Genomic DNA, 263111 nt, shown 5'->3' with positions numbered 1-263111 from the left:
ATATAGGACACCTGGAGGGGTGGGGGTTGTCTGGTATGGCTGGGGGATAAGGGTCCAGAGAGAACCCAGCCGGAGACCCAGGGAGGAGCCAGCTGGACGGTGTCCTAAGTGCCAAGCTGACGCATTAACATCAAACCTAATAGTGATTCAGGAATGAGATCTGTTTTAAAATAAACAGCAGTGTGGAGTGATCACTTTGGTGTGTTTGTTGGGGGAGGGGCTGTTTAGAGGTAGCAAAACTCAAGAGATACACTCTAGTAACCCACAGTACATCTAAGGAGCAGTGCAGAGGCAGAACACTGGAAACAGGCAAGAGACCATGCTGGACCCTCGTCCGTCCACCGAGGATCATCACCAGATGCTCAGCTCAAGAATCCCTTTCAGTCTAGAACGTCTGTGATCCTTCTCATGCTTAAATTGTTCATTATATGATGAAAATTGTGTAAATAAGCTTTATTAGGATTTTGAGAAGAGCACTTTGAAAAAAATTGCAGATAAACTTTCTCGCAACCTACTCTGACTAGGAATTTCACTGCCTACTTGAGTTTTTGGGAATGCATGGCCCTCCTTTTACTGGCCAGTGGCAGTGTGACCAAGGAAGGCAGACTTCTTTGTTTCCTTATCTATAAAATAAGGTTAATTCTGAGCCCATTCCTCAAAGGGGTGTTATGAGAATTAAATAGGGGTGTTATAAGGCAAAAATCAAATTCATTCCCCTTGCAATAAGATAAAAACCAGTGGTTATGAGGAATTGGATGGATGTGCTTTCTGTCCAATGAGTTATTAATCAGGTATTCTTTTAAAAGACTGAACTCCTTTTGCAATATGTAGTTTCATGGTCACATGTGTGCTCATGACACTTGTGATGGGAGAGGGGAGGACAAGGACTTGAGGGAAGTTAGTCATTAGGGACTAAATGGTTGTATCTTCCCCAAAAATTCATAGGGTGAGACCCTAACCCCCAGTGGTATTTGGAGATAGGGCCTCAGGGAGGTAATTAGTGTTAGATGAGGTCATGAAGGTGGTGCCCTCATAATGGGGATATATACCTTCGACACCAGAGAGCCCACTTGTACCCCCAAATTCCCCCACCACCACCTCTCCCAACACCTGACATTCTGCACCAAGAGGTCACGTGAGCACACTGGGCGCCCCGTACAAGCCAAGAGAAGAGGCTTCAGAATGAAACCTAACTTGCTGGCACATTGATCTTAAACTTCCCAGCCTCCAGAACTGTGAGAAATAAATTTGTTGTTTAAGCCACCAGTCTATGGTATTTTGTTATGACAGTCCAAGCAGACTAATACATAGTGTTCGCTGGAGCACCAGTAACAAGTAAGAAGAGAATTTGCTCATAGATTGGTAGGACAAAGGGCTGGTTGGAGCCAGAGCCACCCGAGCCTTGATGGGACTTGGTATAAATTCAGCTCAAGCACCTTCAGAAACAACTGACAACCTGTCCTGAAGCTGGGCAGGCAGACCCCCAAGGCTGGCCCACAGCACACACCAAAACTTGGAATGGGCACTAAGTCAGAACTAGGTGACTGCCTGGCTCCTGGGAGTGTTTCCAGTTTTTTGTTTGTTTGTTTTTGAGTACATGTTAAGTTTTGAGTATCCAGGTTGTATCAGAATCACTCCTGGATGCCCAAGGTGTTGATTCTAAATCAGAATCACTGCTGGATGCCCAAGATATTGATTCCATCCTCATATTAACCCCAAATGTTTGTGTGGATTTTGGTTGAATTCAGTGTTTAACTCATTATCTCGTGTCATCCAGTCTGTTTAAATTAGGGCAGGAGAATGGAAGTAAGGTATCCTGGAGCTGGTATGGACCGAGTTGGGGCCACCTGGGCTGTGGTTCTGGCCTTCACCAAGTGACCTTGGAGCTGTCACCAATAAGTGGGGGTCATTAATGTCTCCCTTGTGGGGATGTCCGGGAGATCAGGAATAATAGATGTAAACACCTAATAGGGTGTCAACCTTGTAGACAGGAGTGTCTAGGAATGAGGAGCTGGGCTTGGTGATGTTGTGTCAAGGAAGAATACTGGCTTGTCAGGCAGATTCTGCCCTGCTTAGGTTTCTGACATTGCGCATTAATTTCGTCTATAAAATGCCTGATCTGGTCAGGAAATCTTACTTTGGTGTTAAGAATCTGTTGAAATACGTATAAACCCTTTATGCAAAAATGCCCAAAAGCGCATATTTTAAAAATATCTGAAAACTCAGTCCCATTGTCACCCCAGTTAAAAACCTCAGAACTAGATCACTTCTCAGAATTATTGCTTCCCATAGATGATTTTCTGTGAAATAAATTACTTAACTCCTCTATTGTAGTGGAAACTTCAGGCATCTCTCCTGGTCATCAATGCTTTCCCATTGCTAGTTGTTACTACATGTGTTGTTTAATATGTTATTTAGCATTTAAAGCAAAGAACTTCACATCTGGATTATTGACCACTAATTTCCAAACTTAGGGAGTAAAAGGTGGGCGAGGCTACTGTGGGTTCCAGGGCTCCATGAATACAGGAAATAGAGTGGCCAGTTTAAAACATTTGTTTTGCCATCAAGCTTATGAAAGAAGATCTGTACATTTCCATCATTTTTACAAATCCCCAATTTAGGGAAGTAACTTTGTAAGAGAAGAGAAAGGCCCAGAGCTGTTCATGAAAACTCTGTTACTTACACAAATAAGAATGTTCACGCTTAAATTTTTTTAACATTGAAAAGGAATATGGCTTATAAGTTATGCAGTTATGTATGAAGAGTTTTTAGCTATTGTCCGATGGCAGTAGATAAAAAAAACCTGAGGTCTACAAAGAACATTGGCCTCATTGCCTGGTCCCTAACCAATGTCTGTGAGCAGGAAAAGAGGAACCTCATGCCCTCAGTCTCTTTATTTCAGGGAAAAGTTTACGAAGATGTGGCTTGAGTCAATGAAAGGATGAGTCATTTGTCTTCAAAAGGAAAGGTCATATGGAAGTAATTCTACAAATATTTAGCTATGTGTAAGTTCAGGAAAGTCACTTCAGTTACTTAAGCTCAAACCCCAGTTTCATATTTTAGTATTTTACACAACTCAAAATAGCCTTTTGTATGTATGTATCAGGTTTCCCAGCATTCCAAGGCAGGAAGTGGAACATTTTTCCCAGCTTTGAATGTAAGAGCTGACCTGAGGACAATCCTGTCAGCCCTAAAATGATCAAGGTGAGTTCAGAGTAAGCAAATCTAGAGTTTGGAGCAGAAAACTTTATCAACCGATACAACAGCTGGATGATACCACACCCTTCCTGTGGCAGAGACTTGCCTAAAGCAACTCAGCATTGTGGAGAGCCTTTGAAAGCAGCCCTTAGTGTGAATGCTGACAGGTGTATGCCTCCAGCTATGACAGTAGAAGCACAAAAGAGGCTAAAACAGGAAGAAAAAAAGGAAATTTTGGAGGACACTAGGAAGAAGAAAGCATTGGAAAAGAAAGCTGTATAACCATACCCTCAGAGATAAGCATCGCATCTACAAAACAGGATGCCACTTTGAAAAACAATTTTTTTCCACAGAAAATCAGGTCTTAAAAACTTTTTAATAAAAATAGAAGAAAAACAATAGAAGACATTGACAGAGAAAGTTGAGGAAATCTTGTTAAGAAGCAGAGTAAGATGGAAAAATAGACAAAAGAGACCCAGTTCAGGGAGCCCATTATCCAAAAAATTTAGATCCCAAAAGAAATACTAGTTCTGAAAAGGGGCTGAGAACAAAATAAAAAATTCAGGCACTTTCCCAGTAAGGAAGGCTATGCCACTGAAGAGGCCAAGGGACCTTCTCCTTCACCCTCTGAAAGGTTCGCTGAAAAATCAACTTGCAAAATGCAGATTAATTGGAGAAAAGGCATACAAATGTATTTAATGAGTATACACAGGAGCCTTCAGAATGAAAGCCCAAAGATCCTGGGGAAATTGTTCACTTTGATGCTTAGGTTCAACAAAATATTGACAGCCATACTTTGATTGGCTGTGTTTATGGTTGGACAAAAGGGTAAGATCAAATGCTAAGGGACTGCATGGGGAAACCCAGCAAGGTCTGTTTAGACTCTTCTTGGCCTATCCGAGCATGCAGTCCTTCCTTCTGGGTATGGGGCGGGTCTTTCTCTGGAATAGGGGTCCTCTGAGCTATAGTCCAACAAGGTAAGTCAGATCATTTCTTTGTGGCCAGTTTTTACATAGAAAGGTGGAGGGCAAGGGTAATAACTTTAGGTTTTATGGCTGGCTTTGGGGAAAAGAGGTTCTGGTGTCTGACCCACCTTGGGGAAGAGAGATTCTAGTTTCTGTGGCTAGCCTTGGGAGAGAATGGAACTGAGCAACAGGAGGGTAGGAGAAGGTCAGAAAAACTTCTGGTTCTGAGGCTGCTTCTGAGGCCTTCATCTTGGGGTTTGTTTTATGAGTCCCAGTGTCAGAGGTGTTTGAACCAGAGTGACTCCACCTTGAATAGGGGCTGGGTAATATAAGGCTGAGACCTGCTGGGCTGCATCCCCGGGAGGTTAGGCATTCTCAGGCACAGGATAAGACAGGAGGAGGACAGGACTGGTATCACAGATACAGGTCATAAAGACCCTGCTAATAAACAGGATGTGGTAAAGAAGCCGCCGAAACCCACCAAAACCAAGATGGCAATGAAAGTGACCTCTAGTGGTCCTCACTACTCATTATACACTAATTATAATATATTAGCATGGCAAATCATTCCCACCAGCACCAAGACAGTTTACAAATACCATGGCAACATCCAGAAGTTACCCTATATTGTCTAAAAAGGGAATTTTCTGGAAAACTCATGAATAATCCACCCCTTGTTTAGCATATGATCAAGAAATAACCATAAAAATAGCTGGCCAGGCACGGTGGCTCATTCCTGCAATCCCAGTGCTTTGGGAGGCTGAGATGGGTGGATCACTCGGTCAGGAGTTCAAGACCAGCCTGGCCAAGATGGCAAAACCCCGTCTCTACTAAAAATACAAACAAAAATTAGCTGGGCGTGGTGGTGTGCACCTGTAATCCCAGCTACTCAGGAGGCTAAGACAGGAGCATCACTTGAAGCCAGGCGGTAGAGGTTGCAGTGAGCCAAGATCACGCCACTGCACTCCAGCCTGGGCCACAGAGCAAGACTATGTCTCAAAAAAAAAAAAAAAAATAGCCAACCAGCAGCCCTCAGGGCTACTCTGTCTATGGAGTAGCCATTCTTTTGTTTCTTCTCTAATAAACTAGCTTTCACTTTATGAACTTATCCTAAATTATTTCTTGTGTGAGATCTAAGAACCGTCTCTTGGGGTCTGGATCAGGACCTCTTTCCAGTAACACCAACACCACCGAGTGCCAGCCCAGTAGATGAAAATCAACCCTTACAAATGCACATAATTGTGAAATTTTACCATATGAAAACAAAAAGATCCTATAACCTTCCAGGGTGTGGCAGGAGAAGAGGGAACTGTTCCTTAGAAAGGAACAAGAATAAGAATAGCACTGGATTGCTCAATAACACTGAAAGAAAACAAGGGAGTGATGCCTTCAAAAATCTCAACCCAGGATTCTATATCCAGTGAAAGGGATTGAGGGGACAGAATTAAGAAAACAAGGTCTCAAATTTACCTCCCATTAGTTCTTTTGTAAGAAGCTCCAGAAAGATGTTCTGTACTAAAGCAGGGGATACCCAAAAAAGTGTGGGGACCGAGATGTAAACTTGCCTGTCACCCTCTGAAGGTTCACTGAAAATCAGCTGACATAAGGCAGATGAATAGGAGAAAAAGCATACAAATTTATTAACGTGTACCTGTGGTCCCAGCTACTCAGGAAGCTGAGGTGGGGGATCACTTGAGCCTGCAGTTTGAGGCTGCAGTTTGAGCTATGAGCATGCCACTCTACTCCAGTCTGGGCAACAGGCAAGACTTGGTCTTAAAAAAAAAAAAAAAAATCTTTACAGGGTATGTCAAAGAAGTACATTTGGGGGTGAAATATTTTGGTTTTCTTCAAAAGAATGGTGGAATTCTTCAAATGATATTGAAAAGACATTTCGAATTAAGACAACAGCTTGCAGCTAACTTAGACAACTACCCATCCAGACTTGAACAGGTTAGAGGCTCTGGGAACAAATTCTTCAAGAAGATGAAATTGATAGGCAATATATGTATTTGAACATATTGAGAGAAAAGAGATTGACGTATCTGGGAGAGGAGTTTAGAATAGCTGGGCAGCAAAATAATCATAGCACATATGTAACTGTGATAGGTTTGTTGCTCTATGTGTACAGCAAGTCAATATGCTGAGACAGTGGGTTGCAGCAGAGAAAGAGGTTTAATCACAGGGCCACCGAATGAGGAGATGGGAGGATGCCTCAAATCCATTTTCCAAAGGAGTTGGGGCTGAGGGTTTTGGAGTGGGCCAAAGTGTGCAAATTGTTGATTGGTAAAAGGGTGCAGGGTGAAGTCATGAGACAGTGGGATGAAGAAACTATATAATGCTGATTCTGTTCCTCTGTGGGGGTCTTATGAACTATGAAAGCAAAGTAAATCTTGGGACCCCCAAAATTACTAAGCCAAAGGGAAAAGTCAAGCTGGGAACTGTGTAGGCAAACCTGCCTCCCGTTCTATTTCTAACGAAGATAGCTACAAAAAAAAGATAAAAAGCAACATACTTCCCTCACAATTTGCCCACAAGTGGACAAAGGACTGACAGATCTCAAAGTCATCCCTCTGCTCATATGGGAAAAATGCATATCTGATTTCTTCCTTTGTCCTATTGTTTTACTAAGCCAGACTAAGGTATAAGTGACTATTCCTGTAAATTGTGTACTCAGCCCGCCCTTCCTTCCCTCCCTTCCTTCCCTTCCTCCCTTTCTTCCTTTCTGTTCTTCCCTCTGTTGCCCATGCCAGAGTATAGTCGGCTCGCTGCAGACTCCCTGCCTCCAGCTCACGGGATTCTCCTGCCTCGGCCTGCAGGCTGCCTGGGATTGCGGGTGCGCGCCACCACCCCTCCCTGGTTTTTGTCCTTTCGCTGGAGGTGCGGTTTCGCCATGTTGGCCAGGCTGGTTTCCAGCTCCTGACCTCGAGTGGTCTGCCCGCCTCGGCCTCCCGAGGTGGTGGGACTGCAGACGGAGTCTCGCTCACTCGGTGCTCAGTGTTGCCCGGGCTGGAGTGCAGTGGCGTGGTCTTGGCTCGCTGCAGCCTCCGCCTCCCAGCTGCCTGCCTTGGCCTCCCAGGGTGCTGGGATTGCAGCCTCTGCCCGGCCACCGCCCGGTCAGGGAGATGGGGAGCGTCTCTGCCCGGCCGCCCCGTCTGGGAAGTGAGGAGGGCCTCTGCCTGGCCGCCCCATCTGGGAAGGGAGGAGCGCCTCTGCCCGGCCGCCCATCATCTGGGATGTGAGGAGCGCCTCTGCCCGGCCGCCCATCAACTGGGATGTGAGGAGCGCCTCTGCCCAGCCGCCCCCTCTGGGAAGCGAGGAGTGCCTCTGCCTGGCCGCCACCCCGTCTAGGAAGTGAGGAGCACCTCTGCCTGGCCGCCCATTGTCTGGGATGTGAGGAGCGCCTCTGCCCGGCCTCCCCATCTGGGAAGTGAGGAGCACCTCTGCCCAGCTGCCCCGTCTGGGATGTGGGGAGTGCCTCTGCCCGGCCTCTCCGTCTGGGAGGTCTACCACGGAGGCCAGACGCAATGTGGGGGCTGGACGTGGTGGCTCACACCTGTAGTCCCAGCACTCTGGGAGGCCGAGGCGGGTTGATCACTTGAGGCTAGGAGTTCGAGACCAGCCTGGCCAACATGGCAAAACATATGAAAAATACAACAGACAAACCAACCCACCAACCCAGCGACAACAAAACAGGTCTACCCTGGAGTCATACTCTAATTTTTTCTATTTTCCTCCCTTTCTGATCCTTTATCCCACTTTCTTTTTCTTCCTCTTCCTTCTGCTTCTTCTTTGTCAAATAGAGGATTGAGTTATCATTGATCCATACAAAGTCCCTCTCTCATTTATTTTCTTTAATTCCCACCCCCCATTTCTATTCCCCGTCTTCCCATGTGCAACCTTCCTAATATGTTTGATACGCATCTTTTTGTTTGTATGTATTTTTAGAAAATGTTTATTGTTTTGTGTGCAAAAAATAAAAATAAAAAAATAAAAAAAATCACGGGAAAAAAAAATTGTGTACTCAATGAAAGGCTAATCAGAAACTGAAAACAATGCAAGCATTTGTCCTTTACCTATGACCTGAATCCCTTTCCCTCCCCACTTCGAGTTGTCCCGCCTTTCTGGACTGAACCAGTGTACATCTTACATATATTGATTGATGTCTCATGTCTCCCTAAAATGTATAAAACCAAGCTGCGCCCCAACTGCCTTGGGCACATGGCATCATGACCTCCTGAGGCTGTGTCACAGGGGTGTTCTTAGCCTTGAAAAAATAAGCTTCCTAAATTGATTGAGACTTGTCCCAGATACTCTTTGGTTTACACTGCTATGATTATTTTGCTTCCCAACTCTTCTAAACTCTTCTCTCCGTTACATCAGTCACCTTTCTCTCAATGTGTTCAAATACATATGTTGCCTATCAATTTCACCTTCTTAAGAATTTGTTCCCAGAGCCTCTGACCTGCTCTAGTCTGAATGGGTAGCTCTCTAAGTGAGCTGCAAACTGTTGGCTGTTTCACTGGAATTCAAAACCTTAAAAATATCTTAAGCAATTCTTAAAAGCTTTATGATTCTAATGTGAGATCTTATCTATAGGAACAATATGCATGCAAATGGATCTAGTGCTAGGAGACTTTCAGCAACAAGGAAGTAGGCAAAAGTGCAGCCTAATTAATGCTTAATTATATTTCTGTCCAGAACCCAGCATGCAATTCTTGTCAACCTTGTAGGGACAGCTTCACATATGATATGGTAAGGTAAGGTTCTAACTGGTACTTACATAACTATAGTATCAATGTGATTATATTAGGAGGATGAAAAAAGAGGGAGTGTATGTGAGAAAATAAATACTTTTAGTGGGGAGAGAAGATAAATAGTTGAATTCTCATCTTCTAAACTGAGAAATCAATAGATGACTAGACTACATATGACAGTAATGTTTCATCAAGGTCAAATTCTCATGTCATTATTGTTAGGTGACATACTATCTGCAGCTAACTCTCACTTCAGAAACAGAGAGAGAAAGCAAGTGTGAATCTAGATAAGGATATACAGGCATTCACTATATTCTTCCTCTAACTGAAGGTTTAAGTAAAATAAACCATTGAGAGGTGAGAGTATTATAATTGTAATATTTCAAGACATGGAAGTAGATCTCCATGCTTATCAGTTAGCTTAAATTGTTTTGTTTATTTATTTAATTTTGAGGTGGGATCTTATGCAGACTGGGCTCAAGCAATTCTTCCACCTCAGCCTCCTGAGTAGCTGGGACTGTTACCAGAAACCGGGTTTTGTTCCAGGGCCCAAGAGTGGGTTCTTAGATCTTGCATGGGAAAGAATTCAGGGCCAGTCACATAGTAAAGTTAAAATAGTTTATTAGAAACTACTCTATTACAGAGTAGGGTATCCTCAGAAAGCAAGAGGAAGAATGCCCCTACCTTAACCCATTTATGCCTCAGGTTGCAATTTTTTGAATTTTTGCAATCAGACCTTGGCGATGACCTTGAGCAGTAGGATATAAATAACTCTCGCATGCTTAGCGTTCCAATAATGGAACACTAGATATAAATGGATTTAAACAAGAATGCTTGCTTATATAGGATATTAGGCCTATAGTGCAGTTTATTATAAAGGCTTGTGACAGGCTGTTAGTGTGGTTATTCTCTTGTGTAACTTCTGATCTGGCAAGAATTTATGAGTGTACTATTATCTTTAGAGGAAAACCTATTTTTTAAACTAAGAATGCCTTTTTCCACTAACTTGTTTCCTCAACCATAAACATCTTGTGATCAAGAGTGCATAACTTCCTGGGAATGTAATGCATCAGGTCTTGCTTTATCCAGCCTTTATTCAAGATGGAGTCACTCTGGTTGGAATGCCTCTGATAGGACTATAGGCGCCCAGCTATACTAAATGTTTTTAAGTAGTTGCTTATGGGAATGAGAAATTAGCATGTTGGGATGGTGAGAGGAAGAACCACTGATGATTTTCATAACTAGCTTTGGACAGTAATTTGATGGTTGAACTCTGAAATGTATACCTTTGATTAAAAATAAAAACTAAAACTATAAAAAATATATTAAGGAGAAACTAAAAATTAGTAAAACCGAAACAAATATTAGCAGCTTCTGTACATGCAATGCAAACAATGTGTGGTAAATGTCAGGCCTCTGAGCCCAAGCCAAGCCATCACATCCCCTGTGACTTGCACGTATACATCCAGATGGCCTGAAGTAACTGAAGATCCACAAAAGAAGTAAAAATATCCTTAACTGATGACATTCTACCATTGTGATTTGTTTTTGCCCCACCCTAACTGATCAATGTACTTTGTAATCTCCCCCACCCTTAAGAAGTTACTTTGTAATCTCCCCCACCCTTAAGAAGGTTCTTTGTAATTCTCCCTACCCCTGAGAATGTACTTTGCAAGATCTACCCCATTCCCAAAATATTGCTCCTAACTCCACCGCCTATCCCAAAACCTATAAGAACTAATGATAATCCACCACCCTTTGCTGACTCTCTTTTTGAACTCAGCCTGCCTGCACCCAGGTGAAATAAACAGCCATGTTGCTCACACAAAGCCTGTTTGGTGGTCTCTTTACATGGATGCGCATGAAATTTCATGCCGTGACTCAGATTGGGGGACCTCCCTTGGGAGATCAATCCCCCATCCTCCTGCTCTTTGCTTGTGAGAAAGATCCACCTATGAACTCAGGTCCTCAGACCGACCAGGCCAAGAAACAACTCACCAATTTCAAATCTGGCAAGCAGCCTCTTTTTACTTTCTTCTCCAACTTCCCTCACTATCCCTCAACCTCTTTCTCCTTTCAATCTTGGTGCCACACTTCAATCTTTCCCTTCTCTTAATTTCAGTTCCTTTCATTTTCTGGTAGAGACAAAGGAGACATGTTTTATCCATGGACCCAAAACTCTGGTGCCAGTCACAGACTGGGAAGGCAGCCTTCCCTTGGTGTTTAATCATTGCAGGGATGCCTCTCTGATTATTTGCCCATGTTTCAAAGGTGTCAGACCACGCAGGGACGCCTGCCTTGGTCCTTCACCCTTAGCGGCAAGTCCCGCTTTTCTGGGGGAGGGGCAAGTACTCCAACCCCTTCTCTCCATGTCTCTACCCCTTCTCTGCTTTTCTGGGGGAAGGGCAAGTACCCCTCAATCCCTTCTCCTTCACCCTTAGTGGCAAGTCCCACTTTCCTGGGGCAGGGGCAAGTACCCCTCAACCCCTTCTCCTTCACCCTTAGCAGCAAGTCCCGCTTTCCTGGGGCACGGGCAAGTACCCCTCAACCCCTTCTCCTTCACCCTTAGCGGCAAGTCCCGCTTTTCTAGGGGGCAAGAACACCCAATTGCTTATTTTCGCACCCCGACCTCTTATCTCTGCGCCCCAATCCCTTATTTCCGCACCCTGACCTCTTATCTCTGTGCCCCAATCCCTTATTTCAGTGCCCCAACCCCTTCTCTGCTTTTCTTGAGGGCAAGAACCCCCCACCCCTTCTCTGTGTCTCTACTCTTTTCTCTGGGCTTGCCTCCTTCACTATGGGCAAGCTTCCACCTTCCATTCCTCCTTCTTCTCCCTTAGCCTGTGTTCTTAAGAACTTAAAACCTCTTCAACTCTCACCTAACCTAAAATCTAAGCATCTTATTTTCTTCCAAATAGCCGGAAAATGGCACTTTCAATTTTTCCGCCCTACAAGATCTAAATAAATCTTGTCGTAAAATGGGCAAATGGTCTGAGGTGCCTGACGTCCAGGCATTCTTTTACACATCAGTCCCTTCCTAGTCTCTGTGCCCAATGCAACTCATCCCAAATCTTCCTTCTTTCCCTCCCGCCTGTCCCCTCAGTCCCAACCCCAAGTGTCGCTGAGTCTTTCTAATCTTCCTTTTCTACAGACCCATCTGACCGCTCCCCTCCTCACCAGGCTGAGCTAGGTCCCAATTCTTCCTCAGCCTCTGCTCCTCCACCCTATAATCCTTTTATCACCTCCCCTCCTCACACCTGGTCCAGCTTACAGTTTCCTTCCGTGACTAGCCCTCCCCCACCTGCCCAGCAATTTATTCTTAAAAAAGTGGCTGGAGCTAAAGGCATAGTCAAGGTTAATGCTCCTTTTTCTTTATCCCAAGTCAGATAGCATTTAGGCTTTTCCATCAAATGTAAAAATCCAGCCCAGTTCATGGCTTGTTTGGCAGCAACCCTGAGACACTTTACAGCCTTAGACCCTAAAAGGTCAAAAGGCCATCTTATTCTCTGTATACATTTTATTACCCAGTCTGCTCCTGACATTAAATAAAACTCCAAAAATTAGAATCTGGCCCTCAAACACCACAACAGGACTTAATTAACCTCGCCTTCAAGGTGTACAATAATAGAAAAAAGTTGCAATTCCTTGCCTCCACTGTGAGACAAACCCCAGCCACATCTCCAGCACACAAGAACTTCCAAACGCCTGAACCTCAGCAGCCAGGCGTTCCTCCAGAACCTCCTCCCCCAGGAGCTTGCTACACATGCCGGAAATCTGGCCACTGGGCCAAGGAATGCCCGCAGCCCGGGATTCCTCCTAAGCTGCGTCCCATCTGTGTGGGACCCCACTGAAAATCGGACTGTTCAACTCACCTGGCAGCCACTCCCAGAGCCCCTGGAACTCTGGCCCAAGGCTCTCTGACTGACTCCTTCCCAGATCTTCTTGGCTTAGCGGCTGAAGACTGACACTGCCTGATCACCTCAGAAGCCTCCTAAACCATCACGGACGCCCAGCTTCGGGTAACTCTCACAGTGGAAGGTAAGCCTGTCCCCTTCTTAATCAATATGGAGGCTACCCACTCCACATTACCTTCTTTTCAAGGGCCTGTTTCCCTTGCCTCTGTAACTGTTGTATTGACAGCCAGGCTTCTAAACTTTTTAAAACTCCCCAACTCTGGTGCCAACTTAGACAATACTTTTAAGCACTCCATTTTAGTTAACCCCACCTGCCCAGTTCCCTTATTAGGCCGAGACACTTTAACTAAATTATCTGCTTCCCTGACTATTCCTGGACAACAGCCACATCTCATTGCCGCCCTTCTCCCCAACCCAAAGCCTCCTTCGCGTCTTCCTCTCATATCCCCCCACCTTAACCCACAAGTATGGGACATCTCTACTCCTTCCCTGGCAACCGATCATGCATCCCTTACCATCTCATTAAAACCTAATCACCCTTATCCCGCTCAATGCCAATATCCCATCCCACAGCATCCTTTGAAAGGATTAAAGCCTGTTATCACTCGCCTGCTACAGCATGGGCTTCTAAAACCTATAAACTCCCCTTATAATTTCCCCATTTCACCTGTCCTAAAACCAGACAAGGCTTACAGGTTAGTTCAAGATCTGTGCCTTATCAACCAAATTGTTTTGCCTATCCACCCCGTGGTGCCAAACCCATATACTCTCCTATCCTCAATACCTCCTTCTACTACCCATTATTCTGTTCTGGATCTCAAACATGCTTTCTTTACTATTCCTTTGCACCCTTCATCTCAGCCTCTCTTCGCTTTCACTTAGATTGACCCTGACACTCATTAGGCTCAGCAAACTACCTGGGCTGTACTGCTGCAAGGCTTCACAGACAGCCCCCATTACTTCAGTCAAGCCCAAATTTCTTCCTCATCTGTTACCTATCTCGGCATAATTCCCATAAAAACACATGTGCTCTCCCTGCTGATGGTGTCCGATTAATCTCCCAAACCTCAATCCCTTACAAAACAACAATTTTCCTTCCTAGGCATGGTTAGTGCGGTCAGAATTCTTACACAAGAGCCAGGACTACACCCTGTAGCCTTTCTGTCCAAACAATTTGACCTTACTGTTTTAGCCTAGCCCTCATGTCTCTGTGTAGCAGCTCCTGCCGCCCTAATACTTTTAGAGGCCCTCAAAATCACAAACTATGCTCAACTCACTCTCTACATTTCTCATAACTTCCAAAATCTATTTTCTTCCTCATACCTGACACATATACTTTCTGCTCCCCGGCTCCGTCAGCTGTACTCACTCTTTGTTAAGTCCCACAATTACCATTCTTCCTGGCCTGGACTTCAATCCGGCCTCCCACATTATTCCTGATACCACGCCTGACCCCCATGACTGTATCTCTCTGATCCACCTGACATTCACCCCATTTCCCCATATTTCCTTCTTTCCTGTTCGTCACCCTGATCACGCTTGATTTGTTGATGGCAGTTCCACCAGGCCTAATCGCCACACACCAGCAAAGGCAGGCTATGCTATAGTACAAGCCACTAGCCCACCTCTTAGAACCTCCCATTTCCTTTCCATCATGGAAATCTATCCTCAAGGAAATAACTTCCCAGTGTTCCATCTGCTATTCTACTACTCCTCAGGGATTATTCAGGCCCCCTCCCTTCCCTACACATCAAGCTCGAGGATTTGCCCCCACCCAGGACTGGCAAATTAGCTTTACTCAACATGCCCCAAGTCAGATAACTAAAATACCTCTTAGTCTAGGCAGACACTTTCACTGGATAGGTACAGGCCTTTCCTACAGGGTCTGAGAAGGCCACCGCAGTCATTTCTTCCCTTCTGTCAGACATAATTCCTCAGTTTAGCCTTCCCACCTCTATACAGTCTGATAACAGACCAGCCTTTATTAGTCAAATCAGCCAAGCAGTTTCTCAGGCTCTTAGTATTCAGTGAAACGTTTATATCCCTTATAGTCCTCCGTCTTCAGGAAAAGTAGAATGGACTACAGGTCTTTTAAAAACACACCTCACCAAGCTCAGCCACCAACTTAAAAAGGACTGGACAATACTTTTACCACTTTTGCTTCTCAGAATTCAGGCCTGTCCTCGGAATGCTACAAGGTACAGCCTATTTGAGCTCCTTTTTATTAGGCCCCAGTCTCATTCCAGACACCGGCACAACTTAGAATGTGCCCCCAAAAAACTTGTTATCCCTACTATTTTCTGTCTAGTCATACTCCTATTCTCCGTTCTCAACTACTCATACATGCCCTGCTCTTGTTTACACTGCCGGTTTACACTGTTTCTCCAAGCCATCACAGCTGATATCTCTTGGTGCTATCCCCAAACTGCCCCTCTTAGCTCTCGAAGTAAATAAATAATCTTTGCTGGCACGACTATGCTGAATCTCCTTAGGCACTCTCTAATCAGATGTCCTAGGTCCTCCCAATTCTTAGACCTTTTATACCTGTTTTTCTCCTTCTGTTATTCCATTTAGTTTTTCAATTCATACAAAACCGTATCCAGCCCATCACCAATAATTCTACACAACAAATGTTTCTTCTAATAACCCCACAATATCACCCCTTACCACAAAATCTTCCTTCAGCTTAATCTCTCCCACTGTAGGTTCCCACGCCTCCCCTAATCCCGCTTGAAGCAGCCCTGAGAAACATCGCCCATTCTCTGTCCATACCATCCCCCCAAAATTTTTGATGCCGCAACACTTCAACACTATTTTGTTTTATTTTTCTTATTAATATAAGAAGGCAGGAATGTCAGGCCTCTGAGCCCAAGCCAAGCCATCGCATCCCCTGTGACTTGCAGGTATACGCCCAGATGGCCTGAAGTAACTGAAGATCCAAAAAAGAAGTAAAAATAGCCCTTAACTGATGACATTCCACCATTGTGATTTGTTTCTGCCCCACCCTAACTGATCAATGTACTTTGTAATCTCCCCCACCCTTAAGAAGGTTCTTTGTAATTCTCCCTACCCCTGAGAATGTACTTTGCGAGATCCACCCCCTGCCCCCAAAACATTGCTCCTAACTCCACCGCCTATCCCAAAACCTATAAGAACTAATGATAATCCACCACCCTTTGCTGACTCTCTTTTCAGACTCTGCCCGCCTGCACCTAGGTGAAATAAACAGCCATGTTGCCCACACAAAGCCTGTTCGGTGGTCTCTTTACACAGACACACATGAAAGTAAATATAATAGAAAAAAAGGCAACATTCAATTGGTTAAAAAAAAAAATTCAGAAACAATTTTTTTTTAACCAATTGAATGTTGCCTTTTCCAGAACTACCTGTGGCCTGCCTCACCTCCATCCTGTGCCTATAAAGACCCCAGACTCAGTTGGTAGAGGAGAGAGAAGTGGCTTGATTTTAGTGAGGTGGCTTCACTTCAGTGAGGCAGCTTGACATCAGAGAGACAGCCTGACTGACTTCAGGGAAGAGCTGGCCAGACTTTGGGGAAGAGATGCTGGATTTCAGGGGAAGACTACTTGCCCATCCCATCCCCTCTTCACCTCCCCATCTCTGCTGAGAGCCATTTCCATCTCTCTTAATAAAATTGTCTGCCTTCACCATCCTTCAAGTATTCATGTAACTTCGTTCTTCTTGGACACTGGACAAGAGCTTGGGACCCACCAAACTGCAGGGACCCACAAAAAGGCTGTCACACCAGTGGAGGAAGTAGACTGCCAAGGTCAACAGGTTTATATTGATCAGCCTGAGAACCAGCAGCCATGACCACACTCGTAAGCAGGCTGTGAAAGGAGCTTATTTGCTCCTCTGGAGAAGGGGCGCTTACTTTTCTACACAGAGACCATCCACTTCTGATGAGCAGGCCATCCCTCCAGCCTTACATTATGGCTGAGTTCCTTAACAGTAGAAAGTTCGTTTGGCCTTTTTGCAGACAGAGATGGGAGTTACAATGGTCTAAACTGAATGAAATGCAGCAAGTAAGCCCTTCCGGGACCATTTCCCCTGAAGCCAAAAACCTTATTATGAACAATTTTCCAGAGGGTAGCTTGGGAAAGAATAATGATTACCAGTTTGAATTTTTTTTTTTTTTTTTGAGACAGGAATCTCACTCCTGTCACCTAGGCTGGAGTGCAGTGACGTGATCACAGCTCACTGCAGCCTTGACTTCCGAGGCTCAGGTGATCCTCCCACTGAAGCCTCCTGAGTAGCTGGGACTACAGGCATGTGCCACCACAACTGGCTAATTTTTTATATTTTTAGTAGTTACAGGGTTTCACCATGTTGCCCAGGCTGGTCTTGAACTCCTGGGCTCAAGCGATCTGCCTGCCTCAGCCTCCTAAAGTGCTGGGATTACAGGTGTGAGCCACTGCACTCAGCCCAGTTTTGAATTTTATAAAAAATGTTTTCTCCATTTCGCATGACAAGTTCATTCTGAATCCCACTGAATTGGGAAGAGTCTTTGGCTCATAAATCAACTATGTAATCTTAAGAGATTTGAATTCACACATACTTCAATTCCTATATATTGCTATGCATTGGAGACAACCTTTTTTGGCAGTCAGAAAACCTAAACACCTTGCACAAATACCAATTTTCCTTCAAATGATCTTTAGTAATATCTATATTACAGGATCTTTGGTAAACTAGAAGCTCTTAGCAATTCCTTTTCATGCTAGGTTTAAATTTTATTTTTTTTTCTTTAATACAGGAGATGGACTAGAGTCAACTTTGCCCTTGCCGGTGGAGGGCAGCCACCCCATGCAAGGAGGCAAGGGGCCAACTGAGCTGTTAATACACGGCTGTCCATGGACAGCAGAACTAGAGCATTGTAACACCCACTCTGGGGCCTCGAGGTCGCAGGCAGCCCCCCACAACCTGGGCACTGCTGCACGGAGCTTTCTCCCACTGGTGTCTGGAGTGGTCAGCTGGGTCCTGCACTCACTCACTTGCACCTGGTCTGGCTGTGGGCCCCACCCAGAGCTTGTTCCTGGGTCAGCGCCCAAAGTGGCTGGTCAGGTCCTGCCCTTGCTCACTCACATGCTCCCTCCTGCAAGGGGTTGAGCGTGGTGGGCGGAGTAAATGTTCACTCTTGTCACAAGTTCAATGAAGGGGCCGAGAAAAATTCTGCACTATTGCCATGCCAGTGCTATGAGCATTGTACTTGACTCTCACATCTCTCTTACCACACTACTTCTAATTTATTGAATTCTGTTACTTCTACATCTTCAATATCTCTAACAATCTATGTCCGGTACACCTACTGTCATGTGGGCCTCTAACGTGTCTTCCATGGGTCAATGCAACAGGATCCTGACTGGTCTTCCTGCTTCTGATATAGGCTGAATGTAACCCCTTCTTCATGGAGTAGTATTTCTACTGCCCCTCAGTGATTCCACTGCTCTTAGGACCATGTCCAATGTCTCATCTTGGATTGTGAGGCCCTTTGTGATCTGGCCCCTTCTTTGTCTGGCATCATCTCTCTGTAACAGGAAACAGTAACCTTTACCAATTGACATTAAGAAAGCCACAGGTTGTGTCTGAGTCTGTGCTGTGTGGGCTAGTTTCCAAAATTACAATGAGTAATTTCAGTTTCAGGCCAGTCTTCCCTGACCTCAAAATATTTCCAGAAGGCCAGCTTCTCAGCCATTTGGGGCTGTAGGACTGGAGTTCCCAAATAAAGAGAAACGCCACCTATTGTATTTTCCTACTTCTTGCTTCTGGGCTCTTTTGTTGAAGTTGCTTCAGACTCATCTTGCACACTGTCCTCAGTGGCAGTGGCTCTTAAATAAAACAGAATTTGCCAATGTTTCTGTTTTGTTTTCTATGTAAAAACCAGCTTATTTTCTCAAGGTTTTGTGGTTGACAAAAATCCTGCCCTATCTAGTAGGAAAGGGTGGGATTATCACATTAAGTAAGTTGTCAGTTGAATGAACTATCTACCTCCTTAGGACAAGGACACTAGGGGCCTTGTCACATGTGCATCCTCCACAGGCATCCGTAAGGACTCCTTGAATTGTTCAGAATTGCATGTGTCCTCTGTCTCCTCTAAAATTAATCTGGTGTTCTTTCAAGTCAAATTGATCTAGTGTTGTGTTGCTTCAACTAGATATAAATAAGAAATCTTTTTGATTTGATACACTCTGAAGTGTTTGGAGAGAAAAGACACCACTGAACAGGAAGGAAGTATTTTAAGTTCCTCAGCCTACGTGCTCCACATCTGGGATAATATTATGCTGTGAGTGGCTGTTTCTTCCTCATTTCTTATCTTCTAGATGTTTTTTTGTTTGTCTCAAACTTTGTCAGCAAAAGAAAGATTAAAAATAGAATAAAGAAAATTCCCTTAGCATGCGAAGATCACAACATATTATGGATTTGCCTGTTAAATTATTTATTCCTTTAAGATTAAAGTAGTCCAGCTGTCTTAGAGGGCTGGAAGAAGACCTCTTGCGGAAAGGTTTCAAATGGATTTAGAATTTAGAATCTGATCTCAGCCAGTGGAGGAGGTAAACTGCCAAGGTCAACAGATCTGCGTTGATCAGCCTGAGAACCAGCAGCCATGGCCACATGTGAGAGCGGGCTGTGAAAGGAGCTCATTTGCTTCTCTGGAGAAGGGAAGGTTGTTCTTCCACACAGGGGCCATCCACATCTGATGAGCGGGCTATCCCTCCAGCCTTACATCATGGCTGAGTTCCTTAATAATAGAAAGTTTGTTTGGCATTTTGTGGACAGAGATGGGAATTATGATGGTCTAAACTGAATGAAATGCAGCAAGTAAGCCCTTTCGGGACCATTTCCCCCAAAGCCAAAAACCATATTCTGAACAATTTTCCAGAGGGTAGCTTGGGAAAGAATAATGATTACCATTTTGAATTTTTTTTTTTTTTGGAGACAGGATCTCACTCTTTTTGCCCAGGCTGGAGTACAGTGATGTGATCACATGTGGCTCACTGCAGCCTCAACTTCCAAGGCTCAGGTGATCCTCCTACCACAGCCTCCTGAGTAGGCATGTGTCACCACAACTGGCTAATTTTTTGTGTTTTTAGCAGCTACGGGGTTTCACCATGTTGCACAGGCTAGTCTTGAACTCTTGGGCTCAAGCGATCTGCCTGTGTCAGCCTCCTGAAGTGCTGGGATTATAGCTGTAAGCCATTGTGCCCAGCCCAGTTTTGAATTTTATAAAAAATGTTTTCTCTATTTCTCACAACAAGATCATTCTGAATCCCACTGAGCTGGGAAGAGTCTTTGGCTCATAAATCAACTGTGTAATCTTAAGAGATTTGAGTTCACATACACTTCAATTCCTATGTATTGCTATATATTGGAGCCAACCTTTTTTGGCAGTCAGAAAACCAAACCACCTTGCACAAATAACAGTTTTCCCTCAGATGATCTATTTATTTTATTTATTTATTTATTTATTTATTTATTTATTTATTTATTTTTAGTTGGAGTCTCACTCTGTTGCCAGGCTGGAGTGCAGTGGCACAATCTTGGCTCACTGCAACATCCGCCTCCTGTGTTCAAACGATTCTCCTGCCTCAGCCTCCCGAGTAGCTGGGATTACAATATCACAGGATTGTTGGTAAACTAGAAACACTTAGCAATTCCTTTTCCTGCTAGGTTTTTTCTTTCCTTAAATACAGGAGATGGACTAGAGTCAACTTTTTCCTTCACCAAACACGATATATAAAATCACTATTGTGAATGGAAAATAAATTTTGGGACCCCCAAATCACTAAGCCAAATGGGAAAGTCAAGCTGAGACTTTTGCTTAGTGCAAACCTGCTTCCCATTCTATTCCTTAAAAAGATAGCTACTAAGACAAAAAAGCTATGTACCTCCCTCACAATTTGTCTACAAGAAAATTCCTTGTGGACAAAGGACAGACAGAATTCAAAGTCATCCCTCTGCTCATTGAGATAAGTGCATATCTGATTGCTTACTTTCGAAAGGCTAACCAGAAACTCAAAAGAATGCAACCGTTTGTTTCTTATCTATTTATAACCTGGAAGCCCCCTCCCCGCTTCAAGTTGTCCCACCTTTCTGGACTGAACCAATGTACATCTTACATATATTGATTGATATCTCATGTCCCCCTAAAATGTATAAAACCAAACTGTGCCCCAACCACCTTGGGCACATGTCGTCAGGACCTCCCGAGGCTGTGTCACAGGCATGTCCTTAACCTTGGCAAAAAAAAAAAAAGACTTTCTAAATTGACTGAGACTTGTCTCAGGTATTTGGGGTTCACACTATGCTCCCTTAATTATCATAGTGGACAATCGTTTGGGGCTGCTCAGTATCCATCTCTATTTCTAATAATGTCCCAAGTCTTTTTCTCCCCACTGAGTGTGAGTTTGGTGAGAGGGTGACCTCTGAAACTGTGAGGGCCAAGGGGCTAGAGCTCAGTGGCCCAATACAGTAGCCACTAGCCACACATGACTACTGAGCACTGAAATCGGGCTAATGTGATTGAATTTATTTTTAAAAATTATTTATTTTGAGAAAAGGTCTGGCTCTGTCACCCAGGCTAGAGTGCAGGGGCACTATCTCGGCTCACTGCAACCTCCGCTGCCTGGGCTCAGGCGATGCTCCCACTGCAGCCTCCTGAGTACCTGGGACTATAGGCTTGCACAACCACGCCCAGCTAATTTTTGTATTTTTTGTAGAGATGGGGCTTGGCCATGTTGCCCAGGCTGGTCTCAAATTCCTAGGCTCAGGTGATCCACCCACCTCGGCCTACCAAAGTGCTGGGATTATAGGCGTAAGCCACTGCACCTGGCCCTGAATTTTTTGTTTAACTTTAAATGAATTATTTACATTTAAAAACTGAGTTTAGTTTTTTCAAAACTGTGAAGTATGTTTAGAACAAGTTGGGCATGTGAACCTACTTTTTTAACTATACATTTTATGAAGCTTACTTATATACAGTTAACTTTTTGCAGATCAAGTATTTCCACTGAAAATTTATCTTCCAAGTTGAAATGTGCTATAAATATAAAATATATTGGGATTTTGGGGCAAAAGTGTAAAATAGCTTACTGATAATTTTTCCTATATTGATTACATGTTGAAATGATAATATTTGGATATATTAGGTTAAATAAAATTAATTTCATGGTTTTTTAATGTGGCACTGTAAAATTTTAAGTTACATACATACCTTATATTTCTATTGGTAGCACTGGAAGAGCTCTCCTCCTCCTGGACAGCACAGACGGCAGGCCTGCAGCCTGAGCTTTGTCAACCATTTGCACCTCAGAGCTAAAGCAAGGCAAGGGCAGAGAGATCTGGTGGACAAGGTCAGATGGAGGTCACCAATGCAGGGGTGTCTCTCCCATTGGCCAGGTCAGGCTGCTCTGGTCCCAGCTGCAAAAACCTGCTTCCTTCTCTGCCTGTGTCTTGGCGAGATATTCCAGACTTCCTTAGTATTCCCTTCCCACACTCATGCAACAGATTTCTTTTTGCTCACATTAGCCAGTCTTCTCCTAGTGTTTGCAGCCAAGAACGCTGACATAATCAAGATTTGTCAGGAAGCGAGGCTCTCTCCTATCAATTCACTAGAATCCCAGGTGAACCTTGTTATTACTAAATAATCACCAGGGCTGGGGCTGAGGCAGCTGTAGCTATAGTAAGCTGCTCAGGTGATTCTGATGCTCAGCCAGGGTAAGAACCACTGCTTTAAGTTTTTTTGTTTGTTTGTTTGTTTGTTTGTTTTTGAGACAGAGTCTCACGCTGTCACCCAGGCTAGAGTGCAGTGGCACAATCTCGGCTCACTGCAATCTCCGCCTCCCAGGCTCAAGTGATTCTCCTGCCTCAGTCTCCCGAGTAGCTGGAACTACAGGCGCCTGCCACTACACCAGCTAATTTTTGTATTTTTAGTAGAGATGGGGGTTTCGCCATGTTGGCCAGGCTGGTCTCAAACTCCTGACCTCAGGTGATCCACCTGCTTCGGCCTCGCATAGTGCTGGGATTACAGGCGTGAGCCACTGCGCCCAGCCCTTAGTTTTCTTTTTAAGTGTTTTCATGGCAAGTGAGGGAACATGAGCCTATGCTACTACACTTCTCACATGGAGGTTAATCAAACATCCAGCGTTCCCTGCCCTTCTGCAGCTGGCATGCATTCATGCATCCAACAAATATTTATTGAGGACCTATTGTGCATGCTCCAGGCATTGCTCCAGCTTCTAGGGATGCAGCAGTGAGCAAAACAGACAAGAATCCTTCTCTGCTAAAACATACTTTCTAGCAGGGGGAGAGGAAGAGATAATATGCAAAAGAAAAGAGAAAAATACATAGTATGTCACACGATGAAAAGTTCTAAGAAGAAAACCAAAGCAGAGGAAAAGGAGTGTGTGTGTGTGTGTGTGTGTGTGTGTGTGTGTGTGTGTGTTGGGAGGGGATAGAAATTTAGATGGGGTAGTTACCGAAGGAATCCCTGGGAGGTTACATTTGCAGGAAAGGAGCAAGCCTTGAGGACATGCAGTGGGGGGAGAGTTTTCTAGGAAAACAGAAAGGCACGTGCAAAGACCCTGAAGTAGGAATATATCTGGGATGTTGGAGGAACAGCAGAAGGCCAATGTGTTGCGTGGAGACAGTAAGGAAACAGAGCAGTAAAAACTGAAGTCAGAGAGGTAAGGGTGGTGGAGGGAGGGGGTATCTGCACGCACTTGAAAAAATGAAACAAAAGGCTCCTCATCAAGGTGATTAGCCATCAGATGAAGGAAGACTGGGGAAAATACCTTCTGGAGATCCTCTCCATGCAACTGCTCTCCATTTGACCTGTACTTATTTAGGGTGTCCTAAGAGTGACGCGCCTCTCCAGGATAAATTGTTATGCTTTACTTGGTCACATAAATTGTGGGTGAAGGTAAGGCAGAGAGAAGCGCGTGTTTCACAGAGCTTATGGTAACCACACTCACACTGGAATGGGTGTGGGTTTTCTTCACAATAAATTCATAATCACCACAATGAGAAAGAGGTGCTGAAAAGAAAAAGAAAAATATTATGGCAGGATCATAAATCCTAAATGCTCTTTGTCTGTCTTGAATTAAGGGAGGACACTTCCCAGAATCCTGCTTCTTTGGAAAACTGGAAAATTCCAACAATCACCAGAAGTGGTTTTGTTTCTTTTAGGCATCCTGACTTCCCTCTGTACCTAGAGCTGATCACAGCTCTCCAGCTGATTAGACTAGATTAAACATCAGGAGAAAAAAACGAAATGCATATTTCCCTGGATTGTTAAATACTCATTAAACACCTAGTCCATCAACTGACTTGCCCAAACTGCTGTGCGCCCCCACTGCCAGGACACTGATGTCCTTTCTCAGGCTTAGGTTTTCTCTAGCCTCTGTGTTGACTGGCTGGGGCTCAGGCTTTGGCTCTGTTCTGTTGGCAGACCTATATGTGAATGCTTTGCTCACTCACCACTTGCTGTGCTGCAAACCAGGGATCAGGAGAGCATCCACGCACACTCATTCATTCATTCATTCATACTCTTTGTGGGTGGCTACTGGGTGTAAGGTATGGTTCTAGGGGCCAAGGAGACACCAGTACACACACACAAAAGTGAGAGAAGTGAACAGAGGAGGGGAAAAATGGGCCTTGCACTTGAGAAGACAGACCACAAATAAACATGAAATATGTCAGGTGGTAAATGCTGTGGGAAAGCAAAGGCAGATAAGCAGGTGGAGGATAACAACGCATGTGGTGCTAATTTCTTATTTATTTATTTTTGAGATGGAGTCTCGCTCTGTCACTCATGCTGAAGTGCAGTAGGGCAATCTTGGCTCACTGCCACCTCCGCCTCCCGGGTTCAAGTGGTTCTCCTGTCTCAGCCTCCTGACAGTGTAGATCCTTTCGGGCAGAGAAAACAGTCCAAACCACGGCCCAGAGGCCTGGCTGTGCTCGCATGTTGGAACAGCAGCCAGAAGGCTGTGCTGGAGCGAGTGAGCCAGGGGGATGAGATCAGAGAGGTGTCAGAGGACAAGATCAGATGGAACCTCGTCAGCCAAAGCAAGGACTCTGAATTTATTCTAGGTGAGATGGAAGCCACCACAGCATTTGAGAAGGTCATCCTGGCTGCTGTGAGAATAGATTAGAACTCCAGTTAAGAGACTACTGGAGTAATCCAGGCAAAAGAAATGGTGGAGAAAGACATGTGACAGACAAGCAGCAGCCTGTCAACAGGAGGCCTTCCCCCCTCCCCTTTGCTCTGCTTCTTGGGGAGGGATCATCTCGTGTCAGAGAAAGGCAGGAGCCAAGCGGGGTTGCCTGGCTTGACTGAAATAAGACATTTTTCATAGCAGACATTTTCATAAATACATTGCACTTTATATCCTTTATTTAAGAATTTTACGAATTTAAAGCCCTTAGAAAGCCGAAGTAAAAAATGCCTGCCTTCTGAACTTCCCCGACACTGTATTGTAGCTTCACTCAAGATTAAGGAGAAAAGCAGTTTTGGGCAAGCCCTGCCCAACGTATCCATTAAAGTATCTAAACTGCTTTTCACCTACTTTATTTCTCTTGGATAAAATGTGTGCATGCCCATGACACCTAAGTGAACCACAGTTGTATGGAAACAGCTGGGTGCTGAGGACCCACCCTGAAGAAGCTTTTATCAGTAACCACAGGTTGATGAGGAAATTAGTCCTCCATAATCTGCTGAACTTTCTGTTGTGTGTTCTTATAGTTAAAAAGGTCAATTACCAGAGACCCTTAACTAGCTCCTCCCCTGGACAATCATAGCTACCCCCTGTGTATCCTAAATGTTTTGCTGAAGAAAGACCATGACCTTTCTGTGTGGAGCCTCATGGTGTCTTCCCTATCCGGCAGTCTCAAGGCCCCTCCTCGAGGCTCTGTCGCTGACCACTTGGCAATCTTGGAGGGGTCTTCACGGGTAGAGCCCTGCCTGGTGAGCTCTCTCCTCCCGGCTCCCTCCCTGCCATCTGATTATTAGAAAGGGCAGTTTCTCGCTTTAAAACCATGTGGTTTCAAGCACATGGCAAACCTGGCAGACTGTCCCAGATGAACGGCTGCCTACTGACTCCCAGTGACAGCCTAAGGAGACAGAACCCTAGAAATGGCCACAATGCTGAGGAGTTGACCGTTGGTCCATTCTCTCACCAGGACTGGGGCCCTGATCCTGAAACTGATCTTCTCACTTTATCCTTTGGAGACTTTTTTCCTTTTCAAAACAATCCTTGGTGTTCTTTTTAACTTAATTTTATCTGACTAAATTCAGAGAAAGGAGAGAGGTAAGTATAGATCATATGGAGTGACTTGCCTTAGGGATGGCCAGATACATGACAATAGATTAACTAAAACAAATCAGCAACCAATCCAGCCAGCTTTCCTCAGACAGAGAAACAAATCACAAAATTGTAAGGACCAGATATAGCCTTTAATTCCTAATGTTCAAAAACAATCCTGTATTCTAAATCACAACTTTTAAAATTAATCATAAGGTTAAATAGTTCGAGTTATAAGATTTATCCACTTCAAATAAGGATACCTTTTATAAAGCACTTTATTGTGGTTTTACAGATTTCAAGGTGCTTCTACATGGCTTCAGTGATTCTCACAACAAACCCTCAGTGGATCAGGGTCTTCTAAGATTAAAATATTAACACCAATGCGTGTAAAGTAAAGTGAGGTACAGTGAGGTTAAGGCTCAGTGGCAAATGTTAAAGAGGCCCACACAACACATCAGGGATCAGAGCCAGGTCAAATTCTTGCTCCCTGCCTTCACCCTACCCCAAGAAGAAATTTATTTTTTATTTGTTTTTATTTTTAGAAACAGAGTCTCACTTGGTCACCCAGGCTGGAGGCCGTGTCACGATCACAGCTCACTGTAACCTCAAACTCCTAGACTCAAGCAATCCTCCTGCCTCAGCCTCCCAAGTAGCTAGGACTACAAGCATGTGCCATCACACTTGGCTCATTTTTAAATCTTTTGTAGCAATGGGGGTCTCGCTATGTTGCCCAGGCTGGTCCTGAACTCCTGGCCTCGAGGAGGCACTAGATTGACAACAGCTACAGCATTTCTTATTGAACTTAACCCTGTATGACCCTTGAAATAATAAAACCCACTGATCAAAATAGATGCTATAATCTTTACCACAAATGAATAATTAACCCTGTGCTCAAACTGCTACAAAAATATGAGATTCAAATGTTGGATCCAATGAAGTTTATATAAAGGAGAGTTTCTGCCCGTGGGATGTGGCAGTGTCACTCTCCTTATATCTTGGCTGTCAGCCTTTTGGCTTGGTCCTGCACCTCCATTGTTGCAATTGCTGAAAGATGAACTTCGTCAGGTCCATCCGCTAAACGCAAAACTCGGGTTACAGCATACCTGAAAAAGCAAAAGATTCAGGGATCACAGGGAGTTATGGAAGAGGAACATGGTACTTTGACGTCAGTCACTCTGATTGTAAACCAAGACTATATTAATTCTTAAATTCCACCAAGGTCAGTGTAAGAAAAAGAGTACCGGGAAAATAAGCTAAAGGGCTTCTGCTATGCCATCTTAAAGTTTCCAACTTGGGAAAGTTAAATGGCAAAGTACAGTAGAGTTAATCTCATTCTTGGTTTGCTACAGTTTACTACATGTTGCTAGAACTTAGAACAGGCAGTGACTGGTATGATACTATATATTTAGTTCTTTCTTAAGGTTAAAAATTGATGAAGGATGGGACTCTATCTCCAGTGTGATAGAGAAGGTGACACTGTAATTATGTGTGGAGATGGACAGATGGGGAATGGAGAATGTTCCTTTCTGCCTCCCAGTAATCAGGATCTAGATATTAGATAGTCACTAACATGTCCTGCTACAAATTCAGCGAAATCCCATGCTGTATCTACAGCCCAGGAATCCTCAGTGGGTCCCCTCAGTGTAAAAATTAACATAAAGGAATGAAATGATTACTGTAATAATAAGAGCAACTATTTCTTGATGTTGAGCTCTATATTAATGTATATCACTTCATTTAGCCTTCAATTATGCTGAAAATAAACATAAGCAATTAATGTCAAGGCATCTATAGATTTTTTACCTCCATGCCTATCAAACGTAGATGATTCTTAAATGACATCTACTCACATGTTAGCCAGAGGGTAATCCTGGGAAACACCAGCACCTCCGCACACCTGGATGGCCCAGTCAACGATTTTGCTGACAGCCCGTGGGGCAGCCACTTTGATCATTGCAATCTGTATAAGCAAAATATGAAAAGAATGCTTCTTTCTTAGACTATACACAATGTGGCAAAACTGGGAAATGAAACAAGGGAACTTTCCCACATCCAAGTCACCACTAAAACAGGATCTTTAACAAAAGCCAACAAAGAGATCCTGCTGCAATGCCATATTTCAGTCAATACAGACCCTCTGGAAAGAGACACTTCTTCCAAATCACATTTTATCCATTTATTTCTAACTTGCCTTGTTTCCAAAAGGATTTCAGGCAGCTGATAAATCACACTCATCACCTTAGGGATCATAAAAATAGTCCAAGGGTCTTTGCGTCGTTAATCAGTTTTCTTTTAGCAGTTTTATGGGCTTTTAGAATTAAATGATTATGTCTTTATTTCATATAAGCCAGAAACATAAGAAAGCAGAGGATGAGAGGTCTCTTTCCTGAAACATGTACTGTGTAGCAGTATCATGCTTGCATTTTTTGTTTTGTTATTTGAGACAGGCTCTCACTCTGTCACCCAGAATAGAGTGGAGTGGCTATTCCCACGCATGATCATAGCTCACTATGCTGCCTCAGAATCCTGGGCTCAAGCAATCCTCCTGCCTCAGCCTCCCTGGGACTACAGGCACAAGTTACCATGTCAGCTAATTTTTTTTTTGTAAGAGACAGGGTCTCACTATGTTGCCCAGGCTGGTCTCGAATCCCTGGCCTCAAACAATTTTCCCACCTCCACCTCCCAAGTAGCTGGGATTATAGGTGAGAGCCACTGTGCGTCGCTGCTGCACATTCTATGTACATCATCTTGGTTACTCTTCACAAGAACCCTAGGCCTTAGGCAGAAAGGTTAAGTACTTTGCCCGTGATCACAAGGCTAGAAGAAAGTGGCAGAGCGGGTGCAGTTCCAGGGCTGTGTAAAGCCTATGATTTCCCCCATTCCTTGTTGCTGTATCTTAAGAATGCTGAAGATATTCTCCCTCCTGAAAATCATTCCCTAAAGCACTTGCTAGGAGACTAGCAAGTGACAGGCATTTATAATTTATAACCCAAAATCACATGGGGGCTTCCAATATTCTGAGTGCCATCAAGATGCCATGAAAACTGAAATGTCCAACAGGTGGAGAGAACTGGAGAAGGCTCAGCAGTTGGTCGTCTGAGGGGAGAAGGTAGCCTCACCTCTTTCTTAGCGCCAGCACTGCCCAGAGTGTCCATGCTGTGAGCGGCTTTCAGAGTCAACAAGCGGATCTTCTCAATGGCAATGCGGCTTTCAGCAATCCAGTGAGCCACAACCTCCTATAGGGGAGCAAAAAGAAGGAGGAGCTAAGCTGGTATCTGATGTCCACGTGTAACACAGTCTTATAGTTTGGTGAAAACACTCTCTAAGCCAGAGATTGTTCACAAGCTTTACTCTATGTATTTTTAAATGGAAGAGTTAATTCATTTGATATACACCAGCCTAACCACATACTTGTGGAATGCTACAGTTAAAATTGAAATACTTTAGAAAGACATTTTATTTTCCCAGAAAAATCATTTATTTTGGATATCTTAATGTCTAAGGTAAAGATGGCTGAACTGAGAGCAACTGCTTTACTGCCAAACCACTCAAAGGCCCTCCTGAATGCTAATTGCCTGCTGTCATGGAAACTTGGCTAAATGTATGGTAGTGAAGCTGCTTATAGGTAAACTAGAAAATTCTCAGCACAATTTCAGTGTGGGGACAGTTCAGCAGCAATTTGCTGTGTTGTTATTGTTATTTATTAAAAATGACCTTTTCTTTAATAGACAGTTATACATGTATAGATTGGAATAACCACAGTCAAGAACACAGAACAGTTCCATCTCCCACAGAACTCCCTGGTGCTGCCCCTTTTTAGTCACAGCCTCCTCCCACTCCTAACCTCTGGCAACCATTGATAGGTTCTCCATCACTATAGTTTTGCCTTTTCCAGAATGTCATGTAAATAGAATCATATAGCATGTATTGTTTTGAGACTAACATTTTCATTCAGTTTAATGCCTTTGAGCTTCATCCAAATTGTTCTGTGTATTGACTGTTCATTCCTTTTTATTGCTGAGTAGTATTCCATTGTAAGTATGTATCAGTTGGTTTATCCATTTGCCTGTTGAAGGACATTTCAGTTGTTGCCAGTTTTTTAATTTTGCTTATTTATTTATTTATTTATTTTTTGAGACAGACTCTGGGTCTGTCGCCCAGGCTGGAGTACAGTGGTGTGATCTCAGATCACTGCAACCTCCACCTTCTGGGTTCAAGCCATTCTCCTGCCTCAGCCTCTGAGTAGCTGGGACTACAGGCGCCCATCACCATGCCTGGCTAATTTTTGTGTTTTTTAGTAGAAACAGGGTTTCACCATATTGGCCAGGCTGGTCTTGAACTCCTGACCTTGTGATCTGCCTGCCTCGGCCTCCCAAAGTGCTGGGATTATAGGCGTGAGCCATCGCGAGATTATTCATAGAGCTTCTGTGCATTTATATATGGGTTTTTGTGTGGATATGTTTTCATTTTTTAAAGCAGATAGCAGGAGTAGAATTGTTGCGTCAGTGGTAAATGTTTATTAAGAAGCTGACAGTTTTCTAGAGTGGTTGTACATTTTGCATTCCTACTAGCAGTGTATGAGAGTTCCAGTTGCTCCTCAAACCATCAGCACTTAGTATCATATTTTAGTCATTTTAACAGTGTGCAGAGATATCATGGTTTTCATTTGCATATCTGTAATGGCTACTGCTGTTGATCCCCTTCAATGTACTGATTTGCCATCTCTATGCCTCTTTGGTGACATGTCTGTTAAAGTCTTTTGTCCATTTTTTAATTGAGTTGTTTTCTTACTATTTGATTTAGAGAGTCCTTATATATTCAGGACACTAGTCATTTGCCATATGAGCAATTTGTCAATTCTATCTTTTATGAGTCTTGCTTTTGGTACATGTTTAGGAACATTTTACCTAATCTCAGAAAATGATTTTTCCACCATGTTTTCTTCTAAAAGTTTACAGTTTTACCTTTTACATTTAGATCTATAATCCATTTAGAGTTAAATTTTTGTGTGAGGTGTGTGGTTTAGATCAAGGGTCACTCGTTTGCCTATCTATGTCCAATTGCTGCAACACCATTTACTGTAAAGATGTAACTTTTTCCATTGAACTGCGTTTGCACCTATGTAAAAAATTAATTGGCCTATATTTCTATGAATCTATATCTGGACTCTCTCTTCTGCTCCAAAGATCTACATGCCTTTTGCTCACTGATTACTGTAGCTTAGAGTAGGTCTTAAGATTGGGTAGTGTGATTCATTGAGCTTTCTTCTTTTTCAAATTGTTTTGGCTACTTTAGTTTTTTTGTATTTGCATATAAATTTTAGGATCAGTCTGTCTTTATCTACAAAAATGTCCTTTTGGGATTGTGACTGGAACTGCCTTAAGTCTACAGATCAATTTGAGGATGGTTAACATCTTTAATCTGTTAGTCTTCTAATCTACATATTTACTTAGGTCTCCTTTGATTTATTATATCACTTTTTTCTACTTTTTAGTGCATGTGGATATTGTACGTGTTTTGGTAGAGTAGTACTTAAAAAAAAAAAAACTATTGTAAATGGTATTTTAAAACTTTCAGTTCCCTATTGTTCATTGCTTGTATATAAAAATAAAATTGTTACGTACTGACCTTGTATCCTGTGACTTTGCTAAACTCACTTATTAGTTCTGGGAGGGTTGTTTCATTTTGTTTGATATGTTCCTTAGGATTTTCAATACAATCACATTGTCATCTACAAGCAGGCCCAGTTTTACTTCTTTTTTCCCCCAACTACATGCACTTTTTTTCTCTTGTTTTACTGCACTGGCTAGGAATTCTTGTATGATCATAAATTGGAATAGTGAGGGTGAACATTCTTGCCTCATTTCCAGTTTTTGGGGAAAAGCATTTAGTCTTTCATCATTAAGTATGATGTTAGATTTTTTAAAATACTCTCTATAAAGCTGAGTAAATTCCTTTGTATTCCCAGTTTGCAGAAAGTTTCTATCATAAACAGATGCTGAATTCTGTCAAATGCCAAAGCATCAATTGATATGATCATGTGATTTTTTAATGTTCATGCAGTTTTTGCTGTTAATTTGGCAGATTATAATAATTTATTTTTAATTATCGAGTTATAGATATGAATCAGGCTTGCATTTGTGGGATAAACCCTACTTGATTATGCTGTATGATTATTTTTACATACTGCTAGATTTTATTTGGTAATACTTTGTTGGTGGTTTTTGCATCTATATTGGTCTATGGTTTGTTCTTGTCTGGTTTTGGATTAGGATAATTCTGGCCTCATAAAATGAGTTGACAAGTGTTTCCTCCTTATTTCTGGAATACATATGTAAAATTGGTGTTACTTCTTTTCTAACTGTTTAGTAGAATTTACCAGTAATACCATCTGAGCCTGAAGATTTCTTTTTTCAGGAGCTTTTTAACTTTGAATTCAACTTATAACAATAGTTGTAGAACTATTCAGGTTATCTATTTCATCTTCGGTGAGTTTTGATAGTTCGTGGGATTTGAGGAATTGGTCTACTTCATCTAAATTGTTAACTGTATGTGCTTTGTACACATACTAGAGCGTGTGGGTCCCAAGTCCTAGATTTGGAATGGAGGAGACTCTACTTCAGCCTTTGCTCCAGACCCCATTCTCCAGTCCGTGTTTTCCCGGAGAGCTGTGCATTGTGGCTTACAGACAGCCTACACAGACTAAGAAAATCAGTATGTCTGATATCCTCTGCTTCTAACAAGAAGGGAATCGATATATTTTTCTGTATTCCTTCTGTTAAGTACAACTAATAACCCTGGGCATTATCTATAAAACAAACATAAGAAGACTCTGAAAGGTACAGAAAAGGCAGACTATTTAGGGACTTCAGGTCCAAAAGAATAACCTAGTGGTGTGTTTTCTAGGTTTTCTTTTTGCCTCATATATCTCAGCTGCTGAGATTCTTCTTGGCAGCTGAAGAATCTAGGAACCTGGAAATGTCAGTGAGCACAGACCAAAACAAAACAAAAACATAAAGCACCCCAACAAAAGCATAATCTCTCTAACCAAAGGATCAAGAAAGAGGCAGCCTAACAAGCCAAAAATCTTTTAGAGAATAACCACTTTACTCCAGCCAAACACCACAGAAAAAACATTGGCCCCCACCGCTCCTCACACCAGCAAAGGCAGGATGGGGAGCGTAGGCTTCCACCCTGGCAAGCACTGTAATGAGGGGCCCCAACTCCCCTGCCAGGAAGGAAGCAGACAGTGCCAAGTAAAAACCTAAGGCTTTCCTCCCCACTGGCCAGTAATAAGTCCCCCCAACCCATCCTATGAAGTGTTAGTGCAGTCCAAATGGGATGCCTGGACTTTCATCCCACCTGGCAGTATGAGGGCATCATCCTCTTCAGGTACTGATGGAAGCTGGGAGGGGAACCTGGACTTCTCTCTCTGCCTAGCAGTAATGAGGTGATGCCACTCCTTTCTCTGACAGAATGGTGTCAAAGAAAGCCATGAAGGTTTAAAAAGGTCCAGAGTCTCACAATATAAAACTGTTCAGGTTTCAATTTTAAAAATCACCCATAATACCAAAAACCTGGAATGATTCAAAATGAATTTTTTAAAAATCAAGAGACACCGTGATATAGTTGGGATGCTTGTCTCCTCCAAATCGCATATTGAAACATGAAGGTGGAACCTAGTGGGAGGGTCATGGGGGAATATCCCTCTTAAATGGTTTGATGCCTTCTCTTCAGTCATGAGTTCACATGAGATCTGATTGTTTAAAAGAGTCTGGGATGTCCCCCCTTATCTCTCGTTCCCTCTCTTGCCACGTGATGTGCTGGCTCTCCCTTTACCTTCCACCATGATTGTAAGCTTCCTGAGGTCTCCCCAGAAATAGACATTGGCATTAGGCTTGTACAGCCTGCAGAACCATGGGCCAAACAAAACCTCTTTTCTTTATAAATTACCCAGTCTCAGGTATTCCTTTATAGCACTGTAAAATGGACTAACACACCCAGATAACAGAGATGTTAGAATTTCCAACAAAATTTTAAAGCGGCCATGATAAAAATGCTTCAGTGAGCAGTTACAAACACAACTGAAGCAATTAAAAAAATAGAAAGCCTCAGCAAAGAAATAGAAGATGTAAAGAAAAACCAAATGGGTATTTTATAAGTAAAAAATATTACAATTCAAATAAAAAGCTCAGTAAATGGGTTCCACAGCAGAATAGAGGGGACAGAAGAAAAAAATTAGTAAACTGGAAGATAGGACAATAGAAACAGCCCAACCTAAACCAAAGAGAGAAAACAAACTGAAAAAAAAAAAAAAAGAAGAACAGCATCACAGGAACATGTGGAATTATAACAAAAGATCTACCATTCACATCACCAGATTCCAGGAAGAAGAGAAAGAGTAAGGCTGAAAAAGTTTGAAAAAACAATGGTTGAAAACATCCCAAATTTGGCAAGAGACCTAAACCTGAAGATTCAAGAAGCTGGGTGAATCCCAAGAAGGATAAATCCCAGAAATCCATACCAACACACATCATAATTAACTTTCTGAAAAAATAGACACAAAAAAATCCTGAAAGCACCAGAGAAAAATGACACCTTATCTATAGCAGGGAGATATATGTCAGAAGGAAGTAGCACAGTATTTTTCTAGTGCTGAAAGAAAAGAAACTTATATCCAGTGGGGATATCTTTCAGGAATAAAGAAGAAATAAGACATTCTTAGGTGAAGCAAAACAGAATTTGTCACTTTTAGACCCTAAAGGAAATGTTAAAGGAAGTTCTCTAAATGGAAAGAAAAAGATAAAAGAAGAAACCTTGGAAAATCAGGAAAGAAGAAAGAACACAATAAGCAAAAATACGGCTAATAAAATTCATTTGCTTTCTTCTCTAAAATTTTCTAAAGTATATTTGATGGTGGAGGCAAAAATTATAACCCTGATGTTGTTCTAAATGTATTTAGAGAAAATAATTAAGACAATTATATTGTTTATTTATTTAGAGACAGAGTCTCACTCTATCTCCCAGGCTGGAGCGCAGTGGCGTGATCTCAGCTCACTGCAACCACCGCCTCCTGGGTTCAAGCAATTATTGTGCCTCAGCCTCCTGAATAGCTGGGGTTACAGGCACACGCCACCACACCCGGCTAATTTTTGTATTTTTAGTAGAGGCAGGGTTTCGCCATGTTGGCCAGGCTGGTCCCAAACTCCTGACCTCAAATGATCCACCCGCCATGGCCTCCCAAAGTGTGGGATTACAGGCGTGAACTACTGAGCCAGGCCCAAGACAATTATATTACAAATGGGAGAAGTTAAAGGAACTTAAAGGAAGGTAAAATGTCTATACTTGACTCAAACTGGTAAAATGATGACACCAATAGACTTTAATAAGATCTAGAAAGAAAGGTAACTAGATAGATAAACATGTATATATAATACCTAGAACAACCACCAAAAGAGCTATACAAAGAGATACACTCGAGAAACACTATAAATAAATCAAAATAGAGTTCTAAAAATGTTAAATTAACACACAGGAATGCAGGAAAAGGAAAACAGAAAAACAATAACCAGAGAGAACAAACAGAAAACAAAAATAAAATATCCGATTTAAGCCCTAATGTATCAGTTCTCACGCTTGTAATCCCAGCACTTTGGAAGGCTGAGGCGGGCGGATCACAAGGTCAGGAGATCGAGACCATGGTGAAACCCCATCTCTACTAAAAAATACAAAAAATTAGCCGGGCGTGGTGGCGGGCGCCTGTAGTCCCAGCTACTCGGAGAGGCTGAGGCAGGAGAATGGCGTGGGCCCGGGAAGCGGAGCTTGCAGTGAGCCGAGATTGCGCCACTGCACTCCAGCCTGGGCGAAAGAGCAAGACTTCGTCTCAAAAAAAAAAAAAGACAAAGACTGATAAAGTGGATTAAAAATATGACCCAACTATATGTTATTTAGAAGAAATGTATATCAAATATAATGATATAGGGCCAGGCGTGGTGGCATCCACAACAGGGCATCTACAAAAATGCTATAGCTAACATTATACCTAACATTCCCCTAAGACAGAGAACAAGGTAAGAATGTCAGTTCTCACCTCTCTTATTCAACATAGTATTGGAAGTTCTAGCTAGTGCAATAAGACAAAGGAAGGAGACAAAAAGCAGGTATATCAGAAAAGAATAAATAAAACTGTTCCTTATTTACAGATGACATGATTATCTATGTAAAATCCCAAGCAATCTACAAAAAACACCTAGAACTAATAAGTGAGTTCAGCGAGGCCACAGGGTATGAGATAAACATACAACATGGTGAAACCCTGTCTCTACTAAAAATACAAAAAAATTAGCCAGGTGTGGTGGCAGGCACCTGAATCCTAGGTACTTGGAAGCTGAGGCCAGAGAATCGCTTGAACCCAGGAGGCGGAGGTTGCAGTGAGCCAAGATCATGCCATTGCACTCCAGCCTGGGCAACAACAGTGAAACTTCATCTCAAAAAAACAAAACAAAAAACAAAACAAAAAAACTATACTTCTATATACTAGTAATAGACCCTGAAATTAAAAACACAATACTTATTACAATTCCTGAAAACTGAAATACTTACGTAGAGGACTTGTATGCTGAAAACTACACACAGATGAGACGATGTGTGTAGATGATGAAAGAGACCAAGGAAAGGCTAAATAAATGGAGAGATATACCAGGTTCACAGAATAGAAAACTCTACATAGTAAAGATATCAATTTTTCTCAATGTTTGCAGATATAGACAAGATTATTTTTAAATTACATGCAAAGGCAAAGGAACCAGAATAGCTGAAACACTTTTGAAAGAGAAGTCTAAACTGAGAGGAATCAGCCTAGCTTATTTGAAGACTAATTATGTAACCACAGTAATCAAGACTGTGCAGTGTTGGCAGAGAGACTGACGCACAGATAATTAAGACGGAAGAGACAACCCATATATAAACCCACACAAATAATGTCTGACTGATTTTTGAGAAAAGCACAAAAACAATTCAATGGAGGAAAGAGAGCTTTTTCAAAAAATGTTGCTGAAGCAATTGGACATCCACAGGCAAAAAAAAAAAAAAAAAAAGAAGCTTGACCTAAGTTTCATACAAAAATTAACTCAAAATGTAAGCTGTGAAACTTTTAGTGACACATTATAGGAGAAAATCTTCAGAATATAGGATTAGGCAGAGTTATTAGACTTAACACTAAAAGCACGACCCACATAAGCAAAAATTGACAAATTAGAGTTCATTAAAATTAAACACTTTTGTTCTGTGAACGACCCTGTTAAGAGGATGAAAAGACAAGATACAGAGTAGGAGAAAATATTTACAAACTACATATCTGACAGGATAGTATCTAGAATATATAAAGAACTCTCAAAATTCAAAGTAAAAAAAAGTGATCTAGGACATGGACACAGGACATGAACCAAAGAGGACATAAGATGGCAAATAAGCACATGAAAAGATGCTCAACATGATTCACCAACAGGGCAACTGAGATTAAAGCCACAATGAGATATCACTACAAACCCATCAGAATGGCTAAAATTAAAAAGTAGTGACAACACCATATGCTGGGAAGGGATGTGGAGAAACTGAATCACTCATACACAGTTAGTGAGAATCAAAAATAGAAAAGTTTAGCAGTTTCCAAAAAAAACTAAACATGCAACTACCACATGACACAGTAATTGCACTCGTGGGCATTTATCTCTGAGAAACAAAAAATTATATTTACACAAAAGCCTACACAAATGTTTACAGCAATTTTATTTGCAATAACCCAGACCTGGAAACAACCCAGATGTCCCTCAACAGGTAAAAACAGTTAAACAAACTGTAGTATATCCAGACTAAGGAATACGACTGAACAATAAAAATGAACCAACTACTGATAAACACAACCTAGATAAATCCCCAAGAAATTATGTTGAGTGAAAACAGCCAGTGTCAAATGTTTTCATACTGTATGACTCCATTCTTGGAATGACAAAATTGTAAAATGAAGAACAGATTAGTGGTTGCCAGGAGTTAATGAGAAGGTTGGGGTGGAAGCAAACTAAATGTGGCTATAAAAGGGCAACATGAAGGATCCTTGTAGTGAATGGAATGCTCTGTATTCTGACTATATTCATGACAACATCCTGGTCCTGATACTATATTCTAGTTTTGCAAGATGTTACCATTGGGGAAACTGGGCAAAGGATTCAAGAGATCTATATGTTATTTCTTATACCTGTATGTGAAATTGTAATTATCTCAAAATGAAAAGTTTAATTTAAAAATTGGTACTTGCTTCTTGTTTAGCTTAGAAAACATTCTGTGAGTTTTCCCAATTTGTCAGAACTTGTAAGAGAAGCAGGGAGGTAAGTGGAAAAATATGAAAATCAAACCTCACCATAAGTCCCATAGGCAACCAAACATTCAGAATTCCTCAATGAAACCCAGGAGGCATACAAAATGCATCCGGCGGGCTCTAACGAGTTTTTTGGTTTCCAATTCTAAACATGGAATTGAGTTGGTCCAAGTGTTGTGGGTTATTGTTAAGCTAAACACAGAATTGGTTTCCAATTCTAAACACAGAATTGGTGTTTACAGTGGAGAAAAATGTTCATTAAGATGAGTTAAACCAGCAGACAATTACGGTGCTTTGATTTGAGCCACATTAACCTTCCATACCTGTGTTTTCCAGATTATATTTACATTTTATTTTATTTTTTTTCTGATGGTAATCATATCTTTTTTATTTATTTATTTTTAACTTTTCTTTTAAATTCGGGGTACATGTGCAAGTTTGTTATATAGATAAACTCGTGTCATGGGGGTTTATTGTACAGATTATTTCGTCACTCAGGTATTAATCCTAGTACCCATTAGTTATTTTTCCCAACCCTCTCCCTCCTCCCACCTTCCACCCTGTGGTAGGCCACCATGTCTGTTATTTCCCTTTATGTGTCCATGTGTTCTCATCATTTAGCTCCCACTTATAAGTGACAAAATGTGGTATTTAGTTTTCTGTTCCTGTGTTAGTTTGCTAAGGATAATGACCTCCAGCTCTATCCATGTTTCCACAAAAGAAATCAATTATTATTTTTATGGCTGCATAATGTTCCATGGTGTTTATGTACCACATTTTCTTTATCCAGTCTATCACTGATGGGCATTTAGGTTGATTCCATGTCTTCGCTATTATGAATAGTGCTGTACTGAACATATGCACGCATGTGTCTTTAACGTAGAATGACTTATATACCTTTGAGTATATATCCAGTAATGGAATTGCTGGGTCAAATGGTATTTCTGTTTTAAGTTCTTTGAGGAATCCTCACACTGTTTTCCACAATGGCTGAACTCCCACCAACAGTGTATAAGCGTTCCTTTTTCTCCACAACCTCACTAGCATCTGTTATTTTTTAACATTTTAGTAACAGCCATTCTGACTAGTGTTAGAGAGTATCTCACTGTGGTTTTTTTTTATTTGCATTTCTTTAATGACCAGTGATTTTTGGCTTTTTTTCATATGCTTGTTGGCCACATGTCTGTCTTCTTTTGAAAAGTGTCTGTTCATGTCTTTGGCTTACTTTTTAATGGTTTTTTTTTTTTTTGTAAATTTGTTTAAGTTCCTTATAGATGTTGGATGTTAGACTTTTGTCAGATGCAAATAGTTTGCTAAATTTTCTCCAATTCTGTAGGTTGTCTATTTACTCTGTTGATAGTTTCTTTTGCTGTGCAGAAGCTTGTTAGTTTAATTAGACTGCATTTATCAATTTTTGCTTTTTTTTGTAATGGCTTTTGGCATCTTCATCATGAAATCTTTGCCCGTTCCTATGTCCAGAATGGCATTGCGTAGGTTGTCTTTCAGGGTTTTTATAGTTTTGGGTTTTACATTTAAGTCTTTGATCCTCAACAAAATACTGGAAAACAGAATCCAGCAACACATCAAAAGGCTTATCCACCATGATCCAGTAGGCTATATCCTTGGGATGCAAGGTTGGTTCAACATATGCAAATCAATAAATCTGATTCATCACATAGAACTAAAGACAAAAACCACATGATCATCTCAACAGATGCAGAAAAGGCTTTCAATAAAATTCAACACCTCTGCTAAACTTTTCTTTAAAAACTCTCAATAAACTAGGTATTCGAGGAACATACCTCAAAATAATAGGAGCCATCTATGACAAAACCACAGCAAACATCATACTGAATGGGCAAACACTGGAAGCATTCCCTTTGAAAACTGGCACAAGACAAGGATGCTCTCTCTCACCACTCCTATTCAACACAGTATTGGAAGTCCTGGGCAGACCAATCAGGCAAGAGAAATAAATAAAGTGGATCAAAATAGGAAGACAGAAAGTCAAACTATCCCTGTTTGCAGAAGACATTATTCTATACCTAGAAAACCCCAGTCTCAGCCCAAAAGCGTCTTAAGCGATAAACAACTTCGGTGAAGTCTCAGGATACAAAATCAACAAATAAAAATCACTAGCACTCCCCAAGAGCCAAATCGGGAATGCAATCCCATTCACAGTTGCCACAAAAATAATAAAATACCTAGGAATAGAGCTAACCAGGGAGGTAAAAAATCTCTACAAGGAGAACTACAAAACAGTGCTCAAAGAAATCAGAGATGACATAAACAAATGGAAAAACATTCCATGCTCATGGATACAAAGAATCAATATCATTAAAAAGACCATACTGCCTGGGGCAATTTATAGATTTAATGCTATTCCTATCAAGCTACCAATGACACTCTTCACAGAACTAGGAAAAACTATTTTAAAATTTATATGGAACCAAGAAAGAGCCCAAATAGCCAAGGCAATCCTAAACAAAAAGAACAAAGCTAGAGGCATCATGTTACTTGACTTCAAACTATACTACAAGGCTACAGTAACCAAAACAGCATGGTACTGTTACAAAAACAGGTACATAGACCAATGTAACAGAATAGAGAGCCCAGAAATGGGGCCACATACCTACAACCATCTGATCATTGACAAAGGTGACAAAAACAAGCAACGGAGAAAGGACTCCCTTATTCAATAAACGGTGCTGGGATAACTGGCTAGCCATCTGCAGGAGATTGAAACTGGGCCCTTTCCTTACACCTTAGCCACTTTTTTCACATTTAATTATCCTTTTATTGTCATTTCTTTTCTTCTTTTTTATTATTTTAAGTTCTGGGATACAAGTGCAAAATGTGTAGGTTTGTTACATAGGTATGCAGGTGCCATGGTGGTTTGCTACACTTATCAACACGTCATCTAGGTTGTAAGCCCTGCATGCATTAGCTATTTGTCCTAATGCTCTCCCTCTCCTCGCCCCCACCCTCCAACTGGCCCCGGTGTGTGTTGTTCCCCTCCCCATGTCCGTGTGTTCTTATTGTTCATCTCCCCACTTATGAGTGAGAACATGCACACCTTAGCCATTTTTATGTTTGGTCATGTTTGCCCTTCAACAGGGGATATTTGATTAGAGTTTCCCTAAAGCAGTGATGTTCAACACGATAGCTACTAACCATATGTGGCTAATGAGCATTTGAAATATACCTAGTCTGAACTGAGATGTACTATAAGTATAAAATATGCACCCCATATTGAAGAATAAATATTAAAACAAAGTATCTCATTAATAATTTTATATTGATTTCATGTTGAAATAATATTTTTGATATATTGGGTTAAATAAAATATATTACTAAAATTAATTCTATCGTTTTCTTTTTACTTTTTAAAAATGTTGCTATTAGAACATTTAAAATTACATTTAAGGTTCATAGTATATTTCTTTTGGATGGCACTGCCCTAGAGGTTGAAACATGGCTCTGAATTAATTTCAAACAAGTTGCTGGTGGTGAATAAATATTTTCTGATGGCTGTAAAACAGGGTAATTATAACTTTATAACTTCATGAACTTAAAAGACATTTACTTCTCAGCTTTAGAATAAAGGAGGTATTCTCAATTGGGTCTCTATAGACCCTAGACTTGCTGAAAAGCATTAAATGGGTATAAACTAGGTGCTCTAGGGAACTGCCAAATATATTTCCTAAGACAGAACTGGGATGGAGAATTTTTTGCGTTATAGCCTGGAGTAAATTAGAAGACAGCTGGAAGGAGCCTCCAAATTCAAATAAATGAAATGTCCCTTTCACAAATTAAATTAAAGAAGCTGGCCCAGATTTTTGCTTATGACATGCTCACACATCTTTTTGTTTCTGCCAGATCACGTTATTTGTGCCAGATGTGAAAAGTTTCCAGTGAAAACAGGCATATTTGTTAAAAAGCCAGGCTTGCTCTGCATGACACATTAACTTTAAAAGGTGGAAGGGAAATTTTTTCTAGTGCAGTATTAAAACACCACTCAGGAAAGCAGCACTTGTGCAGAGTGCTTTTGTGCATTCGAGATGCTTGTCTGTTGACTTTACTGTGTCCTCCCTTCACCCTGCTCCAGAGTTTGCATGCGAGCTTGACAAAAGAATAAGAAGTAATGGTTGGTGCCCTGAGCACCTCTTCATCCTTCTTCAACAGCATCAGGGGCTATATCCAGGGCCCGAGAGGGTCACACTTTCTCACCTCCTCCCACAGTGCCCAGCCAACAGCTGAACCCTTGCCTTTGCTGTATACTAAAAGGGCTCCTGACAAATTATTCCCAGGTGTAGTGTCATAAAACAGGCTGTAGCTTTTCAGTTAAAAAACTATACAAATAAATCGTATAATGCTGAATAATACTTTACAAAAAGCAAACATAGATTATAATAATTTAAGGTAAAAAATATACTGCAAATTTTATAGGATGGTCAAAAATGTATAAGGGGACGGACGTACTAAAATATACATGTGCAGCAAACACAAATGTAATTCCATCACCACAGATTTGACCTAACACTAACATGTTAGCAATAATAAAGAGTGAACATTTAATAATAGTTTTTCTCGCCTTCTTAAAACTTAGAAGGGAGATGATTTGGATATCCTACTTCTCTGTAGAAGACTTTTCAAAGAAGTCTGAAATAATGCCTTCTATTTCCTCTCAATACATATTTCCTAATTTTTTTTTTCTTTTTCTGGAGACAGAGTCTCGCTCTGTCACCAGGCTGGAGTGCAGTGACACAATCTTGGCTCAATGCAACCTCTGTCTCCCGGGTTCAAGCAATACTCCCGCCTCAGCCTCCCCAGTAGCTGGGACTACAGGCGCACACCGCCATGCCCGGTTAATTTTTTTTTTTTTTATTTTTTATTTTAGTAGAGACAGGGTTTCACCATGTTGCCCAGGCTGGTCTTGAACTCCTGAGCTCAGGCAATCCACCCACCTCGGTCTCCCAAAGTGCTGGGATTACAGGCATGAGCCACTGCGCCTGGCCATATTTCCTAATTTTTATTATATGGGCCACATGTAACTATGTTTACAGTGATTTGTAACAACAGACTCAGTAGGATATAATTTATAGATGAAAATTCAAAAAATCATGAATATCTCACAAAATGTCGGTCCCATTTCTACTTGTGTTTCTCCAGTGACAGAACTCAAGTCCTCCTGAAGAAGCTGATTCCACTTTTAGGTTTATTAGCACATTTCCCCTTTGCCTGAGTTCTGGGGTGTTTTCCTGTATCTTTACACTGATGTGTCCTAATTCCTTCTAGGAAACCAATGGACAAGGCAAATCCTTCTTCCTTATGACAGCTCCTTCATGTCCACAGGGAGCTCTAATGTTCCAGGTTCTCTAAAGAACAAGAATCTGAGAAAGTTGAAGGCACTGTCTATACTCTTGTGTGCAGAGGTGTTGAAGCATTTTAGGAACTACCTAATCTTTCACAAAGATAAATACCTCTCATCAGATTGTATTTAAATACAGACATAAATACGCCTTATTGAAAAGAATCACCCGGTTCATGTAGAGAAAGTCTCTCTCTCACGAGTAATGTTTTGTTCAGTGTTAGTGTAGTGCACCGGGCTACCATAAATTCAAATAAGTAATCGTCCTTACATGTGCATACAACTTCTTCTTGAAAGCTATCCTTTGTGTTGCCCGCTCACACATGATCTGCAAAGCGCGTTCCGCCAAACCTACTGTTCTCATACAGTGGTGGATTCTGCCAGGTCCAAGGCGGCCTTGGGAAATTTCAAATCCCCTACCTTCACCTGGGAAGAAAGGGGGGAAAAAGGGGGAACGTGAAAATGGCCTAGCCCATTCCTTTTTTTATTTATACAAATCCTGGGAAAGTGATGAGCTGCCCTTAATAAAAATGGCTTTCTGGTGAAAAAAAGTCAGTTCTATAATAAGGTTCACTATGAATTCATGGGAATTTTGATTTCTATGTTTTTAAAACCACCACCATTAAACATTTCAAATTTCAGAACTGTCTCTTAAGTATGTACTATGCATAAGCTATTTTATTAATGCTGCAATAGATACAAAGTTGGAATAACACATAGTCCCTATACTAGGAGTTTGGAATCCAGAAGAGCGGGCAAGGGTAAGAGATACAGAGAGAAACAAAGAAAGGCAAAGGAGGAAGAGATTTTCTGCTCATCATTATAACCTTAGGGCCTGGCAGGTATCAGGGGCTTGGTGAATGGATAGGATGAACACAAAAACATTGCTGGAAGAGGTGGTATTCTAGATGTTCTTTGAAAGGGACATAGGATTCTAATAAGCAAGAGGATGGCATACAGTGTTCAAAATTATTTATGCTTCTAACTTATATCTAAGACTTGAATTCATAAAGTACTGAGATTTTCTTAAAACAAATAGAGGCCTACAGATCATGTTCTAGGAGAAAGTGTATTGCTCTGAATTATATAATTTTCATATTATCTTTTCAATTGATGTGATATACAAAACCACATCCAACACTTAAATAAAACCTCACCATTCCATGTAAGAAAATCCACCAAATAGAAAACTTTCCCTTGACAAATGGAGTAAATAAGAAGGGAAAGTATTAGGTTGGTGCAAAAGTAATTGCGGCTTTGCCAAAAACCGCAATTACCTTGATGCAAAATTGCAGTTCAAAAACCGCAATAACTTTTGCACCAACCTAATATCTAAATCGAGGTAGACTTCAGGTCTAAATCTGGGAAGACTTATCTTTTCCAGATTTAGAGCCGAAATATTAATGTACAATACTGAAGAATCATTTCCAAATTCAACTCACCTAGTATTAGATTTGTGGCAGGAACTCGCACTTGATTAAAATGGATCTCAAAATGTCCTCCATGAAAATTATCTATAAAATAGAAAACAAAATTTAGAGCAAAAGGAGTTGACTAAAAAAGAGTCACATATTCTTAATCTGCTGAAATATAATTACTTGAAGAAAATAGGATTTCAAAGATCCATATGACATGAACATTCTGAGGTAAGCCTCAGCCCTGAACCCCAGGATCCAGCAGCCCAGAAAACTCATCAACTGTTCAAGAAGAGAAACCCTTTGATATAGATGTTTTCTAATTCATTCTCTGAAGTACAATTTCAGAGAGCTAGGAAAAAGGAAGACTAGGCTCCATAGCTCCAGCCAGAGTATTTTATTTGTTTTATTATTGCTGCTGCTTTGAAATATTTTACATATGGGGTTCCAAACAATTTGCATGGAAAAAAGTTTCAATGTTTCAAAATTTAAAAATGAGTAACGTAATCCAAGTTTCTTATTTTATCACTGTCGAAATCAACGCCTAAAGATGAGAAGGGCCTGCTTGAGGGGAAAGAGCAGGCTTGGCATTAGTGATGATACAGAAACAGGACCTTCAGGTAGGTTTACTCCCAGTCTAGACTTGTTCCACTGTGTGTTCGTCTCTTGAAAATACTGGCATTTGAACCACTGAGGCCAGGAACACGTTCACATTTTATCTTTGCATCACCCCTTCTCCCTGCCAAGTTCTAGAGATAATCTCATGCTAACTCTACACCCTTTTCCTGTCAGAGGAGACAATAATCAGCCTTCTCCACACTGTTTCTTTTGGCCTTGGACACAGGGAGTTGGAGAGGTGCTAGTAAAGTTTTCATACTGAATATTCAAATGTAGCCTCTGCAATGGAAACTATTTGCAGCTCAACTATATTATAAACGCATTTTTGGTATCTTTGAGGCCGTTTCGCTGCAACCCAACAATTTCCTACATGCAATTTTCTCCAGCAAGCTTGCTCATCCCATCTTGCCACCTATGCTTACCCTGTGGGTACACCCTACAGCTGCATCTTACTGATAAGTGATTCTATAAAACTGCAAGTCTTATATCTGCCACTTGGACATATTCATTAGTCATATTCAATGATAAAAAGAAAGCCAGGGGCCGGGTCTGGTGGCTCATGCCTATAATCCCAGTACTTTGGGAGGCCAAGGAGGGTGGATTACCTGAGGTCAGGAGTTTGAGACTAGCCTGGCCAACATGGTGAAAGCCTGTCTCTACCAAAAATACAAAAATTAGCTGGGCATGATGGCTAAGCAAATACTTGCTGAGACAGTGATCTTAGCAAATATTTATTGGACACAATGAACACGTGCCACAGTAGGTGGCAGGAAACAAATGGATCTTTGCTTCTTAGAAGTCCCACCCAAGGACAGAGGAAGGAAAAGTTTTGCACTCAAATAAGTCAAAAACTCATTGCTTTTTAACAGTTCTTGTAAGTTGATTGATTAAGAGGGCTAAAATTGGAGACAAAAATAATTTTATTGTGGATTATCTGTGCATTAATCCATTTTTATGAATGACAGAGAGAAGACTGGTAGCGTTGCTCTTCCTTAAATACAATCTGCCCTTTCCCAAAAAGGCAGAATTTATATTCTATAAATTCTATAATTTGTATTCTATAATTTATATAATTATAAATTACATAAATGCTATACTATTTCTTTTTATTGGCTCTACTCTGAACTCCATCAGCATTTATATTAAGACAGTTGTCAGAGACAAAGGAATATCTAAGAATCTATCTTATGCATTAAAATGCTATTGCCTTCAATGTTACTGCATATTCTAGCCTTCCTGCTTGCTAATGCATGGTCATATTTATTGAATACCTACCTGTGTAGCCAAAAACTGACAAAGGCCTTATTATTTCTACCCCAGGTGTGCTCATGGGAACAAGAATCATGCTGTGCTGTTTGTGTCTAGTCAAAAGAAAAATCGTGTTAGAAAAAGTTTGCTAAGAAGAAAAATAAAACAGATAACAAACAGAATCACAATTGTCTTTTTGATGTTTTCATGTAGTCATGTAAGCAGTGATGACTGGAATGGGAACTGTGTAAGAGATGTACACCAACACAGTCTGATGCAGGCTGTGATCTAGAACCGAAACAATGATTTGAAAATAAATGAGTTGTTTGATTGAGGCTTCTCACTGCTCAACAATGGTAACTGGGAACTTATATATATAATTAAACATTTCAAGACTATTGCCTTTGATCTAAACATCTAATCACTTCATTACACAGGTCAGAAAAAATTTATGTCTGATAATTTAATCCAAACAGCTTTGATAATTTAGCAACACTTTCTAATACTGAAAATTCCACAGCAAAGAATGTTCAGCAATACTCCCTACAATGTTTTCCAAATACACCTGTTAGAAAATACTTGTGAAATACAAATATATGACATTTACTCTCATATTTTACATTGTGATTTGTGAGTCCAAACAGTGAATTTTAAGTAAATTACATAGATAGGAGGAAAGATTGACTCATTCCTACACAGGTTTCTCAATCAGAATTGTTTAATTACCTGGAGAGAGAAGTATTTTGAGTTCTTCCCAAAACAATTGCAATTTTGCACTTGGGATTCCCAGCTCCTAAAACCAAGGGGAACACAAGCAGATTATAAAAGGAAATTTCTAGTTTGACATTTCACTTTGAAGGTTCTAATCCTTCCCACTTTACCTATGTCAGAAAACAAATAGAACATTCTTGATTCATTAAGATAATAATTCTTTTGTAACACTCTATATCATCCAAGAAAAATGATTAGGCAAGGCCAAGAATGGACCCCATCAATGAAAGTTGCTACACAGAAATAACCAGAAGTCAAAGCAGCATGAAAGAGCTGCCACCTCTCCCATTTACACCATTTCATACATCAGCATGCTAGAAAAGCTGAGAAATTTTATATGTCTAATATAATATTTTATATGTCAACGTATATGAGGCTGTGATCCTACTTTCAATAAGCCTGGTTCTTTTATTAATTTCTTAAGGGTCAAATTTTAAAAATATTTTTTCCTTTAAATGCAAAATTTTATTTTATTACAGTTCAGGGGTCTGTGTCAATTGCCTACAAGGGTCTTTTTGCAAAAAATACTTTTAATGTTTACTAGTAAGTCTAAGCAGCTAGCCCTTTGGGAAAACTACCATTTAGCTAGATTTTCAATTACAAGGCCGCACACAACTGGATCAGATTAAGTTAAACACATCTGTACAAAGTCTCAAACAAATGATCGGATTCTTTTTTCTCATTTATTATAAAAAGAGGTTTGAGGATATTTGAAATCATATAAAGATTTAATGAGAAATGTTAGGAATTATGTCAAATAGTTGAATATTATTATAAAATTCCAGGACCTAAAAGGATAAACTCCATGGAACATATTAAAGGACATTGCAGGAATGTAATCAGTAAAGTTCAGACTGTGGGAAATCTATAAGACAACTAATTAAGTTTCTTCAACAATTAAATTGCAATAAAAAGAAAAAAGAGAGATAGAGAAGTAGCCTGTAAGATCAAAAGAGAGACTTAAAAGGCGTATCAACCAACAGCAATTTTTAGACCTTACTTAGATCCTAATTCAATTAAACAAAATAAAAATTATTAATGGTAATTATTAAGCAATTAGAAATGTGAATAGTTATTGGATATGTCATGATATTAAGTAATTTTAGGTGTGCTAATGGTATTGTGGTTATATTTTTTACAGAGCCCTTACAGAGATACATACTAAAATATTTGGGAAGGAAATGATGTGATGTCTGAGATTTATTTCAAAATATTATGGGGAGAAGATGGGGAGAAGTTAATAACAGATAAAACCTCAACCAGCTACACTTTCTTTTAAGTGTGAATAGAAAACAAAGAATCTGTAGTATGTAAAATGAACCTTCAATATTAAAGAGAATGACTGGCCAAAAATGTAAGAGACACTTACAGCCAAAACATGAAGTCTAACATCAGAGTAAAAGGAGTCAAATAAAGAGAAAACAGAGAAAAACAGAGGGAATAATTTATTGAAGAAATGTGTAGAAGAACATTTTCTAGAACTGAAGAAAAACATCTTAAGATTGAAAAAGCCATTGACTAGCAAGAAGAATCTATTAGATAAATGCTTGTGACATTTCAAAACATCAACAAAGAAGGGGAAATCTTAAAGGGTTTCAGAGAGAATAAAACAAGCCAACTAAAAGGACTGAGGATTAGTCTGGCATCAGACTTCTCAACAGCCACCAGGGATGCTAGATGAAAATGAATAGTTCAACTTAGAATTCTATACTTGTCCAAACTATCAATTTATGTAATGGAAGAACAAATACATATTCAGATATGTAAGATCTCAGAGAATTTAACTATTATGTACTTTTTCTCAAAAAAAAAAAAATAAGAATATACTCAAGCAAAATAAGGGAGTAAATCAAGAGAAAGGAAGTCCTAGAATCCAAAAGATACTGGATCCCAGGAAAGTATTATCTGAAAATCCTAGAATAATTGCATCAAAGTATGCCTAAAGGGTAATCAGTCCAGATAGGAAAATAAATACTAAAGTCTTTAAGAGAGAGGTCTCCAGGAAAGAAAGTCAATAGAAGTAAAGGTGCAATCTAGAGATGTGTGTGTATGTAAGGGGAAGGAGATATTATAAAAACAATGCAAATAAAGAGACATGGCAATTAGAAACTCCAGGAAAATAATGTTGAAATGCACAAGTGAACTGCGGTCCAAATATAAAATAATGTGACATGAATTTAATATATAGTATATGAGAAAAGTATTCTAATTGACCTTGATTCTAGAAACAGTCCTTAGAATGGCCCAGGTGATTTTATATTGCATCAGTTACAGAAGGACACAAAATCTAACACACTACTTAGGCCAGCATCAAACAATATTTACATGGTCCTCTAAGATAAGTGCTATGTATTGGCTTTCAAAGTTTACAGTTATCCTGTAGTCAACTACAATTGTGGTTGCAAGACAGAATATAAATATTAGTAATCCTGACAATGTGAAAGTATAAGCTGTAGCTGATACAAGTTACAATAAGAAAGGGAGAGATAAAAGAGTGTAGAAAGGGTTAAGAGTATATATATTCTTATATTAAAGTAGAGCTTCAATAAAATCTGTGAAATGAGGATGCAGAGAACTTTAACAATTATTTGAGGTTTAAAAAATAAAAAAAACAACAAAAAACAACGTAATAAGATAAATACATTAAGAAAGAGCAGAGAGAGTTATGAGACAAATGAACGAAATTGTCATTCAAATTGGGGAGCCAATGGATACTGTCTAAAATGAATAAATTAAGAAAGAGAAAAAATATCTTATCTACAATTATAATGGAAACCAGAGAACTAAAAACAGAAACTGTTAAAAAAAAAAAAAAAAAAAAAAAAGAGTTTTCTATAGGGCATGATGTTGGGACGTGGAGACATGGGAAACAATGCTCTCAGATATTTTTTCCTTTGTTACTACTTCTAACTGGATAATAATGACTTTAAAAACATTAAAGAAAAAATCCATCTTGCAAACAAATCTGTGGATTCCCAAGTAGGAGTCTGAGAGGCTTGTTGAGTGAACTACAATGTTTTATTTTTCTTTCCGAATTTCCTTTTAATCTGAATATCTAATCTGAGGGCTGTGGAGGAGTCATTTCCCCACTTCTGTGTAATACATAACTCCAGAAATCCTACATGCACACTCTGTCTGATAAAATGCTAAAACTGATTAAAAAAAAAACACCTAAAATAGATATTATCTGAGAAAGGGAGGGAAGGAGAGGAAGGCAGTGTGCCTAAAATGGGTGACTCTGTTCATCTCCAGGCTGGTGGTAGAAAAAGGAGACACCTTAAACCAACTTAGAACTTGAATCATAAGCCTGCTTTCTCCATAGTCAAAGCCTCAGAGTTGTAAGAACATGCAATCATATATGCACATAAATGATGTTATCTATGACTAAAAATGAAGAGAGAGGACTCTTAACTAACCGGGACAGGAAATTTTTTAACAACATGCATTACATCGATGTTCATCAGGGATATTGGTCTGAAATTCTCTTTTTTTGTTGTGTCTCTGCCAGGCTTTGGTATCAGGATGATGCTGGCCTCATAAAATGAGTTAGGGAGGATTCCCTCTTTTTCTGTTGATTGGAATAGTTTCAGAAGGAATGGTACCAGCTCCTCCTTGTACCTCTGGTAGAATTCGGCTGTGAATCCATCTAGTCCTGGACATTTTTGGTTGGTAAGCTATTAATTATTGCCTCAATTTCAGAGCCTGTTATTGGTCTATTCAGAGATTCAACTTCTTCCTGGTTTAGTCTTGGGAGGGTGTATGTGTCGAGGAATTTATCCATTTCTTCTAGATTTTCTAGTTTATTCGCATAGAGGTGTTTATAGTACTCTCTGATGGTAGTTTGTATTTCTGTGGGATCGGTGGTGATATGCCCTTTATCATTTTTTATTGTGTCTATTTGATTCTTCTCTTTTTTCTTCTTTATTAGTCTTGCTAGCGGTCTATCAATTTTGTTGATCTTTTCAAAAAACCAGCTCCTGGATTCATTGATTTTTTGAAGAGTTTTTTGTGTCTCTATTTCCTTCAGTTCTGCTCTGATCTTAGTTATTTCTTGCCTTCTGCTAGCTTTTGAATGTGTTTGCTCTTGCTTCTCTAGTTCTTTTAATTGCGATGTTAGGGTGTCAATTTTAGGTCTTTCCTGCTTTCTCTTGTGGGCATTTAGTGCTATAAATTTCCCTTTACACACTGCTTTGAATGTGTCCCAGAGATTCTGGTATGTTGTGTCTTTGTTCTCATTGGTTTCAAACAACATCTTTATTTCTGCCTTCATTTCATTATGTACCTAGTAGTCATTCAGGAGCAGGTTGTTCAGTTTCCATGTAGTTGAGTGGTTTTGAGTGAGTTTCTTAACCCTGAGTTCTAGTTTGATTGCACTGTGGTCTGAGAGACAGTTTGTTATAATTTCTGTTCTTTTACATTTGCTGAGGAGTGCTTTACTTCCAAGTATGTGGTCAATTTTGGAATAGGTGTGGTGTGCTGCTGAAAAGAATGTATATTCTGTTGATTTGGGGTGGAGAGTTCTGTAGATGTCTATTAGGTCCGCTTGGTGCAGAACTGAGTTCAGTTCCTGGATATCCTTGTTAACTTTCAGTCTCACTGATCTGTCTAATGTTGACAGTGGGGTGTTAAAGTCTCCCATTATTATTGTGTGGGAGTCTAAGTCTCTTTGTAGGTCTCTAAGGACTTGCCTTATGAATCTGGGTGCTCCTATATCGGGTGCATATATATTTAGGATAGTTAGCTCTTCTTCTTGAATTGATCCCTTTACCATTATGTAATGGCCTTCTTTGTCTCTTTTGATCTTTGTTGGTTTAAAATCTGTTTTATCAGAGACTAGGATTGCAACCCCTGCCTTTTTTTGTTTTCCATTTGCTTGGTAGATCTTCCTCCAGCCCTTTATTTTGAGCCTATGTGTGTCTCTGCACAGAGATGGGGTTCCTGAATACAGCACACTGATGGGTCTTGACTCTTTATCCGGTTTGCCAGTCTGTGTCTTTTAATTGGAGCATTTAGTCCATTTACATTTAAGGTTAATATTGTTATGTGTGAATTTGATCCTGTCATTATGATGTTAGCTGGTTATTTTGCTCGTTGGTTGATGCAGTTTCTTCCTAGCCTCGATGGTCTTTACAATTTGGCATGCTTTTGCAGTGGCTGGTACCAGTTTTTCCTTTCAGAGCCAAATCATGAGTGAATTCCCATTCACAATTGCTTCAAAGAGAATAAAATACCTAGGAATCCAACTTACAAGGGACATGAAGGATGTGTTCAAGGAGAACTACAAACCACTGCTCAATTAAATAAAAGAGGATACAAACAAATGGAAGAACATTCCATGCTCATGGGTAGGAAGAATCAATATAGTGCAAATGGCCATACTGCCCAAGGTAATTTATAGATTCAATGCCATCCCCATCAAGCTACCAATGACTTTCTTCACAGAATTGGAAAAAACTACTTTGAAGTTCATATGGAACCAAAAAAGAGCCCACATCACCAAGTCAATCCTAAGCAAAAAGAACAAAGCTGGTGGCATCATGCTACCTGACTTCAAACTATACTACAAGGCTACAGTAACCAAAACAGCATGGTACTGGTACCAAAACAGAGATATAGACCAATGGAACAGAACAGAGCCCTCAGAAATAATGCCACATATCTACAACTATCTGATCTTTGACAAACCTGACAAAAACAATGGGGAAAGGATTCCCTATTTAATAAATGGTGCTGGGAAAACTGGCTAGCCGTATGTAGAAAGCTGAAACTGGATCCCTTCCTTACACCTTATACAAAAATTAATTCAAAATGGATTAAAGACTTAAATGTTAGACCTAAAACCATAAAAACCCTAGAAGAAAACCTAGGCAATACCATTCAGGACACAGGCATGGGCAAGGACTTCATGTCTAAAACACCAAAAGCAATGGCAACAAAAGCCAAAATTGACAAATGGGATCTAATTAAACTAAAGAGCTTCTGCACAGCAAAAGAAACTACCATCAGAGTGAACAAGCAACCTACAGAATGGGAGAAAATTTTTGCAATCTACTCTTCTGACAAAGGGCTAATATCCAGAATCTACAATGAACTCAAACAAATTTACAAGAAAAAAATGAACAACCCCATCAAAAAGTGGGCAAAGGATATGAACAGACACTTCTCAAAAGAAGACATTTATGCAGCCAAAAGACATATGAAAAAATGCTCATCATCACTGGCCATCAGAGAAATGCAAATCAAAACCACAATGAGATACCATCTCACACCAGTTAGAATGGCAATCATTGAAAAGTGAGGAAACAACAGGTGCTAGAGAGGATGTGGAGAAATAGGAACACTTTTACACTGTTGGTAGGACTGTAAACTAGTTCAACCATTGTGGAAGTCAGTGTGGCGATTCCTCAGGGATCTAGAACTAGAAATACCATTTGACCCAGCCATCCCATTACTGGGTATATACCCAAAGGATTATAAAACATGCTGCTATAAAGACACATGCACACGTATGTTTATTGCGGCACTATTCACAATAGCAAAGACTTGGAACCAACCCAAATGTTCAACAATGATAGACTGGATTAAGAAAATGTGGCACATATACACCATGGAATACTACGCAGCCATAAAAAAGGATGAGTTCATGTCCTTTGTAGGGACATAGATGAAGCTGGAAACCATCATTCTCAGCAAACTATCGCAAGGACAAAAAACCAAACACCACATGTTGTCACTCATAGGTGGGAAGCGAACAATGAGAACACATGGACACAGGAAGGGGAACATCACACACCCGGGCCTGTTGTGGGTGGGGGGAGGGGGGAGAGATAGCACTAGGAGATATACCTAATGTTAAATGACGAGTTAATGGGTGCAGCACACCAACATGGCACATGTATACATATGTAACAAACCTGTACCTTGTGCACATGTACCCTAAAACTTAAAGTATAATTAAAAAAAACAAAAAAACCCACATGCATTAAATTGACCAAGAGATGTCCCACTGCAATCAGATAACAAGTATGTTGGGCAAAATTATCTGTCCCATTTTTCCCCCAAATACATGACTTATTCTCTATATTACATCTGAGAGAGAAAAACCATTTTCTCTACCCTTCTGGGCATTTGCTCCATAATCTTATTAAATAAAATAAGAAACTATTATACTAAAAATAAATTTTCATTAAAAGACAAATACAAGCATTTTCATAAATACAAGTTAAAATGTAATGTTTTTCAAGTAGAACATTTTATCATGCATCAAAAATCTGTAACAGGCTGGGCACAGTGGCTCACGCCTGTAATCCCAACACTTTGGGAAGCTGAGGTGGGTGGATCACCTGAGGCCAGGAGTTCGAGACCAGCCTGGCCAACATGGCAAAACCCCGTCTCTACTAAAAATACAAAAAATTAGCCAGGCATGGTGGTGGGCGCCTGTAATCCCAGCTACTTGGCAGGCTGAGGCAGGAGAATTGCCTGAACCTGGGAGGCAGAGGCTGCAGTAAGTGAGCTAAGATCGCGCCACTGCACTCCAGCCTGGGCAACAAGAGCGAAACTCCGTCTCAAAAAAACAAAAAAACAAAACTCTGGTATGTGCACTGACATTAGACAACAAAGACCCTTAATTCAGCTTAAACACATTTATTTTATATCAATCAAAAATAACTAGCAGTTTTAGAATTTTTAGAGTTTATTTTTTTCAAATGCAAATCTCTCCCTCTTGCCTCTTCTGGAACTCTAATCACACATATTTTAGAACTAAATGGTCCCTAGGATTGTTCATTTCTTTACATCTTTTCTTCATATTGGGCAATTTCTATTGTCTATCTTAAAGTTCGTTAATTCTTTCCTCTGTTATCTCCATTATGTTATTAAGCCCAGTCAGTGAATTTCTTTTCAGATATTTTACCTTTAAGTTCTGATATTTCTACTTGGTTATTTTTTATGTTTTCTATTTCTCTTCTGATATTTCTTATCATTTTATTTTTCTTGACCTCAATGAGCACATTTATAATAGCTGCCTTAAGTCCTTGTCTGATGATTCCAACATTTGAATCATTTGGGTGTTGGCCTTTCCCCTTGAAAATGAGTCATGTTTTCCTTATTCTTCATTGGTTGAGCAATTTTAGATTGTATTCTGGACACTGTGATTTTTTTGTTTGTTTGTTTTGAAACTCCGGATTCTGTCGTATTCCTCCACAGGATGTTGATGGTTTTGTTTTGACAGGCAATTAACTTAGGTAGAGTAAAACTGCAGAGTCTATCACAATTCAGGTGGATGGGAAATCAAATTTCAGCGTAGTTCTTATTATTTAGCTGCAAGGTGCTTTGAGTTTGCCCTGCGCATTACTTTCATTCAGGAGTTAGCCAGAGACCCAAGCAAAGTTTCCACATGAAAGCTGGAGGTCCCCTTTTCTGGCTTTTTCCTTCCCAAGAATACCCACCTCATTTCCCAGCAGTGATGGCTGCCCTAAACACTCTCCTCTGGTTCCTCAGGACACAGAGATCTGAGTTTTCTAAAGAAGCTTTAGCTTTCCTGTTCCACACTGTTTCCTCAGGCTAAAGTCTAAAAATGAAAAACTCACCCTGTGCCCATCTCACTTTGCAAATTTTGACTCCCCTACAAAATCAGCTTGCCTTTGTTCACTTCCCTGAGAATTTCAGGCAGGGAGGTATGTATGTATGTATGTATGCATGCATGTATGTATTTTGTAGCTTTTTAGCTGTTATCTGTGGGAAGGTTAATCTTAAGCACTTACTCCACCAGACTAGCAGTAGAACTCCCCCAGAGTTCTTACCTTTAAACTTTGCCAAAAATCAGGTCTTCACTTACCCAGTGTTATAATTTCTTATAATTCATTAATATTTGAATACAAATATACATTTTTATTCATGACAAATACATGAGTTTTATTTATCAGCTGAAGTTTGAGAAATGCAATGCTCACTTCAAAATGATCACATAAGCAGAATTAGAAATCTTAGCTCTAAAATTTCAAAGCCAATAAAACCAACAGCTTAAAATTATAATCTCCTCCATTATTCCATATGATAAATAACTTAAGTAAAGTAAAATATAGTTAAGATTGAAATGCAATGGCTTTAAAACTGTTGCTTATAATTTAGATTCCTTCAAATTTAATGGAATCTATGTTTTAATCAGTTCAGAAAGGACCATCCTCATTTGTACTAATGAGAAAAGATCCCCCATTCACATATTTCAAAGTTAAGTTTTAAAAATCTTAAATGTCATATTCTTCACAGTAACTCTATTTGGCTTTCCTAATTTATCCAAATGTCTAAATTTTCAAATTGTTCATCATTGTTTATATTTACAAGAATATGTCCTTTTGATTTTATAGATGCTAACAGGTAAAGAAACTGCTATGCTCTGAATGTATGTGTCCCTCCCTAGAAGTCATGTTTTGGAATCCTAACCCCTAAGCTGATTTTATGTGGAGATGAAGCCTTTGGCAGGTGATTAGGTCCCAAAGGAGGTGATTAAGTGATTAGAATGCAATTAGTGTAATTATCAAAGAGGCCTGAGGGAGCTTGGTCATCTTTTTCACTTATGAGGACAGAACAAGAAGGTGCCATCTATGAACCAGAATGCAGGCCTTCACCAGGCACCAACTCTACTGGTGCCTTGTTCTTGGACTTTTCAGCCTCTAGAACCATGAGAAATACATTTTTGTTGTTTAGAAGTTACCTAATTAATGGTGTTGTGTAATAGTGGCCTGAATGGACTATGACAAAATTCCACTAATCTAAGGACCAACCCAAAAAACATTAGGATGATTTAATGGCAGATGACAATACTTAACCTTTCATTGTGGATCTTACCTGAATGACTTATCTGGAAATGCTCAGTTGGGGGAATCTTTTATCCCTGGCTATGCAATAATATGCAATCATGCTTTGATTCTTAGTTAGAAATTATAGAGGAAGAATCATTTACAGAGTGTTCACTTCTAATTTTTTTTTTTTGAGATGGAGTCTCGCTCTGTCACCCAGGCTGGAGTGCAGTGGCGCGATCTCGGCTCACTGCAAGCTCCGCCTCCCGGGTTCATGCCATTCTCCTGACTCAGCCTCTCCGAGTAGCTGGGACTACAGGCGCCCACCACCACGCCCGGCTAATTTTTTGTATTTTTAGTAGAGACGGGGTTTCACTGTGGTCTCGATCTCCTGACCTCAAGATCCGCCCGCCTCGGCCTCCCAAAGTGCTGGGATTACAAGCGTGAGCCACCGCAATTTTTCAACTGGATATTTTTCTACTTGGGACTATCTTTGAGGTTTTAGTTGTAGGAAGCCTTGGCCAGTGCCTCTCTAGACGCCTACAGGCTGAAGGATTGAAGCTACTTGCCCCACATAATGCATTGTGTGGGCATACTCCATGGTGGGCATACTTCTGAAAATCAGATTAGGACATAACAGCATGACTTGAGGTTCATTTTCATTAGAAATATTTTCTTAAAAAAAAAAACAAACTTTTATTTTAGGTTTGGGGGTAAATGTGAAGGTTTGTTACATAGGTGAACTTGTGTCACTAGGGTTTGTTGCACAGATTATTTCACCATCCAGGTATTAAGCCCAGTACCCAATGGTTATCTTTTGTGCTCCTTTCCCTCCTCCCACCCTCCACCCTCAAGCAGACCTCTGTGTCTGTTGTTTCCTTCTTTGTGTTCGTAAGTTCTCATCATTTAGTTACCACTTATAAGTGAGAACATGTGGTATTTGTTCTTGTGTTAGTTTGCTAAGGATAATAGCCTCCAGCTCCATCCATGTTCCTGCAAAAGACATGATCTCATTCTTTTTAATGACTGCATAGTATTCCATGGTGTATATGTACCACATATTCTTTATCCAATCTGTCACTGATGGGCATTTAGGTTGGTTCCATTGTGAATAGTGCTGCAATGAACATTCACATGCATGTGTCTTCATGGTAGAATAATTTCTGTTCCTTTGGGTATATACCCAGTAATGGGATTGCTGGGTTCAATGATAGTTCTGGGTTTTTTGTTTTTGTTTTTGGATTTTTTTGAGACAGTCTCACTCTGTTGCCAAGGCTGGAGCAGAGTGGCACGATCTCAGCTCACTGCAATCTCCCTGCTCCCAGGTTAAAGTGATTCTCGTGCCTTGGCCTCCTGAGTAGCTGGGATTATAGGCATGGCCACCATGCTTGGCTAATTTTTGTATTTTGGGGTTTTGTCATGTTGGCCAGGCTGGTCTCAAACTCCTGGCCTCAAGTGATCCTCCCGCCTCAGCCCCCCAAAGTGCTGGGATTACAGGCATGATCCACTGTGCCTGGCCAGTAGTTCTGTATTTAGCTCTCTGGGGAATCTCCATACTGCTTTCCACAATGGTTGAACTAATTCACACTCCCACCAACGGTGTATTAAGTGTTCCTTGTTTTCTACAACCTCACCAGCATCTGTTATTTTTTGACTTTTTAATAATAGCCATCCTGACTGGTGTGAGATGGTATCTCATTGTGATTTTGATTTGCATTTCTCTAATGATCAGTGATATTGAGCTTTCTTTCATATTTTGTTGGCTGCATATGTATCTTCCTTTGAAAAGTTTCTGTTCATGTCATTCACCCACTTTTTAATGAGATTGTTTTTCTCTTGTAAATTTGTTCAAGTTCCTTATAGATGCTGGATATTGGACCTTTGTCAGATACATAGTTTGAAAATATTTTCTTCCATTCTGTAGGTTGTCTGCTCACTCTACTGATAGTTTCTTTTGCTGTTCAGAAGCTCTTAAGTTTAATTAGATCTCACTTGTCAATTTTCGCTTTTGCTGTGATTGCCTTTGGTGTCTTTCTCATGTACCCTTCGCCCATCCCTATGTCTAGGACAGTATTGCCTAGGTCGTCTTCCAGGGTTTTTATAGTTTGGGGTTTTACATTTAAGTCTCTAATTCATTTTGAATTAACTTTTGTATATGGTGTAAGGTAGGGGTCCAGCTTCAATTTTCTGCATATGGCTAGCCAGTTATCCCAGCACTGCCTATAGAATAGGGAGTCTTTTCCCCACTGCTTGTTTTTGTCAGCCTTGTCAAAGATCAGATGGTCATAGGTGAGCAGCCTTATTTCTGGGCTCTCTATTCTGTTCCATTGGTCTATGTGCCCATTTTTAGAGATATTTTTCTTTCTGTACTTTCCATTCTGGCAATCAAGAACATTTGGGTAAATCTTTCAAGGTTTCACTGATGCTAGCTATCCAGCATCAGTGAGCTGAAGTAAAATCTTCTAATTCCTTTGAACCCTGGTCTAAAGCCCTCTTTTTTGAATATTCAGAATACATAATTTTTTATCTAATATTTCCCAATATTACTTCTTACCTCATTCATTCTATCATTTAAAAATGTTGGCTGGGCATGATGACTCATATCTGTAATCCCAGAATTTTGGGAGGCTGAAGTGGCACGATCGCTTGAGCCCAAGAGTTTGAAACCAGCCTGGGCAACCTAGTGATACCTTGTTTATACAAAAAAAATTTAAAAATTAGCCAAGCATGGTGCAGCACACCTGTAGTCCCAGCTACTCGGGATGTTGAGATGGGAGGACTGCTTGAGCCCCAGGAAGTCAAGGTTGCAGTGAGCCGTGATCATGCCCCTGCATTCTAGACTGGGCAATAGAGTGAGACATTGTCTCAAAACAAAGGAAACAAACAAAAATGTTGCCACAGCCTTATATAGATGACCAATAGATTTCAGATACCAGGTAAATTTTGAAGAAACTCAAGAAGCAAGGCAAATAATTCTTTGATCCTGTCTTCCTCAATCTTATATGGAGAAAAATTAATATTCTAAAAAATACAATTTTTAAGTTGGATGTCTGTTGTGATTATTAAGTAGAGGAAGTAAGGGTGAATACATAGTTTGTAGAATTTGAAATATTTGTATTTAACAATGATGTTTCAGAAAAATGAGAAAAACCCTTCCCAAAGATATCATCTCCCCTTAGCTACAAGCAGAATTTGGCAAGTGCAGCAGTTGAAACAACCTTCTTTTATAGACAGTTTTGCTTGTTTGTGTCATTTTAGTTAACAAACAGGATACCCAGTGTCATAAATAAAATATACTAGAGGAAATCTGAATAGACTAGAGAACATTTAAACATATATGCTGTGTCACAGGCCTTCATGAATGAAAACAGATGGCCTAGATAAAGTAATTTTGTTTTTAATCCAGACACTGTGGTATTTCAAGGCTGTTCAAGTGCCAGGATTAAGTCAGGCTGAAAATTACATCTCCCTGATGTTAGTTGATGATTTTTAATTTCTTAGGCTTTTACCCACAAAATCATTTTCTAACAAAAGGAGAGATGATAGGTGGATAAAAAAACATGACCTTTGCATATAGTGTGGTTTGTAACAATTAAGAAAGTGATGAAAACAATTACATATCATGAAGCACAGATAGCCATCCACAAATTCTCAAGGCCATTTCTTCTACCAACATTGAATTTCTGAGATAGAACACTTGAACTTTATTTGGTTTTAGCTTTAATACTAACAATTCAAATTAGAGTAAGTACTATTTTACAATAAAATTTCCCTTATATGTGTTAGGGAGGATTCCCTCTTTTTATATCGATTGGAATAGTTTCAGAAGGAATGGTACCAGTTCTTCCTTGTACCTCTGGTAGAATTCGTCTGTGAATCCATCAGGTCCTGGACTCTTTTTGGTTGGTAAGCTATTGATTATTGCCACAATTTCAGAGCCTGTTATTGGTCTATTCAGAGATTCAACTTCTTCCTGGTTTAGTCTTGGGAGGGTGTATTTGTCGAGGAATTTATCCATTTCTTCTAGATTTTCTAGTTTATTTGCGTATAGGTGTTTGTAGTATTCTCTGATGGTAGATTGTATTTCTGTGGGATCGGTGGTGATATCCCCTTTATCATTTTTTATTGCATCTATTTGATTCTTCTCTCTTTTCTTCTTTATTAGTCTTGCTAGCGGTCTATCAATTTTGTTGATCTTTTCAAAAAACCAGCTCCTGGATTCATTAATTTTTTGAAGGGTTTTTTGTGTCTCTATTTCCTTCAGTTCTGCCCTGATTTTAGTTATTTCTAGCCTTCTGCTAGCTTTTGAATGTGTTTGCTCTTGCTTTTCTAGTTCTTTTAATTGTGATGTTAGGGTGTCAATTTTGGATCTTTCCTGCTTTCTCTTGTGGGCATTTAGTGCTATAAGTTTCCCTCTACACACTGCTTTGAATGTGTCCCAGAGATTCTGGTATGTTGTGTCTTTGTTCTCATTGGTTTCAAACAACATCTTTATTTCTGCCTTCATTTCATTATGTACCCAGTAGTCCTTCAGGAGCAGGTTGTTCAGTTTCCATGTAGTTGAGTGGTTTTGAGTGAGTTTCTTAATCCTGAGTTCTAGTTTAATCGCACTGTGGTCTGAGAGACAGTTTGTTATAATTTCTGTTCTTTTACATTTGCTGAGGAGTGCTTTACTTCCAAGTATGTGGTCAATTTTGGAATAGGTGTGGTGTGGTGCTGAAAAAATGTATATTCTGTTGATTTGGGGTGGAGAGTTCTGTAGATGTCTATTAGGTCCACTTTGTGCAGAGCTGAGTTCAATTCCTGGATATCCTTGTTAACTTTCTGTCTCGTTGATCTGTCTAATGTTGACAGTGGGGTGTTAAAATCTCCCATTATTATTGTGTGGGAGTTTAAGTCCGTTTGTAGGTCACTCAGGACTTGCTTTATGAATCTGGGTGCTCCTGTGTTGGGTGCATATATTTAGGATAGTTAGCTCTTCTTGTTGAATTGATCCCTTTACCATTATGTAATGGCCTTCTTTGTCTCTTTTGATTTTTGTTGGTTTAAAGTCTGTTTTATCAGAGACTAGGATTGCAACCCTGCCTTTTTTTGTTTTCCATTTGCTTGGCAGACCTTCCTCCATCCCTTCATTTTGAGCCTATGTGTGTCTCTGCACGTGAGATGGGTTTCCTGAATACAGCACACTGATGGGTCTTGACTCCTTATCCAATTTGCCAGTCTGTGTCTTTTAATTGGAGCATTTAGTCCATTTACATTTAAAGTTAATATTGTTATGTGTGAATTTGATCCTGTCATTATGATGTTAGTTGGTTATTTATCTTGTTAGTTGATGCAGTTTCTTCCTAGCATCCATGGTCTTTACAATTTGGCATGTTTTTGCAGTGGCTGGTACTAGTTATTCCTTTCCATGTTTAGTGCTTCCTTCAGGAGCTCTTTTAGGGTAGGCCTGGTGGTGACAAAATCACTCAGCATTTGCTTGTCTGTAAAGTATTTTATTTCTCCTTCACTTATGAAGCTTAGTTTGGCTGGATATGAAATTCTAGGTTGAAAATTCTTTTCTTTAAGAATGTTGAATATCAGCCCCCACTCTCTTCTGTCTTGTAGAATTTCTGCCAAGAGATCAGCTGTTAGTCTGATGGGCTTCCCTTTGAGGGTAACCCGACCTTTCTCTCTGGCCGCCCTTAACATTTTTTCCTTCATTTCAACTTTGGTGAATCTGACAATTATGTGTCTTGGAGTTGCTCTTCTCGAGGAGTATCTTTGTGGCGTTCTCTGTATTTCCTGAATCTGAGTGTTGGCCTGCCTTGCTAGATTGGGGAAGTTCTCCTGGATAATATCTTGCAGAGTATTTTCCAACTTGGTTCCATTCTCCCCATCACTTTCAGGTACACCAATCAGACGTAGGTTTGGTCTTTTCATATAGTCCGATATTTCTTGGATGCTTTGTTCGTTTCTTTTTATTCTTTTTTCTCTAAACTTCCCTTCTCACTTCATTTCATTCATTTCATCTTCCATCACTGATACCCTTTCCTCCAGTTGATCGCATTGGCTACTGAGGCTTCTGCAATCTTCACGTAGTTCTTGAAACTTGGCTTTCAGCTCCATCAGCTCCTTTAAGCCCTTCTCTGCATTGGTTATCTTAGTTATACATTCATCTATTTTTTTTTCAAAGTTTTTAACTTCTTTGCTATTGGTTTGAATTTCCTCCCATAGCTCGGAGTAGTTTGATCGTCTGAAGACTTCTTCTCTCAACTCGTCAAAGTCATTCTCCATCCAGCTTTGTTCCGTTGCTGGTGAGGAACTGCGTGACTTTGGAGGAGAGGGCTCTGCTTTTTAGAGTTTCCAGTTTTTCTGCTCTGTTTTCTCCCCATCTTTGTAGGTTTTTCTACTTTTGGTCTTTGATGATGGTGATGTACAGATGGGTTTTTGGTGTGGGTGTCCTTTCTGTTTGTTAGTTTTCCTTCTGCCAGACAGGACCCTCAGCTGCAGGTCTGTTGGAGTTTGCTAGAGGTCCACTCCAGACCCTGTTTGGCTGGGTGTCAGCAGCAGTGGCTGCAGAACAGCGGATTTTCGTGAGTCCGCAAATTCAGCTGTCTGATCGTTCCTCTGGAAGTTTTGTCTCAGAGGAGTACCTGGCCGAGTGAGGTGTCAGTCTGTCCCTACTAGGGGGTGCCTCCAAGTTAGGCTGCTCGGTGGTCAGGGACCCACTTTAGGAGGCAGTCTGCCCATTCTCAGATCTCCAGCTGTGTGCTGGGAGAACCACTACTCTCTTCAAAGCTGTCACACAGGGACATTTAAGTCTGCAGAGGTTCCTGCTGTCTTTTTGTTTGTCTGTGCCCTGCCCCCAGAGGTGGAGCCTACAGAGGCAGGCAGGCCTCCTTGAGCTGTGGTGGGCTCCACCCAGTTTGAGCTTCCTGGCTGCTTTGTTTACCTAAGCAAGCCTGGGCAATGGCAGGCGCCCCTCCCCCAGCCTGGCTGCCGCCTTGCAGTTTGATTTCAGACTGCTGTGCTAGCAATCAGCAAGACTCTGTGGGTGTAGGACCCTCCGAGCCAGGTGCGGGACACAATCTCCTGGTGTGCCGTTTTCCAAGCCCGTTGGAAAAGTGCAGTATTAGGGTGGGAGCGACCCGATTTTCCAGGTGCCCTCTGTTACCCCTTTCTTTGACTAGGAAAGGGAACTCCCTGACCCCTTGCGCTTCCCGAGTGAGGCAATGCCTCGCCCTGCTTCGGCTCGCGCACGGTGCGCTGCACCGACTGTCCTGCACCCACTGTTTGGCACTCCCTAGTGAGATGAACCCGGTACCTCAGATGGAAATGCAGAAATCACCCATCTTCTGCGTTGCTCACACTGTGAGCTGTAGACCGGAGCTGTTTCTATTTGGCCCTCTTGGCTCCACCCCCTGGAAACCATCATTCTCAGTAAACTATCGCAAGGAGAAAAAACCAAACACCGCATGTTCTCACTCATAGGTGGGAATTGAACAATGAGAACACATGGACACAGGAAGGGGAACATCACACTCTGGGGACTGTTGTGGGGTGGGGGGAGGGGTGAGGGACAGCATTAGGAGATATACCTAATGCTAAATGACGAGTTAATGGGTGCAGCACACCAACATGGCACATAGATACATATGTAACAAACCTGCACATTGTGCACATGTACCCTAAAACTTAAAGTATAATAATAATAATTAAAAAAAAAGAAAATAAACTTTCATAGTCTTAAAAAAAAAATTTCCCTTATATGAAAAAAGATGTTCATTGTACAATCCCACAGTTAAAGAAAAAAAAATCCCATGTGTTCTCTTAGAGTGTGTGTTATTTTTAACAGGGAAATCTTCAAAATTCACTGAATCCATCTCTAGGTTTACATCTAAATAATAAGAATTAAGTAATAATGTTACAAGCTGCTGCTATTACTGTTGTTACTATAGAAAATGGTTAGATCAAAATAAATCCCAAATAGATCAGAGTTGAAAATTAAAAAAATCAAGACATAAAAAACTAGAAGAAAAACAATATAATATTTATCAAATCTCTGGGTGAGAAAGGATTTTAAAACTTAAAAATGATAAATGAAATCAAAATCAAATGGCAAAGATCAATTGGTTTGTCCATATAAAACTGTTGTACATTAGAAAATAAAATTAAAAAGCAAAAAAAATTGGGGGGGGAATATTTCAACATCTATGACAAAATGTATGCAATACTTAGCTCCCTAAATTATAAAGAACACCTAAAAATCAGTATACAGATGGGCAAAGAACACAATTGCAAAAAGAGGAAACAAGAATAATAAAAGAGGTTTTTAAAATTGCTTAACTTTACCACTAATCAAATAAACGTGGAGTACAGCAATAATGAAAACATTCAAAAGCAGTTTATTATCCAGTATTCCACACATGCCTGGCAAGGGTAGGTAATGGGTGCTGAATTTGTTACAAGTCATTTAGAAAGCAAAGTGGTAGTAAAACAACACATTCTATTGGCAATATTTTTGAAAAACAGACACTTCTATACATTATTGGTAGAGAACAAAGTAATACCATCCCTATGGAATACAATTTGGCAATATTCATCAAAATTACAGATTCATCCCAGCACTTTTGTTGGCCAGGATGGGCAGACTGTTTGAGTCTAGGAGTTGGAGACCAGCCTGGGCAACATAACAAAATGACGGTACAAGAGAAAGGATGAGAAGTGGGTGTGGGGAGAGAGATTCTTCAAGAACAAGAGACATTGCTATGTTAGGGTAGGGAGGTTAAGAGTAGGAGCCAATTTATGGTAAGCAGCAAAATGGAATCATAGTCAGTTCTTAGGAATATGAGAAGTAGAAGAGAGCTAAAGAAGCATCAAGTCAGTACTTTGAAAAGTTGCCTAAGGTGAGTGATGCTTCTGCCTACCCTCCAAGCTACATGATTATTTCACGTATTTTGTCAAATCTCCCTATTACCACTGTCTCTCCTAGTTCTATCAGGAGAAAAGGGAAAAAACAGGAAAAGGCCAGCCAGACAGCTAGTTTCACCATGATTCATACACTATGATTTATACACAGCATTCATACACACGCTACCAGAGGAAGCTGCTCAATCCTGAGATCTCCTATGCCTCAAGGGCTTTGTATGTGTCTGAATTAGCAAAAACAATGTGTAAATTCAAAAGATGTAAAGATTATAGCATTACAACTGATTTGCAATAAAGGAATCCCATTTACAAAAAAGCTTATGGTTGTTGGGGGTGGGGTAAATAAAGGAAAGGGATAGATACTTTTGAATCTATAAAAGAGTATCAAGATTCTACAATAGATGGCATCATAAAATAACGAAGAGATATAAGAGCTAAGATGATAAAATAGACTAAAGATCTGAATTTAGAATTCCAGCTCCATTGCTAAACTTTATGTCTGTGGAGGATAAGTTACTTAAACATCAGTTGATTGATTCATGAATTTAATTATTATTCATTAAGCTGGTACCATGAGTAAGGTACCAAGCCAAATGCTGAGGATACAGCAGGGTATAAGATAGCTATGGAAGATAGAAAATTTAAATAAGTACCAGCAATACAGTGAAAAGACTATAGAAGAGTAGGTATATCTGATCTAATCTGAAAGAGTTATGGAAGGCTTCCCGGATTAATGTTAAGGTCAGACCTAAATCTGAATTGTAAATAGGAGTTGGGGAACTAATATAGGGTGGGAAGAGTGCTCTAGACAGGAGTAGTAGTACTTGCAAATGCCTACAAGTCAGTATTGTGTATCATATAGAAAGATCAAAGAGATTATTACCTGATAATTATGGAGGCTGCAGTTGCAGACCAGTTGTTAGATAATAATCAAAGTGGACAGTAGAATTTTTTTATTAATTCAAAATATTTTTGAGTAGTCATTATGAGCCAGGCATTATTCTTGGTACTTGGGATATATCAATGAACAAAGCAAACAAAAGTCCCTGTTCTGATGAAGCTTATGTTCTAATACAGGGTGAAAGACAATTTACAGCAATCACAGCATAAATGATATGGTGCATTAGAACGTGATAAGTGCTATGGCTCTGGTGGACTGGGAGTCCAGATGGGTGAGGGTTATTTTAAGTAGAGTCATCAAGAATTGCCTCAGTGAGCTGGTGGTGATTGGGCAAAGACTTGAAAGAGAAGAGGAAGTGAGGTTTGCAATTACTAAGACAGAGCACATTCCAGGCAGACAGAAGAGCCAGCACAAAGGCCCTGATAGGATTGTGACTGGTATGCTCTCAAACAGCAAGAAGCTGGGTGTGGCAGAACAAGTAGGCAAAGGGGTAAGTAGTGTGAAATGAGGTCAGAGAGACAATGAGGGATGGAGGCAGACCTTGTGGGATCTTGTAGGCTACTATAAGAATTCATGATGAAGCAATTGCAATAGAAGCAAAAATTGACAAATGGGACCTAATTAAACTGAAGAGCTTCTGCACAGCAAAAGAAACTATCAACAGAGTAAACAGACAACCTACAGAATGGGAGAAAATCTTTGCAAACTATGCATCTGACAAAGGTCTAATATCCAGCATCTATAAGAAATTTAAATTTACAATTAAAAACAACCCTATTAAAAAGTGGGCAAAGGATGTGAACAGACACTTCTCAAAAGAAGACATACATACCACCAACAATCATATGAAAAAAAGCTAAACATCACTGATCATTAGAGAAACGCAAATCAAAATCACAGTGAGATACCATCTCACACCAGTCAAAATGGCTATTATTAAAAACTCAAAAAATTATAGATGCTGGTGAGGTTGTGAAGAAAAAGGGGCACTTACAAACTATTGGTGGGAGTGTAAATTAGTTCAATCATTGTAGAAAACAGTGTGGCAATTCCTCAAAGACCTAAAGACAGAAATATCATTCAAGCCAACAATTCCATTACTGGGTATATACCCAAAAAAATATAAATTATTCCATTATAAAGACACATGCATGCATGTGTTCATTGCAGCACTATGTACAATAGCAAAGACATGGAATCAACCTAAATGCCCATCAATGATAGACTGGACAAAGAAAATGTGGTACTTATACAGCATGGAATACTATGTAGCCATAAAAAAGAATGAGATCATGTTCTTTGCAGGCACGTGGATGGAGCTGGAGGCCATTATCCTTAGCAAACTAACACAGGGACAGAAAGCCAAATACTGCATGTTCTCACTTATAAGTGGGAGCTAAGATGAGACCACATGGACACATGGAGGGGAACACACTGGGGCCTATCAAAGGGTAGAGGGTGGTAGAGAAAGAGGATCAGGAAAAATAACTAATGGGTACTAGGCTCAATACCTGGGTGATAAAATAATCTGCACAACAAACCCCCATGATGCATGTTTACCTGTGTAACAAACCTGCATGTGTACCCCTGAACTTAAAAGTTTTTTTTTTAAAAAAAGAGAAAAAAAGAAAAAATGGCATGGGTCTGAAATAATTTTTGCAGGTGGAGACGGAGCCTGGCCTTCCATGAAAAAATAGATAACTGCCATGCAAATTTGAGGAAAGCCAAGTTCAAATAGACCATGAGGGCCAAATCAGCATAAATTTATCTTCTTTCTCTAACTTATTTGTGTGGAAATGTGGAAAAAATAAACAGCCTCCCAGACTGAAGGATTTTGAAGGTTCATATTCTAGCTTTGGGAAAAAAGGTAACAAGAAAGCAAGAGAGTTTAAAGCCATGGGAAAATACCCTGGGACAAGGATACAGAAAGTACAGTGAAGCCAGGAAGAGTCTAGTAGTTTAAATAAATATTAAATGATGTGGCATAAAAATGTTAAATTCTATTGCAAATACCTAATGATTACTTATAATTTAATCTTTGATAATTTAGTCTTCAAAAATATATTTTTCTTGGTTAAAATCATATTTGCTTTCTTCCTTAGGCAAAATAACTTTAGAGAGTGTTTCTCTAGATGCTACCTACAAGTGCTGCCTAGATGCCCTCAGGTGGATTCTCCTTCTGGTTCAGCAGTCAGTAGCTCAGCTGCAGGCATTTCTTGTCCCCTTTGACTAAGTGGAAACTTTGAAAGGTCTATAGTTTTTGAAAAAAGATGGATTTTTTTCAAATTTGTAACCTAAACCACTTAAGAAGTTGAATTTAACTTCACAGATGGTTTTACAGGAAATAAAAGATCAAGTGCTCACAAGGTTAAATTTCAGGAAAGCCTTCTTGGATACAAGATAAAGGCGGGGTGTAAAGTGAAAACAAAAGTAGCTGGAATTAGGTCATTTGATTTTATACTCTGTACTCCAGACTGCTCCTCTCTGCCGACTGCAACAGGTTGGTACTTTATTTCTTTTCTTATTCTGACTTGAATATTTTTTTTAAGCCCAAAGACCTTGTATATTTACTTATATAGAGGGAGTCTTGAGGCATAAAAGTTTAAATGCTTACTTGTAAAAAAAAAAAAAAAAAAAAGAGTTACTTGAAAATAGCTGTACACTTTAACCTTAAATGAAAATCTTAATATAGCAAGAAGAAAATATGATTTTAAATACCATTACTTGTCGGTAAAACTTTGTTAAGGACAAAATAGGTTTTATTATACCACTTTTATTAACTTTCTTTTACAAGTATTGATTTTTTTTTGTTCTCATAGTAATTATAAAGACACTTAAAAGCATGTCTATATATCTGCCAGAAGGATCATTTCTGCAAATAATTCCATTTCTACTCTTTTTTACTCACATTTTTAGTAAGATTAATTCTTACTTAAAAATTCCCTTCTTTAATATATTATAATATTTGGCCATACTATTCCTTATCATCAGGTTCAAGATTTTCTGATGCAAGAGAAAGGAAGAACAAGGTTCATATTGTGTTAATAATTAATGCATAAGAACATGAAGACCAGAGTAGTCTTCCAGATTGGAACTTTTTAAGTAACTTTAATGATAAAAAGAGTCATTTAAAAAAGTTGGCACCCGGTTTTTACATAATGAAAGCAATTCTTCTATGTGGTATCTTTCTTCAGAGCCTCCTTTTCTTTGCTATATTCATTCAAAAACAGTTAGCAAACATAAGAACATTTCTTTTGAAAATGTACTATAAGTTGGCACACTGTTTTCAAAATAATATTTTCATTATTGATTCTATAAGAATATTTGAGATACTTCAGAGGACAAAAAGAACCCAAGGAAAATAGAAAGGCTAAAGAAAAAGGAAAAAAAATTCAGCACTATAATAAAAACACTGAAAGTCATTATTTTATACATTCCAAAACTTATGAATTCTGTGCAAGCTTATCTTAATACTATGGGGTGCTAATAGCCAACATAGTGCAGTAACAATGTTGACATGGAAGATTGCTGGCATACTATCTATCCATTCTAGAGTAACAGCTTTATACCTGTTGGCAAAACCTTTAATTTGACAAATATTTACTGAGAAGCTACTTTGTGCCAGGCACATTAACAAGATTTTATTTACAAACACAAATCAAATAGGTCATGCTTTGAGGAACTTAAAACCTAGAGGAACAAGGTAGTATGGGAAACACATCCTTTCCACAGAATGGATCCGTTCTCTGAGGGGTATGTAGAGATTGCTAATACATCAGGAAAGTCTTCTGGGGAGGTGGCATCTGCGTTTATTGAGTAGGAATTGGCCCTTCCAGGAAAGGGCAGGAAATCATATGGTAGATAAAGGAACAGAATGAGCAATGATGTAGACAGATGCTGCTGCATGGTGGGTGCCAGCCCACTTCTGAGAAACTAGTCCTGTCACTGTCTCTAGTGTGGACAGAGTAGGGAGAGGTGGCAGGAGCCATGGATGGCACCGCATTATGAAGGGAGCCTTGGGTGTTATGCTAAGGAGCTTGGATTGTGGCTTTCAGCTGAAGAGATGTGTCTTCCAGATGAGGAACAAAACAGAGGAGAGGCAGATTGGCAATTTAGAGATCAAATACTCTGGTGGAAATAAGAAAAACGTTTTTGACAAGGAGGTATTGAGGAGGAGTAACAACAGGATATCAGTTAGAAAGATACTGCTTGGCTAGGTGCGGTGGCTCATGCCTGTTACCCCAACTCTTTGCAAGGCCAAGGCAGGTAGATTGCTTGAGCCCAGGAGTTTGAGACCAGCCTTGGCAACCTGGTAAAACCCCGTCTCTATCAAAAATACAAAAGTTAAACAGTCTCATAACCTGGTCAATAAATAAATAAATAAATAAATAAATAAATAAATGGATTAAAATTTAAAAATAGGCTGGGCTCGGTGGCTCACGCCTGTAATCTCAGCACTTTGGGAGGCCGAGGCAGGCGGATCACAAGGTCAGGAGTGCAAGACCAGTCTGGCCAACATAGTGAAACCCCATCTCTACTAAAAATAGAAAAAATTAGCCAGGCATGGTGTGTGTGCCTGTAATCCCAGCTACTTGGGAGGATGAGGCAGGAGAATCGCATGAACCCGGGAGGCAGAGGTTGCAGTGAGCTGAGATTGTGCCACTGCATTCCAGCCTGGTCAACAGAATGAGACTCCATCTCAAAAAAAAAATTAAATATTAAATATTAAAAAAGAAAGATATTGCAGTAGGCTAGGTGAGAAACATAATAGCTGAACTGTGCAAATGTGTGGAGGAGTGCAGATTAAGAGGAGAAGACAGATTCAAGACCTATTTGGAAGGCAGAATCAGAACTTGGGAACTGATTGGGAATCAGGGATGAAGGTAAGCGAGAAGACAAGAATGAAGCAGGCTTACAGCTTAGATGATTAGAGGATAGTGGTGCTACTAAAAAACAGTATACAATAAGCAAGTAGTGACCAGTTTTGGAGGGAAGTTGGCTAAAAGAGATCTTGTTTTATAAAAGGCAACTAGTGAAATTTAGTGCAAATGCTGAGAGAATTTATTTAACTTATTTAAATTAAATTTATAAATAACATCAAAATAAAAAATTTAAATAAACCAAGTAATTTACTATTTTCATTTTTATTAAATTTGTTATAGATTTACGATTCACAAAATTATGTATGTAAAAATTATAACACTATTCTTTTTAGTTAAAATCTAATTAAATTTTCATATTTTAAAAATCATTTTTACATAAAAGTCTTCACTTTTATTTAGGATTTAATGATTAAGAAAATTCTCCAGGGCATTATGTTTATTGTCCTGTTTGAATCCCAGCTCTTTCACACAGAACTGTACAAGCAAAGCTTGAGTAACTAATCTTGGGGTCATATTCCAATGTGGCTCCCATTAAAGCGTTTCAAAGAGTGCTAGATTCAGGCTCACATATGTTACAGCAACAGGCTATACTCTAGGGAAAGAACAAAACAGCTTGATAAAAACTGTTTCCTTTTAAGCATATTTAGACAAATATCTATCCTGTATTCTTTTTGCCATCTAGATTGGAGCCATGGCTTTGGAACAGAACCAGTCAACAGATTATTATTATGAGGAAAATGAAATGAATGGCACTTATGACTACAGTCAATATGAATTGATCTGTATCAAAGAAGATGTCAGAGAATTTGCAAAAGTTTTCCTCCCTGTATTCCTCACAATAGCTTTTGTCATTGGACTTGCAGGCAATTCCATGGTAGTGGCAATTTATGCCTATTACAAGAAACAGAGAACCAAAACAGATGTGTACATCCTGAATTTGGCTGTAGCAGATTTACTCCTTCTATTCACTCTGCCTTTTTGGGCTGTTAATGCAGTTCATGGGTGGGTTTTAGGGAAAATAATGTGCAAAATAACTTCAGCCTTGTACACACTAAACTTTGTCTCTGGAATGCAGTTTCTGGCTTGTATCAGCATAGACAGATATGTGGCAGTAACTAAAGTTCCCAGCCAATCAGGAGTGGGAAAACCATGCTGGATCATCTGTTTCTGTGTCTGGATGGTTGCCATCTTGCTGAGCATACCCCAGCTGGTTTTTTATACAGTAAATGACAATGCTAGGTGCATTCCCATTTTTCCCCGCTACCTAGGAACATCAATGAAAGCATCGATTCAAATGCTAGAGATCTGCATCGGATTTGTAGTACCCTTTCTTATTATGGGGGTGTGCTACTTTATCACGGCAAGGACACTCATGAAGATGCCAAACATTAAAATATCTCGACCCCTAAAAGTTCTGCTCACAGTCGTTATAGTCTTCATTGTCACTCAGCTGCCTTATAACATTGTCAAGTTCTGCCGAGCCATAGACATCATCTACTCCCTGATCACCAACTGCAACATGAGCAAACGCATGGACATCGCCATCCAAATCACAGAAAGCATCGCACTCTTTCACAGCTGCCTTAACCCAATCCTTTATGTTTTTATGGGAGCATCTTTCAAAAACTACGTTATGAAAGTGGCCAAGAAATATGGGTCCTGGAGAAGACAGAGACAAAGTGTGGAGGAGTTTCCTTTTGATTCTGAGGGTCCTACAGAGCCAACCAGTACTTTTAGCATTTAAAGGTAAAACTGCTCTGCCTTTTGCTTGGATACATATGAATGATGCTTTCCCCTCAAATAAAACATCTGCATTATTCTGAAACTCAAATCTCAGACGCCGTGGTCGCAACTTATAATAAAGAATGGGTTGGGGGAAGAGGGAGAAATAAAAGCCAAGAAGAGGAAACAAGATAATAAATGTACAAAACATGAAAATTAAAATGAACAATATAGGAAAATAATTGTAACAGGCATAAGTGAATAAGAATACTCTGCTATAAAGAAGAAGAGCTTTGTGGTGATAATTTTGTATCTTGGTTGCAGTGGTGGTTATACAAATCTACACAAGTGATAAAATGACACAGAACTGTATACACACATTGTACCAATTTCCTGGTTTTGACATTATAGCATAATTATGTAAGATGGAACCATTGGGGGAAACTGGGTGAATGGTACCCAGGACCACTCTGTACCATCTTTGTAACTTCCTGTGAATTTATAATAATTTCAAAATAAAAGAAGTTAAAAAAACAAACAAACCCACTATGCTATAAGTTAGGCCATCTAAAACAGATTATTAAAGAGGTTCATGTTAAAAGGCATTTATAATTATTTTTAATTACCTAAGTTTTAATACAAGAACGATTTCTCTGCATAATTTTAGTACTTGAGTAAGTATGCAGCAGAACTCCAACTATCTTTTTTTCCTGTTTTTTTAATTTGTAAGTAATTTTATAAAATCCACCTCCTCCAAAAAAGCAATAAAAAAACAAACAAACTATAATAAGCTTTTCTGATTCTTTTCAAAATATTCCTGGTAAGTTCCTAAAGACATAATTTGCTTCTATGAGACATAATTTGCTTCTATGATGTCAACTTTCTTACTAATAACTGGTTATCATGACAAATATTAGGTTTATCATATACAGTCTAGGTGTAATCCTCAGACCATCATTTTCATCTGGGTTCCAATTTCTTAACTTCCTAAAGAACTCATCCATTTATATGAGTCTACCACTGCCGATTGACTAAAAAATATATTATCCCATGCATAAAATGTCCTATTTTCATTTAAACACTTTATTTTTGAGTAATAAAAATATGTACCATAATAAATTATTGTTAATTAACATGTACAGCTTATCTTTTTAAAAAAATATTTGCTGTAAATTATTATAATCCATGTAATATGCTCCTACTAAAATTAAATTTTGCTAGCAATTACACTGGTCAAAAATAGTATGCAATAATGAATTTTATCTCTAAAACTACAAAAAATGACATGTTTTCTGCTCTTAAACATCACCTAACCAACATATGTTATTTTAAAATTACTTTTTCTTTCAACCATTATTTCTAAGTTTGAAAATGCTTTCACATGCAGAATTAATTAATTATTTTTTTCATTTTTTTGAGACAGAGTTTCGCTCTTGTTGCCCAGGGTGAAGTGCAGTGGTGCCATCTCAGCACACGTCAACTTCCGCCACCTGGGGTCAAGCAAGTCTCCTGCCTCAGCCTCCTGAGTAGCTGGGATTACAGGTGCCTGCCACCATGGTGGCTAATTTTGTATTTTTAGTAGAAACAGGGCTTCACCATGTTGGCCAGGTTGGTCTTGAACTCCTTGCCTCAGGTGATCCACCTGCCTCAGCCTCCCAAAGTGCTGGGATTACAGTTGTGAGCCACCACGCCTGGCCTACACATGCAGAATTTAAAGAATTATGATCATGAAACTGATCACTATGTATCATAGCAATATTCTAGCATAGCATCTGGCACAAAGGATCAATGTGTTAGGTGAAAAAATTAGGCTGAACACTCACCACTGCTCCACCATTTCTTGCCATTAATTACATAGCTATCTTCATCTCGTTGGATGCTGCATTCAATATTTGTGGCATCACTTGAAGCTACATCAGGTTCTATAAGTAAACAAAAGCTGAATTTGCAGGCAGGCAGATATCATCAGTAGACTTAGATAAGGATATGAAAACTTTAAAAACAAAGGCATCTTTATCTTTTCCAATGTCCTTTCACTCCCCATTCCACCCTGCTTTTCCCATAACCTACACACAGTAGGTATTCAATACATGTGCACTGAAAGAATGAGTGAATGAATGAAGTATACTGAACATTGGGGATCAGTATTTTGAATTGTATTTTTGGCTTCCTCACTGATACATGAGTTGGGATACAACCCAGTCCTTTCTCCAATCAGCAAATATAGATAAAAGTAATGTTTTCTACTTCTCACAATGGAGATATGTACTAAATATTGATTGGCAAGACAGATTCCCCCCCATATAGTTTACTGTCTTAAGCAATTTCTAATGTGCCTTGCAAATTCCATCAGGAATGCTTTCACTGATTTATATACTTTGCATTCTTTAAAGCCTGTTCAACACTTAAGGTCTTCAGAAAATTCTCCATGGGACACCCTTAGACAACTGCTTTACTGCATGACACTTCAGAACTGTCTAGCTCTCAATCATAGCCATCTGCATTTGCTAATATGACACCCCTTTAAATGAGTCCTTCAGATATCCCATGTGTTCTGTTCCTAAAACTTAAGACTTGCTTTTTTTTTTCTTTTTTAGAAAGAGGGCTGTGTATTCTACTTATTTTGTAAACCCCACCTAGTGCTTTGTAGACAACACATCCTACTGTAGGTATTCAATAAATGCCTATTACTGATTTAAACGGAGATCAGTTCTGCTATTATAGTAGTCCCCTGTTATCTGTAGTTTTGCTATCTGAGGTTTCAGTTATGAGAGGCCAACTGCATTCCAAAAATATTAAGTGAAAAATTCCAGAAGTAAACAATTCGTAATTTTTAAATAGTGTACCATTCTGAGTATTGTTATAATTGTTCTATTTTATTATTAGTTATTATTAATGTCTTACTATGCCTAATTTATAGATTAAACTGTATCATAGGTACATATGTATAAGAAAAAACATAGTCTAAATAGGGTTCAGGACTATCCCCAGTTTTCAGACACCCACTGGGGGTCTTAGAACGTATCCCCGTCAGATAAAAGAGGAGTACTATATAAATGTATACTATGTTATACAAAACAATAAAATCTGGCCATTATTGAAAGCACTTAAAAATTATGGACAAGCAAAATTTGGTTTAATTCTAAACTAAATCACAAAACAATGATTTTTTTCTATTGAAGAGTTCTTAATGCTTCCTATGTACAAATGATATTAAATCTGTTTTTATTAACATGTTCCTTTATTTTCCCACATGATTATAATTTGAGCCATATGTCCAGTACTGGTGAAATTTCTATTTTTCTGGGTTTATGGAAGAGTTGAATATTTTATAAGTATCAATATAAAATTATCACAAAGATAGATATTTCATACATAAGAGCAAAGATGATCTTAAATATTCATATATAGCAATTTTAGTAATGACATCAAAAAATTGTGAAACTAAGTTTACTCTGCTGCTAATGCTATAGCAGGCTACTAGAGAACATCATATGATATTCTAACAAAGGAGAGGATCATATTTTTCTGAACATTTGAAAATGCCAAAATTTAATAACAGGCTCAAAATAAACATACTCACATTTTTGGCCAATGGCAAATTTGACTGAAACACAGAACCACATCCTGTATTTCTTCAGCTCATCCATAATAACTCCGGGATGACTGACTACACAAGGAGAGAATGGTGACTGGCATTTACCTGTCATACAGAAGCAAGAGGTAATGTTCCCTTGAAGAAGAGGCTCAAGCCACTGTTTCTTCTGTTCCTCACTTCCATACAGGTGCAGAACCTCCATGTTCCCTGTGTCTATACATAAAGAAGGAGTATTTGTTTTGCATTTGAAAATTTATCAATATGAAATCCACAACTTTATGTAGAGAGTACAGAAATGCATCTTTTTAAAGCAAATGTTTGCTAACAAAAATATTTTGAAACATATAGTAAATATAATTTATACTGACTGCATGTCATAAATATTTACAAGCACAGGGCATTTGGTGCATATTTATTCAACTTGTTCTGAATCACAGACTCTTCTTCAGTTCATCCCAATGAAGAATGGCACTAATGATGTCTAACTCAATTAGAACTGAAGGAAACAACTTACTGGCCTAAACCTTGCCTGCTGTATTGCAAATATGCCCTGCTAGAAGTGATTGCAATGCTCCCAGAGAACAATCAACATTGCATGTCCTACTGAGACTCCAGCCCTTAATTCTATCTGCTGTTCCTCAAACACACCCTATGCTTTCTAATTTCCACATATTTGCTTGGGCCAGGCTTTTTCTCAAGTGAAATTCTCCCTGTCCTTCACAAGTAAATTCCTGCTTATGAGCCACCTCCTCTGCAAAGAATCTCTGATTACCCAGTCAGTAATACCTCCTTCCTCTGAACTCACATAACAATTATTTCTATGTACCTCTAACATTGCTCTTACTTTTATGTACCCCATACTACCTAGAAAATACTTCATAATTCTCAAGGATGCTAAAGACAGAATCCCTGCCCTGGAAAGAAAATGGCAGTAGATAACTTCAAAGACCCTCTCTGACCCTTGGAGGGTATTGTTTATAGTACATGATGCACTGTAGTATCGCCCTTGGCTAACAAAGAATTCTTCATGACTGCCATGGAGTAAAATTTTCTAGATGGCTTCCTCCGATTTTCCATTCCTGTCAAATTTCTTAAAATACTGTCTAAAACCTTTCCCTTGAGTGTTGATTATTCAGAAGATTTTGAGAAAACAATTTTCATATCAACATTTACAATGACTTTAAGGATAGTTACTGAAATGCTTATGAAAATTGAGTTGCGTAAGTTAAATCTCTCAAGATGTCTGCATTCTGTTCAGGCACTCCTAACACAGCCAACATTATATCAACATTAACAAAATTCCTTGTAGATTAACACAGCTTAACATTCTTTTTGACTGAGGGAGAAAATAAGTCCTGAGTTATAATTCATGAAGCTCATTGTTTGTTTTCTTTGCCTGTTTTAAATTCACTGTTACTTGTTATAGTAAAAATAAGGTAAGTATTGAATTCAAAATATCCAAAAATTATCAGTTTCTTCCGAAAAGCTCACAAAGTCATCATTTACAGGTTGGAAAAAAAAACTTGGATAAACTACACCAACAAGAAAAATTATTTCCCATTAAAAAATATCAGACCAGCTCTCTAGATTCCTCCTCTCTGGGCAGGGCATCTCTAAAAGAAAGGCAGTAGCCCCAGTCAGGGGCTTATAGATGAAACTCCCATCTCCCTGGGACAGAGGACCTGCGGGAAGGGGTGGCTGTGGGCACAGCTTCAGCAGACTTCAACATTCCTGCCTGCTGGCACTGAAGAGAGCAGCGGATCTCCCAGCACAGTGCTTGAGCTCTGCTAAGGGACAGACTGCCTCCTCAACTGCCTCCATGCTTCCTGATGGGGAGACACCTCCCAACAGGGGTCGACATACACCTCAAACAGGAGAGCTCTGGCTGGTGTGTCGTGGGTGACCCTCAGGGACAAAGCTTCCAGAGGAAGGAACAGGCAGCAATCTTTGCTGTTCTGCAGCCTCCACTTGTGATATCCAGGCAAACAGGGTTGGGAGTGGACCTCCAGCAAACTCCAGCAGACCTGCAGCAGAGGGGCCTGACTCAGAAGGAAAACTAACAAACAGAAAGGAATAGCATGAACAACAAAAAGGACGCCTACACAAAAACTCCATCTGAAGGTCAACAACATCAAAGACCAAAGGTAGAAAAATCCACAAAGATGAGGAAAAACCAGTGCAAAAACGCTGAAAATTCCAAAAACCAGAATGCCTCTTCTCCTCCAAAGGATCACAACCCCTCACCAGCAAGGGAACAAAACTGGATGGAGAATGAGTTTGACGAATTGACAGAAGTAGGCTTCAGAAGGTGGGTAATAACAAACTCCTCTGAGCTAAAGGAGCATGTTCTAACCCAATGCAAGGAACCTAAGAACTTTGACAAAAGGTTAGAGGAATTGCTAACTAGAATAATCAGTTTAGAGAAGACCATAAATGACCTGATAGAGCTGAAAAACACAGCATGAGAACTTCGTGAAGTATACACAAGTATCAATAGCTGAATCAATCAAGCGAAAGAAAGGATATCAGAGACTAAAGATCAACTTAATGAAATAAAGCATGAAGACAAGATTAGAGAAAAAAGAATGAAAAGGAATAAACAAAGCCTCTAAAAAATATGGGATGACGTGAAAAGACCAAACCTAGGTTTGACTGGTGTACCTGAAAGTGATGGGGAGAATGGAATCAAACTGGAAAACACTCTTCAGGATATTATCCAGGAGAACTTCCCCAACCTAGCAAGAGAGGCCAACATTCAAATTCAGGAAATACAGAGAACACCACAAAGATACTCCTCAAGAAGAGCAACCCCAAGACACATAATCATCAGATTCACCAAGTTTGAAATGAAAGAAAAAATGTGAGGGGCAGCCAGAGAGAAAGGTCAGGTTACCCACAAAAGGAAGCCCATCAGACTAACAGTAGATCTCTCTGCAGAAACCCTACAAGCCAGAAGAGAGTGGGGGCCAATATTCAACATTCTTAAAGAAAAGAAATTTTCAACCCAGAATTTCATATCCAGCCAAACTAAGCTTCATAAGCGAAAGAAAAATAAAATCCTTGACAGACAAGCAAATGCTGGGAGAGCTTTTGTCACCACCAGGCCTGTCTTACAACAGCTCCGGAAGGAAGCACTAAACATGCAAAGCAAAAACTGGTACTAGCCACTGCAAAAACATACCAAATTGTAAAGACCATCGACACTATAAAGAAACTGCATCAACTAACAGGCAAAATAACCAGCTAGCATCATAATGACAGGATCAAATTCACATATAACAATATTAACCTTAAATGTAAATGGGTTAAATGCCCCAATTAAAAGACACACACTGGCAAATTGGATAAAGAGTCAAGACCCATTGGTTTGCTGTATTCAGGAGACCCATCTCACATGCACAGACACACATAGGCTCAAAATAAAGGGACGGAGGAAGATTTACCAAGAAAATGGAAAGCAAAACAAAAACAAACAAAAAAGCAGGGGTTACAATCCTAGTTTCTAATAAAACAGACTTTAAACCAACAAAGATAAAAAAAAAAGACGAAGAAGGACATTACATAATGGTAAAGGGATCAATGCAACAAGAAGAGCTAACTATCCTAAATATATATGCACCCCAAACAGGAGCACCCAGATTCATAAAGCAAGTTCTTAGAGACTACAAAGAGACTTAGACTCCCACACAATAATAGTGGGAGACTTTAATACCCCACTGTCAATATTAGACAGGTTGACGAGACAGAAAATTAACAAGGATATTCAGGACTGGAACTCAGCTCTGGACCAAGCAGACCTAGTAGTCATCTACAGAACTCTATACCCCAAACTGACAGAATATACATCCTTCTCAGCACCACATTGCACTTATTCTAAAATTGACCACATAATTGGAAGTAAAACACTCCTCAGAAAATGCAAAAGAATTGAAATCATAACAAAAAGTCTCTCAGACCACAGTGCAATCAAATTAGAACTCAGGATTAAGAAACTCACTCAAAACCGCACATCTATATGATAACTGAACAACCTGCTCCTGAATGACTACTGGACAAATAATGAAATTACGGCAGAAATAAATAAGTTATTTGAAACCAGTAAGAACAAAGACACAATGTACCAGAATCTCTGGGACACAGCTAAAGCAGTATTTAGAGGGAAATTTTTAGCACTAAATGCCCACAGGAGAAAGCGGGAAAGATTTAAAATTGACACGCTAACATCACAATTAAAAGAACTAGAGAAGCAAGCCAAACGAATTCAAAAGCTAGCAGAAGACAAGAAATAACTAAGATCAGAGCAGAACTGAAGGAGATAGAGATAAGAAAAACCCTTCAAAAAATAAATGAATCCAGGAGCTGGTTTTTTGAAAAGATTAACTAAATACACCACTAGCCAGACTAATAAAGAAAAGAGAAGAGTCAAATAGACACAATAAAAAATGATAAAGGGGTATCAACACTGATCCCACAGAAATACAAACTACCATCAGAGAATACTACAAACACCCTATGCAAATAAACTAGAAAATCTAGAAGAAATGGATAAACTCCTGGACACATATACCCTCCCAAGATTAAACCAAAAAGAAGTCAAATCCCTGAATAGACCAATAATAAGGTCTGAAAATGAGGCAGTAATTAACAGCCCACCAACCCAAAAAAGCGCAGGACCAGATGGATTCACAGTCAAATTATACCAGAGATACAAAGAGGAGCTGGTACCATTCCTTCTGAAACTATTCCAATCAATAGAAAAAGAGGGACTCCTTCCTAACTCGTTTTATGAGGCCAACATCATCCTGATACCAAAGCCGGGCAGAGACACAACAAAAAAAGAGAATTTTAGACCAATATCCTTGATGAACATTGATGCAAAAATCCTCAGTAAAATACTGGCAAACCGAATCCAGCAGCACATCAAAAAGCTTATCCACCATGAACAAGTGGGCTTCATCCCTGGGATGCAAGGCTGGTTGAACACATGCAAATCAATAAACGTAATCCAGCACATAAACAGAACCAAAGACAAAAACCACATGATTATCTCAAGAGATGCAGAAAGGGCCTTTGACAAAATTCAACAACCCTTCATGCTAAAAACTCTCAATAAATTAGGTATTGATGGGAAGTATCTCAAAATAATAAGAGCTATCTATGACAAACCCACAGCCAATATCATACTGAATGGACAAAAAACTGGAAGCATTCCCCTTGAAAACTGGCACAAGACAGGGATGCCCTCTCTCACCACTCCTATTCAACATAGTGTTGGAAGTTCTGGCCAGGGCAATCAGGCAGGAGAAGGAAATAAAGGGCATTCAATTAGGAAACGAGGAAGTCAAATTGTCCCTGTTTGCAGATGACATGATTGTATATCTAGAAAACCCCATTGTCTCAGCCCAAAATCTCCTTAAGCTGATAAGCAACTTCAGCAAAGTCTCAGGATACAAAATCAATGTGCAAAAATCACAAGCATTCTTGTACACCAGTAACAGATAAACAGAGAGCCAAATCATGAGTGAACTCCCATTCACAATTGCTTCAAAGAGAATAAAATACCTAGGAATCCAACTTACAAGGGACATGAAGGATGTGTTCAAGGAGAACTACAAACCACTGCTCAATGAAATAAAAGAGGATACAAACAAATGGAAGAACATTCCATGCTCATGGGTAGGAAGAATCAATATAGTGAAAATGGCCATACTGCCCAAGGTAATTTATAGATTCAATGCCATCCCCATCAAGGTACCAATGACTGTCTTCACAGAATTGGAAAAAACTACTTTGAAGTTCATATGGAATCAAAAAAGAGCCCACATTGCCAAGTCAATCCTAAGCCAAAAGAACAAAACTGGAGGCATCAGACTACCTGACTTCAAACTATACTGCAAGGCTACAGTAACCAAAACAGTGTGGTACTGGTACCAAAACAGAGATATAAACCAATGGAAAAGAACAGAGCCCTCAGAAATAATGCTACATATCTACAACTATCTGATCTTTGACAAACCTGACAAAAACAAGAAATGGGGAAAGGAGTCCCTATTTAATAAATGGTGCTGGGAAAACTGGCTAGCCATATGTAGAAAGCTGAAACTGGATCCCTTCCTTACACTTTATACAAAAATTAATTCAAGATGGTTTAAAGACTTACATGTTAGACCTAAAACCATAAAAACCCTAGAAGAAAACCTAGGCAATACCATTCAGGACATAGGCATGGGCAAGGACTTCATGTCTAAAACACCAAAAGGAATGGCAACAAAAGCCAAAATTGACAAATGGGATCTAATTAAACTAAAGAGTTTCTGCACAGCAAAAGAAACTACCATCAGAGTGAACAGGCAACCTACAGAATGGGAGAAAATTTTTGCAACCTACTCTTCTGACAAAGGGCTAACATCCAGAATCTACAATGAACTCAAAAAATTTACAAGAAAAAAACAAACAACCCCATCAAAAAGTGGGCAAAGGACATGAACAGACACTTCTCAAAAGAAGATATTTATGCAGCCAAAAAACACGTGAAAAAATGCTCATCATCACTGGCCATCAGAGAAATGCAAATCAAAACCACAATGAGATACCATCTCACACCAGTTAGAATGGCCATCATTAAAAAGTCAGGAAACAACAGGTGCTGGAGAGGATGTGGAGAAATAGGAACACTTTTACACTGTTGGTGGGACTGTAAACTAGTTCAACCATTGTGGAAGTCAGTGTGGCGATTCCTCAGGGATCTAGAACTAGAAATACCATTTGACCCAGCCATCCCATTACTGGGTATATACCCAAAGGACTATAAATCATGCTGCTATAAAGACACATGCACACGTATGTTTGTTGCGGCACTATTCACAATAGCAAAGACTTGGAACCAACCCAAATGTCCAACAACGATAGACTGGATTAAGAAAATGTGGCACATATACACCATGGAATACTATGCAGCCATAAAATATGATGAGTTCGTGTCCTTTGTAGGGACATGGATGAAACTGGAAACCATCATTCTCAGTAAACTATCGCAAGGACAAAAAACCAAACACCGCATGTTCTCACTCATAGGTGGGAATTGAACAATGAGAACTCATGGACACAGGAAGGGGAACATCACACCCCGGGGACTGTTGTGGGTTGGGGGGATGGGGGAGGGACAGCATTAGGAGATATACCTAATGCTAAATGACGAGTTAATGGGTGCAGCAAACCAACACGGCATGTGGATACATATGTAACAAACCTGCACATTGTGCACATGTACCCTAAAACCTAAAGTATAATAATAAAATTAAAAAAAAAGAATTTCCTATTTAATAAATGGTGTTGGGAAAACTGGCTAGCCATATGCAGAAAGCTGAAACTGGATGCCTTCCTTACGCCTTATACAAAAATTAACTCAATATGGATTAAAGACTTAAATGTAAGACCTAAAACGACAAAAACCCTAGAAAAAAACCTAGGCAATACCATTCAGGACATAGGCATGGGCAAAGACTTCATGACTAAAACACCAAAAGCAACGGCAACAAAAGCCAAAATAGACAAACGGGATCTAATTAAACTAAAGAGCTTCTGCACAGCAAAAGAAACTATCACCAGAGTGAACAGGCCACCTACAGAATAGGAGAAAAATTTTGCACTTCATCCATCTGACAAAGGGCTAATATCCAGAATCTACAAAGAACTTAGACAAATTTACAAGAAAAAACAACAAACCCCATCAAAAAGTGGGTGAAGGATATGAACAGACACTTCTCGAAAGAAGACATTCATGAGCCCAACAAACATATGAAAAAAAGCTTATCATCACTGGTCATTATAGAAACACAAACCAAAACCACAATGAGATACCATCTCATGCCAGTTAGAATGGCGATCATCAAAAAGTCAGGAAACAACAGATGCTGGAGAGGATGTGGAGAAATAGGAAAGCTTTTACACTGTTGGTGGGAGTGTAAATTAGTTCAACCATTGTGGAAGACAGTGTGGTGATTCCTCAAGGATGTAGAACCAGAAATACCATTTGACCCACCAATCCCATTACTGGATATATACCCAAAGGATTATAAATCATTCTATTATAAAGACACATGCACATGTATGTTTATTGCAGCACTATTCACAATAGCAAAGACTTGGACCCAATCCAAATGCCCATCAATGACAGACTGGATAAAGAAAATGTGGCACATACACATCATGGAATACTATGCAGCCATAAAAAGGGATGAGTTCCTGTACTTTGCAGGGACATGGATGAAGCTGGAAACCATCATTCTCAGTAAACTAATACAGGAACAGAAAACCAAACACTGCATGTTCTCACTCGTAAGTGGGAGTTGAACAATGAAAACACATGGACACAGGGAGGGGAACATCACATATCAGTGCCTGTCGCAAGGTGAGGGGCTAGGGGAGAGACAGCATTAAGAGAAATACCTAATGTAGATGACAGCAAACCACCATGGCACGTGTATACCTACGTAACAAACCTGCATGTTCTGCACATGTATCCCAGAACTTGAAGTATATAAAACAAATACCAGCCCAAAGGCCCCCAAATTTTCCAGTAATAGCTTTAGAATTAAAGTTGCTATTTTTAACATTCCAATATACAATGTTGTACGACTTAATGAAGGGGGGAAAAGGGCAAATTGGAAGACTACATATGTTTCCCATATGTTTTATAACTATTTGGGAAATGATCTGGGTGACTTGAGTAGAAATTCATCTTTTATACTTAAGAAACCTCTCAAAGTATTTACTCAACATCAATTATACTGCCTTCTTCATCTGCTTTGGAAATGATCCAAAATGCAATGCTTGAGGCCTTCATGGTATCTCCACCACAAAGAGAAAACGCCTAGTTTTCTATTTATAGTTTTACACAACTCATTTGCTTAGGAGAGTTGCTCATCATTTCTTAGAGCAAATCTCTGTCCAATTTTAAAATTTCAGCAATTTAGTTATCTCATTTAGGCAGTACAGCTGATGGACTCATGAAATTTTAATGCTATAGTAAAATCCATGACCATCTAGTGAAAAGTGAGTTCACAGGTCAAATTATAAAATAGTGGCAGAGCTGAATCTGCAAGAGAAGTCTTTGGTAGCATTCTTTTTCATATTATGATCCATTAGTGCATCATGAAATCAACTTAATGGAACATAGCTAGCATTCTCTAAAAAATGAAATAGAACAAAATAGAATGCATTAGATTAGACTCAGTGGAAAATATCCAAATGCACTTGCATGTAGTAAGATAAACTCTTGTTTTGTGAAACTTTTGTTTCAATAATATACATCTATCCATCCATCCATCCATCCATCCATCCATTCATTCTGAACATATACATACACCTATATATTCTACAAATTGGGTCACAATATAAAATATAAAATATATTTCTTACTATGAATATCAATCAAAAATGTTTTAAACAAAAAGACTACCCACTCAGTTCCCTTTCCACAAAATCATGCTGCCTTTGTAGAATGATGTAATAGCCTTACACAGTTGAGATGAAATCTTTAGAAGCTCTGTGAATAGACTTTACTTTTACAGTAGCTTATTATTGGATTACAATGTAGTACAGCAGTAATTTGATAAATCAGTGTTTAGAAAAGAGAAAATCATTTCAGGGACAAGTTCAACCATTATCAGAAATCTACCAACTATTTTAATGATGCCAAAGCAATGAGACAAAGTCCAGTGTGGAAAATCCAGAGTGCATTTTGTCTCAGAAGTCCAGTACTGTCTTATATACCTCTCTCTGGCAGCTTGCATTAACTTATTTTTGGTAGAGCTTTAGCACCAGGGCCATGCATAAACACAGAAAGCAATACTGAGGCCTATCTTGTGCAGGGATGGGCCTGCCATTGGATATTGTCCCATAATCATCCTACTACAAATCAAGTGCTAGTCCTTGACTGGTAGCATTAGGATAATCAGAGTAATTTGAAAAAAAAAAAATTCCCAGGGTCTACCCTAGATATACTGAATCAGAATCTCTAGGGATGGAGGCTGGGAATCTAGATTTTTCAAAGGTTCTTTAGGTGGTTCTTCTGCAAATCCAGGTTTGAAGATACCTCCTATAGACTATGTTCCAGGTTTACTCCTTTCATTCTACTTTTTAAAAAATTGGCCTCCTACCTTCATGTTTTCAATTTGATTTTCACCTCAAAATCCTTGGAGGCATCCTTGACTCTTCCATTAATACCCCATATCCAATCAGGATATCCTCATGGCTCTGCCTTTAAAATATATTTAGAATCTTGCTACTTATCACCCACTACACTACTACCACCCCAGTCTAAACCACCATTATCTCTCACCGGAATTACTGCCGCAGACTCTCTGCTTCCTTCTTACCCTCCTTTGGTCAATTCTCAACATAGCAGTCAAGGTGATCCTTTCAAAACTGAAGTTACAACTTATCACTAATCTGCTCAAAATTCCCATTGGCTCATCCTTTCAATGAAGGTATAAGCCCCTCTTATTTGCCCTATAAAGCTCAAAATGTGAGGCCCTTGCCTCTCTGATCTCTTCTCCTACTATTATTTTCCTGGCCACACTAGCCTCTGGTTATTACTGGAATACATCAATCACATTCTTGCCTTTTCTGTTCCATCTACTATAAGAACTCTTTCCTTGGCCGGGTACGGTGGCTCACGCTTGTAATCCCAGCACTTTGGGAGGCCGAGGTGGGCAGATCATGAGGTCAGGAGATCGAGACCATGGTGAAACCCCGTCTCTACTAAAAATACAAAAAATTAGCCAGGCGTGGTGGCGGGCGCCTGTAGTCCCAGCTACTTGGAGAGGCTGAGGCAGGAGAATGACGTGACCCCGGGAGGCAGAGCTTGCAGTGAGCCGAGATCGCGCCACTGCATTCCAGCCTGGGCGACAGAGCGAGAATCCATCTCAAAAAAAAAAAAAAAAAAAAAAAAGAACTCTTTCCTCATATAACAGCATGGCTAACTCAAGCAATCACCTTATGTAAGTCATTACCAAATGTCATTTTCTCAATGAGGCCTATTCTATTTAAAATGACCATTCTATTTAAAAATGTAACCTATATTCCCTGTACTTCAAATTTCAGAGCTCCTCTATTCTGCTGTTTTCTTTTTTCCAAAGCACTTTTCATCTTCAAACTTATTACATAAGTTTGAAGTTTACTTATTATAATTATTATTTATTTTTGTCTCCTTGTATGTCAACTAGATCCTTGAAAGAAGTCATCTTTGTGTATTTTATTCACTGATATATCATTGCGAGAACATAGAACACTGCTTGGGACATAGTAGGTAATCAGTAAATAATTGGTAAATGAATGGTTTATTCATTTGGTGAATGAATAGTGAGGCTAACCAAAAGATTTGAAACTCTCTATCCATTCCAACTAGTAATAGAAATATCCAATTCCCATGGATCCACGATCCATGATCCTTACATGACCAATCCCTTTGGTGGCTAATTTTTTTCACCAATACTTTTAATTGTAATGATATTTAACAAAAGAATAGTCCAATGAAAATTTCAAATCCATTTTTTATATTTAAATCAAAGTAACTGAAAAGTAAAATTATAGCCAAATTCATAAGTCAATAACTTTGTATAAAAACACATTCTTATCATATATAGAAATTTTAAACACTGATCAAAATATTAGAAAAAAGTATGTTTTCAATTAATGTAGTAACCTGGTGCTTGGCAGTTAAAGACATCTGGAGCAAAAAAGCATTTTCCTGTTTCTTCGGCAATCAAGGCATAGTCCACGTGGCTGAGACCGCTGACAGCCGGCAAAAACAAGTTCCAGAGACCCTCAGCTTTGGCCATTTCCTGTTAAGGTGATGAACATGCCAGAGTGACCATAATTTACCAGGACTCACAGTAGTTTATTTCTTTTTTAAATATTGGCATTTATGATCTTTGAAATTTAAAAACACTTATGGGGTTATTTATTTTACTGTATTCTTCAGTGAGCAAAACCAAGTTCTTATTAATTCATTATAAATCAACAGTTTAACCATTAATAAAATGTCTTTTCCTCCATGCTTCCTTGGATTTGGCTGAAAAATTAAGTTTGCTACTTGAGAACTTCTTCTGTAATCAGAACTATTACAACATCTCCCACATTTGAGTATGATATGCCAAATATACTACTTTGTGCATTTTAATTTCTTACATGAATTGAAGTTAAGATTTGAAAAACATGAAATTTGGATTAATTCTATGTGGGACAAATGCCCTGCCTTGAAATCAGTCTCAATTCAATGATGGCTAATAATGAATAGTTTTAATCATATTTTTTCCTTTGAACAGTTGTAAGAGGCTGTCTTCATTACTATCATATATAGAACACTATCTAGCCTAATTTGTAGGTTATAGATTCTATTTATTAACTTTCTTTTTTTAAAGGTTATTATTGATATAATTTTCCTCTACATATATAACAATAGCAACAACAAAACTAAGGTCTAGGTTCTCAAAAAACACTTGCATATGAATTTTCTAGCGTTAAAGATTTTCTTACCTTGAGTTTATCAATCACTAAAGGTTTTCCCCACTTGTCCACTGAATTTTCATTTTGAACATAGAACTCAGTTACCTCCTTAAAGTAATAAAAGAAAAAAAATTCACTAGCTAAAGTTAATACAAAGTAAACAATGTCATAAACTGCTAATATCTAAAATAAACATTTTTAGGTGAAGATGCTTTTTCAGCTATTATTAAACCAGACACAGAAGCATAAAACATTCTAAAGGTTTGCTGATCACAAAATCATGCTGCCACAATATTAGATAGTAGGCTACTAAAATCTTATACCAAGATTTGAGTGTTTCCCGCATGTTCTCACTCATAGGTGGGAATTGAACAATGAGAACACATGGACACAGGAAGGGGAACATCACCCTCCGGGGACTGTTGTGGGGTGGGGGGAGGGGGGAGGGACAGCATTAGGAGATATACCTAATGCTAAATGACGAGTTAATGGGTGCGCAAAACAACATGGCACATGGATACATATGTAACAAACCTGCACATTGTGCACATGTACCCTAAAACCTAAAGTATAATAATAAAAAAAAAAGATTTGAGTGTTTCATTTCTAGCAATACGACAAACTAGACAGTCATAGAAACCGCTCAACTAAAAATGTTGGGTAAAATATTAAAAATAGTTTTAAAATACATTTATTACTACATAGCTGTGCTGGAAGGAAAATAAGAAAATTCCTTGGAGGCCAGAAACAAAAAAGCCTGACTCTTCTAGTGTGAGCACACATTGCAGCCAAGTTTGTCCAGGGCATATAGGCTGATCTATGTTAGCCCAGTTACGCCCTAGGTTTTAATGGGCCACACATGCAGGAGTCAGACATAGTCAAATGCCCCAAACATGGCAAGAGGGAGGATCAAAGATCAGCTCTTCCCTCTACCAAAGCTAGGCTGCTTGATGAGTAAAACCTAAGTGGAAGAAAATTTGAAAAGCAAAAACAAACAAACAGAAAACCCACCCCTCAGAGGTAGACCGTGGGAATACAGGCCTTTATATAGGTCTTAGTTCTGGTTGGAATAGACAAAATAAACATTTCTAACTGAAGCCTGTTTTCACCCAAGTTTGGGACTGAATTCACAGACTTATGGGGCACTAAAACTTTAAGCCAAAATTTAAGTTTACAGTGTTTCTGGTGACAGTGCCTGCTAACACCTGGCAGATGTGAAAACAAATCCTATCTGTATGAAAGAGCTTTAAACAAAGCCTTAAATAACTTTCACAGATAAAATTCCAGAACATGAGTTCAAAATAAAAAACTATTTATCACTCAAGGAAACAAGCCACCATTAGTAAGAGTTAGGAAAAACAATCATTCACCAAGACAGAATTGCACTTCCCAAAGACTATAAATAGAGTAATGATCAGTCACAGGACATAAACTATTTGTATTTAATAGATTTCAAGAATAAAGGAAGAAATTAAAAGTATAACAAAGGACTATCAAAAGTGACCAGGCACATTTGAAAAAGAATTGAATAAAACCCAAGGAAAGGAAAACCATAGAGATGAAACTTAAAAACTCTATGGCAGTGATTCCCAAATTTTGTTGGCTCTCAGAATCTCCTGGGGAACTTGGTAAAAATATGGGGGCCTAAGCTTTGTCCTACTTCAATGAACCTGCACTTCTGTGTCCTTTACTAGCTTAAGCAATTCTCACACACTCCAAAATTTGAAAACAGTTACTCTGTGGATGTTGAAAAATAGATTAGATAACAGCTGAAAAAACAAATCATAAACTGGAAGAAAGACCTGAAGAAATTACTCAGAATGACGCACAGAAACTCAAAAGAAGGCAAATATGAGTGGTAAAGGAATATAATGAATTCAAAGAGAAGTTCTAACATAAGTCTAATTGGAGTCCCAGACATAAAGAATGAAGAGAGCGGCAATATTTGGAAAAATTAATCTTAAAAGTTTTCGGAACTGATAAGACAGCAATCCTCAAATTTGGAAAGCCAATGAAGCCAGAGCATAGTAAAACTACAGAACATTAAAGAGAAAGAAAAGCTCTTAAAAAGAGAAAGAGGAAGTTGCCTCCTTAGCACAGTAGGGCAGTGCATCACTCTCATAATCTGAAAAAGAGAAAGAAGAGGGGAAAAAAGAAAGATTACTGATAATTAAACAACAGTTAAGATTGAGAGCTGACATCTCAAAGCAACAAATGAAGCCAGAAATCACTGGGATAATAGCTTCAATTGCTGAGAGAAAATAACTGTCATTGTAAAATTCTATATGCAATAAAACTATCTTTCACGAACTAGGGCAAAATAAAGGTATTAACAATAAGTAAAGTCATTGCCACCTCTCCCCAGCAAGAAAAAAGGAAAACAACAACAACAAAAAAAGATAAACAAAGGAAAGGGAAAGGTTTACTAGCACATTCACACTAAAGGAACTTGACCTAGAAGAAACATCAGAGTTGCAAGAAGGAATAGTAAATAAATAAAATGATAAATAGGTAGGTAAACTTAAAATTTAAAACTATAATCCCAGCATTTTGGGAGGCCAAGGTGGGCAGATTACTTGAGGTCAGAAATTTGACACTAGCCTGGCCAACATAATGAAACCCCATCTTTACCAAAATACACAAAAATTAGCTGAGTGTGGTGGCACATGGCTATAGTCCCAGCTACTCAGGAGGCTGAGGCGGGAGAATCACTTGAACCCAGGAAGCAGAGGTTGCAGTGAGCCGAGATTGCCCCACCCCACTGCAACCTGGGTGACAGAATGAGACTCTGTCTCAAAAAAAAAAAAAAAAAAAGCCAAATAAAACAATAACAATCTCTAATTTGTACAACTAAAAGAATATAGAACAAAAATATTGGAGTATAACAGCATTTTCCAAGATTTTGCTATTATAGTATCTCTGTATGTTTCTACACTTAGGCTAGTGGTATTACTTACAAACATTGTCAAAACTCTTAATCCATATTATCAAATTATTTTCCAAATCATTCTATCAGTTTACACTCAGATAACAATGTACTAAAATGTTCCTTTCATTGAAGCATGGCTAGTCTAGAGTATTGCTGTATTTAGTGAAAACCTCAAGAAGGCAAAGGTCTGCTCTTTCAAAGGCACCAGGCTGAATAGCCCTTCTCATTTCTATCAGGAAGTCTGTTAAACTGGAAGATTTCCTGTTTGGGGTTGTTTATTATTTCCATCCCTCATATTGCCTTGGAAATATTCAATGCTACTGTGTTTGATAAGAAATATATTATGCAATACATTTCTCATTTTCTAATCTCTGACCACCTTTTCTCATCTCTGACCACAGTTTGAAGAAATTAAATTATGCCAGTGTTTATATAATTATTTTAAAATTTGTATTATTTAATACTTTGAGTTCTAAATTTTATCCATTTAGATATCTGCAAAGTTTATTTGTGGCATGGTAGGACTCAAAATTCAATAAAATTCCCCACTACAAAGAACACTTCTTTAGTTCTTAAAGTAAGAAAAGTAATTTATTAGTTAATAGCCAAAAGCAGAAACTATGCTTGGTGCCTGGTCAATCTTCCCAAAATATCACCTGTAGCATACTGCGTCCTCATTCACTGACAGAGATACTAATTTTGAGTATGCTGGTTGGTTCAGCATCTTAAATCTGAGCCTACAAATAATTTTGCAAAATGTTTTTCATTTTAAACTGAAGTCTACCAGAAAAAAGCAACAGTTCATCCTTAGTATATTAGACTCAGCAGGAAAGTATGATTAATGTTACCATTATGTTAAAAGTGTGTTCTCACTGTGTTATGTTGCTAGTTCCTGTTTTACATGCTATTTTTAGGATTTCTTACCCATTTTAAATTGGCTTAAACTGGCTTTTAATATTTTCCAATTGGAAGAATTGGCTTTTAATATTTTCATAGATATGGGTTATACTCTCACTTTATAATATTCAAGGAGTTTCAAAAGGTCATTAGAATAGTTTAAATGAAGCTTATGTTTTCTCACTACAGAAAATTTGAAAATATCTAAAAATATAAAGAAAAAGTCATGAAGCGTCTCAGTAGTTAAAGACAAATGCTGTTAAAGTATTGTAGTATATGATACAACCTATTTTCTAGAAATGACTGGTTTGGTTTCTGTAAGCTTAGTTACAATAATGTTGGATAGAATCTTATATAGATTTTTCCCTCTTTCATTTTGAAAAAGCTATTTACTTTTCTCCAAATATAATCTCCAAATAACATCCTCTAATATGTTACACAGAGATTTGTATTGTTCACTATCATTCTACAGGATAAAACGTTTTTATAGATGTTGGTACAGTACAATTTTTTTAAAAGAAGAAAAAGCTCACGTTATCAGATATGGCTATGTCTCAGATTTAAAGGATCTTCAGAGACAAATGATTGTGGCTTTTCTGGTCACATAAAACATTGGCAATCTTCCCTTTAAAGCTATAGGCTGCTTTTTTATTTATCTTAAAGCACTTCTTTTTATTGCAAATTTTTTGTGCATATTTCAATAGCTGCATGATACAAAGTTCAGTAGAGTATCATAACCCAACCTGTGACACCTCTTCTGTGCTGCAGTTTCTCTTATATGCTTATTCACATTTACCAATGAAAGAACAAGCCTGCCTGGTTTCCTCTGCCAATTCTGGCCTCTCCTCTGAATGATGGGCTGATTGCAAGTACTAGCATGCTATCAGATAGGCTTCATTTTAGAGAAAGTAGGTAGGAATCAGGCAGTAATCAGGGAGGGCAGATTTCTGCCCAATCCCCACCACCCTCCCCCACCCCCCAAAAAAGAAAAGTTGGTCAGGTGCAGTGGCTCACACCTGTAATCCCAGCGCTCTGGGAGGCTGAGGCGGCAGGACTGCTTGAAGCCAGTAGTTCTGGGCAACAGAGTGAGACCAGGTCTCTATAAAAAAATGTAAAATTAGCCCAGTATGGTGGCATATTCCTGTAATCCCAGCTACTCAGGAGGCTGAGTTGGGTGGTTCGCTTGAGCCCTGGAGTCTGAGGCTGCAGTGAGCTAGGATCACATCACACACTCCAGCTTGGAGACACAGCAAGACCCTGTCTCTTGGAAAAAAAAAAAAAAAAAAAAGGCTGGGAGCGGTGGCTCAGGCCTGTAATCCCAGCACTTTGGGAGGCTGAGGTGCATGGATCACGAGGTCAGGAGTTCGAGACTAGCCTGGCCAATATGGTGAAACTCCATCCCTACTAAAAATACAAAAATTCGCCAGGCTTGGTGGCAGGCACCTGTAGTCCCAGCTACTTGGGAGGCTGAGGCAGAAGAATCGCTTGAACCCAGGAGGCGCAGGTTGCAGTGGGCCGAGATGGTGCCACTGCACTCCAGCCTGGGCAACAGAGCAAGACTCCATTAAAAAAAAAAAAAAGCCAAAACATGGAGGACCCTCCTCTAGGGCACTAAATCTCATGTTGAAGCCCTAGCTTCTTTGAAACAGATCATTTGATTTTTTTGTCATTGTTGAGACAGGGTCTCACTGTTGCCCAGGCTGGAGTGCAGTGGTGCAATCTTGGCTCCCTGCAACCTCTGCCTCCCAGGTTCAAGCAATCCTCCCACCTCAGCCTCCTGAGTAGCTGGGACTATAGGTGTGCAGCACGCCGGGCTAATTTTTGTATTTTTAGTAGAGATTGGGTTTACTCCATGTTGCCCAGGCTGGTCTCAAACTCCTGGGCTCAAGCCATCCACCAACCTCGGCCTCCCACAGTGCTGGGATTACAGGCTTGAGCCAACACATTGGCTCATTTGCATTTTTTGGAGTGCTGTTGCAGCCTTCTGTCTGGGGGCAAACACCATTCCTATAACAGGTTGTAAGAGACCAACCGAAGCAGTCGTCCATGTGCAGGTAATTCTTAAATCAAACATCTTGATTTATTTTCCTCTTCTCATTTTTGCTTTCTATATAAGCCAATCACAGGGGACTCCACTGTGGGAAAATGGTTACCACTTGTGCTACAGCCTTCTTTCAAAATTCTTTTGAGATATGGCTTCCATTGTTACATTATTCTAGGGGCTAATCCATTCTGCTTTCCAAATCTAATTTCCATTCTCTTTTCAAAATCTTAATTCCTCTGATATGTCCCTCTTCTGTTTTCAAGCTTATACCAATTTATTCCATTTTATAAAAAAACTTATTATTTATTAAATTGGATTTTATTTGAGCGAGGGGAGGACAATGTTGAATTCACACTGCTATCTTAACCTAAAAGTGTTGCATTCCCTTTTTAATACTCAAAAGTTCATAGTTTTAAAAATCAGAATTGAACAAACACTAACTAGATCAGAAAATATTCAACATACTTTAGTCACTAAACACATGTGAAAGGTGACTATCTTAGAAAGAATTTCCTCACTTTAAGTAGTATTTTTTAAAAAAATTATACCCTATTCTGTGAGCAAAGTTAATCTCAAGCCAGATATTTACTAAAAATGTAATAATTATTTATATAATTCAAGCAACAGCACAAACTGTCCTACAAACACATATCAGCTCTGAACATTTCTGTTAAAAGGATTTTGGTCTCTTTCAGTTCCCTATCTGATTTTACCAGGCTAGCTGTAGACCTCTCAGAATCACAGATGATTAAAATGAGAATGTATTATATATTTAGTCACACCTACTCACATTGTAGAGGAAAAAACTGAGGCCACGCAAGACCATCTAACACAAGGCCACCTAACTTGTGACAGGGATAGACTAGAATAAAGCCATCAGCCTTTCTACACCAGTGTTCTACCCACATACAAACACCCTGCCCCAACTCCCTTACATATTTTTGTAAAAGCTTTTATCTTTTCTTCACAACATTTATCATCTCTTATTTAGTGTCTTCCTTTCCTGCTAAAGTCTAAGCTTCACATGAGCATAAGCCCTGTATGTCTTATTATCTATTTACATTCAGTAGCTCTCAGGTGCGTAATGCATCATCAAGTACCCAATAATTATTTGGTAACTGAATGAATGAATGTTCCATATTGCCTCTCTACTCTCAGTGAACTTATTGAAACTTAATGCCTTAAAATAGTAGCTTATAGGAAGAGGGGTGGTAGTATCTGTGAACAGCTTGAAATGATACGTAAAATTCCCTAGGTGGGTCCATCTTGTATAGTCTACACTTCTCATTAAATTCTCAAAGGGGTCCATGTTTACAAAAAAAAAAAAAAATAGCTGAAACTTACTGCCTTAGGACAAGACCCCCAAAGTAGTGTTTTACTCTAATATAGTTAGGCTCCCAGTGTTAAAACTACTAATTCTCTTTGGCTTAATTTTAATGCCACAGACTTATCTGTGCATTCCCTGGGTTCTATCGTGGCTTAGTGCTAAGGTGAGAAGAAGAATCTAGGTAAGGATTGACTAAAGAAAATGACACCATGCTTCTCCTATAAGCAGAAATAACAGAAGTATTCATCGATAGTCCTTTAGCAGAAATATATTCTGCTTATATAATCCTCACCTTTTCAGCTGGAAGAATGTGTTGTTTCATGAAATGCTTCACCTTAATAAGAACTTCCTGACCTTTCCGAGTCTGTACAAACAACTGTCCAGTAGTATCAATCTGTGGTAGTACAGTACTGAAAGTTCTTCGCCAAAAGAAAAAAGGAAAAAAGGTTACAAAGATGTCCAAAGATCATTATTACATATTTCTAATATAATGTGAAGTTTCCTCAGCTACCCAAAAAATATCCCCCAGAAGGAGTAGCTATATTTTATATTTTAAAAAAGTCTTTCATATTATGGACTGAATGCAGAATCACTTCTATTTTAAACATTTAACTTTAATGCTTAAAGCACTATTTGGGGAAGACATATAGGCCTGGCATCACCTCAAGCAATGCTAGTGATAGATGCAGAAGGCACAGGGTCTTGTCTGGACGTGCCCACAATGGACTGGGGGCCTGCCTGCACACTGGGGAAATGGGGTGGAGCCACCGGGAATTCGCGCCTTATGCAAGGGGAGGAGCATGGCCTCTTTAGCTCGCGTGTGGTAGCCTGGTATTCAATCTGTGAGGTGGGAGCCTGTTGGCAGAACCCCCTCTTTCTTTGCTGAGAGCTTTCTTTTCGCTTAATAAATCGGCCCGCCTCACCCTTTAATGTGTCTGTGCGCCTAATTTTTCCTGTGAGACGAGAACCTGGATTTTAGCTGAACTAAGGAGCAAAAAATCCCGCTTCATTAGTTTTGAATCTTTATTGAAGTCACCCGTCAGAATCTCCAGAAGAAAAAGCAAAGAAGTTGAACACAAATAATCATTATTCTTAGTATTAATATATGCCTCACAAATATAGCTGCTGAATATTAGATCTGTAGAACAGAAAACCAAACACTGCATGCTCTCACTCATAAGTGGGAGTTGAACAAACCACCATGGCACATACATACCTATGTAACAAACCTGCAGGCTCTGCACATTTATCCCGGAACTTAAAATAAATTAAAATAAAATAAAGAAGACCTGTAAAGGTCATTATGAAGCACAACAGAATCAATTGTTATGGTGTAGAGAGAGCAAATACCCATCTATAAGATAAACTGGAAAAAAGCAATTGTCCTAACATTATGCCATGGGTACTTGAGGCTTAAGCAGAATTTCTGGGACAGCATCACACATGCATTTGGTAAGCAATGGGAATGTAACTGGCAAAGTGTGTTCAATGCCTGAAAAAGTGCTCTGCTGATGAAGACACGGGTTTCAAAGATGCTTATGAAATGTCTGAATATAACTTGATGAAATGTAACAGTGGAAAAGAACAATATTTCTAAATTAATAAATCATCTTATATAATGCATTTTTAAAATTAGGTATATGTAAGTGACTTAAATATTAGAAACGCTTGAGAGTTTTATCTATATCCTTAAATGTTTACACAATCAAGTGGCACAAAAATACTTTTAAACCTAAATATAGAGATTTTCTTTATATTTTAGGTCAATTTGTTTTTAGGCATAGAAGAGATTTACCAAAAATCTATTGTGATTGGCAGCAGCAATCCTGGTGTATGCAATAAAAATAATCCCTACTCCCCTAAAGTTTATAACCTTCACATACCCAATAAAGGCTCTAATTTGAGTTAGCCAAGGAATCTGTCTTCCTTACCGTTTGGAGAGTTGTAGTCCAGTTTCTGCCAGAGGTTGCACAATATTGGCAAATAAAAAGCTATCCTCAGATGAATTATTTCCCGTAAGATATCTGCTATATACTCCCTATAAATAAACATATAACAATTAAAATTCATTGAAAACCATCCTTCAACTATCCAATCAATCTTTCCAGTTTCTCAGTTATATGTGACATTATACTCACAGGGTATGAGGATGTAAAACAGACTATCAGTGATATTAATATACATGCAGGGGTAATTATACCCTTCTAAAGAGTCATATCATCCAGTTAACGCACTCTCATCCTAACATAATTCTAATTTATAATCAAATAAAACTTGCAAATGATCTCAGCAGTTACCAAAGATACCAAGTCTGCAAGTTATTTCACCTCTAAAGATCACTACCCTCCTTCATAATGGGGGAAAATCTAAAGAAACAAAAATAAGATTTAAAAAACTATAAAACCAAAGGGAAGACAATGAGATGATCTCTAAGAACATTTTATCTCATTTTTGGGCCCCTAATGTAGGTAAAACTGTCTCTTTCAAACAGTGTTAGTTGAATGCTAATCAGTGTTTCTTTGATCATTCTCCATTTCTGTACTTTCAACATAATAAACTCTTTCCTCTCCCCTAAAAACAAACATCACTGTGTCTTCCTTATATAATTCCTTATATAACAATAAAACACTGTAATAAATAAAACACTGTAATAGTGCTTCCATCATATTCAATTTTATATTTCCAATTAGATTGGAATGTTTATGATCATCTCCAAAGCTACTACATGTACAATATATATAGTTTATGTTGTACATTATTTTTTTGAGATGGAGCCTCACTCTGTCGCCCAGGCTGGAGTGCAGTGGCATGATCTCAGCTCAATGCAACCTCCACCTCCCAGGTTCAAGCAATTCTCCTGCCTCAGCCTCCCGAGTAGCTGGGACTACAGGCCCACATGCCACCACACCTGGCTAATTTTTTATTTTTAGTAGATACGGGGTTTCACCATGTTGGCCAGGCTGGTTTCGAACTCCTGACCTCAGGTGATCCACCGGCCTCGGCCTCCCAAAGTGCTGGGATTACAGGAGTGAGCCACCATGCCTGGCCTATGTTGTACATTTTAATGTCAATCATAATCCATGTCAAACTTTTATTGGAAATGAAAAGCCATTTCAAATTTAAAGCCTATTTGGTATCTTATTTGTGGAAACTGTCAAACACAGAGACATACCCATTTTGAGAAACCCATTCTCTCAACATGATTAACTCAGGGTACAAGATGAGATGTAACACAACTATTTCAGTTGTTCATGGATAGCATGAACTCTGAGGACAGAAAATAAATTATCATAATTTTCCTTAATCCTTCTTTTCCCATTCTTTTTCACTTCTAAACTTATTTACCTGTTTTTCTTCTAAACCCTAGCCCCTTGCTATTGATGAAGCACCTCAATTTCTTAAACCTCCAAGATTCAAAGTGCCTGAAAACTGGATTAGTATAAAGAAGAAGCCATTTGTTTAGATTACAATGTAATTAGGAAAAAAACCTAAATTTATGCTCTATTATCTTTCAAAATTAATCACACAAATATGATGATGAAAATAAAAAATCTTACTCATCTACTTACTCAAAAACATTTTAAGAGGTTACTATATACTAGATACTGTGCTAGCCTCTGGGAAGTACAAAGATAATTCTTCCCTCATCATCAACCCTAACTAATAAATGGTTTCATAGTCTGAGGCAGAGATCATCAAAAGATTTTAGCTTTTTCTCACACTGGACATTCAGGAAATGACTAATCCTTACTAATCCTTTTTATCATTATGTCATTCTTTCTTCCTCCCTCCATCTTGTAAGTTTATTATATAAAAAACTGATAATACATTTTGCTACTCAAATTTTTTCCTTGCCAAATTCCTATTCTGTAAATTCTGGATTTATATTTTACCCATGTCTGATACCTGTCATTATGATAAGCCAAATGATCTAAGGATAAAGAATATAAAACCTGGAAGACTGGAAAACATTGTCAACAGTACACTGGTAAATAATGGCAAAACACACGTTTAAAACAATTAATTACCTGTGCTATTCCAGCCATCTTAAAATATGAAAGGGCAAGAAAGAAATTCCAGTTAGGAAGAATAGAATTAATTCCCCTGCAGCGGCAATATATTGAAATCAGTTCTTCCATTGATGGTATCCCTATAAAAACAGCATGTAATGTAAACTTTAATTAAAATGTCATGGTGAATATTTCAAAATGTTATGAGACACATATGTAAAACAGAATGTAATAACCATTAGCCCATACAACAAAACATGTTCTAAATCTTGATTTCCAAAAGATTATTATATACAAAGGATTATATTTGGTCATAAATTACTAAAAGTGGCATGCTAAGTTCAGAAAATTTAACGAAGAAAATGAAATAGGCCAGTCACGATGGCTCATGCCTGTAATCCCAGCACTTTGTGGGGGCCGAGGATCACTTGAGAGCAGGAGCTTAAAACTAGCCTGGGTAACATAGTGAGACACCATCTCTACAAAAAATTAAAAAATTAGCTGGACATGGTAGTGTGTGCCTGTAGTCCTAGCTACTCAGAAGGCTGAAGCAGGAGAATCACTTGAGCCCAGGAGTTCAAGGTTTCAGTGAGCTATGATTGTGGCACTATACTCCAGCCCGGGTGACAGAGCAAGACCTTGCATCTAAAAAACACCAACATGGCCCATGTATACCTATGTAACAAACCTGCACGTTGTGCACATGTACCCTAAAACTTAAAGTATAATAAAAATAAATAAAAAAAGAAAGAATTATCTTCAACAAAAAAATAAAAAATAAAAATAATAAAAAAAATAATAAAATAGAAACATGTTTAAGAAACAAAAATTATCTAAAATTGCAAGATTTTATATTTTCATCATGAAAGTAATAAAGACAGTTTTATATTAATAGCAATTTAGACAACATTATGTTTTTATACCTGAGTTTTCTTGACTATAAGAACTTTGATTTATCATTGGAACTGTCCTTGGCCAAAAGTAGAACAGGGAAAAATGAGCTAAGTCTGACAAAGGATGACCAATGGTTGACAGCTCCCAATCCAGCACTGCTATAACTCGACACTGTAATTAAAAATAAAGAGGTCTGTAACACATTAAAACTTAAAACAAGTATAATAAAGAAATAAATAACATCGAACATATTCAAAATCATGTTTTTCATCAAAAGTCAATTTCAGATCTTTACTGACAGTGGCATATCTCATTTATAAAATAGCCAATTAGCCTTGATTATATAGAGCTAAGTCCTCTGGTTTCATCACTGGCCATCAGTCCTTCTCATTTTACTTTACACAGCCTTAATATCTCTGCTAATGAGCAGATGCAAAAGCAGTTAAAACTTCTCAACTGGAAGTAATTGTGATAAAAAGGAATTGTAGTGAATTACTTATATTTTAATAATCCATGTTATGCATCATTAAACATTTGCTTTAGTAATTAATCTAACTGCATAACAAATGTACTACTCCATCCATAGTACTTTTAAAAGTTATTTCATGTTGTAGATACAAAGCATAATTGTTATAAAAGATATTGTTAGTTTTATAAATATAAAATCCACCATTATAGAGCAACATAAAACAATCATGTAATGTGGAACCAATAAAACAGAAAGCTTTCCTCATTCTACTTAGTAACAGTATACATCAAGGGAATATATATATATATATATATATTTTTTGTTTTTTGTTTTTTGTTTTTTTTGAGATGGAGTCTTGCTCTGTCGCCCAGCCTGGAGTGCAGTGGTGTGATCTCCACTCACTGCAAGCTCTGCCTCCCGGGTTCACGCCATTCTCCTGCTCAGCCTCCCGAATAGCTGGGACTACAGGTGCTCGCCACCACGCCTGGCTAATTTTTTTGTATTTTTACTAGAGACAGGGTTTCACCATGTTTGCCAGGATGGTCTCGATCTCCTGACCTCATGATCCACCCGCCTTGGCCTCCCAAAGGGAATATATATCTTTATATTAAGAATACAGGACATTCTTTTGTTCATTTCTTAAGTTCATTTGGCTGTACATATGGCCAAAAAATCAATTTGCAGAATAGTATATAGTGTATGATCCAATTTTTGCTTAAAGAAAAAGATTATACTTTGAAGTCAGGTAGCGTGATGCCTCCAGCTTTGTTCTTTTGGCTTAGGATTGACTTGGCAATGTGGGCTCTTTTTTGGTTCCATATGAACTTCAAAGTAGTTTTTTCCAATTCTATGAAGAAAGTCATTGGTAGCTTGACGGGGATGGCATTGAATCTATAAATTACCTTGGGCAGTATGGCCATTTTCACTATATTGATTCTTCCTATCCATGAGCATGGAATGTTCTTCCATTTGTTTGTATGCTCTTTTATTTCATTGAGCAGTGGTTTGTAGTTCTCCTTGAACAGGTCCTTCACATCCCTGGTAAGTTGGATTCCTAGGTATTTTATTCTCTTTGAAGCAATTGTGAATGGGAGTTCACTCATGATTTGGCTCTCTGTTTGTCTGTTATTGGTGTATAAGAATGCTTGTGATTTTTGCACACTGATTTTGTATCCTGAGACTTTGCTGAAGTTGCTTATCAGCTTGAGGAGATTTTGGGCTGAGATGATGGGGTTTTCTAGATGTACAATCATGTCATCTGCAAACAGGGAGAATTTGACTTCCTCTTTTCCTAATTGAATGCCCTTTATTTCCTTCACCTGCCTGATTGCCCTGGCCAGAACTTCCAACACTATGTTGAATAGGAGTGGTGAGAGAGGGCATCCCTGTCTTGTGCCAGTTTTTGCCCATTCAGTATGATATTGGCTGTGGGTTTGTCATAGATAGCTCTTATTATTTTGAGATACATCTCATCAATACCTAATTTATTGAGAGTTTTTAGCATGAAGCGTTGTTGAATTTTGTCTAAGGACTTTTCTGCATCTCTTGAGATAATCATGTGGTTTTTGTCTTTGGTTCTGTTTATATGCTGGATTACATTTATTGATTTGCTTGTGTTGAACCAGCCTTGCATCCCAGGGACGAAGCCCACTTGTTCATGGTGGATAAACTTTTTGATGTGCTGCTGGATTTGGTTTGCAAGTATTTTACTGAGGATTTTTGCATCGATGTTCATCAGGGATATTGGTCTAAAATTCTCTTTCGTTGTTTTGTCTCTGCCAGGCTTTGGTATCAGGATGATGCTGGCCTCATAAAATGAGTTAGGGAGGATTCACTCTTTTTCTATTGATTGGAATAGTTTCAGAAGGAATGGTACCAGCTCCTACACGGCTACAGTAACCAAAACAGCATGGTACTTGTCCCAAAACAGAGATATAGACCAATGGAACAGAGCAGAGCCCTCAGAAATAATACCACACATCTATAACTATCTGATATTTGACAAACCTGACAAAAACAAGAAATGGGGAAAGGATTCCCTATTTAACAAATGGTGCTGGGAAAACTGGCTAGCCATATGTAGAAAGCTGAAACTAGATCCCTTCCTTACACCTTATACAAAAATTAATTCAAGATGGATTAAAGACTTACATCTTAGACCTAAAACCATAAAAACCCTAGAAGAAAACCTAGGCAATACCATTCAGGACATAGGTATGGGCAAAGACTTCATGTCTAAAACACCAAAAGGAATGGCAACAAAAGCCAAAATTGACAAATGGCATCTAATTAAACTAAAGAGCTTCTGCACAGCAAAAGAAACTACCATCAGAGTGAACAGGCAACCTACAAAATAGGAGAAAATTTTTGCAATCTACCCATCTGACAAAGGGCTAATATCCAGAATCTACAAAGAACTCAAACAAATTTACAAGAAAAAAACAAACAACCCCATCAAAAAGTGGGCAAAGGATATGAACAGACACTTCTCAAAAGAAGACATTTATGCAGCCAAAAGACACATGAAAAAATGCTCTTCATCACTGGCCATCAGAGAAATGCAAATCAAAACCACAATGAGATACCATCTCACACCAGTTAGAATGGCCATCATTAAAAAGTCAGGAAACAACAGGTGCTGGAGAGGATGTGCAGAAATAGGAACACTTTTACACTGTTGGTGGGACTGTAAACTAGTTCAACCATTGTGGAAGTCAGTGTGGCGATTCCTCAGGGATCTAGAACTAGAAATTCCATTTGACCCAGCCATCCCATTACTGGGTATATACCCAAAGGATTATAAATCATGCTGCTATAAAGACACATGCACACGTATGTTTATTGCGGCACTACTCACAATAGCAAAGACTTGGAACCAACCCAAATATCCAATAATGATAGAGTCGATTAAGAAAATGTGGCACATATATACCATGGAATACTATGCAGCCATAAAAAATGATGAGTTCATGTCCTTTGTAGGGACATGGATGAAGCTGGAAACCATCATTCCCAGCAACCTATCGCAAGGGCAAAAAACCAAACACTGCATATTCTCACTCATAGGTGGGAATTGAACAATGAGAACACTTGGACACAGGAAGGGGAACATCACACACAGGGGCCTGTTGTGGGGTGGGGGGGTGGGGAGGGATAGCATTAGGAGATATACCTAATGTAAATGACGAGTTAATGGGTGCAGCACACCAACATGGCACAATTTATACATATGTAACAAACCTGCATGTTGTGTACATGTACCCTAGAACTTAAAGTATAATATAAAAATATATATATAATAAAAATAATAAAAAAAATAAAAAAATAAAAAGATTATAAATGAATACTCAAAGTTGAAAAGGTATTGCACCAAACTAATAGCAATGGCTGTGGTTACTTTAAGGGATTAAGGCAGGATGGATGAGGTCCAGAGAGGGGAACCTTCACTGGAGGGTTCTATATACAGGAGTGATATGACATGATCTGTATTTTAAGAGGGTCACTCTGGCTACTATGATTTCAATATACTATGGGGGGGGCAGTGAGGCAGCTGCAGCAATACTCTAGGCAAGTTATCCAAGCTACATAAAACTGCAGACAACATTTGGGTAATATGAGTTACTGGGTTTCATGCCTCCATATAACTGTGTGTGCTTGCACTCCCTTGCTCCTCTGGCAAACTTACACACATTATTGTAGCTTTGTGTGGAAATGTGGGCTTTGGAATCAGACAGGCCTGTATTCAAACCCTAGCTCTACCATTTGCTGGCTGTATAACTCTGGACAAGTTAGTTAACCTCTCTAATCCTCAATTTTCTCAGCCATAATATACACCTCTTACACAGGGTTAGTTTGAAGATTAAATGGGCAGGTAGCACGTATAGTTCATTTACCAGTTTCTAGCAAAGAACCTGGCACACAACAGATGGCCAATCTGTATTTATTTGATGAATATGTTCAGAGCCTGGCATATATAGCCAGGCAATCAAAACTTTGCCATTGTTACTGTGGAAAAAAATTGATCACTCCCTTCTCTATGACTTTATAAGAGCTTTTATTGTGGTTATATTATACTATAAATTTATAATATTGTAAGTATTATAAATTACTATACTAGCTAGATTTGTGAAACTACTGAAGAGGATGGATGCATTTTTCTCTTACATCATTCCATTTCTTATCTATGGTTTTAACACCCAAAGTAAAGATGAGGCACTTACTTATGCTATAAATGATTACTTTTCTTTTTTAATACAATTGGGAAACTTCTCTGGAGTTACTTTTCAGAATATCTGAACCATTTTTGGGGTAAAAACACAAAGCTATAAAACAACAGCCAGTGAGAAAAGCTGATGGCTCATCAAATTGCATAAATTAGTGCAAATTAATTAGCAATATCTAATTAGAATCCTGTCGATGCCTGTTTGTGTTGAGAGTTATTAAAAGCGCAACATAACTTTTAGTGGTTGATCTGGACATTTACTAGTTCGTCTTACCGCTACTAAGGAACTTATTAGTAAAATTATTATTATTATTTTTTTATTATTATACTTTAAGTTTTAGGGTACAGGTGTACAATGTGCAGGTTTGTTACATATGTATCCATGTGCCATGTTGGTGTGCTGCACCCATTAACTCGTCATTTAGCATTAGGTGTATCTCCTAATGCTATCCCTCCCCTCTCCCCCAACCCCACAACAGGCCCCGGAGTGTGATGTTCCCCTTCCTGTGTCCATGTGTTCTCATTGTTCAATTCCCACCTATGAGTGAGAACATGCGGTGTTTGTTTTTTTGTCCTTGCAATAGTTTGCTGAGAATGATGATTTCCAGTTTCATCCATGTCCCTACAAAGGACATGAACTCATCATTTTTTATGGCTGCATAGTATTCCATGGTGTATATGTGCCACATTTTCTTAATCCAGTCTATCATTGTTGGACATTTGGGTTGGTTCCAAGTCTTTGCTGTTGTGAATAGTGCCGCAATAAACATACGTGTGCATGTGTCTTTATAGCAGCATGATTTATAGTCCTTTGGGTATATACCCAGTAATGGGATGGCTGGGTCAAATGGTATTTCTAGTTCTAGATCCCTGAGGAATCACCACACTGACTTCCACAGTGGTTGAACTAGTTCACAGTCCCACCAACAGTGTAAAAGTGTTCCTATTTCTCCACATCCTCTCCAGCACCTGTTGTTTCCTGACTTTTTAATGATTGCCATTCTAACTGGTGTGAGATGGTGTCTCATTGTGGTTTTGATTTGCATTTCTCTGATGGCCAGTGATGAAGAGCATTTTTTCATGTGTCTGTTGGCTGCATAAATGTCTTCTTTTGAGAAGTGTCTGTTCATATCCTTCACCCACTTTTTGATGGGGTTGTTTTTTTCTTGTAAATTTTTTTAGTTCACTGTAGATTCTGGATATTACCCCTTTGTCAGATGAGTAGGTTGCGAAAATTTTCTCCCATTTTGTAGGTTGCCTGTTCACCCTGATGGTAGTTTCTTTTGCTGTGCAGAAGCTCTTTAGTTTAATTAGATCCCATTCGTCAATTTTGGCTTTTGTTGCCATTGCTTTTGGTGTTTTAGACATGAAGTCCTTGCCCGTGCCTATGTCCTGAATGGTAATGCCTAGGTTTTCTTCTAGGGTTTTTATGGTTTTAGGTCTAACATGTAAATCGTTAATCCATTTTGAATTAATTTTTGTATAAGGTGTAAGGAAGGGATCCAGTTTCAGCTTTCTACATATGGCTAGCCAGTTTTCCAAGCATCATTTATTAAATAGGGAATCCTTTCCCCATTTCTTGTTTTTGTCAGGCTTGTCAAAGATCAGATAGTTGTAGATATGCGGTGTTATTTCTGAGGGCTCTGTTCTGTTCCATTGATCTATATCTCTGTTTTGGTACCAGTACCATGCTGTTTTGGTTACTGTAGCCTTGTAGTATGGTTTGAAGTCAGGTAGCGTGATGCCTCCCGCTTTGTTCTTTTGGGTTAGCATTGACTTGGCGACGTGGGCTCTTTTTTGGTTCCATATAAACTTTAGTTTTTTTTTTTTTTTGAGATGGAGTGTTGCTCTGTTGCCCAGGCTGGAGTGCAGTGGCGCAATCTCGGCTCACTGCAAGCTCCGCCTCCCGGGTTCACGCCATTCTCTTGCCTCAGCCTCTCCGAGTAGCTGGGACTACAGGCGCCCGCCACCACGCCCTAAAGTAGTTTTTTCCAATTCTGTGAAGTAAGTCATTGGTAGCTTGTAAAATTATTTTTGACAGTTTTTCTGAAACCTCAGCACAACAGAAAGCTTTTAGTTTTTTCAATTATCTTCTTTATAGAGAGATTCATTTTATGTATACTTTTTACGCCATTGAATTTTATTAATATGTATGTGTATTGGCATTCAAAACAAAAAATACATACAATCCAACAGAACAAACCATAGATGAAGAAGGCAGGGAAGAAAATAATAGAATTTGTAATGAAAAGATGAAGCTAGGAGTAAGGTTATTACACATAATTGAATGTGATAGGACATGCATAGTTGGTAGTGTGGGTAGTAAAATTTGCTTTGAATTTTATAGCAGGTAAAATAAAATGTGAAGCATGGTCAGTCACAATCTTTATAGTGTATGCAGGTCAAAAACAAACCAGCTGCTCAAGAGGGACAATTTTTCTTGGCAATGAGGCTAAAGAAAAATATCACTCATCAATCTGCATACAGGTGATATTGTGTAGTGGACGAAAATGTCTTCAACAATATAAAGAGAACTTTGAGGGGCATGGTGTAATTCCTAGAAAGCAGGCTATGCTGGAAAATGACTGAAAGGACAAAGATGAGTCAGGTACAAGACAAGACCACATGCTGAGAGTGGGAGCCGAGATGGGACAAGCAATGTGAGAGTTTGAGAAGAAGGGAAAAGATTTAGAAAAGCCATTTTTTAAATGTCACAGGTTTTACTAAGAGATGAAGTTACAGCCTAGATAAAATCATATGGCATAAAAATGTCCCAGACCCAATTAACCTTACTTCACGACTTTATTCTGCAGCAAAAATATGAGGATTCAAGTTTAGGGCTAGAAATTGGTTAAAGTCAAGGGGTGATGGACATCCCCTGTAGGGTTATTAGAAAAAATAAAAAGTAAAATAATGATAATAATGATTATATAAAGTCAGGGTGGGAAGATTCTAGAATAATAAGTAACCTAAGGTCAGGACACTTTATAATTCTTATATTATTTGCATATATCTACAGTCAAAAAATTATTAATGAAATCGATACTAAAGGTAGTTTTTGAGATGACTGATTATGACCATGTGGCTCATGTAGGATAAGAAGTCAAGTGAAGTCATGAAGGGCTTATGGATTCTAAATTAACAGCAATCAAATTTGCAGTGTCTCAGGGAAGATGCAGAGAAATAAAAGAACAGAAGATAAAGAGGGTGAGGTCAAAATAAGGGGTTTCAATTTCTAGATCACTGAAGTTGACAAGTTCCAATGGATGTTTCTAATTAAATATATTTTTCAAGTTGAAATGACAATATGCAGATTTTACATTAAACTCCAAGATCTTAAACATTTCTCTCCTGGTAAAATTTGTATTTGGAAAATCAACAGTTTCCAAGAAAACTGGATTTCTTTTCAACATTGCAGTGAGCATATTGTGCTACTGAAATACTTGCTCAAACATGCTTTAAATACTTTGTAAATAAGTAACAGAAAATAATTTCGTTTTGCCATATCCTGTAGTTTCCTTCACTGGCTTACCCCACACATTCCTGGAAGGTTTGTCATTTAAAATTGTTTTTTCTTCTTTCTTAATTGTTGTGTTTTCTGATGACAAAAATAAAACATGCTGTTGTTTTAAAAATAAAAACCAAAAAACATCAAACCCTATACATTACAGAAATGTACAATTATGTCTCCTATAATTCCATCCCCTACAACCACTGTTTAGGTTTTAGTACATATTATGAAGGATGTACTTATACCCTAATATTTTTCTGAAGAAGCTTGACAAGTAGTCTTAGAAAAGTCAGAGAGAAAAGTGAAGGGGAAAAAATGGAAAAGTGAGGGTACCTGAAATAAATTGAGCATCATTGATGTGCCAGGTACTAGCTAGTTGCTCCATATTGACTGTTTCATTTTAGCTGCCCAGAAACTCAGAAATTTTTTTTTTCAATTTTAAAAGGTACACAGTGTCAATTTCCTGGCTTTGATAATGTACCATAGTTGTATAATATCCATTTTGCAGAATTTGGATGATGGATACACAGGACTTCTCTGTACTATAATACTTTTACAACTTTTTGTGGGACTCTAATTATTTCAAAACAAAAAGTTAAAATAAAAACAGAGGCACAGAGAGAGACTGAATAACTTGCTTTAAGTTCACACTGCTAGGGAATGAAAGTTAAGCATAAATTCATGAAATAGAAATAGTTGCTTAGTGAATAATTAACTAAAATTAATCCCTTCAACATAGATTCATTCAGAATCATATAAGCACCTGCAATATAAAGATGAATAAGATATAGTCATTGTTTTAAAGGAACTCCAAGTCTAGTAGGTTCTAATTTGTTATCTACTATAGAGACTCAACATTATATAGACTCGACTAAAGTATTAATTAAATGACACAGATCAAATACAGGCCAGATCCTGCTATGTTTTAAGGCATATGCTTTTATAATTTTCTAGATTATAAATTAGCATATTTAATTTTTCTAATCTCAGGGTAGATAATTAACAAGGTTAGAATTCAGAATTCATCAGTGCCACTAGCTCTTCCTGCCCTAAAACATCTTAGCATTCGAAGAAACTAGTGAATCCAGAAAATCCTCCTCTCAGAAGCAGGATTCATTCCCACTATACTGTAAGACTAGGCCTCATTGTAGGTGCTCAGTGGAGGATTACAGCTTTCATTTGTTTATACTCTTTACAAAGAATACAGTGTGCACATTTACACAGAGCAAGGTTATATTAACCTCATGTAATTCCTTTGAAGCCTCAAGAAGCTTTTGGAATTCTCTATTCTCAGAGTTTATAATAAACAAATAATAAATTCTTCATGAGATAGGGCTAAAAACCCCAAAGAAGTATAAATGAATCAGAAAAAAAGCAAGAACATGGATAAGCTAAATATTGTAACTAGTAGATGAAAACTTATTTGAAGAAAACAGCATCATGCATGTAAAATTCCCAAATCCTTTTAAGCAGTAAACCAGATACCACTTGGGATTAGAACTAGTCTTAAAGGTAGGCAGCTAACTTATGCTGGAAAATCTGCAGGACTCCTTTCTAAAAATTTTGAGTGGTGATGACAGTCCTGAGCTGTAGGGGAACAGGGAGTGGGTTGGGCTCCCTCAGAGCTCTGGGGGCAACATTTACTTAGTACTGTGTCACAAAACAGACCTACTCAATTAATTGTAAACATAGCTAACTGTACCTCTTTAGGGTGGAAAACTACGTTATCTAGTCTGAAATCTCCATGAATCAAATTCTCTTCATTGTCATTATCGGGCAAGTTCTTCATTAGCCACTCCGATAGCTGTTGCATGGCAGGGATGTCCTGATGAGCTGCAGCTTGATATTGCTTTGTCCAGGTTGATACCTAAAGACATATAAATAAGAAAAATGGTAAAGCTGAAACTGGAATGTAGGATCTAGCAATTCTAAAATTAAAACAAAATTCAAGTGCTGTTTTACTCCTAAATACTTAAGACCCATGCTGGTGATACTCGTGTCACCCTAAAACACTCAAATCAGCCTAAACCTTAAAGTCTCTTTTCTGTATAGTTCCATTTTACTTACCTAGCTTTTTATCAGGAGAAAAATACTGGCCTAGGGATCAAGAGATATGGGTTCTAGTCTTTATTCAGCAACTACTTTGTAGAAGAAAAAAAAAAAGAATGCATACAAACACACACACACGCACACACTCTCTCACACACACAAATATATAGGCATAGATAATTTCTGGAAAGGGTCACGAGAAATAAGTAACCCCTGAAGAAGGGAATGTGGGGACTAGAAGAAAAAAGAAGACATTTACTTTTTTTTTTTTTTTTTTTTGAGACAGAGTCTCACTCTGTTGCCCAGGCCAGAGTGCAACCTCCACCTCCCAGGTTCAAGTGATTCTCCTGCCTCAGCCTCCTAAGTAGCTGGGATTACAGGTGCACACCACCACGCCCAGCTAATTTTTGTATTTTTAGTAGAGACAGAGCACCATATTGGTCAAGCTGGTCTGGAACTCCTGACTTCGTGATCCGCCTGCCTTGGCCTCCCAAAGTCCTGGGATTACAAGCTTCAGCCACCGCGCCCGGCCTACTTTTCATTTTAATACTCTTTCTTATTACCCATAGAATTTTCTAAATATATTACAGGTATGAATAGTGTAAAGATCTTCTATTGTTCTTAGAATTGAATGCAAACAAATCAACTTACTCGTAAAGTCCTCCAACAAGTGGGACCATATTGTTTATTTGCTTTTTTATCTCCAGTTCCCAAGGTATCTTTGCTTAATTTAGTGCAATAGAGCAAAGATCTTTACTTGGTCTTATCTAGTCATATCAACCTTAATTATATCTAAGTCACTTACTTGTGTATTACTTTATTGATGCAAGCCTCCCTTTATTCATCTGCAAAATGGGAGTAATAATACCTATATCTTAGAGTTGTTGTAAAGATCAAAAAAGAGAGGTCAACAACTCACTCTGCCATGTAGGACCTAGCATATAGTGAGTACTCTCTAAACTTTAGTTCCCTTTTCTCTTCCTTAACCCCCACAAAATGATATGCTTATAAAGGAAAGCAGCCCCATATATATGTAGTATTGCTTTCCTTTAATTTAAAATTATCTCCATCACCCTAAATTTTATCTTTCCTTAAATACTCATTATAAGATATCTCTCCCAGGAAGCTTTCTCTATATAAGCAAGGGCATCCCAACTTCCACCCTTTGAATCATGATGAGTATCAAACAATTTACTACTAGATTTTACACTCTTTTATACCATTTTCAGGTTTCATGTATGACATGCATGTACAGGTCTCTCAAAAATGATCACGAGTTCCTATGGGGAAGAACCTATTGTATATTTTTCTTGATATTTAACACAGTACTCAGCAGGTATTAAACACATAGTCAAAGCTTAATAAATGTCTGCTAGTCCAATTTAGAAAGAAAAAACTGTAGGCCGGGCACGGTGGCTCACGTCTGTAATCCCAGCACTTTGGGAGGCCAAGGCGGGTGGATCACGAGGTCAGGAGATCGAGACCATCCTGGCTAACACGGTGAAACCCCATGTCTACTAAAAACACAAAAAATTAGCAGGGCGTGATGGCGGGAGCCTGTAGTCCCAGCTGCTCAGGAGGCTGAGGCAGGAGAATGGCGTGAACCTGGGAGGCGGAGCTTGCAGTGAGCAGAGATTGCACCACTGCGCTCCAGCCTGGGCAATAGAGCGGGACTCCATCTCAAAATAAATAAATAAATAAAATAATAATAAGAAAAAACTATATAGTTAAAAGCATTGGAAAATTAAGAGAAGAGTCTAAAACAGAAGATTTTGCTGAATAAAACCTAATATAAAAACATAAGATAATTTTATACTAAAAACTAGTCATTCTGAAGGACAATGTTAAAAGTCATAGCCAAGCTTCAGAAAATTATACAATAATAGCTTTTTTTGTTGACTAATAAGGTATATTATTTACAAGAACTTGAAAAAAATAGCTATTAATGTGGATGCATTACCTGTCTTTTGCAGTACCCAGCACCTATACCATATCCTTCCAGCTGCAATGACTGTATATTCAAGGAATGTAAATGAGCCAATGTTTCTACCATGGCCACATATATGGCTGAACGTTCTGCTGGGCTAACTCCAGGAATTGTTAAATCACGAAAGATTCGACCCTATGGAAGTGATTACAACAGATTATTTAAATGTGTGCAATCAATACTTGTAGAATATACTAGAAAAACATTCCTTTGTGAAACATATTTAATTTTAGAGTATACATGCCAAAGGGAAAATAAAAGGATATGACAATATGAATTTAAACATCAAAACTACTGTCAACTATTTTACAGAAAAAATTTAAAACACATTTTGAATTTATTGTTCTTAATGGCTTGACCTATGTGGAGTGTGTTTTCCCTGCTACCTTACGGACAATTTGGTTATTGCCATTACAGATAACTCTTTACTGACACCTAGAGGAAAATTTAAGAACAAGTCAATACCCCTTAATTACTAAATTTGTCTCTTGTCTATTCCATCCCTCCCTTTGTAAGTGCTCAAATTTGAACAAAATTGTAAGCCTTTGCAAAGCAATCTAATTACCTAAAATGTTAAATAACAAACTATATCATTTATTAAGTACATAATAAAACATTTTAATTAACTTCATAATTAAAAGTAAAAGCAACAACAAAATAAGATTAAGTGTTAATTTACCTGCACATGTTCCATTATGTAAAATTCTGTTCCAATGACAGAAGTATCATGGCAGTACAGTATAGGCTTGGGAACGGGGAATCCAATTGAAAACAAGGCTTTCTGGACTTTAAATTCTCTATCAATCTAAATAGGATGATGAATAATTAAAGATCAGAGAAACTGATTTAATTATAATTAAATTTAATAACTACTCATGAGCTAACCTTAAGGCTAGAAAACAACTGTAAAACAGTATCAACACATACTCCAGAGGATAATAGTAATAACTTCCCTAATAGTAGTCTTGGTGTAATCATTACGATTATAAATTAGACCACTACTAAAAAATGTAATTTAATTAGGATAAAAAGATGAGCGCCTGCATGAGACTTAATCCTGGCTCTGATAATGTGAAGGCAATAGTTACTGTTCACAATATTTCACATATTTTATCATAAAACATCCCTTTTTCCACAGCAGTTCCCTGGCTGGCTGCTCGCTCTTTCATGTCTTCCAAGGAAGCTCAGGTAAGTCTCTATTCTAGCACTCTGCCACAGTCAGCTACAAAGAGCTGGGGGTGAGAGGCGAGTGGTGGTGGAAGGAAAAGTACCCGCTCCTTCTGGAGAGCAAGGGAGGCATGTGTTTCCAGGGCAGGGGCATGGGGATCTTTCCTGGCACTCAGGACTACTGTGGAGCTCAAGATAACTAGCAGGAAAGTAGGCAGCTAGAAGCAAACTGGAGCCCAAATAAGACAGTGGGGAAAAAATGGCTTCCTTAATTAGGACAGATGCACAGGCTATCACTCAGGACCCAAGGGCAGAGCTGTTGATGCAGGCCAAGTAAGGATGGCTTATCTACATGTAGTCACCTGGCCCCAGACTCAGGCAATGGTGACTGACCATTCTAAGGAGGGGAAGCTATGCAGCTCATTTTGACATCAGGAAGTAAAGCAGGGGCTGCGGCAATAACTGGAACAGGAAAACAATGAAACCCACGTTCAAGGTGAGAGCAGCCAGCAGTACCAAGGGCTGTGGAAAGAAGTGTTAACCACTCAGGTGTTGGGAAACGAAGGGGAGGGGGTAAGGGGGAGAGGGCAAAAGTGTTAGAGAAGCAAAAAGTGGATCACAGATCTGGAGCACTGCTTTTTTCAATGCAGAGTTGAGAAAACAGAAGGGAGTTGAAACAGAGTACTCCAGATCCTTGGCAGCTGTACTTGGGCTGAGAGCATTATGCCCTGTTCTGATGTGTTCAGGTGGGATGCTATCAAGAAGAGAGACAAATAAAGCTGTTTATCGGGGCATGGATGGGGATTCTTCTTCAGCCATACCATATTGATATTTAATGAAAGTTACCCAACTTTGTTTTATCTTAAGCATCCAACTTACTTCATGTTTCTGGGAATATGATATGGGACCAAGAAAGCCCCATAGAATCTACATTTTCTATTACTGTGGTATTAAGCCTACCCCACAATTGTCCTTCCCCAGTGACCTGGGCCTGGGAAGCACCTGCTGTACATGATTACGGCCATACCCTAAATATGCACAGTGCTTTTAATGTTCTCCAGTGCTTTGATTTCTGTCCCCTCCCGTTCTCTGAAAATCCATAGATAATACCTGTTTTCTGAAGACAGAAAAACCTAGTTTTTAACAAAAATCTTTTATAATTCTCACTGTCTAATATTTAGAGAGTACTATAAAATACTTATTCAAATCTTTCTTATCACCAAAAAATTAGAGGATTATCATAGCAAATATATTAAAATAATCCTGAGTAGATACTATTACATATAACAATTTAAATATATAATAAAACAAAATATCTATAGATGAGTAGCACTGAAAATATTCATTGGCTGATTTTACTTCTAGCAAACAATGTAGAGGAAAATCAAATACACAAAATAACTGGGTGTTGTTCAAGATTAATAGCCTAAAGATAGACTTACATTTCAACCTCAAATCATTTTTTAAAACAAAAAAAGATATAATTCAAGGGAAATTTTCATTAGAAATAAAATACATTTTATATTATTTGGCAATCATAAGATGCCTTTTAAAAGTAAATTGGCTTTGTGTGTATTAAAAGCATTTATTTGTCACCAAAGAATTTATCATTACATTTGTATACTATACCTGATGTGCTTTAGGAAGAAGTGAACCTGGTGGTTTTTTCCTGAGCACATATGTTTGAAAGCCCTTCTGGAGATAAAAGGTTGGATTGGACTTTCCTGCTCTAGATAAAAGTAAAAAAAAAAAGGTCAATTACAAAGATATGTTTTCCGTCATCCCCAAATCCTACTGAAATGTCAGAAGAAACAAATGAAAATAAATTCATCTCAATGCTGGAAAATCAAGAGGGGTGCTATCAGCAGCTCACAACATGAATTTCTAGATGATATTAAAGCAGATGGCAACATACTGGTACCTGGAGAATCTGTGACTCACACAGGTAGAAGAGAGGACCCCACTTCCTGACTGCAAATCCTAAGTTTTATCAGGAGTACCTGCAGAACAATGACTCATCTAAGTAAACCTGTAGAACAATGACTGATCTAAGTAAATAAACAATCTGAGAAGAGATTCTAAGTTATCAGTCAGAAAATGAATTAAAAGATGCAGGAACAGCTGGCTTAATGCCCCCTCATCTGCCTTTAGAGAGATAACCCTCATAAGTGTCAACAAGGCTAGTGCGTGAGTTGAGCTCTCTACAATGGGAGTTCTAAGTGAGGTCCCACAGTGAGCATCTGGCCCAGGGAAGTGCAATGCTGGCCCAACTAACTCACAGACACCAGGGCATTGACTTTCCCTGCCAGATGAACAGAAATTCTCACCTAAACTAAGGATAGACACTTCAGCTACCAAAACTATTCAGTCTATTCCTTCACTTATAATATGGGCATTTAAGAATCGCCCAACTTTTGAAGAATCCAACTATATAAAGGAGAGATCCTAAATTAAATAAACAGAAGAATCAATCCTTAAGGTAACAGGTAATAGGAGAAAGTAGAAAAAAAATCTTTGAAGCTTCTTCCCAGGACTCCAACCTCCATCAGGAAAAAACAAGCATGAGCCTAGATTGAGTCTGGCAGCAGCCCCAGTGTCTACGTCTTCTATAAATCAGACCCATCCTCCCTGGCAATCACATCAAGGAGCACTGGTTTTGGTACCATCTAATCCTGCGTGAGTGCCTTTTACCATAGGAAGGTGGAGATAATCACCAGTGGTCAGGAAATAGGACCACCACAGGCTATGCTGTCTTTATTGATATAGAACAATTTATTTTTGATGCTGCAAACCATCAATTGCAACGAATCTTTTTTTTTTTTTTTAGATGGAGTCTTGCTCTGTCGCCCAGGCTGGAGTGCAGTGGCGTGATCTCGGCTCACTGCAAGCTCTGCCTCCTGGGTTCACGCCATTCTCCTGCCTCAGCCTCCCCAGTAGCTGGGACTACAGGCACCCGACACCGCACCCGGCTAATTTTTTGTATTTTTAGTAGAGATGGGGTTTCACCATGGTCTTGATCTCCTGAGCTCGTGATCCGCCCACCTGGGCCTCCCAAAGTGCTGGGATTACAGGCATGAGCCACCGCGTTTGGCAACAACGAATCTTACAAACAAATTTTAAAAAAGAATGCCAAACATCTGATTGGATGCATTTTTGATGAGGCAGTTCTCTAGTCTTATATAAAGCACTGGTCTTTCATGATAGTAAATGACCCAAATGAAATACAAAGAAAAAACTAAAAGCTTTGTTGAAGGTAGAGTGACCCAGCAAGTCTGCTTCTACATATATATCCAAGAGAACTGAACACATAAAATTAACACAAAAACTTGTACATGAATGTTCACAGCAGTACAATTCACAACAGCCAAAAATTAGAAACAGCTCAAATGTCCATCTGCAGACAAAAGGATAAACAAAATGTGGTATATCTATACAATGGATTATTGTTTGGCAATACAAAGGAATAAAATGCTGATCCATACTACAATGTGGATGAATCTTGAAAATATTATGTTAAGTGAAAGAAGCTAGTCACAAAAGACTACATATAATGTGATTCCACGTCTATGAAATGTCCAGAATAGGGAAATCCATAGTGACAGAAAGTAGATTAGTAGCAGCCAGGGATAGGGGCAGGAAAAAATTGGGAAGTATGAGGTTTCTTTAGGGGTGATGGAAATGTTTTAGAACTAGATAGTGGTGATGGTTGTATAACATTCTGAATATATGGAAAACAACTGACTTGTACACTTTAAAACAGTTAAATTTTTAAATGTTATGTTATATGAATTTCTCAAAAACAAAAAGTTTCTCTTTTGAGGAAGTATCTAAAATGGTTATAACAAAGACAAAAAAAAATTGCAGAAACCAATTTGCATGGGAGGATCATTGTCAACACTGTCAATACAGTACTTGCTAAATTGAACCACTCCAACCATCAGGCCTCCAGATAGCCTGGAACCATTGATAATCTCAGTATAAGAATCATCACTGAGCCAGTAGTCAGAACTATTGGTAGTTCTTAGACAAGATATTTGGTGCTGAGAGAAATGTGTTGATCTATAACCTAACAGATGGTACTTTTGATGTGTCCAACCTCCATTAACAAATAGAAAATCTTTGCATGTAAGTGTGCAGCCACGGACACGTACTTGGTTAGAGAGGACTTTAAACAGACAATCTCACAAGACCCTACTAAGCCATTCATAGCATTGGTTCCCTTAGAAGCATAAACAGACAGGAAAAACAGGATGTTGGCATGGCAGCATCAGATGAGTTTCTTCAGCAGACTCCTTGCAGCAGTCCAGCGTTTACTCCATGCCCCCATTCCCCCTCGGTGACAGCTCAGATGAGAGGGAATGAGATCAGGAAATGGGTGAGTATGGGTACCACCTTGATTTAGAAGTCTTAGTCTATTTAGGCTGCTAGTCTATTCAGACTGCTATTATGAAATACCATAGACTGGGTAGCTTATAAACAACAGACATTTATTTCTCACATTTTTGGGGCCTGGGAAGTCAAAAATCAAGGCGCCAGCAGATTCAGTCTCTGGTGAGGACCCACTTTCTTATAGAAGGCACATTCTTGCTCTTCCTCACATGGTGGAAGGGGCAAGGCAGTTGTTTGGGGGTCTCTTTTATAACACTAATCCCATTCTTGAGGTCACTGTACTCATGATCTAATCATCTCCCAAAGACCCCCCACTTCTTAATATCATTACCTTGGGAGTAAGGATTTCAACATATGAATTTTTGAGGGACACAAACATTTAGATCATAGTAAAGCCTCATGCCCTACAGAAGCCATTATCTGTAGTAGCAGTCTTTTGGCACCAGCTTCCAGGGCCCTAGAAAAGGACATAACTAGTTGAAAGAACCCTCTACACTTAGGGAAGCCCAAAGCTATGCCTTTCCACCAGATACTTAAACAGTTTATTTACAGACCTTCCAGTTCAGATGCAGTTTACTAAATAGATGTTATTTTTACCATAAGCAATGTTTCCTGGAAACACATCTGATATGCCACCTTTACCAAGTTTTCAGAATTACAGAGCTAGAAAATTAAATAAATTTATCCATAGAGCAGGAGAAAAGATTTTTTAACCCTTTATTTATATCACGGTTAACAAGTCTCAGACTCATGGCATCATCCTAGAGGGTGCATCTACCTGCATCTCTAAGCTTTAGAAACTCAGAAATTCCTATGGGAATTTTTTAACAGAAAGGAACTGAAAAAAAAAAAAAAAAAAGCATAGGCCCTGATAAGGGAATCAGTTATGTTTGTGGATATCTAGTAAGGCACGTTATCCCTTGTGCAGAGATTTGAAAATATTCAGGATTTGCTGCTTTTTAATTTTACTCCTTTTCCTTTGGTGGAAATCATGACTAGTGGAATCATGACTATTCTGACCAAGTGCATTTAATAAAACCACTAAGCAGACTTAGACCTTCACCAACTATCTACTCTGACAACCAGTTTGGTTTGTGTAGGGAAAAGAAAGAGAAATCAGACTGTTACTGTGTCTACGTAGAAAGAGAAGACATAAGAAACTCCATTTTGACCTATACCCTGAACAATTGCTTTGCCCTGAGATGCTGTTAATCTGTAACTTTGCCCCAATCTTGAGCTCACAGAAACATGTGTTGTATGGAATCAAGGTTTAAGGGATCTAGGGCTGTGCAAGATGTGCCTTATTAACAAAATGTTTACAGGCAGAATGCTTGGTAAAAGTCATCGCCATTCTCCAGTCTTGATAAACCAGGGGCACAATGCACTGCAGAAAGCCACAGGGACCTCTGCCCTTGAAAGCCGGGTATTGTGCAAGGTTTCTCCCCATGTGATAGTCTGAAATATGGCCTTGTGGGATGGGAAAGACCTGACCGTCCCCCAGCCCGACACCTGTGAGGGGTCTGTGCTGAGGAGGATTAGTAAAAGAGGAAAGAGGCTCTTGCAGTGGAGATAGAGGACGGCCATTGTCTCCTGCCTGCCCCTGGGAACAGAATGTCTCGGTATAAAACCCGATTGTACATTTGTTCAGTTCTGGGATAGAAGAAAAGTTGCCCTGTGGCGGGAGGTGAGACATGTTGGCAGCAATGCTGCTCTGTTTCTCTTTACTCTACTGAGATGTTTGGGTGGAGAAAAGCATAAATCTGGCCTACGTGCATATCTAGGCATAGTACCTTCCCTGGAAAGCATTTGTGACACAGATGCCTTTGCTCATGTTTTCTTGCTGATCTTCTCCCCACTATCACCCTGCTCTCCTGCCGCATTCCTCTTGCTGAGATAGTGAAAACAGTAATTAATAAATACTGAGGGAACTCAGAGACCGGTGCCGGTGAAGGTCCTCCGTATGCTGAGCGCCGGTCCCCTGGGCTCACTTTTCTTTCTCTATACTTTGTCTCTGTGTCTTATTTCTTTTCTCAGTCTCTCATCCAGCCTGACTAGAAATACCCACAGGTGTGGAGGGGCTGGCCCCCTTCAGGTTTGCTCATTAAGGTTTACAAAATTGAGTGAGCAATGATGAAAGATAACAACCAGCCTGGCAAATTTGAACTCACAGGCATTCCTCCTGAACCCTTTGGATTTCCACAAATTTAAATGACTTTTACATTGATGCCAACAGCATCTCAAATTTGTTTGCTGTTGATAAGAGATCAGGAAAAAAGAAGATTAAAAGACAAGTGACTCAGTGTTTGCCCATGGAAACACTGAGTATTTGGTCCAAGAGGCATAGAAGTACAAAGCTGGAAAATGAGAAACAAAGAGACAGACTTTCTTGTAAGAAGTTGCTCAGATCCTATGTATTCAATAGGCCACAGTGAAAAATGAGAGATGGCAAAGCAGAATCAAAGATGAAGTCAAACAGAAGACTTGTTTTGCCTTTAACATTCAATTCTTTTATCTACCTGGAACTGTGTGAGATAAAGAGTCTAATTTCTATTTCTTCATACAGATAACAATTATTCCAGTATAACTTCTTGAAAAGTTCTTCTTTCCCCCCGCCCCACTGGCTCTCAGTGCCAACACTGTCACTTATCAAACTTCTATAAATATGTAGGTGTTTCTGTGAACTCTCTGTTCTATTTCATTGGTCTGTCTATCTCTGTGCTAATATCATACCATGTTAATTCAAATTTCCCACCTTGTGGTTCTTTAAAAATGTTTCTGCTATCCTTAGCCCTTCGCTCTTACACATAAAATTTAGGAGCACTTTTTCAAATTAGAGAAAAAAATTAGGATTTTGATTGTCATTGCTTTGAATCAATAGATCAACTGGAAGAAAAAAGTTTGCAATATTGAATATTCCTATTCAACAACATGGCATCTTTCAATTTTTAAAATTCTTTTTAAGGTCCTAATAAAAGTTTTATCATTTCTCTACAAAGGTATTGTACATCTTTTACTTAGGTAATTTATATTTTTTATGCTCTTGTAAGTTTTTGAAAATTACATTTTAACTGTTGCTAAAGTAGAGAAATGCAGTTGATTTCTGTACACTGAACTTTGATAGTCTTTTACTGTCTGTGTAGATTATTGGCTCTTTAATCCATGAATCAATTAATTTATAAACATGTATTTGTTAGCTATCTGCTGTTAAACTTTTGGCATTAAAAAAAAAAACATATTCCTTTTTTTTTGAGTCTCATTCTGTCACCTAGGCTGGAGTGTGGTGGCGCAATCTTGGCTCACTGCAACCTCCCTCTCCTGGTTCAAGCGATTCTCCTGCCTAAGCCTCCCAAGTAGCTGGGACTACAGGCACGTGCCACCACGCCCGGCTAATTTTTGTATCTTTAGTAGAGATGGGGGTTTCACCATGTTGGCCAGGCTGGTCTTGAACTCCTGACCTCAAGTGATACACGTGCCTCGGCCTCCCAAAGTGCTGGGATTACAGGTGTGAGCCACTGCACCTGGCCAAAACACACATTTTCAAAATATAAAGACTGATTCTTTTGAGTTTCTGAGACTTCCTTCATGGCCTATGTGTTTTCAATTTTTATAAAATTTTTCGTGTGTCCTAGAAATGAATGCGTGTTCTCTGTGGGATCCAGAGTTCCATATATATTTATTAAACCAAGCTTATACAATATTTCTGGAAGCAATTTTTATACCACAACTAATTTCATTTTTTGAACATGATTATGGTTTAACATTCAGCTTGGTTCAGAATTAAGTATCTTTCAGTTATGTACCTCTTCAACACCCCTACAATATGAACGTTACTATCTCCTTTTTGCCAAAGCAGGACTAGATGTTCAAAGGGTAACTTGTCCAAATTCCACAGCAATTGAAATAGTTGAAATTTGAACTTTTATCTGTTTTAGTTTGTTACAACACAAGGCTTCTAGCCTAGAAATCTCAGCTATTCTTTATTCCACCTTTTCCTTCATCCTCCAATATCTATTGGGACATGGGACCTTTTAATTCTACACCCTAAAATGTTCCCTGATCCATCTCATTTATTACTATTTTCAGTTTCACCAAAATCGGTAGTCAAAGAATATAAATGCCAGTGATAAAATACCACTAGCATACTATGTTATTGCAATTTTTACGCCCTTTCGCCTATATTACGGTACTTCATTTCATTAATAAGACTAATCAAAACAGGTATTACAACTTAGGAAACTAGTTCTCAGAGTGTTTATGTAACATATTTAAACTCTCAGACAGCAAGTGACAGATCCAGTTTTCTGAATGATAGGACTCTTTCTATAGCCCTGTATTAGTAACAATGTTATTTTTAAATAAAGTTTTAAGAATGTATTATCTATTGTAAAACATCAGACTAAAGCCAGATTCCCGGTGGGGAACGGTACTCTCAGGATCCTCTCACCCAGTTCCATTACCTCACTTCAAAAAACCTGAGGCCCAAAGTGGTGCTGTGACCTCCTAAGTGGAAAAGCTAGTACTCGAATTCGGATCCTCCATCTGGTGTCATTAACTCAGCCTCCCGGAATACGGCCAATCAAACTGAATTACGCCAGCTTCTCAGAAAAAGATCTAATGGTTGTATCACAAAAGAAGGCATCTTTTTCTCAGAATTTGTAGGCTTAATTGCCTTGGTGAATCCTCAAGGGACATAAATCCATCCTTTAACAAAGATTCCTTTGGATAGTAGAATGGTGAACGTTATTGCGCTTCCATTACCGCCCTCCAATTGGGAAGCCCACAGCATCGAATTCGCGGGGCCGGCAATAGCAGCTCATGCTTGTAGGGTGCGTCCACTGACTGCAGGAAAAGCAATCAGGGCGGGAGAAACTTAGGAAACCACCCAGGGCCAAAGGAAGGAAAACTCAATGCACAAATTTGTTTCCAGTGGAGGCAAAGGCTGGCGTCGATACCTGTACTGGGCAATGGTCAGCGTAGCCTCACGTTCGGCCCCAAAGCCAGACAAGTGCTGGTTTAGGTAGGCCTCCAGGGACTTGCTGTCGAACTTGTGCTGGGGCAGCACTTCGGCCAAATCGGACTCGCCAGTAGCACCTGGCTTCATGATCACCCCCGCAGGCCACAGCAACGCGGCATCCACAGGTCTCGAGTGCCGAGGTCCTTCAGGATTGGGGCAACGTCCCCTCTAGAGCGTGGGCCGAGGCCGGGGCGGGGTCTGGCTCCAGCCAACCACACACACCCTACGCGCCATTGCTGAGCAACGCCTGCCCGCTGAATCTGGAGGTTTTAGCTCTAGTCAAGTGCCAAAAGAGCCCAATGTGTGTTCGGATTTCAATTCTCCAGTCAGCGTCAGAGTTGGAGGCCTCAATTTTAAAGAAAGCAAAGCCATGGTCATCGTTGCGGGTAAGGAACGACGCAGAAGCCTCTTCTATCCCCAAATTTAATGCAACAGCAGGCGGAAGACCTGCAAGGTCCCATTCAGTAAAAGGCCCGTCAGGACCTCGAGCCCAAGAATAAAAAGACCCTGTTTCTCTTAGACACCCGGTTAGCAAGGCAACATCGCAGGCCTCCTGCCCTGGACACTTATCACCCCGGTCCTGCTGCGGCCGGGTTTAGCCGACCCAGCGAGGAAGGAAGCCGAAAGAGCCAGGTTTTTGCTGAGGGGGAGCGATGTCTGCGACGCACCGGAAGTGTCTCCGAGGAAGGCCTGTGGAAGTCTCGGAGACGTGTCTGTCTGTGAGGCTCTGAGTGCACTTTCCCAGGGTTCTGGGCTAGGAAGGCAGCGGCGAGGTGCCTCCCCACGTACCCTTCGCGGGCCCAGCCGAGCAGCGTGGGGCGAAGGCGGCGGCGAAGGCCCGGGCTGGGAGCGTTGGCGGCCGGAGTCCCAGCCATGGCCGACTCTGTGGAACGGCTGCAGCAGCGGGTCCGGGAGCTGGAGCGGGAACTTGCCCAGGAGAGGAGTCTGCAGGTCCCGAGGAGCGGCGACGGAGGGGGCGGCCGAGTCCGCATCGAGAAGATGAGCTCAGAGGTGGTGGATTCGAATCCCTACAGGTAACCTGCGTCGCCGGTCGGAGGCAGGGGCGGGGGACGAGGTCAGGCTCCGTGAGGTCAGAAGTGAGGCGCTTCCCACGTCCCGCTCATGGGGACTCCCGCCACCCTTTTCGTGGTCTGAGAATCCTGTTCCCAAATGGGCAAGGCCACATCTTAGTACTGATCGGAAGATATTCTTTCTCTTTTTAAAAAACCTCCAGTGAGTCAGCCATATGGTGCTGCTCCTGTGCCTGCTGAGGACGTGTGTCCAGTTTCCTATCTCCCTTGCCTCTTAATTAGTCCACCTCGCTGTGTATAAGACTGATAGTAAGAACTTTCAGAAGATGAGATCAAATGTAAAACCTGCTAAGGTAAACTTAAAGGCTTATCAATGCATCTTAAATGGGGTCGGGGCGGGGGAGAGCGGGGTTAGCTCTAATCTGAGATATTCGGGTTCTCCTTAACATCTCAAACCATTCGACATTTCCAAGACTGCCCAGGCCTCTCTTTTCTTCTTTTCTAACAAAGCTTGTCAATTCAGCAGATGGAATATAGTGCAATGGTTAAGGGTAAGGACTTTACCGCCAGACTGATTGCAATTCAAATCTAACTACTCTCTTCATAACTGTCTAACCTTAGGCAAGTTGTGAAACTTTCCGCTTCAGCTTCTCACCTATACAATGAAGATAATAGTAATATCTATCTCTGTCATAGTTGTGGGGATTGAAAAAACCAGTATGTATAAAGGTCTTAGAGTAGCGCTTGTACATGGCAAGCCTTATACAATATTTTATTGCTAGGTGCATTTAGTAGCAAGCAGTTATGAGCTTTCACTGTGCTAAGCACTTTACATGCATTGTCTCCTCCCACCAAAACCCTATGAGATTGCTACTATTTTACCCCCATTATATAGGTGAGAAAATTGAGGCTTAGACAGCCACCTCAGGTTCATGCCTTGGTAGTAAATAATAAGGCCTGTCTTGCATGAGATTTGTCTTAATGTAAAATTCTCATGAACCGTCTCCCCAGTAAAAACAATTAAGTCATGTAGCTAAAAATTGTATAGTGTTAAAGTAGATAATGAAGATTTTATTGTTGCTTTTTTCCTTTAAAGAGCATAAGAGTTTTGATTTTTAAAAAAGGTTTTAGTTTGTGATATATAAAGCCGCAGTAGAAGTCTCAGGGTGCACTGTTTTAACTGTGTTGCCAAATATGAAGGGTTAATGGTCCAAAATTTTTAGAGATTAAATAAGCATGAACTGACATCTCTAATCAGAATAAGTGGAAACTATTTGACATTTTTAAAACATTTTAAAAGTTTACAAATGAAGACTTTGAAATTTTCCCTCCAGAATGAAAAGCAGAGGAATATGGGTCATGAATTTAAGTTGTCTTTCAGACATTATTTAATACGAGATGATCCCTTGACATTGTAATTATAACAAACAAGACTTTCAGAACTCAAGTCTAAATATTTAGTATTTTCTATCTGATTTGCACCACTGACTTTATTAAAATTGCTATACAGGAGATGGCAGTTTGATACCCAAAGCTGTTCACCGGTATATGGAATTTTAATAAAGTTCAGCTTTAATTTTTTGAATTGTTCATACAGCAAATATTTACTGAGTACATTTTTGTCTCCAGTCCTCCTTGACAATATTATTTACTTTGTATTGAGTACTTATTATGCACAGACCCTGTGAATATAAGGTAGACGTGGTCTTTTCCCTCTGGAGCTTACCAGATGAGTGTGAGATAAATAGAAAAGTAAACATGCCATTGCAGTACAAGTGATAAGAATTATGATAAAGTACAGTGTTATTATTGATAAAGTACAGGTTATTGAATTATGATAAAGTACAAAAGGTTATAGGAAAGGGATATGTGTTCAACACCATTTTAATTGCTTCAAGAGATACAAAAGAAATATAAACCCCTGACTTTTGCTTCAGTTTGAGAGACTACATGGATGTGGGATATTAAACAACACAAGTAACCGTAAAATTATATGTTATGGAATATAGTTATAAGCATGTGGAAAAACTGGAGAGGCTTTGAGATTAGAAAACCTGGTATCAAATCTTGGCTCAGAAACCCAGCTCAGAATACCATTTGCCAGTTAGCTGATTTTGGGCAGTTGATTAACCCAAACCGTTTCCCTCATCTGTAAAAGGGGGTTGCCATCCATGCTTCTCAGATTATTTAAAGATTGAAGGGAGCATCAAGGTAAGGATAGCAAATTCCTGTGATGGATCTGCCATCACTTTCTACCCAACCTCACTAAAGTGACAGTAAAGGAATTTTTTAAAAGAAAACTCCCATTGAAAATATAAAGGGTTCGTATTAATAACTGATGGAGAGGGGTGGGTCCCTGTACTTGATTATAGTAACAATTTGGAAACTAGAGAAGGAATGGGTGAAGGTAACTGATTTAATAGATTCAGAGAAGTTTAATCTTAAGCTTGCAACCCAGTTTATTGCAAGAATCCCCCAAAAGGCTCAGGAATAGGCACAGGTACTTGCAGAACTTCAGGTAGGGCTAAAAAAAACTTTCAGTTGAAAATCTGTTGAAGAAACAAAAGCCCCAGATCCCCTTCTCCACTGTGGGTAACTGGGCAAACACTCCTTCCCTACCAGAAGAGGAGAGTAGAGGTTTCTTCATTAGAAAGAGTAAAATAGAAGATTTCCAAGAATAATTGGGGCAGGTCTTTGTACCTGAAGGAAGGGGTAAACTGATTGTTTACATGCTGAATGCTGTGACTGAATGTAAATTAAATGCTTACATACTGAATGCCGAGACTCCCAGCCTTGCTTCTTCACTTCCAACAGCTGATCGTGGGGTTGGAACTCCAACTCAGGTTGGAGTTTGAAAGATTATTCTCTAGGGAATCTGATAGAGCCAAGAGGAAAGACTGAAAGACACTGACATTGTGGGTTTCTCAACTAAATAGTCTGGCCAGATCACCCTACAGTGAAGTCCAAAGTCAAACAGTATTGCCTACATTGTTACCTTTACTAGTGTCCCACACTTAAATATGAACAGAACAAAGGATGAAAGAAACTTCTACCATGAAAGAAATAAAATAAAAATAGCAACTTGGATAGACTATGTAAGATAAACACATCCCCCTAAATTATCACTAGTATCCTTAGATGAGAGAAGATATGGTACAAATGATACAGGAACAAGGTGCAAAGTATTTAGATGATCAGGAATTCTTGCAAATGGAGATGGTAATAGAAATGAAAATCTTAATAGAAGTGTTGGAAAATAAAGTTGAAAGAAATCATCCAGAGAATAGAGCAGAAAACTAAAATAGTAGATAATTGGAGAAAGAAGATAAAGGACAAATCCAGATGGTCCAACTTCCAAATAATAAGAGTTCCAGACAGTCCAGGAAAAACAAACCAAACAAGGAAGTAACCAAATTCTTCAAGGACATTTCCCAGAACTGAAAATGTGAGTTTTCATTTTGAAAGAGTCCACTAAAAACTCAGCACAAGGGATGAGAACAGATTCACATTAAGGCACACTGAAATTTTACAAGCTAGGAGACACTGGAGCAATACCTTAAAATGTTGAAAGACAATTCTAACTTTAGACTTCTTTACTAAGTTAAACTATCAATTAAGAGTATATGTGTAGCTTCCCACAATTATATGCCGTTTGCTTTGTCATTTTTATAAAGAATATAATTTTGATAAGTAACATTTTCAGACATGAAAGTTCTCAAAATTTACCTCTGCTGTACCCTTTGCAAAACTACTGGAAGATGTTCTTCTAACCACAGCAAGAGAGTAAGTTTAAAAATAATTGATGACAGTGTTTTGAACTGTCATGTGCATCAGAATTACTGGAGGGCTTGTTAAAGCAAATTGTTAGACTCCACATTCAAAATTTCTGATTCAGTGGGTGATTATAGGGTAGGGCCTAAGAAATTGCATTTCTATTAAATTTTCAGGTGGTCCTGTTGCTGATCCATAGACACTTTAGAACTAGTGAGCTATAGCATGCAGGAAACTGGATTAATACAGAATAAAGAAATTAAGAGACTTTGTAGTATAATGATGAAGGAAGAGCCTAGGAAGGGAGCTGTATGTGCAGTAAGTCTAGAGACAATCATGGGAGATTCTAGGAGATACATCTTTAAGAAGATGAAATTGATAGAATACCTCATGAATATGAATGTATCTAGAGGAACTTTAGATAACTAGTGGAAAGTTGGGGTTGAATTTGTGAAAATACATAGGAAATCAAGCATCAGGAGAAACATACTTATTAACTTCAGGGTTGGGAGTTAGAGGAAAGGGTAAGTTTTAATATATTGCATGGCCCAGCTGTGGAGAGTTAACATCTAACCAGGATGACCATATAACAATATTGGGAGGTTGGTGGGATGGAAAATGTCTGCATGCAGTGGGGATGAATGCTAAGAGCAAAATCTGATTCAGATAATTGACTAAAACTGAAAAAAAATAACAATATTAGCATGTTGTTTAGGAATATGATGGTAATGGAGTTACAGGTGAGGGAGAGGAAAATGGGGGTGGAGGCTGAATTTCCTAACAAGCCTGGTGGAACTATTTGACACCTTAAAGTGAAGATGAATGGGAATTAATCATAGACTTAAACTGCGGATTACCAGTAACTAGTTAAAGCACCTCTTAGAGTCTTTGGCATACAGTAGGTGCCTACTAAAAGTAGACATCATCCATTGTGGGCAGAGGCAACAAGAGAATGGAATTCCAGCCATGAATTTACTCTGATGATGGAGATCTGAGTGTTAAAACATTAAATATTTACATATTCTACCAAAGCATAGAAAAATGTTGAAATTTAACTTTGACCCTTAACATTTAAGTAGTAGTCACAATCTTGGCTGCAAATCAGAATACATAGCTTTTAAAAACCAATCTTGTTTCATATGCTACACTTGGGAGAGTTTTTTTAAAGGTACCTGGGTAATTTAGTTTCATCTGGTAAAAACCAGCCTGTAAGCATCCTCCTCTTTTAAAGGATTAGTAATGATTATATTTTGTTGTTTACTTTCTGTGATGATGTATGTCTATTTGTATTACTAATACCTAAAAGACTGTAAGCTTTAAAACATATTTTTCTTTTTTTAAGCCGCTTGATGGCATTGAAACGAATGGGAATTGTAAGCGACTATGAGGTATGATAAACCCTTTCCAAGTTTTTGTAAGATTAATTCAGTAAATTAAAATAACTTCTGGTGACATACTTGATGAAGAGCTATTAACCAAAATATACTATTTTGTATTTCACAGAAAATCCGTACCTTTGCCATAGCAATAGTAGGTGTTGGTGGAGTAGGTAGTGTGACTGCTGAAATGCTGACAAGATGTGGCATTGGTAAGGTAAAAACATTTCTCTTTGCCTGTCATATAGGGAACTACTCACTCCTGGAGTAAATCAGGTACAAATTAGGATTTTTTTTCTTTACTAATGGCTTATTGACTTGCAGTGTATTAATCTAGATTATTCTTTCTACTTGGGTTGAGACATATACCCACCCAAACAAAAGGTGATATTAGACAAAGATTGTCTAATTGTGTTTAGAAACGTTTTTGTTTGAAGTAATATGTAAACAATTTGGATTTAGGCGTTTTAGATATAGAAACTTAGGAAAGAAGGCTGTTAATTTGATAAAGTGTGTGACACACTGAAACATCTAACAAATATTTTATTAAACATATACCAGACAGAATAGAAAACATGTACCTTTCCTACTCTTGATTTTGAACTAGAGAATGCTCTGGATGGATTTTTAAAAATTGGTACTCTCTTACTTTTTTCTAAAATTCATTTAGATTATGGGTTAGAAAGAAGTAACTTTCTTGTACCAGAATTCAGTCTACCAATCTTAGATTTATAAAGCCAAAGTCTATGATGTTAGATACATAATGGTTGAATAAATAAGCTTTCCACAATTACATATCCTTTAATTTATTGTTCGGGTAAAAGAAGCATTCTCCCACAGTTTACCAATGCTTTCTAATATGTTGGTCTACCCCAAATTCTTAAAAGAAGGTGATTTCAAAATTGGCACTCACTTATCAATATAGAAATAACACCAAAATACTAAAAATGTTTATTGAAATTTTGATATCTTTCAAAAGATTTACAAAACCTGGACAAAAATTGCTTATAGCTGACTTAAGCACCCTGACTGATTGACCAGGGATAATAGAGATTATTGAGATTAGTGGCTCTCAAGTTTGAGTATGTTATCACAATTAGTTGGAAGCCTTATTAAAGCACAGATTAACAGATCCTACTCTGGTGGTTTTGATTTTATAGGTGTCAGGTGGACTTAATAATTGACATTGCTAACAAGCTCCCAGGTGATCCTGATGCTGATGTTCCTAAGATTACACCAGTAAGAACCACTGGATCCTTGCTACTCCAAGTCTAGTCCCTGAAGTAGTAACATCAGTATCAGCTCTCAATACCTACCTCAGACATACTGAATCAGAATCTGTATTTTAACACAATCCCCAAATGATTCATTTGCATATTTAAGTTGGAGAAGTGCTCTTGCATCTCTAACAAGCTTCAGGTGATGCTAATGCAGCTAGACCAGGCCATTTTGAGTAGCAAAGAGGTAGAACAGTAGTTATATATTGCTGTAGTTAGAATCACCTGGGAAGTTTTAAAACATTCTGGTGTCCAGACTGCACCCCATGATAAGTATCTCTGGGGATGAGGCACAAACATCTGTATTTTTAAAAATTCTCCAAGTGATTCCAGTGTGCCCTCAAGTTTGTAAACTGAGAATCTACACAGGTAAGTTTCAGTAAGTCTTTCTTTAATTTGTAAAACAGATAAATACGAAGTGAATTCATGAGGTTAAATAGGAAAGTAGAAGATGTTAGGAAACCCAGAGTCCATTTCTTATCCCTGAAAGCCTCTGGATCTCTTTAAAGTATCTGGGGTGCCTTGGATCACCAGATCTATATTCGCTGCTTTATTTTAGAGATGAAGATACAGGCCTAAAAAGTGAAAGCCCACAATGAGCTAATTAGTGGCAGAGTTACAGCTCAGACCTTCTGTTCCCAAGTTTGTTTCCCGCAACTTATGTATAAACAAGCTATGAGGCAGAAACTCATTTAATACTTGGCCTGACCTAATAAATATTGATAAGCTTAAATAAAGTATGTTTTGGAGACTCTTAAGTAGGATTAGAAAATTTTGGAGAGTGTGAGATCTTTTGTAGTATTAAGGGCTATCTAGGTGTTATGGGTTAGGTTAATTTTTTTTCTTTTTAGTTTTTTTATTGAGAAGAAAATCCCGTTTTTGTTTTTATTGTTTAGTGTGCTGAGAATTGTATTACAGAGTCACAGAATTTCATATGAAGAAGGAACAGGAAGTCCTTGGCTCTAGCCTGTTCTTAGTGATAAGAAATGTGATCTAATGGCCATTTTAGTGCGTGTGTGTGTGAGACAAATGCTTTTTGAAACAGGCTTAAGTATATAGCAGGAAACAACAATTAACCGGTTTGTAATTCTATTTGGAATAATGTTTTAGCCATGTCACTGGTATATATTTTGTCATATACACAAAAGGAGTCAGGTTATACTATATTTTAAGTTACAGCACTTGTTTTCATCTTAGTTAAAGATTTCATTTATCCAATGGATTCCTGGCTTTTAGCAAAAAATGGAAATGAAGTAGGATTTTGCCACAGTTTTAAAAAATGGAATGAAAGGGAATTAATCTTAATTTCTGAGTGAATTATTTAGAGAGGCAGCAAAGCATTGTGGTTGAGGTGCAGATGCTGGATTGAGAATGCTTGAATTTGAATCCCATTTTCACTTCATATTAGATGAGTGGCCTTTGGACAAGTGTAGTTGCCTTATTTTTAAAATAAGGATAATAGTACCTACATGCCTCACATGAGCATTCAATGAATTAATATATGGCACCTAGTGTTGTAGAGTTAGCTAATATTCTTATCAAACTGCTAAACTAATTAAATGTAAAGCTCTCTAATTTTTTTTTGATATGTTTAGTTTTTTGGTATGTTTTTCATCAGAATACCACTATTTTCATTTTAGTTGCTACTCTTTGATTATGACAAGGTGGAACTAGCCAATATGAATAGACTTTTCTTCCAACCTCATCAAGCAGGATTAAGTAAAGTTCAAGCAGCAGAACATACTCTGAGGTAAATGGAATAGCAATCAAGTACCATATTCAGTGAAATCTTACTTTATGTATTTGATAGGAGTTAATATAAATGGATCTTAATTTTTCTCTATAAAATGGAGATTTCACTTGTATAAAGAATTCTCTTACCTGTTGGACATGGGTTGGCAAACTTTATGTATAGGGTTAGATAATATTTTAGTCTTTGAGGGCCAGATGTTCTCTGTTACAACTGTTAGTTGCAGTTTGATAGCAGCTGTAGGCAACACAAACACGAATGAGCATGTCTGTGCTCCAAGAAAATTCTATTTTTGGACTCCAAAATTTGAATTTCATACAATTTTTAATTTTTTTAATTAAAAAACAAAATTTTTTTGAGACAGTCTCACTCTATCACCCAGACTGGAGTGTAGCTACACAATCTCGGCTCACTGCACCTCCGCCTCCCGGGCTCAAGCTGTCTTCGGATCTCAGCCTCCTGAGTAGCTAGGACTACAGGCATGTGCCACCATGCCTGGCTAATGTTTTGCATTTTTAGCAGAGATGGGGTTTTGCCATATTGCCCAGGTTGGTCTCAAACTCTTGGGACTCAAGCCATCTGCCCACCTAGCCCTCCCAAAGTGCTAGCATTGCAGGCATGAGTCACTGTGCCTGGCTTATACAATTTTTATATGTCATAAAATGTTCTTTTGATTCTTTTCCCAGCCACTTAAAAATGAAAAAAAATTCTTAGCCTGAAGGCTGCACAAAAACAGGTGGTGGGCCAGATTTGGCCCATGGGCCACAGTTCACCAATCCCTGCTTTAGGAATTTTCTTTGTGGCCCCAAATTTGTTCTTAACTGAGTTAAGGAAGTGAGGCTGAGCTGCAGGTAGTTACTGGACATGGTTAAGTCTTAATTCCCAACACTTAGATTGATTGGGGTGGGAAAAGTTTTGTAATCTTTATGACAAAAATGAACCTAGTCCTTGAAGTGTGAGATAAAAGAGATAGAAAAGGACTTTGGGTTTTCTTTGAATAGCTTGAATTTGCTTCTCTAAGGTATGTTAAATGCCCTTTAGCTCTTTCTTTTCCTCACAGCTTTTTCTTACTACAGCTACTAGCAGTAGTCTTTTTAAAAACATTTTTTTAGAGACAGGGTCTCACTCTGTCCCCCAGGTTGGGGTGCAGTGGGTGCGATGATGGCTCACTGTAGCCTTGAACTCCAGGACTCAAGTAATCCTCCCACCACCACCTCTTGAAATGCTAGGATTACAGGCTTATAATCATTCCCTTTTTCCTTCTTAGGAACATTAATCCTGATGTTCTTTTTGAAGTACACAACTATAATATAACCACAGTGGAAAACTTTCAACATTTCATGGGTAGAATAAGGTAAAGTTTTAATTTATGAATATTTTGTATAATGTTCAGTTCAAGTATTAGAAAATTATTAGAAAAATCTATGGATTAATCCAATGAATGGAAGATTGATATATATTTTTCCATTTTTTTAGTATAGTAATTTTTGTGTAATTTTTATGTATTAGAATACCATTTAAAGGTATATATTGTCCAAAAACAATTAAAAATAAAAAGCAAACAAGCAAAAGACCCCTGTAAGTTACAATATAAGAAGAGAATGTCAACTTTAAGTTGTGTCCTAGATTATATTTCTGTCTGAAAATGGTTTTCTTCAGAGACTGTCAGACCACCACTGAAATAATGAATTGCATTCAGTTAGCTTTTATTACATTTGTAATGAAGCATGAATAAAAATGTGAAAGCTGGTAGTGAAAAAGTAACTGTTGTGGACATACTTTATACTTCCTTCACCCTTGTAGTTCTTGTAAAATAATACTACAGTATCATTGATGTTATATTCATGTTATTCAATACTTGATATATATGATATCTTTAAATATTACATATTTATTATGTGATAATTATAGTCAAACATTTAATGAAAGAATAAATGTTGGACTGAACAAGTAAGTATAATGTATTAGAGTGTATTTTGTGTCCTGATGTTTTTCAAACTTATTTTCTTTGACTAGTAATGGTGGGTTAGAAGAAGGAAAACCTGTTGATCTAGTTCTTAGCTGTGTGGACAATTTTGAAGCTCGAATGACAATAAATACAGTGAGTATTCCTGCTGTGCAAGATATATTCATGGATTTATCTGTTTTCCTGTATATTCTATCACTATATAATCCCCATCCTAAAAACAGTTCTGAATGTAAACCCTTTTCTGTGTTTTATTTGTAATATTCTCTTAGCCTACTCTATTCTAATAGCTGTGGGACCTAGACTGTCTAGCCTTGCTGCTGTGACATGTGTTACAGTATCCTACTCTTTTTGCTGGTAAACTATAAAACAGCAAATACCTCTGATGTGTAATTCTTAAATTAGTATCTTATAATAATTCTTGGTCAGTGTTAGTTTTAGCTTTTGTTATTTTATTAATGTATAAATATGTATAAATTGCCTAAAAACCTGGTTTTTCAAAAATAAAAATAATTATTTTCCTTTTGAATATTGTTTTTAACTTTTCAGATGATATTTTGACATTTTTTTGTTCCTGAAATTATTTTAGAAAAGTGAAATTTCACATTAATTTGATAAGAAATCCAATAAACTTTGATTCAATTTAATAATATTTACTGACTGCGTCTTGAATACTGTCACTTTACTCTTTAAAAAGAGTATGGTAATTACCAAGGAATTCCATTATCTTACAACTTGCCTCATTTGTTCTGAAAATTAATTTTAAAAGACCTTGGTAATCCATTCAGTTAAAAGAATTTTTTGTAAATTACTTCTTGCTCTTTTATTTTTTTTCCTTATGTTTTCACCCATTTCTACTAAGGCTTGTAATGAACTTGGACAAACATGGATGGAATCTGGGGTCAGTGAAAATGCAGTTTCAGGGCATATACAGCTCATAATTCCTGGAGAATCTGCGTGTTTTGCGGTATGCATTATTCTTTTTGGAATATTCTTCGCTGTTAGGTACTCGAGTTCTTAGGGGCATTGAAAATGTATTACAATTCAAAGAAAAAACAAACTTGGATGGAATACTATTTGGAACATCTCATACTTTTTCTTTTTTTTTGAAATGTGTTTTATTTTTCATGTAGTGTGCTCCACCACTAGTAGTTGCTGCAAATATTGATGAAAAGACTCTGAAACGAGAAGGTGTTTGTGCAGCCAGTCTTCCTACCACTATGGGTGTGGTTGCTGGGATCTTAGTACAAAATGTGTTAAAGTAAGTCAGGGCTAATTTTTCTGAATAGTCTTGTATGCTTTCAGTAAACATAAATATATTTCACAAAGCATTTCAGAAATTGAAATTACAAGCTAAGTATATAATTTGGTTACTTTAAACTTAAATGTAGTTTTAAATGTTTTATATATGTATATGTGCAAATTCTATTTTATATATGTATGTCTACTTTTCATATATATTGCTATATTAAATATTACATATAATACATGTGTGCATATTCATACGTGAATATATATGAATGTCAGTTACTCCCTGCATTTGGAATAGCTTTTATTAAATGATATAATGGTAGTGGCATATTTATTTATGAAACATTAACCAAATGATTTAAATCTTTGCAAGTCTGTCCAGTGGATAGAGACTTAAACACACTTGTTTCTACTATCATGATTTAAGTCTTACCAAAAATAAACCAAATGTGACTAAACAGTAATTATTGTTAATGTAATTAAACATTAGTGTTACTGTAAATTTTACATTTGCATAAAATGTTAACATTTATATTAGTGTTAATATAAAACACATTAACAATACTTAAAAAAAAAAAAGATTCTTAAAATCTGCTTTTGGATACCTCTGCTATCCAAAAACAAATATCCAGCAACTGTACTATCTAAACTATAGCTAAAAAGAAGGAAAAAGATTTCTTTGCTGCTGAAATTTATGTCACAGTCTATGAATCAACTCATACTTTATTAAAAGCAGAGCCCCTTTAGGTGTTCTCTAATTCAGGCCATTTATTTTCCCTCATTTTACAACTTTAATAAGCTTAGTTGTATTCCCTAAGTCTCCAATATAGTAAGAACAAACTGCAACAAGACACATGGAGGTTCCAATCAATAAGAAATGTCAGTTGCCAGCAAAGAAATTGAAAAAAGCATACATATAAACTCTCAAAGTAATGGTCTAGGGCTATTTCATATAAGAGCAAATAGCCTGTTTAGACAGTAGTAGGCCCTGTCTAAACAACATTTTATAGTATGATACAAAAAAGAAAATAATCATGGCTAACAAAGTATTCTCTTAAGGATGTGTCCTATTTAGCTAGCCCCTCTATTGATGGTCATTTAGGCTACTTAATTCTTTTTTTTTTTATTAACAATGCTATAGGCTACATCTTGTATATATCTTTGAATACTAGATTGATTTCTCTTCTTTTTGTTTTTTTTTGGAGACAAGGTCTCACTGTGTTGCCCAAGCTGAAGTTCAGTGGCTCAGTCATGGCTCACTGCAGCCTCAACCTCCTGAGCTCAAGTGATCCTCCCACCTCCGCCTTCCAAGCAGTTGGAAGTACAGGTATATGCCACAATGCCTGGCTAATTTTTCTATTTTTTGTAGAGACAGGGTTTCACCATGTTGCTCAGGCTGGTCTTGAACTCCTGAGCTCAAGTGATCTGCCCACCTCAGCCTCCCAAAGTGTTGGGATTACAGGCGTGAGCCACTGTGACCAGCTTAGAGTTTTCTATAGTACTTTTTTTTTTTTTTTGAAAACAGGGTTTCACTCTGTCACCCAGGCTGGAGTGCAGAGGCACAATCTCGGCTAACTGCAGTCTCCACCTTCCAGGTTCAAGTGATCCTCCTACCTCAGCCTCCCAGGTAGCTGTGACTACAAGCATCCACCACCACGCCCAGCTAATGTTTTTGTATTTTTTGTAGAAACAGAGTCTCCCTATGTTCCCCAGGCTGGTCTTGAACTTCTGGGCTCAAGCAGTCTGCCCGTATCGACCTCCCAAAGTGCTAGGAGTTACAGGCATGAGCCACTGTGCCCGGCCTATAGTACACATTTTTTAAAGTAGAATTTCTGAATTTATGAAATATTTACTAAATTTCTCCTGCAAAAGGATTATACATTTGTATCATAGTTTAGGAGTACCTGGTTCACCCATACCTTTGATAACTTTGAGTATCACCAAACTCTGTAATCTTTGTCATTCTGGTGGGTAAAAATTAGGCATTTAATTTTTGTTTTTATTTGTGAAAAAGGTTGAACACTTACATTCTTCTGTGAATTATCTGCTAATAGTTGTTGCTCTTTTTTGTCTTGTATATTAAGAATGTGTATTTGCAAATATTTTTCTTTTGTCATTTATCTTTTTTATGTGATTTTGTCTGTATAGAAGCTTTTATTATGTTAGTGCAAAGGTAATTGCGGATTTTGCCATTACTTTTAATAAAAACTGCAATTACTTTTGCGCCAACCTAATAAAAGACATCAGATTGGCCGGATGAAGTGGCTCACGCCTGTAATCCCAACAATTTGGGAGGCCAAGGCAGGCAGATTGCTTAAGCCCAGGAATTAGAGACAAGCCTGGGCAACATGGCAAAGCCCCATCTTTACAAAAAAAAATACAAAAATTAGCCAAGCGTGGTGGTGCTTGCTATTAGTCGCAGCTACTTGGGAAGCTGAGATGGGATTGCTTGAGCCTGGGAGGGCGAGGCTACAGTGAGCCATGATCACGCCACCGTACTCCAGCCTGGGCAACAGAGTAAAAAGTATCAGATTTGACTGGGAAGAGGGCAGGAGGGAGCTGGAGGCACATGGGATGCTGAAAATGTTCTGTATCTTGATCTGGTGATGGTTACATGAAAGACTCATACAAAATTTTATTGAGCTATACATTTAAGATTGTGCATTTTATAGTAAGTTACATACAAAATGTTAAAAAAAATTAAGTAGCTTTCTTAATTATCTCAGGGATTTAAAAAATACACTTCTCCCACATTTTAGCTTCTCTGAAATCAGCATGCTTCTTGAAGTTGTTGACATGTAATAGTTTAGCTGCCAGCATTTTATCTTTACTAGAGGTTCAAAAAAATTGTGTGTTCTACAGCTGATGAAATGGAGCAATCTTTTCTTTCCTTCATTCAATAAACACTGAAGCATCTACTATGAGCCAGGCACTGTAAATAAGATAAAATTTCTGTTTTCTGGATGCAGATTTCTGTTTTCTGGTTAAGAAAAATATGTCTTTACCTATTTCAAAGTTATTTTTAAAAAATTTAGCTGTTCTAGTATTTTTCATGGTTTTAATTTCTTTATTTAAGTCTATTTTGATTTTTCTAGGTTTCTGTTAAATTTTGGTACTGTTAGTTTTTACCTTGGATACAATGCAATGCAGGATTTTTTTCCTACTATGTCCATGAAGCCAAATCCTCAGTGTGATGACAGAAATTGCAGGAAGCAGCAGGAAGAATATAAGGTATATGGCAATCTGTTAGAATGCATGAGGGATCATATTGCATAGGACAATAAATAACTTAAACAGATTTAGAATACAAGATAAATGGTTAACTTATTCACCATACTTCAAAAATGAATGTTCTTTCTTGCTTTTGGTAAGATAAAAAGCCTGTCTGAATTCTTGATTAATGCTTTAGAGAACTGAGAATGAGTAAGAACACTTGGATGCTGTTTGATTTCTATAGAAAAAGGTAGCAGCACTGCCTAAACAAGAGGTTATACAAGAAGAGGAAGAGATAATCCATGAAGATAATGAATGGGGTAGGTATTCTTTTATAAATTGAAATGGTGCATAAAACAAAAACCTTTTATGGTAGCAAATCTAATAAGATTATACAAATTGAATAATTATTGCTTATTAAATTCCTTAAAAACTGACATAGGATCAAATTTACAGGTATTGAGCTGGTATCTGAGGTTTCAGAAGAGGAATTGAAAAATTCTTCAGGTCCAGTTCCAGACTTACCTGAAGGAATTACAGTGGCATACACAATTCCAAAAAAGGTACTTCAAAAATATGATTTACCCATATGTAAATATCATATAAAATATTTATCTTCTTTCATCTTCATTCTAATTTGTAATGCCAATGAAGTATTGCCTGTTTTAGATATTTTATGCTATAGGCATTAAGATGTGAGAGAGAGGTATTCAGTATTAATATGCAAATATTTATAGCTTATTTTAAACTTTTAAAACATAGAATAAAATGGTTTTGTTCACTCATTAATGAACCAAGTATAATAGATTTTGATTAAATGAAGATCTCATTTTTGTTTATTGGTAGTTTTAGCTATGATGTCGTTTAAAAAAACTAGAGCTGTCAAGAATATTGAAATTACTGCCTTGTAAATCAAAAGACTGGTGGGGAATGTAAAAGAATTTGTCTTTCTTCTAAAAAGTACAAGATATTTGTTAAAGAAAATTTACTTTATAACCTGGTTGAGCATGGTCAAAACTTACTGATTATATATTCCTAAGCATCAAGAATTCTATACGGTTCTTTTTTCACTGTATTTCCCTAATTTGTCAATAGCAAGAAGATTCTGTCACTGAGGTAACAGTGGAAGACTCTGGTGAAAGCTTGGAAGACCTCATGGCCAAGATGAAGAATATGTAGATAATGGACTGGGATATATTTTATTTCTCATGTTAAAGCCTCTTCCCTTGAAATTAAAAAAAAAATTTAACTGATAAAACTTAGGGCAACATTAATTAATGGATATTCTTACCTGAATTGTTATACTTCTTGAAAATCCTGTGATTTGCCTGTTTCTCCCCGCTCCAACGAAATCATTAACTCTCCTAAAATGCGTTTCATTCTAGTAAGAAAACCTCAAAGGATATTGTAGGATATAAATCTTACTTGAAAACATAGCTGTTGAAATGTTTTGGCCTTTTGGAGTGGGGGAAGGACAAATCTGATCCTGTAATCTTTTTCTTTCCAGTAATCCCTTGTGTCTGTTGCATGAGGACATGGACAATAAAGTAGTATATGACCCTCAGATACAGGGAGAAGGACAAGGCATACAGCTTATTGATTAGAGCTGGCAAGCATCTGCTCATTATGTTTGGAATTGCTTTCTATAAGAAAATTGCCCACTACTATTAACTTGATCAACAATGAATTCAAAATAGTTAACCTATGAAATAACATCCTCTCAAATGTTTGCTGATGAAATACAAGTTGAAATGTAGTTACTGGAAAAGTTTGTAACCTGTGGATTATGTATATTCAAAGTGAGACAAAGGCAAATAAAAAGCAGCTATCTTCATGAATAGACAAAGTTGATTTCAGGAAGTATAAATTATATTCTGCACCGACCAAGGAACAGAAATTATTGCATCTGTGGAACATATATCTGGAGTTACTATACTTACTGTAGAGCAAGGCATAAATTTAGACTAAAATCCATCCAGATTACACTCATTCTTTAGGCTACTCCTGGATACTTTATTTAAATTTGATTTTCGAGGTAGTGAGATGTGGCAAGGTTTGTCCTGTATATTAGGCCTAAAGGAAAAGTTCTATAAACTGCCTCTGCAATGACTTGTAGTCAGTGGAAGAGTATCACTTTGCCTGATCATGACCACTAAACTGTAAATTGATATAAATTAGTTTTCTCTCGAGTTACACCCAAGTTATGAAGACTTAAGAGAACCTTGGTTGAAATAAATTTCCAATAGTTTGGAGACTCGTAAATACCATGCAGGTGTAACCACTGCCAGTAGGTGTTTCTATGCTTATTTCCTATTTTGATTTTTACTTTGAAGATAAGAATATCTAAATTATATCTCTAGGGAGAAAATGTCATAAAAAATTAAAAGTACATCCCTGATTGTAAAATAAAGTTCAAAAAACTGATTTCAGAAAGTCTCAAATACCAAATGTTTTCAATATATTAGTTTTGAGATGCTAGGATTATACTGTGATTCTTATGTTTATAGTAAAGTCTGGAAAGCAGGAGGATAGTTTTTTTAGCCTGGAAACTTATTTATGTTGCCTTGGTGAGTCTTTTATCATTTTTTAAAAATTTAGCTTATTCAATTGTAAAATAGCTTTTCTAGTATGAGAGATGTTTTGAATTTAAAAAATGAAATGCAGTTTTTCAAAAATAAATTTCCTTTGGAAATTCTCACATATCAGTTCAGTAAGGTTTTATAAAATTTTACAATTTGATAAAGTATCATATCTAGAATTCACTGTCTTCTTTTATCTGCTCTCAAGTTGGCATTGCATCACTGCCTGTGTCTTACACTGCACCAAATGTTACCTAATTGACCTAACTTTTTTTGTCTAATATCTTTCATTAAAAACAATTGGATTATTTTACCAGAAAAAAAATCTGGTAATAGAGATGTTGCTATCCTAGAATACTCTCTTGACAGTCTGCATGCCATGAAAACTTGCATAAGAAGGCAGCTGATTACGAAAAATTAATCATCATTGAATTTAGTATTACTAAACTCATAGCATTTGTCCAGATTTGTAAACACTATTGATTCTAATGTGAAAGATGGAAAAGCAGTCCCAATATTGGATTAGCACAGAGACTCTAAATGATAGTAAAACAACATATTCAACTTTAATTCCTGTCTCATTGTTAATGGGAAGTTAGTTATGGTTCTACTTAAATGTTGTAGAGAAAATAAGTATTACTAGTTTCTTCTCATAAAAATACTCCCTGGATACATACACTGAACAACACAAAAAACGTAATGGCCACTTAAGAATATTTATTTATTTATTTATTTTTTTTGAGACAGAGTCTCACTCTGTTGCCCAGGCTGGAATGCAGTGGCACGATCTCAGCTCACCACAACCTCTGCCTCCCGGGTTCAAGCAATTCTCCTGCCTCAGCCTCCCAAGTAGGTGGGATTACAGGTGCCCGCCACCACGCCTGGCTAATTTTTGTATTTTTAGTAGAGGCGAGGTTTCACCATGTTGGCCAGGCTGGTCTCGAACTCCTGACCTCAGGTGATCCACCCATCTTGGCCTCCCAAAGTGCTGGGATTACAGGCGTGAGCCATCACGCCAAGAATATTTATTAAAGGAAGCTTTGACCCCTGCATCACATTTTCTTCATATTTCCCTTTCTGTAATCTCAGCACTTTGGGAGGCTGAGGCGGGTAGATCAAGAGGTCAGGAGTTCGAGACCAGCCTGACCCACATGACGAAACCCCCGTCTCTACTAAAAATACAAAAATTAGCCAGGCGTGGTGGTGTGTGACTGTAATCCCAGCTACTTAGGAGGCTGAGGCAGGAGAATCGCTTGAACCCGGGAGGCAGAGGTTGCAGTGAGCAGAGATAGCGCCACTGCACTCCAGTCTGAAAAAGAGTGAGACTCTGTCTCAAAAAAAAGGTATTGATGAATGAAAATTATAACTAGAATAAATAAGTACTCTACCAATTCAGATTTATAATTGAGTTGTCTGAAAGCTACCTTTTTCATTGTGAAGGTGCATTGTAATGTGAATAAAATATTCCTATTTGAGAACTTCAAATATGCATACACAAAGATGTTCCAGCAATTTTATCTTCTTAAGTATGTATTCTACATGAGAATGTTTGGGTTGGTAGTAAAATAGTAGTAATATCAAAATATAGTTTATTATGTTTAAATTTCATTCTTTTAGAATACATAATTTTGAGTGATCATGTCCCCAACTATAGTTATTCAGGCACAAATTTTGGAGGTACAAAGAATAAATAATATTTTTAAGGTAGTTTTTCCTTTTATCAGGGTTATTCTAGAGTACCGGTCTCAGATTATTTTCTAAAGCAGTTTTTCTAAGGTGATAAACTGAACACATTACTTGCTATGTATTAAATTACTTGTACCACTAAATAATCAAATTCTAAGCTCTAACAGCTTAATTCTAAAATCATTGTCTGTTATATTTGTGTTTTCAATTACTTTGTGTCTTTCACAGCTGCCAAGCCCAGAAAGGTATGTATGTTACGGTATAGTTTATCTTCCATTTTTCCCTCTTGAACTACTCCCAAAGGAGGAAGAAGGATGCTCATTATATACTGCCTCATTTCTTTTTAAATTACCACTACAGTGCTGTAGAGTTATACCACTGCTTCTCACACTTATGTGCACATTAGTCACCTTGGGATCTAGCTAAAATACAGATTGATTCAGTAGGTTTGGGGAGAGGCCTGAGAGTCTGAATTTTTAATAAGCTGCCAGGTGGTGGTGACAATGATTTGTGGACCACCCTGTGAGTAGTAACTTGGCCTTAAGAGAACATTAACCAAAACCTTAAGCTGAGCAAACTACTGAGAAGCAAGTATTGACAACATTTCAAGGTTTTGTTTTGTTTTGTTTTGAGATGGAGTCTCACTCTGTCGCTTGGGCTGGAGTGCAGTGGTGCGATCTCGGCTCATTGTAACCTCTGCCTCCCGGGTTCAAGTGATTCTCCTGCCTCAGCTTCCCAAGTAGCTGGGACTACAGGCGTGTGCCACCACGCCCAGCTAGTTTTTTTGTATTTTTCAATAGAGATGGGGTTTCACTGTGTTAGCCAGGATGGTCTCGATCTCCTGACCTTATGATCCGCCTGCCTTGGCCTCTCAAAGTGCTAGGATTACAGGCATGAGACACTGCACCCAGTCCATTTCAAGTTCTAAAAAAAGTTCAACATATTTCTTTAAAAATTATGCAAAACAGCTCTCTCGTATAAACTAGAGTGGGGAAAAAAGAACTTGAAATTGCACTTTTATTTTAAAACAGTGAAGTGTGGCTATTACATACTTCACTTTTACAATTCATGTTAGGATCTTACCAGTATTAAATTAATGATTTTATTATATATAAATACACAAATAGTCCAAAACAATATCCAAAATGTTGCAATATTTATAAAATCCATAAAAATATTTAATTTTCAGTATAAAAATGGCATACTAATTTGAGTTTGAGGTAAATGAAGAGACAGATTTAGGCCATCTAAGAAGGAAGATAAAGGAGAATGTCATATCTATATTTTGGGAAAAGTCAAAGAATGCTAAAGAGCTTGACCTGTTACTGCATTAATAACTTCAGACATTATGCAGATACATATACTATATAGTAATAAATAATACACAATGTAGACAGAGCAGAAAGCAGAGGGACTGGACCAATCTGCTCAAGGAAAGGGTAAAGAATTTTTTAAAGTGCAGCAATCAGGGATTCTTGTGACTAATGTGTTTCACTGAAGACAATTTGAATCTTTCATAAACACTAACCCTTTAATCCTTGAAACTTTCCTTTGAGGTAGAGAATTGGGCCAGACTACTGCTGAAAAGCAAGAGGAATGGCGAGGCTAAAGTAGCTCTTGAGCGCTCAAAAGAATCATGGAATTCTTTTTTTTTTTTTTGAGACAGTGTCTCACGCTGTTGCCCAGGATGGAATACATTGGCACAATCTTGGCTCATAGCAACCTCCACTTCTGAGTTCAAGCGATTCTCATGCCTCAGCCTCCTGAGTAGCTGGGATTACAGGCATGCGCCACCATGTCCAGCTAATTTTTTTTTGTATTTTTAGTAGAGACAGGGTTTCACCATATTGGCCAGGCTGGTCTCGAACTCCTGGCCTCAAGTGATCCTCCTGCCTCACCCTCCCAAAGTGCTGGGATTACAGGCATGAGCCACCAGGCCTGGCCAAGATTCATGGAATTTTTGAACTCCTTGTCTTAACTACTCTGCCAGCTCTTGTTGAACAAAGACCAATCTGCTCTTCATGATTTGCTCCTCATGTCATCTTATAATTCTAATGTGTCTACATCCTTGGATACCATATAATAGGAAAATTCTTTTAAACAATTAAAACAGACACAGTCACAATTCCAACTTAATGTAGTCCAATACGACTTCATACAAATAAATAGCAGTTAAATCACACATAGTAAAATTAATTGCAACATTTTTTTAAAGTTTCAAATTCAAATGTTCCAAATGTTTAATTATTTTGTCTTAAGGTACATTTGCAAAGAATTCTAACTGCTGATATTACCTTTGTCCTTGCGGAAGGAAAACATTAGGAGAATGAGCTGTTTTTAAGCTAAACGTGTCTCCACTTGATGAATGGCGTGAAGGAGCTTTTCCACCCAAGAGTGATGTTTCTGCTTCTTTTATTTCCATTGCCCTTTTGTATAATTCAGCAGCTTTTTCAAAATCTCCTCCTTCATAGCTTTGAGAGAGAGAGAGAGAGAAAAAAAAAAAACTCTTAAAATGAGAATATAACCTCTTACCAATTCAAAATGACCTTATGGGATACAGAAAAAGAAGTTGTAAATATTTGCCCATTTCCCCCCTTTTTCCAGTGTATTCACTCAAGCAGACCAGTAAAACAACACCCAAACTCTTCTCCTTTCTACCAGTATCAGTATTTTTGTGTCTCATATGGATATCATTAAAACCATGTTGTAATAGAGGCAGTGAAATTGCTGAGGAAAGTTAGGTATTCTCTGCATCCTGAGAAAAATACAAATGAGCAAGCAAAAGTCAACATATACTTAATGGCAAATTCACTCTGGGGATAGCAAATTACCCATATTACTCCCAGAGCCAGATGCAGTGTAAACCATCCTTCACTGTTTGCCATGATGCATACATACACTCCTCTGCAAAATAGATCATGCAGCCTTCATTTCATTTCTAGATACTACTTTAGTACTTCTTGAAGTCAATCAGCAAAAAACAACCCCTCCCCACTCTAAGAAAAAACATTCAGTAATACATATTTTGTGCTGTTCTAAGACAAAGCTACTTCAAATAAAAGAGGCTGTATAAGGAAAGTGAAAAAAATTCTTACCTAAGCACAGCTAAATTTTTCAGTGTTTCTCCAACTCGAGGATGCATCCGACCCAGGCTATCTTCATAAATCTTTAATGCTCTTTCATATAATGGCAAAGCTTCAACGTGTTTTTTCTTATTTAAAAAAATGATAATGCTCATGCACACTGGGTTTCTGAAATTAATATATTCTAGACTAAGCTAACCTACTTTGATTAGTACTTTAAAATGTTAATATCTTCCTAAAAGATGGGAATAAACAGATTAATTTATGAATAATCATAGGAGAAGCAGTATAATAGAAAGTCAGATACTTAAGATTTAGACCTGGCTTGGTAACCATTTGACCATAATCCAATACTGTAAGCACAAACCTGTTCCTTTATTGCCCAATGGGTCCCCCAGCTGATTCTCACCCAGCATAATCAAATGCCACAGGCTTAAATACTTAAATATTATATGGAGGGATGTAGGGTATCTCCAGAATTTTAGAAACAGCCTATGCTCTGAACTAACAGTGTTTTACACTAAGAGGAAGGGACCTTCGTACAAGTCTAACTTCAATAGTTTCTCAGGTACTAAAGGAAGTATTAGAAATATCCTTAAATAGTCTTTCATTCTATTTACTGTTCCCTATCTAATTCATGTTTACCTATATTTTATACCATAATTAACTGATACAACGTTAAAATATGGGAACTTACCATTTGGCTATAAAGAACAGCTAAGTTCACCAAGGCAGTAGCTACACTAGGGTGCTTTGGGCCAAAAGATTTCTGTCGGATTTCAACAGCCAATTCATACAAAGGTACAGCTTTGTCAAGTTTCCCCTAAAAAACAAGAGTTAAATCTAACAAAAATATAAGGCAATAAATACTATCTTATCAGAGCTTTTTCCATAAGTAAAATTTCATATTAAAGGGTAATTTTGAGGGAAAAAAATCTCAGAAGCATTTCCTATCAGCTTAATGATTAAGTTTATAGATAACTGAAAATTTAAAGCTACACTGTATACAAAAGCATTTTTGATAATTCAGAAAACCCGTTAGGATCATCCACTATTCCTGTTTCTAGTGTAGTAAAAACATATCAGCTAAAGTAGATTTACTATTGCACATAATTTGGAGACTGCATCAAAGTAAAAAGCTCATTTCTTGCCAAATCCCTTCCAGATTCTTCTAACCACTTCACCTGAAAGTTGGGCAGAAATAGCAGCAATGTACCCTTCTTACTAAAACAACTTTGGTGTCAGGATGACCAGTAATGGACCCACAAAGTCTAACGACAGTCTACAAAGCTCTGTAACTATGCTAAATGAAAGCAGGCTTCCCTGGAATTTTTTCTTTTTTGAGAACAGCTATAAAAATTCCAAATATCACTCAGTATAGAACCCTGAGTGATACTGCAAAATGTAACCATGCAAACAATGGTTACATTTAATTACAGGCAAAGCCAAGAAAGAATGAAATAAAAATGTTCATTTAATCAACTACAAAGATGTCTCCTGATTTCTTATGTTTATGTTGCTTTACACAGCAAACTCAATACTGGTGGAATTTTAGAACTTCTGAAATGTAAAATAAGTTTGAATTAGAATGCTAATAAATGCATTTGTACTTGGAATGTATTTGACAAAACAAAACCAGCGTATTAATTTACTAGTATATTATTTCAGAATCAACAATCAATGTAACCAGTTCAGTATGAAATAATTATTTTTAAATGTTCTGCTCAGTTACTTGTTAAAAGTTAAATCATGATATTTAAAGCTCATATAAACTAACCTATCCATCATAAATTATTTTGCTGATAGTCATGGCTTAACTGATGTGTTATAAAACATGTAAGAATGTCAAGGATTACTTACCATTTTCTTATACAAGATGGCAAGATGCTTCACCGTATATGCCAAAGAAGGGTGATCAGGAGCTAATGCACGTCTCCGAATATCTAAAGCTCTTTCATAAAGTTCTTCTGCTTTATCATACTGTTTCTTTTCATTGCATAGAGCTGCCAGATTATTCAAAGACTGAGCACAGTCAGGGTGATCTGGTCCTAGAACTCGCTCCCTCATTTCTAAGGAACGCTTCAGAAACTGGTCCGCTGTTCTGTGAACACAATCCCAAAATGGCTTAAACTATCTATTCTCTAGAGTTTGGAATCCTGACCCCTAAATTAAGTGGAGAACTGAATCATCTTTATTCTTAGATTCTAGTTAAAATAAGAGATTCAGCTCAAAATCTTACTTTACCCCTCTTCCCCACCCCTATCTCTTCCTGCCCTTTTCCTGATAGTTTGAGGACCTAAAATGTGTGGATGATTGCCTCAATTCTCCACTTCTGAAAGAAAAACTGATAGATATTTTCCAAAACAAACTTTTATACTTTAAAAATTATTAGACCTAGGTCAAATAAAAGATTTTTGTATTCACTCTTCCTCCCTTTGGAGTTAGTACTAATAATTTTTATTTCCTTATTTTTTTGTATGTGTGCGTGTGTGTAACCTTGAACTCCTAGGCTCAAGTGATCCTCCCACCTTAGCCTCTCACGTAGCTGCATCTACAGGTGTGTACCACCATGTCTGGCTAATTTATTAATTTTTTTTGTAGAGACAGGGTCTCACTATATTGCCCAGGCTGGTCTTGAATTCCTGGCCTCAAGTGATCCTAATGCCTCAGCCTCCTAAAGCTCTGGGAGTACTGGCATGAGCTATCCTGCCCAGCCAGTACTAAATAATTTTTAACAAAAGAATAAATCATTATTTTTTACATAAGTTTCTGTAAGTGGGCTAAAGATTTATGATACTTTTCTGACATCCAAAGTTTCAAATTTGTTGTATTTTTCTGATATCTGAAGTCCAAAAATACTTATTTTTTATAACGTATAAATATGTCATTTTGAATCCTTTTGCCCAAATGAACTGACAAAACTAGAAACCATCTACATTATTTACCATTAGTCCCAAGCTGCTGCTTCTGTGAGGTCTCATGCACAGTATCTACACAAACTCACTTTTCATAAATATATAAAATACACCAGGGAAGCTACAGAATAACTTTTCAGTTAAGAAACAATGTGGGCCAGGCGTGGTGGCTCACGCCTGTAATCCTAGCACTTTGGGAACTTACCATTTGGCTATAAAGAACAGCTAAGTTCACCAAGGCAGTAGCTACACTAGGGTGCTTTGGGCCAAAAGATTTCTGTCGGATTTCAACAGCCAATTCATACAAAGGTACAGCTTTGTCAAGTTTCCCCTAAAAAACAAGAGTTAAATCTAACAAAAATATAAGGCAATAAATACTATCTTATCAGAGCTTTTTCCATAAGTAAAATTTCATATTAAAGGGTAATTTTGAGGCCTCCTTTGGGAGGCCAAGGCGGGCAGATCATGAGGTCAGGAGATTGAGACCATCCTGGCTAATACAGTGAAACCCTGTCTCTACTAAAAATGCAAAAAATTAGCTGGGCGTGCCTGTAAAAATTAGCATGCGCCTGTAATCCCAGCTACTTGGGAGGCTGAGGCAGGAGAATAGCTTGAATGGGAGGTGGAGGTTGCAGTGAGCCGAGATCACGCTACTGCACTCCAGCTTGGGCAGCAGAGTGAGACTGTCTCAAAAAAAAAAAAAAAAAAAAAAAAAAGAAACAATGTGAAAAGAAACACAGTAGAGAAAATGCCATGGTCTTTAGGTATGTGTATGCTCATTATATAACATCATACATGAAATTTGGCATGGTTTTTATCATTTTTTTTCTAACTTTAGACTTGATAAAAATGTAAAACAGCATTGCATCAAAGAGAAAATGGTTAATTATTTTCATTATTAACCCCATGGTACTCACTCCAGGTTATTTTGAAGATAGTAGAGAACACCCAGTTCATTGAGGGTCCGAGCATTATCAGGTGTGTCCTTACCTAATGTAAGCTCTTCTAACTGTAGAGCCCGTCTACGTAAAAGGGCAAATCCATACTGCAGCAAACATGAAAAATGAAAAGCAATCACTAAGTAGGTGCAATCCTTGATTCTGAAACGATATATGAGGGTCCTAAAAAATCTTCCTTTTTTCCCATTTAATCTAGATAACGATTATTTTAAGCATCACACTAAATTAACTTGATGATTACAAATACAAATATTTCCACATGGCAACACATTCTAAAATTCATTAAAAACTATTTCATGAAAATGGTATTTTAGAAAGTAAACTATATCTCAAAGTGCTTCAAGAAATAATAGAATATAATTAATTTGCAGGTATTTATCAACCCCATAGGTAAACACATAAACATCAGGTCCATAAAAATGCACACAGCATTTTAAATTAAAGAAATATGCTACATGTAGACTCTATCAGCAACTTAAAAAAATAAAAATAACTTTAATTGTGTATTTGAGGGGAAGGCTTTCTTCACATTTGAACATAACACAAAATGTTAACTAAATTTATTTTATTCCTTTTTCCAACCCTTTAAAGAACTGAGGTAGCTTTAAATTCCGTCTTTCAAAGCCTAACCTTCAAATCAATTTAGAGTTCCACTTTTTAAAGTCTAAATTGTACTTCTCAGTAATATGATATTTTAACACATAAATAAGAAAATGTTAAGTAGTTCTTTTCTAAAAAACTAGAAGATTTTAAAATCTAAAGCTCTTAAACGTGGGGTGTATGCATTTATGATGCTCTTTTCCTCTTACGTTCAAAACACAACACAAAAGAAATCTCTCCTTACCAAGTTGCCTTTTTTCTTTATAGCTTTCTGATGAATTTTAAAGGATTTTTTCCTAAAATGTTCAGCTTGTTCATATCTTAAAAAAAAATTACAGTAAGTCAAACAAAAGAAACATATTCAAAGTATACTTCAGTGAAATGAAAGCACTCTTTTCGTAGTGTAAAGTCTTTTTGGGCTATTAAATACAGCATTTTTTCTAGAAATGATAGTCATGACATTAATCTCTAAAAACCCTTTCATAAAACAAAATATGACAAAACACTAAGATATCTTAGTCTATCATGGATGTTTTTCTAATAAAAAGTTCTGTTCAATTAAAAAAATGTTGGCAAAACAAAGTAAGTCTAGTCCTCTAAGTAGCTGACATCTGATCATCTTTAACTAATTTAACTCATCCTAAGTCTCTGAAGGGCAACCTAACTAAATGAAAATCCAAAATTTCAGTTTTCTATAGCACACTAATAATTTTTAATTAACAACTTTTTCTGCATAGGCTAATTTCTGGTCAAGTTTAAATGTGAAATTCACACAAAATTTGTACGAAACAATACTTCTATAAGTTAAAAAATTCCATTATGTATCACTTATGATAGAGCAAAAGAAATAATTTTTAATAGAGGAAGAGATGCCATTCATTGGGTTCCTGATAGATAAGAAAGACTTTTTATTATACCAGAGATTGGGTTTTTCTATAAAGGGCAAGAGAGTTAATATTTTAGGCTTTGTGGGCCATGTGCTTTCTGTTCCAAGTAAGGAACTCCGCCACTGAAGCACAGAAGCAACCATGGATAATATATACATGAAAAAAATTTGGCTGTGTTCCCTTTAAACCTTATTTACACAACTGGACTTGGCCTATGGGCAATGGTTTGCTGGTCCCATAAAGGTTGAACATCCCTAATCTGAAAACCCAAATTCTGAAATGCTCCAAAATCAGAAGCTTTTTGAGTGCTGTCATGATGCCACAAGTGGAAAATTCTACACCTGACTTCAAGTGATGGGTCAACTCAAGCCACAGTCAAAACTGTGTTTTATGCACAAATTAAAACTAGTACATAAAATTACTTTCAGGCTATGTGTATAAGGCGTATATGAAACATAAATACATTTCATATTTAGACTTGGGTCCCATCCCCAAGATATTATATATATGCGAATATTCTGAAATCTGAACAAATCCAAAATCCTGAACACTTCTGGTTCCACATTTGGATAAAGGATACTAAACCTATATTAGTAAAGCACTCAAAGTTAGTCAGTGAATGAGCCAGGATTCAAACCCAAGACTATATGACTCGAAAGTCCATGTTCTATCCTTCATGCATCTTCAAACAGAGATGAATCTTATCGTTCTAATTTTCTCTGTTTACCACATAAAGACTAGGCACAGGGTAAGGAAAAGTACACAGTGATAAAACAAAGCCTACCCTATAAGTACATTAAAACTGTAATTCCCCTTCATAAAATCAGGTATTACTAATCTAAAAAATCTTACTTATTTTGTTTCTGGTACAAAGTTGCAAGTGCCTCAAGTTCACGAGCAGTATATGGATGGTCCGCACCATAAGCATTTTCTGAGATTTCCAACGCCTGTTTATACAGTTGTTCTGCATTGCCAAACTTCTTCCACTGCACGTATACACTCGCTAGTTGGTGGAGGGACTGGGCTACTCTTGGGTGATCGGGATCTAAAGCTGTTTCTCGAATCTCTAAAGACCTCTGCAAAGGTACTACAGCCTGGGCGGAAAAGGGGTGAAAGGCCAGTTAAAGTGAGTGAAATGCTGCAAGATCTGTCATCTGATTAAATATTAAAGATTATAGCACAACAAATGAAAACCACATTAACATCTTGGAAAAAGAGGAGTGAACACAAAAATCCCACCTGTCTCTGGCTTGCCATTGATGTGCTGAGCTTACCTGACTGAGAAGGCCTAGATCCTTGAGAAATCGCCCCAAGGTTTCATAAAGATCAGCTAAGCAACTCATGTTGTCCTCGCCTTCGCAGTTTTTCTCATACTGTTTCAATGAATCAAAGTATTCTGTTGCCATTGCACTTTTGTCTTTGCCAACAAACTGCCAATAACTCAGCAACTCAGCAAAGTGTCCCCTGTTTCAACAAATAACAGTACTTTAATGAAAAACACACTTTAAAATCCATTACAGAATCAAAATTCCAGAACTGATATCAAGTTATTGACAATTTATTAGTAGGCGAGTACTGTGTAGTGAGGTAAGACTCAGACCACTCACTATCTGAATTCCACCACTATCCTAGCTATGTAATCTTGAGCAGGTTGTCTGACCTCTTAGAGCTTGTCACCTTCATCTGCAGAAATGGAGACACTACCTGCCTCGGCTGGTACTGTAGGGGGATTATGGCACACAGTAAGTACTCCACAGTGTTGGCTGTTATCCTTAACACCATCATGGCTACTTACCAATGGGAATCTATCTGAATCCTTTTTACACATTTCACAATATGGAGCCAACTGCTGAGTTCACTCCCAAAATTATTTTAAGTATGGAAATTCAAAGAGAAGAAACTAATAAAAAATAAACTGTCACGGAGTATCTACTTTGCATTTTCATCAAGAAATTGAATGACAAAGTAAACTTATTCATCTGCTGGTGATCTTAAGTAGTATGGGGCTGGTAAACTAAAAAATATCTGATTTCAAAGGAATCATGAAAAACTGGAATGGAGATCAGAAATAATTTAAGAGATGCAACAAATTTTAGAGAGTTTATATAGGAGCAAAATAAATTATGATACTTATTGTATAAGAAATGTCTAAATTTCTAAGTAAGGCAGAAAAAAACCCTCATGAAGCTTAGTAGGTTAGACAGTTGGCTCATAAAAAGGTAGTTCTGCCACTGACAAACTAGAACATATCAAAAGAGACAAACAGAATACATTTTTGAATTAGTGTAATTCTTTCTTTAAATTCAACACCAGACATAGAAAGTAAACAAACAAAAACAAATAAATTCAACACCAGACAGATTCTACTTGGACCTCAGAGTCTGGTTTGAAGGCTACGCTTTCAGATATCTGAAGGCCCAAAGAAGCAGACATCATGAACCACCTCTCTGGGTGGTTTAAATTTAGACCTGCTTAAATGTAAGCGTAACATAAAAAGTTGAACCGAAATCATTCCAGCTCTGATTTCATAAAGCAGCAGTACTCTGTTTTCCTCTTGGGAAAAGTAGATCTAATAGAGATTTGTAAATTGTCTCAAGATTTCTCCTACACTATTTGTATTTCAGATACTTAGACTAATTTTTAAATTAAAAATACCATTTTTTCTTTGTTAAACTGAACATCTTTAAATCTCTCTTTCTGGGGAAGGATGTTCTATAATGTTTCTTACCTTTTATAAAGGTTTTGAGACACAAAGAGATTAAGAAGGCAATCATGCAGCTTCTGTTTACTTCCCTGCTGCTGAAAAAGCCACGGGAGTTCATCTGCACTTCTCCAAGTCACTCTGTCCTGACTATCAAAAGAGAGGAGACAATATTCGATATCTTCCTACAATGAGACTGCTTCAAAAAGCCTTCAGGCAAATGTTAAAGGAGGATAAATATATTTAACATATATCTCTGATTCTTTAAGTATAATTTAATACTAAAAAAGTTAGGTCAAAATCAGAGACTTTACCAATCTAAGAAAATAAATTCAGTGATATGCAGAACCATCAACCAAACTCTAAAAGTATTTTCCTAAAATTGAACTATTTAAAAAAACACTCAATGGACCCGTATACACACATACAGATACATGGACACAAACTATTGGAATAAAATAAAAATAATACAATGATCCTACATTGATTTTCCTTGTTTAAACTTTTAGCATAATATTAAAAGACAAAATCATCTTTTGCTCTTTTGACATGAACAGAATAGGGAGAGGATTAAGTTTGTGTACTTTAAGTTGTAAGCTAAGAAACAGAAATAAGGACAAAGGTAGAGTGTGTTGCAGAAGTTACAGAAGAACAACAGGAACATTTACAATACCTTAGCTGCAAGGTGAAATAATTGATTAGCTTTTGCCTGTATGAAGAAGTAACGGTGGGGCCTTCCAGGTACTCCAGTCTCACTGTTTCCCAAGCCTGGGGAGAAAAAGAAGAAATACTGAGTTCTATTTTATGTAAGTCATTGTACATCTAACGAGAGATTTGCAAAAAAAGAATTTATAATTATTCCTATTTTATAGCTGTATAATAGAAACGTCACTTAAATGTTTTTAAATTTAGGACATATTTATTTGATAAACTGTTACTAGAATAAAAATTTCTGTACTAATATTTATAAGCTCAAAACACAATTTAATTCAAACTTTAGTTAATACATTAAAAATCTCAGAAGTGTGGAATGAGAAGTTACTAAAAATAAATTATATTCAAACAATACACAAGAAAGGAAAAAGGCTGTGAAATTGCAAACATTTCACATCTACAAATATGATACAGCATACTCAAATAAATGTAAGACTTCATTTGCAATTGTATATATATACACATAAATCAACCATGGCACTGCAGATGATAGGAATTATTTTAGCCAAAATTTCCTAAAGATTTACTTCTATGTGCTAAACATCTTTCTAGTACCTCACAAGGACCAAGAACTACCTCAATTAATTCGCTTCACAACCCCTTTCGTAAACTGCCAAAGTCTGCCTGGGGCTTAGATCTTGCCCAAGTTTAGACAGGCATTAATCCATGAAAAGGACGCTGACTGGCTTACAGAGTCCAAACTCTTAATACATATACAGTCATGTGCACATAACAATGTTTTGGTCAACAACAAACTGCATATATGATGATGATTCTATAAAATGATAATGAAGCTGCCCTATACAGGCATACCGTTTTAAAAGTTTCATACCACATTTTTACTGTAACTTTTCTGTATTTAGATACACAAATACTTACAGTTACACACAGTATTCAGTACAGTAATATGCTGTGCAGGTTTGTAGCCTGGGAGCAATAGGCCATACCATATTGCCTCCATGTGTGGTAGGCTGTACCATCTAGATTTGTGTAAGTACACTCTACAATGTTCACACAATGAAAAAATCACCTAATGATGTGTTTCTCAGAACATATCCCCATTGTTAAGCAATGCATGACTGTATAATACCGCAATTCAATGAAACATAATTGAAAAAAACTTTTCTCTTCAAGAAATAAACTACCTTTAAGAAACTTTTTTTGATCTTTTGTGTCTGACTTATTTTTTAATTTTAAAAATTGTACTGTGGTAAGACCACTTAACATGAGACCTACCCTCTTAATAAATTTTTAAGTGTCCTACAGTATTGTTAACTATAGGGACAATGTTGTATAGCAGATCTTTAGAATTTATTCCTTTGGCAGAAATAATCTTGCCACTGCACTCCAGCCTGGGTGACAGAGAAGACCCTGTTTCTTAAATAAATAAATAAAAAGATGCCTAAAATAACATTACCTGCAGATGTTGAAACCTAAGCAAGCCACAACCATAAGTCAACAAACACATTTTGTATAAACTGTGAATGAGGGAGGTCAAGAAAGTCCAGGACATCTCAGGATAGAGTTCCATCAGTTCTGATTCACTCACACCATTGTGACTAACATTGACAAGGCAGAGAATCTAGGTAGAAAAACAAATTAACAGTAATCATAAAGCACCTGTATAAGTAACTAACAGCCATTAAAATTTCCATAATTCTTTTAAGACTATTTCTTTTTACCAAAACTTATAATTCAAATGATTTAATAAATCAAGAGACAGATTAAAACACACTGTCCAAAAGACATTAATCAAGATTAAGATAATGTATATATAAAATCTAGCACACCAAAGACAATACTCTTATAGAAAAAAGTATAGTGAAAATTAAAACTGCAAAAAATGTATTATTATAATTAATGGCAGAATTCCAATTCCAGGAAGACAGTGGAAGAAAATAGCCCTCCTATTATAAACACATATGAATATCAGATACATTTCTAAAAGCACAGTTGATCCTGGAAAAAAGAAAGAGAAATCCTCCAACTGCCAAAAATGAATAGGAAATTGAAATCAGAGTGTTGAGGGCTGGAACTGCTGGCTATGGGGGCAGTGGAGCTAGAGGACAGGCAGCATCCCCTAGGAACTTAAGGGCTTAGGTTTTCACAGCCACAGTGGGATGGAAGGTGAGCCCTTAAGCTGTGTGAGGCAAGGAGGTAGAACTAGATTTCTTGTCAACACCAGGATCTTTGAAGGCCTTTGAAGGACCTTCACCCTCAGTGAAGGGGTGCATGAGAAAAACATTAGCCCACAGATGTGGAGAGAATACAAGGAAGCTTGTGGGCTTGGAGTGGGCTGAGAAGTCCAATCCCCGGGAACCACCAAGCTGAAAAGTTAACATAAAAATAGATCCAGGTTTGGCAGGGCGCAGTGGCTCACGCCTGTAATCCCAGCACTTTGGGAGGCCAAGGCAGGCACATCACGAGGCCAGGAGATCGAGACCATCCTGGCTATCACGGTGAAACCCCATCTCTACTAAAAATACAAAAAATTAGCTGGGCATGGTGGCGGGCACCTGTAGCCCCAGCTACTCGGGAGTCTGAGGCAGGAGAATTGCTTGAGCCCGGGAGGCTGAGCTTGCAGTGAGCCGAGATCACGCCACTGCACTCCAGCCTGGGTGACAAGGTGAGACTCTGTCTCGGGGGCAGGGGAAAAATCCAGGTTCAAACTATGAGGTTGCTAGATATACATATATTTTCAAAAACCAAAATTGAATACATCAACAAAAAACTACAATGTTATTTTAATTACATAGCACTTAATTCTAAAAATACATATATGGAAAATTAGACAAGGCAATTGTGAAGAATAATAATAAAAGAAGGTTTACCCAAGTAACTACCAAAGCTTACTTTAAAGTTCTAACAACTAAGCAGTATGGTGCTGGCAAAGAATAGGCAAAATCAGAACAGAAGAGCCTAGAAACAGACCCACATTTATTTGTGAGCTTGATATTTGTCAGTTGGCATTGCAAATGAGAAGAGATGTATTATTTAGTAAAAAGAACAATTAATTATCCATATGACAGAGGATTAAAAAGTAGATTCCTTCCTCACACAATAAACAAAAAGATACCAACAAGAGTTAAGGACTTCACACACAAAGAAAAAACTATAAAACTTTTTGAAGGAAATTATGTGTGTGTGTGTGTGTGTGTGTGTATACATATATATATGAAACAAAGCTTTTATAATGAATGAAACCATAATGAATGATACTATACAGTTAAAAGACAAGAAACAAACAGGAAAAAGACATTTATTTGCAAATTTTCTAATAAAGGATTTGTTTTCAGTATGCAGAACATTTAAGACACCTACGGATCGATAAGGAAAAGACAAACGACCCAGTTAAAAAATGGGTAAAGATTTGAACCAGCAATTCAGAAAAAAAGGATAGCCAATAACATGAAAAGATGATAAATCTCAATGATAATCAGGAAAACACAAATTTCCACAAGCACACTATGGCTATCAGCATTCCTGCATATGCCTGAAACATATTTAAGCACAAATTTTAAAAGAATTGTTATTTATTTCCATTCACACACACACAAAGCAAACTAACATTCCTTTTTATAAGTTTATTACATTTTACCTGCTTCATTAGCTCTTTATCCACATCATTTGCCATGGATTCCTGGATGGAGTGCAGAACAAGTCGATATAATGAAACAGTATCTTGACACTGGAAACACTGATGAAGGATTTTATCTAAATTGCCTGCTCTCCCAGCACTGCTGGAATTGAGAAGAGATTTAATTTCTTACAGATTGCCAACATCTGTGAAAATTTTGAGATCGATTAAAAACAATGTGAACTCTATTTTTTGTACTGCAACCAATAACAAATTCAATAAAACATGATACAGGAAAGTGGTAGTTTAATGGGGCTGCTAGAGTCATTGGGTTTATTTTACTATATATAATTTAATTCAGTGCAATAAACATGCTGAAATCTATTATTTGTCAAGCAATTACTATGCATTATGGAACACAAAAATGAGTTAGACATGGTTCTTATTATCCAGAAGCATGCCACCTACATACAGGAAGCAGGGAAACGATGAAAAGTATTGTTAGTTAGCCATGCAAATTAAATTTGTGTGGAGCCAGAATTTTGAAAACACAAGGCTAAAGAAAATCATTAAATAGGTGGGTTTGTTTTAAAAGATTACCCAATATTTACCAGTTTTTAAAAATAATATAAAGATGTACAAAGAGAAAAAACAAAGGGTTCATAGTCTCTTTAAAATAGGTACTTTCAAAAATAAAAACAGTAAAATAGATACTTTCAATGAACACTATTAAATGTATGAAAAATGACTCACACTCTTGAATCATACTCATCGTATCACTGATGTTCACAGAGGCCAGATGTGTTGCCACAACTAACAGTGGAAAAGGACGGTGGAAATATCACAGGCAGGCTGGGTACAGTGGCTCACATGCTGTAATCCCAGCACTTTGGGAGGCTAAGCAGGTAGATTGCTTGAGCCCAGGAGTTCAAGACCAGCCTGGCAATCATGGCACAACCCTGCTTCTACCAAAAATACAAAAATAAGCCAGGCATGGTGGTGTGCTCCTGTAGTCCCAGCTACTCAAGAGGCTGAGGTGGGAGGATCGCTTGAGTCTGGAAGGCAGAAGTTACAGTGAGCCGAGATCAAGCCTCTGCTCTCTAGCCTGGGCAACAGAGAGTGAGACACTGTCTCAAAAACAAAAACAAAGGTGAAATATCGTGGGCAACGTAAAGTTTCAGAAGATTTTTTTATTTCAAATTTGGTGCTCAAGATGAGAACATGGAATAAAGAGACAAGAAGTACTAGATTTGGTGTCTGGAAATATGTGTGCTAGAATTGCCATCTATTGCAATGAATAACAAAATATGTATTAATCTTTTTTTTACCTCAGATTGAGAAAAGACAAAGTAGAGTGATGCTATACTGAAGAAGAAATAAAAGTAGTAAAACATTCTAATGTTTGAGAATAGATACAATAGGGTAAAGCTATACTGAGGAAATGAAAGTAGTGATACCCTAATGCTTATCTAAAGGCAGATTACTAATGGATATCTAAAATAGAACTATTTTATAATAAAAACTTTATCAGGACTTGAGAACAGAGACAATTAAAAATTCATATCCATATATCTACCTCCTGATATTCAAAGACACCTGAAATAATATCGTAACCCTCAGTTGTTTCCTTCACTTTCCCAAAGCTAGGGGCCACAAATGAGAGTGAGGATGGCTTTCTTTTGCAACCTCCAATAGGGAACAGATTAGTGTGAAGAAAATTAGACAAATCTATCAAGTTCTGACAATCATGGGCAGTAGGTACCTGTAAGCCATGTTCTCACAAATGTTAGTATCACTATTCAAATAAAATCTGAGTGGCTCAACAGACTGGTGTAGTGATCAGTTCTCAGTTTTGCAGGGTGAGAAAGGGTCTGCAGCAAACACAAAACATGCAGAAGATCATGTAAAATAACCACCACTTACCGCGCGATCATTTTGCCGAAAAGGGTGACATAAAGGGCATTGCAGGTTGTAGCAGAACGACAGTGTCGTTCTAGCTTCTTCTCCTGCACCAGTTTACCAAGAAAAACAAAACAGAAATACAAAAACCACCCTGGAATTAAGCGGTCTCTACTACCCAGCCATCAACAAGTACCCCGACAGAAGTAACACTATTGCTGCCATCCGTGACATCACACCATGCAGTGGTGGCTCCTCAGCTGTGGGCAGCCTTCCAACTGCAGACCACAGATGTGGCCAGTATGAAAATGCTCTTTTGCTTTTAAAATACCTGCTTAATATTATATACTAAAGTCAACCTTAAGACCAAAATCTTTTTATTGCTTCTTTTCTACCTATCATTAGTTTAAGAGGCAATACATTTACAAGAGTAATTACTAAACTCCAACTTTCCTTATAACAGATCCCCTATATTGAATTTTAAGTCTCACATAAGATGTTTCATAGGAAAGATAAGAGTAGAAGATTGCATCAAAATGAAAAATACACACCTGCTCTTTACTCAATTTAATGTCTACAGAGTGGCATTCTGCAATTATAACAGATTTTGCATCTTTTGGACTTAAGGGATCAAGATGAAGTGTAGGCCACAACCTTTTATTTAAAGAAAAGAAAAATGAAATTTTAATAATACAACAAGAACTGTAATTACCCATAACATAATTTAAAATCCACCACAGGAATTAACTTTTTATGCTGCTTTTGTAAAATAAGCAAAACTAATGTCTATTAATCATATTAAGTAATTAATATATCTCACTCATTCTAATATGTGTATCATTACTTTCAGCAATGAATCACAACAAACAGTGTGATAAAATAAACAGTATATACATTAGTTACATGGTAAAACATTTCTAGTTCTATGTTCCATACTATCAGTAAAACTAAGCATAGGTATGAGTATCTATGAGGAGTGGCACCAGACACAATTATTGTCCACAAGCACTTGTAATGCAACTGAAATTTAACTATTACAATATACATTCTCGATATGGTAGTGAAAATTGCATTTGTGGGGGAGTGAAAAAACTTACTCTTTTTATGTATAAAGTACACATAGACACACATATCTATCTACACAAGCTGATATACAGTATGTGTGTGGTATTAAAATTTCTTGCGGGAGGCAATTACAAATAAAATGTCTAAAATGGCTCCTTATAGGAGCAAAAACAGGTTGAGAAACACTGCTCCATGGGATCCAATTGCTCTACTACTTTTTTTTTTTTGAGGCAGAGTCTTGTACTGTTGCCCAGGCTGGTGTGCAGTAGTGCCATCTCGGCTCACTGCAACCTCTGCCTCCCAGGTTCAAGTGATTCTCCTGTCTCAGCCTCCCAAGTAGCTAGGATTACAGGCGCCCACCACCACGTCTGGCTAATTTTTTATATTTTTAGTAGAAGCGGGGCTTCACTGTTGGCCAGGCTGGTCTCGAACTCCTGACCTCCTGATCCACCCGCCTTGGCCTCCCGAAGTGTTGGGATTACAGGCATGAGCCACTGCGCCCAACCATTTGTTTGTTTTTTGAGATGGAGTTTCACTCTTGTCGCCCAGGCTGGAGTGCAGTGGCACGATCTCGGCTCACTACAACCTCCACCTCCTGGGTTCAAGCGATTCTTCTGCCTTAGCCTCCCGAGTAGATGGGATTACAAGCACCCACCACCATGCCTGGCCAATTTTTGTATTTTTAGTAGAGATGGGTTTCACCATGTTGGCCAGGCTGGTCTCAAACTGCTGGCCTCAAGTGATCCACCCACCTCGGCATCCCAAAGTGCTGGGATTACAGGCTCACACCATCTATACAATCCTATAGATTGAATTTTTTTTCATAAATTCACCCATTTCTCCCCATCCTCACTGCAAGTTACATAAAAAACATGAAAACCATAAATGCATATTAAAAACCTTTCCTTGTTTGTACTTAAAACATTTCATGTACTCTGAAAGAACTAAAGTTGGCATCGTACCTCCATGCTGGAGGGCATGTTTCTACATTCACAGAAACAATTACTCTTACATTCACTGGCAGTGGATCTATCAGCCATTTCATGTGTTTTTCAACTTGCTTAAAAATATAAAAACAAAATTCAATCTATTAATCAAAATATTTCAAAACAATCCAATAATAGCTCCCCATATAAAATGAAATTCTCATTAAGTTTATCTTATTAAGGACAAAAATCTTATTTTGGGGTGATTTATTTTAGAATTTTAAAAGAACAAGTAGCAAAACATTATTATCACCAATTTGAACTCTGGACACGTCAGGAAATGTCAAGGCCCTAAAAATATGTCAAAATGAATAGTCTTTGTTAATTGTGTAAATTCAGTTGGTCTTTCTCAATAAGATATTAGTGTCTGTGGGCATATGATATATTTTTTTAATCCATGTTTCCTCCCTAGAAATAAAGCAGAAATACAAAAAATAACATCATATTTTCTTCTCACAAACATGTAATTTAAATGCCTGCTCTAGCTATTACTGAATTTGCATCTCTGAGTGTATCAACAGGTAACAAATGGAAAACGGTACCTGAACTTGATCTATAGAATCAATAACGATGATGATGCTGCCTTGATGACGAGCAGAGAGTTTTTCCAGCCAACGTGGAAATTCTTCCAGAAGCTTAGCAGGATCCAGTGTCAGAGCAGAGACTGACCAAGAGTGCTGCATCAACTACAAGATAAGAACATACCCAAACTGAAGTAGTTACACATAGTTACTGAAGTAGTTATGGAGCTGGGGGAAATATTTCTATTCTCACTTTTTTATAAACCAAAATCAAGTCACCAAGAGGACCTGATTGTATCGAATATTATTTTTAACCTTATACAAAACCAAAACAGGTGGATAATACTGAAAACTGGTTTACCAGTAGGTACTTATTAGTCCCAACAATTTCTGAATCTAAATAAAATTCTGTAATTCCAAAAGATGGGATACTATACCTTTAGAGTTAGTCGTTTAATAATCAAGGAGGACTCTGAGCTGGTTGACATGGGCCTTCCCACAAAATGGGAAAGAATCAGTGTGTTGGGGGAATTCTTCTGTTGTAATTGAATCCTGAAAGAAAAAGACAGAACTTTTATAAAACCGATAAAGTTCCTTGACTGTCAATAAAAAAAGAATTCACAATGCAGTAAACATCAAATGTTGCCTAATTGAGCAATCAGATGGTCAGTTACTTTTAAATAAATATGGAGATTTCTGTTTTTACTCCACTTTTAGATCCTTCTAAATAATCTTTTAAAAAATTGTAGATTCATTTTAATTATAAATAGATGTTAATTAACAGAAACCAAAGTACTTTACATATGAGGGTAAGGTATTAGTAAAATAAGCATTAACTTTTAATTAAAAATTCCTACTAGAGGAAAATTTGTTAGGTACAAAAATATTATTTTCCAAACATAACTTTAAATAAAAGGGTAATAAAAAGGAAACAACTACATATGCTAACCCTTCAATGTAAATAATTATGAATGAAAGAAAATATTTTTACTGCTTGTTTTTAAATAACATAACGAAATAATAAAGTTTATTAGCTTATATGAAACTTAGTCCATAATTTAAAAAACTAGATTGCACTCATGGTAAAGGTTATCCTTAATTTTGATGTTCTGTAGAATGTATTTCACTCTAACTAGCCTGCTTTTGTCTTGTTTCAAGTATTTAAAGTATCAATGAAACTTTTAAATAAAGGCAATAATTAAAAATAAAGGCACATTACTCTACAATCCACTTAATAACATGTCTTATATGACATATCACATATGATCACTTCCTTACATAGCACTCCCATAGCTGTTACTTATGTGATTTCTGTACATAATCACAAATGTTCATGCTTCCTATTCCTTTCTCATTCTGTGTCTTCTCTCTAACATCCAAATTCTATGCATTTCAGGGCATGAACCTATTGTTTTAGTCCTTTTTACTTTCTTTAGGGTAGGCTGTGCAGGAAGGCAGGCATGCAATACATTTTGTTGAATAGATTCAGTAATTCAAACAATGACAACAATAATTTAATTGCACTGCAGCATACCACTTTGATAAAAGAAGAGACTTCCCAGAACCTGGTCCACCAGACACCAGAAGAGGTGGAATCGGGGCTGGTGCTGCCACTAGATCATTAAGGCGCTGGTAATACTAGAAAAAAAAAAATGAATTTACATTGTAAGGAAGCACATGCCTCTGAGACTACTGAAGAATCAACTTCTGATTATTCTTTGAAAATACTGGAGAAAAGCTGCGTGAGAAAATGAAATCTACTTTTAGTTGACAGCACTCTCATAATTGCCTATTTTTATGGCTGGCAAAAACATGACTCAACTAGTAAACTAAGAATGGGCCTCAACCGGCCGGGCGCGGTGGCTCACGCCTGTAATCCCAGCACTTGGGAGGCCGAAGCAGGCGGATCATAAGGTCAGGAGATCCGAAGCGGGCGGATCATAAGATCATTTCACCTGGCTAACACAGTGAAATCCTGTCTCTACTAAAAATACAAAACCAAAATTAGCCGAGCGTGGTGGCGGGCGCCTGTAGTCCCAGCTACTCAGGAGGCTAAGGCAAGAGAATGGCGTGAACCCAGGAGGCGGAGCTTGCAGTGAGCCGAGATCGCGCTACCGCACTCCAGCCCCCATGGGTGACAGAGCACAAGACTCCGTCTCAACAAAAAAAAAAAAAAAAAGAATGGGCCCCAATTTCTTCTACACATAATATTGCTGTAAATTAATGGGTAAAGGACAACATTTCAAGTCCCTGTGGGGTTTTGCAACACTCAAATGTTTGCAGAATGTTTCAGGGAGCTCACTGTAGCCCCCAAATCACAGAAAATACCGCAGAAGACCTTGAAGGTACTAGCAGGCCACCTAGATCTCCCGGTCAGAGGAATAAACACCTGTCCTGGGAATCACCTCAGTTTCTCAGGGTTGCTGAGAAAAGGTCCAAATAAGAGCAGGTTTTGTCTGGGGACTTGGAGTCTCCCAACCTGCCAGGACAATCAGGTTAGCCTAGGCTGCCTGAGATCTTTTTGAAACTAAGTGAGTTCAGCGTAAAGTCCAAGAATTCCTATTTCCCAAGCTTTCCCCAGAAACTCAAAACCGGTTCAAAGCTATAAAGGACACACTCAAAAACCAAAATATCTTAGTACTTATTAAGGAGTTTCAAAAATTATCTTGAGACTTGAGTTTTTCTTCAGTGTACCAGTGGTCTAAATGATAGCTGATGAGGAATTTTAAAAAGTGTATAGTAAGTAGTTTGCAGCCAGCTTTAGGCTTGCTTTAGAATAACACAATTCTCCAGCAACTATAATGAATTACTTGGTATAGTTTTTCAATCAATTTTTCTACTTGTTATATTTAATTAACAAGCACAAAAATTATATCTCTAAAGAATATATTCCCCAGGAACTCAAATAATTTGAATAGAAATGACCCTTCTGAAGGAGAAAAGAAAGTCTTGATTTACTACCTCATAAGTCCTAAGAACTTAGTTCATGGTCCCACAGAAAGCCCATTTATAGGATCCATGCTTCCCAAGTTAAGACCCCTGGCTATAAAAGAAAAACCATAGGATCTGGAGCCAGAAAAGAACTAGGTTCAACTCCCACATCTGCAATCTACTCATTGTGTACTCTTAGGCAAACCCTAATCTGAACCTCGGTTTCTTTATTTATAAAATAACAATAGCAATACTTCTCATTAAATAACGACTAACATTTATCATGTGCCAGGTATTGTGCTAAGCACTTTATGTGCATTATCTGATTTAATCCTTGCAACAAGTACCTATGAGGTAGGTACTATTAGTTATCCTCATTTTACAGCCAAGAAAGTCAAAGTTTAGAGTGGCCAAGTAACTTGAAGAAATCTAGTTAGTAAATGATGGAACCAGGACATTAACAGGCAGTCTAAATTCAAAAAGTTCTGTAAAAATACAACTGTTAATATTAGCTACTATAATATTCTTTAAAATATTAGTTCTTACATTAATTTTCAACTAAGTATTACTTTTTTTTAACTTGCACAGGGATTTCATTGTATATTTCAAGTTCTGATAATTTGTTTAGATATTTAAGGATGTTGATAAGACTGATAAAGAAGGACTTATTTGCCTATTTCATGAACTACTATGCTTTGTTTTCTGAATGTAATATTTTGATTCAAGAATTGGAAGAACAGAGAGACTTACTATTGTTTCTTCTCTTTTCTTTCTTTTTTTTTTTTTTAAAGACAGGGTCTTGCTCTGTTACCCAGGCTGGAGTGCAGCGGTGTGGTCATGGCTCACTGCAACCTTGACCTCCTGTGCTCAATTGATCCACCTCAGCCTCCCAAGTAGCTGGGATTACAGGTGCATGCCTCGTTAACTTTTGTATTTTTTGTAGAAACAAGGTTTTGCCATGTTGCTCAGGCTAGTTTCAAACTCCTGGGCTTAAAGCAATCTGCTTGTCTCAGCCTCCCAAAGTGTTGAGATTACATGCACAAGCCACGGCACCTGGCCTCAGCCTCACTATCCTTATCGAGTTTCCTAGCTATCCTAATCCTGGTCTGAGTGAGTTGCAGATGGTGGCATAATAAACATGTGGTTGATAAATTCTAGTCTGTAACTAAAAATGTTTGGTCTTTATAAGCACGTTTGAATCTCACATATCTTTCTTATGACACAAACCTAAGCATGTCTCAACATGGATAATCAAGCCATGAGATTAGACAACTAATATAATCATAAACCTTAACTATATTTAGATGAAAATACAATCATAATACAGCTTTTAAGTGGTGACAGATCTTTGTTGGAATAATATTCCAAGCACTTACTTTCTCAAATCCTAACTCATGGGCTGAATTAGAAGCCTGCTGAAAAGTTTCCATTTGCTCTTGTTCATCATGTATGTCCCACAGAACATCACCAAAATCATCTTCTTCTGGAATGGAATCCTCACTGCCCAAATCCTTAGTCTCCAGGTCTGTGTTCTCAAAACCCAGTATGTCCTGAACACAAAGAACAACCACACAAAAATGAATGAAGAAAATAAAGATCTTACAGCAAGGTCACCCAGGCGCTAAGTGGGCTTCACCTACTTTCAGGAGGGCAAGTTCAAACACACAGCCTTTGTATAATACCTACAAGAACAAACTGATAACTATAAAAAAATCACTAATTTAAAAACAAGTAAAAGAAATAAAAAAAGGCAGGGGTTGCAATCCTAGTCTCTGATAAAACAGACTTTAAACCAACAAAGATCAAAAGAGACAAAGAAGGCCATTACATAATGCTAAAGGCATCAATTCAACAAGAAGAGCTAACTATCCTAAATATATATGCACCCAATACAGAAGCACCCAGATTCATAAAGCAAGTCCTGAGTGACCTACAAAGAGACTTAGACTCCCACACAATAATAATAGGAGACTTTAACACCCCACTGTCAACATTAGACAGATCAACGAGACAGAAAGTTAACAAGGATACCCAGGAAGAGAACTCAGCTCTGCACCAAGCGGACCTAATACACATCTACAGAACTCTCCACTCCAAATCAACAGAATATACATTCTTTTCAGCAGCACACCACACCTATTCCAAAATTGACTACATAGTTGGAAGTAAAGCTCTCCTCAGCACATGTAAAAGAACAGAAATTATAACAAACTGTCTCTCAGACCACAGTGCAATCAAATTAGAACTCAGGATTAAGAAACTCACTCAAAACCGTTCAACTGCATGGAAACTGGACAACTTGCTCCTGAATGACTACGGGGTACATAACGAAATGAAGGCAGAAATAAAGATGTTCTTTGAAACCAATGAGAACAAAGACACAACATACCAGAATCTCTGGGACACATTCAAAGCAGTGTGTAGAGGGAAATTTATAGCACTAAATGCCCACAAGAGAAAGCAGGAAAGATCCAAAATTGACACCCTAACATCACAATTAGAAGAACTAGAAAAGCAAGAGCAAACACATTCAAAAGCTAGCAGAAGGCAAGAAATAACTAAAATCAGAGCAGAACTGAAGGAAATAAAGACACAAAAAACCCTTCAAAAAATTAATGAATCCAGGAGCTGGTTTTTTGAAAAGATCAAGAAAATTGATAGACCACTAGCAAGACTAATAAAGAAGAAAAGAGAGAAGAATCAAATAGATGCAATAAAAAATGATAAAGGGGATACCACCACCGATCCCACAGAAATACAAACTACCATCAGAGAATACTACAAACACCTCTACGCAAATAAACTAGAAAATCTAGAAGAAATGGATAAATTCCTCGACACATACACCCTCCCAAGACTAAATCAGGAAGAAGTTGAATCTCTGAATAGAACAATAACAGGCTCTGAAATTGTGGCAATAATCAATAGCTTACCAACCAAAGAGTCCAGGACCAGATGGATTCACAGCCAAATTCTACCAGATGTACAAGGAGGAACTGGTACCATTCCTTCTGAAACTATTCCAATCAATAGAAAAAGAGGGAATCCTCCCTAACACATTTTATGAGGCCAGCATCATCCTGATACCAAAGTCGGGCAGAGACACAACCAAAAAAGAGAATTTTAGACCAATATCCTTGATGAACATTGATGCAAAAATCCTCAGTAAAATACTGGCAAACCGAATCCAGCAGCACATCAAAAAGCTTATCCACCATGATCAAGTGGGCTTCATCCCTGGATGCAAGGCTGGTTCAACATATGCAAATCAATAAATGTAAACCAGCATATAAACAGAACCAAAGACAAAAACCACATGATTATCCCAACAGATGCAGAAAAGGCCTTAGACAAAATTCAACAACGCTTCATGCTAAAAACTCTCAATAAATTAGGTATTGATGGGACATATCTCAAAATAATTAAGAGCTATCTATGACAAACCCACAGCCAATATCATACTGAATGGGCAAAAACTGGAAGCATTCCCTTTGAAAATTGGCACAAGACAGGGATGCCCTCTCTCACCACTCCTATTCAACATAGTGTAGGAAGTTCTGGCCAGGGCAATTAGGCAGGAGAAGGAAATAAAGGGTATTCAATTAGGAAAAGAGGAAGTCAAATTGTCCCTGTTTGTAGATGACATGATTGTGTATCTAGAAAACCCCATCATCTCAGCCCAAAATCTCCTTAAGCTGATAAGCAACTTCTGCAAAGTCTCAGGATACAAAATCAATGTACAAAAATCACAAGCATTCTTATATACCAATAACAGACAAAGAGAGAGCCAAATCATGAGTGAACTCCCATTCACAATTGCTTCAAAGACAATAAAATACCTAGGAATCCAACTTACAAGGGATGTGAAGGACCTCTTCAAGGAGAACTACAAACCACTGCTCAATGAAATAAAAGAGGATACAAACAAATGGAAGAACATTCCATGCTCATGGGTTGGAAGAATCAATATCGTGAAAATGGCCATACTGCCCAAGGTAATTTATAGATTCAATGCCATCTCCATCAAGCTACCAATGACTTTCTTCACAGAATTGGAAAAAACTACTTTAAAGTTCATATGGAACCAAAAAAGAGCCCACGTTGCCAAGTCAATCCTAAGCCAAAAGAACAAAGCTGGAGGCATCACGCTACCTGACTTCAAACTATACTACAAGGCTACAGTAACCAAAATAGCATGGTACTGGTACCAAAACAGAGATATAGATCAGTGGAACAGAACAGAGCCCTCAGAAATAACGCTGCATATCTACAACTATCTGATCTTTGACAAACTTGACAAAAACAAGAAATGGGGAAAGGATTCCCTATTTAATAAATTGTGCTGGGAAAACTGGCTAGCCCTATGCAGAAAGCTGAAACTGGATCCCTTCCTTACACCTTATACAAAAATTAATTTAAGATGGATTAAAGACTTACATGTTAGACCTAAAACCATAAAAACCCTAGAAGAAAACCTAGGCAATACCATTCAGGATATAGGCATGGGCAAGGACTTCATGTCTAAAACACCAAAAGCAATGGCAACAAAAGCCAAAATTGACAAATGGGATCTCATTAAACTAAAGAGCTTCTGCACAGCAAAAGAAACTGCCATCAGAGTGAACAGGCAACCTACAAAATGGGAGAAAATTTTTGCAACCTACTCATCTGACAAAGGGGTAATATCCAGAATCTACAATGAACTCAAACAAATTTACAAGAAAAAAACAAACAACCCCATCAAAAAGTGGGCCAAGGACAGGAACAGACACTTCTCAAAAGAAGACATTTATGCAGCCAAAAAACACATGAAAAAATGCTCATCATCACTGACCATCAGAGAAATGCAAATCAAAACCACAATGAGACACCATCTCACACCAGTTAGAATGGCCATCATTAAAAAGTCAGGAAACAACAGGTGCTGGAGAGGATGTGGAGAAACAGGAACACTTTTACACTGTTGGTGGGACTGTAAACTAGTTCAACCATTGTGGAAGTCAGTGTGGCGATTCCTCAGTGATCTAGAACTAGAAATACCATTTGACCTAGCCATCCCATTACTGGGTATATACCCAAAGGACTATAAATCATGCTGCTATAAAGACACATGCACATGTATGTTTACTGCGGCACTAGTCACAATAGGAAAGACTTGGAACCAACCCAAATGTCCAACAACGATAGACTGGATTAAGAGAATGTGGCACATATACAACATGGAATACTATGCAGCCATAAAAAATGATGAGTTCATGTCCTTTGTAGGGACATGGATGAAACTGGAAAACATCATTCTCAGTAAACTATCGCAAGGACAAAAAACCAAACACTGCATGTTCTCACTCATAGGTGGGAATTGAACAATGAGAACACATGGACACAGGAAGGGGAACATCACACTCCGGGGACTGTTGTAGGGTGGGGGGAGCGGGGAGGGATGGCACTAGGAGATATACCTAATGTAAATGACGAGTTAATGGGTGCAGCACACCAACATGGCACATGTATACATATGTAACAAACCTGCACATTGTGCACATGTACCCTAAAACTTAAAGTATAATAAAAAAAATTAGAATTTTAAAAATAACATTGTAATTTACTATTAAATATTTTAAATACAAAAAAACAAAACAAAACAAAACAAAAAAGAAATGAATACCTCTTTTTATAAAAATAAAATTAAAGGAATATTTGAATCCCATGGAATTTGTTTTCTGAAAATGTTACAAAACATTTTTGGTTGTATCTGGCTGGTGAATAGTTATAAAGTACTAATGACTAGGAAATATGCTATAGGAATGGAATTACTAAGATGTGATTTATTGATCTCAAGTATCTCTGCGGTCACATTCAGTTTTCATATTAAGTTACCGAAAACATGTTATCCTTGAAGCGCTAATGATGGTAAGTACATTCACTTTCACTTGTTGCCATTCATTCTGCTCAATTAATTTATCTTGGTCCTAAAATTTGCAAGATTGTGAAGATCAAATTTGATAAAGACAATCTTTATACTAGAGAACACCATACAAAATGTGTTGCCAGAGGTCATATCATTTTGGGGCTCACTCTGTTTCTCTAATAATAAATATTCATGCTTCCTACTTCTCAAATAGGGTTTTTGGTTGCCTGGGGGAGGTGTCAGAAGGTGTGGGCAACCACAGGCTAAACATGGTACATCTTCCCACTGTGCCCATTCTGTTTGAGGAAGAGGGGAATAATAAATAATCATTATTACTATTTTTTTCTAATATATAATTTAAAATTATTTTTTATATTAAACACAAACATAGACATAATATCAGGCAGCATATATAACTCACATAAATTTTCAAGATAGCACATGAAACTTCATAGAGACTTCCAGCTTAAGGCCCCTCCCTGGTCCATGTTCTCATCCCCCTGGAGGCATGCTTTCATCCCCCTCTTCTGTTAGGGATAACATGGGGGGAAAACCTGAGAGGGACTTTCCTAATATATAAAAATTCAAAGGGTACACAGAGGAGCCTTCCTATTGAATAAAATGAACACTTTCTCTCAAATAGTTTTTAGCTAGCACTTTTGTAATATGTTTTACGCTTAGGTATTGAAGCATCAAATAGTCCTCTAAGATAGATGAGAGATAAAGATATTAATACATGGTCCTAGTAATACTAAGAACACACCACAGGAATGGACTCCTAACAGAAACAACAGCGCCTTCCTCAGGTACTGTGTTCAAAAAGACAAGCAAGTGGTTTTCTCTGGAAAAATCAATTTTATAGAAAGCGATCTTAAAATATTTTAGATGAAAACTTACAGAGAATGCATATTTACCTGTTTAATAATCTTTTCTACACAAATATAAGTTTTATATACTCCTTCTGCAGGATCTCCTGAGTGATCAATGATCTGGATAAAAATCATTTAAGAACAATGAGAAAAACCATAATATCAGAAGGAAGTGGTGGTAAACACTTTTATACTGTTTATGTGACAGGAACTATTCTAAATATTTAACACATATTAGCTAATTTATCTTCACAACAGCCTTAGGAGGGAGATACTATTATCCCCATTTTATAGAAGAGTAAACTGAGGCAAAGTAAGTAACTTGTCCAAGGTCACACAAGGGATTTAGTGTGAAAAATGGAGCAATAAAACAAGAAATAGGCTAGGCGCGGTGGCTCATGCCTGTAATCCCAGCACTTTGGGAGGTCGAGGTGGGTGGATCACGAGGTCAGGAGCTCTAGACCATCCTGGCTAACATGGTGAAACCCCATCTCTAATAAAAATACAAAAAATTAGCTGGGCGTGGTGGCAGGTGCCTGTAGTCCCAGCTACTCAAGAGGTTGAGGCAAGAGAATGGCGTGAACCCGGGAGGTGGAGCTTGGAGTGAGCCGAGCTCGCTCCACTGCACTCCAGCCTGGAAGACAGAGTGAGACTCCGTCTCAAAAAAAAAAAAAGAAGTATATATATTTTTTGCCCTGTCTCCAAATTTTCTCTTATGTGTTTCCATACCACTCAACATATTTACCCTTCAAAATGCATCAAAATCCAATTTTATGTCAATAAAGCTATAATTCTATAAAAGACAAAAGCAAAATGGTATACTATGTAGTCTTACTGAGTTTGCTGAAAGAATGCCCAATCTGTAGGAACATGTCTTTTACTACTACTAATATTTGAGAAAATTAGAATAAGGCAATGATTTTACAATACATACCAAGTGAACAAGCATAGAGATTCACCCTATATTTACATTCATAATCATGGCAGAGAGATCTTATTTCACTCTTATTTTATAAAATAAACTCATCCTTCTAGCATACTAAATTTTTTAAAGTAAAGGTTATAGAATAAATAGACTAAAAAAGATAAATTAATATCTTTTTTTGTGGGACATAGTGGACTAGGCTGATACTACAATAATTAAAACAAAGAATGAAATGGCTCTGGAAATTATAATAAAAATGCACTTCCTTTTTGTCTTAGTCTCTTTAGTTTTATGTGTCATGCTCCTCTCAAGCTATCTTTTCAATACTAAATGATGGAAAGAAAAATGCTTGTATTCATATTTGATTTTATTTCTTGGCTGGGCACAGGGAAGTGAAAACTCTGTAAAAATCCTAGAGTTGTTTTCAATTGTATTATTCACATTAACTACAGACATTTACCAAGTTGTCTCCGTGTACAGTAAAAAAAAGCCTATAATATCTATTCTAAAAATTATCCCAACATGCATCTAGGAATGATCAAATTTCTCTCATCCCATCATCAGCTTTTTGCTTTCCCCAATGGTCTTAGGAAAAGTCACTATAAAAAGTCTCCTCCTGCAGCATGGACAACATAATGAGTCCCCATCTCTATAAAAATTTTAACAAAGTAGCCAGGCATGGTGGCCCGTGCCTGTAGTCCCAGCTACTCAAGAGGCTGAGGTGGGAGGACTGCTTGATCTCTGAGTCCAGGAGTTTGAGGCTTCAATGAGATATGAACATGCCACCACACTCCAGCCTGGGTGACAGAGTGAGACTCTGTCTCTTAAAAAAAAAAGTCTCCTCTTGACACTAATCCTTGGTCAGTAGACAGAAGAACTCTGTGCTTGGGAGAAAAGCACAAAATACCATCTGATCATACAGATCATACTTTTGCTAGCCACACACTGCGATTTATTTCTTTTTCTCACAACCCACAACCAATCTGTTAAGAAATCCTATTGGCTCTACTGTCAAAATTTATTCAGAATCCTACCACTTCTCATCATTTCCTCTACCACCACCCTGCTTGGAGCCACCAGCATCTCTCACCTGGATGGCGGCAATGGTTCTCAGACTCTGCACACTACCCCCTGAATGACCACCTATTCTCAATGTGGCAGCCAGAAAGATCACTGTCAGATGATCATGACAGCCCTCATTCTGTTGCTTATAGTCCTGCAGTAGCTCCCAATCTCACTCCAAGTGAAAAGCTAATATCCTCAAAATGGCCTCCGAGGTTCTTCACAATCAATGAGGCCCCCTCTCCTCCTACTCCCCTTACTTATCTGTTCCGGCCACACTGGTTTCTCTCCCCTCCCCAGATATGCCAGGCTCATGCCCACCTCATGGCCTTTGCTCCAGTTTTTCCCTCAGCTAAGTATGTTTTTCAAAAATGCCTATGAATTTTACCTTAGCTTTGTTGGTCTTGTTTAGATTAGAAACTTGATCAATCAATTGCTGGACAGAGTCAGAACTGACTTTTCCATCTTCCAAACGATGAAAGATTAATCGAGGTTTTCCTTCAGGGTTTTTCAGAAAAGCTTCTTCACAGTCTTCCAATAAAAGGCTAGATTGGGAATCAGCATTTTGTGTGCTATACTGCATTGTGGCAGCAAGCAGTTAGTTAATCAACCTAAGTGCCAATAATGGAGTTTTACTACAATGATAAGAGGCCAGAAAAGGTCCAACTGCAGAACAAGTGAAGCTTTCCAAAAATGGATGTGTTATGGCTCTCTTCCAGCTTGGTCTTAAAATATATTAATTAGCCAACAGTGAGCATAAATATAATAAATTATGCATTAAATTGTAAAGCACATATAACTTTACTTTTTAAACCTAAAAAAGATCTCAAAAATACTCCTAAACTTGGCTCAAAATAATGGACTAGACTCAGGAGACTTTGAAAATAGATGGCAAACAAAATTCCATTTAAAAATGTATTAATTTCCATGTTAACACAAGTAGGCAGGAGGTCATGTGTGGGGAGGTACACAGGCACCATCCAGGGCAACAGCCAGGCTCCTGCACTGCTTTTCCAAGAGTTCTTTCTAATGCCTTTAATTTGACCCGCCTCCCTTCATGGCAGAATCACAGGAGAAATCTCTTACAATGAAAGATAGGAACTAAAATATGGCAAGTCCAGGAGAGGCCTTTATTCCAGATAAAGGTTTCAAAATGAGGAATTCTTTGCTCTTGATTGGCCCTCCTTCATTATGTCAGCACCCTTCTCGGGCAGACCAGGCTCACTAAGAATTCTCGAACCTACGTAGAAGGAGAGGTGCTTCTCTGGATGGCAGCCCCAAAGTTTTGAGAGTTTTCTCTTTCCCAGTTCTTTCAGACTTTTCTCATCTAATAAATGACCCTAATCCTTATACCCAATATATACTACAAGGAAGATCTGGAGACAGATTGGAAGAGGTTGGGTGACTGAGGTGAAGGTAAAAAAAAGTCCCAAAAAACAACTTTGTTACAGGGAACCAAAATTATATTTTTAATGAAAATTCTAGGAAAAAAAAAATCCTAGAACTAATAATCTGCTGAGATCTTCTCTCTCTCTCCCTCCCTTCTTTCTCTTTTTTTTTTTTTTTTTTTTGAGACAGGGTCTCACTCTGTCACCCAGCCTGGTGTGCAGTGGTGCAATCACAGCTCACTGCAGCTTCAACCTCCTGGGCTCAAGCAATCCTCCCACCTCAGCCTACCAAGTAGCTAGGTCCACAGGCAAACGCCACCACGCCCAGCTAATTTTTGTATTTTTTGTAGAGATGGGGTTTCACCATGTTGCCCAGGCAAGTCTTGAATTCCTGGGCTCAAGTGATCCTCTCACGTTGGTCTCCCAAAGTGCTGGGATTACAGGCATGAGCCACTGAGTGCAGCCCACATCTACTGGGGTTTTCTACACAACAAAGGAGACTGCAACCAATTCCCCTTTCTCGAAAGCATTAAATGAAAGTTGTGTAGGGAAACAAATTTTTTGTGGGGGGTGTGTGTGTGTGTATGCGTAGAAGTGCGATACTGTATGATTCAGAATCTGCAAATTAGACTACTAGCCCAAAATATTAAAAATTAAGAAACATTCTGTTGTATATTTCTGTGCCAATCCATTCTACCCAAACCACAGAAGTTTTCTATGTTAAAATCACTCTGACCATGTTCTATAGAATTTTGGAATTTCAATGATTCATCTGTCAGTGCTTTGGGGGAAAAGTCTGTGGCCCATCAGAAGACCAAAGAATGGGCATGCTGTTCAGGCACATGTCCATATTTCAAAACATTCCCTACAAAACTGACCCATGGGGCTCAGATAAAATGATATGATCTCTGGGATTTTATTCAAATAATTTGGTGGAACGGAAGCAGATGCTACAGATGAAACAACTAGTCATGAGTTGATAATTGCTGAAGTTAGATAGTATGACAGGCCAGCTAATATGTTGATAAGTTGCACTTTAGGATCCCTTCAGAAAGTAGCCTGAGCAGACAAAAATGTAGGGGAGGAGCTGCTAGAGAAGATGTAGCTTTGTGGGGCTGGAGGAGTTAAAACAGTGAGGCTGAGGCCTAATGAAGAAAGTTCAATTATAGAACAAACAAGGGCTTCCACTTGCCTAAATTCTATAACGAAACTCTATAGGTGATCTGGTTAAAAAAAAAAAAAAAAAAAAAGCTGAATGAAACCAATAATAGGGCCTAAGAAGTTCTGAAAGGTGACTGAATTACCCTTTAGGTACGGAAGCCTCCCCATCCCTTGAGAAAGACTGATGATGCCCTGAGGAAAACCAGCCACAGTCGCTCCTCTGTGTTGCTGTGCAAACGGAGAGGCACCTCTCCTTCTACGTAGGTTCAAGCATTCTTAGTGAGTCTGGTCTGCCCAACAAGGGTGCTGATGTAATGAAAGAGGGCCAATCATGGGGAGAGGATTCCTCATTTTTAAACCTTTATCTGGAATATTGCTACTCAGCCAGCCTCTCCCGGACTCACCATATTTCAGTTCCCATCCTTCATTGTAGGAGATTTCTCCTGGGATTTTTCTCCTTCCATGAAGGGAGGCGGATCAAATTAAAGGCATTAAAGAAGAACCCCTGGAAAAGCAGTGCAGGAGCCTGGCTGTTTCCCTCTAATGCACCTTCTCCGGTCAGTGACACTGAGAGGCACAGTGCCTGTGCACCTCACTAAGCCTGACTTCCTGCCTACCTTCCCCGCCTACAACTAGGCATGTTGTTAGCATAGTTTGCTCCAAATCTAATCATTTCATACCCCAAAACCATACATTTTGAGCTTCATAATTTCTTATAAGAGGCCTGAATAGTGTGAGAAGCCAGTGAACACTATCTTCAAATAACTCTGTGGATACCATCTGCACACAGGGAATAATTGACCAGGAAAGTGTTTGTCCATGGAGCTTCCAAGCTGCTAAGGAGAGGCTTTTCTAGATTCATCTTTTGGAAAGGATGGGGTAGTCGTCAGGGTAGGTGAAGGTGCAATCTGAAACAAAGGCTCCAACAGCCCCTGTTTGTGGTGTGGAGCCCATCCCCACTGCCATACCTCTTGACAGGCATGAAAGAAACAAATAATAAAATAATAAGCAACGGGAATAAGAAAAGTTTAAGTAAAATAAAGCCAAAGTAGAGACTAAAATTATTAAATTTAAGAAATTAAAATCCTCATTTAACAAGAATAAAATTTTAAAAAATGTACAATATAAAATTTTACTAAAAGGAGATAAACTGAAATCTAAGCAAAAGTAATAAAATATGAAATAAATGGGGAAGAAAACATCAAGAAGAGTTTAAAATTGGAAAAGAAAAATAAATGTTAAAGTGTAAAAATAATGTATACAATGTTTTATTAAAAAGTAAGTTTTTTTTTGTTTGTTTGTTTTTGAGACAGGGTCATGCTCTGTCACCCAGAAAGTTTCTTTAATGTAAAGAAAAAACAAAATGGTTTTATGGATCAAAGATAAGAATTAGAAAAAATAATGTAACAATAAATAACATATTACCAATTAAGATTAAAAAACTACTCAATCATTAAGTAATAAGATAAGATATATCCTTAATAAATATAAAAACAGGGAAAGAAAAGGGAAGGGGTGGATAGCAATGAAACCCTACTGAAGGCAATCAAGTTGAAGAACTCCTTAAACTTATTCTGGATGAAGGCTCATTGACCAGGTAGTTCCCTGTTCACCTGGCCACTAGGCAAAGTCTTAAGGGTCTACAATGGGCTATGCTACAGGGAAACTGGTTAAACTTAAGGCCCTACATATATCTATACACAGTTAAAGTCAGAGTTGGTCCACAATTAAAAAAGCAAAATGCTTTGGAAAGGTTAAATTTAGACAGTAAATCTAGAAAGAAAAATTAGCCTCTTATTAAACTAATTTTGTCCTTTATATCTAACTGGTGAAAAAAAATCTTTACTTGCAGACAAGATTCATTAGCATGATTATATTCACATTATAAGAACATTGTTCACTTTACTGGGTCTATTTAAATAGTAAGCTCCTCAGAAAATGTAAATTATGATTCAACACCTATACAAGTGATCAAGTACATGAACTTTATATGTAACACATATAGTTCAAATACCTCTCAGTTTGTATCCAAAGAAAGAAAACAATGAAGGTTAATGTTGATTATTGAAATTAGGGGTTATCAACTTTTTCTGTAAAAGGCCAGATAGTAAACAACTCAGGTTCTGTAGGACATATGGTTTCTGTTGTAAAGATTCAACTTTGCTATTACAGTATATAGGCAGCTGTAGAAAATACATGAATGGGCCAGGTGTGTTGGCCTACGCCTGTAATCCCACCACTTTGGGAGGCCAAGGCAGGCAGATCACAAGGTTAGGAGATCGAGACCATCCTGGCTAGCACGGTGAAACCCCGTCTCTACTAAAAATACAAAAAATTAGCCAGGCGTGGTGGTGGGTGCCTGTAGTCCCAGCTACTCGGGAGGCTGAGGCAGGAGAATGGTGTGAACCCGGGAGGTAGAGCTTGCAGTGAGCTGAGATTGCACCACTGCACTCCAACCTGGACGACAAAAAAAAAAAATATATATATATATCTATATATATAAATATATATAGATATATTTATTCTCCTTTTGATTTGATCATATATATATATGAATGAATGTGGCTGTGTTCCAATAAAACTTTATTTACAAAAGCAAACTCCTGGCTAGATTTGGCCCTTGGGCTATATTTGCCAAACTCTGATTAAAATAAGCTATAAATTAAGATGTTGATCATATGACCTATGAAACAAGTCTAACAGCATAAAACTTTTAATTATTTTATTTAAGTGTGAAACAGTTGTAGAATTTATTGAATTTCATGGATTTTTTTATTATAAGGATGCAATTAAAATTTATCTTTGAAGCTTATTTGGCAATCTCAATTCTATTTACAATTTACTGCTTATAATAAATTATATTTTTTTTCAGCTTACCTTGGTAATGTTAAGTGAATAAATAAAATAACTAAAGAACTTTTCTCAATTTCCCATTTTCTTACAGTGAGGTATTGATTTTCAACATCTATTGGAAAATAAACAGCATGGAAAAAATATCCCATTGTCTCGCACATTCTCTTAAGTTTAGGTGAATAGTCCTAAAAACAAATGAAAACATACAAAAGTTTAATGTATTTAACTAAAGATCAAGTGAGATTCATACTACTTAAAATAAAAAGCATGCTTTAAAACAGGTTATACTGGATATCTTTTCATATAAAATTTTTAAAATAATCACATTTTAAAGAAAATCTTAAAAAGGCAAGTTTCTCTCAAATACAAATAATAATAGCTTAGCAACTTGGCCTTTTTCTAGCTCAGAAAATGACATTTCATAATAAATTTAGAACAACAGGAGACAGTATTAGGCTATTTTGCTTTAGTATTTGTTTCTTTTTGTTATTATTACTATGAACAATCTGTTTTATTGTCATAAAGAATGCAAAATATAGATCCATAAATCTGTATAGTAAAAAACATCCACCATGATATATCAGAATGCTAAAGCAGAGCAATATAAGTTAAAAACACATAAATCTATAATTAAGTTAGTAATGATGACTATTATTACGAAAGAAATTAGTAATACACTCAAAATGTCCTTGGGAATAACATATTCAATTACTGGATGGAAGCTTTGGGCTTTAAAATATTTTATCTTTTTATTAAAATTGAATAATATCACAAAGGAAAGCTAAATGAATTTGGTAATCAACAACAGGGAAGATGTTAATATAGCAGGTATAGCATGTGACACACAGATTCTATATAATTCCCTTGGAACACTGGTAGGCAAGCTTTTTATATAAAGGGTTAGATAGCAAATATTTCTACAAAAATAATAACAGCTTAACAACTTGGCTGTTTTAGCAGGGATCTTTGTGGTTTATTTGGTTTCTATCACAATTTACTCTGCCATTGAATTGGTGTTGTAGTGCTGCCATGGATGATACGTAAACGAATGAGTGCAGCAATGTTCTAATAAAACTTGACAGACACTAAAATTTGTATTTCATATAATTTTCACATGTCATAAAATATTATTCTCCTTTTGATTTTTTTCTACCACTTAAAATGTGAAAACCAATCTTTTCTCTGGGCCATTTAAAACAGGCAGCAGGCCAGATTTCACCAAGTGGCTATAGTGACCCTTGCCTTAGAATAACTCCAACGGCTGCCTTGGAAAATTTAAACCGTGGTAAGGAGAAAATTTTACTCCCTGAGACAGACTCAAGGATAGAGCTGGCAGAGAGAGTAACTAAAGTAGACACAATCAACAAGAGTCTTAAACATTGTGGAGAATATGCAATGAAGAATTCACTAAACAAGCCTAGGCAACACAATGAGACCCTTTCTCTACAAAAAAAAAAAAAAAAAAAAAAATTAAATTAGCTGTATGTGGTGGTGTGTGCCTGTAGTCCTAGCTGTTCTGGAGGACTGAGCAGGAGAATTAATTGAGCTCATGGGTTTGAAGCTACAGTGAGCTATGACTGTGCCACTGCCCTCCAGCCCAGGCAACAGAGCAAGACACTGTCTCAAAACAAGCAAACAAACACACAAACAAAACAAACTCCAGAAAGTTCCAACACCTTAGTTTGACATTTAAAACTAAAACGAGTTAAAACCTTCTTTTTCTGTCTTAGCTCCTGTCCTAGGAAAGTTAATTCCAGAAAGTAAAAATAAATAAATAAACCCTCAATTCACCACCTTTCTTTACGTATAATACTGAACAATATTTTCTCTTAAGAAAAGCCCAAGACACTTACTGTTCTTTAAGACATATAATCTAGTAGGAAACTATTTGGTTGAGATACAGTAGTATCAGAAACAGAATATGATACTAACTTATATTTTAAATTGGTTGATACAGAATTTATAAATATCCTCACCTTAAGGAAAAGATCCATCTCATGCTGGGTTTCATCTGTATAAATGAGGTAACATCTGACAGTGTTACTCCACAGAGAATGTGAAAACAGAGGAGTAACTTGTAATAAACTAGCTACAGCAATATCCCAATCATCTGAAAATAAAATTTCTCAAGTTCATGAAAAAATTACCAGAACACATTTGATCATTCTAAAAAAGTTTAAAAAACGTAACAGGCATCATAGAATGGAATCTGATCTTACATGTTAATACTGCCATACCTTCTAGAGTAATATATTCGAAGGCAATTAGTTTTCTAAACTCAAATTCTATCCTAGGACTTGAAGCAATGAATGTCACCAGTGGTCTCCCCTGAGGCACCAGTGCTTCCAGTCAAGTGTCATGAAAAAATTTTACATGAGATACTCAGTTAGTTTGTTACCTGAAGTTAGCCTACATTCCCAAGAGGACCTACAGCTTGACTTTCTTATTATTCTGGAAATATATTGAGTTAAAAGAATGGCATAAAAAGAAAAGTAGCCTTATGCTAACTATATTTAGTGAGAATAAAAATTTAACACATATTTGGCTACTTCAAGAAGCACAATTTTAAAAATGATTTTCATTTTGCTGATAGAGAAATAACTACGGTTTTAAGGAAAAAGAGTAGAACTACTTATAACTTCTTAAGTCTGCACTGATATTGAAATTCTGAACGGATCTTAGAGCTATTCTGGATACTATGTTATATAAAAATAAGGAAAATATTCTTTGGGGTATGAATACAGTTGTCCCTTGGTATCAATGGAGGATTGGTACCAGCACCTCCCCTCACATACCAAATCCACAGATTCTCAGGTCCCTTACATAAAATCATGTGGTGTTTGCATATAAATTACGCACATCCTCCCATATTCTTTAAATCAAGCTTGTCCAATCCACGGCCCGTGGGCCTCATGTGGCCCAGGATGGCTTTGCAGCCCAACACAACATTGTAAGACTTTTTTGTAATTTTTTTTAGCTCATCAACTATCATTAGTGTTAGTGTATTTTATTTGTGGCCAAAGAAATTCTTCTTTCAGTGTGGGCCAGGGAAGCTAAAAGATTGGATACCCCTGCTTTAAATAATCTCTAGTTATTTACAATACCTCATGCAATGTAAATGCTATGTAAATAGTTGTTATACTGTATTGTTTCTTATTTCTATTTTTATTGTTGTATTGTTATTTTCATTGTTATTTTTCCAAATATTTGTAATCAGTGGTTGAGTGGATCTGTGGATGTGGAAGGAAAACTGTACTATATTACCTAATAGAGCTTTTTGGTATTATGCTCCATAACCTGCTCTAATCTTCAGCACTATCAAACAAGCAGAGGGAAAGACTAAAACCTACTGTTTTTCAGCTAATCTACATTAAATTTGCTACTCAACTAAAACACCAGAGAATTCAGACCAGAACACAGTTACTAGAACCTGGCTGGCCAGGCTGGCAGGAGTACCATCTGATCCCCATATGAATTATGTAACCTCATCCTTCCTTGTTTGTTACAGCCCCACTGCATGATGGTTTGTCAATGGAAAGCACTAGGAACACAAATTTCATGCTTTGCTAATGGTATTAATAGTTCTAGCACAAGATTATAAAACATGAACAGTCACTACCACTAGGCAAGTAATTGACAAACAGCATGTATTACCTCTGTTAACATTTGCAAAGGGTCCTTCTACATCTATAGAACTATGGGCAAACTCAGGGCCTCTGAAGGACTGCTGAAGCTGGATCATGCTTCCTATGGAAGGTTCACTTCCCAAGGCTCCACCAGTCCAATATTCACATTGGGTTCCAGCAGCTGTTCAGCAAGAGATTTTTATCTTGTGAAAGCCAACTTATTGAATGTCCAAAAACTCATCACATATACTGAACAGGATTTCTAATTTTAAAAGATATTAAAATATTACAAATATTCAAACAATGATTTTGAAAATACTTTGCCATCGACTTTTGGCAAAGTTCAAAGATACTGATTAACATAATTCTGGTTATCATCTCAAATTCAAAGAGTGGATTAAAAAGAGAAAGAGAAAATAAACAAGAATACAATAAAAAAGAAATCATAAGAAGAAGGAAGTTAAAAACATTTTACAGAAAAAAATTCTAAAAAACATTTCCAACTGTACAGCTTAGGCACCAGTTAAAATCTGAAGGAAAAAACCTCAAAGGCAGACTGTTACTAACACACATAAATATAAAAATATTCATAATTTATTAGGACATAAACTCTTTGCAGCAGGGAGAACATCCTTGTCAACCTCCTAGAGCAACAAAATTAATGTCTGAATCAATAGTTACTTATGAACATGATGATTTTCTCATCAATTATATTTGTCAGAATATCTACATCCTTGATAACTGTAAGTAAATTGTTATTTGAGCTAAATCTCTGGCAAAACTGAGCTTACTATTTGTAGCTCTTTGAATCTCAAATGGGTGACATTTCCCCTCAAGTGTTCCTTCTTCCTGTTTAAAACAAAATATGAAAAAAGACCTAGAAAGGAATTTTTTCCTAACTTGCCAAGACAATTACAATAGTTTTGAAACACTGTACATTTGAATATGTCAATACTGAAATAATCACTAAGACTTGTGTTGGGGTATAAAAAACCATTTTCTTAGCTACTCTTGGCAATTAAGAATCTTTTTTTTTTTTTTGAGACGAGTCTCGCTCTGTCACCACATTGGAGTACAGTGGCACGATCTTGGCTCACTGCAACCTCCACCTCCTGGGTTCAAGCGATTCTTCTGCCTCAGCCTCTCGAGTAGCTGGGACTACAGGCACGCACCACCACGCCCAGCTAATTTTCGTATTTAGCAGAGACGGGGTTTCACCATGTTGGCCAGGATGGTCTTGATCTTTTGACCTCGTGATCCGCCCGCCTTGGCCTCCCAAAGTGCTGGGATTACAGGCATGAGCCACCGTGCCCGGCCTTCATTTTTTTCCTTAAAAGTTAGCAATAAAAATTCCAGGATGTTGGTCAGATTCCAATGATACTACAGTGAAAATTAAGAAGGAACTGTCAGTTACTATATTTTACTCCAAAATGCATCCATTTGCGAGAATATACTTACAGTTCATTATAAATGGGAGAGTGACTACATTTTTCCACTGCATTTTAAAATGGAATATTTTTCTTTTTTCGGTATCAATCACACTTTATTAACATTTTCTTAGAATATGTAAACCCTTTCGCTCTGTGATTTCAAGCTTTTATTTCCAGAAAACATGTTTTATTTGTTTAATTATAAAACAAATACTTTTTGAATAGTTCACAATGCTATACTGGAAACCACTCAGTGAACTATAATGCAAGTATTCTAAATGATAGTTGCAAAGAATACATCATTATGTAAAGAAATAACATTGCAGAGACTACTAACTCCAATATACATTCTCCTCTTTTCTTCAGTAACAGAACCCTACATTTTAGTTGGACACACGTCTGCCTGGCTGCTGCTTACACTATCCAGTCTTCCCAGTTATAGTTCTAACTAATGGGATTTGAGAAGTGATCTTAGGTTGTACCTTCTGGGAAAGGAACATGTTCTCCCCTTCCTTCTTTCCCTTGGCTAAAATGCAGATGTGCTGGTGGGAGCTGGGGTAGCTATCTTAGACTAGAGAGTAAAAGTTATGGGTTAGGGTTGGCAGAGTGACAAGGTAGAAGGAACTTCAGTCCTCAAATTCATACACTTCGTGGAAAAGAGGTGTCTTAGCAGCTGACAGAGAGAACGCACGACACTATTTGTAACAGTAGTTAAAGCAAAAACCTAATATAGATAAGTAAAAGAAATCTAGCAGAATTCAAAGTTGGCTCTACATGTCATTAGAGCCATGTTGAAAGCTCAAAATATAAATAGGATATACACTTACCAGTGACATCTGTACAGTTGTCATCTGAGTCAGACTCCCCAGGATCAAATACTTGGATACCCTGAGCCTGTAGCCTCTGAAGTTTGCTCTCCAACTCCCTCTTGGCCCTCAGTAAGTCCTGAATTTCATTTTCTTTGGTCTCTCTAAAAATCTTTAAAAAGAATAATTTTAATTTTGAAAGCTTTTTCATAATCAAAAAGTTTTGTCATCAACTTTAAGGGAAAAATAATTCATTCATAAAACCAATAATCATTTGGTCCTCGATTTCCTCTTTTGTAGGGTGAATGTCCTAGTACCTTTACCTTACTGTTTTGCAACTGGAAGCCACTGGAATTCCAGCAGGATGCATGTCTGTGGTGTGGGTCTGTCATATGCACTGCATGATGTTTAGGAAATTTGTCTCTCTCCCACTAAATACCAATAATACAACATCCCTAAACATTTCCAAATGCTTTTCCCCATACAAAAACGCTTTCCTTTTTTTCGAAATTACTATTAAAATGTTCACTTTCATACGTTTTTCTTTGAAATGATCTCAAGTTTACCACGTCCAACTCAAAAATGTCAAAGTGGTCTACAATAATTCTTACAACTTTCATGAATCCTACATGACTTACTTCTACTTATTCATCGCATTATATATATACTTTTAGAATATACTATTTTATTCCATGTTGCTTTGGGGGTAAAAACGTAAGGAATTTACCTTGAATTGCCTTTTAACTTTATCTCTGTCATGTTCAAATGTTGCTGCTCTCTCCATTGCTTGGTATTTTGCTTCTAAAGCACTTTCTTTTTCTCGAAGTATCTTCTGATACGTTTTTTGAAGTGCCTAGAATAATTTACCTCGTTATTTCCTAACAAAAATAGTCTTGCTCCTCAATTTTACATTCTTTTATATATATATGTTACGTATCTTAGAATTTTAAGTCTACTTATTATTTTACCAATTATCAGGAACTTCATGTTGCCATTTTATTCAAAACGTAATGGAAAAAAACCGCAAGCATGCTTGAACTACCACAAATAAAGACTGCAACATTAAGCTTTCAATGGAAATTAACTTTTTTTGAAACACTGCATCAGCTCTTAAACTTCCTTATGCCTTTTCCATCTTTGTGATAGTAAAAATTACATTTTATAAGGCTTAACTTGAAGGATAAGTAGTTCTAGGAGACTGCGTGCCCGTTGGCACTATGTCTTATCTCACCATCCCTTGAGCACTTCACAGTGCCTGGTACACTGCAGGTCTCCAGTAAATGTCTGACACAATAAATGAAATGAATATGGATAAGTTTTTTCATGCCTCGATATGTGAGAAAGGAACCAGTATGTTTCACAGGGAATCAGGATTGGTGACAGGAGTGACTGTGGCACTTGCCAACCCTTATTGCACTCCGCCCTGTTTGGTTTGGCCTTTTCTACCCCCACCTCACAGTTGTTTCCAACGTGCAGTGTCTGTTGGGCAGTGGCTTGGATACATTAAATCAGATATTTGAAATGCACGAGTCCATTTTATACATGCAAGTGCATTAAGGCTGCCCAGTAGGAAAACTGATAAAACAACAGATAAACTGCTATACGGACTTCTTCCCAGACAACGACAATAATTACACAACAGCTAATGAGGGAGTTTAAAAACAACAACAACAACAACAACAAAACCTGACTACAAGAATTTCTAGTCTTGAAGACAGGAGGCTTTTTTTCTTTTAGAAACATCAGTCTGAGGTATTTATTTCACCCCGATTGTAACGACTCCGGGAACTCTTAGGCTGCCTATAAGTCTCTCCCACAGTAAAGAGTAAACAAACGACACAACAACGATCAGAGGGGCCCCAAACTGAGGGCAGAAAGTCTTAGAGATTCGTTCACAGAAAAGCAACCTCTTGCTTTATATATATATATATATATTTTTTTTTTTTTTTTTTTTTTTTTTTTTTGAGACGGAGTCTCGCTCTGTCACCCAGGCTGGAGTGCAATGGTGCAATCTCGGCTCACTGCAACCTCCGCCCCCTGGGTTCAAGCAATTCTCCTGCCTCAGCCTCCTGAGTAGCTGAGATTACAGGCGCGTGCCACCATGCCCGACTAAGTTTTGTATTTTTAGTAGGGACTGGGTTTCACCATGTTGGCCAGGCTGATCTCGAACTCCTGACTTCAGGTGATCCGCCTGCCTAGGCCTCGCAAAGTGTTGGGATTACAGGCGTGAGCCACCACGCCCGGCCGCTTTACATACTATTTTAATGAATTATAATGGACCTGCTACATGGAGGACATGCAATAATTGCTTTTAGAGTAAATTAATCAAATGGACTAAGAAAATTTGACTACATCTAGAGGTTTTCAACCATGGTGAGAATCAGGAGGCTTCCAGAAATTTTCATGTCAAGACCATTAAAATGCAAGAGCGATGAAACTTCACAAAGAAACTGACACATGAGCCCCACTTTGGAGCCCCACGTAAAATTTTTATGGGGGGGAGGGGGGTAAAACTCCTAGGAAGAGTTTGTTGAGTTGCTTCAACAGATGTCACCGGCCTTCTGAGCGGATGGGCGCGGGGGCGCGAGTGGAGCTGGAGACTGGCATTTGCCTCCTCAGGACACTTCCCGGCTAACTTCTAAGTGTCTCAATGAATAAACCAGAAATAGAAAAGCGGGGGCCGGGCGCGGTGGCTCACTCCTGTAATCCCAGAACTTTAGGAGGCTGAGGCGGGAGGATCGTTGAGCCCAGGAGTTCCAGGTTGCAGTGAGCCGCGATCGTGCCACCGCAGCGAGACCCTGTCTCCAAAAAAAGAGACAGAAAAAGGGGAGGGAGTTAAGGAATCATTTCAGACTCGAAGAGAATATGGCCTCTCAAATTAAAATGGGCAGTTTCCGCCGAACTTTCAAAGCCGCTTGGTTTGGAGAGGGAGCAGGACGGCCGTGCTTCCCAGGGGTCTCCCGGCGTCGCGGCCCGGCCTGGCCCGGCGTTACCTGCAGTTCGGCCCGCAGCCGCTTGTTCTCCGTGTCCAGCTTGGCCTCGCGGCGGCCCATGGACAACAACTCCTGGTTCTTGCTGACGCGGAAGATCTCGTACTCCTTCTTGAGCCGCTCGTACTCGGCCGCCGCGTACTCCAGCTCGGGCACCGACGAGCCGGTGGACTTGAAGCTAGCCCCTAGCAGCCCGCCCGCGCCCGCCGCGCGAGGCAGCGACCCGGGCCCGGCCCCCGCCACCGCCCCCGCGCCTCGGCGGAACGAGTTGCGCAGCAGGCGGGCCTTGGGCTTCACCTCCACCGGGATCTCGCAGGCCTCGCCGCCGCCCGCCCCGTACGTGTCCTCGATCACCTCCCCGCCCGCGGGGCTCACGAGCGACGAGGCGGTCCCCATGGCGTCTGCGGCCGCTACTAGCTAGTGGGTACCGGCGGGGCTGGGCAGCGGAACGGAACGGAACGGAACGGGACGGGGCGGGGCAGCGGGATGGAGCCGGGCCGGAGAGCAGGACTGGGCGGAGCAGCGGGACGGGGCGGAGCGGCGGAACGGGGCGGGGCGGGGGAGCGGGATGGGGCGGGGAAACAGGAGGGGCGGGGCGGGGCGGGGAGGCAGGACGGGGCGGGGCAGCAGAACGGATGGGGGAGCAGGACGGGGCGGGGCAGCGGAACGGGGCGGGGCCGGAGAGCCGGACGAGGCGAGGCAGCGGAACGGGGCGGGGCGGGAGAGCGGAATGGGGTGGGGCAACTGGGGGGGCGGGGCTGCAGGACGGGGCGGGGCAGCAGAACGGGACGGGGTCGCAGAGCATGACGTAGAGGGGCAGCGGAACGGGGCGGGGCAGCGGAACGGGCGGGGTGGGAGAGGGGGACGGGGCGGGGCAGCAGGACGGGGCGGGGCAGGGCTGGGCGGGACAACAAGAGGGGCCGGGCAAGTGGGGCGGGGCATGTGGGCGGGGCAGGGCAAACGGGTTGGGTCGAGAAAGCAAAAAGGGAGAGGCGGGCTAGCAAGAAGGGCGGGGCTAGCAGGAAGGACGGGGCGAATGGCGACTGTGCAGGACCAGCAGTGGACCGGACGCTGGTGGAGTGGTGCTCCGACACAGGGCTTCTCTCCGTTGTCTCCGCCCGGTTCGAGGCTCCCTGGCGGGCGTGCCTCACAGGGAGCACAGGCCTGGGTCCCAGCTGCTCCACAAACATTGCAGCTATTTCTTTCGCTGCCGCCGTGCCTAACCGGAAACTCCTTTCTGGAAGCAGTTGGGAAATCTGAAAAATTTATGGAGTGCCTGGTATGTGCTTCCCGCGATGTCTCTCGCTCAGTATGCATGTAGATAGAATGACCAGCAAGTAATAATGCCAGCCAAGAAAGAGCTTTTGGATTTTACAGTCTGACACCACCAGGGACAATCCTTAGACAAGGTTAAGTTTTTTAACTCATTGCAACATGGGACATTGGAGACCGCACACCGATCTCTCCTTCATTCCCTCCATCAAAGTGGCTAGTCATCTTTTCTCTTACCCTTTAGATTTTCTTCAGGAAGAAGTCATACACCAGGCTTTTGCATTCTTCAAAATCCAGAGTATACATACTAATTTCTGCAGGTGGTCCCCTGAGATAAAGGGAAACATTTCCACCATCACAGTACCTTAAGAACTTTCTACCTTTTCAAATCCGTTCTGATTTCTAACTTCAAATTTTTGAATTCTCCATGTGGATCAGGGGTTTAAGGATCATCCACTAGGTTTCTGACTAAACCCTTTGAACATTTTTGCATCTTAGTACCTCCTTTGGAATGGGCCTCAGCTGAACACTTCCATAACTATGCTTGAGTAAGTAGATAAAATAGCCATCACCCATTCTCTCCAACAAATAACCAAACTCACTATGCTAACTTCCTACAGCTTGGAGAGTACATTCAGATTCTACAGTCTGGAACTGAGTGTTCTGAAGCATGCATCTCTCCTTTCCCCACGTCATTTCTATCCAGTGACATGCCTCTAATCCACATTTCTCCACTCTACTTGCGTACTGATCTTAGACTACTATTGGTCAATGCCAAAGTGACCAAATTTCTTAATCCTAAAAACTGACATTATTTCTTCCTGGCTAACACAGTGAAACCCCGTCTCTACTAAAAATACAAAAAAATTAGCCAGGCGTGGTTGCAGGCGCCTGTAGTCCCAGCTACTCGGGAGGCTGAGGCAGCAGAATGGCGTGAACCTGGGAGGCGGAGCTTGCAGTGAGCCGAGATGGCGCCACTGCACTCCAGCCTGGGCGAGAGAGCGAGACTACGTCTTAAAAAAAAAAAAAAAAGACATTATTTCTAACCTCATAACCTGTTTTTCTTCTTCCTGCTGAATTTAACCCACGTACTTCAGTTTGCATTTTGAAAGAATAAGTTTTAATACAGAAATACGATGAGAATAAAATAATTGGCAGGTGGCTTATAACTTACTAAAGATGGCCACATTTTTTTTAATAGTCCTCCGATAGAAAAGACAGCTAAGACAGCTACACAGTTTGTGGGACCCAGTGCAAAATGAATGTGTAATGCCCCTTATTCAAAAATTATAAATATTTTCAAGATAGCAACAGCAGAGCATTAAGCCAAGTATGGGGCCCTTTTGAGTTTTGGGCCCTGCGTTACTGCACACGGGGTTGCATGGCCATGAAGCAAGCCTGTATATGACTCCTCACTTTGAACCTGAGTGAACTCTGACAGCTTGGACCAGTGGAATGTGGCAGAAATGACACTGTGCCAGTTTCCAAGCCCAGGTCTTGAGAGAATGGCAACTTCCACTTCTTGTGTCTTGGAACACTCGGGAGTGTTGAGCCACCATGTAGAGACTTACTAACCTGAGACTGCCCAACTTAAGAGGTCATATGTAGGCATTCCAGGTGACAGTCTCAGCTGGGCCCAGCTTTCCAGCCAGAGTACCAAGGCATGTAAAATGAAGCCATCTTGGACTCTTCAGACTAGTGCATTCACTACTTAGAAATTAAATGACTTATGTATACACTACAGGGAGGAAAATCACCCAGCCAATCTCTGCCCACATTTCTTGCCCACAAAATCATGAGATATAATAAAATTACTGTTGGTTTGAGCCATTACATTTTGGTAATTTGTCTTTTCACCTGGAATAAGAAAAAATTTCTCTGCATTTGATCAGGCAGCCTACAAATTGATACACAATGCTACTGCCTTTTTTTTTTTTTTTTTTTTTTTGAGACGGAGTCTCGCTCTCTCGCCCACGCTGGAGTGCAGTGGTGCGATCTCCGCTCACTGCAACTTCTGCCTCCGGGGTTCAAGCGATTCTTCTGCCTCAGCCTCCCAAGTAGCTGGGATTACAGGCGTTCACCACTACACCTGGCTAATTTTTTTGTATTTTTAGTGGAGACGGGGTTTCACCATCTTGGCCAGGCTGGTCTTGAACTCCTCATCTCATGGTCCACCCACCTTGGCCTCCCGAAGTCCTGGATTAGAGGCCTGAGCCACAGCGCCCGGCGTGCCATTTTTTTTAAATGGGATTCATAGAATAAATATCATTTGGGTAGAGTAGTGTGTATTTGGTCCTCAGACTATGAATCTCGCAATTACTTGGGACATTTGGTAAAAATTTGGGGAGCTTGATAACTTTGCATGTTTAGTTACTTCCCAGGTGATGCTTATGTACTTTAAGATCTCAGAACACTGAGACTGCATAAAAATTGTGGCTAGGGATGATCTAATTCATCGCTACTCAAAGCATGGTCCTCAGGCAGTAGCATCAACATCACCCTGAAGCTTGTTAATCAGATTCTCACATGCTATCACTGACCTCCTGAATCACAATTTGCAGATTAAAAAGATCTCCCAGGTGATGTGAATATAGATTAAAATTTGAGAAGCACCACTGTAGAAAAATGGTTCTTAACCTTGGCTGCACATTACCATCACCTGGACAACTTAAAAAAATAAAGACTGCTGCCTGGGCCTCACCCTAGACCAATTAGATCAGAATTTCCAGGAGTTGAGGTCTGAGCATCATTAATTTTTAAAAGCTTCCCAGCGGATTTTAATCAATAGTCAAGGTTAAAAATCAGTGGTTTCACCTCTGCCATCTCATTATTGCCAACATGTGTGTGATCCCCATTGGTAACCATCTCAGTATCTGTTTGCATGTATCCAGATTCCTCTGTGAGCAAATGTACTTTTGACTATATCGATAGTATTGTGCTTCAACTTTAGAGATAGACATGGCATCACAAATGGTCATAATGTCCTGATAAAATTTATCACTTTGGAATAAATGACCCGTATAATTGGAAATGCTACATTGAGTAACAGTCTTTGAAGAGAAAGGAACTCTGCAAAAGGAAGGGATTCTAGCTCTCACTAAAATTGCCAACCTTCTCCCAGGCTGTTTAGTCCTGCTCAGTTCTACCAAGTGAACTCCGACTTCTAAAGTCTCCTACTACAAAGTCTGTAAGTATGACCCGAATTTTAGGAACTACTTAACAATAGGGGAAAACTGTGATTGAGCAGCTGTGATTTAACATTTCTACCATTAGGGGTCAGTGTAACTCAGGAAAAAATAATTTGGCTGTATGTATTAAAAAGGATAATCTTGTGAAGATGACAGTCTGGGTGTTGTCTTCATTAGCAGTCATCTACACTGCCTTACTTAGTTCCCATCACAAGTAATAACATGACTCTGGAAATTATTATGAAACAGACAAGAGCAGGATCAGCAAGCTTTTTCTATAAGGGACCAAATAGTAAATATTTCAGTCTTTAGTCTCTGTCACATTACTCAATTCTGCCATTATAGCACAAAAGCAGCCCCACACCATACACAAATAAATGGTGTGTATGCATTCCAGTAAAACTTTATTTTCAAAAACTGGTGACTGGTTGAATTTAGCTCACAGGTTTGCTGACCCCTGAACTGGAGGAGTGGTTCTCAAACCTGGATAATTACCTGGGGAGCTTGTTAATGATGTGGGGCCATGGACCCCACATCAAGTCCACTGAATCAAAATGTTTTTAAGTAGAGCTCACATATCTGAATTTTTTTAAGTTATCTTTTGATTTAGAAACAAATACTAATTTAGGAACCATTAGGACAAAATAAAGTTAACTTTATCTTTCAGGAAACCATAAAGTCCACCTTGTTACAATGTTTTTAGTACCTGAATAACTATCCATGGTATAAAAGATATAAATGTGAAGCTTAGGCTTAGATAATCTCTATAACTACTCTGAAAATACATCAATGAAAGGCTCATTCCTCTGTAAATGTTTGTATTAAGGCCCTAGTCTTCAGATTATTTTGGCCACAGAACAACCCAGCCTGTCCTAACAGACAGAGGGACATACTGAATTAACTTGAACAAGGAAGGAGAAGACATTGATGAAAACAGTAAAGGAGAAGGAAAAGAGATAAGAGAAATGGTGGAGTGCTGTGTAGTATCTCCTAAAAAATGTCCCAAATGTTCAATAAGTTTACAAATTCTGAAAAACTTGCTGTGACCTATTATTTTTTTTCATGAATTGGTGAAGAAGAGGAGTTTAGTGCCAAGGTGGGTGCAAGGGTGAAACAAAGACAACACATCCACATGCACTGAACAGGGAAATGGGGTAAGAATATTTTAAATATGGGGTATCCATTCTTTTATGAAGTATGTATTCTAACGTTAGTGTTTCCCTGGGCTGTTTTCCCTTGGGCTAATCAAATATATGGATATATAGAAGGCCATGCTTTAAGAAGAGCTGCAATGGGTTTTGTTAAGAATACCATAGCCAATATGTTTACCTGTGGTCCTGTATAAAGCATACTGCACATTTGGGATGTATGTTTAACAAATAAAGGGGTTCTATTTCTCCATAGCAGCCTCTAGAATGAAAGAAGCCATTTATTTCTTATTTGCTGAGAAATGTCCCTTTGTTTCTCAAATTCAAGGCTATTCTCCCACCTCTCTCTGCCTCTGCCTCATGTTCATCTGTGAAGTTGAATATAATCTTAAATTCTTCTATGGAGCCATCCATCCCAAACCTAATAACCAGCGCCCACTTCAGGTTGTCATTAGTGACTATCATTTTTTCTTACACTCAATGCCCACATGCCAGGATGAAGATGAGGCGCCATATTCAATTAGCTCCTGTGAAGGAGAGGTGAAGGCTTCACTGCTGTATTCATTTGGGATGTGCCTTTTCTGACATAAATCAGCCACAGAGAAAAGAGTCAGCTGACATTTGTAGTTGCAAGGGGAAAAAAAATCTCTTCACAAGTAATGTATGAATAAAAAATGGCTGATTTTAACTTTAAGAGCTTAAAACAGCCCGGCATGCTGGCTCATGCCTGTAATCCCAGGATTTTGGGAGGCCAAGGCAGGTGGATCGCTTGAGCCAGGAGTTTGAGACCAGCCTGGGGAACATGGTGAAACCCACTGTCTACAAAAAATAAAAAAAATTAGCCAGGCGTGGTGATGCACACCTGTAGTCCCAGCTACTTGGGAGGCTGAGGTGGGAGTGGGAGGGTTGCTTAAGCCTGGGAGGTGGAGGCTGCAGTGAGCCAGGGTTGTGCCACCGTACTCCAGCCTGGGAGAGTGAGACCCTGTCTCAAAAAACAAAACAAAACAAACAAAAAACCACTGAAAACATAGGAGATTTTATCTTTTCGGTAAGATTTACTTACAGTTACAAAATTTTATTAATTCTCATCATAATTAAGGGGAGTTTATATGTGAGTTATAACTCCAATTTAGAAAGGAGTTGTGTTCCAGCGATTAATTTAAAAATCTGATATTTAGTATTTGAAGCATATTTCCTCAAGAAACAGCGTTAGACAAGGTAGCTATTGGTTCAGCTTAGCACACAGCTGAATGCTGTTTATGCTAAATGCAGAATAAACAACTCAAATGCCACTGTAATATGTAATCTTTGGAAATACGCTTTTAACGTATTAACTCAGATTATCCAGGAACACATCTATCCTTGGGCACTATGAAGAAGACACCTGAGGCCACAGATCAAAGTGTGCACATTTCACTGGTCTGAGACAGTTGTTGCAGTAGGGAGAGAACAGGAAAAGGAGATAGGGAACGAGTTGTTATATGGTTGCCATAGCTTAGATTCTGGCAAAATGTTGTGCAAGTTATTTGGCTTCTTGCACTTTAGTCTCCTCATCTGAAAATGGAGATAATAGTAGTTCACTTTATAGCAGTTGTAGACATCCAAATGAATAAACTAGATTTGATTACGTTTTGTTCCCCAGGGATCCAGAAAATGCACTATTTCATTTAAAGTCTCTTCTCTAAGTAACTTAGTGGGGAGACCCTAAACATTTTTTTGACAAGCCTGACATATATATTTCATTCTTTGAAGGCTGTTTTGATTGATATCCAGCAAAACTTGGCCTCTCTGTGACAGAAATCACTGGCATATCTGCATCCTTAAATACATATGACTACCATTGTCCTAAAAAATAGTGTTTCTTCACTGTTTTCTGGCTATTACATTTTGAACCAGAGTTAAATCAGTCGATGGAGATGGTTATATTCTGATGGTTATATATCTGTTATATTCTGACGCCAGAAGGCAAAAAGCACCAGACTTCCTCATAAAAAATTATTTTATAAGATGACAAATAAAAATTGTATATATTTTTGGAATACAACATGATATTTTGATACATGTATATTTTGTGGAATGGCTAAATCAAGCTATTTAACATATGTATTACTTCACATACTTTCTATGGTGAGAATGCTTAAAATTTCTCTTAGCAATTTTCAAGTACGCAATATATTGTTATTAACTGTAGTCACCATGTTGTATGATAGATCTCTTGAGCTTACTCCTCCTGTTTAACTGAAACTTTGTATTCTTTGACAAACATCCCCCAGCCCCCCTCACCACCAGCCTCTGGTAACCACCACCATTCTACTCTCTGCTTCTGTGAGTCCTCTTTTAAATTCCACATCTAAGTGAGATCATATGGCATTTGTCTTTCTGTGTCTGGCTTATTTCACTTAGTGTAATGTCCTCCAGTTTCATTTATGTTGTTGCAAATGGCAGGATTTTCTTCTTTAAAGGCTGAATACTGTCCCATTGGATATATATATTAAATTTTCTGTATCCATTCATTTGTTAATGGATACTTAAGTTGATTCTATATCTTGGCCATTGTGAATAATTTTGCAATGAGCATGGAAGTGCAGATATCTCTTCAACATACTGATTTAATTTCTTTTAGGTATATACACCTTGGTGGGACGGCTGGATCATGTGGTAGTTATGTTTTTAGTTTTTTGAGGCACCTCCATATTGTTTCCATAATGGTTGTACTAATTCCTGTGAACAGTGTGCAAAGGTTTCCTTTTCTCCACATCCTTGCCAACACTTATCTTTCATCTCTTTTTAATAATAACCAGTCTAACAGGTGTAAGGTGTGATAAGCTACAGGTAACATTTGACAGTTTAAAAGTAAACAGGCTTCCAAATTAACCTACCTTGGGAAGGTCTTATGATTCATGGTGACATCCTGTCCCTCAGTAATGAACCTTATGAGTTCCTCAAATTGTTAATGTACCAATAAAGACATACCCTACTGACACTGAAAAGGATGCTGATTTGTTTTCAAATTATAAATTTTTACTGGTTGTCTTGTACATAGACATTTTAGCCTATATGTTGCAATCTGTATCCAATTATTGTAACTTTTATATTGTACCCACCAATGAAAAAGGACAACTCCTATGAGTAGTCCCCCTCCCTTCTCCTAAATTTTCCTACAAGAGCCTTCTAACTTGTAACAGACTCTGGAATCCTCCCAATTTTGTTGGTGTGTCTTCCTGGGTTGATCCTCACATTTGGCTTCCAAAGTAACTTTATATCAGATTATTTCTGCCTTAAGAACCTTAATTTCAGTCAACATTCTGGCATAATCAGCAGGATTCCAGAGCAGCTTCCCTGGATCATCCAATGTGGCTTTTGACCATTATGCATGTGCCAGTAATGAACCTATTGTGTTCCCAAATGTAAATGCTTCTGCTGGGTGCTACAGATGGGTTCCTCCTGGAACCCTCACATCTTGGCTGAAGTTCTGGTTTATTGAAGCTAGTTTCCTCTCTGGTACAATGACTCTTTCAGAACAAGAGTTACTGCTACCAATTCAAGGGAAGGGTTTTATTGGGAATTTTAGGGCAGAATAAAATAGGAGCTCAGTGAATTCTTTCCCTGGAGGCTTGGGGTGAGACAATCTTTCCTTAGTTTTCTCCTTCTCAATCACATGAGGGCACTCTTGCTCCAAAGATAAGAGACATTCACTCCCTCTGGCCAAACTGTTAATTTTTTGCTCAGCTTGCAGGCTTTAGAAAGACTGATCAGCTCTTGCCCCTGAGCATCCCGACCCTTCTTTGGAGGTGACTTGGGAGTCCAAGACACATAAGAGCCCTTTTCAGCCCATTGTATGAAATCCCCAGAAGAAAGATTCATAGTCGGCACACCTGACCCCTTATAGAGCTTGTCTTGCTCAAAGCAGCCAGGATGGAAAATGCATCCAGACTGAAGTTATACCACCTCTGTTGACACCAGCTGGTTACATGTTCTTTTACTTGGAAGTACTTGGATAAGTGGACCCATCTAACCCAGGATGGTCATCAGCAGCAGTGGCCAAAATGGGGATCTTTTGAAAATGCCTAAAATAATTTATCTGTGCACACAAAGGGAAAAAGTTGGTTTTAGAGCCAGATTGAATGGGAGACTTACTTCCAACAGCATTTTTTTCTGGGCTCTCATTTGTGTTCTATTGGTTTATATGTCTGTTTTTATGCTACTACTATGCTGTTTCGACTACTATAGCTTTGTAGTAGATTTTGAAATCAGGGTCATGCCTTTAGCATGTGGTTCCATATAAATTTTAGAGTATTTTTTCTGTTTCTGTGAGAAGTATCATTGGCATTTTGATAGGAATTACATTGTATCTGTAGATTACTTTGGGTAGTATGGACATTTTTATCAATATTATTCTTCTAATCCATAAACATGAGATATCATTTCATTTATTTACATATTCTTCAATTGATTTTTAGCAGCATCTGAGTTGCTTCCCACACATCAGTTTATTAGATGATAACAGACTCACAAACTAAATTGAACCAAAACAAAAGAAGACCCACAAAAAGAAATGCTACCCTGAAAATGGAAGGAAGGGTTGTTATTCTTGGTGGGGAAAGTATAACCAGCATATATGATTTAAGTTTTAATGAAGCATTAACTGTTAGCACAAAATGATAGGATATAGCACGTAGGGAATAGTTTGCTTAATCACTTTTCATTATCTGTAACTAATGTTTTCTCCACTGCTGTTGGACTCAGAGTGTATTAGTCTGTTCTTGCACTGCTATAAATAAATACCCGAGACTTGTAAAGAAAAGAGGTTTAATTGGCTCACAGTTTCACAGGCTGTGCAGGAAGCATGGCTAGGGAGGCCTCAGGAAACTTATAATCATGGCAGAAGGGGAAGGAGAAGCAGGCACGTCTTACATGGCCAGAGCAGAAGGAAGAGAGAGAGCGGGGAGGTGCTACATACTTTTAAACAACCAGACAGCTAGATTTTGTGAAAACTCTATCATGACAACAGCTCTAGGGGGATGGTGCTAAACCATTAGAAACCGCCCTGATGATCCAATCACCTCCCACCAGGCCTCACCTCCATTGAGATTACATTTCAACATGAGATTTGGGCAGGGACACAAATCCAAACCATATCAGAAGTCTCCTCAAAACTATGTCCTCTGCTTTTCTTCCAGAGTATTTGGGTTTTGAGTGGCTGTAGTCTCAGCTGTGAGCTCAGCTCCTGTCTACACAAGTGAAATTTGAATCCATCTTTTCACCTTTGAACTTATCGCCTCTGTCCATTTTTTACATTGCCCTTTTTCAAATGCACTTCTTCCACTGGACATTCATTTACAACTCAAATTATACCCAGTGAAAGCCCGTCTTCTACTCTTTCCTAGGGAAGGGTAGCCACAGCCTTTTCCCTTACACCATTTAGTCTCCAAATCAGCCAATTTATAAGTCCCATTTGTGACTTAGTAATAGTGTCTTACCAACTCCACCAAGCCAGTTAATGCAAATTTACTTGATTCCCTGAGTCACTAGAAGGAGTTCCGAGAGATTCAAGTTCACTGTCCTTGCCTCACATATACCTTATGCAAGTTAATTTTGATCCTTGGTGGTTACCCACAATTTCTCTTTAGGGAAGTTTAAAAACACCACCAAAAAGAAACTTCAGATTCATTTAAAATCTATTCTTGCCTTTTCTCCTATATGTACCCTTTATTGCTTAAAATTGTTCAATTTTTTTTAGAAGATTTTAGGTTATTATGTCATCTTTTCCCTCTGTGCAGTTTCAGAACCACAGTAATATTGCCCAGAATGTTGGAGCTATGTTTTCACCATAGTACATTCCCTAGCATTGGTCTTTTCGAGTTAATCCCTGAGATTTTCCAAAGCTTTTACATAGTGGAAGGGAATAAAGGAGGCAGTGAGACAATGCAAGGTTTGAATCCCAGTTCTGCTATTTTCTAGCAGGGTGACTTTTGATAAATTCCTTTACTCCTCTGAGACTTGCTTTTGTCTGTTAGTTTCTTTCCCTCTTAACTATAAAATGAAGTTGGTAATGTGTGCCTCATAGACTGGCTTTAAGAATTAAATGAGGTAACACAGTGGTGGCTCTACCTAGCAGGATCCCCAACAGTGGCTCAGTGAGTGCTACCTCCTTTCTCCTTCACTTCTCATCCCATTCCACCCCCTTGCATCCAGGAGCTAAGTAGAACCAATTTCCTGAGAGTTCATGGGTTGAAGTTCAGATGGAAGTAGAGTCTGACATTATATGCATTATTAATAAAAATCGACAAACATATGTTTTTCACTTCCATGTAGTTCTCTTATAGGAAAACCTTAGCTATGTAAAATACCACCCCAAACCCATAAGTGGAAAAAGAGAGAAGTAATTTTGGTAAAAGTCTATACACTTTCCATGTCCAGCATTCATCTAACTCACAGGAGAGGATCCATGAAGATCCCATGCTCTATTGTGTTGGACCTTGGCTTTCAAATTTATAATAGATTAGCAAAGACTGGACAAAGTGGAAACATTGACAGTAGTGAAAACTACAGCTGTGGCCTGAAGTCGAGAAAGGAAGCCGGAAAACCACAAAAATTAGACAGGATAATTTTCTTTAAAAAAGAAGTAGTTTAGCACCTTTAGCAGTTCTGCAGTCCCTGAGAACATTGTAGGCTAGTATAACAATCAATATTCATAATAATGGTCCTTAATTGTCAGTAAAAGTATATATTATGTGGTTTGTAGTTGATGTAAGTATATTGGCAAGTGTATAATAATTTATAAAAACTTCTCTGCTAAGTAGCTAATACGTTGCCTTAAAAAAGATGTTGGTGGCCCTTCATCAGAGAAACTTCTATTATCTTGAAACTTCAGTATTTGGAACATCTGTGATAAGTCAGTTACTTTCACTGATGCCAATGTGTGTGTGGTGTGGGGGTGGGTGTGGGTGGGATGTGTACATACAAATAAATAAAAAGATTTGTTATGATATATTCAAGTAAAAACATCCCCTTTCAACTCTACATCAGGAGAGTCAGTTACCAAAGGTATAAAAATTCTTAATTCTAGTATGGTTTCACAGAACATTGCTACAGTGAAGGCTCAGAAGATAAAACCACATCTATCAAATACTATTTCCCTAGAGTAGGAACAAACATCCTTTGAGTAAATAACAGCCTTCTTTACCTGAAGAAATAAAACTTCACACTTCCCATCATCACCTAAAAAAAGTGAGTTTTGTCATTCTCCCTCTGCATTAAATTATCCTGAATGTTTCAGCTTCTTAAAGTAAATTGGATTCCTCAGAACTAGCTGTGTTTTTGAAATTATGTTTCTTTCCTTAGAAATAATTTCCATATATTATTGAGCTCTACCACAAAGTTTCTATCCTGGGTAATTTTTCTTCTGCAACTTTGTGGATTTAAATATAATAGTTACATAGGCCACATATATATTGACAATATTTATTATCAATTCTTGTGACTTGAGTTTTAATTTTTTCCTCATTTTTTTTCAAAACAAACCAAAGGCCTATATCCAACAGATGCTGAAGTTTTACTTCCATTTAAAAGGAATATATATAGCTTATAAATATATATTTTATATTAAAAGAAATATAAATATATATTGCATGTAAATATATATATTGTGTATAAATATATAGATAATAAATATATGTATGTGTAAATATATACGTTTATTATGTATATTACATTTACATAATGGTATACATATATATATCTTGCCTTTATTTGGATTAATCAAGTATTTTTAAATGTTACTTCATCTGTCCATATTAGCTTGTTATATATTTGTGTATTAATCTTCTAGTAGTTATTCTAAACATTTCCACATGTATCCTTGATTATTCAGTTTATCATTATTTAGAACTTTTAGTATTTCATGGATAATGCAAGAATTTAAAAACTTAAACTTCATTTACCCCATTTTCAATTTTTATGCTTTTGCTGTCAAGTATCTTAATTCTTTCTCTATTTTAAGTTTTATCAGACATAACTTTTTATATAGTGAGCATTTGTTCATATTGATGTCCTTTCACCCTTTCTGCTGCTCTTTATTCTGTACTGCTTTCCTCTGCTTCCATTTGGGGCCATTTTCTTTTTCTTTTTCTGTTTCTTTTTTTTAAAAACTATAAGTTCTAGGGTACATGTGCACAACGTGCAGGTTTGTTACATAGGTATACATGTGCCATGTTGGTTTGCTGCACCCATCAACTCATCATTTACATTAGATATTTCTCCTAATGCTATCCCTCCCCCAGCCCTCTACCCACAGACAGGCCCGGGTGTGTGATGTTCCCCACCCTGTGTCCAAGTGTTCTCAGTGTTCAATTCCCACCTATGAGTGAGAACATGCGGTGTTTGGTTTTCTGTCCTTGTCATAGTTTGCTGAGAATGATGGTTTCCAGCTTCATTCACATCCCTGCAAAGGACATGAACTCATCCTTTTTTATGGCCACATAGTATTCCATGGTGTATATGTGCCACATTTTCTTAATCCAGTCTATCATTGATGGACATTTGGGTTGGTTCCAAGTCTTTCCTGTTGTGAATAGTGCCACAATAAACATATGTGTGCATGTCTTTATAGTAGCATGATTTATAATTCTTTGGGTATATACCCAGTAATGAGATCACTGGGTCAAATGGTATTTCTAGTTCTAGAACCTTGAGGAATTGCCACACCGACTTCCACAATGGTTGAACTAGTTTACACTCCCACCAACAGTGTAAAAACGTTCCTATTTCTCCACATCCTCTCCAGCACCTGTTGTTTCCTGACTTTTTAATGATTGCCATTCTAACTGGTGTGAGATGGTATCTCATTGTGGTTTTGATTTGCATTTCTCTGATGGCCAGGATGATGAGCATTTTTTCATGTGTCTGTTGGCTGCATAAATGTCTTCTTTTGAGAAGTGCCTGTTCATATCCTTTGCCAACTTTTTGATGGGGTTGTTTGTTTTTTTCTTGTAAGTTTGTTTAAGTTCTTTGTAGATTCTGGATATTAGCCCTTTGTCAGATGGGTAGATTGCAAAAATTTTCTCCCATTCTGTAAGTTGCCTGTTCACTCCGATGGCAGTTTCTTTTGCCGTGCAGAAGCTCTTTAGTTTAATTAGATCCCATTTGTCAATTTTGGCTTTTGTTGCCATTGCTTTTGGTGTTTTAGACATGAAGTCCTTGCCCATACCTATGTCCTGAATGGTATTGTCTAGGTTTTCTTCTAGGGTTTTTATGGTTTTAGGTCTAATATTTAAGTCTTTAATCCATCTTGAATTAATTTTTGTGTAAGGTGTAAGGAAGGGATCCAGTTTCAGCTTTCTACATATGGCTAGCCAGTTTTCCCAGCACCAGTTATTAAATAGGGAATCCTTTCCCTATTTCTTGTTTTTGTCAGGTTTGTCAAAGATCAGATGGTTGTAGATGTGTGGTGTTATTTCTGAGGCCTCTGTTCTGTTCAATTGGTCTATATCTCTGTTTTGGCACCAGTACCATGCTGTTTTGGTTACTGTAGCCTTATAGTATAGTTTGAAGTCAGGTAGCGTGATGCCTCCAGCTTTGTTCTTTTGGCTTAAGATTGTCTTGGCAATGTGGGCTCTTTTTTGGTTCCATATGAACTTCAAAGTAGTCTTTTCCAATTCTGTGAAGAAAGTCATTGGTAGCTTGATGGGGATGGCATTGAATCTATAAATTACCTTGGTCAGTGTGGCCATTTTCATGACGTTGTTTCTTCCTACCCATGAGCATAGAATGTTCTTCCATTTGTTTGTGTCCTCTTTTATTTCGTTGAGCAGTGGTTTGTAGTTCTCCTTGAAGAGGTCCTTCACATCCTTGTAAGTTGGATTCCTAGGTATTTTATTCTCTTTGTAGCAATTGTGAATGGGAGTTCACTCATGAGTTGGCTCTCTGTTATTGGTGTATAAGAATGCTTGTGATTTTTGCACATTGATTTTGTATCCTGAGACTTTGCTGAAGTTGCTTATCAGCTTAAGGAGATTTTGCACTGATACGATGGGGTTTTCAAGATAACACAATCATGTCATCTGCAAACAGGGACAATTTGACTTCCTCTTTTCCTAATTGAATACCCTTTATTTCTTTCTCTTGCCTGATTGCCCTGGCCACAACTTCCAACACTTTATTGAATTGGAGTGGTGAAAGACGGCATCCTTGTCTTGTGCCGGTTTTCAAAGGGAGTGCTTCCAGTTTTTGCCCATTCAGTATGGTATTGGCTGTGGGTTTGTCAAAAATAGCTCTTATTATTTTGAGATACGTTCCATTAATACCTAGTTTATTGAGAGTTTTTAGCATGAAGGGGTGTTGAATTTTGTCAAAGGCTTTTTCTGCGTCTATTGAGATAATTGTGGTGTTTGTTTTTTTGTTTTTTTTTTTGAGACAGTCTGGCTCTGTCCTCCAGGCTGGAGTGCAGTGGCACCATCGCGGCTCACTGCAAGCTCCACCTCCTGGGTTCACGCCATTCTCCTGCCTCAGCCTCCCGAGTAGCTGGGACTACAGGCACCCGCCACCACGCCCTGCTAATTTTTTTGTATTTTTAGTAGAGACAGGGTTTCACTATGTTGGCCAGGATGGTCTCGAACTCCTGACCTCGTGATCCACCCACCTTGGCCTCCCAAAGTGCTAGGATTACAGGCTTGAGCCACTGTGCCCGCCCAATCATGTGGTTTTTGTCATTGGTACTGTTTAAGTGATTATGTTGATTGATTTGCATATATTGAACCAGCCTTGCATCCCAGGGATGAAGCCAACTTGATCATGGTGGATAAGTTTTTGATGTGTTGCTGGATTTGGTTTGCCAGTATTTTATTGAGGATTTTCACATCTATGTTCATCAGGGATATTGGTCTAAAATTCTCTTTTTTCGTTGTGTCTCTACCAGGCTTTGGTATCAGGATGATGCTGGCCTCATACAATGAGTTAGGGAGGATTCCCTCTTTTTCTATTGAGTGGAGTAGTTTCAGAAGGAATGGTACCAGCTCCTTTTTGTACCTCTGATAGAATTTGGCTGTGAATCCATCTGGTCCTGGACTTTTTTTGGTTGGTAAGCTATTAATTATTGCCTCAATTTCAGAGCCTGTTATTGGTCTATTCAGAGATTCACCTTCTTCCTGGTTTAGTCTTGGGAGGGTGTATGTGTCCAGGAATTTATCCATTTCTTCTAGATTTTCTAGTTTGCTTGCATAGAGGTATTTATAGTATTCTCTGATGGTAGTTTGTATTTCTGTGGGATCAGTGGTGATATCCCCTTTATCATTTTTTATTGCATCTATTTGATTCTTTTCTCTTTTCTTTTTTATTAGTCTTGCTAGTGGTCTACCAATTCTGTTAATCTTTTCAGAAAACCAGCTTCTGGATGTATTGATTTTTTTGAAGGGTTTTTTGTGTCTCTATCTCCTTCAGTTCTGCTCTGATCTTAGTTATTTCTTGTCTTCGGCTAGCTTTTGAATTTGTTTGCTCTTGCTTCTCTAGTTCTTTTAATTGTGATGTTAGGGTGTCAATTTTAGGTCTTTTCTACTGTCTCTTGTGGGCATTTAGTGCTATAAATTTCCCTCTACACACTGCTTTAAATGTGTCCCAGAGATTCTGGTACGTTGTGTCTTTGTTCTCATTGGTTTCAAAGAACATCTTTATTTCTGCCTTCATTTCGTTATTTACCTAGTAGTCATTCAGGAGCAGGTTGTTCTGTTTCCGTGTAGTCGTGTGGTTTTGAGTGAGTTTCTTAATCCTGAGTTCTAATTTGATTGCACTGTGGTCTGAGAAACAGTTTGTTGTGATTTCTGTTCTTTTACATTTGCTGAGGAGTGCTTTACTTCCAATTATGTGGTCAGTTTTAGAATAAGTGCAATGTGGTGCTGAGAAGAATGTATATTCTGTTGATTTGGGGTGGAGACTTGGTGCAGAGCTGAGTTCAAGTCCTGGATATCCTTGTTAACCTTCTGTCTCATTGATCTGTCTAATATTGACCATGGTGTGTTAAAGTCTCCCATTATTATTGTGTGGGAGTCTAAGTCTCTTTGTAGGTCTCTAAGGACTTGCTTTATGAATCTGGGTGCTACTGTATTGGGTGCATATATATTTAGGATAGTTAGCTCTTGTTTTGAATTGATCCCTTTACTATTTTGTAATGGCCTTCTTTGTCTCTTTTGATCTTTGTTGGTTTAAAGTCTGTTTCATCAGAGACTAGGATTGCAACCCCTGCCTTTTTTTGTTTTCCATTTGCTTGGTAGATGTTCCTCTATCCCTTTATTTTGAGCCTATGTGTGTCTCTGCACATGAGATGGGTCTCCTGAATACAGCACACTGATGGGTCTTGACTCTTTATCCAATTTGCCAGTCTGTGTCTTTTGATTGGGGGCATTTAGCCCATTTACATTTAAGGTTAATATCGTTATGTGTGAATTTGATCCTGTCATTATGATGTTAGCTGGTTATTTTGCCCATTAATTGATGCAGTTTCTTCATAGCATTAATGGTCTTTACAATTTGGCATGTTTTAGCAGTGACTGGTACCAGTTGTTTCCTTCCATGTTTAGTGCTTCCTTTGGGAGCTCTTGTAAGGCAGGCCTGGTGGTGACAAAATCTCTTGGCATTTGCTTGTCTGTAAAGGATTTTATTTTCTTCTTCACTTATGAAGCTTAGTTTGGCTAGATATGAGATTCTGGGTTGAACATTCTTTTCTTTAAGAATGTTGAATATTGGCCCCCACTCTCTTCCGGTTTGTAAGGTTTCTGCTGAGAGATCCGCTGTTAGTCTGATGGGCTTCCCTTTGTGGGTAATCCGACCTTTCTCTCTGGCTACCCTTAGCATTTTTTCCTTCATTTCCACCTTGGTGAATCTGACAATTATGTGTCTCAGGGTTGCTCTTCTCGGGGAGTATCTTTGTGGTGCTCTCTGTATTTCCGGAATTTCAATGTTGGCCTGCCTTGCTAGATTGGGGAAGTTCTCCTGGGTGATATCCTGCAGAGTGTTTTCCAACTTGGTTCCATTCTCCCTGTCACTTTCAGGTACACCAATTAGACGTAGATTTGGTCTTTTCACATAGTCCCATATTTCTTGGAGGCTTTGTTCATTTCTTTTTACTCGTTTTTCTTTAAACTTGTCTTCTCGCTTCATTTCATTAATTTGACCTTCAATCACTGATATCCTTTCTTCTACTTGATCAAATTGGCTAATGAAGCTTGTGCATGCATCACGAAGTTCTCGTGCCATGGTTTTCTGCTCCATCAGGTCATTTAAGGTCTTCTCTACACTGTTTATTCTAGTTAGACATTCGTCTACCCTTTTTTCAAGGTTTTTAGCTTCCTTGTGATGGGTTAGAACATGCTCCTTTAGCTCGGAGAAGTTTGTTATTACCGATCTTCTGAAGCCTACTTCTGTCAACTTGTCAAAGTCATTCTCCATCCAGTTTTGTTCCGTTGCTGGCAAGGAGCTGTGATCCTTTGGAGGAGAAGAGGCGCTCTGGTTTTTAGAATTTTCAGGTTCTCTGCTCTGGTTTCTCCCCATCTTTGTGATTTTATCTACCTTTGGTCTTTGATGTTGGTGACCTACAGATGGCATTTTGGTGTAGAAAACCTTTCTGTTGATGTTGATGCTATTCCTTTCTGTTTGTTAGTTTTCCTTCTAACAGTGAGTCCCTCAGCTGCAGGTCTGTTGGAGTTTGCTCAAGGTCCACTCCAGACCCTGTTTGGGTATCACCAGCAGAGGCTGCAGAATAGCAAATATTGAAGAACAGCAAATATTGCTGCCTGATCCTTGGAAGCTTTGCCCCAGAGGGGCACCTGCCTGTATGAGGTGTCTGTCAGCTCCTACTGGGAGGTGTCTCCCAGTTAGGCTACATGGGGGTCATGGATCCACTTGGGGAGGCAGTCTGTCTATTCTCAGAGCTCAAACGCCATGCTGGGAGAATGACTGATCTCTTCAGAGCTGTCAGGCAGGGCGTTTAAGTCTGCAGAAGTTTCTGCTACCTTTTGTTCAGGTATGCCCCACTCACAGAGGTGAGGTCTATAGAGGCAGTAGGCCTTGCTGAGCTGAGGTGGGTTCTGCCCAGTTTGAGCTTCCTGGCCGCTTTGTTTACCTACTCAAGCCTCAGCAATGGTGGATGCCCCTCCCCCCGCCAGGCCGCTGCCTCGCAGGTCAATCTCAGACTGCTGCACTAGCAGTGAGCGAGGCTCCGTGGGCATGGGACTTGCCGAGCCGGGCATGGGAGAGAATTTCCTGGTCTCCCAGTTGCTAAGACCGTGGGAGAAGTGCAGTATTTGGGCGAGGGTGTCCCGTTTTTCCCAGTACAGCCTGTCACTGCTTCCCTTGGCTAGGAAAGGGAAATCCCCTGACCCCTTGCACTTCCCAGGTGAGGCAATGCCCTGCCCTGCTTCAGCTCACCCTCCATGGGCTGCAGCCACTGTCCAACCAGTCCCAATGAGATGAACCAGGTACCTCAGTTGGAATTGCAAAAATCACCTGTCTTCCTTGTTGATCACGCTGGGAGATGCAGACCAGAGTTGTTCCTATTTGGCCATCTTGGAACAGAACTCTCGGGCCATTTTTTATTTACCCAAAAAACTCTCTTGGTATTTTATTTTAGCCCAAGTCCACTAGGAACAAATTCTCTCCATTTTTGTTTGTCTTTAAACGTTTTTATTTCACCTTTTGAAGGTTATTTTTGCTGAATATCAAATTCTAAGCTGTTAGTTTTATCTTTCAGCATTTTTTTTTTTTTTTTTTGAGACAGAGTCTCACTCTGTCACCCTGGGTGGAGTGCAATGGCTTGGTCTCGGCTCACTGCAACCTCCACCTCCTGGGTTCAAGCAATTCTCCTTCCTCAGCTTCCCAAGTAGCTGGAATTACAGGTGCCTGTCACCAAGCCCGGGTAATTTTTGTATTTTTAATAGATATGGAGTTTCACCATGTTGGCCAGGCTGGTCTCAAACTCCTGACCTCAGGTGATCCACCCCTCTTGGCCTCCCAAAGTGCTGGGATTACAGGTGCGAGCCACTGTGCCTAGCCTCTTTCAGCATTTTAAACATGTCATTCCATTGATTCCATAGCTTTCATTGCTTGTATTTAATAGTTAACTATAAGCCTCATTGTAGTGTCCTTGAAGATAATGTTCCCCTTTTTCTTCTGTTTCTTTTAAAATTTTTTTTTATCTTTCATTTTCAGCAATTTGACTATGTTTTTTTGCATCCTGTTTGAGATTTTAGAGTTTTTTTTTAGCCTAAAGCTCAATGTTTTAGGTTGATCATTTTTGCATATTCTCAGCCAATTGCTCTTTAAATATTGTTTTTGCCCAATTTTCTCTCTCTTTCTATTCTGATTCTTTGGTTAAATGTATGTTTGACCTTTTCACTCTATTGTATATGTCTCTTATCTTCTGAAAACAGATAAGAGAATGGAAAAGAATTTTCCATTCTTTTATTCTCACTGTATTTCAGTCTGGATGTTTTATACTGAAATATTCAGTTTCATTAGTAGTCATTTGAGTTTGATTTGTCTTTAGAATAATCTATTGAATTCTTATATGTATTTATTTATTTAGCTATATTTGCTTATTTATACTTAATTTAATTCCTTGAAACAGAGTCATATTTTTCCATAAAATTCCTCGTATAGTCATCTATTTTCTCAACCCTATGACTATTCTAGAAATTTCACTAGACCAAAAGACTTTAGTAGAAAACAAATCTGCTGAAAGATGACTGCTGTCCTGGCCTATTGAATTCTATCTCTACAAGTAGTAACAATCAACACAAGATATAAAGGCAAAACGTCTTGAGAATTACATGCAGCAAAAGAGAGGGTGACCTGCATATATGACATAAAAATGGTTATAGAATTTAAATGCTGAATAAGATTTTGGTGATTGTGTGAGCTAAACTCACCATAGTGCTTAGTATCTTGCACCTAATGAATACTCAATAAATCTAAATAATGAATTTATTCTCTAGGTGAATGAATTAAGCCCAGTAGGTGCACCTGCCCAAGACGCATAATGTGACCCGAGCTAAGATGGAGCTCAATGTAGAAAAATGTCACACAGAATTTTCATCTCTACAAAGTATCTTTGATATTGACACATTCATTTTTCTTTGCTTATTTGCTTATTTTCTTTGCTTCTTTCACTTTGCTTTCTTTGCTTATTTGACACTTTATTTTTAAAAATTTTAAATATACAAATTAAATAGAATCATTACAAATATAAAGTAGATAGAATAATGAATCTCCATGTACATATCACCCAAGTTTAAAATTGTTCAACATTCAACTGGTTATTTCAACCAGTTATTTTTTTCATCTATTCTAATACCCATTCTCCAACCCTCCATTTATTATTCTTTAACAAAATTTTCAAGGTAGAATTTATAACCATGGAACATACAAATCTTAACCGTACAATATTGACAAATGGATCTACTTATATAACTGTACTGTTATGGACTAAATGGTGTCCCTCCATAATTCATATACTGAATTCTTAACTCCCAATGTGACTATATTTGGAGACAGGGTCTATAAGGAGGTAATAATGGTTAAGTGAGGTCATAGGATGGGGCCTTAATCTGATAGGGCTCATGTTCTTTTTTTTTTTTTTTTTTTTTTTGAGAAGGAGTCTTGATCTTTCACCCAGGCTGGAGTGCAGTGGCGCGATCTCGGCTCATTGCAGGCTCTGCCCCCGGGGTTCACGCCATTCTCCTGCCTCAGCCTCCTGCGTAGCTGGGACTACAGGCACCCGCCACCTTGCCCAGCTAATTTTTTGTATTTTTAGTAGAGACGGGGTTTCACCGTGTTAGCCAGGATAGTCTCAATCTCCTGACCTCCTGATCCGCCCGCCTTGGCCTCCCAAAGTGCTGGGATTACAGGCGTGAGCCACCGCGCCCGGCCTCATGTTCTTATCAGGAGAGGAAGAGATGCCAGAGATCTCTCTTTGTCTCTTTCTATGCATGCACAAAGAAGAGATCATGTCAGCATGTGGTGTGACGGCAGTGCCTACACGCCAAGGTAGGAGGCCGCAGATTGATACCTGCCATGGCTGCACCTTGATCTTGGACTTTCCAGCCTCCAAAACTGTGAGAGATAATCCACCCAGTATTTTGCTATTTTGTAAAGCAGCCTGAGCTGACTAATATATGCACGCTAGCATGGTAGGAAGCATAGCAATCTACCCAGAAAATTCTCTTGTGTCTCTTTCCAGGCAATTTCAAATGCTCTTCTTCCCACCCTTGAGGCAGCCACTGTTCGTTTTTCCCCTCTTACATTAGTTTTGCCTATTTTAGAAATTCATATAAATGAAATAATTCAGTATGTTGTCTTTTGTGTTTCTTTCATTCAATATTCTGTCTGTAAGACTTACCTGTGCTATGATTCCTTTTCATTGTTCCATAGTATTCCATTATGTGAGTATAATTGATCTATTCTCATGTTGTAGTCATTTGAGTTGATTCCAGCTTTTGTGACTATAACTGCTATGAATATTCTTGTACAAGCCTTTTTGTGGTCATGAGTTATGACTTCTCTTGGATAAATGCCTAGAAGTGAAATTGCTGGGTCAAAGACTACAAATATGTTTCACCCATACTAGTGAGTGTGTAGTGGTATCTCATTGGAATTATAGCTTAAATTTCCCTGATGACTAATAATGTGGAACACTTTTTTAATGTGCTTATTGGTCATTTGTATATTTTTTTCTGTGAAGTGTCTGCTGTGCCTTTACTTATTTGGAATTGCTTATTAAGTTGTAATTCATTATATGTTCTGCATGTAGACATATAATTTGTGATATTTTCTGTATGTCTGTGGCTTGCCTATTCCTAAGAAGAGGAAGATAGCAGAAGATAACATTTAGAAGAATACACAAGCCACAGACATACAGAAAAATATATGCTATCTTTTGATGAACAATTTTAAATTTTAATGAAGTCTAATTCATCAAATTTTTTTTCCTACGGTTATCACTTACTGCATTCTGCCTAAGAAATCTTTGCCTACCTCACGTTATGAAAATATTATTCTTGATTTTCTTTGAAAGGCTTTATGGTTTTAGTTTTTACGTTTAGGCCTATGATCTATGTTAATATTAACATACTTGAAATCACATTGTGTATATAGCTTTGTAATGTTCTCCCACTTCCAACACTATTTCATCAATCTTTTCACATGTCATTGAAGATACTTCATAAATAATATTAGGAGCTGTGTGACTTTCTATGCTATAGATGTGGTGTAATTTATTTAATGGTTCCTTTATTTTTGGACATTTAGATTATTCTCCCTCTGCTGTTATACTTGTAATAAAAATCTGTTTTTGCATATGTATGTGCATTTTGGATTTTTTTTTGGGTGCATTCCTAGAAGGGGAATTGCTGGGCCAAACAGTATGGAACATCTTTAAGTCTCTTAATACATATTATTTCCCTAAATGCTTTCCGGAAGAGAATATGATCATTTAAATTCCCGCCAGCAGCATATGAAAATGGCTATCTCATCATATTCTCTCATTGAGTACTATCCCTCTTTCAAATCTTTTCTCCTTTGACACACTAAAGAAGGTATTTCTTGCAGTGTCAATTTGTATTTCTTTTATCATTAATGAGTTTGGACTTTTAAAATAGATTCATTAAATTTGTTTTCCTAATTTTTGAATAGCCAGTTCATATACTATGCTCACTTATCTATTATTTTTTAATAGGGGTCCTATCTTTATTTCCTATGAGTTCCAGAAATTTATATACTAAGTATATTAGCCACTTGTCTTATTTTATACTCATTCTTAGTTTTTGCTTATGATTTTTGGTTATGATTTTTGATGATGTTAGTGGTCCCACTCAAAATTTTTGTCAGTACTATAAAGACATTTGGAAATATATCAGTAGTAAAATTTCAGAGACAGGAAAAGCTAGCAATAGTGAGCTAAGCATAATGCCTTTTATCAGGATGGTAGAGTCAGAATTTTCATCTTTGGCCTGCTCAGCAATTACTGTGTTCAAGAACGGGTCCCATGTTTATCTTCTGCCTGTTTCCCCATGTATGAAATACAGATACATATTAAAATTTTATGAGACTCCTAGATGATGTCAGTATAATTAAATGCAAAGTATGCCTATAAGCTATTTTAGCATACATATTATGTGGAAAGTACAGAACCATTTTCTTTTATATATTTGTAGGAGATAAAAATGTAATAAAATGCATACATTATTATACTTTTATGGTAAAACTAAATTTATTATATTAAAAAAATTCCCTAAAAGATATTATTGTTGAAAACAGATGTAATTGTATTGAATGTAATACCCTGGGAAAATTAAAGAAGAAAGACACCTTAATTAATGAAAAGGATTCATTCTAAATATACCCTTTCTGAAACCTCACCCCTCTTGTTAGTTAATAGCAGAATTCACAAATGTTCTTTATGAATTTAAAGTGTTTTACATCATGTTGCTTTCTTTGGACTATGAAATCATAGATTCCTTATAGACCTGGAAGATTTGAAGACCCTCTTGTTTGGTTTTATAGTTCTGAGAACTGAGGCCCAAGGAATTTCAGTGTTTTCTCAAAAACTAGTTATTTACAGCTGGGTGTGGTGGCTCAAGCCTATAATCCCAGCATTTTGGGTGACTGAGGTGGGTGGATCACGAGGTCAAGAGATTGAGACCATCCTGGCCAACATGGTGAAACCCCGTCTCTACTAAAAATACAAAAATCAGCTGGGTGTGGTGGCGCGTGCCTGTAGTCCCAGCTACTCCGGAGGCTGAGAGAGGAGAATCGTTTGAACTTGGGAGGCAGAGGTTGCAGTGAGCTGAGATCACGCCACTGCACTCCAGCCTGGTGACAGAGACTCCATCTCAAAATCAATCAACCAACCTAACTAACTAACTAACTAACTAGTTATTTCCAAAAAACGAATGCTAGAGCCCAGACCAGAACCTGAAATCTCTTGCCCTCTACTCTGGATTTCTTCCATAGCTCCCACACTGAGTAAAGGAAGTTAGTAAGTAAATTCAAAGCACAGCTACCTCAAAAATGAAAAACAGAACACTTCAAAATGTGTACTTTTTAGCATAAGATCCATTATCCAAGAGCCTAATGCTTTCTTGTTCTAACACAATGATTTGATTGTGTTTCCAATATACAGGTAATAGGAGAGTAGTATCCAAACTCCAGCATGTGGAAAATTGTGTGTTCAAAAAGAGGTATAAATTATGGCTTTTAGAGAGTATATTTGTCATTTACCTATAGAGTGGCTTCTGTTGTACAAGACTTTCTACCAGATGTCACAAGGCAAAACTTTTGGAGGTATTTTCCATTTGCTACTTAATAAAAAATATATGTATACATCTGAAACCCTCTTTTAAATTTACTTCAAAGGAAAAAATATCTGCTGCAAAGACTCTTCAGATTATTTATGAAAAATGAATTGTCATTTCATTTTAGAACAAGGTAAACAAAGCCATAAAAGCATTGCTCAGAACTGTCAGAGATGCATACAGCTTTTAAATCAGAAGGGAGACTTACTGCTGCATTTTAAGCCAGTGCTTTGTTACACCACACTATGTAAGTAATTGAAATGATGAATGAAAAGCACAACATTCTAGCATATATAGTGAAAAACATGCTATCAACACTCTTGTTAACTACCGCAGAGCATGACAAATGAAACTGATCCACTGACCTTTGTGAAATAAACGACTATCTGTAGGCTGCATGGAAAGCTTGTTATTATCTAAATTTATTTTCAGTTAGATGGACTGTTGTTTGGACAACATATAGTTTTAGTAGCTATCAATAAAAAAGGACTCAACTAAATGCTATTAATTTAGTGACTTCCCCTGAAAACATGTTTCATCCACATAAAAGTATCTCTATAGACTTATTGGAAGATAAGAGAGTCTAAAGCTTTTTGAGAATCTTTCTGAAAATTTATCAGGAAATAAGATATTGAGTGCAGAATTGTTGAAGAACAGTTAATATATTTAACTCTATTTAACTCAGTGAGCCCAGCTTAGCAAAGCTGCTTGTTTTTTTTTTTTTTTCACACACTCTTATGGAATATTAGTGTTCTGATTAAATTATCATAGAGTAAACTACAGTATCAGTACTGGCAGTCATCTTTTCCATTTTCTTAAGTGTTTATTGTTTGTTCTTTGAAAACTTAGGCCAATGAATATTTGCATAGATGGCATAAATGAATTGGTGTAGGCTTTCCACTCTAAGCCCATTTCGAAGGTGAATAAGCTCAGCTGTGGAGGGAGAGTATCTTCAAGTTCCTTAGCAGGTTGAAAGGGTAAATGGCAGAAGGCACAATATCTAGAATTCAGTTGCTGGCAGCAAGTCCAGAGTTCTCTCTAGAACCCAATGCTAAGAATGAGTTTCATCTATAGAAGCACTAGGCAAAAGTAAAACTTGGTGTTTTCATTTTGTCACATTTTTCTTAATGAAAATAGGAACAGACACGTTAAATAACTAAATTTACCAAATAGTTCTTTTTTGGGAGTTAATTCAGCAGGAAACCTCTTATAGTTTCCCCTTTCTAGGTCAAGAGAAAAACATTCTAACAACACTAGGGGATTTTGAATTACATATCATATGTCCCAAAAGAGAATTATACAATCAGAAAAATGATTGCTTAACTTACGATTAAAGAAATGCAGACTGCATTATGACAGCCTAGTGCATTGCCAGTCTAGCTTTGACATTAACTTGACATATGTCTCAGTCCAGTGAGTTGATCCCACAGAATTATTTTTTTGCCCTACGTTTTATGATGCTTACAGAAAAGAATGATGTTGGCTGCACCAAGAGCAGCATGAAGGGTCTTCACTGTGCAGAGCAGTAGCATGGAGTGGGGACACATACCCTCTGCAGGGATAAAGATACTTCCTGACGAATATCAAAATAAGGTGACCACTCTATGGTAAGTACCTGGCAAATTCTGCCCCCAAATGGAACGTTTTGTTAAATTAGAGAAGACAACATTTCCTAATGTGAGACTGTTTAAGAATTTAACTACAACTCTAACGGGAAATAGAAGCACAAACAGAATGACAGTGGTCACCTAGAGTGGCAACTATCACCCAATGTTCTGAGGATTATGTCTGTTTAGATTGAACTTTAGATTTGCACTTGTAAACATTCAGCAACCAGGAAAGGCTATTCCATTGGAACCAACTCTAACCATTCCCAGAACATTAATCAAAGACCACCAAGTTGGCCGGGCATGGTGGCTCACGCCTGTAATCCCAGCACTTTGGGAGGCCGAGACGGGCAGATCACGAGGTCAGGAGATCGAGACCATCCTGGCTAACATGGTGAAACCCCGTCTCTACTAAAAATACAAAAAAATTGGCCGGGCATGGTAGCAGGCGCCTGTAGTCTCAGCTACTTGGGAGGCTGAGACAGGAGAATGGCGTGAACCCAGGAGATGGAGCTTACGGTGAGCCGAGATCGCGCCACTGCACTCCAGCCTGGGCGACAGAGTGAGACGCCGTCTCAAAAAAAAAAAAAAAAGACTACCAAGTCAACATTCGTTCATAGCTAACTATTAATTGATATTTTCTACAGGATTATTTTTTGACCTTTCAAATTATATAAGTGAGATAGATAGAAATCTTTGTTGGGGATGGAAAGGATAATGTGTTAATCAGCATGCTGCTTGTTCTGTAGTTATTTCCTCCTTTCAGTCCTTGGTATTTTAGGCTGCCATGCATATGTGTGAATGGTAAAGCTGAACCCTCAACAGCTCTGCTAAAATCATTTAGCTTGTTCACATATTAACTGTTCCATTTCAGACTAATGTTTTATTGAACCCAGGTTATTACCGTTAATGGACAAAATTTTAACCCTTTTAAGCCTTAATATTTTATCAGAATTATAAAAAGGATGATAAAATGGGAACAGAAATAGAATCTGATTCACAAAGTAGTAGTGGGTGGTAGGAGATAATATCCATGAAGCAAGTGTCCATCACAGTGTTTGACATGTACTAAGCCCTCAATAAATACTTCTGTTAGTAGTATTAACAATATGTTAAAGCTATGAGGATGAGTATGTGCATATGCATGTGTGTATGTGTTTTGCCTATAGAAGCTTGTCTATTTTTCAATAATTTAGGTGCTTTAAAACAAAACCTTTTAAAGTGTTCTGAAAACACCTAACAAGAGCAGATTTCATTATAACAAACAAGCGAACATTGCCTTTAGAACTGAAGTAGTATGGATGTATATTATAAATATTTATTGTAGATTATTTGAAAATTATATATTAAATCTGAGAACTTTGATAGAAGAGGGTTTTGGTCTGAAACATAAATAGAGGTGAATTAAAGCAAACAGAAGCTATGATCTTTCACTTATACTATCGTTTATGAGTGATTATTGTGGAAACTTTTAAATTAATTTCTTCTCTGGCAGAAAATAATATAGATATTACATTTCATTAAAAAACTTTTCTAACAATGATTCTTCTCTATTATCTCACTAATAAGGTCTTTAAAGTATCTTTTTCATTTCTAGCCTATAATGATAAAAACTATCATGAGAAATTTTTCTTCATTGTCCTAGGTTTCAAAAAAATTATACTTTACATATCTCAAAAATTTCCTGTCATTAAAATTGCACTTGTATTATAGGGGGAAAATTCTCATTTCATCAATGAGCCCTAAAAATTCTGGTTGGGCAGTGCCCAAAGAAGCTTATGTCCTGATTGAATTATAACCAGGCACCTCACTCTGCTGCAGTCAAATCTTAGGGTGTTCACCAAACAATTTCTGGGCAAAGAGAGCAATTCAGGGCAAAATATGCCATGTTTTAAATTTATTCCTAGTCATGTGTAAGAGGGACCAGAAGCAGGAAGGTGGAGTTCCCTGGCTGTCTTTCTGGCTTCTTTCTGTGCCATTCATTCATTTAATTTTCAACAATGCTTGGCCTGTTTGCTATCTTCTGAGAGCTAGGGGTCCACTGGTGAGCAAAATCAGATGCTTATCTTATACTCATGGAATTTAGAGAGTTTAGGAGGAATGTGAATAGTAATAAAAACAAATTATGAGTATCAATGTAAAATTGCAACTGTGAGAAGAGCTGCACAGGAGAGATTACTGGTACCTGGCCAGAGACGTCAGGAAAGGCTCTCTGGGGGAGATACTGTTTGACCTAAAGTCTGAAAGGATGAGATGGAATTCCTTAAGAGAAAGACCTTTTAGCAAGATGGGATTTAGTGACAGCAGAGAACCAAAAGAAGGATGCAATGGCCAGAACAGATTGCTGAGGGGCAGTGTGGAACTGGAAGAAGCTGGAGATGTGAGCAGGAGCCAGAGAATTCTGGCCTTCATACACCGTGGTAAGGAGTTCCCTCTTTATCCCCAAAGCCATGAGAGGCCTTTAAAGGGCTTCGAGTAGTGGTATGACATGGTCAGATTTGCATTTTGGAAAGATGCCCACTCTGGCTGCAAGGTTGAAACAGATTGTAGGGAGCAATGGTGGTTGGGGAGAGATTAGTTAGAGGGTTACTCTGGAATCCACATGAACCGGGGGAGTGGCCTAAATTAGCATTGTGGTGGAGGTGGAGAGAAATGGTTATATTTAAGAAGAGTTCAGTTTGTACAGTGGGGGAGAGGGGGCAGGAGTGAGGCCTAGTTTTCTGGATATGAGACTGGAGAAATGGGGATACCATTTGTTGAGTTAGGAAGCAATGGAGGTGGAAGACCTGGTTTTCAGTAAATGATCATCAATTTTTGTTTCTAATACATTGAGTTTGTAGTTTCTTTGAGGCCCCTGAGAGGAGCTGTCAAGGAAGATTTTGGGTATTGAGGGTCTATTTAGGGATCCCCTGCACTCTGGGCCACTGCTATGCCTGGCCTTTTGGGGGACATTTAAATTTCCCTCACAAACTTTGGAATCTATGTTGGGTTTAGATTTTGGAGGTGAATTCTTTGGCACTAGCCTGTGCTAAATTTCCTCTTAGAAGTTCCACCAGCCCCTAAGGGTCCTGTTGGAACAGGACTCCTCACTCCTCTCCACACACAGCTGCCTTGGACTTCTACCCCATGTCTAGTATCTCCTTAAGTCTTCTTTGAGCTGCAGAGAGAGATGACTCCTGGAAATTCTATCCTCAACGCTGGTCAGTTTCTTTCCATCTTATCTAGTCTGTCTGAACCATATTCACCAGCAGGCTGTTAGGTCTGGTTCTGTTTATCGATTTGCCTGTGGATCTGTGCTTAGTTGTTTGATGAGGGGCCTTTAATGGTAACCTCTTCTTTCAAGGGCATTATCAGTTTCCTGTTGCTTCTTGGCTGCCTCCAGCCTATACTTCTCATTTCATTTTATTTCAGCTGGAGCTACTTATTAAATGTCATGATAACTTCCTGCTTATCAGTAGGAGTTTCTGCAGTTCTCATCTATGGGTAGACCTGAGAATATTGACAAGTGTTGAGCTTACTCATATCACTAGGTTCTGTTTGATAGTTTGTCTCTTAGGTAACTACATCAAAGCAAATTTCTAGAATCCTGTACTTTCAATTTTCTAACAAAAAAATACTCAGCAAATACAGTAATGACAAATCATTTCCTCTCAAAAAAGCAAGATCATTTTCAGTATATAGATGTCTATTTTTTACCATTGATTGACTCTTTCATATACTTTTTAATTTATTTGACAAATATTTCTTAGGCCCATCTCATGGGTTGAGTTAGAAGGAAGAATTCCTTCTATTTCCTTCTATGTCTTTCACTTAGAAATTGACCAAGGACATTTCTGCTGTCCAATTAATGCAGGGAAAAATTAATGGTTCAAATGCTCCTGGCAGCAATAAAGTTAACTAATTTTAACCCAATTTTTCAAAAACTTAATCCTCAAAAAAAAAAAAAAGAAAGAAAAGAAAGCCCTTATTCACTTGTTAGAAACACTTTGCTGATTTATTTCTCAACGTCCCACTTCTGGTATATTAAAAATGCTAACTGGAATGTTTATAAACCTATAAGCTTCATTCACAATTCTGTGTGAATCTACCTTGTCATAAGATTTTTATTTTTCTCTACCTTAAGTTTAGGCTGCAGAGATAACTTGGCTCACTGCGTCATCTTTTAATTATCATAGATATGTCTATGATAGATAATTTAATTAAAACACCTTGAATATATCTGCAAAAATAAAATGAGATATTTCTCGATGTTTTCCAATTATCACCCTGTGAATTTTACAAGAAAGAAGGAGTGTTATATTCAAAGTGGCTCACACCTCTAATCCTAGCAATTTGGGAGGCTGAGGTGGGTGGATTGCTTCAGCCCAGGAGTTTGAGACCAGCCTGGGAAACATAGTGAAACCTTGTCTTCACAAAAAATGCAAAAATTAATCGAGCATGGTGGCATGTGCCCTTAATCCCAGCTACTCAGGAGGCTGAGGTAGGAGGATCACGTGGGCCAGGGAGGTGGAGGTGGCAGCGACCACTGATTGTGCCACTACACTCCAGCCTGGGCAACAGAACAAGACCCTGTGTCAAAAATCAAACAAAACAAAAAAACAAACAACAACTCAACAACTCAAACTCAACAAACGGATATATGAAGAAACTGAGTCATAGAGCAGTGAAATTTCTATCAAAGATTATTCGATGGTGTGGCTACAGAAACTGATAAAACCTTTAGTAGGAAATGAAACGCTGCAAATGGATGCAGCTACCTACAGTCAACATCCATGATCTCCTCCCTGATGATTCTATAATTATTTTTCCTCATTTTGAGTTTTTATCACACACTAAATCACGGTCATTCTTATATTGTTTATTTTCGTTTAAATGTTGTTTATAATTGTTTAAAGTTATTTTTCATCTATGCGTGGTTTTGGACATAGATTGTGGCTGCTAGGGAGCAAGGACTACAACTTTTGTTTATTTTTTATCTCAGTGTATGGGGTTCAGAGATAAGCATGTGCTTAGGGGGCAGTGGATGTTTAGTTGGTTATACGTCTGTGTTTTGTATTTTGTATTGTTTGGAGTGAAAAGCTCCTGATATAACTCTGTTAATTGATGGTCAGTAAAGTAACCCAAGACCAAAGAGGTCTTCTGTCTGAGTCTCTCATCCTGCCATATCTGCAGGAAGGTACTATAGTAGGAAGAGAAGAAAAAGCATGTTTTAGGATAAACTTTTGAAAAACTTAGGTGTCAGAACTTAACACTGGTCTTCCAACTTAAAATTCCATATGTTGTCTACCTGTTCCTTAAAAAACACAGGCTGGGCATTTGGGATATAGTGTCAAATTCCCAAATATCCTGGGAGTGTATATTATGTACAGAAATATTTTCTAACATTAAAATCAAGAAATGGGAAAACTAAAATGCTTTTACAGTGGTTTACAAATTTAAAAAGATAATTGAATATTGTAAGTGAAAGTGACTAAAAAAATTCAAATTCCTGATTAAAAAAAAATCCTTGCCATTGTGGAAATACTCGATTTTTATTTCTTCACTCAAGTACTTCAGTTTATGTTCCAGTTTATGAGCAGCCAGTTGTTGAAATATTAGTGCCTAGTCAAGGTCAAACATCTCACAGAAGGAACATTATTCTAAAATGCAACACTTCTGTGCAACTGGAGTGTGTATTTCATGAGCAGAATCCATTTGATTGGATTCTCTCGTATTCACAAAACCCAGACTCATCTTGAATTGATAGCAACAATGCTCTCTAACAAGTATGGAATCATCTATGATCCACTTCTTTAGATACTACCTCATTTGGCCCTTAGTTGGGTAGAAGAGTCATTATTCTTCTACCCTTGGTTGGGAAGAAGAGTCATTATTATTAACACGCACGTTTGAAAGTGAGGATCCCAAAGCCATTGTCAACAAGTTATTGTTCAAGGCACAAGTTCATAAGAGTATTGGGGGGTCATTTAATCAAATGCTTATCATGTGTCAGAATGATCAACTGGCATTAGGTTTTTTATATATTAGATAATGTATAAAAATTATATTTTATTTATAAGATAAAGTATACGGGTTAAGAACATAGGTTCTGGTTTCAAATCCCTGTGTAATCTCTACTAATTCTATGACTTTGGGCAAGTATAAAAACTTTTAAATATGAAGAAAGTAATATCACTTACTTCCTAGAAAATTGAATCAGTTAAGGGATATAAGGCTCTTAGCACATATTTGCACTCAATAAATAAAGCTCTCAGTAATCTAACCTAAACCACCCCCCCAACACACCTTACCACAAACAACAACCCTTTGAGTAGAGCTATATTTTAATCTTCTTTCTTTATAATCACTCCTTGGCTAATCTCATCCAGTCTTATGGGTCCGAATACTGTTTATTCATTGATGATTTCCAAATGTATATCTCCAATCTGGACCTCTTCCCTGAACTTGTATATCTAACTGCCTACTTGACACATTCTTCTGTATGACTAATAGGAATCTAAAATGTAACATATCCAGAAATGAGTTCCTGATGTTCTCCCTCATCCAGCAGCTCCTGCAACCTTCCTGCTCCTAGGTCACGGCAATGCCACGCTTCCAGTCACTCAGGCCAGAAACATTGGTGTTCTTGACATCTCTTTACACTGCCTACTTCTCTCTTACACTCAACGTTGGGTCCAGAAGTAAAATCTGTTGGTTCTACTTGCAAAATATGTTACCACTGTGTAACATACTATACATCATACTGTTTTGTCTTATTTATTGTCTGCTCCCTGTTAGATGGTAAGCTTCATGAGAGTAAATATTTCTTGCTTTTTTTTTCTTTTTTTTTATTATTATACTTTAGGTTTTAGGGTACATGTGCACAATGTGCAGGTTTGTTACATGTGTATCCATGTGCCGTGTTGGTTTGCTGCACCCATTAACTCGTCATTTAGCATTAGGTATATCTCCTAATGCTGTCCCTCCCCCCTCCCGCCAACCCACAACAGTCCCTGGAGTGTGATGTTCCCCTTCCTGTGTCCATGAGTTCTCATTGTTCAATTCCCACCTATGAGTGAGAACATGCAGTGTTTGGTTTTTTGTCCTTGCGATAGTTTACTGAGAATGATGGTTTCCAGTTTCATCCATGTCCCTACAAAGGACATGAACTCATCATTTTTTATGGCTGCATAGTATCCAGCCATCCCATTACTGGGTATATACCCAAAGGACTATAAATCATGCTGCTATAAAGACACATGCACACGTATGTTTGTTGCGGCACTACTCACAATAGCAAAGACTTGGAAACAACCCAAATGTCCAACAATGATAGACTGGATTAAGAAAATGTGGCACATATACACCATGGAATACTATGCAGTCTTGCTTTTTTTTTAACTTTTATTTTAAGTTCAGGGATATATATGCAGGTTAGTTGCATAGGTAAACTTGTGTCATGGGGATTTTTTTGTACAGATTATTTCATCACCCAAGTATTAAGCTTAGTACCTAAGAGTTATTTTTCCTGATCTTCTTCCTCCTCCCAACCTCCTCCTCTGATAGGTCCCAGTGTATATTGTTCTGCTCTATATGTCTGTGTGTTCTCATCATTTAGTTCCCATTTACAAGTGAGAACATGTGGTATTTGGTTTTCTGTTCCTGCCTTAGTTTGCTAAGGATAATAGCCTCCAGCTCCACCCATGTCCCTGCAAAGAACATGATCTCATTCTTTTTATGGCTGCATAGTATCCCATGGTGTACATGTACCACATTTTCTTTATCCAGTCTGTCATTGATGGGCATTTAGGTTGATTCCATGTCTTTTCTGTTGGGAATAGTGCTGCAATGAACATATGGGTTCATGTGTCTTTATAATAGAATGATTTATATTCCTTTGGGTATATATCCAGTAATGGGATTGCTGGGTCAAATGGTATTTCGGTTTTTAGATATTCAAAAAATCACCACACTGTCTTCCACAGTGGTTAAACTAATTTACACTCAAACCAACAGTGTATAAGTGTTCCTTTTTCTCCACAACCTCATCAGCATGTTGTTTTTTGACTTTTTATGAATAGCCATTCTGATGGGTATGAGATGGTATCTCATTGTGTGTGTGTTTTTTTTTTTTTTCCTCAGATGGAGTCTCGCTCTGTTGCCCAGGCTGTGCAGTGGCACCATCATGGCTCACTGCAACCTTCACTTCCCAGGTTCAAGTGATTCTCCTGCCTCAGCCTCCAGAGTAGCTGGGACTACAAAGAGTAGTCCAATTTTTGTATTTTTAGTAGAGACGGGGTTTTGCCATGTTGGTTAGGCTGGTCTTGAACTCCTGACTTCAGGTGATCTGCCCACCTTGGCCTCCCAAAGTGCTGAGATTACAGGCATGAGCCACTGTGCCTGGCCTCATTGTGGTTTTGATTTGCATTTCTCTAATGATCAGCGATATTGAGCTTTTTTTCATATGATTATTGGCCACATGTATGTCTTCTTTTGAAAAGTGTCTGTTCATGTCCTTTCTCCACTTTTTAATGGAGTTGTTTGTGTTTTTTTTTTTCCTGTAAATTTGTTTAAGTTCCTTATAGATCCTGGATATTAGACGTTTGTCAAATCTATAGTTTGCAAAAATTTTCTTCCATTCTGTAGGTTGTCTGTTCACTTTGTTGTAGTTTCTTTTGCTGTGCAGAAACTCTTTAGTTTAATTATATCCCATTGCCAATTTTTGCTTTTCTTGCAATTGCTTTTGGCATCTTAGTCATGAAATCTTTGACTATGCCTATGTCTTGAATGGTATTGCCTAGGTTGTCTACCAGGGTTTTTAAAGTTTTGCATTTTATGTTTAAGTCTTTCATCTATCTTGAGTTGATTTTTGTGTATGGTGTAAGGAGGGGGTCCGGTTTCAATCTTCTGCATATGACTAGCAAGTTATCCCAGCACTATTTATTGAATAGGGAATCCTTTCCCTATTGCTTGTTTTTGTCAGGTTTGTCGAAGATTCAGATCATTGTAGGTGTGCAGTCTTATTTCTGCATTCTGTATGCTATTCTATTAGTCTATGTGTCTATTTTTGTACCAATACCATGCTATTTTGGTTACTGTAGCCTTGTAGTATAGTTTGAAATAGGGTAGCATGATGCCTTCAGCTTTATTCTTTTTGCTCAGGATTGCCTTGGCTATTTGGGCTCTTTTTTGGTTCCATATGCATTTTAAAATAGTTTTTTTCTAGTTCTGTGAAGAATATCAATGGTAGTTTAATAGGAATAGCAGTGAATCTATAAATTGTTTGGGGCAGTATGGCCATTTTCACAATATTGATTCTTTCTACCCATGAGCATGGAATGTTTTTCCATTCGTTTGTATCATCTCTCATTCCTTTGATCAGTGTTTTATAGTTCTCCTTTTAGAGATCTTTCACCTCTATAGTTAGCTGTATTCCTAGCTATTTTATTCTTTTTGTGACAATTTTGAATGGGAATTCATTCCTGATTTGGTTCCCAGCTTGAGTGTTGTTGGTATATTAGGACTACTGGTGATTTTTGCACATTGATTTTGTATCCTGAGACTGCTGACATTGCTTATCAGCTTAAGAAGTTTCTGGGCTGCAACTGTGGGGTTTTCTAGAGGTAGGATCATGTCTTCTGCAAACAAGGATAGTTTGACATCCTCTCTTCCTGTGTGTGTGGCCTTTGAGAGTAAATAATTTTTATAGGCTTTATATACTAATTCATAGTGCTTAAAACAGTCCCTCATACATAACAAGTGCTCAATAAATATATGTTGAATGAATGAATAAAAAATAACGTTATTTAATAGATGAAGAGGCTGGGAGCGGTGGCTCACGCTTGTAATCCCAGCACTTTGGGAGGTCGAGGCGGGCGGATCACGAGGTCAGGAAATCGAGACCACGGTGAAACCCCGTCTCTACTAAAAATACAAAAAATTAGCTGGGCATGGTGGCGGGCGCCTGTAGTCCCAGCTAGTCGGAGAGGCTGAGGCAGGAGAATGGCGTGAACCCGGGAGGTGGAGCTTGCAGTGAGCCGAGATTGCGCCACTGCACTCCAGCCTGGGCAACAGAGCGAGACTCCATCTCAAAAAAAAAAAAAAAAAAATAGATGAAGAAACATAGACTCAGAGAAATTGTGTAACTTGCCCAAGTACAGGAGCAGGTAAGCAATGGCATCTATGTTTATGTGACTCCGAAGCCCACATTCATCAATACTATACATTTTGTCCAGGTTAATTTCTGGATCTTGACCATAGCTTGGATGTGTCATCAAGTACACATTAATATAATGATGTCTTAGCACATCCTCAAGAAATAAATATTTCTTATAACAGTATCAGTCAATGTTCTAAAAATATGTTTTTCAAGGGCAGGTGCTCACTGGCCAGAGTGCAGAGAGGAGCAGGAAGGTTGAGAGGGCTGAGAAAGGGACTTCTGATCTTGCCAGAGTGCCCAGATTTCTGAGAAGGAGGCATGCATTGCTCAGGCTGGGAAGGCACCCCTTCTCTTCTTCATGATCTTCCTATTTTCCTCTTTGCTTGTGCCCATTTTGTCTTTTCATTTTTCCCACCTCCCTTCTTATCCTTTCCTTCTCTCTTGAGCTTTGTCTCTATCCTCTTGCCCCAAACTGCTCTCTTTTCTCTTTATTTTGTGAGAAGTTCCCTCCCCCCATATATGAACATCAGGGTTGCCCAGTGTGGCTCATATAATATGTGAACCTTGGCCCTTGAATCCCTGAAATTTCACATGAGAAAATCATCTTAAATGAATGTTAAGTGACCTTAGGATAGGCAAAGATTTTATAAAGAGGTCATAAAAGCAAAGATTGATAAATTAGGCTTCATTAAAATAAGAAATTCTGATTACCAAAAAACACTAAAGAAATTGAAAATGCATGCCACCGACTAGGAAAATATGTTTGCCATACATATATCTAACAAAGGGTTTATATCCAGAATATGTAAAATATCCTACAAATCAATAATAAAGAACACAAAAAAAGAACAATAAAAAAGAACACAATAAAAATGAACAAACCTTGAACAGACACTTCACAAAAGAATATATCCAGAAGGCAATAAGTACATGAAAATACTCTCAACGTTTTTTTTTTTTTGTCAGGGAAATGTAATGAGATCCCACTATACATCCACTAGAATGACTAAAATTAAAAAACCTTCAATACCACGTATTGGCAAAGACACGGAGTAACTGAAACTGTCTTACATTGGTGGTAGGTGTATAAATTGATACAACCACTTTGGAAAGCTAAGCATAAGTCTATCCTATGACCCAACAATCCCATCCCTAGGTTGAAAAAAATGGGAACATATGTTCACTAAAGACATGTACAAGAATGTCCATAGTAGCTATATTTATAACAGAAAAAATTGGAAATAATCCTTGTATCTATCAACAGAATGGATAAATAAATGTGGTATATCCACACAATATAACACCACACTGCAGTAAGAATGAGCTATACCTATGTATAACAACATGAATGAATCTCATAGACATATGTTGATCAAGAGAAACCCGACACAACAGTGTGCATACATACTCTATAATCCATTATATGATGTCTGAAAAAGGCAAAAGTAATCAATGCAGACAGATGTCAGAATAGTGGTGACCTGTGCTGTCTGGAATGAGGCACAGAGGGACCTTTTTTGATACTGAAAATGTTTTAAGTCTTAATCTGGGTGGTGTTACACAGGGATATATGAGTATGAGAAATTGTCAATCTACATACTTTTTTTTAAACATAACTGACTATATGTATGTTACCCCTAAATTTAAAAATAACATGTCTTTGGATGGTATTTACTATCCAAAGATTTATACATAAGTATTCAGCCTCTAGTCATAATAACCCCAAACTAGAAATTACCCAAATGTGAGTCAGCAAGTGAATGGATAAGAAAACTACTGTACATCTGTACAATGAACTATTACTTAGCAAGAAAAAGGACTAAACTTTGAAAATGTGGCAGCATAAATGAATCACAAAATCATTATGCTAAGTGAAAAAAGCCAGACACAAAAAATGACACACTATATGATTCCATTTACATAAAGTTAAGAAAATGTCAACTAATTTATAGTGACAGGAAGCAGATCAGTGACTGGTTGCCTGGGGTCCAAGGAGGAGGGAGGGGGGAACTGAAAAAAGGCTTGAGAGAATTGTATGTCGGGGGGTGATAAAAATGCTCTGTATTTTGATTGCCTCAGTGGTTTCCCAGGTGTATACATGTCAAAGTGCATTAAACTGTACCTTTTGAAGAGATGCAGTTTATTTTACATGAATTATATCTCAAGAAAGCTGATGAAAATACATATCAAACTAAGAATACTCAAAGTCTTCAGCTTGACCAAAGAGGCCCAGAGAGCACTAGCTCAATAAATTTCAGTTTCCTTTGTAAGACTCCACACCCCAAATAAAATTCAAGTTTCCCTGAGAAGGACGTGTGTAAGGGAGAGGAATGGTCCCACTTGCTTTGTTTTGAAGAATGTGGGTTGGGAGTAGAGAGCAAAAATGGATGGGAGAGGAAGACAGGTATCAGTCAGGGTCAGAAGACAGACACCACACCAGTCACTTCAACTACTGTGAACTATGTAATTGAAAAAGCACAAAAGAGAACACGGAGGAGTCAGGGATGTAGCTACTGCGGGATGCAGCTACCTTCATGAAGGTTGGGGAACAGAGGGGAGAGGTTAGAATAATTAAAACTTAGAAACTCAGAGTCTGGTCTTCGGGCCTGAGACCCATGCCCCTGCCAAGGAGGCCCTGGCTGGCTGGTGCTGGTGTCACTGAAGGGGCAATGAGGTAGTTTCTCAAGTGTCAGAGAGACTGCAAACTGGATTCTGCTGCTGCTATAGAAAGAAGCTGCTAATGCTGGGGTGAAGAGGCATTGCTGGGTGACACTAACAGGAAGAGGAGGCAAACAGGCAAAAGCACATCCTTTCTCCTTCCACCAGCCTTGCTATCTTCCTCCAGTGTACCCACTGGTAGAGTCCAACAGCTGGGAAACCAAAATGCAGCTTGCAAAGTTCCAGGTCCAGCATCGTAAAGCATAGTATAAAAAGGGGCAAGGGGCAGTTTGGAGTTGAGATTGGGCCTCAGACTATTTTGGGTTTAACTCTTGGCTTTGGCTTTTACTCATTGTGGGACCTTGAGCAAGTTACTCAACCTCCCTGGGCCTCAGATCTACAAGAGTAAAACAAAGGTAACATTCCCTTCTAAGTTTATGTTAGTGAGCCTTCAATAAATGGACTCTACTATTTCATTTCTTTGTTTATGTAGCACAAGCTCCCCTCCTCCCCCACCAATGTTCTTCCCTAAATCCTTTCCCAGCATTGTGGTCCAAATTACCTCCCCCTTGGGATGGCTCTTTTCTGAGGGGCTTGCCAGTTTCTTCATGAGGAGCCACCAATTGTTTGAGATTCTGAGAACTAGCATGTGGTGGAGTTAGACTGTGGTCTGTGGTGTATCACTTGGATTTCAATCCTGGGGAAGCAGTGAATAAAGCAGCTGGCCTGTGATCCTTTTCTCTCCTTGTACCAGGAGGATACTCCTGGGAGCAAAGAAAGCAAATGGCTGAATGTAATCTTCTTATAAACATGCTCATAATTGATGTTCTGGAAAATAAACTAATGAGATTTGCTAGGAGGAGAGTCCATTTTAGCAGGAATGTCCCTGGATTAGAACTGCTTATGGAAAACTAAAGTAGAATCTATGGATTTATAAGGCCTGGCTTCCTGGACAATTTTATTTAAATCTTGTAATGATCTGCGCATAAAATGGAGATGATTTATAACCCCAAATCTCCCTACTGTATCAAGTAATCTACCAATCTCTTTAGAGACCCCGTCATTGCTCTGGGCCAGAGAATGCATGTCTGTCCCAGGGAGGATGACCTGGGAAACACACTCCATGTACTCGGTCTCTCCCTGCTTCACCAGGGACTCTTGATTAGTCAAGGTTCTCCAGAGAAACAGAACCAATGAACAGACTTACCTACAGATTTATTTTAAGAATTGGCTCATGCCATTATGGAGGCGGGCAATGACAAGTCCCAAGATCTGCAGTCAACAAGCTGGAAATACAGGAGGGCCAATGGGGTAGTTCCAGTCCAAATGCTAGCAGGCTTGGGACCCAGAAAGAGCCAATGTTTCAGAGTTTGAAGACAAGAAAGACCTGATGTCCCAGTTCAAGGCAGTCAGGCCAGAAGAATTCCTTCTTATTCAGAGGAGGGTCAGCCTTTTGTTCTATTCAGGCTTTCCACTGACTTGTGGAGGCCCAGCCACATTAGGGAGAGCAATCTGCTTTATTTAGTCTACTGATTTAAATGTTAACCTCATCCAGAAACACCCTCACAGACACCCCTAGAATAATGCTTAACCAAATGTCTGGGCACCCTGTGGCTCAGTCAAGTTGACTCATAAAATTAACCATCACAGCCTCTTAATTACTGTGTCCTTACAATTCTTAGTAAATCTTGATACTGGGTAACAGAGAAACCCAAACTAACTCAGAGTTTTTAACATGGCCAGCCATGCTTTTTCAGTGAACAAAGTATTCTTGAGCCCAAATTAAAAGGGGCTCTAGAGGCGCTTTACAGTGTGTATCAGACACATTGGAGTTTTAATTCACTAAATAATATTTGTATTTCTGGAGTCTAAATCATGTTTCTCTGGCTATTATAAGTTTTCCTTCTCTAAAAGAATAGGAGTAAAGTGAGCACTTAACTTTCTTTAAAAAATAAGGGTTCTGGTCTCAGCTTTGCCACAAATGGACTGTGTGACCTTGGGTACAACCTTCAACCTCTCTGAACCTCAGTATCTTCATCTGCACAATGGCAGCAGTGGAGTGGCAGGTGTGATTATAACGCCTGAGTTGCCATGAAAATTAAATGAGAGATGTAGGAAAATGCCAAATAAATTGTACAAAAGTACAAAATTATATTTCTGTCAGAGGTATCATCCTTTCTGTCTACAGCTATACATTCAAATAGAATGTCCCCATGATTAAAAAAACAACTTTCCGTATAGTCCAGTGCTTTTACTCACAATGCCTAAACATGTAGCAAAAGTATGAATTCTCTCACTTATACTTACAGATCTCCAATTCATGTTTTCTAAAACATATTTTTATTGAGGTTTATTCCTCATAAAGTGAAACGTACAAGTCTTAAGTAAACAGTTCACTTTTGACAAATGCATATACCTGTACAACCCATACCTCTATCAAGATATTGAAGATCTCTGTCACCTGAGAAAGTTCCCTGTGCCCTTCTAGACCATCGCTCCCTTCAGAAATAACCATTGATCTGGTCACTATTGCTTTGTATTAGTTTGGTCTGTTCTAGAACTTCGTATTCTCTTGTGTTTAGCTTCTTTCATTCACCATGTTTTGGAAGTTTAATCATATTGTTGTAGATATAAGTAACATTAGATTTTTTTTAAAGATTCCATTGTATAAATATGCCATAATTTCTTTATCCATACTACTGTTGATGGCCATTCGTATTATTTCTAGTTTTTAACTATCAAGAAGAAAACTAAGAACAGTCTTACGCAAGTCATTGTAAAAGCTTCTGTTTTCCTTTCTTCTGGAAAAATACATAGGACTGCAATTGCTGGGTCATAGTGTAGATGACGTACATTTAACTTTTAAAGAAACTGCCAGTTTCCCAAAGTGTATGAGGGGTTCCATATCCCTGCCAACATTTGGTGTTGTCAGATAGTTTTCAATGTAGCCATGGGTGTGTTCATGATATCACTGATTCTTTTTTTTTCTTTTTTTTTTTTAACATCTTCATGGATTCTTAATCTGGTATCTATAGAACACTCTTGGGGTATATTTGTGAAATTATATGCAAAAATTTATGATTGCTTACATTTTTTGTGTGTGTGGACAAAGTCTATAATTTTCAGCTTCTTAATGAAGTCCCTCATCCCTTCAAGTGTTTACTTTTATACAAAGGGCAGTCTCTAAATGTATGATTTCTGGTCAGTCTGATAGCATAGGCCATAATAAAATATCAGGAATCAACTATTTATGCTCTCATATCTTATAGATTTTGTTTTACTGTAAAATGTAGTTAAGTAACACAAATTCTCACTAGCTCTTGATGTCTAAAAATACTATTTGGCCCAGATTTCTAGAATGTCCTCATGCATCCACAGCCCTTTCTGTAATGAAAATCATCTCCTCTGGCCCTGTGTTACTAGAAAAGGAAATTTACATTTCTGATTTGATTAAAGAAAAATCAGTCATGGTGACTTTCACAGTGAATGTCTTTTGGCCTACCTGAAGCTCGGGCAAATGAAACAGGTAGGTGTAATTGCTGCAGATATTTGGCATGCTCTATAAGGCTCAATTTATTATTTTGATTAGCCTCATCATTGTAGACTTTGAGAAATTTGCTTCCTATTGTTTATTTTCATGTGCATAATTTAGCAAAGGTTTTCAAAGCATCATTTTTATGTGTGTGAACTTAAAAATTAGTGAGCTTCAGAAAGGATAAAGTTTCCTTTTGCAAACCCTCACATTCACTTTTAAAATTCACACTGAATGAATTCAAGGATTAAAGAAAGAATTGAAAAATGTTTGCTCATTCTGTGGATATCCTGTTTATGCCCAATTCATCATGTGCCATTAGCTGACAATGGTCATTTCCAGTATAATAATTTTAAAAAGAGCCAGCTTCTAGCATTCATCTTAGTAAATGTCTTTTTAAAATATGTATTTTTTATTTTTAATTTTTGTGGTTACATAGGTATATATATTTGTGGGGTACATGAGATATTTTGGTACAGACATGCAATGCATAATAACCACATCATGAAAAATTAGGTATCTATTCCCTCAAGCATTTATCCTTTGTGCTACAAACAATCTAATTACACTCCTTTAGTTATTTTAAAAGGTGCAATTAAAATATTATTGACTATAGTCCCCCTGTTGTGTCTCACTTATTTGTGGGATCTAAAAATCAAAACAATTGAACTCATGGAGATAGAGAGTAGAAGGATGGTTACCAGAGGCTGGGAAGCGTAGCTGGGGGTGGGAGAGAGGTGGGAGTGGTTAATGAGTAAGAAAAAAAAAAAAAAAAGCCAGGCACAGTGGCTCTTGCCTGGGAGGCCAAGGTGGGTGGATCGCTTGAGCTCAAGAGTTCAAGACCAGCCTGGGTGACTCAGCGAAACCTTGTCTCTACCAAAAATACAAAAATTAGCCAGGAGTGTTGGCACATGCCTGTAATCCCAGACACTTGGGAGGCTGAGGCACGAGAATTGCTTGAACCTGGGAGGTAGAGGCTACAGTGAGCTGAGATCGTGCCACTGCACTCCAGCCTGCGTGACAGAGCGAGACTGTCTAAAAAAAAAGGAACAAATAAGACCTAGAAATGTCTTCTTCTGTTAGGAGTTTGGGTTTGAATAACAGCAACATAGAATTATGTGTTGGCCATCTATACGGCATCCAAATTGCTTGAGTATTAAAATAATGAATGAGATACAGTAGGATGGCACTATCATTCCAGACTACTATAGTTGTCAAGGCATTAGTTCAGTATCTCACTGATGGTCACTGGATATGATGAGAGGAGAGGTGGTGCAGGGGAGAAAGTTCAGATATACTGTTGTTTCTTTGTAACAGCTTTATTGAGATCTAATTTACATACCATACAACTCACCCATTTTTAGCATGATTTTCAGTATATTTACAAAATTGTGCAACTGTCACCACAATTAATTTCAGAATATTTTCAGCATCTCAAAAGAAACCTATACCATTTAGCAATCACACCCCTCCTCCACTTCCCCCAAGTGTTTCCAGCCCTAGGTAACCAGGAAACTACTTTCTGTGTCTATGGATTTGCCTATTCTGGACACTTCATAAATATGGAATCATAAAATATGTAGTTTTTGTGACTGTCTTCTCTCAATTAGCACATTTTGGAGGTTCATCCATATTGTAATGTGTATTCATACATCATTCCTTTTTATTATTGAAGAATGTTCTATTGTATGGGTAAGACCACATTTTATTTACCCATTCATCATTGATAGATGTTTGTATTGTTTCCACGTTTTAGCTGCTGTGAATAATGTTGCTATGAACATTTGTGTAGAACTTTTTTAACTTAATGTTTTCAATTCTCTTGGGTATACATCTAGAAGTAGAACTGTTGGGTTATGTAGAACGTCTATGTTTAACTGAGGAATTGCTAAACTGTTTTCTAAGCAGCTGCATAATTTTACAATCCCACCAGCTATGTATTGGGATTCTGAGTTCTTCCCACATCCTCCACAACACGTGTTATTGTCAGTCTTTTTTATTTTAGTCATTCTAAGGGGTATGAAGTGGTATCTCATTGTGGTTTTGAATGGCATTTATCTGATGGTAATAATGTTCAGCATCTTTAAAAAATTTTTTTTAATTTTTAAATTTTTTTGTGGGTACATAATGGGTGTATATATTTATGGGGTACATGAGATGTTTTGATACAGGCACGCAATGTGAAATAAGCACGTCCTGAAGAATGGAGTATCAACTCCCTCAAGTATTTATCCTTTGAGTTACAAACAATCCAGTTACATTCATTATTTTAAAAATATACAATTCTTATTACTGACCATAGTCACTTTATTGTGCTTATCAAATAGTAGATCTTATTCATTCTTTCTAACTCTTTTTTGTACCCATTAATCATCGCTAGCTCTCCTCTAGCCCCCAGTACCCTTTCCAGCCTCTGGTAACCATCCTTCTTCCCTGTCTGTCTGTTGAGCATCTTTTCATATGGTTATTTTCCATTTGTATATTATCTTATTTGGATAAATGTCTACTCAGATCTTTTACTCACTTTTTAATTGCCCTTTCTCTTATTGAGTTATAAGAGATTTTTGATATGCTTTTGAGTAGTAGCATGAAGTGGAAACAAATGGTAATATGGCCGTCTCCAAAATGATAATAATATACATATTGATTGAGATGCGTGGAATCACAGAACTTAGAGCTGAAAGTCACCATAGAGCTCTCCAAGGCAAAGCCCTTTTTTAATAGATGAGGAAACAAATTATGATAAAGATTAAATGACCTCCTAAGAAGTTACAGCCAGGAGGTCAAAGAACCAAGACTCAAACTCATGTGTTCTTATGCAGAACCCACTTTAGCTGATAGACTTCATTGCCTGAAAATGCAGCAAGATGCTCTGTGCTGCCAAGAATTCTTAGATCTTTGTTTGCCTCTTGTCTTTAAAGATGAGTACAACATTCCTACTTATTGCTGTGGCTTATACCAGGTTTCTGTTTTGGCCAGGACTGATGGATAATGAGTTACAGTGTACTTCTCAAGCTTGAGAGTGCATCAAAATCACCTGGTGAGCTTGAGAAAACACGATTGTGCCCAGCATACATGATATGTAATATCATGCTAAAAATGGACATAAATATATTTTAAAAACTATATATGATGCATGAGTGCCATTGGCAAAGGTTGAATAAAGTGTAGCACTTATTACATGACCCCAAATAAACATTTATTGAATGGAAATTGAAATACATGATTTAATATATAACCTTAAAACCATGGTTCTGAAACTTTAGCATGCATGAAAACTATGCACAATTTATTAACACATGCTGAGCCCCACCCCTAGAGTTTCTGATTTAGTAGATCTGGGGAGGGATCCAATAATTTGCATTTCTAATAAGTTTCCAGGTGACATTGATACCTGCTGGTCTGGGAACCACACTATAAGAACCACTATGCTACAGGAAAGAAAATATTTCAGTGCCTGGGGCAGCAATAATGTGGTAGAGGGCAGACCTAAATTATGATATAATGACATATGTAAGTGAAAAATCTTTTCAGATGTCCTTAAATAATCTCAGCCTTTTTCAGTGTACACTTTGGAATACATTACTTGCTTTTTTTCCTCATACTAGCTTGAAAGGGAGAAAGAACAAAAATGCCAGTACTTTTGATTTTCCTAAACACAAATTGCAAAATTTTATACCATCCAAATCTATAATAATTTTACATATACAGAGGGCCCTTGATTTATGATTTTTTTACTTTACTATGGTGCTGAAAGCAATATGCATTCAGTAGAAACCATATTTCACGTGCCTATACCAGCATTCTGTTTTTCACTTTCAGTATAGTATTCAATAAATTACACGATATATTCAACACTTTTTCATGAAATAGGCTTTGTGTTAGATGATTTTGCCCAGCTGTAAGCTAATGGGAGTGTTCTGATAACATTTAACATAGGCTAGGCTAAGCTATCATGTTCAGCAGGTTAGGCATATTAAATATATTTTCAACTTACAGTATTTTCAACTTATGAAGGGTTTATCAGGCTGTAACCCCATCATAAGCTGAGGAAAATTTGCATGTGAAGACAGTTGACGAGGATATTTGGCTTTACTTGTTACATAGAATGATTGCTTCCTTCAAAACAAGGCAGGAAAAAGATGCTGTTATGATGCAGCTGAAAAGCAGACCAAATTTCTTGGAAGAGTGAAGTCATGGGTAGGATGCTTAGAGTACTAAACACTGATCCTTGCATATCATAGGTCCTCTGTTACATGTTTGTTGAATGGATGAATGCTTTATCTGCCATGGGTTTTACATCAGCTCAGTCATGACAACGTTCAAGTTGAAGAACATGGCTGATAGATTTTAGCTACACCTTTCAGATTTCCATATCAAGATGAGGAGCACATGCATTTCATTAAGGCTTTCTGAGTTCCTGTGCATTGTTTTCTCCTGGGAGTTCTAAACCAATATCTGTCCTTAGCTATTAGGCCTTAGGTGAATCAAAAATATTTAAAAATGAATGCCACACATCTGGCACAAGTTATGCTATTAAATTATTCCTGAATTCTAAGATGAAACATTTGGAAGTTATATAATGAATCAGCTTAGATTCAGTATGTTTTAAGTCTGCAGCATAGTTATTGTTTTAGTTGACCCTAGTTTAAGAAGTAAGGAAATTTTTGTGAATAATTTTTAAAAGGTGTTTATCATAAAAGATGATAATAGATCCAAGGTTGAATTATCTATATAAAATTTGGAGAATTTTCATGATGTCAAGACACCAAGGCCATATTTCCAAAACCAGGATGCAAATTATTTAATTATTTGCCCTTTTCTAAAATGATAAAATGTATGGGTACTCAACTGGCTGATTGCCTGTTGACTCAAGTGAGTGGAAAAGTGCATGAGCTTTGATGTCAAAGCTATATTCATATGCTAGCTTTGTTACTTCCAGGCTGGTTGACTATAGCAGACTCTGTGATATGTTGCTCCGATGTCTATTCAGGACTGAAGAACTTACTTCCCCCCAGCTGCTACAATTGCTTCAGACTTCATCCAACTGGCTGACATGAGAGTGTAAAATTCCAGTCCCCTCATCCCAACTCAGAACATCTCTTAAGGGTCATGACAGCTCTAGGGCTCTCTATCAGATAAGCTGAGGCCTTATTGGAACCACACTGAAGCCCAGCTTCTCCCTCTGCCATTCCTGCCTCTTTCTCTTCTCCTCCAGATGCTGATCCTGAGAATATTCCTTAACAAATTTTCTGAACACAAATCTCCATCTCAAAGTCTGCTTCCAAGAAACCCAATGTGCAACAGTGATCTTGTATGTCATTTAACTTCTTTGATCCTAAAAAATTTTCTGTAACAATGTTTGTCTCATTTAAGGTTTATATCAGAATTAAATTAAATAACATGCTTGAATGTCCCCCAGCACAATGCTGGACATAGAATAGATGCCCAATAATGGAAAATTCCTTTCCAGCCCCCAGCTAGGTTTTCTTCCTGTTTCTAATTAAGTCAAAATTTCCCAGACTGCACACCTTGTGCAACCACAAATAACATATAATATCTGGGATTTGAGAGACTTTGAATCCTTTCAGTTGGTTTGCGCAGTCTCAGGCATAACAGGTCTATCCTGGGACAAGTTATAAAGAAAGAAAGCTCACAAAGTATTGCTACATAGCTGCATAGGACAGGCAATGGTTCCCAATGGCTGCCTCTGCAGTAGGTTTTCTCTGACTGCCAAGAAAATGGATGAAAAGCATTTTAAAAAATTAATGACTTCGTGTGTGATTTAAATCTTCAGCTTGAGAGTACATAACCCTGCTTTTAGAGTCTGCTTTAAAAAATATATTACTATTTTTCTCCTCAAAAATACCACATAGCAACCAAACACCGCATGTTCTCACTCGTAAGTGGGAGTTGAACAACGAGAACACATGGACACAAGGAGGGGAACAGCACACACTGGGGCCAGTGGGGGTTGGTGAGGGGCAAGGGGAGGGAGACCATTAGGACAAATAGCTAATACATGTGGGGCTTAAAACCTAGATAATGTGTTGATAGGTGCAGCAAACCACTATGGCACATGTATACCTATGTAACAAATCTGCATGTTCTGCACTTGTATTCTGGAACTTAAATAAAAAAAATCACATAGCAAGAACATACTACAGAGCTTCACTGTGCAACCTATTGGATCATATGGTAGGCATGGCCAATGGTTCCATTTATATGGTATAGTACAGTTCCTTAAAATTTGGAAAGTCTATAATCCACATGTCACTAAAGGGGTTTAACCCAGTTAAGGGCTCTAGGAATGACTGTAATTGTTCACTTTGACAAATATTTTTAAAGAATGATTCTGTGTTAGGTTCTGGAGATGTTCAGATGAATGAGACATGGACTTCTGTCTTCAGAAACTCATCTTCTGCTTCTTGAAGGTGCTGGCTATATGGACTTTTTTGTCTGTAAGAAGGGGATCAGAAATAAAATGTCAAGTTTTTTTAAACCCATAATAGAAATTTATGTAATAGTGAGAGAGTAGCTAACATAAATTGCTCATGACCCCCACAATGTCCATTTTCTCCTTCTTCCTTTTAGTAATAGACCACATCTTCCATAACTTTAACTGAGCATATGGCCATCCAGATAGAGACTAAATTTCTCTTGTTGCTAGATATGGCCACATGACCACATTCTGGCCAATGGTACATAAGCAGCAGGATGTTTGTGGTTTCTGGGTTATGTCTTTAAAAGGAAGCTCTTTGCCACCACTGTCTCTTTCCTCTATGCTGCTGGTTGGAAGGCAACCTATCCACAAATGAAAGCTACAGATTGAGAATGTAGAGGAAGCTGTAAGTCCTGAATTGTCCATTATCTCTGGAATATTACATAAGAAATATACTTCTATCTTATTTCAACCCCTATATTTTAGGCGTTCTTTGTTATAGCAGCTTAATCTGTGCCCTGACTAATATATGTATTATCTTATTTCATCTTCATAATTGTCAAGTGAAATACTTGTTGGTATTGCCACTTATAGATGAAGATACTGATTCAGAGATTAATTTCCTCAAATTCATTTAGCTAGTAAGTGAGAAGGCTGAAATTCAAGTCCAGGTAATCTGGATTCAAGTCTAGTCTTTTCTTCAAATGAATTCTTTTTTTCTTTTGAGACAAGGTCTCGCTGTGTCACCCAGGCTAGAGTGCAGTAGCGCAATCTCAGCTCACTTTACCCTCCGCTTCCCCAGTTGAAGCCACTCTCATGTCTCAGCCTCCTGAGTAGCTGGGATTACAGGCATATGCCACCACACCCAGCTAATTTTTGTATTTTTAGTAGAGATGGGGTTTCACCATGTTGGTCAGGCTGGTGTTGATCTCCTGGCCTCAAGTGATCCGCCCGTCTTGGCCTCCCAAAGTGCTGGGATTACAGGCGTGAGCCACTAAGCCCAGCCAGAGCCACCACACCTGGCCCACATGGATTGTTTTCAGGAGAAAACTAAAACATTTTCTAGTCTATAAAGTGAAAGGCCATGGAGACATGACCAAAATTTATAAAATCAAGTAAGGATAGTTCGAACAGGTCTTGTTTATCAAATCTTGTGTGTTAGAACTGGGACCCTTTTTTGTTTTTTTTTTTTGTTTGTTTTTGTTTTTGAGATGGAGTCTCGCTCTGTCGCCCAGGCTGGAGTGCAGTGGAGCGATCTCGGCTCACTGCAAGCTCCGCCTCCCGGGTTCACGCCATTCTCCTGCCTCAGACTCTCCAAGTAGCTGGGACCACAGGCGCCCGCCACCACGCCCGGCTAATTTTTTTTGTAATTTTAGTAGAGACGGGGTTTCACCGTGGTCTCGATCTCCTGACCTCTTGATCCGCCTGCCTCGGCCTCCCGAAGTGCTGGGATTACAAGCGTGAGCCACCGCGCCCGGCCGGGACCCTTCTTTGAAGGTCAAAACCAAAATAATTGAAGTTCGTAGGAAGAGAAATTGTCCTATTTTGCATAGAAAGTCAACCAAGAGAAATTGCCACCTTAAGAAGAAGTAAAGACAAAGTATAAATTGGCTGAAGATTTAGGTCATTTATTCACAATAGACTCAGATTAGGGAGGTTTTGGGGGTGTTTGAGTACATCACTAACTTACAATTTTAAGTTTTAAAGAATTCTGCCTTCTTCACAAAGTTCCCCTTGGGGGTCTATCTTAGCCAGGAATCTCAGATGGACTAGCTGGCACAGAATGGCATTCCTTAAATTCTTATGCTAGTGCTAACACAGCATACCAAGCTGTGAGCAACTATGTTGCCAACAACTTACAATGAGGAAGAGGCAGACCATATGCTCAGATGTGTCCTCTATAAATGTCCTTAAATTCACAGTGATGAACAAGCAGGTGCCTAATAACCATATTTTTCAATTATGTCACAGTTTGAGTTTTGGAAGAGCATCAAGTCATCCTATATCCACAACAGAAGAATACAGATTGTCTTTGAGTTGGTTGCTTTTGGAAGTTGCCATTGTACCTTCAGAATGAAAGAGTGACACAAGTTAGTTCTTTGCCTTTGAGTAGGATCATCCTCCCTTATGTATGGTCTAAAGTGAGCTGCTTTCTTTCCTTTTCTTCCAACCAGTGTGTTCTAGTGCAACTTACACCACTCCCTCCTGATTCCAGACACCTGTGCATCCTTTCCCTCTTATTCTGCTTCTCTCTACATATGCTAAAGGAAGAAGTGTTTTGCTAAATCAGTAGTTTCCAAACATTAACATGCATCAGAATCACCTGGAGGGTTAGTGCTGGCTCCACTCTCCGAGTTTTTGATTTAGTAGGTATAGGGTAGGGACTGAGAATTTGCATTTCTAACAAGTTCCCAGCTGATGCTGAGGCTGTGAGTCCTGGACAACATTGAGAATTAATATTATATACATATATATGTATATAATACATACACACAGATTCATCATTGCTTTTTAAAATTTTTATGTTAAAAATTTTCACTTTTTTTTTTTTTTTGAGACGGAGTCTCACTCTGTCGCCAAGGCTGGAGTGCAGTGGCACCGTGTCGGCTCACTGCAACCTCCATCTCCTGGGTTCAAGCAATTCTCCTGCCTCAGCCTCCCTAATAGCTGGGATTACAGGCACCCACCACCACGCCTGGCTAGTTTTTATATTTTTAGTAGAGATGGGATTTCACCATGTCATACACATGCAGGTTTGTTACAAAGGTATGTTGTGTGGTGCTGAGGTTTGGGCTTCTGTAGTGAACATATACCAGAAAGTGAACATATACTCACCTGGAAGTTTTTTAGCCCTTGTTTCCCTCCCTCCCTCCTTTTGGAGTTCCCAGTGTCTATTGTTCCTGTCTTTATGTCCCTGTGAACCCAAGATTTAGCACCCACTTATAAGTGAGAACATGTAGTATTTGGTTTTCTGTTTCTACATTGGCTGTCTTAGCATAATGGCAGCCAGCTGCATCCATGTTGCTGCAAAGGACATGAATGTATTTTTTTTTAAGCCTGCATAGTATCCCATGGTGTACATGTACCACATTTTCTTTATCCAATCCACCCTTGATGGGCACCTAGGTTGATTCCATGTCTTTGCTGTTATAAACAGTGCTGTGATGAATATACAAGTGCATGCATCTTTTTGGTGGAACAATTTATTTTCCTTGGGGTATATATCTAGTAATAGCATTGCTGAGTCAACTGGTAGTTCTATCTTTAGTTCTTTGAGAAATTTCCAAACTGCTTCCTGTAGAGGCTAAACTAATTTGCATTCCCACCAAGAGTGTATAAACATTCCCTTTTCTCTATAACTTCACCAGCATCTGTTATTTTTTATTTTTTTAAGACAGATAGTTCATACTTATTCTGCTTTTACAGGCCAAGGAATATTTATTTAATAAATGAATAAATGATATTGCATGCAATCATTTGAGATTACTCAAAAGGGGTACGTATCAACAATAAAGAATAATGATAATGAACCTTCCCTAATTTTTATAAATATTTCAGTTATAGCAATATAGTTTCAGGTTCCAGGCAATCTCTGCCCATACTTCTTAAAAAATAACGTTTATTTTAAGTTCAAGGGTACATGTACAAGTTTGTTATATAGGTAAACTTGTGTCACGGGGATTTGTTGAACAGATTATTTCATCACTCAGGTATTAAGCCTGGTACCCATTAGTTATTTTCCCTCCTACCACCCTCTACCCTCTGATAGGCCCCAGTGTGTGTTGTTCCCCTCTATATGTCCATGTGTTCTCATCATTTAGCTCCCGCTTATAAGTAAGAACATGAGCTATTTGGTTTTCTGTTCCTGTGTTAGTTGGCTAAGGATAATGGCCTCTGGCTTCATCCACGTTACTGCAAAGGAGATGATCTCATTCTTTTTTGTGGCCAGCACATGTTATTTTTTGACTTTTTAATAATAGCCATTCTGACTGGTATGAGATAATATCTCATTGTGGTTTTGATTTGCATGTCTGATGATTAGTGATGTGGAGCAGGTTTTCATATGCTTGTTGGCTGCTTATATGTCTTCTTTTGAAAACTGTCTGTTCACGTCCTTTGCTCACTGTTTCAGAGTTGTTTGGTTTTTTGTTGTTGTTGTTGTTGATTCCATTAAGTACCTTATAGATTCTGGATATTGGTCCTTTGTTGGATGCCTAGTTTGCAAAACTTTTTCCTATTCTGAAGGTTTTCTGTTTGCTCTATTGAGAGTTTCTTTTGCTGTGCAGAAGTGCTTCAGTTTAATTAAGTCCTATTTATCTATTTTTGATTTTGTTGGATTTGCTTTTGGGGTCTTCATCATAAATTATTTGCCTAGGCCAATGTCTATAAGAGCATTTCCTAGGTTTTCTTCTAGAATTTTTATTTTTATAGTTTGAGGTTTTAGGAATTTAGAATTTTTATAGTTTGAGGTTTTAAATTTAATCTGTAGTCCAGCTTGAGTCGATTTTTGTACATGGTGAGAGGTAGGGGTCTAGTTTAATTCTTCTGCATATATAGTTAGTCAGTTTTTCCAGCACCATTCATTGAATAAGATGTTATTTCCCTATTGTTTATTTTTGTGGACTTTTTTGAAGGTGAGTTGGTTGTAGGTGTGTGGCTTTATTTCAAGGGTCTCTATTCTGTTCCATTTGTTTATGTGTCTATTTTTGTAGCAGTATTGGGCTGTTTTGGTTACTGTAGCCTTGTTGTATAGTTTGAAGTCAGGTAATACGATGCCTCCAGCTTTGTTCTTTTGCTTAGGATTGATTTGGCTGTTTGGGCTCTTTTTTGGTTCCATATGGATTTTAGCATAGTTTTTTCTAGTTTTGTAAAAAATGACGTTGGAAGTGTAACAGAAATAGCATTGAATCTGTAGATGGCTTTCAACATTATGGACATTTTAACGATGTTTGTTCTTCCAACCCATGAACATGGAATGCTTTTCCATTTGTTTGTGTCATCTGTGATTTCTTTCACCAGTGTTTTGTAGTTCTCTTTGTAGAGATCTTTCGCCTTCTTCCTTGGTTAGGCATATTCCTAGGTATTTCATTTTTCTGGACTATTGTAAATGGGATTGCATTCTTGATTTGGTTCTCAGATTGAATGTTATTGGTGTATACAATTGGTAGTCCTAGCTCCTCAGGAAGCTGAGGTTGGAAGATCACTCGAGCCCAGGAGATGTCTGCAATGAACTAGGATCATGCCAGTGCACTCCAGCCTGAGCTACAGAGTGAGATCTTGTCAGAAAGAAAGAAGGAATGAAGGAAAGAAAGACAGACAGACAGCCAGACAGAAAGAAACAAAGAAAGAGAAAGAAAGAAAGAAATGCCACTTTTTTTTGTATGTTGATTTTGTATGCTGAGACTTTGCTGAAGTTGTTTATCTGGTCTAGGAGCCTTTTGGCAGAATCTTTAGGGTTTTCTAGGTATAGAATGTTATCAGCAAAGCGATAATTTGACTTCCTCTTGTTCTATTTGGATGCCCTTTACTTATGTCTCTTGAGTGCTCTGGCTAGGACTTCCAGTACTGTGTTGAATAAGAGTGGTGAAAGTGACATTGTCTTTTTTTTTTTTTTTGAGATGGAACCTCACTCTGTTGCCCAGTCTGGAGTATAGTGGTGCCATCTCAGCTCACTGCAACCTCTGCCTCCCCGGCTCAAGCAATTCTCATGCCTCAGCCTCCCGAGTAGTTGGGACCACAGGCGCGCACCACCACACCCTGCTAATTTTTGTGTTTTCAGTAGAGATGAGGTGTCCCATGTTGGCCAGGATGGTATTGAACTCCTGACCCCAAGTGATCTGCCTGCCTCAGCCTCCCAAAGTGACATTCTTGTCTTGTTCCAGCTTTTTAACCTTCAGTATGGGATGTTGGCTATGGGTTTGTCATGGATGGCTGTTATTATTTTGAGGTGTATTCCTTTGATGTCCAGTTCATTGAGGGTTTTCATCATGAAGGGATTTTGGATTTTATTGAATGCTTTTTCTGTGTCAATTGAGATGATCATATGGGTTTTGTTTTTAAACTGATCTCTTTTTGCTCACTGCAAGAGTTGCTATACAAAATCCCCTCTCCTGTCTTTGTGAGACTGTTAATTTCCTTAGGTCTCACCCTTCTTTATATTCTTGGAGTTTGGCACTGTGCCTGACCAAGTGGACATCTCACAAATGTTTGTTGATTCCCTGTCGCTATGGACTGAATGTTTGTGTCTCCCCCAAGTTCATATGTTGAAATCTAATCCCCAGTATGACAGTATTTGCAGATGGGGCCTTTGAGATCTAATTAGATCATGAGGGTGGAACCCTGAGGAGTGGAATTAGTTCTCTTATAAGAAAGCTAGCTCACCCTCTTTTCTCCACATGATTTTACAAGGAGAAGCAACCTCGGAAGAGGGCCCTCACTAGCCACCAAGTCAGCTGGCACCCTGATCTCAGACTTCCAGTCTCCAAAACTCCGAGAAATAAAAAGTTGTTGTTCAAGCCACCCAGTCTATCATATTTTGTTATAGCACTCCAAGCTGACAAAGACACCTGTGTAGTCCTTCTCTACTTCTATCCTCTTATAAATAAGGGCTTATCTCCTTTCAGCAAAAAATTCTATGGCACAAAGCATTCTTTAAGATGCAGAATTGTTCATAGCCCCAGTGAATTTCATTGAAATATGAGGAGTTGGACACTATTTCCAATGAATTGTGCATAGTCCACTCTGGTTTTTTATATGCTTGGAAGACTAAGCTAATTATCTTTTGGTTGCTGGCAACTTCTCAATAAGATATCTGTCAAGTGTAATACTATCACAAGGCATTTGGCAACATAAAGAAGAGCAAATTATGTAAGAAGGATAAATATTTTCCCTCCCTGGGATAAGGAAAGGGTGTGAGGAGAAGAAAATCACATTAGTAGTTAAAAGTGTTCTTTTCTCATGAGAACATTTAAGAACAATAATGTTGGTTTATACCAGTTAACACTGAGCTCCCAGAGATGATGCAATTCTGTTTCAATGTAGCCTTTCCTCTGACAGCTCAAAGCTTGGCTTAGTCCCAGAACCATTTTCTAGCCTGATGTGACTCCTCAGTTCAGCTCTGAAGAGAAGAGGCTTTCAAAGAAGGTTTTTAATCTTGCATTATGTTTTTAGAATTTTTGTGTCAAGGTGTCTAGAGGCCCTCATATACCAGATCCTTTAAATAATATTCTTTTGAGTTAACTGCCTTGGAAAATACAGCCAGCCATTAGAATAGGAATATGATACCTTAGTCTGTTTGGGCTTCTATAACAAATGCACCCCATAAATATATACACCTACTGTGTACCCACAAAAATTTTCAAGATGATTAAAAAATTGAAAAACACAAATAAAGCATGTACAAGATTTTTTAAGTTAAACACACACACACACGGTACCATAGACTGGGTGGCTAATGACCAACAGAAATTTATTTCTTACAGTTCTGAGATTAGATGCCTGAGACCAGGGTGCCAGCATGGTGGAACTCTGGTGAGCTCCTTCTTCAGGGTTGCAGACTGCTGATCCTTGCTGTATCCTTTTATGGTGGAGAGCAGAGAGCAGTAAGCAGCAAGCTCTCTCATGATTCCTATAAGGGCACTAGTCCCATAGACCTCTTTTTTTTTTTTTTTTTTTTTTTTGAGACAGAGTCTCGCTATGTCGCCCAGGCTGCAGTGCAGTGGCACAATCTCAGCTCACTGCAAGCTCCGCCTCCCGGGTTCATGCCTTTCTTCTGCCTCAGCCTCCCTAGTAGCTGGGACTACAGGTGTCTGCCACCACGCCCGGCTAATTTTTTGTATTTTTAGTAGAGACGGGGTTTCACAGTGTTAGCCAGGATGGTCTTGATCTCCTGACCTCGTGATCCACCCGCCTCGGCCTCCCAAAGTGCTAGGATTACAGGTGTGAGCCACAGTGCCCGGTCCCCACAGACCTCTTCTAATTTAAATTACCTCCCAAAGGCCCTACCTCCTAATACCATAACATTGTGCATAGGGTTTCAACATATGAGTTTTGGGGGAACAGAACATTCAGTCCATAAAAAGTCCTATAAAAATTATAATGTACTGTTACAAATTTCTTTTCTTATTTGAAGTTGCATACAATCCATAGTGATTTATCTTTTAGAATAAGGCAGCAATGGTTATAAGGCACTCACTTTACAGTAAGACAGCTAGCTGAAAGAGGCATAATCCTAGCATCTACTATTATTTAGATAGAATCTGTCTATCTATCTATCTATCTATCTATCTATCTATCTATCTATCTATCTATATCTATCTGTCATTTTTCTTGAAACAGGGTCTCACTCTGTCACCCATGCTGGAGTGCAGTGGCACAATCATGGCTCACTGCAGCCTCGACCTCCCGGGGCTCAAGCGATCCTCCCATCTCAGACTCCTGAGTAGCTGGGAGTACAGGCGCATGCCACCATGCCTGGCTAAAATCTGTATACTTTAGAAGCTTTTAGTTCTGGTACAGAGGTGGCAAATAAATGACTTGTCAGACTGTACCCATCTGACATTGCCCTGCTGAGCCCCAAAGCATCTTTGGAATCCTCCATACAGCACTAGACTACATTGGTAGGAGCCTTGACTCAGGAGTCAGGACAGAGCTGGGTTTGAGTAACTACTGTAGTTACGAGAGATATGATCTTGGACAGGGTGCTAATCTCTAAGCCTTAATGTTAGTAAACAAGGGCAGTTGTTGTGCCCATCTCACAGGGCTCTCATAAGCTTAAATGAGAGAACACATACACATTCCTTAGCACAGGACTCTGGCACAAGGAGCTCCATAATATTAGCTCTTCTTCCTCTTGCTATTGTTATTAATAACTAATAAGATTTGGCAAAAGATAAAATTATTTAAGAACCACTTCCTCCCCCATAGTGCTTAGATCATGTCTAGGGAAAGTCCTAATTTATTAGGTTTCAAAGTTGCTAACTAATCAGCCTCTATCCCTTCTGGTACAACACATTTGAGTGAGTACACAGTCACCCACCCAATTGGGCTACAGCTTTCTGGCTCAAGCCCAGCTTTCCCTGTAACCTCTATCTCCTCCAGACTTTTCTGCTCAAATGATGCTGATTCTGACATAGGGGAAGGTACTGTTACTGTTGTTTGCTGCATCCTCTCAACAGATAATAGGTTGAACATTGTCGAACACAACTTATTACCTTCTCCCGTCTTGTAGTAGTGTTTAAGTATATTGCATGCAAGAGCTGCTATTCCATTCGACTTCTCAAGCAGATCTTAAACACATTCATTTTTCCCATATACATGCTGCCTTCCCTGTAAGTTCACACACCATTCTATCTTGCCTGGATCTCTAAAATAGCCTCACAAAATGAGCTGTCTCCTCCCACTTTTGCTTCTGTTCCAACCAATTGTCATCTTGGCCAGTTTGATTTTTTTAATGCAATCCTGACCATAATCCATGCTTAGAATTCCTCAATGCACCTCTAGACTCTTGTAATAAAATACAAACTCAAGAACACTGCCTACATGGCCCTGTATGAACTTGCCTCTCCCCATCTCTCCATTCCCACCACATACACCTCTCCTCCCCTTTTTATATGTCATAGCTATTGCTGGCATCTTTCAGATCTTCAAATGAGCCTACCTCCTTCCTTTCTCAGGGGGCTTTGCACATGCTGCTTCCTTTTCCTAGAATGTCCTTGCCCCAACTCTTAACCTGCTTGAGTCTGATTCCCTTTTTAGGTTTCAATTCAACTGTTGCTTCCTCAGAAAACTCTTCACTCACCAACCCAAAGATAAATTGTATCCCAACTGTTATTCTCTTTACACTATTTGTAATTTTGCTCCATAGAGCTTAGCATGATTTGTAATTCTATATGAACTCTATGTTTACTTGTTTACCATTTCTCTCTCCTTCTATATTGTATAATGCTTGTGCGTGTAATCACTCTTTCAAAGTAAAAATCTTAACCAAATTCTGTTTAGCCTCACATGCAGGACCTTTCCCTTCCTTGCCATCAGAATGCCAGGGTAGATTGTGAGAGTCCCATCCTCCTTTTGTGGGGTAGGTACGTACTGTGTTCTGGTATTTTACAAATGGGGTACCTGTCTTCATGAGGTAAGCTGGATGAGGTATGAACTAAGTCTAGGGACAGGAAAGTGTTACTTGAGCTGGGTGGTTGCTGGGAATATTTGTTAGCATAGGCTAAAATTTCTGTAACACACTACAACATTTTAGTGGCTTAATACCATAAAAGTTCACTTCTGCTCAAGTAAGAGTCCAATGCAGGTATGTGTGATCAGGGTGGCTACCTTGTGTCATTTTCTTCCAAGCAGGGACTCAGGGACACAAGCTTTCTCTACCTTTTGGTTTTGCTGTCCCCTAGGGATTTAGAGCCTGCCATCTCTACCCAGCAGAACAGGAAAGAGGGAGCATGGAGGGAGCATAGACAAAACAGGAAGAAGTGTATATCACTTCTGTCCACATTCCATTGGCCAGAACTCATTGGTTCACAATAGGGTTTCATCTAATAGCAAGGGAGGCTGGGAAATACAGTCTAACTCTATGCCCAGGAAGAAGAGGCAGGCATGGATTTTGGATGCCCAGGGAAAGAACGATCGGTATAGGCCCAGGTGTGGGTGATAGGTGGTGATCCCTATGTCTTGGCAAATCCACCCTTTGCTACCATGAGGTTCCTGGTTCCACAGCTCTCCTCACTATGGTCCTTGACAGAGACACATCTTGTGCTCATCCATTGCCCCTTTCAGGTCTGGATTGCTCCCTCCTGTCCTCCCTGGTCTCTCTAGAGTAATTCCCCATCTCTTCCTTTCAACGCACACTTTTTTTTTGTTTGTTTGTTTGTTTTTGTTTAGTGGGGTATTTGTGTGAGGTGAAGCCCTGCTCATGATAACATTTTTGTGTAGCCTAATATCACTTCTATTCCCCTAACACAGAAGAAGTCTTGTCTTTTTTCTCTGCTCATTGCCTCAAGGGAGAAATATAATAACGTTGGTTGATATTTCAAAAACATTGCCCCGCAGCAAATATAAATTCAATGAGGATAGAGACCGTATCTGTATGTTCACCACAATGTCCCCAACATCTACCAAATGGGCTCAAATATTGATGAATAAATAAATGCATAAATAAGTACATGAATGTTGTAAGAAGTGGCACTACTGACAGATACCACTTGCGTCCTGATTCTTCATACCTTCTCAGACCTTCCTTCTCAAAGGGGTGTGAGCAGTGCTCTTAATGGCCCTGGAAGGAGACTGGAGGGAGCTATAGTTATGGGGCCCTGACTCTGCAGCCTTGACATTTTTTCTTGTAACTTTACACACACACATATTCCACATACACTTGGAAAGAAAAATAATCCAAGAAAATAGGATAAGGAACAATAACAAAGGAAAAAAGAATAAAAACCCTTAGTGCCTGGCACATAGGAGTCCTGTAAATGTTTATTGAATGAGAGAAAAGAAGAAATACTCAGTTTCTTCTATGCAGGGACTGAAATGGGCAATTCATGGACATGAATTGAATTCTAATGTCTTTCCTTGAAAATTTATTAAAGAGAGCTAGACTGTATCCTGATCATAATGTCACTCTTGTTCTTTAGCAATAGACTAGGTTTATTTTTCTAGCTGGTCTCTCTGACTCTCACAGACTGTGTACGTGCTGCAGAATGCTGGGGGAAAATTAACTCTCATGACTGGGAGAGGCAGAGTCAGGAGTCACTGAGATGGTTCCCATCCAACGTGGAGAAGGAAAACAATGTGGCTTAAGATGGATCCATTATCACTGGTGGAAGAAATGATTTTTTAGGGTGGAGGAAGAATTTAATGAAAAGCTTCTTTGGGGGGATAACTTCTCATCAATTTTTGTGGCAGATGCTGCAGGTTGCACTCTCACCTCTCATATGAAACCCTTTTCTTTCTAACCTCTGTCTACTTTGTAGGCTGAAAAACAAAAGTACTCACTTTCCTAGCCTCTCCTGTAGCCAAAGGAGGTCATCTGACACAATTTTGGACAAGGAGGCATAAGTTACCCCTCCCCTATTTTTCCTTTTTTTTCTACCTTAAATTAGTAAGATAGCAGCAGCCGTAGCTGCCTGTATTCATCCATTTGCATTGCTATAGAGGAATACCCGAGACTGTGTACTTTATGGAGAAAAAAGTTTTATTTTGGCTCATGGTTCTGCAGTATGTACAAGAAGTGTGGTGCTGGCATCAGTACCTGCTCTGGGTCAGGGCTTCGGGAAGTTTACAATCATGGTGGAAGGTGAAGGAAGAGCAGGCAAGAGGGGGAGCAAGGGGTGGGTGAAGGCACCACACTCTTTTAAACAACCAAATCTCATGTGAACTCAGAGTGAGAACTCACTCATTACCATAAGGAGGGCACAAAGCCGTTCATGAGGAATCTGCCCCCATGACCAAAACACCTCCCACCATGTCCCAACTCCAACATTGGAGGTCATATTTCAACAGGAGACTTGGAGGGAACAAATTTCCAATCCATATCACTGCCATTTTGTGACCACGAGTAAGAGGCCAAAAGACCCACGGAGAAGTGGACCCTGACATTATTGAAGCACTGAACCAATGCTAGCAGACACCTGACTTCGGCTTTCTCTAATGCAAGGAAACATAAAGCCCTCTTTGTTTAAGGCATTGAAATGAAGGATTCCGTTACTTGCAGCCCAAGTATTTCTAACAGCTCTTCTTTTAAGAATTTTCCATTTCCCACTTAAAAATAAATTTACCAGTTATATGTAGTAAATATGAAAAAATTCTCACAAAGATTAAAACAAGATTTTAAAAGACAGAATTGTGGAGTAGGGAACATAACTTTGAAAAAGAAGAACGTTGGAGGACTCACACTGCCTGATTTTAAGACTTATTCTAAAACTAAGCATTTATAAAGTCTTTACAAATCAAAACATTGTTATTAGTAAAAGGACAGATACACAGATGAATGGAACACAATACAAAGCCCCAACAATATGGAATTGCAAAGCAGTCATCACTCTGGAGCATTTCTGCAGAGGAAATATCCAACCACCCAAATTACCTCTTCTACTTACAGTGTCAAGTCAGCTCAATTCCCAGGGAGCTTTTCTTAACCTGAGATAAATTCTAATCCTAATGTATATGTTTAAAGGTAAATTCTGTGTTAGCCTTGCCTTGAATAGGCTACATTTCTCCAGTTTCAGGTCTTCTTTCTATTCACCCCTATCTCCCTGCAGCTTTAGGAAAATTCCTCTGCCTCCATGTGAGCTAGTCCTGGTGCTGTCAATTCTCAGCATACCTCTAGGAGTGGAGCAGCTACAAGGATTGTTCTTTCCAGTGTGCCCAATGCCCTTCTCCTGCCTTTACTAATTTTGTTTTCTTCTAGACACATCGTCCATCCCCTCCCTCAGTTGTTTTTGGCTTCATAGTCTCCTTCTTTCTGATTCCTTTCCCTAAACTATGAATCAGATCACACCATCCCCTTGCTTAAAAATGACAGTGGATGCTCCTTTCCATGGGTTTGTTCCTTCAACCCAGCAAGGGCCTCATGGGCTCCACCTTATGAGTCTCCTGTCAGGACCACTCTGTCCCCACATCTCAGCATGTCCAGCCCTGTCTGGACATTAAGATCTCCACCGGGCATGGTGGCTCATGCCTGTAATCCTAGCACTTTGGGAGGCTGAGGCAGGCAGATCACCTGAGGTAAGGGGTTCGAGACCAGCCTGGCCAACATGGCTCTACTAAAAATACAAAAATTAGCCAGATGTGATGGCACATGCCTGTAATCCCAGCTACTCAGGAGGCTGAGGCAGGAGAATTGCTTGAACCCAGGAGGCAGAGGTTGCGGGGAGCCAAGATCGCACCACTACACTCCAGCCTGGGCAACAGAGTGAGACTCCATCTCAAAAAAAAAAGGATCTCCAGCCAGAGGACATCTCCTCAAGCAGGCCTTCCTGACCGCTCTTCCCCTACATTCTGCCTTACTTCACCCAGTTTTTTTTTTTTTTTATCTATTTTTAATGATCTTGTTCATTAACTTCTTTGTTCTCTTATTTGTTATCTCCATTTGCTTAAAGCTCCATGGGAACAAAATTCTTATCTGTTAAAAGTGGACATGTGTCTTTGGCCCATGAGAAAATGAGTTTACCTGAGGGGAAAGATCCATAAGTAGGGTGTCCCTGTTTTCCCAGAACAGTCCAGGTTATTTCCATGTAATTATTAACAGCATTCCTTTTCTTGATCAAATGAGCACCAGCTGAATAATCCATTACATGGTCACCTTGCCTATGTGGTAGAGGAACCCATCTATGAGTAAAGGCCAGGCAATGTGATTGACTGGTACCATTCAAGGCATGGTGAGGGGTTCATCGTGGCGGGGCAGTGGGGGCACTGGTGGTGGAGGGATAGGGCAGGTGGCGCAGTTAGACACACTGGATTGGGCTAAATGAAGAGTCTGTGTGCCCTGCCAAGCAGAATTATGACTACGCTTGTTTAAGTGCTCCCCTTGCATGCTTATGAAAGGACTGTTCATTATGCTTTGCTTTAGAGAGATTTTGGAACTGGGTTTTCCCAGCTGAAATATTTGTGTTTTATATGTTAAAACAATAAGATCCTCTATTTAACTTTAAATTTACATTAATTAAAATTAATTACAATTTAAACATTCAGTTTCTTTGTTGCACTAGCCACATGTATGGCTAGTAGCTACTGTATTGAACAGTGCAGTTATAAAATTTTTCCATCATCACAGAAAGTTCAACTGGGCAGTACTGCTCTAGGCCGTTGCAGATTGATGAGACTAAGGAGGCACGACAACTAAAGGCAATGTGTCATCCTGGATTGAGTCCTGGACCACGAAAAAAGGACATCAGTAGGACATTTGGTGAAATTTAAATAAGGTCTATAATAATACTATTGAATCAGTTCTTATTTGATAATTGTACTATAGTACGGAAGATGTACATATTTGGGGCCAAATTTGTTATTATCTTGCAACTTTTTCATAAGTCTGAAGTTATTTCAAAACGAAAAGTTAAAAAAATGTATACATGCACATTTATTTCTCTAAAAGCATGTCTACCACCTGTTAGGTAGGACAGTGAGAATACTTACACTAGTGCTTCTCAAATTTGAACAGGCATACAAATCATCTGAAGATCTTTTTAAAATGCAGGTTCTAGTTTAGTAGTTCTGGAGTGGCTCTTGAGAGTCTACATTTTTTTCTTTCTTTTTTTCTTTTTAAAGGCAGAGTCTTGCTCTGTCATTTCAGGCTGGAGTGCATTGGCACAATCATAACTCACTGCAGCCTTGAAATCCTGGGCTCAAGCAATCCTCCTGCTTCATCCTTTCATGTAGCTGGGATTACAGGCATGTGCCACTACATCTGACTAATTTTTTTATTTTTTTGTAGAGTCCGGGTCTTGCTATGTTGCTCAGGCTGGTCTCAAACTCCTGGCCTCAAGCTCTGCTCTCCTACCTTAGCCTCCGAGTTGCTGCTCAGATTTTGCATTTTGATCAGGTGATACCTGTTTTGCTATTCAAGGAAAATAACTTGAACAGCAAGGTTTTAAAGAACTGTGAAAATTGTGATTCTTATATATATAAACCCAATGGTAAGGCTGCTAACATTGGAATGTTATTCATAAAGGCAGTAGTTGACCTTACTATTTGGATTGGTCATGTTCCATGAATAGAGTGGAAATGTGATTGCTGGTGTTCTGAAACAGTATCTTCTTGTTAACTATTAGATCCTGGTAGTTATGTTTTGCTGTTTCGTTTTGGTTTTGTGCACTCACAAGGGAAAGAAAAAGTCAAGAAATCTCATGGTTCAATTTCAGCATGCATCAACTCATTTTCTTATTTGTGGAAGTCTAACTGTAACATAAAACATTCCAATGTACAGGTGTTGACGTTTTTGAATAGCTTCCATTTATAGCTTGGGTCTAACTCTTCTCGCCTAAGGGGAGGCGAGCTGGAGGACTGGTAGATAAATATATATTATATAAATCTTTGTGCGCTCCCCACACAAGATGGTTACTTTTGGGTTTTCCAAATTATTCAAGTGTTTTATTTTCCCCCTTTGGGGTTTATACCACAGATGAGAACAGGGTGAGTGGCCCTTCTCAGAGACTTATTCCAGTATCAAGCCTATTTTTTCTTTCCTCATATTTTCAAGCCTTTCTTTTGTCCTTGAAATATAAAACTTACATAGTGACTCTAACATTGGAAGTTTTACATGGATTTCATTTTGCTCCTGGTTTTGTTTCTGGTCCTCTCTCCTGGTACCTTGTTTCCTTGTGTGTTTTATGGTTTTTAAAATTTATTTATACTGTTTATTTTTCTTGATCTGTGAAAAAAATTTTTTGAGGCTTAGGATGAAGATGAGTTCCTCCAGAAAGAAAGTTTATCTGCCTTTATTAGATTCCTTGGTGACACTACTGCTCTGGAACTACTGTGAATTATCAGCTTACAAGTTTTGGAATTTTATTGTAAATTCCTGTAACGGATGGTTTATCATTATGAATGCTCATGTGGGACATTTTTCTCCTTCCTCCTACCATCAAGGTTTGAGTCTGGGCAATTTTCTTTAAAGCTCCTTTAAAAGAAACTAGGGGTTAGGTTTATTTCTAGTTTACCCTTATATTGAAAATGCAGCCCTTTGGAGACTTGTTCAGTGGAGGTGGCGGTTGGGAGTCATGTTAGACTTTCAAGACCTAGACTTTGTTATCTGTTCTCAGAGACCTGAGAGGCTAGGAACACTGATGGTCAAGTTCACCCAGTATATAGCAACTGGCATCAGAGTGAAATCCTTTCCACTGCTCTCATTACTCTCTTGGCTCCTTATTCATTTAGGGATTTTTTTTTTGCCCAAGTAAGTTTATGAATTAACCAAATATAATGGCTTTACCTTCAACATGCAGGCTTTCAAAAATCTATTGCTTTGGGCCCAAACTTTGGCTTTGGGATTTCAAAGCTAGGCTTTCAAGATGAGGAATGCCTTTCTCTTGGCCTCTTGTCTTTGGTGCAAAGCAGTTGCAATTATCCTACTGTAATCAGTGCTCTTCACAACCATACCTCCCTGAAACAAAGAAGGACTTAGCTTCAATATATATTTGCTTTAAAGCTGGAAGCAGATGTAGGGTAAACAAACAAACAAACTGTAAACGATAGAAACATTAGTTAATGTAAAATTATTTATTTGCTATAAAGATATATTTGACTATTTCTGGTATTTCAGCATAGGGATTACTGATAATTTATTTAACTAATCTCTTATTAATGAGCATTTTAATTCTTCCCATTTTTTCCCTGCTATCCATGTTGCGACAGTGAACATTCTTGTACATTTATTTTTGTATACATGTGCAACATTTCAGCAGGATAAATGTCTACAAGTAAAATTGCTGGGTCAGATGGTATGTCCATTTACAATGCTGATGTTTATTGGTTAGGGCAATATTAAACAGTAAATTGATGTAATGATCATCTTTCACTAAAGCAAGCATGTGTTTCAGTTTTAATTTCAGGGTAACACCCTTGTATTTTACACACAAAATTCTGCCCTCTATCAGAAAGACGTTTAGATTAGATATCCAACTGTATAATCATCTTTTGTATTCCCAGCTTTCACTTTAACAATCTTTTTTTTTTTTTTTTGAGACAGAGTCTCGCTCTTTCGCCCAGGCTGGAGTGCAGTGGCGCGATCTACCACTCACTGCTCACTACAGGCTCCGCCCCACGGCTTCATGCCATTCTCCTGCCTCAGCCTTCCGAGTACCTGGTACTACAGGGGCCCCGCCACCACGCCCGGCTAATTTTTTTGTATTTTTAGTAGAGACGGGGTTTCACCGTGTTAGCCAGGATGTCTCCATCTCCTGACCTCGTGATCCGCCCGCCTCAGCCTCCCAAAGTGCTGGGATTACAGGCGTGAACCACCGCGCCTGGCCTTTGACAATCTTTAATGAGTACTTAGAGGAATTCATGGATTGTTAGCAGTGATACAACTTCTGTGTAAATTTTAAGCTATTTAATGATCCCAGATGGATTCTTAGTTTGCACTTCTCCTTTTTTTAGACAGGAGTACCAGTGACTACAAACTTATGGATAGAGTTATGTGTTAACTCTGAATTAAAGTCAGTCTTTAAGTGCTGTTTTGAATCACACACTAAAATCACAACATATTAGAGTTTAAGGGATCTTAGAGGTCTGTAACCAAAGTGCCCCAGTTTATAGTTTGGAGTGCAAATAAGGCACTGCTCAGGAGAGGTCCCAAAGTGAAACACTTGAGCCTCACATGCCCAATGAACAGGAAACAGTGCTTTCTTTGGGAGCCCCCTCCCCTGATATTCCTAGGGCCAGTTCTGGCCACTTCCATTTCAACTCCTGATGTCTCAACTCAGACACCAGGAGTGTCTGTCTCTGATGCCCCCACGAGAAGCTGGTGGCTCCAGAGGAAGCTGCTTGTGTAGACCCTGCCTTGGACAACCGTTCTTTTCTAGGGAACCAGAGAGAAGATCCCCACCCTTTGGATAAGTTCAGCTAGGAGAGGGCTCCTGTGAGACCTGGCCTGGCCTCCCATCATTAGATTCAATTCACTCACATAGCCACTTCTCTAGGACTTGAATCTGCCATTTGATTCTTGGGTTGGGTCTAGACCCAGTGTGCACTGTCTTACAGCTCCCAAAGCACATTCCTTTTCAAACGCCTAAGCCTGCAGAGGCTGGGCTGGTGATCCTATGTTTTCTCTTTGGTGAGGGCTTACCTGAGGGTCTCGTGGCCCTTTCCTGACTCCAGGCCTTGCTCAGGGCCACCCCCAGTCCACCCGGACTAGTTTTAATTTTAGAGATAAAGCGTAGAGGTCTTGATCCCTTCCTCTAGGAGAGTCTTGGGCTCCAAATGCAAATTTGACTACTCCCCTTCTCACCCCAGCAATCTTCAGGCTCTACATATCAGCATTTTCTTTCTTTCTCACACAAAGGTATGAAATTCCATTTTACCCAGCCATCCTACTGGAGAGCATTTAAGTCCAGTGCCCTCATTTTAAAAATGAGGAAACCAAAGCACAGAAAAGTTAATTACCTAGGGTGACACACTTGGTCACAATAGACCAGAGGCAAGAATTCTTGTTGTCTAAATCATAATACAGGACTCTGTTATTTCCACTGAAATGTTTCTGTTTTGTGAGTTTTTTTCCAGTGAATTTTGAAATCCTAAGCCACATTCTCTCTCACATTCCTGGCCACATTCCACACTGCCCAGCTGAAATATGCTCAGACTTGCCGGGTGCTTTTATGATTCACCTAGTGGTGATTTCCAGAGTCAAAGCCAAACTACTCATTAAAAGCAGCCACTATTTTGGAAAGCCCACATCATTGTTCCCCTTCATTAGAATGAATAATCAAGAGCTAGCACTGAGCATATTCATTGCCCTAGAATGTGCTTTGCTGCCTCTCTGTGACCCAGTGAATCTAGAAAATACTTATGCTGCAACCCAGCATTTGAGGTATGTTTCCCTCCCCATAGTTCCCATGGACCCTCCACTGGGTCAAACCTCTTGGAGGTATTTCTGATTCTATTTCATCTTGAACATTTGCCACTTGATGAGCAGCCTAGGGAAGCAACTGGAAAACAGAGAGTAAAGAAATGCATCTGAAAAGTGGTCTCAATACCCTGGGTCTTGGTTCTTGAGCCCTGGGGCTGGCATCCTTACCTGTGGCATGGAGTTCTCAGCATGTGCCTATTCCTCAGGCTGATAGCTAGTTTTGGGTGGGGAATGCAGTTTGAGAAGGTACTAGTCAGGAGGGAGGGGGTGTAGGAGGAGAGTTCATATTTAAAATTCCTTCTGTTGAGGTATTCAATTTCAAAAAGCCCAGAGTTCTGCTATATATTGGCAGAATACAATTAGTCGGCTGGTCTAATGTTGGGTCGGGACTGCCATTTTAACAGAATAGCTTTCTCCAAAGACGGCCTTTAGCATTCTTTGACAAATATCTTTAAAGAAATCACTTTCATTTTGATTTTTTTTATTAGTTAACATGCAGCGAAAACTTAACTCTTGGTTTACATCTGTAGATTCTACTAAAAATTCAATCTGTTATCCACATCAGATCACATCTCTCTAAGAGAGAGGTTCTTTGCCCTGGTTGCACATTGAATCACCTGGGGAACATAAAAAATTTCCAACGTCCTGGCCACACCTCAGAGCAATTAAATCAGACCCTCTGGGAATGGGACCCAAGCATCAGTACTTTTTCATTATTTATTGTTAATTTTTGTAGGGATGGGCTCTTGCTATGTTGCCCAGGCTGATCTCAAACTCCTGACCTCAAGTGATCCTCCTGCCTCAGCCTCCCAAAGTGCTGGGATTACAAGCCATGAGCCACCAAACCCAGCCGGCATTCTGGAGTCCAAGTTGAGAACCACTGCTTAAAAGTTGCTACCTGAAGGCAATAATTTGCCTGAATGCTACACTCTAAGCTTCGTGAGGGCAGAAACTGGTTTGTTTACTCTCGTTCATCCTCAATGCCTGTAATACTTCCTGACCCATAGTTGGAGTTTAACGAATATGTATTCATTAAATGAATTAATGCTTGTTCAGAATTTCATTAAGATGTAGATAAAGAAATGTTCTGCCTTTTGCCTGGGAGTGATGTTGGAAATCCTTAATCACTTATACGGCCATGACACTTGATCAGAGTGTTAGAGGCCTCTATGTTCCCTGAATCCTTAAATTACAGGATCATGGGAGGTTTAGTGTCCTGGTGGAGGGGCCTCATTGGCCAGGACTGTCGGTACACTTTGGGGAGATCAGCACAATAGCTATTTACCAACTGGAATGAAAGCATTTTAATATTTTAACAATAGGTCCAGCTGTCACAGCTGTGGGAGAGCAGGCTACCATGGTTTACGTTTTGATTGTTCTACTGTTAACGGGATTTCCTAGTCTGAAAGGCTATATGTGTTATAGCTATATGTGTTCTGTTGCTGTCTTACCTCTCGGACTTCACCTTATATCACTCCCCTGACCCTCTTCTCAGCAACACTGGCCTTCTCTGTGTTTCTTCAATATGGCCAAGCTCCTTCTTGCCTTAGGGCCTTTGCTCTTGCTATTCAGTCTGCTGGATTATTTGCCCAATGGGAGGAGCTGCAAAGTCATGTTACAAGGGGCATAGATTCAAAGAAGGGATGGCAGTAGCCATTTCTGTTACTCTACCACGTGGCCCCTTCATGTAAATGCTCAGCATCTCAGATTTCTTCTTCATCCCTCTTTTCCTTTCCAAAATGCTACTTGGGTATAATAAAGAAAAAATGTCACTTGTGTGGCATGATAGTCTCAGAGAGAAAAAGGCGTCCCTTCAGTTTCTCTTGGATCGTCTCCGGTCTTAGCTAGAGAGTGCTTGGTCCCAGCTGCCACTTGCAGTTGAGCTTCAGGCTCCATCCCTGGGTGTTCTGCTCATGTTTGGTGCTGATAGTTATGGCTGTTGAAACTTGGGATAGTTATTTTTGTCTTGACTGGGTCTAGATAACTAGGACTCATATCCTTCTCCTTGGCATTGCAGACACTAGAAGCTTTTGCATTTAGGTTTATAATTCAGCTAATGTTAATATATTTCAAACTACTTACTCAGATTTACCAGCATTGAATTACCTTAACTTCCTTGTTCAAAATCAGTTGAATATAATAAATGTGTGGTCTATTTCTGGACTCTCTAATCTGTTCCATTAATCTATTTTTGTATCTACCAATACCACACTGTCTTGATTGCTGTACCTTTATAATAAGTTTTGAAATCAGGTAGGATGAGGTTCCAACATTATTCTTTTTATTGCTTT

At 38.5% G+C, this 263111-nt stretch overlaps 4 protein-coding genes across 11 annotated transcripts; 2 read left to right on the top strand and 2 right to left on the bottom strand.

Moving 5' to 3' along the window:
• Positions 1-26280: 26280 nt before the first annotated feature.
• On the bottom strand, positions 26281-125620 carry ACAD11 (acyl-CoA dehydrogenase family member 11). The gene is made up of 20 exons (XM_055295418.2): positions 125115-125620; positions 117403-117502; positions 115286-115411; positions 114580-114741; positions 112273-112437; positions 102398-102539; positions 101493-101614; positions 99396-99502; positions 97757-97883; positions 90298-90375; positions 89465-89603; positions 77863-77970; positions 75983-76081; positions 47902-47968; positions 47203-47288; positions 45337-45408; positions 44166-44320; positions 29270-29386; positions 28001-28110; positions 26281-27253 (listed from the first exon to the last, which is right to left on the bottom strand). Exons 1-20 carry the CDS (start codon positions 125261-125263, stop codon positions 27139-27141), a joined length of 2346 nt encoding a protein of 781 aa, XP_055151393.2. The 5' UTR covers positions 125264-125620; the 3' UTR covers positions 26281-27138.
• Positions 63725-75399, top strand: ACKR4 (atypical chemokine receptor 4). Its single transcript, XM_063610733.1, has 2 exons — positions 63725-70054; positions 73120-75399. The coding sequence occupies exon 2, from the start codon at positions 73129-73131 to the stop codon at positions 74179-74181; it is 1053 nt and encodes a 350-aa protein (XP_063466803.1). The 5' UTR covers positions 63725-70054; positions 73120-73128; the 3' UTR covers positions 74182-75399.
• Positions 125415-143244, top strand: UBA5 (ubiquitin like modifier activating enzyme 5). Of its 5 annotated transcripts, XM_055295419.2 has the most exons (12): positions 125415-126210; positions 131321-131366; positions 131482-131571; positions 134272-134381; positions 135649-135735; positions 136398-136482; positions 137210-137314; positions 137481-137608; positions 140694-140829; positions 141056-141131; positions 141268-141374; positions 141907-143244. In XM_055295419.2, the coding sequence occupies exons 1-12, from the start codon at positions 126050-126052 to the stop codon at positions 141988-141990; spliced, it is 1215 nt and encodes a 404-aa protein (XP_055151394.1). In that variant the 5' UTR covers positions 125415-126049; the 3' UTR covers positions 141991-143244. The 5 variants fall into 5 exon arrangements, with proteins under 5 accessions (XP_055151394.1, XP_055151396.1, XP_055151399.1 ...); XM_055295422.2 differs by lacking the exon at positions 125415-126210 and having other exon boundaries at positions 131351-131366; positions 131482-131630; XM_055295421.2 differs by lacking the exons at positions 131321-131366; positions 131482-131571 and having other exon boundaries at positions 125841-126560.
• Positions 143245-146718: 3474 nt separating this feature from the next.
• Positions 146719-191441, bottom strand: NPHP3 (nephrocystin 3). Of its 4 annotated transcripts, none has more exons than XM_055295414.2 (27): positions 190936-191441; positions 188670-188795; positions 187964-188114; positions 185735-185887; positions 184057-184190; positions 182105-182265; positions 177067-177223; positions 174737-174811; positions 169291-169464; positions 166518-166621; positions 165421-165535; positions 165005-165148; positions 164439-164536; positions 162963-163065; positions 162436-162518; positions 160534-160675; positions 158353-158517; positions 156895-156989; positions 156249-156371; positions 154795-154984; positions 154373-154614; positions 152878-152953; positions 151992-152119; positions 150020-150260; positions 148857-148982; positions 148172-148287; positions 146719-147547 (listed from the first exon to the last, which is right to left on the bottom strand). In XM_055295414.2, exons 1-27 carry the CDS (start codon positions 191326-191328, stop codon positions 147367-147369), a joined length of 3996 nt encoding a protein of 1331 aa, XP_055151389.1. In that variant the 5' UTR covers positions 191329-191441; the 3' UTR covers positions 146719-147366. The 4 variants fall into 4 exon arrangements, with proteins under 4 accessions (XP_055151389.1, XP_055151390.1, XP_055151391.1 ...); XM_055295415.2 differs by having other exon boundaries at positions 160534-160672; XM_055295416.2 differs by lacking the exons at positions 146719-147547; positions 148172-148287 and having other exon boundaries at positions 148857-149002.
• Positions 191442-263111: the final 71670 nt, after the last annotated feature.

This window comes from Symphalangus syndactylus, chromosome 10 (genome assembly GCF_028878055.3).
Source record: "Symphalangus syndactylus isolate Jambi chromosome 10, NHGRI_mSymSyn1-v2.1_pri, whole genome shotgun sequence".
NCBI lineage: Eukaryota > Metazoa > Chordata > Mammalia > Primates > Hylobatidae > Symphalangus > Symphalangus syndactylus.
Note: the sequence above shows the minus strand (reverse complement) of the source record. Positions and strands in the feature narration are given on the sequence as shown.

Coding starts and splice junctions, on each gene's coding strand:
- UBA5 (XM_055295419.2), top strand. CDS start 126,050: ATGGCCGACTCTGTGGAACGGCTGCAGCAGCGGGTCCGGGAGCTGGAG. Junction 135,736..136,397: donor CATTTCATGGGTAGAATAAG/GTAAAGTTTTAA, acceptor TTCTTTGACTAG/TAATGGTGGGTTAGAAGAAG. Junction 141,132..141,267: donor CCATGAAGATAATGAATGGG/GTAGGTATTCTT, acceptor TCAAATTTACAG/GTATTGAGCTGGTATCTGAG.
- ACKR4 (XM_063610733.1), top strand. CDS start 73,129: ATGGCTTTGGAACAGAACCAGTCAACAGATTATTATTATGAGGAAAAT.
- ACAD11 (XM_055295418.2), bottom strand. CDS start 125,263: ATGAAGCCAGGTGCTACTGGCGAGTCCGATTTGGCCGAAGTGCTGCCC. Junction 102,540..112,272: donor TAGTTTTCCACCCTAAAGAG/GTACAGTTAGCT, acceptor TTTTAATTACAG/TGTCGAGTTATAGCAGTGCT. Junction 44,321..45,336: donor TGCCACAAATCTAATACTAG/GTGAGTTGAATT, acceptor CTTTCTTCCCAG/GTGAAGGTAGGGGATTTGAA.
- NPHP3 (XM_055295414.2), bottom strand. CDS start 191,328: ATGGGGACCGCCTCGTCGCTCGTGAGCCCCGCGGGCGGGGAGGTGATC. Junction 185,888..187,963: donor CAACTGTACAGATGTCACTG/GTAAGTGTATAT, acceptor CTTGCTGAACAG/CTGCTGGAACCCAATGTGAA. Junction 152,954..154,372: donor TTGTACCAGAAACAAAATAA/GTAAGATTTTTT, acceptor TTTTTTTTTAAG/ATATGAACAAGCTGAACATT.